Source organism: Nomascus leucogenys, chromosome 17, assembly GCF_006542625.1.
Source record: "Nomascus leucogenys isolate Asia chromosome 17, Asia_NLE_v1, whole genome shotgun sequence".
NCBI lineage: Eukaryota > Metazoa > Chordata > Mammalia > Primates > Hylobatidae > Nomascus > Nomascus leucogenys.
Window position 1 is genome coordinate 84,265,292 of NC_044397.1, and position 280,200 is coordinate 84,545,491.

A 280,200-nucleotide genomic window follows, 5' to 3' on the forward strand; every position below is an offset into this window, starting at 1 on the left:
GCAGGTTTTGGTGTGTCTGAAGATCTGTGTCTCCCCAAGTAAGTGTCCCCCATGGATGCCCACCCAGCCGTGTCCTCCTGTCTCTGAGGTTTCTCCAGGAATCGAGCTCCTGGCCTGGCTCGTCTGAGTGTGTCTGTGGGCCAGTAGCATGCCCCTGCCCGTCTGGGTCCCTCTGCGTGTCTCTGCTTGTCCTAGCCTCTGTGTGTCAGTGACGTCCAAGAGTGTGTGTGTGTGGTGTGTGTGTGTGTGTGTGTGTGTGTGTGTGTGTGTGTCCTTGTCCGAGGAGCCGAGAGAGTGAGGGGGAATGAAGGGCCAAGGAGGCCTGGCTGGGGCTGGGCTGGGGGTGGAGGCGGGGAGAGGGGCGTCACGGCCTGAGCTGAGAGGGGAGTGGAGTTCTGGAGGAATGTTTACCAGACACAGAGCCCAGAGGGACAGCGCCCAGAGCCTGGATAGAGAGACAGGGCCTCACTGGCTCAGGACGGGGGGCACAGCCACCAGGATCCCCTTCCCCCTCCTCAGCTCCCTCCCTGGCTCCTTTAAGAAAGGGCTGATCCTCTCCTCTCTTGAGTTAACCCCTGATTGTCCAGGTGGCCCCTGGGCTCTGGCCCTGGTGGGCGGAGGCAAAGGGGGAGCCAGGGGCGGAGAAAGGGTTGCCCAAGTCTGGGAGTGAGAGAAGGAGGCAGGGGTGCTGAGAAGGCGGCTGCTGGGCAGAGCCGGTGGCAAGGGCCTCCCCTGCCGCTGTGCCAGGCAGGCAGTGCCAAATCCGGGGAGCCTGGAGCTGGGGGGAGGGCCGGGGACAGCCCGGCCCTGCCCCCTCCCCTGCTGGGAGCCCAAGAACTTCTGAGGAAAGTTTGGCACCCATGGCGTGGCGGTGCCCCAGGATGGGCAGCGTCCCGCTGGCCTGGTGCTTGGCGCTGTGCGGCTGGGCGTGCATGGCCCCCAGGGGTGAGTGATGGGGGCTCCTTGGGGCAGGGACCCCCTTGGAGGGGCTGGAGCTGGGGTAGGAGGTGGGGGATGATGGCAGGTGTGTGGGGCCTGGGCTGGCTTAGGGAGTTTCCTTGGGACCACAGAAAAGGGACTTTAAGAGAGGGAGACACAGATTCAGACACACCAAGTGCAGCAGAGGGAGAGAAAGACTGAGAGAGGAACTGAAGAGCAGGGGGGACAGAAGAGAGGACCCGAAGAGACAGACAGACAAGGAGAAGCTGAGGGGCAGGGGTGGGGGCTGGACCTGAGAAGGGGGCCATGGGGAGAGGGGCTGAGCTGGGGATCGCCGGGAAGGAAGAAATCTTTCCGAAGGGGCACCGAGTCAGGCGGTGGGATGAGGAGGGCTCTGGAGCCCTGGGGGAAAACCCTCCTCCCTGCCAACACCACCCCCCTGCCCCACCACTTGTCCCTACCCCACCAGTCCACTCCATCTCTGGGGAGGAGGCTCTCACTTTGTCTCTCTGTCTCTGCCTCCAGCTCTGCTATCTCTGTGGGTTTCTGTTTCTGTCTCTCTCACAGTCTCTGCCTTTATCTCTCCCTGCTCTCGGAGTCTCTCTCTCTCTCTCTCTTCTCAGCCTCCCTCTGTGACTGTATCCCCCCTCCGCCCCCTCCTTTTCTTCTCTCTTGAGGGCTGTTTCTTCATTTTTTCTGTCTCTCCTTGTATCTCTGCTCCTCTCTGTCTCATCTCCCCTGCCTGACTTTCTCTGGCTTCTCCCACCCCCACCACCCTTATCTCCCTCCCCCACCACCCTTATCTCCCTCCCTCCACCCCTGATTCTTCCCCTCCATCCACCAGCACCAGCGCGATCTGTTAAGTCTCTAGAGACCTAAGAGAGGACGGAGGGGGCAGGGACTGGCCCTGCCAGGCAGTGCAGGGCGTGGGAGGCTGCCAGATCCCGAGCCTCCTTCCCAACGGGATGGACGCTGGATCCCAGTCCCCTGGGAGGGCTCCCATCCTCCCTTGAGAGCCTCCGCCCTCCACCCCCCTCTGAGGTCACTCTGCAACTATGTCGGCCTAAGGGCCTGGCGGGGTCCTGGCGGCCGCCGGTGGGCAGGCAGGGACAGGGTGGAACTGAGGGCTGGAAGGAGCTGGGGGGTTCCTTAGCTAACTCTTCCCATCTCCCCTGCAGGCACGCAGGCTGAAGAAAGTCCCTTCGTGGGCAACCCAGGGAATATCACAGGTGCCCGGGGACTCACGGGCACCCTTCGGTGTCAGCTCCAAGTTCAGGGAGAGCCCCCCGAGGTACACTGGCTTCGGGATGGACAGATCTTGGAACTCGCGGACAGCACCCAGACCCAGGTGCCCCTGGGTGAGGATGAACAGGATGACTGGATAGTGGTCAGCCAGCTCAGGTGTGTGGCCACATCCCCGAATCCCACTCCCACCTCTGTCACACAGGGGGCACAAAGCCCACCTGGGTGGGAACCCCAGTTTGACCACTTGTCAGCCGTGCGGCTTTGAGCATGTGATGGAACCTCTAGGTTTCGTTTTCCTCTTCTGCAAAATGAGTTAATAATAGGACCTACTTCGTGGTTGTCATGAGCTTCCAGGCTGGACACCCTCTTTCCGTTCTGACAGACCCTTTCCCAGTGTCCAGCTCTGACCCCGAGCCTCTCTGTCTCTCCTCTTGCCCTGTCAGAATCACCTCCCTGCAGCTTTCCGACACGGGACAGTACCAGTGTTTGGTGTTTCTGGGACATCAGACCTTCGTGTCCCAACCTGGCTACGTTGGGCTGGAGGGTGAGCTCTGGGGTCAGGGGTCCTGAGGGGTCAGAGGATGTGTGGCGCTCACAGGTTGTGGGAAGTCAGGAATCCTGAGGGGTCAAAGGGTGCTGGAGGATTCAGGATGACCCTAGGCATCATACAGCCTAAGAATGTCAGAGTTTTGGGGTGTCAAGAAGCTGGGAGTCCATATAAGTTATGGGGCCAAGGCTGGGGGGATTATATGTTCTGAGTGAAAAGACTTCTTGGGGGTAGTTGGATATCCTAGGCATCAGACACGATCAGGTCACAGGAGGCCATTCTGGGCATCAGATAAGGCGTCAGAGGCACGCAACGCACCCCTCTCCCCACCACCCCAGCGGTCTCATTTTTCTCATCCATAGAATGAGATGAGGATGAGCTGTCAGACATTCTGGAAGAGAGACATGAGGAGCTCAGCTATCTTGGGGGGTCTGACATGGGAGGAATCAGATATTGGGGTCACGTGTGTTGGGTATGGCTCAGGTGCCCTTGGGGATCAGATACAGGCAGGTCAATGACCCTGCAGGGTGGGTTTGCTGCCCAAAGCCTACAGCATCCTAGTGGTGGGTCAGGCATCTTGGGGCCTCAGAGGGACCCCAGCCTCTACCACTGCCCACCCCCCTAGGCTTGCCTTACTTCCTGGAGGAGCCTGAGGACAGGACTGTGGCCGCCAACACCCCCTTCAACCTGAGCTGCCAAGCCCAGGGACCCCCAGAGCCCGTGGACCTACTCTGGCTCCAGGATGCTGTCCCCCTGGCCACAGCTCCAGGTCACGGCCCCCAGCGCAGCCTGCATGTTCCAGGTGAGTCCGGGGATGTGGGTCAGCTCCGCATAGGGGGCCAGGCAGGGCTGAAGTCAGGAGCAAGGGAGCATTGCTACCTCTGCGTGAGTGTCTGACTGTCCTTCTGTCCCCCACTGTCTGTCTCTCTCTTGTTTCTCCCTCTGAGTCTGTCTCTGCCTCTCTGTCTCTACCTATCTTGTTTCTCTCCGCATGCCTTTTTCTGTCTCTTTCTGTCTCTTGGTTTGTGTGTCTTTCTGTCTGTCTCTGTATGTCTCTCTCTCTCTCTCTCTCTCTGCTTCTCTCTCCCTCCATTCACCCCGGCCTCTCTCTGAATAGAATTCTTTGTCCTGGGTTTCCTCTGAGCTGTTCCATGGCCCGAGTGTGTGTGGGCCTGGTGCCCCTTTGTCAGCCCTTGACCCAAGCAGGGCACCGGAATCAACCCTGCCCTCCTCTCCTCCTCCTCCCTCCACAACTGGCCCACCTCCTGCCCTAACAAGCCCTGCTGGCCTCAGTCAAAGGGAGGATGTCCAGCCCGGTCCCCACTGGGGAGACAGAACCCAAAGAAGAGAGAGCAGGAAGAAAGTGGGAGACAGAGGCTGGGCGAGGTGGCTCACGCCTGTAATCCCAGCACTTTGGGAGGCTGAGGAGGGCAGATCACGAGGTCAGGAGATCAAGACCATCCTGGCTAACATGGTGAAACCCCATCTCTACTAAAAATACAAAAAATTAGCTGGGCGTGGTGGCGGGTGCCTGTAGTCCCAGCTACTCAGGAGGCTGAGGCAGGAGAATGGCATGAACCCGAGAGGTGGAGCTTGCAGTGAGCGGAGATCGCGCCACTGCACTCCAGCTGGGCGACAGAGCGAGACTCCGTCTCAAAAGAAAAAATAAAAAAAGGAAAGTGGGAGACAGAGAGAGATAGAATGACATACACTGGAAGGGACAGGCCATAGTGACCCAAGATGGACATAGACAGGACAGGGAGGCCGGGCATGGTGGCTCGTGCCTGTAATCCCAGCACTTTGGAAGGCTGAGGCAGGTGGATCACTTGAGGCCAGGAGTTCGAGACCAGCCTGGCCAACATGGCAAAACCCCATCTTTACCCAAAATACAAAAATTAGCCAGGCATGGTGATGGGCATCTGTAGTCCCAGCTACTTGGGAGGCTGAGGCAGGAGAACCGCTTGAACCCGGGAGGTGGAGCTTGCAGTGAGCCGAGATCGCACCACTGCACTCCAGCCTGGGCAACAGAGCAAGACTCCGTCTCAAAACAAAAAACAAAACAAAACGAAAGACAGGACAGGGAAGTTGGAGTGACAGAAATCCTCTCCTTCTTGGTGACCATTCCCTTCTGCACCATGCAGACGAGGCAGGACTGAGCTCAGGGTTAGGCAGTGGTCAGAGGCATCACTGGGGGACCCTGGATTCAGGGGGTTCTCCCTGCTGAAGGAGGAAAGACAGAGGGGCAGATGGCAGAGGCTCTGTAAAGGAAGGAGGCTGCAGCCTGGAGGGCATCAGCTTCCCGCACTCCCAACCTGCTGCCTCTCTCTGCTGGAATGAGGAGGGACCTTCTGACTGGGGGTCTCCAGGGTGGAGGGAGGAGCTCACATTCTCAGCATTCCTGGGACCCTGAGTTGCAAGGAAGACCTGGTGAGCATGCTGACCCCAGAGGAGTGACTCAGGCCCATGGCTCGAGTGGCTGAGTAGGGACCAGGGTTGGGGATGGGGCATGAGTCAGCCTGGCAGGTCCCATGAGAAGGGGAGGGGAGGGAGAGAAATGGGTGCTGCACAGGTGTGAGGGTCTGTGCATGTCTCTGTGGTGGTGGTGGGGTGTCTGGATATTTGTGTGTTCTGGATCCGAGTGTTAGTGTATCCGTCAGCACAACCTCTGTGTGAGGGTGTGCCTTGGCGAGGGTGGGCTTCTGTGGATGTCCCATGTGTGGTGTGTGTGTGTGTGTGTGTGTGTGTGTGTGTGTGTGTGACTAAGTATATTTCCTTTAGCTTGGATTCTGTCCCAATGTGTGCTTGGATCTTTATAGCATTTCTCTCTCTCTCCGTTTCTTAGGGGTTGCCTGTGTGTGTGGTGTGTGTGTGTGGTGTGTGTGTGTGTGTGTGTGTGTGTGTGCATGACTGAGTATACCAGTGTCAGCCTGTGTCTGTCCCTCTTTTTTGTGTTTGTGTGTTCACAGCTGAGACTCACTGTAGGAAAGTAAAGTGTGCATGGAGGGTAGTGGGTTTGGGGCTATGGTGCACACCTCTCTGTATGGAGGTGGTAGTGTCAGCCCACAGGTGTGCAGCTATGGGTGTGAGCGTGTCCTAGTGAGAGCTTCTGTTCCCTTGCACAATCAGAATGCGTCCATGGATAACTTGTGTTTCTTACCAGCTTTTTTTTCCCCCTTATTTTTTTTCAAGACAAGCTCTCGCTATGTAACCCAGGCTGGAGTGCAGTACTGTGATCATGGCTCACTGTAGCCTCCACCTCCTGGGCTCAAGCAATTCTCCTACCTCAGCACCCTCCCACCCCTCAAGCAACTGGGACTATAGGCATGCGCCACCATACCCGGATAATTTTTGTATTTTTTGGTAGAGATGGAGTCTCGCCATGTTGCCCAGGCTGGTCTTGAACTCCTGGCCTCAAGTGATCCTCCCGCCTCGGCCTCCCAAAATGTTGGGATTTACAGGCATGAGCCACTGCACTCAACCCTCAGCCTCTTACCTGCTTTCTGTGTGTGTCCATAGATGTCTCTGTGGCGTGTGTGTATATGTCACAGGGTAAGCATGTTGGTGTATGACTGTCGTCACAGACCTATGTGTGTGTGTGTGTGTGTATATGTAACAGCACCCTCTGCTTCTCTCTGGTCTCCCTGTGTGTGCACTGGCCCCTGCTGCCTCTGAGTACATGACCTAAGGATGCTTACCAGCCAGCGTATAGATGTGTGTCTGTGTTAATCTATGTGTCCATGGCAGTGTCTCCATCCTTGTGTGTCTGCATCAGGCCTGTGCATCTAAGAAACTGTGTTTTTTTGTTTTTTGGGTTTTTTTTTTTTTGGAGACGGAGTCTCGCTCTGTCACCCAAGCTGGAGTGCAGTGGCACGATCTTGGCTTACTGTAACTTCCGCCTCCCGGGTTCAAGGGATTCTCCTGCCTCAGCCTCCTGAGTAGCTGGGATTACAGGCAAGCCCGGCTTATTGTTGTATTTTTAGTAGAGACAGGGTTTCACCCTGTTGGCCAGGCTGGTCTCGAACTCCTGACCTCAAGTGATCCACCGGCCTCGGCCTCCCAAAGTACTGGGATTACAGGCGTGAGCACCGCACCCAGCGCAAATGTGTTTTTGTATCAGTCTGTGTCTGGGTGAACATGAAACCTGGGCGCATCCAGCTCATCTTAATGGCGTAGATGAAGGCTTGGCTGTGGGGTGGTACATGTCGGTGTGTCTTGTCTGAGCAGGTCAAAATGACCCTTCATTGTGTCCTGGTGTGTATCTATCTGTCCACCTCAACTCCATGTACGCTGTTACATGGTGTGTGTCTCTCAATATACAGGGACATTTAGGTTTCTGTGTGTGTCAGATGCATCAGCCTAGATGTATATTGCGTTGCTAGGTGTTTGTAATCAATGTGTACACGTGTGACTGTGTGTTTATGTGTTTGTCCCACGTTGGCTTGTATGCGTACATGTCTCTTTATGAATGTACATCAGTGTCGCCCGTGTGTATATGTGTGAGTCACGGTGTTTTTGTGTCACTGTGTTTGTGACATCAGCTCTTGCATATCTGTGTGCCGTTAACTTACCAAGTACTGAGTTTTCTGTGCTAATAACAGCCCCTGTGTATTTAAGTGTGATTCATTGTGAGTGTGTGTGTGTGGGGGGGGTTGCTGTGAGAAGGAATTTTGTCCGTTAGTGTGCGTCTGTCCCTCTATCTGACTCAGGGCGTACCCCTCCTCCTTCCATCCCTCTCATTCTCTGGAAAAGCTGGGGCGGAGAGCAGGGGTTGTGGGGGGATGGTCAGGACATCTGGAAAGCACATCTGGAGTCAGCCTGCTCCTGTCCTTTTGCGGTAAAGCAAGAGCCTTCTGGAGGGGAAGGGGTCCCAGTTCCTCCTGTCCCCTTCACTCAAGGTGCGGCCGTTGGGGCCTGGGAAGGGGGATCCCGGCTCTGGCTCCGCGCCCCCGAAGCCGGCCGGAAGCGCTGGGGTGGGGAGGTGCCCCGGGTGACTCACGCGGGGGCAGGAATGCTGCGGTCGGAACGGGACCCGGCTCCAGAACCCACCTCCAGCCCCAGGGCTTCTCCGGCCGGCGGCGCCAGCTCCCGCGCGCTGACCCTGGCGGGGCCCCACGTGCCAGGTGGCTGGACCCGACCCAGGCTCCCCGCCCCCTCTCGGGCCGCCCGCCCGGGACTGTACTGTTTCTCCTCCTGGCGGCGCGGGGGCTGCGGGCGCGGGGCCTTCGGTGCGCGGGGGCTGCGGGAGCGGGCACCTGACCTTGTCTGGGAACGGCCACCTAGGAAGCCGCGACTGAGGAGCTCCCCTACCCACCCCCTTCTGGCCTCTGCAGACTTTGCCCCATTCCACTCCCTCCGCTGACGGAGAAAAGGAAACTTTGTGTCTGCGGATGGAGAGCCTCCCTTGCGAACGCGATGGGAACAGAGGCGTACACGCACGGAGCAAACACGAGGGACACGTACACGGATACTCAACACATGCACGTACACACCATCCGCAGATACACGCAGGGTCACAAACATACCAGCTCAGAAACACAGACACAGACGCACAAGCACACGCGTAAACAACATGCAGAACTGCAGTTGCACTTATAAGACCTGGTCCCAGGGCCGGGCACGGAGTGGCTCTGCCTGCAATCCAGCACTTTGGGAGGCCGAGGCGGGAGGATCGCTTGGGGCCAGAAGTTTGAGAGCAGCCTGGCGACATAGTGAGTCTCTCCTCTTCTCTACAAAAAAAAATTGAAAAAGTGTGGTGGCCGCTTGTAGTCTCAGCTGCTTGGGAGGATGAGACAGGAGGATCGCTTGAGCCCTGGAGGTCAAGGCAGCAGTGAGCCGTGATTGTGCCACTGTACTGCGGCCTGGGAGATAGAGCAAGACCCTGTCTCAAAAAACAAAACGAAAAACTTGGTCCTCCTTACATCCTAGCACAGACATTGTGTGTGTGTGTGTGTTGAGGGGGGTGTCTGTGTTTCTATGTGTATCTGTGTTGGGGGATTCCCCTTATTCACCAGGATACGTTCTCTAAGACGCCCCCCCCCCGCAAAAGCCTGAAACAATGAATAATACTAAACCCTGTATATACTACACGTAACTTTCTTTTTCTTTCACAATTTCGCAGATAGTTTTCTTACTATAGATCTTAGCAACCTCAGTACATATATATATAATTATCTTTTTCTAAGTGGAGAATTTTCACCTTTTCACTTAAAAGGAAGCACTTTAAGGCTTCTCTTTGGCCTATCCGAATTGCAGCCATCACTATTTTGCACCCTGGGGCCTTTTGCCTTTTTTTTTTTTTTTTTTTTTTTTTAGACAGTCTCTCTCCGTCGCCCAGGCTGGAGTGCAGTGTGGCGACCTTGGCTCACTGCAACCTCCGCAGCTCGGGTTCTAGCAATTATCGTGCCTCAGCCTCCCGAGTAGCTGGGATTACAGGTGCGTGCCACCATGCCTGGCTGATTTTTTTGTATTTTTAGTAGAGACGGGGGTTTCGCTATGTTGCCCAGGCTTGCCTTAAACTCCTAATCTCAAGTGATCCACCCGCCTCGGCCTCCCAAAGTGCTGGGATTACAGACGTGAGCCATAGCACCCGGCCAGGCCATTATTTAGATAAATAAGAGTTTCTTGAACACCAGCACTGCAGTACCAGGACAGTCAATCTGATAGCTAAGTGACTCACAGACAGGTATCAGATACAGCACTGAGATGCTGGACAAAGGGGGGATTCACGTTCCAGGCCAACCAGAGTGGGATGACATGAGGTTTCATCACAGTACTCAGAACGGCATGCAATTTAAAACTTAGGAGTTATATCTGGAATTTTCCATTGAAATATTTTTCGACCAAGAGTAACTGAAACCTCAAAAAGTGAAACCTCGGATAAAGGGGGACTGATATATGTTGTACAGCGGTGTGTGTTGGGTATCTCTGTGTGCTTGCAGGTCTGTGTCTCTTGTGTTTGCCTCTGTACTTGTACGTGCTTCTGTGTGTGCACGCTGGTCATACCAACACCAACACCACCACATTAGGGAGGGAAGGCAATCCACCTTCACTCAAAAACAGTTACTCAAGGCTGGACACGGTGGCTCACGCCTGTGATCCCAGCACTTTGGGAGGCTGAGGTGGGCAGATCACTTGAGGTCAGGAGTTCGAGACCAGCCTGGCCAACATGGTGAAACCCTATCTCTACTAAAAATTACAAAAATTAGCCGGGCGTGGTGGCGCGCTCCTGTAATCCCAGCTACTCAGAAGGCTGAGGCTGGAGAATCGCTTGAACCCAGGAGGCAGAGGTTGCAGTGAGCCAAGATCATGCCACTGCACTCTAGCCTGGGCAACAGAGCAAGACTCTCAAAAAGCAAAAGAAAAAAACAGTCAAGACACAATACGTGAACTCCCCTATGGAATTACACACGCTCATATTTCTACACCTATGCTCAGGAATGCTCATAAGTACACAGCTGAACACAATTTCACTCATTCATTCAACAAGCATTTATGGCACACCTATTGTGTGCCAGGCCATCCTGACACAGCAGGGGATGAAACAGACACAACCCCTGCCCTCCTGGAGCTGACATTCTAGTGGGGGAAACTGAAAATGGACAAGGTACCTGGGTAACAGGTGAAGTATGTTGGGTGATGAGAAGAACCAAAGAGGAAAAGTAAAGCGGGAAGGGGATACATTTGGAGAGGAAACTCCAATTAGCTCCAATTTTATTTTATTTTTTCTTTCTTTCTTTCTTTTTCTTTTCTTTTCTTTTTTTTTTGAAACAGAGTTTCGCTCTTGTTGCCCAGGCTGGAGTGCAATGGCATGATCTCAGCTCAATGCAGCCTCTGCCTCCCGGGTTCAAGCGATTCTCCTGCCTCAGCCTCCTGAGTAGCTGGGATTACAGGGGCCTGCCACTATGCCCAGCTAATTTTTTGTATTTTTAGTAGAGACGAGGTTTCACTATGTTGGCCAGGCTAGTCTCGAACTTCTGACCTCAGGTGATCCACCCACCTCGGCCTCCCAAGGCTGGGATTACAGGCATGAGCCACCGTGCCCAGCCTTTATATTTCATTTTATTATTTTTAATTTTTTTGAGACAGAGTCTCACTCTGTCGCCCAGGTTGGAGTGCAGTGGTGTGATCACAGCTCACTGCAGCCTCCACCTCCTGGGGCACAGGTAGTCTTCCCACCTCAGCCTCCCGAGTAGCTGGGACTACAGGTGTGCACCACCACACCCAGCTAATTTTTCTCTTTTTTGTAGAGATGGGGTCTCACCACGTTGCCCAGGCTGGTCTCTAATTCCTGGCCTCAAGCGATCCTCCTGACTCGGCCTCCCAAAGTGCTGGGATTACAGTCATGAGTCACTATGCCTGGCCAAGCTCCAATATTAACAGGGTGGCCAGGCCTAGCAGACTGAGAGGTGTTGTTGAGGGACAAAAACGAAAGAAGAGGGTGTGAGTCACGTGGACATTTGTGGAAGACTGTTTTGAGCAGAGGGAACAGTGCACAGTTCTCGGGGTAGAAACATGCTTCATGTATGCGTTCCAGAGACACTGGAGGCCAGTGTGGCCGGAGAAGAGCGTGTGACAGGGAGAGCGGGAGAGGGGTTGGCAGGAGGCGAGCTTAGAGATGAACAGACATGTCTCCATTAATGTACAGCCATGGGCTGGTTTCCTTAAGTGTGTCTAGCAGGTGTGTGTGTCCATACGTGTGTCCTTGTGAGTTAGTGAGGGTGCCTGTGTTTGTGCATGTGAGTGTGTGCATGTTTGTGTGTCTCCTTGTGTGTGTGTGTCTGTATGCTTTTGTGTGTCTATGTATATGTGTCTGTGTCCATATATATGAGCATGTGTGTTTCTGTGTGTGTCTATATATGTGTATATGAGTATGTGAGTATCTAGGTGTACGAATCTGTGTGTGTGAGACAGAGTGTGTGTGTGTGGCTGTGTCTGTTTCTGTGTCTGTGTCTGTGTGTGAGCATGTGTGTTTATATGGGTGTGTATGAGTATGTGTCTCTGGGGTGTAAGAATGTGTGTGTGTGTGCCTGTGTGTGGCTGTGTGTGAGTCTGTGTGAGCATGTGTGTGTATGAGTATGTGTCTCTCTCTGGGGTGTAAGAATGTGTGTGTGTGTGTATGCGGCTGGGTGTGGCTGTGTGTGTGTGTCTGTGTGAGCATATGTGTCTATGTGTGTGTATGAGTGTGTGTCTCTATCTGGGGTGTTAGAGTGTGTGTGCCTGTGACTGTGTGTGGCTGTGTGTGTCTTTGTGTGTTTCTGTGTGAGTATGTGTCTGTGTGTGTGTATGAGTGTGTCTCTCTCTGGGGTGTAAGAATGTGTGTGTGAGAGAGTGTGTGTGCCTGTGTGTGGCTGTGTGTGTCTGGGTGGCGGGAGGTTAGGGCTGAAACCAAGCCGTCCTTGTGTTTGGGGATGGAGGCTGTGTTCCTAACTCATTGCCCTCAACTCTGCTAACTCTCCCTTCAGGCAAGTGCCTGTGTGGGCTGCACTGACCCTGGTCAGGCAGGCCATGGTAGGAGTGGCCCGGCATGGCCCGGGAGCCCTTCCTGCCCCTCTCTGATACTGGGCCCTTCCCTCATATGACTCCCTAGGGCTGAACAAGACATCCTCTTTCTCCTGCGAAGCCCATAACGCCAAGGGGGTCACCACATCCCGCACAGCCACCATCACAGGTGACAGAGTTGGGAGGTGGGGAGTTGGGCGTCAGAGGGTGGGGTTTGGCTCTGGGGTCAGAATGGGGGCAGAGAGCAGGGTAGGGAGCTTTGAGCAAAGGCTCCCCAGGGTCAATCTCTCCTGTTTGTCCACAGTGCTCCCCCAGCAGCCCCGTAACCTCCACCTGGTCTCCCGCCAACCCACGGAGCTGGAGGTGGCTTGGACTCCAGGCCTGAGCGGCATCTACCCCCTGACCCACTGTACCTTGCAGGTGAGACTCCCAGACTTGGTTCATTTCAGTCTCAGGCCTCCTTCCACCCACATCCACAACCCCCATCCTCTCCCTGGGAACCCACCACTTCTCGGCCACTGTTGAGAAGCAGTAGAGCCTGGGGCGGGGGGTTAAACCAGATGTCCTGGGTTTGAATCCTAGCTCCACCACCTTCTGGCTGTGTGACCTTGGGTAGGTGGCTTAATCTCTCTGGGGCTCAGCTCTCTTGTCTACAAAATGGACGTAATGGTAGTGCCTACCTGGTATGCTTAGTGTGAAAATTCAATGAGTGAATGCAAATTACCAACTTAAAATGGTTTATAGAACATAGGAAACAAATTTAACAAAGTTGGCCAGGCGCGGTGGCTCACGCCTGTAATCCCAGCACTTTGGGAGGCTGAGGTGGGCGGATCACTTGAGGTCAGGAGTTTGAGACCAGCCTGGCCAACATAGTGAAACCACATCTCTACTAAAAATACAAAAATTAACTGGGCCTGGTGGCATGCACTTGTAGTCCCAGCTACTGGGGAGGCTGAGGCAGGAGAATTGCTTGAACCTGGGAGGCGGAGGTTGCAGTGAGAGGAGGTTGCAGTGAGCCAAGATCGTGCCACTCCTCTCCGGCCTGGGTGACAGAGCAAGACTCTGTCTCAAAACAAACAAACAAAACAAATTTAACAAAATGAAAAGGATCAGCTGTCTTAATTATTTTCAGTATTAGTGATATTAACTCTAGCCAGAGTGGGAGCCCTGAGACAGCAGGGTCTGGAGCCATTTCTGTCACCACGGGGTACCCAGAACCCTCCACTTCTCTCATCCCAGCCCTGGCCACTCTGTGTGGTCACTGTCTGGGGATGGGTCTGTCCCCTACTGGAATGTGAGCTCTGACAGGGCAGGGCTGAAGCTGTCCCAGTCACCACTGGCTCCTCATTCTTGCCCAGCACAGGACCACACATAGGGTAGGGAATATTTGCTAGAAGGATATACTACAACCCAGATGAGCTAGACCCAGCCTTTGCCCTCAAGTTGCTCCTAGAGTAAGAAAACCAAAACCAGGCCAGGTGTGGTGGCTTTCACCTGTAACCCCAGCACTTTGGGAGGCCAAGGCCGGTGGATCACCTGAGGTCAGGAGTTCGAGACCAGCCTGGCTAACATGGTAAAACCCCATTTCTACTAAAAATACAAAAAATTAGCCAGGTGTGGTGGCACACACCTGTAATCCCAGCTACTCAGGAGGCAGAGGGAGGAGAATCGCTTGAACTCGGGAGGCAGAGGTTGCAGTGAGCTGAGATTGTGCCATTGCACTCCAGCTTGGGTAACAAGAGCAAACTTCCATCTCAAGGAAAAAAAAAAAGAAGAAAGAAAGAAGAAAACCAAAACCAAAACAAAACTCACGGATCTATAAATATAAGGCCTAATTCTGGTCTGAAGTTCTCTGAGATTAGAAAGTTGGAGATGGGGGGTGGACAGTGCCTATGATGGTAGATGACAGTAATGAAGAATGACCAACTTCTGCTGAGTGTCCGCTGTACACCGGGTCTTGCATTAACGCACACCTGCTCATGTGTTTGTGAAGGAGGATCTATGGATACACCCATTTTCCAGATGAAGAAACTAAGGCTCAGAGTGGTTAACCAGCTTGTCCAAGGTCACATCAAACCCATGTCATTGCTCCTAACCTCCTTAGAAACTGTTTTTTGTTTTTTCTTTTCTTTTTTTTTGAGACAGAGTCTCGCTCTGTCACCCAGACTGGAGTGCTGTGGCATGATCACGGCTTATTGCAACCTCCGCCTCCTGGGTTCAAGCAATTCTCTTGCCTCAGCCTCCTGAGTAGCTGGTGTTACAGGTGCCCACCACCACGCCCAGCTAATTTTTGTATTTTCAGTAGAGACAGGGTTTCGCCATGTTGGTCAGGCTGGTCTTGAACTCTTGATCTCAAGTGATATGCCCACCTCGGCCTCCCAAAGTGCTGGGATTACAGGCGTGAGCCACCGTGCCGGGCCCTGAGAAAATGTTTAGAGTCAGTGCTTGATTAAACAGGAATTGTCTTATACGTGCATGCCCTGAGCACAACCCCATCTCCTTGGCATTTTAAACCTAGAACATAGTGGCTATTGGCTGGGCATGATAGGTCACACCTGCAATCCCAGCACTTTGGGGGGCTGAGGCAGGTCTGTACAAAAAATTCAAAAAAATTAGCTGAGTGTGGTGGCAGGCACCTGTAGTCCCAGCTACTCGGGAGGCTGAAGTGGGACAGTCACCTTAGCCTGGCAGTCAAGGCTGCAGTGAGGCATGATTGAACCTCTGCTCTCCAGCCTGGGTGACAGAGTGAGACTCTGTCTCAGAAAGAAAAAAAAAAAAATAGTGGCTATTAATCTTCCCGTTTTCAAGGTGAGAAACTGAGGCCCAGAGAGGGGCCCCTTCTCTGGGCCTCTGTTCCTCCCATCCTCCTCCCCTCCCCGGGGCTAGAAAGCCGAAGCTGAGATTCAATCCCAGAGGCCAGCCGGATTTGGGAGACCTCAAATGCCAGGTCAGGCATGAGCTGCACTCCTACCCACATCCACCAAGTGTCCCCAGGAAAGCAGAAGTGTGTCCTCTTCCCTCTCCAGGTCTCACTTCCTGCTGCACATGGGCTGGGGCCGAAGAGTTCCAGTGGGAGGGTCACAGCCGTCCCAGGGAAAAGAGAAGTGGGAGCAGGCATGGGGAGACCAACTGTCTGTACCCATCTCCCCTCTGTCCTGGTAGAGGTTCCTCTTCCTGTCTGTCACTGCGGGTCAGAGAGCAGGCATGATGACAGCCTCACCCGCTCCTCGTACCCACCATCTGCCCCCACTTCTCCCCAGGTCTCATGGTGGTGTCGTCTCCCGCCATGGGGGCTGTGTGACTTTGGGCAAGTTGCTGAACGTCTCTGGGCCTTGGCTTCCTTGTCTGTAAAATGGGGATAAGAAAAGAAATTGACCCCATAGGGTGGTAGTGCGAAGTCAATGAGTTCATCCAGTAATGTGCTTGACAGGGAGCTTGGTACATATTTGGCACTCAAGAAATGTTTGCTAGGCCGGGTGCCATGGCTCACACCTGTAATACTAGACCTTTGGGAGGCCGAGGCAGGTGGATCGCTTGAGCCCAGGAGTTTGAGACCTGCCTGGCCAACATGGTGAAAGCCCATCTCTCCAAATAATGAAAAAATTAGGTGGGGCTGTCATTGCACCACTGCACTCCAGCTTGTGTGACAGAGTGAGACCCTGCCAAAAAAAAAAAAAAAAAAAAAAAAAGAAAGAAAACAAATGTTAGCTGTTGATAATTATAACATGCAAAGCAGTTTATATGCATCATGTCATTAAACCTTACACCCTGACAAGTAAGAACTGTGATGTCCATTTTCCAGAGATGGAAACTGAGACTCAGAGAAGTTAAGACACTCACTCTAGGTCACACAGCAAACAGCATCCAATGCAGGACTTAGATCCAAGGAATCTGGCTTTAGAGCCCACACCCTGTGGCAGTAAACTCCTTCCTGACATACTGTGTGGCTGTATGGCTGGGGTCTCCAGGGTGAAGGGGAAGCCCTTGGCTGCAGCATTCCTGAGGTGCATGGCTGTGAGTTGTGTGGCTATGGGGGTTTTGTGGCTCCATGTGGCAGGGCTATACAGATGTGTACACCAGCGGTGGCCCCCTCCACCCTGAGTGTGCCATTCCTGTGGCGGAATAGGTATGGGGACAAGTGCCGCTATGCAGAGCTTGACACTTGTTGCCAGGAAACACACATAAAATAATAAGTGACAGGCCGGGTACGGTGGCTCATGCCTATAATCCCAGCACTTTGAGAGGCTGAGGCGGGCGGATTGCCTGAGGTCAAGAGTTTGAGACCAGCCTGACTAACATGGTGAAACTCTGTCTCTACTGAAAATACAGCAATTAATCGGGCGTGGTGGTGTGCGTAGTCCCCGCTACTTGGGAGGCTGAGGCAGGAGAATTGCTTGAACCTAGGAGACGGAGGTTGCAGTGAGCTAAGATCTCACCACTGCACTCTAGCCTGGGCGACAGAGCAAGACTCCGTCTCCAAAAAAAAAGAAAAAAAGAAAAAAGAAAAAGGAAAAGAAATGAGACATACCACATGCATAATCTTCAGTGTACCTCTAGATCAAGCTCGTCTAACACATGTGGCCCAGGATGGCTTTGAATGCGGCCCAACACAAGTTCGTAAACTTTCTTAAAACATTATGAGATTTGTTTGTGATTTTGTTTTAACTCATCAGCTGTCATTAGTGTTAGCGTATTTTATGTGTGGCCCAAGACAATTCTTCTTCCACTACGGTCCAAGAAAGTCAAAAGATTGGACACCTTTGAGATTGTTTAACACACATATTCGCCATGTAACCACCATCCAGATCAAGACACAGACCCTTCCAGTCCCCAAGAAGACTCCCTCAGGCCCCAGAGATGGCCACCCTTCTGCTTCTAGAACATTGCTTTTGCCTGTAGTATAATGTCATATAAATGGGGTCTCACAGTATTGTGCTATTTATTATTATTATTATTATTATTATTTGAGACAGAGTCTTGCTCTGTTACCCAGGCTGGAGTGCAGTGGTGTGATCTTAGCTCACTGTAACCTCTGCCTCCCAGGTTCAAGTGTTTCTCCTATCTCAGCCTCCCGAGTAGCTGGGATTACAGGCAAGCGCCACCACACCCGGCTAATTTTTTATATCTTTGGAAGAGATAGGGTTTCACCATGTTGGCCAGGCTGGTCTCGAACTCCTAACCTCAAGTGATTGCCCACTTCGGCCTCCCAAAGTGCTGGGATTACAGGCGGGAGCCACCGTGCCCAGTTTATTTGCATTATTATTGTCATCACACTATTATTATCGGTGCTGACCACCCGCCATGCACTGTGGCATCCTTTGGGCATAACTACACTTAATCTTTAAACAATCCTGTAAGGCATTTGATCCTCTAAGGCCCCATGTGCCCAAGGAAAAAACTGAGGCTCAGAGAGGGAAGAGTCTTGCCAGAGGTGGCTTTTGGAAGTGGTGACAGAACCACATTGTATACAGCCAAATGATCTCCTTGCTTTGCAAATCCAGGTGCCCGTGTTATCCTAGCAAGGCACTGCAACACACACACACCCGTGCAAAGTTGTGTAGTCACACCAGACCACCACCACTGGGAGCTGTGTGACCATCTCGTGTGATTGCTTGGTTGTCCTGTCCTCACACCCTTGCCTCTCCTCAGGCTGTGCTGTCAGACAATGGGATGGGCATCCAGGCGGGAGAACCAGACCCGCCAGAGGAGCCCCTCACCTTGCAAGCATCCGTGCCCCCCCATCAGCTTCGGCTGGGCAGCCTCCATCCTCACACCCCTTATCACATCCGCGTGGCATGCACCAGCAGCCAGGGCCCCTCATCCTGGACCCACTGGCTTCCTGTGGAGACGCCAGAGGGAGGTAAGAAGGGCTGGGGAGGGACATGTCACCACTGCCCCACTGGACCTTGCTTACATCAGTGCCACCCCCATTGTCCCCTTTCACTCCTTTACCCCTCATGGCCTCAATCTCCTTCCCATCCAGTCTCTGACCCCTCAGTAGCACTGCCCTCTGGCCTCTCTCCCAGCCCTTCTTTCCCCTGTGCTTCCGCTCATAGGAGGCCTGCACGAGTTGCCCACGTGTGTGCCCTTGGCACCCTGCACCCACTTCCTGGGAACAGGGGAGGGGGTCAGGAAGAGGTGGGGGTGCCAGCTTCCCCTCTTCCCTGTCCTCCAGTGCCCCTGGGCCCCCCTGAGAACATTAGTGCCACGCGGAATGGGAGCCAGGCCTTCGTGCATTGGCAGGAGCCCCGGGCGCCCCTGCAGGGTACCCTGTTAGGGTACCGGCTGGCGTATCAAGGCCAGGACACCCCAGAGGTGGGTGCTGCTGGTGGGATTGGAGTGGAGTGGCTTGGGAAGGAGGGAGGAGAAGATATCAGGGCAGACATGGATGGTTGTGAAGGTTGGGTAGTACACAATTGCTCTATCCCTAGGGGGCACATTCAGGGAAGGTTCACATTCGCATTCTGGGGAGAATAAGGGGGTCTAAGGGAGGCCATGGGGAATGGCTGTTTTTCAACCACTGCAAAAGCATTTCAGCAGACTCATATTCACTATAACGATTTTTCAGCAGATAGTTGTATAGCACCTTGGGGAAGGGGTACCTTTTCCTGATTTGCACAAAGGCACTTCTATCAGGGCTAGCAATACCCTGACGTAGGGAGAGAGGATGGAAAGAGAAGCTAGAAGGGGGTGGAGGGATACAGGTTAAAGGATGAGGATGAGAGATGAAGGGGAGGACGAGGAAGGATGAGGAGCTGGAGGATGGGGAGAGGGCTTTGAGAAAGAGATGGGGTGTCGAGCCCGAGAGTGAAGGCTTAACAGCTGGGGGGTGAGGTTCTACCCTGATGCCACTTCTGGACCTCCTAGGTGCTAATGGACATAGGGCTAAGGCAAGAGGTGACCCTGGAGCTGCAGGGGGACGGGTCTGTGTCCAATCTGACAGTGTGCGTGGCAGCCTACACTGCTGCTGGGGATGGACCCTGGAGCCTCCCAGTACCCCTGGAGGCCTGGCGCCCAGGTAAGTCCAAAGCCATGCCCAACCTGCTTCAACCGTGTCTCTCCCTGACAGCCCTGACTTACTCCTTGTACCTTTCAGTGTTACCGCAACTTAGGCCGTGTTCCTACCCTGAGCCTTACTGAGAGCCGCCCTCACTCCCTTACCCGTGCCAACCCCTCACTCCCTTACCTGTGCCATGGCCTCACTCCTTTACCCGTGCCACACCCTCACTCCCTTACCCGTGCCACACCCTCACTCCCTTACCCATGCCAACCCCTCACTCCCTTACCTGTGCCATGCCAGTCTTGTCCTCTCTGAGCACGTCTCCTCTCTGTCCTTTCTTCTCACAGGGCAAGCACAGCCAGTCCACCAGCTGGGTAAGGGCTTCCACACCCCGTTTCCTCCCTCCCTACCCTCAACACCTAGTGGGGGCGCTGTCACCATATATACTCATTGCACATCCCTTTCATGTTTCTTGAACTCATCACTCTAACCTACTTCTTGAGTTCGTGTGGTCCTTGATGGAGGTGCCTATAATGGCCTAGCATAGCACATTGTAGGTATTCAGGCAATGACAGATGGGTGGGTGGATGGGTGAACAAATGGATGGATGGATGGATGGATGGATGGATGAATGGATGGATAGATATATGGAGGGTGGATGGGTGGGTGGGTCAATGGATGAATAGGGGGTGGATAGGCAGGTGAACAGATAAATGACTGGATGGCCAGTGGATAAATGGATGGGTAGATGGATGGGTGGATGGATGGATGGGTGGATATATGGAGGGTGGATGGGTGGGTGGGTCAATGCATGAATAGAGGGTGGTTAGGTGGGTGAACAGATAAATGACTGGATGGTGAGTGGATAAATGGATGGGTAGATGGATGGGTGGATGGATGGATGGGTGGATATATGGAGGGTGGATGGATGGATGGTTGGATATATGGAGGGTGGATGGGTGGGTGGGTCAATGGATTAATAGACGGGTGGATAGGTGGATGAACAAAAGATGACTGAGTGGTGAGTGGATACATGGATGGGTAGATGGATGGATGGATGGATGCATGGATGGATGGATGGTTGGATAAATGGATGGATGGACAGGTGGATGGATTTGTGAGTGGATGAATGGATGAATGGATAGGTAGAAAGGTGGATGGATGGATGAATGAGGTATCCTCCTTACATCCATCCCTCTCAAATATTTCTCTAACAATTCTCAAACATTCCTCTAACAATTCTCAAACATTCCTCCTACACCCATTGTCCCCTCTGGGCACTATTAAGGCCCACTCTTGTAACTCAACCCACTAGCCTTCAATACTCCTCTTTTTCTTCACATACCCTTTCCACGCTCATTCCACCCTCCTTTCACATACATCCCATTATAATCCATTCCTCCCACATGACTCCCAAGGCCCATTGCACAACCACACTTCTCATTCACAAACTCTGCACACCTTATACGAACTTACCATACCTTCCACATTGCAAACACTGAAAAACACTGTCCACAGCTTTCCCACACCCGATTCTCCTTGCATGCTTACCCCACACTCCACAGACATCATTCCCTCACCAACCCATCTCACTCTGCACACTCACCCTGAACCCCTTGCACACTCAGCACACAATGATCTTTATTTCTTACACACTCCATTCCACCCCTGCCCACTTTACATCCCCTTTCTGTGCACCCCATACTCCTCATCTGCCCTTCTCACATCTTTTGCATGCTCACTGCACACTTCTCTCATACTGCAATTACATCCTTAAAATTCCTTGCTCACTCCTTGTATCTAAGACCTCATGAATACTCTTCCCACTTCACACACACCCAACTTTTCCAGCAGCCATCCAACCCTGTATATGCTTACCGTGCCCCTTTGGATATTTATTTCACCCTCATTCCTTGCTTTATGGAAACCCTTGTGGCCGGATGCAATGGCTCACGCCTGTAATCCCAGCACTTTGGGAGGCCTGAGACAGGTGGATCACCTGAAGTCAGGAGTTCAAGACCAGCCTGGCCAACATGGCAAAAACCCATCTCTACTAAAAATACAAAAATTAGCTGGGCATGGTGGTGCGAGCCTGTAATCCCAGCTACTCGGGAGGCTGAGGCACAAGAATTGCTTGAACCTGGGAGGCGGAGGTTACAGTGAGCCAAGATCATGCCACTATACTCCAGCCTGGGCAAGAGAGCAAGACTCTGCCTCAAAAAAAAAAAAAAAAAAAGAAAAGAAAAGAAAAAAAAATTAGCCAGGTGGCACAGACCTGCAGTCCCAGCTACTCAGGAGACATCGTGAAACCCTGTCTCTACCAAAAAAAGAATACAAAAATTAGCCGGGCATGGTGGTGCACATCTGTAATCCCAGCTACTTAGAAGCTGAGGCAGGAGATTTGCTTGAAACTGGGAGGCAGAGGTTGCAATGAGCTGCGACCGGGCCACTGCACTCCAGTCTGGGTGAAAGAGTGAGACCCTGTCTCACAAAAACAAACAAACAAACAAAAAAAGAGACAAAGAAAACCCTTTTGTAGTCATTGCATTCTCCTCAAAAGGTATTCCTTAGTCCTTTGTCCACAAGCCTTGCCCTCCTTGCGCACGCTTCATGCACCATCCTACACTGCAAGGATCTTCTTCCCCACTCACCTGTTTATCTACACTCTAGTCCACCCTCCTTGCACAATCATCACATTTCTCACACTAACCTATGCTACTTGAGATTTCTCCACACCCATCTCATGTTCATCCAGCCCTCCTGGCACACTCATAACCCGTTCCACACATTTCTCCCTCCCATTCCACACTCACTGCACACTCCTCAAATATCCATTCCACTCTTCTGTTTTTTTGGATCTCGGTGGCATAATATTTGGTAGCTTAAAGTAAGGAAAACTACAAATGCCCAAACAGGGACTTGAACCTTGGACCCTCAGGTTAAAAGTCTGATGCTCTACCACCTGAGCTATCCTAGCACTCTCTTTTTTTTTTTTTTTTTTTGAGATGGAGTCTTGCTCTGTCACCCAGGATGGAGTGCAGTGGCCCAATCTCGGCTCACTGCAACCTCCACCTCCCAGATTCAAGCGATTCTCCTGCCTCAGCTTCCGAGTAGCTGGGATTACAGGTGTGCACCACCACCCCAGCTAATTTTTGTATATATATTTTTTTAAGTAGAGACAGGGGTTCACCATGTCGGCCAGGCTGGTCTTGAACTCCTTGCCTCAAGTAACCCGCCTGCCTTGGCCTCCCAAAGTGCTGGGATAACAGGCATGAGCCACCACATCTGGCCTCCATCCCACTCTTAACTCACCCATCCTACAACTTTCACACACTTCTGCTTTAACATGCACTTGTATCACATCCATTGCATGCCCTGTCCAGCCCAGCCTATTCAGATATGTGAATGCATCCATCACACACCTCGTCAAGTATGTGCACATCTTTGCCGAGGGCTTCTGCCTTCCTCCCACATCACCCCTTTGGGTCCCAGAGAGCTGGATCCAAGGCCTCATCCATGACCTGTTCCTCATACCCCCTGATAGTGAAGGAACCTTCAGCTCCTGCCTTCTCGTGGCCCTGGTGGTATGTACTGCTAGGAGCAGTCGTGGCCGCTGCCTGTGTCCTCATCTTGGCTCTCTTCCTTGTCCACCGGCGAAAGAAGGAGACCCGTTATGGGTGAGTTGGAACCACATGGGGAGGCTGTGTGGCCTGGGATGGAGAGGCTGGAGGCAGGGAGGCCAGTGAGGAGGCTGGTGCAGGAGGAGTGATGACTAAGAATCGGAATGAGGGCAAGGGAAGCCAGGCGCGGTGGCTCACGCCTGTAATCCCAGCACTTTGGGAGGCTAAAGCAGGTGGATCACTTGAGGTCAGGAGTTTGAGACCAGCCTGGCCAACATGGCGAAACCCTGTCTCTACTGAAAAATGCAAAAATTCGCGGGAAGTGGTGGCACACGCCTGTGGTCCCAGCTACTTGGGAGGCTGAGGCACGATAATCACTTGAACCCGGGAGATGGAGGCTACAGTGAGCTGAGATCGCACCACTGCACTGCAGCCTGGGTGACAGAGTGAGACCCTGTTTTCAAAAAAAAGAATGAGGGCCAGGGGGTGTGTGGAATGAATGGAAGGCAGAAGGTAGCTGCCCAAGACATGGGCAGAGAGGGCAGGCAGATGCTAATGCTAGCAGAGAGGGCAGGCAGGGCTTGAGGCTGAGATGGTGCTTGCTGGTTGAGTAGGGGGTTCCACATGGTTTTTCCCTGCCCTCACCTACTCCCCCTCCCCCCCAGAGAAGTGTTTGAACCAACAGTGGAAAGAGGTGAACTGGTAGTCAGGTACCGTGTGCGCAAGTCCTACAGTCGTCGGACCACTGAAGCTACCTGTAAGTGAACCCTATGACCCACTGCCCTGGCCTGGATCTAAAGGCTGTAGAGAATCTGGCCTGCTGGGCTTCTGTAGATGCGTGAGCCAAAAGTTTCTGAAGGCCTTGGGATACTAGAATGTCAGAACCACAGACCCTAGAAATAACAGATTTGTGGAACCACAAAGAACTTTCAAGGAATAGAACTTAGACACAGTAAACCTTAGAAACACCAAGGCTGGGGGGGAAGGGGGGAGGGACAGCATTAGGAAATATACCTAATGCTAAATGACGAGTTAATGGGTGCAGCAAACCAACACGGCACATGGATACATATGTAACAAACCTGCACATTGTGCATATGTACCCTAAAACCTAAAGTATAATAATAAAAAAAAAGCAATTAACTTGGGAACACAAACACATCCCCAATCTACTAAATTCGGAACATTCTCAGATTATAGCAAAAAAAAAAAAAAAAGAAAAAGAAACACCAAGGCTGGGTGTGGTGGCTCATGCCTGTAATCCTAGCGCTTTGGGGGGCCGAGGTGGGAGGATCACTTGAGCCCAGCAGTTCGAGACCAGCCTGGGCAGCATGGCGAAACCTTGTCTCTACCAAAAAAAAAAAAATTAGCCAGGTATGGTGGCATGCCCCTGAACTCCCTTGTACTCCCTGCTACTCGGGAGGCTGAGGTAGGAGGACCACCTGAGCCCAGGGAGGTCGAGGCTGCAGTAAGCCGTGATCACACCACTGCACTCCAGCCTGGGTGACAGAGCAAGACCCTGTCTCAAAAAAGAAAAAAAAAATAAAAGAAAGAAAAGAAACACCAAACCTCAGAGCCATTGGATCTTAGAAGATGTAATGATGAAGATAATGACAATCAAGAAGAAAATGATGATGATGATGAACTAACGTTGAGATTAGATGGCGATGATGTGATAATAATCGCAGGCAACCCTAGCACTACCTATGTGGCAGGCTCTGTTCTAAGCATTCTACATGTATCTCCTCGTTTAACCCTCAGAGCAACCCAAGGACACGGGTTTCTTTTTTCTTTTCTTTTCTTTTTTTTTGAGACAGAGTCTCACCCTATCGCCCAGGCTGGAGCACAGTGGCACAGTCTCAGCTCACTGCAACCTCCACCTCCCAGGTTCAAGCAATTCTTACGCCTCGGCCTCCCGAGTAGCTGGGATTACAAGCGCATGGCACCACGCCTGGCTAATTTTTGCATTTTTAGTAAAGATGGGGTTTTACTAATCCTGTCTTTGTTGGCCAGGCTGGTCTTGGAACTCCTGGCCTCAAGTGATCAACCTGCCTTGGCCTCCCAAAGTGCTGGGATAACAGGCGTGAGCCACCACGCCCAGCCAGAGGTGGGTTTCTTATCACCTTCACTTCACAGATGAGGCAGCTGTGGCATAGAGTGGTTAAGTCACTTGCCCAAGGCCACGCAGCTTGTAAATTGGATAGCAATTTGAACCCAGGCACTTTTGCTCTGAAGTCTATACTATTTTTTTTTTTTTTGATAGAATCTTGCTCTGTCACCCAGGATGGAGTGCAGTGGCTTGATCTTGGCTCACTGCAACCTCCGCCTCCTGGATTCAAGTGATTCTTCTGCTTCAGCCTCCCAAGTAGGTGGGACTACAGGTGCATGCCACAACGCCTGGCTAATTTTTGTATTTTTAATGGAGACAGGGTTTCACCATATTGGCCAGGCTGGTCTCGACCTCCTGATCCTGTGATCCACCTGCCTTGGCCTCCCAAAGTGCTGGGATTACAGGTGTAAGCCACCTCGCCTGGCCTGAAGTCTATACTCTGAACTGCCACACTCTACTACCTCTTGGAATTATAAATTGGTAGAGAGATAGAATCTATCTTGGCCTGAAAAATTATATGCATGTACTCTACACCCTTATACTTTTGAAATCATAAAATCTTAGAACTATAGACTCTCTATTAGAAGGCTGGAAAGGGATGCAAGGTCTCAGCTAAGGAGGGGATCTCAGAGGCCCAATCAAATCTCTTCTTTCGGCTGGGCGCAGTGGCTCACGCCTGTAATCCCAACACTTTGGGAGGCCCAGGCGGGCAGACACTTGAGGTCAGGAGCTCGAAACCAGCCTGGCCAACATGGCGAGACCCTGTCTCTACTAAAAATACAAAAATTAGCCAGATGTAATCTGTAATCCCAGCTACTTGGGAGGCTGAGGCAGGAGAATCGCTTGAACCTGGGGGGCAGAGGTTGCAGTGAGCTGAGATCGTGCCACTGCACTCCAGCCTGGGTGATAGAGCAAGACTCCGTCTCAAAAAAAAAAAAAAAAAAAAAAGGAATCTCATCTTTCCAGTTAGGGAAACTGAAATCCAGAAAGAAAATGGAAGAGCTAGCTAGGTCTCTTCCTAGCACACAGCGAGAAAGCCGCCAGAGCCCCAGGGGGATGTTTGGAAAGGGCTGGGAAAGACATTTATTTAAGAAGGGAAGGAAGAAGCAACGATGTCCCAGTGATTTAACTGAGTAACATACAGCAGCCATTCTCAGGGTGTGAGCCTGGTCCCCTGTGGTCCCAGAGACCTTTGCAGGGGGCCCAGAAGGTCAAATCTATTTTCATACTACTACCAAGACATTATTTGCCCTTTTGCTTTCTCATTCTCTCATGAGCATTCAGCGCAGTTTTCCAGAGGCTCCCTGACATGGGATGATGTCATCTGACAGCTGATGATCACTCTGACAGCTGATGGACCTTGTGCTTGTATATTCTTGCTTTAAAAATCTATCAGGCTGGGCGCAGTGGCACATGCCTGTAATCCCACCACTTTGGGAGGCCAAGGTGGGCGAATTGCTTGAGGTCAGGAGTTTAAGACCAGCCTGAGCAACATGGTGAAACTCCATTTTTACTAAAATACAAAAACTAGCTGGGTGTGGTGGTGCATGCCTATAATCCTAGCTACTTGGGAGGCTGAGGAAAGAGAATCGCTTGAACCCGGGAGACGGAGGCTGCAGTGAGCTGAGATTGTACCACTGGACTCCAGCCTGGGCAACAGAGTGAGACTCTGTCTCAAAAATAAATAAATAAATAAATAAACCGGATAGGTTTTCTTTTGAGGCCCAGGAGTTTGAAACCAGTATGGGCAACATGGCAAAACCCCATCTCTATTAAAAAAAAAAAAAAAAACACAAAAATTTGCCAGATGTGGTGGTGCACACCTATAATTCCAGCTGCTCAGGAGGGTGAGGCAGGAGAATCACTTGAACCCGGGAGGTGGAGGTTGCAGTGAGCTGAGATTATGCCACTGCACTCTAGCCTAGGCAACAGAGCGAGACTCGGTTTCAAAAAAAAATTTTTTCTTTTTTTTAGAGATGGGGTCTGGCTATGTTGCCCAGGCTGATCTCCAACTCCAGGCCTCAACTGGTCCTCCTTCCTTGGCCTCCCAAGTTGCTGGGATTACAAGCGTGAACCACTGGGCCCAGCTGGTTTTATTTTTGAATACAGAAATATTGGTATATATGTAACATAAACAAAAGCTCTTTCTAGTCCTTAATAATTCTAACAATGTAAAGGTGTCCTGATGTCAATTTGTTTGAGAATGATTATATAACAAAGAAAACGGATAAATTACAATTACACCCAACAACAACTAAATTAAAACTATTTCATAGACATCATGTTGAGGGAAAGAAGCCAGACACAAAAGAGAATATACTATGTGATTCCATTTTTATAACATTTCAAAACTAATCGATTATAACAGAAATCAAGAAAGTGGCTACCCCTAGGAGGGCAGGTCATGTTCTGTTCTTGGCCTGAGTGCTAGTTACACATTTGTGTTTGATTTGTGAAAATCCACTGAGTTGGCCGGGCGTGGTGGCTCACGCCTGTAATCCCAACACTTTGGGAGGCCAAGGTGGGCAGATCACCTGAGGTCGGGAGTTCCAGACCAGCCTGACCAACATGGAGAAATCCTGTCTCTACTAAAAATACAAAATTAGCCGGGAGTAGTGGCACATGCATGTACTTGGGAGGCTGACGCAGGAGAATCGCTTGAACCTGGGGGACAGAGGTTGCGGTGAGCCGAGATTGCACCATTGCACTCCAGCCTGGGCAACAGGAACGAAACTCCATCTCAAAAAAAAAAAAGAAAAGAAAAGAAAATCCACTGAGTTGCTTACTTATGATTTGTGCAGATTATACTTCAATAAAAAGAAATATTTTTGTGTGTGTATTTTGTTTGAGATGGGGTCTTGCTCTGTCACCCAGGCTGGGGTGCAGTGGCATAAGCTCAGCTCACTGCAGCCTCCACCCCTGGGCTCAAGTGATCCTCCAACCTCAGCCTTCTGAGTAGCTGGGACTATAGGTGCATGCCACCACACATGGCTAGCTTTTGTATTCTTTTGTAGAGACAGGGATTTGCCATGTTGCCCAGGCTGGTTTTGAATTCCTGGACTCAAGTGATCTACTGGCCTCTGCCTCCCAAAGTGCTGGGATTACAGGCTTGAGCCACTGCGTCCAGCAAAAGAAATATTTTTATTTTATTTTATTTTATTTTATTTTTGAGACAGAGTCTTGCCCTGTCACCCAGGCTGGAGTGAAGTGGTGCGATCTCAGCTCACTGCAACCTCTGTCTCCTGGGTTCATGTGATTTTCCTGCCTCAGCCTCCCCAGTAGCTGGGACTACAGGCATGTGCCACCACACACAGCTAATTTTTGTATTTTTTTGTAGAGACAGAGATTCGCCATGTTGCCCAGGCTGGTCTTGAACTCCTGGACTCAAGTGATCCACCTGCCTCTGCCTCCCAAAGTGCTGGGATTACAGGCGTAAGCCACTGTGCCCGGCAAAAGAAATATTTTTAACAACTGGTATAGCAGGGCACTGACCCATCAGGTGCCCACTGGAGCAAGAGTGTGGCCAGGCTTTACCCCTTTAGTTCCCTTTGAGGGAAGGTTCAGGGGGTCCAGAGGAGGAGCTGGGGTGGAAGTGGCGGGGTGCTCAGGGCAGTAGCTAATTTTAAATTAGTGCAGAAGTATGTCAGTGTTTCAACAATGGGTCTATCCCTACTGGTGAGTGAATGTCACCTGAATGTCAGCCCTGCCCCATGACTCTGTCCACCCCAACCTTGCATGCAGTGAACAGCCTGGGCATCAGTGAAGAGCTGAAGGAGAAGCTGCGGGATGTGATGGTGGACCGGCACAAGGTGGCCCTGGGGAAGACTCTGGGAGAGGGTGAGTCCCCCCGCAGCATACACACATCCTTCTGAACTTCTGAGATCCTGCACTTCCACACTCCCATCTAACTATAGGAAATACAGTGCCCACGGGCCCTCTGAGGTCAATGTCTCCCTCTGGCCCCCCACAGGAGAGTTTGGAGCTGTGATGGAAGGCCAGCTCAACCAGGACGACTCCATCCTCAAGGTGGCTGTGAAGACGATGAAGAGTGAGTTATGCGCACACGTGCAGGACCCCCAGCCCCTTCCCTATGCCCCTGAGACAGAAGAGAGCAGAAAAGTTAACAGCAAGTTAGCCATAGCCTAGAACTTCCGGTGTTTCCAGATAGGCAATGGAGCCCCTGCCAGGTACCTCAATAGAAGGAATTGAATATGGGGAGATTAGTACAAAGGTGGGAGATGGGTTGAAGGAACAACTGGGGACAGGGAGGGAAACCAGAGATGAGCAGCAGCAGGAAGTCACTTCCCCCACTAGGCCTGAAGGGGAGAGGGAGCAAGTGGTGTTACCAGAATCCACAGCTAGGGACACCAGGCAGGAGCTGGTATCACAGAGTTAGAGGCTGCTCTGTGGGAGCTAAAAACCCAGAAGAGCACTTTGGGAGGCTGAGGCAGCAGATCGCTTGAGTCCAGGAGTTTGAGACCAGCCTAGGCAATATGGAGAAACCACATGTCTATGAAAAAAAAAATAGTAACAAAAAATTAGCTGGGCATGGTGGCACACGCCTGTAGTCCCAGCTACTTGGGAGGCTGAGGTAGGAGAATCGCTTGAGTCTGGGTGGCAGAGGTTGCAGTGAGCTGTGATCATGCCACTGCACTCCAGTCTGGGTGACAGAGTGGCACTTTGTCTTAAAAAAATAAAACACACATGGCTGGGTGTGGTGGCTCACGTCTGTAATCCCAGCACTTTGGGATGCCAAGGCGGGTGGATCATCTGAGGTCAGGAGTTCGAGACTGGCCTGATTTACTTAGTGAAACCCCACCTCTACTAAAAATATAAAAATTAGCCAGGCGTGGTGACAGGCGCCTGTAATCCCAGCTACTCGGGAGGCTGAGGCAGGGGAATCGCTCGAACCCAGCAGGCAGAGCTTGCAGTGAGCCGAGATCGTGCCACTGTACTCCAGCCTGGGCGACAGAGCGAGACTCCGTCTGAAAAAAAAAAAAATTAAAACACACACACGCACACCTGGGAGACACAACCACCACCAAGGGAATACCAGAAGCAGAGAGAGGGTGAAATACCCTGGCTTCTCCCTTTCTCCCCGCTACCTGCCAGTATCCCATCAGGGCCTACCTCCCATTGGCAAATCCCAGGAGGAAACCACTAGGAAAGGGAGCCTGGGAAATGTAGTTTTCAGGGGTCGGCCCACTGTGATACATAGTGGAGCGGGAGAAGCTCTAGAATGAGGCATACCTGGCTGAATCATTTACCAGCTATGCGATCTCAGGCAAATAACTTTCCCTCTCTGAGTCTCCCACTTGTCATCTGGAAAAAAGGACCCTAATGTCCCCACCTTCCAAAGCTGTTGTGAGGCAAAGCACTTCATGCTGAGGGTGGCAAGTAGGACATGCTTGTTAATGTGGACTAGGACTATATTATTTACATTGTCAGAGAGGGCAGGAGCCATTTCAGGGTTACACAGCACAGGAAGTCCAGGGCTAAGCTCTTCACACGCAGGGAAGGAGAAGCATAGGGCGTTCAGATTGGGGCTGGTGGTGAGTAGAGAATGATCGTTTCTGAATTACGGGGCTTAAAAGCTTGGGCTATGAAGTCATTACCCACTCATTCGTTCATTATTGAGCACCTCCTGTGTACCGGGTTATTTTGTTTGTTTGTTTTGCTTTGTTTTGTTTTGTTTTGAGGAGGAGTCTCACTCTGCTGTCCAGGCTGAAGTGCGGTGGCGCGATCCCGGCTCGCTGCAACCTCTGCCTCCCAAGTTCAAGCAATTCTCCTGCCTCAGCCTCCCAAGTAGTTGGATTACAGGCGCACGCCACCACACCCAGCTAATTTTTGTATTTTTAGTAAAGATGGGGTTTCACTATGTTGGCCAGGCTGGTCTCGAACTCCTGACCTCAGGTGATCTGCCTACCTCGGCCTCCCAAAGTGCTGGGATTACAGGCATGAGCCACTGCACCCAGCCTCAGGTTACATTTTTTGTTTTTTTGTTTTTGTTTTTTGAGACAGGCTGTCACCAGGCTGGAGTGCAGTGGCATGACCTCAGCTCACTGCAACCTCCGCCTCCTGGGTTCAAGCGATTCTCCTGCCTCAGCCTCCCGAGTAGCTGGGACTACAGGTGTGCGCCACCACACCCGGCTAATTTTTGTGTTTTTAGTAGAGACGGGGTTTCACCATGTTGGCCAGTATGGTCTCTATCTCTTGACCTCATGATCCACCTGCCTCGGCATCCCAAAGTGCTGGGATTACAGGTGTGAGCCACCACACCTGGCCTATGTTTTCTGTTTTTTGAGACAGAGTCTTGCTCGTCACCCAGGCTGGAGAGCAGTGGCAGGATCACAGCTCACTGTAGTCTCAACCTCTGAGGCTCAAGCGATCCTCCCCACTCAGCCTCCCACTGGTTATAGTCTTGGCCTGGGTCTGAATCCCAGCCGTGCAACCTTGGGCAAGTCGTTTTGCCTCTGTGAGCCACAGTGCCCTGAACTGTTAAATGGGATGATACTTGTATGGGTCCCCAGGGCAGGTAGGGAAGTGCTGGGAAGCAGTCTGGGTGGTTGTGAGCAGGTGAACCCTGGAGCCAGACTGCCCGGGTTTGAGATCTGCCTCTTCTACCTCCAAGCTGTGTGTTCCCTTAGGCAGACTCCTAACCTTTTTGTGCCTTGCTTTCTTCATCTTTAAAATAAAGATAGGCCAGGGACAGTGGCTCATGCCTGTAATCCCAGTGCTTTGGGAGGCCGAGGTGGGAGGATCACTTGAGGCTGGGAGTTTGAGACCAGCCTGGACAACATAGCAAGACTGCCTGTCTTAAAAAATTGGCTGGGCATGGTGGCTCACACTTGAAATCCTAGCACTTTGGGAGGCCAAAGCAGGCAGATCACTTGAGGTGGGGAGTTTGAGACCAGCCTGGCCAACATGGTGAAACCCCGTTTCTACTAAAAATACAAAAATTAGCTGGGCATGGTGGTGCATGCCTGTAATCCCAACTACTAGGGAGGCTGAGGCATGAGAATCTCTTGAACTGGGGAGGCAGAGGTTGCAGTGAGCCAAGACTGCGCCATTGCACTCAAGCCTGGGGGATAAGGGCGAAACTCCATCTCAAAAAAAAAAAAAAAAAATTATCCGGGATGGTGGTGCGTGCCTGTGGTCCCAGCTACTCAGGAAGGCAAGCCTAGGAGTTCGAGCCTACAGTGAGCTGTGATTGCTGTGATCGCATCCATCCTGGGTGACAGCGCAAGACCCTGTCTCAAAAAAATAAAAAAAAAAGAAAAAAAAATGAAATGGGAATGATAATAGTAGCATCTGAGATTAAATGAGTTAATATATACAAAGTTGGCCAAGTGTGGTGGCTCACGCCTGTAATCCTAGCACCTTGGGAGGCCGAGGCGGGCAGATCATGAGGTCAGGAGATTGAGACCATCCTGGCTAACACAGTGAAACCCCATCTCTACTAAAAATACAAAAAATTAGCCGGGTGTGGTGGCACACGCCTGTAGTCCCAGCTACTCGGGAGGCTGAGGCAGGAGAATTGCTTGAACCCGAGAGGTGGAGGTTGCAGTGAGCCGAGATCAAACCACCGCACTCCAGCCTGGGCAACAGAGACTCCATCTCAAAAAAAAAAAAATATATATATATATATACATATATATGTGTATATATATATGTATATATATATATGTGTATATATATGTGTATATATATGTATATATGTGTATATATGTATATATGTATATATGTGTATATATATGTGTATATGTATATATATATGTATATATATATATGTGTGTGTATATATATATACACACACACACATATAAAGTGCTGAGTATGGCGCCTGGTACTTACTAATCATGTTTGATGAAGATGAGTGATGATGATGATGATGATGGAGTGGAGGTAGAAGGAGAGTCCTCCCTCTCCTCCCCTCCTCCTCACCCACCTTTCTCTCTCCCTCAAGTTGCCATCTGCACGAGGTCAGAGCTGGAGGATTTCCTGAGTGAAGCGGTCTGCATGAAGGAATTCGACCATCCCAACGTCATGAGGCTCATCGGTGAGAGAGGGGCAGATTCAAGGGGTCTACAAGCCCCATGGGGGCCATAACAGAGGGAAGAGCCCTGCTTCTGGCCCTGGGAAGATCAAACTTCCAGGCTTCCTGCTCCCGCTCCTTCAGGGTCAGCAAGCTTCCCCCTCCTAATCTCCCTCAGCTTGGAATGCGACCTCTGACCATTCCCAGAAATAGCTGACCTCCCCAGGAGGGCTCCGGAAACGTCCCTGGGAACTCTGCTGGAAACGGCTTCTCTGCAGCTTGGTCCTTGCCACCGCCACTACCCCCCAAACAATATGGTGGCCAGATTGGATGGGGAGTGAGAAGGAGAGGCTGGAGGCTGGCTGGTGGGGGGCTTGGCTTCCCCTTCTGCCCAGCAGGAGTGACAGGGCTACCTGGGGGGCTCAGGTGTCTGTTTCCAGGGTTCTGAACGAGAGAGCTTCCCAGCACCTGTGGTCATCTTACCTTTCATGAAACATGGAGACCTACACAGCTTCCTCCTCTATTCCCGGCTCGGGGACCAGCCAGTGGTAAGGGGCATTTAATCATCCAGTCTACGAATATTAACTGAGCATCTATCAGGTACCCAGTGCTGCTCAGACCCTGGGAAGACCACAGTGACCAGGAGCTTGCTCTCCTGGAGCATGTCTTCCAGCAGGGGAGGGGCGGACGATAAACAAGCTAATAAATACCTAAGCGAGATGATTTAAATGTTTAAGTGCTAGGAAGGAAATACAGTAGGACGGATGATAAGGAGGCCAGGCAGTGAATTTGGGTGGACGTGGAAGATCTTGCCGAGGAGGTGACCGTGAAGGAGTTGGGGCTGGGGGGATGTCTAGAGATCTGGGCAGGAAGCGACCCCAACAAAGCGCACAGCATAGGCAAAGGCTTGGAGGTAGGAATAATCATCGTTTGTCTGAAGACCAGACAGGAGTCTGGTGGGAGTGTCAGTCAAGGGCAAGAACATAGGCGATCAAGTCCAAGAGGAAGGCTGGAGCAAGTTTATAGGAACTTGCAGGCCATGGAGAGGGGTTGGGTTGAATCGTCAGGGCCATGGGAAACCACTGCGGGCAGAGCTGGGCTTGCACAGAGGGATGGAGGGAGGAGGGATCGCATCAAGGACTCTGTTGACCTCTCCTCCCACGTGCCTTGGCTCCCCAGTACCTGCCCACTCAGATGCTAGTGAAGTTCATGGCGGACATCGCCAGTGGCATGGAGTATCTGAGTACCAAGAGATTCATACACCGGGACCTGGCGGCCAGGAACTGCATGTGAGTGCCTTTCAGGGACACCCCCCGCTGCTCCTGCACTCCCTGAGGGAGTTCCCTCCCTCCTTCTTAGGATGGAAGCAGGGCTAGACACCCACGGAAGGCAGGTCAGAACTCAGGACCAGGAAAGTCAGTAAGGGGGTCTGAGAAGGCTTCCTGGAGGAGGTGAGTCCTGAACTGAGATCTGGAAGGAGCATTTGGATGCGGAGAGGGAAGAGACCAGAAGGTGGGCTCAGTGCACAGCATGAGGTGAGCAGAGGGGCTGAGGTGACCGATGGGGGTGGGGACACATGAGCTGCATCTCTGTCCCGCTCCATGCTGGGTGTCTTGCCTGGGGCTGCCCTTTGGAAGCGGCCACACTGGATAAGGAAACCAAACTCTCCACCAATGGACAAGTAGAAAATATGCCAGACGGGGCGCAGTGGCTCACGCCTGTAATCCCAGCACTTTGGGAGTCCGAGGCGGGTGGATCACTTGAGGCCAGGAGTTTGAGACCAGCCTTGGTGAAACCCCCTGTCTACTAAAAACACAAAATTCAGCCGGGTGTGGTGGTGTGTGCCTGTAATCCCAAGAAGAGAATTGCTTGAACCCAGGAGGTGGAGGTTGCAATGAGTCGAGATCGCATCACTGCACTCCAGCCTGGGCGACAGAGCAAGACTCTGTCTCAAAAAAAAAAAAAAAGAAAGAAAATAGTAACCTGTAGTCCCAGCCATTCCCAAGGCTGAGGTGAGAGGATTGCTTGAGCCTCGAGACCAGCCTGGGTAACAACAACAAGACACCATCTCAAAAAAAAAAAAGAAAAGAAAGAACCAAAAATCCCCCAAAAGCCAGAATAGAAGGTAAGGGGAGGGTAGAGCGTGGAGGGAATGCAACCACAGAGTTAGAATATTAGCCTCGGCCAGGTGCAGTGGCTCACATCTATAATCCCAGCCCTTTGGGAGGCTGAGGTAGGAGGATCACTTGTACCCAGGAGTTCAAGACCAGCCTGGGCAACATAGTGAACCCTGTCTCTACAAAAAATTAATTAGCTGGGCATGGTGGTGTAAACCTGTGGTCCCAGCTACTTGGGAGGCTGAGGTGGAAGGATTGCTAGAGCCCAGGAGGTTGAGGCTGAAGTCAGCCATGATGGTATCACTTCCCTACTGCCTGGGCAACAGGGCAAGACCCCATCTCAAAAAAAATTTGATGTATATTTTACATACACTAAAATATACACATCATATATGTGCAGCTCAGCTCGATGAATTTTTATGGGTATAGACCCATGTAACCACTAGATCAAGGTAAAGAATATTTCTTAGCCCCAGCAGGCTCCTTCATGCCTCTTCCTCTTCCCAATCACTACTGCCAAGTGGTACCTACTATCCTGACTTCTCAGTGCTAGTTTCACCTGTTTTGAAGTCATACAAATGGGATCATGCAGTTTGTACTGCTTTGTGTCTGGCTTCTATGGCTCAGCATGATGTTTTTGAGATGAATCTGTGTAGGGGTAGTTTGCTCTTTTTCTTTGCTGTGTGGTATGGTATTCCAGCATATGAATGTCCTGTGGATTTTCTTTTCTTTTTTTTCTCTTTCTTTCTTTTTTTTTCTTTCTTTCTTTTTCTCTCTCTCCTTTCTTTTTCTTTCTTTTCTTTCTCTTCCTTTCTCTTTCTATCTCCTTCCGTCCTTCCTTCCTTCCCTGCCTCCCTCTCTCTTTCTTTCCCTTTTTTTCTTTCCTTTCTTTTTTGTTTTGACAGAGTCTTACTCTGTCCTTTAGGATGGGGTGCAGTGGCATGATCACAGCTCACTGTAGCCTCCAGCTCCTGGCTCAAGATATCCTTCTGCCTCGGCCTCCTAAGTAGCTGGAACTACAGACATGTGCCACCATGTCCAGCTAATTTTTAAATTTTTTTGTAGAGACAGGGTCTTGCTTTGTTTTCCAGGCTGGTCTTGAACTCCTAGCCTCAAGTGATCCTCCCGCCTTGGCCTCCCAAGGTGCTGAAATTACAAGCTTGAGCGACTGTGCCCGTTTTTTTTGTTCGTTCGTTTTGTTTTGTTTTGTTTTTGAGATGGAGTCTCACTCACTCTGTTGCCCAGGCTGGAGTGCAGTGGTGTGATCTCAGCTCAATGCAGCCTCCGCCTACTGGGTTCAACTGATTCTCTTGCTTCAGCCTCCCAGGTAGCTGGGATTTCAGATGTGCACCAACACACCTGGCTAATTTTTGTACTTTTAGTAGAGACAAAGTTTCACCATGTTGGCCAGGCTGGTCTCGAACTCCTGACCTCAAGTGATCCATCTGCCTTGGCCTCCCAAAGTGCTGGGATTACAACACCAGCCACCGTGCCCAGCCATGTTCTGTTTCTTAATCTGGGTGCTGGTTACATGGGTATGTGTGTGTGTGAAAATTCAGTGAGCTGCTCACTTATGACTTGTGCACATTTCCATATGTACAGTATACTTCAAGAAAAAAAAATTTCATCAAGGAATCAAACCCAAGGAAGGACCTTAGAATCTAACAAACAGCCAAAGTTGGGAAGTCCTGAGGAAGCCCTTTGTCCCATCCTTACTTGACAGAGTGAACAAGAACTAAAGCAGTTCCCTTCTGGACTGGGATGAAGGTTTGGGAGACAGATGCCCACCCGCGGCCAGGACAGTGAGGCGAGGAGGTGCAGATGTGTCTGAGAGCCAGGGCAGGCTTCCTGGTGGAGGTGACCGATGCCCTGACCCTGTTCCTTTCCCCAATCCAAACAGGCTGAATGAGAACATGTCCGTGTGTGTGGCGGACTTCGGGCTCTCCAAGAAGATCTACAATGGGGACTACTACCGCCAGGGACGTATCGCCAAGATGCCAGTCAAGTGGATTGCCATTGAGAGTCTAGCTGACCGTGTCTACACCAGCAAGAGCGATGTGGTATGTGCACCCCCGCCAAGAGTGGGGAACCGTGGGAGGGCATGGCCTGACCGTCACACACTATGCCTGGGTGGCTGTGGATGCAAGGGGTCACAGGGATAGGTGGGCTTCCCTTTGTAGGGGCTTGTCCACATGGGCTGGGCATGTCTTGGGGTATGGTGGGCATCTCTGAATAGTGGTGTGTACATGCCCAGGATAAATACAGGCTCACGTGTGCATGGTAGCAGTGTAGACAGTTTAGGTTAGAAGAAGCTGCAGTGATTATGCGTGCACGTGCACACACTCATAGAATGTGGACAGCCACGGTGTGCAGAGTGGCCCATGAGCTCATGTGTCCATGAAGTGTGTATATGTGTGTGATGGTGAGCATGTGTATGCATCCACAAAAGTTACTTATTCATGTGTATACCCGTGTCAAATACTTTATATATTTTTTTCTTTTTTTTTTCTTTTTTTGAGATGGAGTCTCATGCTGTCACCCAGGCTGCAGTGCAGTGGCACGATCTCAGCTCACTACAACCTCTGCCTCCTGGGTTCAAGCAATTCTCCTGCCTCAGTCTCTCGAGTAGCTGGGATTACAGGCGCCCACCACCATGCCTAGCTAAATTTTGTATTTTTAGTAGAGACGGGGTTTCACTATATTGGCCAGGCTGGTCTCAAACTCCTGACCTCAGGCGGTCCGCCCACCTCAGCCTCCCAAAGTGCTGGGATTACAGGCCTCAGCCATCGCACCCGGCTAAAGTATTATGTTTCTATGAATACTTGTGACACTCCCAGAGGATGGTTGTGAACATGTGTACATAAGTATGGGTGTACCCATGAACCTGGGTATTGGTGCGGGTGATTCTGTGCAGGAGAGACCGTCTAATTCCCTCTGCCCCTCACAGTGGTCCTTCGGGGTGACAATGTGGGAGATTGCCACAAGAGGCCAAACCCCCTATCCAGGCGTGGAGAACAGCGAGATTTATGACTATCTGCGCCAGGGAAATCGCCTGAAGCAGCCTGCGGACTGTCTGGATGGACTGTGAGGACCCTTAGGTTTCCCCCAACCCGGAATTCATTCCAAACCCCTGACTACCCCCACATGGCCCTCACAGGTCCAGGACTTTCTATAACCCAGACAGAATCCCTGAGAATGCTGAGTGACCCACTTGCCCCTCACCAATGCTCTGAGTAGGGCCACCACTAGCCAGTGGGGTGCAAATCAGCTAAAGGCACCCTTTCCTCCTTTGTCTGTGTCTGGGATGTGGGCTGAATCAGCCCCCTGGCTCCCCACCCCCAAGCCAGGTATCCTTGGGTAGTGAATAACAGCACAGGCTTACCTGGTGGCCCTGCCTTTGGGACATGCACTCCCAGAGACTTCTCATTCCAGACTCCTGAGCACACCACGCTTCCCCCACATGCTCCTCAACACCTGAGACTCTCTGCAAAACCCTTCAGTTTGTTTTATTGGCCTTCTCCAGACTCAGGTCTCTTCTGAGATGTTTGCAGGATCCTTTAGGGAATGCTTATCAAACTTTGCAATATTGGAGCATGTGGAGAAGGCCGCGACATTTAGCCAGCACTTTGAGGGTAAAGACAGGATGACTTTGTATCAGGAGGAGACAGCCTGGGGCGTCAGACTCCTCAGTCCACCTTGGGTACTCCAAGAGCTGAGAGGAGTAAAAATAACAGCTAACATTTTTTATAGAACTGACTAGAAGGCACTGTTTTAGGTGCCTGGCATGTGTTAAATCATTTGGTCCTTACCACAGCCATATGATGTAGATAGGTATCATTATGATTCCCATTTTGCAGATGAGAAAACCCAGTCCTGGCCGGGAGCGGTGGCTCACGCTTGTAATCCCAGCACTTTGGGAGGCCGAGGCGGGCGGATCACGAGGTCAGGAGATCGAGACCACGGTGAAACCCCGTCTCTACTAGAAATACAAAAAAAAATTAGCCGGGCGTGGTGGCGGGCGCCTGTAGTCCCAGCTACTCGGAGAGGCTGAGGCAGGAGAATGGCGTGAACCCGGGAGGCGGAGCTTGCAGTGAGCCGAGATTGTGCCACTGCACTCCAGCCTAGGAGACAGAGCGAGACTCCGCCTCAAAAAAAAAAGAGAAAACCCAGTCCTACAGGGAGGGTAATGTATTTTTTTTTATTTATTTGAGTCTCGCTCTGTCACCCAGGCTGGAGTGCAATGGTTCGATCTCAGTTCACTGCAACCTCCCAGGTTCTAGCGATTCTCTTGCCTCAGCCTCCCACGTAGCTGGGACTACAGGCGTGTGCCACCATGCCCAGCTAATTTTTTTTGTATTTTTAGTAGAGACGGGGTTTCACCACGTTAGCCAGGATGGTCTTGATCTCCTGACCTCATGATCCACCCGTCCCAGCCTCCCAAAATGCTGGGATTACAGGTGTGAGCCTCCACGCCCAGTCTGGGAGGGTGATTTATTTGCCAAAGATTGCACAGCTGGTGTGTTTGTTATCTATATCCCCAAATCAAGTAGTTTAAAACAACAAATGTGTATTATCTCACACAATTTCTGAAAGTTGGATACTGGGAACAGCTTAGCAGGGTGATTTTGGTTCAAGATCTCTAATGAAGTTACAAAGATATCATTGGGGGCTGCAGTCATCTGAAGGTTGGGACTGGAAGATTGCTTTCAAGGTGCCTTACTCACATGGCTGCAGCAGGAGGCTTCAGTTCATTGCCATGTGGACCCCTTTGTGGCACTGCTTGAGCTTACTCACAACATGGCAACCCAGGAGAAAGTGCAAGGAAGCCGCATGCCTTTTATGACCTAGTCTCAGAAGTCACACACACCATCACTTCTGCAAGTCACTAAGTCCTGCCCATGCTCAAGAGGAGAGGATTTATTCTTCATCTTTTGCAGGGAGGAGGGTCAAAGAATTTATGGACCTATTTTAAACCAGCACAGCTTGTAAGTGGCGTAGCCAGGCTTTGATGCAAGTCTGTTCTGGGGAGCTCGGAAGGTCTGTTCTAGCAAAACCTCATCAGAATACTACTCCATACCCAGACAGGTTTCCCGAGACCCTTCACAGCTCCTGAGTCTCCCAGGACCCAACTCAGAAATTCTTGGGAATTCCCAAATCCCCATAGATGGCCTCAAACTGCTGAGGCTCCCTCTAACCCTCTAAAATGCCCCCAGTCCCCTGAGTGTCCTAAAATGTCCCCAGGCTCCCAGAATGCCCCCCTTCTGAGTCCCTGCTCAATCTCCCACCCCTCATTTTGCTGCCCTAGGTATGCCTTGATGTCACGGTGCTGGGAGCTAAATCCCCAGGACCGGCCAAGTTTTACAGAGCTGCGGGAAGATCTGGAGAACACACTGAAGGCCTTGCCTCCTGCTCAGGAACCTGACGAAATCCTCTATGTCAACATGGACGAGGGTGGAGGTTATCCTGAACCCCCTGGAGCTGCGGGAGGAGCTGACCCCCCAACCCAGCCAGACCCTAAGGATTCCTGTAGCTGCCTCACTGCGGCTGAGGTCCATCCTGCTGGACGCTATGTCCTCTGCCCTTCCACAACCCCTAGCCCCCCTCAGCCTGCTGACAGGGGCTCCCCAGCAGCCCCAGGGCAGGAGGATGGTGCCTGAGACAACCCTCCACCTGGTACTCCCTCTCAGGATCCAAGCTAGGCACTGCCACTGGGGGAAACTCCACCTTCCCACTTTCCCACCCCAGGCCTTATCCCCACTTGCAGCCCTGTCTTCCTACCTATCCCACCTCCATCCCAGACAGGTCCCTCCCCTTCTCTGTGCAGTAGCATCACCTTGAAATCAGTAGCATCACCATCTGTAAAAGAAAGGGGTTGGATTGCAATATCTGAAGTCCTCCCAGGTGTTAACATTCCAAGACTCTAGAGTCTAAGGTTTAAAGAGTGTAGATTCAAAGGTTCTAGGATTCAAAGATGCTATGAGTCTTTGGTTCTAAGGACCTAAAATTCCAAAGTCTCTAATTCTATTAAAGTGCTAAGGTTCTAAGGCCTACTTTTTTTTTTTTTTTTTGAGATAGAGTCTCACTGTGTCACCCAGGCTGGAGTGCAGTGGTGCAATCTCGCCTTACTGCAACCCTCGCTTACCTAGTTCAAGTGATTTTCCTGCCTTGGCCTCCCAAGTAGCTGGGATTATAGGTGTGCGCCACCACACCCGGCTAATTTTTGTATTTTTAGTAGAGACAGGGTTTCACCATGTTGGCCAGGCTGGTCCAAAACTCCTGACCTCAAGTGATCTGCCCACCTCAGCCTCCCAAAGTGCTGAGATTACAGGCATGAGCCACTGCACTCAACCTTAAGACCTACTGTTCTAAGGCTCTGACATTCTGTGGTTTTAGATTTTCTGGTTCTAACATTTTTGATAAAGCCTCAAGGTTTTAGGTTCTAAAGCTCTAAGATTCTGATTTTAGGATCTAAGGCTCTATAATTCTAGATGTTTATTTTTCTAGAGTTCAGAGTCCTTAAAATGTAAGATTATAGATTCTAAAGATTCTATAATTCTAGACATGGAGGTTCTAAGGCCTAGGATTCTAAAATTTGATGTTCTAAGGCTCTGAGAGTCTAGATTCTCTGGCTGTAAGGCTCTAGATCATAAGCCTCCAAATGTTGTCTTCTCAAGTTCTAAGATTCTAATGATGATCAATTATAGTTTCTGAGGCTTTATGATAATAGATTCTCTTGTATAAGATCCTAGATCCTAAGGGTCGAAAGCTGTAGCATCTGCAATTCAAAAGTTCCAAGAGTCTAAAGATGGAGTTTCTAAGGTCCGGTGTTTTAAGATGTGATATTCTAAGACTTACTGTAAGATCTTAGATTCTCTGTGTCTAAGATTCTAGATCAGATGCTCCAAGATTCTAGATGATTAAATAAGATTCTAATGGTCTGTTCTGTTTCAAGGCACTATAGATTCCATTGGTCCAAGATTCTGGATCCTAAGCATCTAAGTTATAAGACTCTCACACTCGGTTGTGACTAACTAGACACCAAAGTTCTAATCATTTCTAATGTTGGACACCTTTAGGTTCTTTGCTGCATTCTGCCTCTCTAGGACCATGGTTAAGAGTCCAAGAATCCACATTTCTAAAATCTTATAGTTCTAGGCACTGTAGTTCTAAGACTCAAATGTTCTAAGTTTCTAAGATTCTAAAGGTCCACAGGTCTAGACTATTAGGTGCAATTTCAAGGTTCTAACCCTATACTGTAGTATTCTTTGGGGTGCCCCTCTCCTTCTTAGCCATCATTGCTTCCTCCTCCCCTCCTGTGGGGGTGTGCCCCCTTCAAGCCTGTGCAATGCATTAGGGATGCCTCCTTTCCCGCAGAGGATGGACGATCTCCCACCTTTCGGGCCATGTTGCCCCCCCTGAGCCAATCCCTCACCTTCTGAGTACAGAGTGTGGACTCTGGTGCCTCCAGAGGGGCTCAGGTCACATAAAACTTTGTATATCAATGAGCTTCTGTCTCCTCTTGTCTCCTTTTAGCTGTGATGTGGGCCCATTCCCTGGCAATTCAGTTCCCCCATCAGAAAAAAGAAGAGCTTGGTGGGGTCTTGGAATTCTGTCCTCACTAGAGAGGGTAGAAATGAACAGATAGACAAAAAGACACACAAGCAAAGAGATGCAGATTCTCAGAAATCCCCAGTGAGGAACTGGCATACAGATCCAGGATCACAGACACAGACACACACACACACACTGGTCCCCCGCAAAGTAACAGACATACCCGGGAGGACCTGGTCACAAATACAAAGAATGAAATTCTGGATCACAGACACACACACACCTGTCCCCCGCAAAGTAACAGACACATGAATTAATGGACACACCCGGGAGGACCTGGTCACAAATACAAAGACTGAAATTCAGACGCATAGAGTAACACAGACACACAGAATTACACAGACACAAGCATATTTACAAACATGCTCAGGCAGATACCCGCCACGAATAGGAAGAGCCACAGACCCAGAGTCAAGTGACACAAATACTCAAGAGACATGTAGAGTACAACAGGTACTCACAGCCCCGAACGTTCAGACTGACATAGAAACACAGGCACAGAACACCTCCGATCATCACGGACCCACAAAGGGCCTCCAGCCAAGACCAGCCCACCGTGTCTGGCACGCACTCGCGAGAGGGCGTTCGCGGGTGTGGCCGGCAGCAAATGGAGAAACCCTTGGCAGCGCCCGGACGCCCTCCAGTGGCGGCTCCTGAGAACCGGAGACAGTTCAATCCGGGCCACAAACTTTTTTAGAACAAATCATTGTGGGAAGCTGGGAGGAGAGAGAGAGAAAGGAAGTCGGACGTGGGCGAGGGGCGGGGTGTCTGGACTGGAACCTCTGGGCCCACGTGAGTGTCTGTCCCGCTGCTGAGTGGGTGCTATGTGTCTGGGTTGCTGTAGTGTTCGCTTGTAGTGCAACTATCCTGTGTTATCTTTATTATTCAATGCCGCCTGCCTCTGCGGACCGTAGTGGGCACATCTACACTGCAGCGGGGTGCCTTACCCAAAGCAGATCGGAATTGGGGCCGGGCGCGGTGGCTCACACCTGTAATCCCAGCACTTTGGGAGGCCGAGGCGGGCGGATCACTTGAGGTCAGGAGTTCGAGAGCAGCCTGGCCAACATGTTGAAACCCCGTCTCTACTAAAAATACAAAAATTAGCCGGGCGTGGTGGCGGGGACCTGTAATCCCAGCTACTCGGAAGGCTGAGGCAGGAGAGTCGCTTGAACACGGGAGGCGGAGGTTGCGGTGAGCTGAGATCGAGGCCCTGCACTCCAGCCTGGGCAACAAGAGCGAGACTCCGTCTCAAAAAAAAAAAAAAGAACAACAAAAAAAAAGAACTGGATGCGTCTGATCTGACGCACGCCTGTTTGTTGACGTCTGCGGGGTGTGCCTTTGTCTAAGTAGAGATAGTGTGTGGCTTCTGCGGGCTTAACGTGTGGCTCAGGAGGCAGTGGGCGTCTGCATCATGTAGCCCGATTGCGTCTTACTCGAGTTTTGTTTTCTGAGTTAGAGGCGACAGGTGGTGCAGCGTTAGACACTGGGAAGCTCTGTGGCTTTTGTATTCCTGAGCGCGAAGGTTAATGACGGATCCGTGAGGTTGAGCTTGTCGGTACAGACGCCAGACAGCCCGATTTACGGGAATAGCCGATTAGAGAGTTCGGGAGAGCGGTCGGTGAACTTCTGGATGTCTTTCGGGAGGGGAAGGCTCTATGGTCACGTGCAGAGCGCCGGTTCCACGTCAGGTACCCGACCATAGAGCAAGGCGGCCGCGGACTACCCAAGGGAAGGGGAGGCCGTGTCCTTTACAACTTGCCTCCCGTTGTTAGTCTAGTCTCTATAGCCAAACCTTCGGGACTCTCTAAAGTCAAAATTTTGCTTTTCCTAAAGGAAACTGGGTTCCTTCCCGATTACGAACTGTGTATCCACTTAATCTTTATTTCGTATACCTCCTCCTACAGCGAAATTTGTGAGGCAGTCCTCTGAAGCACGGCCAATCTGGTGAACTTTTCCTAAAACAAGCCATCTCTTCCAGCTTTAGTGAGCTAAGACAATAACTGCGATTGGTGGGCAGATTGTTTTGAAACCGCCCTAACGGCAAGGGGCGGGCCCCTGGTGAATTCATCTCTTTCCGGTTTCTTAAAGGCAACAGGAAGGAGGGGTTTCTGCCGACCCTCCATTTGATTGGTTCTAGTGGTTTTACCCGCTCGGACTCCTCAAGGGGCGGGAGATGTAGACCAATCGGAATGTGTGTTACAGAGACACTTAGTTTGATGAAAGGACTGCGCAGGAAAGGCCGTGGGACGCCCATTCTGAGCTCTCACCGTTGATTGGTCCAAATCGTTACTCCCTTATTTTCATTGGACCTTACGGCAGCCGGCGCGCGAGAGCTACCCAATCAGCACCCGCTCCGCCTCCTGCCTTTTCCCGCCCTCCGCTTCGTTCTCGGCTTCGACGTAGGCCAATGCTTCCTCCCCGGTAGCTCCTAGGCCTTGTCGTGGCCGTTGTTTTGAAAGCCGCGCTCTGATTGGCTAGGTTTCCGGGCCCGCGCCCGTTGCCCCAAGCACTGACCAATTGGCACTCATGTTACATCGGACGAGGCACGGGTGAGGGGGGGAGGCGGTGGCGGCGGCCATTTTGAGCCGCCGCCGCCATTGGAGTGGGCCCCCCCCCTTTCCCCCTTCGCCTCCTGACAGGAAAGGTTTAAGGGGGACAGAGCCCTGGGAGGCCGGGCCGGGCTCGGGGGCCACCCCGGGGGCCCGGGCCATGGATGTGCGCCGTCTGAAGGTGAACGAACTTCGCGAGGAGCTGCAGCGCCGCGGCCTGGACACTCGAGGCCTCAAGGCCGAGCTTGCTGAGCGGCTGCAGGCGGCGTTGGAGGCCGAGGAGCCTGACGACGAGCGGGAGCTCGACGCCGACGACGAACCGGGGCGACCCGGGCACATCAACGAGGAGGTCGAGACCGAGGGGGGCTCCGAGCTGGAGGGGACCGCGCAGCCACCGCCGCCCGGGCTGCAGCCGCACGCGGAGCCCGGCGGCTACTCGGGGCCGGACGGACATTGTGAGAGTGCGCGGGGCGGGGGCCGGGGAGCCCGGAGCCTGGGCCGAGGAAAGGGCTGTGGGACGCGGGAGTCCAGCGCCTGAGGTCGGGGAGACGACCTGAGGATCGGGGGATCCCGCTTCCCGCCGCCGAAAAGGATCTGGGGACCAGGGCCCCGGCACGACCGGAGGGTGGATCCTGACAATCTGTGCCGGGGGGACACTGGGGGAGGGGCCTCTGGGTTTCGGAGGTGAGGGACGGGGGTGGCGGGGAGGATTCCGTACTGTGGGGATCGGAGACCGGAAACTGGTTTCTGGAGCCGAAGAGAGTCGGAAGAACAAGAGGTTTTCCATTTGGGTTGGGGAGGGTCTCGAAAATGGGGATCCTAGGGTACGGAGCTCCGTGGGCTTGGCGGTCGTGTTAGCCCAGCGTGTGGGCTGGGGGGTGGGGAGCCTGTTTCCAGGGTGGGGAAAGAATGTCCAGGTGTGCGGGGCTGCGAGAGTTTTGAGGAAGGAGGATCCTGGAATATGCCACTGGATGCGATCCTGGGAGTTCTCATATTTGGTACGGGGGTTGGTGGGTGAGGTGGAGGCGCTGGTGTCTGTGGCTGGGGAGGCCCTAATGGACTCAGTGCTTTGGAGTTTGGCTAGTGAGCATTTAGGGGCTGCGGGAGATTGAACTAGGGGGCACCCCCATCTCCCTTCCGGGGCTGGAAGGCCACCCTTGAAGCAGGCACAGCCTGGACATTAGGTGCTGGGAGATCTGGGGACTTTCTGGTTGGCTTCTAGAAGAGGTATAGGGAGCCCTAGTGTCCAGAGGCTGGCGGGGGAGAGGATGCTTCCCTGGACAAAGGATCTGGGGGTCTAGAGCTAAGAAGACTGAGGACAAATAACTTTTGAGGCTGCTGCTGACTGGTCTGGAGCTACCTGTGGGGTTTTTGGAGAACAGGGGTAGCTGGGGGTGGGATGGGGGCAGATGAGCTGGTAACATTCCAAGTGGATGAAATATGTGGCGGGAGACAGAGGATCCTGTGTCCAGCACAGAAGGAGTACGTATCTAGCTTAGCGAATATGGGGAGGGGGGAGGCTGTAGGGAGCAAAGAGAAAGAAAACCTGTTGACTTCACTGGAGGCCTCCGAGTGGAGTGTGGGGAAATGTTTCTGGACCTGAGCGTCTCCAAGAGAAATCTCGTTGGTTCCCAGAAGCAGTTATTTGTGTACCCAGGGAGTGGGGGCCCTCGGGGAGCAGCACGGAACTCTGCATCAGCCAGGAGGTGTGACTCTGGGAATGGGTTCGGGTAGATCTGCGGTTGTCCGAGGAGAGGAAACCCTGGTATGGGACGGAGTGAATCTTCAGTTAGAAAAAAAGCAGCTTTCGGGCCGGGTGCAGTGGCTCACGCCTGTAATCCCAGCACTTTGGGAGGCCGAGGCAGGCGGATCACTAGGTCAGGAGTTCAAGACCAGTGTGGCCAACATAGTGAAACCCCGTCTCTACTAAAAATACAAATATTGGCCGGACCTGGTGGTGGGCGCCTGTAGTCCCAGCTACTCGGGAGGCTGAGGCAGGAGAATCACTTGAACTTGGGAGGGGGAGGTTGCAGTCAGCTGAGATTACGCCGTTGTACTCCAGCCTGGGCAACAAGAGTGAAACTCCGTCTCAAAAAAGATAAAAGCAGCTTTCTTTCTTTCTCTTTTTAAAATACAGATGGGGGTTTCGCTATGTTGCCCAGGCTGGTCTTGAACTCCTGGGTTCAAGTGATCTGCTCACCTTGGCCTCCTGAAGTGCTGGGATTACAGGCGTGAATCACTGCACCAGGCCTCAGGGCAGCTTTCTAATAGGACTGGGAAATGGGGGGACTGGAAAGGTTAAGGACTAAGTAGAAGGGATTCTGGCGTAAGAGTTTGTGGAGTTTTTCTGAAAAGAGGGCACCCTGGGACTTGGGGCTAAGGGGATGAGGAGATAAATGAGGTAACAGAAGAGACAGGATTTGGGATTGGAATTGGATACTTGTTCGTAAGAGATAGAGTTTCCTGGAGGGAGATAACTTGAGTGTGGATTTGGGGTAGGCAGTGGCCTGGAGATTATCCAGGACCCAGGTGCTGGAAAGAGGACTTCCCATTGCAGAGACTTGTGAAGAAAGGAGTGGGCCTGTGTGCCTGTCTAGAGCAGGAGGGATCGTGGCAGGAATGCCTAGCAAGAAAGGGTAGTGGGGTAGTAGTGACCTGGTGGTCTGGCTAAAGAGTCATCTCTGAGAGGAAAGCGAATTAGGTGCTTTGGAGCGTAGACTCTAGACTCAGACAGACTTCGTTTCAAATCTGGCTTAAAGATATTGGCAAGTCACTTCACCTCTGTGAGCCTGGTTTCCTTATGTGTAAAATGGGATTAATCAACAAATAGTGTGTTCACAGCCCCTCCAACCTCTGGGGGGTGTTATGAATGAGATCACCTGTGAGGGGCTTATCACTGGGCCTGCCTTTTATGAGAAGGGGGATGTTTTAGAGAATGGAGAAGGACCCTAGAATCATAACTTCTCCAGGAGAGGCTGCCTCTGTGGACACAGGAGAGAGATGCTGGGGAAAAGAGGTTTTGTGAAAAGAGGAGCATTGTGCTCAGAGCCTGGAAGCAGCAGAATAGTTTGAAAGGGCCCCATATTCCAATTAAGGAGATAATGCTATTTCTTCTTCTCTCCCTTATTTGCTACAGCAAAGTCCTTTGAGCCCCCTTCGTGCCTCCCTTAAGCCCTCCTTCAACCTTGGTAAACAGACCCGTAGCAAACCACATGACCTGTGACTTTCCTCCCTTTGGGCTGCACCTGGTTTGTGCCCAGATGTATTTATCCTCTGAGAAGGGGTCCGATCAGTTAGCAAGTGGCAGAATAGTCTCTCCTTCGCTTTGGTTCTGCCTCATGGCTCCTGGCATAGCCACTAGTAGGGCCCTTGGGGCCCTAACTGAGAGCTAGCCCCTGGGGAGGAGAGCCTGTTTGCTGCCCATCCTAGCTTTCTAAAGTTCTCTCTGGGTTTGGCTGCAAGGTTCTTGAGGGAATTTCTGGTTTTAGTTCCACCTCTGAGCTTTCACACGTGTTATCCCAACCCCAGTAACATTCTCCATTCTCATCACTGAGTCATCACCTATGTATCCTTTGAATCAAGGCTTATCTGTTATTTTCCAGGTCCCGTTCTTCGCTCCTGGTACTACTTTGTAGCCTTCAACACAATCATATTAAGTTTTTGTGTGTATTTGTTTTAAGATTTGTCTGTCTCACTAATCAAAGGCTTCAGTGGGGCAAGCTTGTCTTCAGCTGTATCCCAGGCTCTGGAGTATAGTATGCATTCCATGAATAGTTAATATTATTACTCTTACCACTCTTAGTTGAGCTCCTGGACCTGCAGATGCCTTCTGGACCCTTTGGTCCAGGGTTCTCCATGAACCGCCCCTCTAATTGGCCATTTTTTATTTTGTTTTAAGATGCCATGGACAATATTACCAGGCAGAACCAATTCTACGATACCCAAGTCATCAAACAAGAAAACGAGTCAGGCTACGAGAGGAGACCACTGGAAATGGAGCAGCAGCAGGCCTATCGCCCAGGTAGGAGAATACACATGGTTCATCTCTTAGGATGGAAACAGAATCTACATGGAGCCTTTTACCCTCTGCTTAGAGCATGTCTTCCCAGAGAAAGTATGCATCTTTTTTCTTGGGCAATTCATCTAGACTTTGTCACTCTGACAAGAATTGTTTAAAGGAAAGATCTCAGTCCTATTTCCAAGTGTTGGGAGAGGGGAGGTTCCATGGTATCTGTATAAAAGTGATGTTAGTATCAGCCGGGTGCAGTGGCTCACTCCTGTAATCCCAGCAGTTTGGGAGGCCGAGGCGGGCGGATCACCTGAGGTCTGGAGTTCGAGACCAGCCTGGCCAACATGGTGAAACCCGTCTCTACTAAAAATACAAAAATTAGCCAGGCATGGTGGCGGGCACCTGTAATCCTAGCTACTTGGGAGGCTGAGGCAGGAGAATCACTTGAACCCAGGAGGCAGAGGTTGCAGTGAGCCGAGATCACGCCATTGCAGTTCACTTAGTCTGGGCAACAAGAGTGAAACTCCATCTCAAAAAAAAAAAAAAGATGTTAGTATAAGCACCCTGGAGAGTTGAGACCCCCTAGACTAATACTTGAATCTTATTTAGAATCTTAGAATGGGGGAGCCAGAAAGAGCCTTCTAAGTCTAATCTGGTATTTCTCATGTTCTGAAGATTATTGTTTCAGGGTATATTATTAGGGGATTCTCAGAAAAGGGTTCCTTAGCCAAATGTGTCAGGAAAATGTAGCATGTGCTATATCGTCTCTTGGAAATTCACTGTGCTCGTTAGAACATTAAAGGCTCTGAGAAGTCTTGAATTAAAAAAAAAAAAAAAAAGCTGTGTGTCAGGCCTCAAGCCAGGTGCGCTGGCTCATACCTATAATTCCAACACTTTGGGAGGCCAAAGTAGTAGGATCGTTTGAGACCAGGAGTTCCAGATCAGACTGGGCAACATAGTGAGACCCCTTCTCTACAAAAAATTTAAAAATTAGCCAGGCGTGGCTATGACTGACTACATGCACACACCTGTAGTTAAAGCTACTCGGGAGACAGAGGTAGGAGGATCACTTGAGCCCAGGAGTTTGAGGCTGCTGTGAGCTGTGATTGCACCACTACACTCCAGCCTGGGTGACAGTGCAAGACCCTGTCTCAAAAAAAAAAAAAAAAAAAAAAAACCTAAAATTAAAAGTAGGTCAGGACACAGTGGCTCATGCTTGTAATTCTAGCACTTTAGGAGGCTAAGGCAGGAGGATCACTTGAGCCTAGGAATCCAAGACTAGCCTGGGCAACATAGTGAGACCCCTGTTGTCTTTAGAAAAAATTAAAAATTTCCTGAGCATGGTGACATGCCTGTAGTCCCAGCCACTCAGAAGACCGAGTCAGGAGGATCACTTGAGCCCAGGAGTTCAAGGCTGCAGTAAGCTATGATCGTGCACGGCACTCTAGCCTGGGCAACAGGAAGACCTTGCCTTTTTTTTTTAGACAGAGTCTTGCTCTGTCGCCCAGGCTGGAGTGCAGTGGCGTGATCTCGGCTCACTGCAATCTCCGCCTCCTGGGTTCATGCCATTCTCCTGCCTCAGCCTCCCGAGTAGCTGGGACTACAGGCTCCTGCCACCAAGCCCGGCTAATTTTTTGTATTTTTAGTAGAGACAGGGAGGGTTTCACCGTGTTAGCCAGGATGGTCTCGATCTCCTGACCTTGTGATCCGCCTGCCTTGGCCTCCCAAAGTGCTAGGATTACAGGCGTGAGCCACCGCGCCCAGCCAAGACCTTGGCTTAAAAATAAAAACAGGCCGAGTGCGATGGCTGTTACATACCTGTAATCCCAACACTTTGGGAGGCTGAGGTGGGAGGATTGCTTGAGTCCAGGAGTTCAAGACCAGCCTGGGCAACAAAACCCTTTCTCTATAAAAAAATAAAAATATTACCTGAGCATCGTTGCACATTCCTATAGTCCCAGCTTTTTTTTTTTTTTTTGAGACGAAGTCTCGCTCTTGTTCCCCAGGCTGGAGTGCGATGGCGCGATCTCGGCTCACTGCAGCCTCCGCCTCTCAGGTTCAAGTGATTCTCCTGCCTCAGCCTCCCAAGTAGCTGAGATTTCAGGCGCCTGCCACCACGCCTGGCTAATTTTTGTATTTTTAGTAGTGACGGGATTTCACCATGTTGGCCAGGCTGGTCTCAAACTCCTGACCTCAGGTGATCTGCCCGCCTCAGCCTCCCAAAGCACTGGGATTACAGGCGTGAGCCACTGAGCCCGGCAAAGTCCCAGCTACTCTTGACCCTGAGGTGGGAGGATCACTTGAGCTAGGAAGTTGAGGCTCCATGAGCCGTGATGGCAGCACTGCATTCCAGCTTGGGCAACAGTAAGCCTCTGTCTCAAAAAAAAATTTTTTTTAATTAAATTTAAAAACCTTGTGTCTTCTTGGGCTGGTGTTGCTGAAAATATTTTTTTAAATTAAAAATAGACAGCCTTGTGTTGTATTGTTTAAACTTAGGATTTCCCAAGCATGTTAAGTATATATCTTTACAGAACAAAGTTCCCCATGATGCCAACTCTCCCTTCCCTTTTTTTTTTTTTTTTTTGAGACAGAGTCTTGCTCTGTCGCCCAGGCTGGAGTGCAGTGGTGCAATCTCGGCTCACTGCAAGCTCCGCCTCCCGGGTTCACACCATTCTCCTGCCTCAGCCTCTCCGAGTAGCTGGGACTACAGGCGCCCGCCACCACGCCCGGCTAATTTTTTTGTATTTTTAGTAGAGACGGGGTTTCACCGTGGTCTCCATCTCCTGACCTCGTGATCCGCCCGCCTCGGCCTCCCAAAGTGCTGGGATTACAAGCGTGAGCCACCGCGCCCGGCCTTCCCTTCCCTTTTTTTTTTTTTTTTTTTTTTTTTTTTTGAGATGGTGTCTTGCTCTGTTGCCCAGGCTGGAGTACAATGGTACGATCTCGGCTCACTGCAACCTCTGCCTCCCAGGTTCAAGTGATTCTCCTGCCTCAGCCTCCCAAGTAGTTGGGACTACAGGCGCACCACCACACCCAGCTAATTTTTTGTGTGTTTTTAGTAGACATGGGGTTTCACCATGTTGGCCAGGATGGTCTCAATCTCCTGACCTCATGATCTGCCTGCCTTGGCCTCCCAGAGTGCTGGGATTACAGGTGCGAGCCACCACACCTGGCCTCTCCTCCCCATTTTATAGATTGAGGAGTTGGCTTGTCCGATGGCAGAGCTGGGGCTAGAACCTAGCACACTTGCTCCCAGGCTAGTCCTTTTGGTTAATAAGCAGCATTCCTTATCATTTGTGCCTTACTATTTGGAAAGCAGGGTCCCACTATTGAGAACTGATGGAGTCCGGACTGACCCCCAGTTTTGTGCTGCTTTTACTATGTTGTGGCCCCGCAGTGCCTTTTCTTAGTGTATCTGGTTGATTTTGTCTAATGCCATTCTGGTTCATCCACAAAGTTAAATCCCCAGACGTTTCTTGTGGGTGGCTCAGAACTTTACTGAATGTAGGTTAAACTGCAGATTTGTGTCAGGCTCTGTGAGACTTGTAGGATCATTCAGCCACAGGAGAATATTTTCTGTGCCGTTATCCACAGACATTCATCAGGAGCCCTGTGTGAGCCCAACCTATTGCTGGGAACCAGGGAAGCTCTCTTCAGGATGGCTGAGCACTATCCCAGCCCTAGAGAACCAGGAGACTTTTCTGAGAGATGTGGTCCACATGCCAAAGCTGGGGAGTGATCCAAAATGGTCTGGGGTTGAATGCAGAAATGAGTAGATGTGAATGAGCTTCAGAGGTGGGGAGTGATCCAAAATGGTCTGGGGTTGAATGCAGAAATGAGTAGATGTGAATGAGCTTCAGCATCAGGGATTAATGCTGTGGGAGAAATGAAGGTAGCCTACATCTATGGTTTGCTCTTGGTTAGGCACTGATTCCTGGAGTCTGCCTGAGACTAGGACTTACCCGTGGTCCACAGCACGGTATCCCTTCCTGACTTTCTGTTAATGGTATGACTTAAAGAGGTTATTGCACCTATGGGATGGCTTAACCAGAGTGATTCTGGCCTCTTTTGGTAGGGTAACTAAAGCTTGTAGAGTTAGCTGCAGGACCACAGTACCCTGTTGAATTCATCCTCTCCTGCTCCCTTGCCAGACTGAAGAAGCTTTGTAAGAACTAAGGCGGAGAGGTTCTTTGGGAAGAGAAATTGGAGAATTTAGGGTCATGGCATCGCAGATCCTAGCCCTGTTCTCCAGTACGGCCTTCTTGGCTGGCTCAGCAGGCTTCTGTTGAACTCAGCAAGCTGCCTGTGCCCAGCCCTTCATCACTGTAGTGAGGATCCTGCTCACATCTCCCAAGGGAAAAGGGACCAGAAAAGTGATAGCTGGGGAGCTTGCGAGTGTCTTGACCATCTGAATTTGTCCTGGCAATAGAAATGAAGACAGAGATGAAGCAAGGAGCACCCACCAGCTTCCTCCCGCCTGAAGCTTCTCAACTCAAGCCAGACAGGCAGCAATTCCAGAGTCGAAAGAGGCCTTATGAAGAAAACCGGGGACGGGGGTACTTTGAGCACCGAGAGGATAGGAGGTGGGTGTATGAGGCAGTAGTCACCCTTGCTCTGGTAGGTCTCTCTATCTATAGTCTCGTGCTTGCTGAGGACATTTGCACTAACCTAGAGGGGCTGAGTAGAGATTCCCTCTGTTTCACACTTCCTATCCCTTCCTGTACTTACTACCAGATTCAGCTTTCCTAAACTTTTGGTCCTTCCCCCAGTTCCTCCCTTCTTACCTGCGGGGTAACTTCTAAATATCTTAGACTTTCACGTGAGATGCCAGCCTGCCTCTTCTGTCCTTTGCCTTACTGCCCCTGCAGTCAGCTGCTTGATACCCGTAATGAAAGAAAGATCTATTTCCTAACACTACTCCCAAACACACATCCTCTTCCCATTCATCCACTTGTTCAGTCAGCTCTCACAGTGCTGTCACGAAGTGCCCACTCTTGGGCTGGACACTAGCAACATACAGATGGACAGTGGGTTTTGCCTTCTGTTGTTCCAGTATGGGACATACACAAGTAAGCCACAACCTCTGAGGTGAGTAGTCAGGATGCAGGTGAGTTTCAGGAGTTCAGAAGAGGGAGCAGCCTCTGTTTTGGTCATTTCCCTTCCCTAACAAGCCCTTCCCTCCTTTCCCTCCAGACCAAGTCCTTCCCTTCCCTCCTTCCTTCCTTCAGTTCCTGTCTGAAGCCTTTCGCAATTGTGAAAACTAGGAATGGCCACTGTACTCATCTGGACCAGTCATCTGACATTCTATTTCCTATCTAGCGGAGTCCACCTTCTAAGTAGCTTGTTACTCTCCAAGACAGGGCCTGGATCTCATAGGCTATGATTTAAGTTAGGACATGGAGCCCACCTCATATGGGGTTCTTCCACTGCTTCCCACAGAGCAGAGGCCTGGAAGCTACTTACTGATGGAGAGCAAAGGAAGAACACTCGCTCTGATCCTGGGCTGGCAGGGAAGGTTTCCTAGAATGGACAACATGTGATGAGCACAGCTCATCCGTGTTAGCCCTGGCCTGGCGAGGCCAGAGGGGCCCTCCACCAGAGGGAAGCCTGCTGCTGGGAGAGTCAGCAGCCAAATGGGCATGGGCTCCCCATCTGTGCATGCAGTGCACTGCAACCACCCAGACTGTCCAGGCAGGACCCTGAGTGTTAGACTCTACCTTTCTACCCTTCTTCCTCATTCCTGTACAGCAGAAACCAACAGTGTTAAGTCCCTTTTTTAATATTTTGGTAGGAAAATGAATATCATTTATAATTTAGGACACAGAAAAAAATGGGTCATCTCAAATTCTTACAGATGGAGGATTTTAAGAAGCCTGGTACATGGATAGATAGTAATTATTGGGATTTATCTAGGCTCTTGCACATTCCCCTTCCTGGCCAGCACCCTTTTGGGATACTGCAGCCTCCAAACAGTAATAGAGATCAGTGTGGAAGTGGTTGTCAACATGCAGAGGGTATGGATCAGAATCTTAGGGTGTAAAAAAAGACTGAAAAAATTCCCTAAATGATTCTGATGCCCCCGTTCAGCAGAGCATGCCTTGTCCAATCCCTGTCTCCACCGTAGGAGTTGACAGTCATTGCTCTCCTTGCAAGGATGTAGGGTTTCAGAGTTCTTTTGCCCACCTCTGTGGAAAGAAATGGAGATTCAGGAAGCAGTCTGGAGGCCCCTCATAGATTACAGCAGAACATTCATTTTCTTTCCTTTGTGCTTACCCATTGTTCTTGTGTGACTTAACCCCTGTTTCTAATACAGGGGCCGCTCTCCTCAGCCTCCTGCCGAAGAGGATGAAGATGACTTTGATGATACGCTTGTTGCTATTGACACCTGTAAGTCTTTGGAGTGTGCATCTAATTCTGCCTTACAGTCAGTGTGGGGACATCGTGTCTTGACCTTCACCAGAATCCTTGCCTGGCACCGTCCAGAGACACTGTTAGTCCACATGTGAGACACAGCATAGCTCTGGAGCAAGAGTACTGGTTTGGAGGCAAAAGACCTACTCCCAACTCTAGCAGTGGGACCCTGGGCAAGTCATTCTACTTCTCTGAGCTTCCCTTCAGGAAGGAGTAAATCTGCCGTAATAACCTCAGAGGATTTTCAGGGATACTCCTCAGTGGATATAGGAGCAATTTGGGAAACCCTGAACCGCCCTGTACACACAGGGGTCATCATCTAATCAGGAAGGGAATCTGAGTGCAGCTGGGGAAACTTAACTCTTTGACAACCAGTTCCCATTTCCATCAGCTGCTCACGTTCCTGGTGAAACCAATGCCACTGTGTCCTGTGAGGCAGTAACCTGGCCCGCCCTGCTGTCTGTCCTCCAGTTCAGTTTTTTTTCCACTGGATAAGTGGCTTTCACCTTCACTGTGCATCTGAGCGTTTGGAGGAATTATTATAAAAGTCCTTTCGCTCAGACCTCCTAGTCAGAGTCTAAGTGGTAGAGCCTATGAATCTAAATTTTTACACGCACCCAGAAGCCCAATCAGGTCTGAGAACACTGCACTTCTCAACAGAGCAGAAGATAAGCAGCAATTTATTCATCTATTTCTAGAGAAGCTTATGTTTATAAAGCACTGGCTACATGCTTCAGTAAGAGATAAAAATATACACAATCTCTAATATCACAAGCTCTCGAAGACAAAATCTACCCAGAGTAGAGGTAAACATTGTTTAAAAAATGTTGGGTGGCAGTGGTTCATGAGGCAGCGTCTGATGAAATGAAAATGTACAGACCATGGCGGTCAGCCTTCAGAGAAAGGAGAGCGCCTTATGGGAGGGATGGTTAGGAAAGGCTTTCTTGGAGGCGTGACTGGCTCCTTGAATACTGAGAATATTGAGAAGGGTAAGAGCAACAGTAGGAGAGTTCTAGGCCCATGAAAGGAATTAAGAGCCTATGGGGCACCTGAGCATTGGTTCCTGGGTGGCAGATGTGGATCAGGGTCAGATCCCTGTATAGCTATTGGAAACAGAAGTCTGGCTCCCAAATTGATAGAATTTAGCACAGAGGGTGGTAGGAATATATGGTGGTGGTGATTAACCTTTTTGTATTCTAAAAACTAGTTTGAGCCTGGGTATCATGGCGAAACCCTGTCCACGAAAAATATAAAAATCACCCGGGCATGGTGGCATATCCCTGTAGTCCCAGCAACTCAGGAGCTGTGGTGGGAGGATGGCTTAAGTGCAGGAGAACAGAGGTTGCAGTGAGCCGAGATCATGCTACCATACTCTAGCCTGGATGACAAAGCGAGACCTTGTCTCAAAAAAAAAAAAAATTAATTTGAAACTGCTGAGGATATGGACCCTCTCCCTAGCAAATACACATCCCCACCAAAGACATTTGTTGACAATTTCTGAGGATACCCCTGAAGCCCATCCTTGGATCCCACCAGATAAAGAACCCCAGTTCCTCTCTGAGGTCACACAGGCCGATTTGCAGTACTCCACATCCTCCCTACTCAAAGGCGGAGAGGTTCGGGGTGTGCTGGTTCCTTTTGAAACTGCCTCCATGATGTGTTCACTTGTGTACTCCTGGTCAGCACTTGGGGAACTTCCCTCTGCCTGTTTCTTTCTTAGGACTTTTAAAACATCAGCCAGGCCGAGCGTGGTTGCTCACGCCTGTAATCCCAGCAGTTTGGGAGGCCGAGGCAGGTGGATCAGCTGAGGCCAGGAGTTCGAGACCAGCCTGGCCAACATGGAGAAACCCTGTCTCTACTAAAAAATACAAAATTAGTCAGGTGTGGTGATACATGCCTGTAATCCCAGCTACTCAGGAGGCTGAGGCAGGAGAATCACTTGAACCTGGGAGGCGGAGGTTGCGGTGAGCCAAGATCGTACCATTGCACTCCAGCCTGGGCAAAAAGAGTGAAACTCCGTCTCAAGAAAACAAAACAAAACAAAAACATCAGCCAACTGTGGGCTTTTTCCTTCACAGATAACTGCGACCTCCACTTCAAGGTGGCCCGAGATCGGAGTAGTGGCTATCCGCTCACAATTGAGGGCTTTGCATACCTGTGGTCAGGAGCCCGTGCCAGCTATGGGGTCAGAAGGGGCCGTGTGTGCTTCGAGATGAAGGTGAGTAGGAGCAAGAGAAGGGGAAGGGACAGAGAAGTCCATCCATTGTAATATCCTGATACCAGCCACCTTGGTCAGAGCTACAACTGCAAAAGAGATTGGATTGTGCAATACTGTGTCCAAGCAGACAAAACTGTGATGAACTCAAGAGAACTACATCATTGCTAAATATCATATTAGAAAAGCAGGCCAACCGTACATTGCTTCATCAAGCAGATATTTCCTTGGCGAGATTCGACCCAGGTATTATGTAGTCAACCAGTGTAGTGATGACATGTTTGTAGAACTGAGAAAAGAAGTTGTTTGGAAGAAAAGTGATCTAGAAAGAATAGACTCAGATGTCACTTATCAAAGGGAGGCCAGAGGGAGAACAGGGCAAAGAACTGCCAGCTTAGGCCAGCCTCTGCTGTCATCTCTCCACAGTTCCATGTCAAGTTATGTTTATGAAAATAATACATGCTCATGTTTAACAAAAGTTTAGACAGCACGGAAGAGTACAGGATAAAACACGTTATTCTCGCCAGGCGTGGTGGCTTTCGCCTGTAATCCCAGCACTTTGGGAGGCCGAGGCAGGTGGATCACGAGGTCAGGAGTTCAATACCAACCTGGCCAAGATGGTGAAACCCCGTCTCTACTAAAAATACAAAAAAAGTAGCCGGGCATGGTGGCAGGTGCCTGCAATCCTAGCTATTCAGGAGGCTGAGGCAGAGAATTGCTTGAACCCAAGAGGCAGAGGTTGCAGTGAGCCGAGATCACGCCACTGCACTCCAGCCTGGGCGACAGAGTGAGACTGTCTCAAAAAAAAAAAAAAAAACACGTTATTCCCATGTCCTGTCAGTCCCCATCCTACCATCCCACTCCCTGGAGGGGACTTCTGTGTTAACAATTTCTTACCTGTGATTTGTGTATCCAAACTTACTGATGATAGCTAATAACGCATAGAGCTCTTTGCATACACAAGATTCAGCACCAAGCTCTTTACATGGATTATCTCCATTAATCCTCACAGTACCATCTGGAAACAGGTACTGTTAGCCCCAGTTTTTAGAGGCACATTATTTTATGTACCTCTCAGAGAAACACTGCAACTAAATAAACTACGCAGTGTTTTCTTTTTTTTTTTTTTTTTTTTTTCTTTTTTTTTGAGATGGAGTTTCACTCTTGTTGTCCAGGCTGGAGTACAGTGGCGTGATCTCGGCTCACCGCAACCTCTGCCTCCTGGGTTCAAGCAGTTATCCTGCCTCAGCCTCCCTAGTAGCTGGGATTACAGGCATGTGCCACCAGGCTCGGCTAATTTTTGTATTTTTAGTAGAGATGGGGTTTCTCCATATTGATCAGGCTGGGCTTGAACTCCCGACCTCAGGTGATCCGCCTGCCTTGGCCTCCCAAAGTGCTGGGATTACAGGCATGAGCTGCCACACCCAGCTTACACAGTGCTTTCTCATCACATTTGTAAGATGGATCCTGATTTCAGAGATTTTAAAATGTGTGTCTGAAAAGCCAGTGAGGCCGCAGGTAGATACGGATATTTGGCAGTCTAGTCTTTTAATACGAAATTAAGTCAGAAGGCTTTTTTTTTTTTTAACTTAATACTGTATCTTGGACATTTTTCTGTAGCAGTACATTAGCCCAATGTACTGCTTTGCTCCTTGTTTTTGTTTGTTTGTTTGTTTGTTTTGTTTGTTTTGTTTTATTGACGGAGTTTCACTTGTTACCCAGGCTAGACTGCAGTGGCGCAATCTCTGCTCACTGCAACCTCTGCCTCCCGGGTTCAAGCAATTCTCCTGCCTCGGCCTCTCGAGTAGCTGGGATTACAGGTGCATGACGCCACGCATGGCTAATTTTTTGTATTTTTAGTAGAGATGGGGTTTCACCATGTTGGCCAGGCTGGTCTCGAACTCCTGACCTCAGGTGATCCACCCACCTCGGCCTCCCAAAGTGCTGGGATTACAGGCATGAGCCACCATGCCCGGCCTGCTTCGCTCTTTTTAACTGTTGCATCATATTTTGTGGCATGGATATACCATAATCAGTGCCTTATTGATATTTTTTCTGATGTTAAAATATATATATATATATATATATGCACATATATACATCCAGTGCTGCACAGAATGTTGCATATACAAATACATTCACACATACATAGACATACTTGTCCACATATTTGTGTATCTATAGGATGCTGAGTTATAGAGCATGTGCATTTACGGGGTTTTGTTGTTTTGTTGTTTTAATGTTTTTGTAAAGATGGGGTCTTCCTATGTTGACCAGGCTGGTTCCTAACTCCTGGCCTCAAGCCATCCTCCTGCCTTGGCCTCCCAAAGTGTTGGGATTATAGGTGTGAGTCACCATCCCCAGCCATTTACAGTTTTGATAGAGACTTCTAGATTACCTTCTTTTTTTTTTTTTTTTTTTTTTTTGAGACGGAGTCTCGCTCTGTCGCCCAGGCTGGAGTGCAGTGGCGCAGTCTCGGCTCACTGCAAGCTCCGCCTCCCAGGTTCACGCCATTCTCCTGCCTCAGCCTCTCCGAGTAGCTGGGACTACAGGCGCCTGCCACCACGCCCGGCTAATTTTTTGTATTTTTAGTAGAGACGGGGTTTCACTGTGGTCTCGATCTCTTGACCTCGTGATCCGCCCGCCTTGGCCTCCCAAAGTGCTGGGATTACAAGCGTGAGCCACCGCGCCCAGCCAAGACTTCTAGATTACCTTCTAAAGACACTGTAACAGTTTATCTTTCTACCAGATGTTACAAGAGTCTCTTACGCTAAAAGATAACTGTATTTTGAAATGCGTGTCTCGGTGGCCCTATACTCTACTGATCCCTTTGGAGGCCCTGGCTTCAGTTCAACAGGCTCTTCAGAGCTGCTTAAATGCTTCTTCTCCAGCAAGAAAAGCCACTGCTATTTTTTAATGCCTGATATGCTTCCCTCCTATATTGGCTCATAACCTATGGCCTCCAGAGAAGCAACCCTGAGCCCTTTTGTCCTCTTTCCTCAGATCAATGAGGAAATCTCCGTGAAGCACCTTCCATCTACAGAGCCTGACCCCCACGTGGTCCGTATCGGCTGGTCTCTGGACTCCTGCAGCACCCAGCTAGGTAAGGAGGGGTCAGCTCTGCAGTCCAGAGAATAGTGACTGTCCCTACCCATGGATTTTCAAGGCTCCTAAGCTTCCTTTTCCAGTGTCAGACTTAGAATAGAACTAGACTGAAGTGGAACAGGTACAAGGATTAGATACATGCCACTGTCTCTGTCGTGCTGTATTCAACTGAGAGGACTATGGTCATGAAACAACTTTTCTGTGAAGAATCAATTGTTACCCTTCATCTTTTAGGAGAGGGTCCAGAGTTCTCTTTAGGAATCTATTCCCTTCCTGTAAAAAGGATCAGTGTCTCCTGTCCGTAAACCAAGCTGCAAATAAGTTCCCAAGCTCCATTAAGTTCTGTCTGTATTTTCTGTCCAGAGCCTAACCTGGAGGAAAAAGGGGAGCAGAGACCAGTGAGGCCAGGGCTAGTTGGGAGAGAGGCAGGGGCTGCCTATTGAAAGGTTTTGAATTTTGTGGGTCCCCAGGCTTCAATGACCTTCTGGTCGCAAGTGACTGATTATTCTGACCAACGCTGACACCTTCTGGCTTCCGTTTATGATCATACAGACGTTCTAATTATGAAAATAATATGTGTTGCTTGTAAGAATTCAGGCCATACAGAAAGGGAAAAATGAAAATCCTTCCTAAACCTGTGAGATAAACTAACCAATGTTAACATTCTATTTGTAGTCTTCCGGACATTTATTTTTTTGTACATATTCAAACTGGATCACACTGGGACTACTTTGTATAGCCTTGTTTTAATGTATGATGAGCATATTTTTGTAAATAATTACAGCTTTTTGACTACTGCATAATTTTCCATTTTATAGTTGCATTATTTAACAAGTCCCCTTCTGTAGGGGACTCATTTAAATTTATTGCAAATTTTTGCTGTTTTAACACTTGAGCCATTATCCTGGTCCATAATTGCCTGACCACTTAAGACTAATCTTTAAAAGTAGATATATTCTCACTCACCAGTGTTTGTTTAAAAACTGTGTTCACATGGACTTAGAGAGTGGAATAATAGATGATGGAGACTCAGAAGTGTTAGGGAGTAGCAAGGGGGAGGAGGATGAGAAATTGGTTAATGGGTACGATGTACGTTTTTTAGGTGATGAACACCCTAAAAGCTTGACCACTATGCAATCTGTGCATGTAACAGAATTGCACATGTACCCCATAAATTGGTACCTCCTCAAAAAGGTAGATATGTTAGCACAAAAAAAAAGTATACAGTTTTCATTTCCATATGTGTTAGCACTTTTTATTTAAGACTCGTAGGTCATCTCATCTTATCTCTGTCTCCGTTTTGAGATGTAGGTGGTGGCAGTTGATAGGGATGGGGAAACAGTCCAGAAGGGTGAAGCACCATATCCAGGGTCACATAGCTGGTTTGTAGCAGAACCAGGCCTGGCATTCATGCTTGTCGGCCCCTGCTTTTCTAGCAGCATACTCTTTGGGTTCTGCCAGGAATCTCTAACTCAGGTGTCTGCCAGAGCCCTTGGGATCTCTCAGTCATATCACTTCAGCACCCAGTTCTGTAGCCTGAGGAAATCCAGTACCTTTCCCAGGGGTCAGTCCTCATGGTCTCCAGGAGCAAAATCCAGCCCCTTCACTGATTTCTACCACGAGTAGACTGGACTGAATATTGGGTGTCACAAGGAAGGGTTGCATCTCAGCATACAGCCATTCTCCTCCATCCCAGCTCCTGTCTTCCTTTCCTCCCTTTCTTTTCAAATTCTCCCTTTTGTGCAGAGTAATTCAGTTGAGCTCCTACTCCCAGACTGGACAATGAAACCCATCAAGCCCTCCAAGTTCTACATCATTAAGGGCTTCCTTTCACCCTTCCCCACCCCTATTTTAAAAAGGCATCTGATTAATAAAACCAGTAAAGAAAATGATTTTCTTCTTCAAAAATAAAAGTATGTGGCAGCCATCGAGGCTGTTATGACCATCGCAGGTTTAACCTGCCTTTGCCTATTTCTTCCGTCAGGCGAAGAGCCTTTCTCCTATGGCTATGGAGGCACTGGGAAGAAGTCCACCAATAGCCGGTTTGAAAACTACGGAGACAAGTTTGCAGAGAACGATGTGATTGGCTGCTTTGCGGTGAGTGCTAGCAGCCTGTGGGAGTTGGCAGAACCAGATGTTGGGCTACAGACTTCTTTTTCAGGATACCTCTATCCATTGTCTGCCCCATATCCAGCCACTCTCGCCATACTTCTTTGTCTCTGCTTGACAGACTGGAATGTTCACTGTCATTTTGTGGGAAATTCTGTCATTCCATCTCCTCTGGTCTTGTGTGCAAAGTTTTCAGATGACACCCTGAAGAGGTTTGGGGACTTCAGGTGTGCATAGCCTTCCTCCATTCCTGGGTACCAGAGTAACATTTTCTAAACAAACCTAGGAATTTCTTATCTTTCATTGCTAGGAAATAGCCTGTCTGCTCTTGAAGGCAGTGGTATTGGCTCTTGCCCCATGTTGGCATCGTCTTATCCCAAAACTTCTCCCTTTCTTCATCTCACATTGGTTGAGCCAGGCTTCCTACAATGCACTGCCTTCTGGAAGAGTAGAGATGATGCAAAACAGAACAGCTGCTGCTGCCATACTTCAGTCTTTGAGAGCAGTGACCAGCAGTCACCATGCTGTGCAATATGGCTGTCAGCTCTGGACTGGACTCCCTGGACCCAGTTCTGTTCTTCCATTCACGCCCTGGGCAATTTACCCTCCTTGTTTTTCAGTTCCCTCTAAATGAGAATCTTTGCACCTACCTCAGAACTTTGTGTGGAGTCATTAAGTTAATTAAAAGAACTTATAATAATGCCTGATACACAGTAAGTGCTCAGTAAATACCACTTAATACTGTTAACATTAGGAGTTATAAGAGATGTTTGTAAAATGTGCCATGAGGCCCCAGAGGAAGTGATCACCCGGATGGATTCATCCTCTGAAGCTTATTTTGCCTTCTTTCATATTTGTACACACGTACTCTTCCTTCTTTTTTATTTATTTATTTTTTTGAGATGAAGTTTTTTGCTCTTGTTGCCCAGGCTGGAGAGCAATGGTGCGATCTCGGCTCACCACAATCTCCGCCTCCTGGGTTCAAACGATTCTCCTGCCTCAGCCCCCTGAGTAGTTGGGATTACAGGCATGCACCAGTATGCCCAACTAATTTTGTATTTTTAGTAGAGACGGGGTTTCTCCATGTTGGTCAGGCTGGTCTCGAACTCCCGACCTCAGATGATCTGCCCGCCTTGGCCTCCCAAAGTGCTGGGATTATAGGTGTGAGCCACCGTGCCCGGCCCCTTCTTCTTTTTTTAACTTTGAGATAAATTCAAACTCAGGAAAAAGCTTGAGAATAAAGAATTCTCATAGGGCCTTATCCAGATTCTAACATTTGCCACACTTGCTTTACCATTTTCGTGTTTATGGTGTACATACACATAGAGAGTTAACTCTTCAGCAACATGTTTGAATTGCACTGGTTCACTTATGTGCAGATTTTTTTTCAATAAATATATTGGAAACTTCTTTGGAGATTTGCAACAATTTGAAACAACAGACGTATAGCCTAGAAATATCGGTAAGATTAAGAAAAAGTTAAGCATGTTATGAATGCGTAAAATATAAGTAGGTACTAGTCTGTTTCATCATTTACTAGCATAAAATATTCACAAATCTATTACAAAAAGTTAAAACTTATCAAAACTTGTGCACACAAACACTGACTCTACATGGTACCATTCACAGTTGAAAGAAATGTAAACAAACATAGTAGTACAGTATTAAATCATAACTGCTTTTTTTTTTTTTTTTTTTGAGACAGATTCTTTTCTCTGTCACCCAGGCTGGAGTCTTGTGGCACGATCTCAACTCACTGCAACCTCCATCTCCGGGGTTCAAGTGATTCTTGTGCCTCAGCCACCCGAATAGCTGGGATTGCAGGTGTGCACCATCACGCCTGGCTAATTTTTGTTTTTTGTTTGTTTGTTTTGTTTTGAGACAGAGTCTCACTTTGTTGCTTAGGCTGGAGCACAGTGGTGCAATCTCGGCTCACTGTAACCTCCGCCTCCCGGGTTCAAGCGATTCTCCTGCCTCAGCCTCCTGAGTAGCTGGGATTACAGGTGCACGCCACCATGCCTGGCTAATTTTTGTATTTTTAGTAGAGATGGGGTTTCACCATGTTGGCTAGGCTGGTCTTGAACTCCTGACCTTAGGTGATCCACCCGCCTCAGCCTCCCAAAGTGCTGGGATTACCAAGTGTGAGCTACTGCACCTGGCCTAATTTTTGTATTTTTAGTAGAGATGGGGTTTCGCCATGTTGGTTAGGCTGGTCTTGAACTCCTGACCTTGGGTGATCCACCTGCCTCGGCCTCCCAAAGTGCTGGGATTACCATGTGTGAGCCACTGCACCTGGCCTAATTTTTGTATTTTTAGTAGAGATGGGGTTTCACTGTGTTGGCCAAGGTGGTCTTGAACTCCTAACTTGAAGTGATCTGCCCACCTCGGCCTGCGAAAGTCCTGGGATTACAGGTGTGAGCCACCAAGCCCAGCCAACTGCATAAAATTAACCAGCACATACTGTAATAATTTTGAAGCCACCTCCTATTGCTATTATGGTGAGCTCAATTGTTGCAAATTTCTACTTAAAACACTGTGTGTTGTACATCTTCACGTGAGCAGTTCTTTTCAGTAAATTGTGTATCACAGTAAAGTGATCTCTCGCAATTCTCGTGTATTTTTTAATCATGTTACTGCAATATCGTAAGCCTTGAGTAACACAATGGGATCCATACGAAGTGCCACTAGTGATGCTGGAAGTGTTGCTCAGAAGTAGAAAAAAGTTATAATATTACAAGAAAAACTTGAATTGCTTGATATGCACTGTAGTTTGAGGTCTGCAGCTGTATTTGCCTGCCATTTCAAGATTAATCCAGCATAAGGACCACTGTAAATGAAAAAAAGAAAAAATTCCTGAAGCCATCACTACTGCTGTGCTAGCAGGTGCTAAATCCTTGCACTTTTTATCATATTGAAAATGCAAGGCCGGACACTGTGACTCACACTTGTAGTCCCAGCACTTTGGGAGGCCAAGGTGGGCAGATCGCTTGAGCCCAGGATTTCAAGACCAGCTTGGGCATCATGGTGAAAACAAACTTTTAATATTTTATAAACATAAAAATTAACTGGGTGTGGTGACGCATGCCTGTAGTCCCAGATATTCAGGAGGCTGAGGATCACTTGAGCCCAGGAGGCTGCAGTGGGCTATGATTGCCCCACTGCACTCCAGCCTGGATGACAGAATGAGACTCTGTCTCAAAATAAATAAATAAAACTTGCAGCTTTTGTGTACGTACAGGGTTGCTATAAGAAGGGCATACCTGCCGGGTGCAGTGGCTCACGCCTGTAATCCCAGCACTTTGGGAGACCAAGGAGGGCAGATCACGAGGTCAGGAGATCAAGACCATCCTGGCTAACACAGTGAAACCCCGTCTTTACTAAAAATACAAAAAATTAGCCAGGCGTGGTGGCAAGCGCCTGTAGTTCCAGCTACTCGGGAGGCTGAGGCAGGAGAATGGCGTGAGCCCGGGAGGCAGAGCTTGCAGTGAGCCATGATCATGCCACCGTACTCCCGCCTGGGCAACAGAGCGAGACTCTGTCTCAAAAAAAAAAAAAAAAAAAGGCATACCTATAGGCTATAATTCAAGAAAAAGTGAAGTCGTTATATATGACAACATAAAGCAAAAGAAAGCGGAAAGATCTAAAGCTGCTGAATTTCATGCCAGCAAAGGATGGTTTAATAACTTTAGAAAGAGGTTTGGCTTAAAAATTGTTAACAGGTAAGGCAGCTTCTGCCAACCAAGAGGCAACAAACAAGTTCCCAGGCATCATTAAGGTATAATTGAAGAGAAGGGATATCTGCCTGAACAGATTTTTAATGCCAAGTCCAGTGGTATGATCTCAGCTCACTGCAGCCCCTGCCTCCCCGGTTCAAGCTATTCTACTTCAGCGACCCAAGTACCTGGGATTACGTACTTGCGCCACCACACCTAGCTAATAATTTGTATTTTTTGTAGAGATGGGGTTTCGCCAAACTCCTGAGCTCAAGCAGTCCGCCCTCCTTGACCTCCCAAAATTCTGGGATTATAGGCTGGAGACACCACACCCAGCAGATTCTGTCAGATGGATGATCAGGACTGTTGTTACTTATAAAGCTGGTAACTCTGAAATCCTGAATCCTCAACACCAGTTGCCAGTCATTTGGTTGTACAACAAGAAGGTGTCGACGATGAAAATCCTTTTTCTAGATTGGTACCATTGATGCTTTGTTTCTGAAGTTAAGAAATAACTTTCCAATATGTGGTTCCCTTTTAAAGTTCTTCTGATATTGGAGAATGCCACCAAGAACCCCATGAGTTTAGTACAGAAGGGGTCAAAGTCACGGCCGGGCACGGTGGCTCACGCTTGTAATCCCAGCACTTTGGGAGGCCGAGGCGGGCGGATCACGAGGTCAGGAGATGGAGACCACGGTGAAACCCCGTCTCTACTAAAAATACAAAAAATTAGCCGGGCATGGTGGCGGGCGCCTGTAATCCCAGCTACTCGGAGAGGCTGAGGCAGGAGAATGGCGTGAACCCGGGAGGCGGAGCTTGCAGTGAGCTGAGATTGCGCCACTGCACTCCAGCCTGGGCGACAGAGCGAGACTCTGTCTCAAAAAAAAAAAAAAAAAAAAAAAGAAGGGGTCAAAGTGGTTTATTTGTCCCTAAACAATGGGCTGACCCTTGAACTTTGCAGGGGTTAGGGGCACCAACCCCCATGCAGTCAAAAATCCACATATAGTTTTTGACTCCCAAAAACTTAACTACTGGCTGAGTGCAGTGGCTCACACCTGTAATCCCAGCACTTTGGGAGGCCAAGCTGGGCGGATCACTTGAGCCCAGAAGTTCAAGACCAGCCTGGGCAACATAAGGAAACCCTGTCTTTACCAAAAATAGAAATAAAAATTAGCTGGGCCTGGTGGCACACACCTGTGGTCCCAGCTACTCGGGAGACTGAGGTGGGGGAAAAAAAAAATTAATAGCCTACTGATAACATAAACAGTCAATTAACACATAGGCTAGTGTCTACAGTTTTTATGCACTCATGACATACCTAACTTTTCCTTATTTTTTTTTTTCAGTATTTCTAGTCATAGGGATCTGAGAGCTTTTTCAAATTGTTGCAAGTGTCCACAAATATTTTCAGTATATTTATTGAATGAAAAAAGTATACATGTATCCCAGCTTGAAGCCAGTGTTGTTAAGGGTCAGCTGTGTTTTCATCTGACCCATTTGAGAGGAGGTTGCATACATCATGTCTTCATTACTTTGGTCTGTATTCCTTCTTTTCTTTGTTTTTAATAAATGAGACAGGGTCTTGCTGCATTTTCACAGGTGGTGATCCCTCTTCTGATCAGCATGAGAGTTTTGACTTGCTTTGCTTCCTACCTTGGCTAGTTCACCCCTCCTTAGGCAACCTGATGGTCCCTAACTCCCAGGGGGTCACCATATCAATGCTGAACTTAGTGTGGACAGCCGATTGGCATAGTGCATTACAGCCCAGAACTGGGCTCAAGCCATCCACCCCAACCTAGTAGCTGAGACTGCAGGTGCACGGCACTGTGCCAGGCTCGGTGTGTACTCTTTTTTTTTTTTTTTTTTTTTTTGAGAGAAGTCTAGCTCTTGTCCCCCAGGTTTGAGTGCAATGGCTTTATCTCGGCTCACTGCAACCTCCGCCTCCCGGGTTCAAACTATTTTCCTGCCTCTGCCTCCCAAGTAGCTGAGATTAAGGCACCTGCCACCATGCCTGGCTAATTTTTGTATTTTTTAGTAGAGATGGGGTTTCACCATGTTGGCCAGGCTGGTCTCGAACTCCTGCTCTCAGATGATCCGCCCACCTCAGCCTCCCAAAGTGCTGGGATTATAGGCGTGAGCCACCGCACCCAGTCGGTGTGTACTCTTTTTGAGTCTTGTTCTGTCGCCCAGGCTGGAGTGCAGTGGCGTGATCTCGGCTCACTGCAACTTCTGCCTCCCAGGTTCAAGTGATTTTTTTGCCTCAGCCTCCCAAGTAGCTGGGATCACAGGTGCACACCATGACATCTAGCTAATTTTTGTATTTTTAGTAGAGACAGGGTTTCACCATGTTGGTCAGGCTGGTCTCAAACTCCTGACTTCGTGATCCGCCCACCTCGGCTTCCCAAAGTGCTAGGATTACAGGTGTGAGCCACCACAGCCGGCTGATTCTTAAGGGTAAAGATATTAATGACAGTAAAGTTATTAAATTTAAAACTTGCTATAATGCTATTATCTACTGCACATTCAAATTTTGTCACTTGTCCCAACAATATTCTTTCGTCCAGTTGAGTTTCTAGTTCAGGATCTGATCTGGCCTGGGATCATATTGCATTCTCTTGCCATGTGTCTTTAGTCTCCTTTAGCCTGAAACAGTTTCTCAGCCTTTTTTTTTGCATTTGAGGATCTCAATATCTTTTTGTTTTTGTTTCTGAGACAGAGTTTCGCTCTGCCACCCAATCTGGAGTGCAGTGGTGCAATCTCAGCTCACCACAACCTCCACCTCCCAGGTTCAAACAATTCTCCTGCCTCAGGCGCCCGAGTAGCTGGGACTACAGGTGCACGCCACCACACCTGGCTAATTTTTATATTTTTAGTAGAGTCGGGGTTTCACCGTGTTGGCCAGGCTGGTCTTGAACTCCTGACCTCAGGTGATCCACCCGCTTCAGCCTCCCAAAGTGCTGGGATTACAGGTATCAGCCACTGTGCCCGGCCCTCAAAATGTTTTTAATAAAACATTTTTAAAATGAAAACTGTGTTTATACTCTACAAATTGTTCGGTTTTAAACCTTGCATTTTTTTCCCGTTGAAGAGTAAATCTTGGCCATCTTTCCCTGTCCACACAGACAATATATAGATCTAGCTCAGTTAAAGTTGTTTCTTAATAGTTAATCATTGTGAATTGATTTTTTCAAGAATAGGGTTTCCAAAAAAAATCAAGGAATATAAAAGGGGATACAGTATAAAGTCTTCTTTAGACACCCACACCCCCCCGCCCCACCCATTTTTCACATATACCTTCCCCAGCATGTGAACCCACTGGTACTCGGGGTTTCATCTTTTTTTTTTTTTTTTTAACTTGTATGTCTTGGGGATCTTTTTATTTATTTAATTTTTTTTAAGACAGAGTTTCACTCTTATTGCCCAGGCTGGAGTGCAATGGCATGATCTTGGCTCACCACAACCTCTGCCTCCCGGATTCAAGTGATTCTCCTGCCTCAGCCTCCCAAGTGCTGGGATTACAGGCATGCGCCAGTATGCCTGGCTAATTTTGTAGTTTTAGTAGAGACGGGGTTTCACCATGTTGGTCAGGCTGGTCTCGAACTCCCGACCACAGGTGGTCTACCCTCCTCGGCCTCCCAAAGTGCTGAGATTACAAGCGTAAGCCACCGTGCCCGGCCTTAGTGGGGATCTTTTTATGGTACTACCAAGAGATGTACTTTTATGTTATCTGTAGTCATTGTATGACTGTACCATAATTGATTTAACCTAGTCCCTCACTTTAGTGGACATGTCGTTACTTTTGCAGCTTTGTATTTAGTGGCTGTAATGGCTGTCTAGTATTCTGATGCAGGGGTTTGGGTACCCTGCTTTAATTTAGCCCATCTTCCTGTTAGTGGCTCTGAAAGTTGTTTCCTGGAACAGATAATGCGGCTTGTCTTTTTTCCATTTACTGGAGTAACTTGGAGATCTTTTTGTAGCCCCACATATGGATCTCCTGTGCAATTTAGCCACTCCTGCTTCCCCACTGGAGCACATTTTCCATGCTGGCATGACCATTTTGCACATACAATTTTGCATTCTTGTGGGAATGTAGTTGTATTCCTTCTTGAAAGTTAGATTCTAAGTATATTTAAATTTTGATAGCTACCACCAAGACTACACTCCAAACAGGTTGCAGTAATTTAACTTGTCACTGTGTGACAGTGTTTGCCAAAGTCTGTTCTTTCAGAGTATGAGGTTCTTTGGGTATGTGGCAGTATGGAACTCTAGGCCTTGACTCTTGCTTCAACCAGAACATCTCTGCATCCAGTCTTAAGATTCCTTATATAGTTTTCTTTGTTCAGAAGATACCACAACTTTAAAAAGGCTCAGGGTGAGGAGTTGGTGGGGGTGTAAAAATCATTGGTCTCCTGGAACAAGAGGGGAGGACATTGGTGTCGAATCTCAAGTCCTCAATTTGCAAAACAAAAAGGTAAAACAGCCTTCCAAGTGGAGAACAGAATAACCCATTTCAGCAAACCATAAAGAGTATGATACTTAGAGCCTAGGGACAACAGAAAGAGGTGTGAGACACCAGGCTATAAAAATGGCAGGCTCTGAGTTATGCCAGGCTTCAGGAGTTTGGGTCTTTAGGCCTGGGACTGACACAGGAGTGTTTCAGCAGGAACAACACAACTCCACTTGCCTCTTGGACAGATGGCTCTGTTGGTGATAGATTGGTTGGTTGAGGGCGCCGGTTTCTGTGCATTATGGTAAGTTCCTATAGTGAAGCTGGTGGCCATAAGGAAGGCTAACACCCACAGTCATACCTGCTCTCCATGGTCTTTTTTTTTTTTTTTTTTTTTTGAGAAGGAGTCTTGCTGTTGCCAGGCTGGAGTGCTGTGACACGATCTCGGCTCACTGCAACCTCCAACACCCTGGTTCAAGCGATTGTCCTGCCTCAGCCTCCTGAGTAGCTGCGATTACAGGCACTCACCACCATGTCTGGCTAATTTTTGTATGTTTAGTAGAGACGGAGTTTCACCATGTTGGCCAAGATGGTCTTGATCTCTTGACCTCATGATCCGCCCACCTCGGCCTCCCAAAGTGCTGGGATTACAGGCGTGAACCACCGCATCCAGCCACTCTCCATGGTCTTGACGTGGGCGCATGCTTAGAGATGAACAGGCATGAGGGCCTCTGACACAGAGCTGCGCCCTGTGAGCACTGAGGAGGTTAATGAGGAAGCTCCTCAAGGGAGGGTGCTTCTGTCGCTTCTTGAAGGGCATTTCCCAAGGTGGTCACCTGAATAGAGAAAGAAATTGTACTTTTATATCAGAAACTGAACCTTGTATTTTGCTTCAGTCTGCTATCTAATCTCAAGTTTTGAGCCTTTTCTTCTCTGAGATGGGCATTTAGAAAAATATTTAACAAAGGTTTTAAAAATATAAATTTTAAAAAGGAAAAAAACACTAAGAAAAGAAAGAGCCTGTCGTATCCTACAGCCAAAGCGATGTTTCCAAAACACAGTTTTGAGCAGGCTGCTCCTCTATTCAAAATAAGTCAGAGACTCTGCTCTGCCACCAGCATCAAGTTCAAATTCCTGCGGTAAATTAGAGTCCCTCACATGCCGAGGTAGGCCATGTCCCCTCCCACCACTTCAGTCCCAGCCCCTTATTTGTAGCACAGTGCCTGACATCTTGCAGTGATAGCTCACATTCCTTGTGTGCTCACTGTGTATTAAATGTACTAGCCCATTTAACAGTTAGAATAAACATAGGCTGTATAAAATATTATTACCCCGCCCCCTTTTGTTTGATAAGGAAACAAGATAAAATAACTTAACCAAGGCCACAAGTTAGTAGTGGTAGAACTGAAGCCATCCACCTTCTAAAATGGGATCATAGGCTAGGCGCAGTGGCTCACACCTATAATCCCAGCACTTTGGGAGGCTGAGGCAGGTGGATCACCTGAGGTCAGGAGTTCGAGACCAGCCTGATCAACATAGAGAAACCCCCTCTCTACTAAAAATACAAAATTAGCCGGGCGTGGTGGCACATGCCTGTAATCCCAGCTACTCTGGAGGTTGAGGCAGGAGAATCGCTTGAACCTGGGAGGCAGAGGTTGTGATGAGCTGAGATTGCGCCATTGCACTCCAGCCTGGGCAACAAGAGTGAAATTCCGTCTCAACAAAAAGGGGGGAATCTTAATTACTAACTTTAGCAATTCACTAAGTAGTTGTTACAAAATAAATGAATGTGGTCCCTGCATGGCTCTTTAGCTGTTCCTGAATTACTTCCCCCTCATCTTTTATGCCTCAGCCAAACTGACCTTATGTTCTGTCACTGCTAGGCTTATATACAAGCAACTGAGAAACCTCCTCAGAAACTTGCTTCTAGGTAGGTCATCTTACTGAATTATGATAGAGTGTCCTTGTCTCATTCCCCACTGGTCCCTAAACTCTGTCGGTCCCAGATTACACGGACATATATATCAGAAAGAGTACGAACTCAGGGAACATGTTGAACAAGCTGAACTCAGTTCAGAAAGGCCCTGCTGTGGCTTTCCTTCATCTGTTATATTCATAGACTGCCCTTTCTGGGTTTCTTGTGTTGGTTTTTGTAGAGATGGCATCTCTCTCTGTTACCCAGGCTGTACTTGAACTCCTGGCCTCAAGCGATCCTCCTGCCTTGGCCACCCAAAGTGATGGGATTATAGGCGTGAGCCACTGCACCTGTCTCCTCGTCAGTTTTCAGGATGGGACTGGATCACCTTTTCCTTCGTCTTCATCTCAGTCTAGGCACAAGACTCAAATACTTGGAGCTTCTTAAAATTACCTGCTTTAGGACGGGTGCAGTAGCTCCAGCCTGTAATTCCAACAGTTTGGCAGGCCAACGTGGGAAGATCACTTGAGTCCAGGATTTCAAGACCAGCCTGGGCAACATAACAAGACCCCATCTCTACAAAAAAATTCAAAAATTAGCCAGGTGTGGAACATGCCTGTAGTCCCAGCTACTCAGGAGGCTGAGGTGGGAGGATTGCTTGAACCTGGAAGTTTGAGGTTGCCGTGAGCCCTAGCTGTGCCACTACACTCAGCCTGGGGGACAGGGTGAGACCCTGTCTCAAAAAAAGAAAACAAAAAAAAAACTCTTGCTTACTTGCTTCATATCCACCAACTTTGGGGTCTTAGGCAAGAAGGACTTTGGGCTGGACATTCTCTGAGATGTTCACTGATGCTGCCCAGCTTACCTGTATGTTGGGGAAGGATGCACTTCAATCTGGAAAGCTGTCCATATTCTACTCCCTGCATCTACTGTCTCCCACATGTGACTCCCAGTGCCTATGGCGAGAGTTGGCAATCATATTCCTTTGGCTTTTTCTCCTAGGACTTTGAATGTGGAAATGACGTGGAACTGTCCTTTACCAAGAATGGAAAGTGGATGGGCATTGCTTTCCGAATCCAGAAGGAAGCCTTGGGGGGTCAGGCCCTCTATCCTCATGTCCTGGTGAAGAATTGCGCGGTGGAGTTCAACTTCGGACAGAGGGCAGAGCCCTACTGTTCTGTCCTCCCAGGGTTTACCTTCATCCAGCACCTTCCCCTTAGTGAGCGTATCCGGGGCACCGTTGGACCAAAGAGCAAGGCAGAATGTGAGGTGAGTGAGGCCAGAAGGTATTGGTGGCCACCTTGCTGCCAAGACAGAGGAGACACACACACACAGACTTGCTGCGTGAGTAGCCTTGGGGCAAGTGGCCACTTTGCCCAGCTCCTCAGGGTTGGACTCAGAGCTGCAAAGCTGCTCTGAGTGTGAGGTGAGGGGTGTTGGTGTGACCTAAGTTGAAGTCGGAGAGGCTACCTAAATCTCAGAAAGATTCCATCTTCTTCTTAAGTGAGGCCAGAATATGGGAAAAGGAGGCTTTTCTTACAGCAGAAAAGGACACTAGGCGCTTCTTGGGGAGTGCACTGTGCCACCAAGTGTTCTTTTTTTTTCTTTAGAGACAGGGTCTCGCTCTGTCACCCAGGCTGGAGTGCAGTGGTGCGATCACAGCTTACTGCAGCCTTGACCTCCCAGGCTCAAGTGATCCTCCCACCTCAGCTTCTCGAGTAGCTGGGACCACAGGTACATGCCACCATGCCCGGCTAACTTTTTTAGCCACTGAGCCTGGCCCACCGAGTGTTCTTGAAGGAGGCTGAGTAAGTTCCACCTCTCACCCAGAGCTATCAAAAGATAAATGGCCTTTGGGAAGATTTGATTCCAAGAGCTATACTAGTGTCTTTTTTCTTAAAACAGTATTTTTCTTGTATGTGTAAGTTATTTATGCTTGTTATAGAAAATTAAGAAGTAAAAAGTTTAAATTTTCATAATGCCATCATCTACAAATAAGTTTACTTGCAGAGTTTTGGTGGTCATTTGTTCTTTTTAATGTCTAAGTGCCTGTTTTCTGCTCACAAACATTTATCATTGAGATTCTATGGTATAAGCATTGTGATACCCTGCCCTTTTCACTTCACATTATTTTGTGAGCTTTATCCCATCACATAAAAACCTCTTTTTGAACATCACTCTTTTTTTCTTTTTTAAAAATCCTTCAAGGGAATGAACGTCATTCTTAATGGCCTTACAAACTCATCGTTCCCCTCTAGTCAGGCATTTAAGATGCATCTGTGTTTACCAAATTCTGAATGTATTGATTAGATACAATTCATGTCCTTGTGTGTACAGCTCTGTTCTATTTCATACTTCAAGAAAGTTGTACCACTTCTCCTACCCACTCCATGGGGTCAGTCCCAGTACACAGCCTTCCCTGGGCTATTGGGGGGAGTGGGGAGCGGGTCACATAATCCTGTAAATGGGCTGGGTTTGGTGGCAAACGCCTATAATTCCAGCACTTTGGGAGGCCAAGGAGGGAGGAGGATCCCTTGAGTATAGGAGTTTGAGACCAGTCTGGACAACATAAGGAGACCCTCATTTCTACCACAAAAAGAGAGAAAAAGATTAGCTGGGTGTGATGGTTTGTGCCTGTAGTTCTAGCTACTCTGGAGGCTGATGTAGAAGGATTGCTTGAGCCTGGGAGTTCAAGGCTGCAGTGAGCCGTGATTGGGCCATTACACGCCAGCCTGGGCAATAGAGTGAGACCGTGTCTCAAAAAAACAAAATCCTATAAATGCTAATGATGACAGCACTTGGTTTTTTGTTTTTGTTTTTGTTTTTCCCGGAAAGTCCTGGGATTATAGGCGTGAGCCACCGTGCCTGGCCAGCACTTGACTTAATGCTCACCCTGTCCCAGGCACTGTGCTCAAGAGTCTGACAAGCCTGATCTTTTTGAATCCCGATACCAGTACTGTGAGGTGGATGCTATTATTGCTTCCGCTTTGTAGAGGCAGCCACAGCTCAGAGGTCCAGAGTCACACTCACAGTCACCACCGAGCCAAGTGGTGCCATACCACCATGCCGCAACACCTTCTCTGTCTTGTTCTTGTAGATTCTGATGATGGTGGGCCTGCCTGCTGCTGGCAAGACCACATGGGCCATCAAACATGCAGCCTCCAACCCTTCCAAGAAGTACAACATCCTGGGTACCAATGCCATCATGGATAAGATGCGGGTAAGGACAGCCACTGGACTCTCCTTACTCACCTCCAACCTACTAAGTGCTGCCCTGCGACTAAAATCACTCACCCCTCACCAATTCCTGCCCGCAGGTGATGGGCCTACGCCGGCAGCGGAACTATGCTGGCCGCTGGGACGTCCTGATCCAGCAGGCCACCCAGTGCCTCAACCGCCTCATCCAGATTGCTGCCCGCAAGAAACGCAACTATATCCTAGATCAGGTACTTAATGATGACCATTGTGTCCTCAGGAGAAGGGAGGGGACCCCTTGCATGCCTGAGAATCTTCCTCTGGTCCCTTTCTTTTTTCCCTGTAATGATGATGGACTGCTGTGCTAGTCGGGGGGTCAGACCTTGTCATACATGACGACATGATCCTACACACAGCTGAGCCCAGACTGGGATCATGATCTAGGCCTACTTACTCAGACTCATCAGCAGCCCCAAAGAACATCAGGTAAGAACTGTTTAGCAAAATGGAAGGAGTATGGATTTCCGAGCCTGAGAGACTGGAGCTTGAATCCCAGCTCGGCTACTCCCTAGCTCTGTGCCTTTGGGCAGCTGACTTTATCCTCTGAATCTCCATCTCTTGGTTTATAAAACAGGGATCTCAATACCATCTGCACACCTAACACAGGGCCTGGCACTTAGTAGCTGGTGATTATTGTTAAATACACTACAGAATAGGTAGAGTAGCTTTCATGCCAACAGCAGTGCTGTAAGGTAAATGCTATTATTGCTTCCGTCATTTTCTTTTCACAAATACATGTGACTGGCAGGTACATACCTAAGTCATATTTTCTACCTACATTTCAGTTAATGGTGGAGTTCTTAACATCAGGGACCTTGGAACCTTTGCAGTTGAACATAAATATTGTATGCAGGTGCAGGTGTATCCTTTTTACGAAAAAGAAGAAAAAAAAAAAACCTTAGACAGTTTTTTGTCCCTATCTTTCAGCATTCTCAAAAGGATGAGTGACCCAAAAATCATTACAGATTCCTGTCTCAGAGTAATGAGTTCCACATGGTTATTGCCTATGCAACGTCATTGCCTACTGACATTTGTCCTGAAGGCTTTCACAAGTAACAAAGGGTGTCTCCTTATTTTCCATATTTGGGGATCTGTGAATGAGCCTCTGTTCCCTTCAGCCTTGCATTTGTGCTTTCTTAAGAACCTGTGAGTGAGCAAATATGTAAACTAAGTAACACCCTGCCCTTGAAGCCTTCCTGAAGTGCCTTCCATACATGTAGGCCTGGGTACTTGGTGACCATAAGTTCAAAGGGCTCCTGATAAGAGTGGAGGTGGTGACAGTGTTTGGCTTTGTCAGAATGGTAGTTTGCTTGTTAGAAAGGAATCGCCAGGGACCAAGTTGCCTTCACATAGGAATGAGGATCCTACACAAAACAGTTGAGCACAGGATAGTCTAAAAGCCATCCATGGTTATCCCCCCAGCTCATACTGTGTACAATCAGGGTTCTCTCCGCTTTGAAGATTTGTCTTTTAAACCCTTGGCCTCACTTTACCTGATCCTCCTTGTGAGGGCATTTAAGAATTTTTTAGTCTGTATTGACTCCAGTTGGACTCATTGTCATGAAAGGGAGAGTAGTAATACCATTTTAACACTGTGAGGATACATACCTCTTTTGGATACCCCAGCCAGTATTCCTGTCTTTTTCTTGGTTTGCTGGTTAAATCAGCTGTGAAACCCATTTCAAATATGTGGCCTATGGGAGAATGATTATAGTCTAGAGTGGATCATCTAACATCTCTGTCCAGGATGCTGAAGTGGGTTTTCTCTGGAAGCCAGGCCCATGACAGCTTTGCACTCTGAAGACCTACTGTCAGCCTTCTTGGCTGCTGCTGGCTTGTTCAGGGACAGGGTCTAGGGCTGTACGAGGTATGCCTGTGGTCTTCAGGGCTACCAGCCTCCTGCTTAAGGACATGTGGGTCAGGCCAAGTGATCTGGGCCAACAGTGAGACAGAGAACCTAAACTCTGAAGGCTGGGAGGAGGGTTCTCTGGTTAACCACAGATTGGAGGATTGCCTCGGGGCCTGAAGCCATAGGCTACTCAGGCTGAGGGAGGGAGTATAAAGCCAGTGGTTTCACCTGTTTTGGCCTAAACCCCAAAAGTGGGTTCCAGAAAACTCTGGGTATGAGAGAGGGAGGGGGAAGTTGTGTGTTTGTGTATAGAAGGTTCAGAGCAGGCCCCTGGCCAATCGTGGCACTTCCATTCCACCAGCTTTGGCAGTGACAGGTAAGTTGATGATGCATAGCTGTCTCCTGGGCTAGGTGGAATTTCCAAAGGGGAAACCCATACTGCAGGCAAAATCCCTGCAGTTCCTGGATCTCAGCCCAGAACCATCTTTTGCCTTTACTGGGTTTTCCTGAGTGGTCAGACCTCCCCATATTTGGCTCTTCCAGCCTCCTGTTACGTAGGTTGGCCTCAGAAATGCTCATCCTTGAGAGGGAAGGAGAGGTTGTCTGCAGAAGCCAGGTGGGCCTGTGTAAGCCAGGATTCTGTGTTTGTCTGGCCAGGACTCTAACCCCTATCCTGGGATGTATGTGATTGGGCACAAACTCTCAGGTATATCGGGGCTTTGACCTACATTCTGTGATAACTTGAGTAGCCTTTTTAGATCACGTGGGCATCACAGCTGTGGAACATCAGAAGAGGAAAAAGAGGTAGACCAGAGAGGAAACTGAAGCCTCTGCAGAGGACTGTAGGACTTCTAAGTCACGCACTCAGTGTACTGATAGATCACAGCTCTGCCGACTTCCCAAACAGCCATAGTCTAGAATGGTTGGGGCCATGGTGGGAATTTGGGGAAGCTTTCTGGAGGTGGAATGTCTGGGTCGGGGCACAGAGGATGATTAAAAGAGTTGGGGCTTTGTCCTGAGGAGAGTGGGGAGTCATGGTCAGGTGTTCATCCGGAGGAATGTGGATAAATTTGCCTAGCTAGTAAAAGGCTGCAGAGGAGACAGAAAGGGGGAGTAGAAGGCCACATTGCATCAGGTGTCTCTTTGGGGTCCTCTGTTGGAGGTGGGAAGCCTCTGGAATGAGATGCTTTCTGGCCTTGTCCCAGAGGGCCTCAAAATGCAGTACAGAACAGGAACTGACTGGCCTGCTGTGAGGCAAACAAGTTGCCCTTCTGGAGGCTTCTGGGGAGCCTCCGCAGGGGCATGTTGCCCAAGCCCACCCCAGAGTAGGGCGCTGTTGCCTAGGAGTTCCGTTAGAGGGCTCTGACAGCCTAGAGCCAGGCCAGGCATCAGTTAGAATCAGGGCTGGATGGGTTGACGTCACAGAACATGTCGTTCTAGTCCTCATTTGCGTCCTGGTCAGCAGGTGCCACACTTTCGCCTGAAACAGAAACCCAGGGCTAGAATAGTGTCCCACCGTAACCTGTGTCTTATTTGCAGGCCTTGGAGAAAGGATGTTTCTTTCCATCATCCCCGACCAACCATCCCTAGAGCCTGAAGCCCATTCCATTCTTGACACACCAGCCAGTTCTCTTCCTATAAATGTGGTTCTTTTGACTGGAATTTACCTCACTCTGAGCCCAAAGTAAATCTTTTCTCATCAGCCTTCACTTTGCTCCCCAGATCTAGCTAGGTTTCTCCTGCTGCCAGTATGACCCTGGTGAGCTGTGACAAGTGACAGTAGACAGGGACAGTGGGGCTTGAGAGAGCCTGGGCTGTCACATCATCATTTGTACCTGCTGTGTTCACTTCTCCCTCCCTCAGACTGTTATACACCAAAACTCCCCATATAGCTTCTCTAAGAAACCCAACTCTTGTCCCTTAGTCCATGTCACAGGGTCCAGGGAACACAGCCACATTTTCTCTTAGAATCAACATCTTCAAGCAGGGTGGGACTGGGAGAAGCAGAAGCTAGGCAGAGGGAACCAAAGCAGCTGGAAAAGCTGACCTAGCTGTTGTGCTGGTCTCATAGCAACAGCCGCCAGCAGCCCCCAGCGACCACAGAAGTGCTGGGCTGGCCCAGGGGCTGTGACCTCACTGTGTTTGCTGTGGCAACAGCCACCAGCAGCTAATTCCCTTTCCTCCAGGAAAGCCAAGTATTTGCATTTCTGCTGGTGTGGTTTAGATACTCTTCTTCCCTTCCCCAAACGAAGGAGTAAGTGGAGGGAGGTGCAGTCTTAAAAACCATTGCTGAGAGGATTCTCAGCACCTCAATTCCAAAGTGCCTGAGAAGCCATCTCTCAGAGTCTACCCACTTCCAAGGACAAAGGCCAGCTATTTATGAGTCCAATCTGTTCCACCTCCATTCCTCCCATCCCATGAAGCTACAGGGGCTAGCCGTCTTGGCAGCATTGCTTCTCTTCTCTGTCCCCTCATCAGGGCATTGACGGGGCAGTTGTACCACATGGAAGACCTCCAGGTCTTCCTTCACTCTATGCCCTCGCAGTTCAGAGGAATCAAAGTAGGATCACTTAGGGGCAAAAAAATAAAATGCAGAATGGTCTGGGGCCATATTCACCCTGGCACCTACCTACTCTGGGCTTTTGTGTCAGAAGAAAATTATATTTAGCTGAGGAAGCCAAACTCTTTCTTCCTGTGACCAGATGCCACGTTACGCTTTGCATTTAGGAATGGAATCAAAGAAGAGTAGTGGGGAGAGGGGACTTAACTTTTCCTCTGTAACATGATGTTCCTTTTCAAACCATTTGTGGCCCAAGGGCTCTTTGTGGGCTAGTGTCCAAGACCCCAAGAACAGTATGTGTGTGCCTGTCACCCACATGACTGCCCACATCCTCCTTCGTGAGGGTAGGGACACTTTGCCTGGGGGACAGGAAAGAACATTTTTTCCTGGCGCGTGTTTCAGGGCCAGAGGATCTGGTTAGTTTAAGCAGCTGCACCCACGGCCCCAGAACTTCCAGCAGATCTGTGCTGGAGTCCCTGGCCCCTGGCTAATCCACATCCAGCACCCTGTTCCTGTGTCTTAGAAGAGGATCTCTTGTAACCTTGTTTTTTCCTCAAGCTTCAATTTTCCTTGGTATTTTCCATTGGGAAGCCTCTCCTGGAGAGTCAGTCCTATAGGCCTTATTTTCAGATCCACCCTGGGTGTTGACTTTTCACTGCCCACTCCCCTGGCACTTGCCAGAGATTTTTACATCTGCAAATCCTCTACAGAGCCAGGACGAGGGTGATGATCCTTGTCTTTCAGACGAGGAAATTTGAGACTCAGGCTACTTGGGGACTTGTCTGAGTCTCACAAATAGTAAAGGGCACAGCGGGGATTTCAAGCCCAAGTTTCTTCCTCAAAGCCTGTGTTCATTCCACCCTGTCTCACTGTTCCTGCCTTTCTGCTTGGGAGATCACTATAAGCTTAACCTTTTCTTTGGTCTGAGTTGCTTCAAGTCAACATGACAGTATAAATATCTACCCAGTGATGACCACATCAATGGCAGCTCACAGTTGTTGAGTGTTGGCTGTGAGCCAGGGCCTGGGCTTAGACGAGGGCTTTTACTCACATGGACTCATTCAGTCTTCACAGCAACCCTAAGACATCCATGCCGTTTTCCCTTTTCAGGGCTTGATTTTACAGAGGAGCAGGCTGAGGCTGGGCCATCCCAGTGCACTGCCTGCTTCCCATCAAGGTGTCTTCTGCCCTGGAGGCCACCTGTGTCCCCCTACTTGAGTAGTTTCTTGCACTTTGTCAGTTGTTTTATGGACATTCTCTTACTCAGTCCTTGCCAGCCCAGGGAGAGAGGCTTTTCAACCCCGTATTACAGATGAGGCAACTGTAAGGACTGGCCAAAGTATGTTAGTAGCCACACCAGGACTTGACCCTAGATTCTTTGTACCCAACCAGGCCACATCTTCAGAATACATTTTTTTTTTTTTTTGGTCCATTTGTACATACCCCTTTAGAGACTGTTTTCCCTATCTGTGGCTTCTTTCTTGGGTCCATGTTAGAGCCACTAAAAAATTGTTTAAATGCAGTTTAAAACTCCTTACTCTGTTTCTGCTGAGTTCCCGAGTTTCCATAGGGAGGGTACCTGTATAGGTGCCTGGGTCTTACTTCTAGAGGTTCAGGCTCAGGAAGTCTCAAATGAAGTTTGGGCTGCTCACTTTTTAAGTAGTGTCCACGTGATTCAAGTATACAGGCTGAGTCTGTGGAACCCTGAATCCAGCAGAAGTGGGCCCCATTCCCAAAGGGCCTGACGTGAAGGAGGTATTCGGTAAATGGAAGCCGATCTTGTTACTGCTCTCAACCACATATGTGCTAAAGCACAGCTCTGCCAGCACCAGCCCAGGACACACCTGCCATCACTTAGAGGAAGGGAAGGAAACATTAGGAGCAAAACTGCACTTGTGAAAAGCAGAGACTCCTGACGTGTTGAGCTGCTGGTTAGAAGCTTGTGGATGAGGCTGATGTTTCAGAGAAGGACTGAGGGAATAAAAGAACCAATGTTAATGGGAACAAACTACAAAACTGTCCAAAAGAGCTGGTTAATTAGTAGCATAGCTAATCTATAGGTATTACACAGCCATTAAAAAAGAATACTGCACAGAAAAACTTTAGAGAAAGTTTCACATTACATGAAAAAGCCTCAGGAGGGTGTGCATAATACAATTCCTTTTGTGTAAAAAATCACATAGATATTTCTAAAAGTGCACGGAAGAAATTCATTCTTTATTCTCTCTGGGAAGTAGGGCTGGCACTAAGGGAACGCAGGGGTTTTTCCTCTAAACTTTATGCCTTATACTGTGAATTTTTTACCAAGAGTATGTATTAGCTTTCAGAATAGGGAAAAGAAATTGTAAGGTCCAGTACCAACAACAAATAGGATTAAAAAGCAAAGTCCCAACCATTAGGAATCCTTTGCCCTGTGCCTGTCTGCAGCCACTTACCTAAGTGAATTCATTTGCTGAGGGTGACTCAAGAATCTTCGAAGTAAAGAAGAGCTGTTTCCTGAGTTGCTCTGCTTACAAGGAGCACTAATAGCCTTTTCTCAGTCCCTGGCCTACATAATACCCCTCAGAGGAAAAAAACAACTCTTAATGTACCATCTCTTGCCTCTTCTGTTACCTTACCCTTAGACAAATGTTTATGGGTCAGCCCAGAGACGAAAAATGAGACCATTTGAAGGCTTCCAGCGCAAAGCTATTGTAATTTGTCCCACTGACGAGGACCTAAAAGACCGAACAATAAAGCGAACCGACGAGGAAGGGAAGGATGTCCCAGATCATGCGGTCTTAGAAATGAAAGGTAGGAAATGTCCCAGAGGAACATCACTGCAGGGTCCTGGAGAGAAGAAGCTCTTTACTCAGTTTGTCCTTCCCTGGCTCCTTAATGATTTCTTTTTTGATTTACTCTTTCCTTGCTTCTGCTTTGTCCCTTCCTTGTCTACCACAGCTGTGAATGGAAAAGCTACCCATCTCTCTTATGTCGGGATTTTCAGGCTGGATAGGGCTGGGGCAGCACGAGGGAAAGGATTTATGGGAGCTAAAGCTGAAAGTCCTGCGTGCTCACCCTGCCTGTGGCCCCAGATGGGCTGACTGTGGGCAGGCCTCAGTTTGTTTCTATGTAAAAATAGGGATGGTGATGCCATCTGTCTGACCCATTCCCTGGGGTGAGGCCTGTGGGAGCTGAGCACTGTGTCTAGGTGGGTCTTAGCCACCTCTTCAGAAAACGGAGGAGTCTTTGTTAGCCCCTGACACTTAGCAGGCTGAGGGGTTGGGGCTCTGTCTACCTCTCTCTCTCTCTCTCTCTCTCTCTCTCTCTCTTCCTCTCTCTCTCTCTCTTCCTCTCTCTCTGTTTTTGTTTTTTTTTTTGGAGATGGAGTCTTGCCCTGTCACCGAGGCTGGAGTATAGTGGTGTGATCTTGGCTCACTGCAACCTCCACCTTCTGAGTCCACCCAATTCTCCTGCCTCAGCCTCCTGAGTAGCTGGGACTACAGGTGTCCACCACCATGCCTGGCTAATTTTTATGTTTTTAGTAGAGATGGGGTTTCGCCATGTTGGCCAGGCTGGTCTCGAACTCCTGACCTCAGGTGATCCACCTGCCTCGGCCTCCCAAAGTGCTGGGATTATAGGCGTGAGCCACCGCACTGGCCCTTCTGTCTATGTCTTTTCTTATTCACTATTCCAGTTTTCTTCACCTTCTCCCTTCTGGAAGGCCACTCTTCTGGGTGGAGGGGGAGCAGACTTCAGAAGGTACTGACTTCTTCTTCTTGTTCCCTTTGGGGCGCTTCCTTCCTCCTAGCCAACTTCACGTTGCCAGATGTTGGGGACTTCCTGGATGAGGTTCTGTTCATTGAGCTGCAGCGGGAGGAAGCAGACAAGCTAGTGAGGCAGTACAACGAGGAAGGCCGCAAGGCTGGGCCACCCCCTGAAAAGCGCTTTGACAACCGAGGTGGTGGTGGCTTCCGGGGCCGCGGGGGTGGCGGTGGCTTCCAGCGCTATGACAACCGAGGACCCCCTGGAGGCAACCGTGGCGGCTTCCAGAACCGAGGGGGAGGCAGCGGTGGAGGAGGCAACTACCGAGGAGGTGAGACATCTCACACACAGCACTCTCCACTTTCTGTTCCCAGGTTGGGGCTGGGCTTTGACTGCTTATTCAGTCAGCAACTGAAGTTTTCTGAGCTCCAGCTGTGAGTTAAACTCTGGTAGAAAACTGAAACAAGTCAGACACGGAGACCTCAGAAACGCTCCCAGTCCCACTCCCCGGACATTGCCTATGAAGCCCTTTGCCCATTTGCATATCACAGTGCACATTCTGTCACATTGCTGTCATTTTTGTGAACCTTCCCCCATCTGACCATGAGCTCCTTGGAAATAGGGTCTAGATCAAAATCTATTGGAAATGGGGGCTACATCTTTGGCCAAGTCTGAAGAGGACTAGATGTGACTTGTTCATGGCTGTCCCCAGTGCTTAGCTTCCTCTCATTTTTTTTTTTTTTTTTTTTGAGATGGAGTTTTGCTCTTGTTGCCCAGGCTAGAGTGCAATGGTGTGATCTCGGCTCACTGCAGCCTCTGCCTCCCGGGGTTCAAGTGATTCTCCCGCCTCAGTCTCCCAAGTAGCTGGGATTACAGGCAAGCACCACCACGCCCGGCTAATTTTGTATTTTTAGTAGAGATGGGGTTTCTCCATGTTGGTCAGGCTGGTCTTGAACTCCTGACCTCACGTGATCCACCTGCCTTAGCCTCCCAAAGTGCTAGGATTACAGGTGTGAGCCACCGCGCCCTGCCAGCTTCCTCTCCTTGAGCATCTCCTTCCTGCATATTCAACAGCTGTTGAGATGCTGGGACACAGAAACCCAAGACTACCCTGGTCTCTGCCTCACCATTCTTGCAGTCCAGTGGATGAGACAAACCTGTCATAAGGCTGGGACAGGGAAGTATGCCTGGGGGTCTAGAGAATCCTGGAGGACATGGTTTGTTGTTCACCTTGAGTTCTTGCTCTGCGCCTGGCCAGGCCGGCTCACAGCAGTCACCAAGACAGCCCAGTTCCCTGGGGTTGCCATTTGGGAATGATGGCGCCTTTCATCTGGATTTCTCCAACACAGGTTTCAACCGCAGCGGAGGTGGTGGCTATAGCCAGAACCGCTGGGGTAACAACAACCGGGATAACAACAACTCCAACAATAGAGGCAGCTACAACCGGGCTCCCCAGCAACAGCCGCCACCACAGCAGCCTCCGCCACCACAGCCACCACCCCAGCAGCCACCGCCACCACCCAGCTACAGCCCTGCTCGCAACCCCCCAGGGGCCAGCACCTACAATAAGAACAGCAACATCCCTGGCTCAAGCGCCAATACCAGCACCCCCACCGTCAGCAGCTATAGCCCTCCACAGGTGAGAGAATGAGTGTGTGTTTGTATGTAGTGAACCTGAGCAAGTTAAGTGGAGGCGGATCTGGGGAAATCAACACATGCCCCAGCTACTGGTCTTCACTCTAACCTCTAGCCTGCCCTTCTTTCTCCCTGGCCGTGATCTTGACTCAGATGGACCCTACACATTCCCAGATCCCCTCCAAACCCAGGAGTAAATGGGAGACCTTTCCAGAACCTGCTCTTCTCCCACCACCCTCAAGGGGATGGGCTGTAAGCACTGATCCCTCCAGCAAGTACATTATTCTTGGCTAGTGTCACTAACCTCACTGAATCCCCAAGAAAGCACTTGACTGGAGTCACCCCTTGCCCAGGCTGGCTGACCTCTTTGTATTTTGGACATAATAACCAGGGCCCTAAGGTTGCTGAGGACTTGCCCTCTGCACAGAGAGCTTCGATCCTGAGCAGCTCCAGGCTCAGTTCCCGTTCTTGGAAAGCCAGTGCCCTGGCTCTGGTATGCACAAGCTCCTGTAAACCAGAGAGGTCTTCAGTTATCGCACAGCCATTTCCCAAGCACTTTCCTCACGCCAGGCCTGGAATTAGCTGCCAGGAGACCAATGGATGGTTCCCAGGCCCAGCTAACTAGAATATTTCCTAGAACAAGAGTTGGGCAGGCACAGATCCAAACCCCCAGCCCCACAACATCCTGTTTCTGTGAGCTTGGACAAATAGCGTCCTGTCTCTGGGCCTTGTTTTCCTCATAAAGGTGTTAGTAGAAGTCCCTTCCAAGGTTTGTCGTGAGGAATGGGTGGCACTATAGCCCTGGGACTAGGCAGACCTGGGGTCAAGTCCTTCTTTCTTGGCCCAGAAATTTCATCTTGAGCCTCAGTTTCTTTCTCTTTAAAATGGGGCTAGTGGGACCTACCCCTATGTTCTATATGGAGGTTAAATGACTTAAATGATCCAACCTGTACTTGGGAAGCACTTAATAAATTGCCACTACTGTTTCTCAGCAGATCTTCCAGTAACAACTACCACCACCTGTTGAGTGCCCAGTGGTTTATACACACAAGCTTATTGGATACTCAGGGCAAGCTAAAGGGGTTGTTCTTGTTCTATTGTGATTCTCATTTCATAAAAAAGAAAACTGGGATTTCAAGAAGTGCTGTGTACCTTGCTCCCTGGGGGTCTCAGAGCTGGGGTTAGAGTCCACATCACAGCCCTGGGACTTGCCCTTCATCCTGCCCTACCATGGCATGGAGCTGGCTCTCCTCCTTCTCAGCCCACAAACAATGTCCACCAGGCAAGGGAAGGGCCCCTGTGGGCCAACCACTTACAAAGGCCCTTTTTCCATCCCAGCATTTCACATCTGCAGATTTCCTCTATTTCACAGAGCTTTGGCTTTTTTCCCTCCACTTTCCAGCCGAGTTACAGCCAGCCACCCTACAACCAGGGAGGCTACAGCCAGGGCTACACAGCCCCACCGCCTCCACCTCCACCACCACCTGCCTACAACTATGGGAGCTACGGCGGTTACAACCCGGCCCCCTATACCCCACCGCCACCCCCCACCGCACAGACCTACCCTCAGCCCAGCTATAACCAGTATCAGCAGGTAGGTGCCAGACTGGGGGCCAACTGGATGGAGAGACTTCCATGGGCCCCTCCTGGGTGTGTATTCCCAGACTCAAGTCCCTGCTTATCCCTAAAAAGACAGCCTGCTGCCCTCGGCCTGGCATTCATCTGGTGCAGCCATTCCATTTGGTCAACACTTCTGCACTGGTTGCTAGGTAATTGGTATCCTAGCCCCCTCCACAGTCCAGCAAGCGAACGGGGAGGGCTGGCCTAAGTAGCAGGGGCCTCAGAGTCCTCTTTCAGCACCATAGCCAGGGGGCTCCAAATCCTGCTGCAGGTTGGTGCCCAGGCCCCCATACCTGTTATTAAATCTTTTGACTATGATATCTAGCTATACCCAAAAGGCACGGGGTTGACAAGCTGAGACCTGGGCTTCAGTCCCTAACTGCCTACCTGTGTGGTGTCAGGTCTTTCCAAGGTGCCTTGGTTTCTCTGTAAGGGGACCCATGTTCAGCTGTTGTCACTGCACCTGTCTCTGCCCTAGGTGAGGGTGGGGCTGGTGGGGAGGCTAAATGTGGGGTAGACGCAGGACAACTTGGTGTTCTTGGTTTCTTTCCCCAGTATGCCCAGCAGTGGAACCAGTACTATCAGAACCAGGGCCAGTGGCCGCCATATTACGGGAACTACGACTACGGGAGCTACTCCGGGAACACACAGGGTGGCACAAGCACACAGTAGCCAGTGTGACCCAGAGGCTCCCGGAGGCCCCTGCCGGCTTCCTCCACCAGCGCCTGCCTCGGCCCCTCCTCTGCCCCTGCCAGATCCCGTGGTGCTGGGGATGGGGTCATCCCAGGGCTGCCTCCCTCCAGCCCACTGCCTCCCCTCTGAGGGGCTTCCTTCCCCTCCATAGGGCCAGGCATTTTTTTCTGGATTCAAACAGGCAACAATGACCTTTTATTTTCTGTTTGTCCCCACCTCCCCAACCTTCCACCTCCTGTTCTTCCTACCTTCTTCCTTTTTGACTAAATAATCCCCGCCTCCCTTGATCATCCAGTGAGGCTATAGTGACTGAGGGGAGAATCCCCTCCTGTTCACTCTCCCAACCCTGCTCCAGCCCCTCAGCTTCCCAGACCCTCATGCAGTTGGTTGTAAATTCTCCCAGGAGCTGTTTTACTGTCTACTTTTCAGGATTAAAAAAAAAAAATCAAAACTTAAAAAAAAAAAAAGTTTAAAAAGCAAAATGGGGAGGGAGGAAGCAGTGACTTTTTTTTGGTAATTATGCGCTTTTTTTTAATTTTTAGAATTTGTCTTTTTACTGTGGGTCGGCTGTTAATATTTCATCAAGATAAGCATTTCTTTCCTGAGTTCAGGTGACTGAGGAAGAGCCACAAAACAAAACACAACAAAACCAAACCACAGAATCATCTTTAACCCAACTTTTTATACGATGCCCCAGTTCCTCATAACTTTGCACACAAGCTTCTGTGTTCAGTTGAATTGTAACTGCTTTTTGTATTTGGAGAGAGTGTGACTATTGAACTTGAAACCTTTTATTCCGGGCGTCTTGGTAGTTTCTGGTGGGATTCAGTGGGTGAGAGGGAAGAAGGGGAGGTTGGGGGGCTCCTTCCCTTCAGAACTTGAAGTTTCTCCCACTGCCTCCTCTCCAGTGGTCTCCCAGGTGCCAGACCCAAAAGCTTTTCCTACAGTGATACCCTTTATTTTTACTTCCCCTTGACTCATATGTTTTAACATGATTTTAACAAACTGCACTTATTAAGAAATGTGTTTGCCCTGTTTTGTTTGGTTTCGTTTTGTTTTCTTTGAATAAATGACATGGCACCTCCTAGCAGGAAGGAAGCAGGGTTGAAACCCTGAAGTGTTACTGCAGTTGGCCGTTAATTGGGGTGGGGGCCTTTTTAAAGGGAAATTATTTACTCATTCATTAAACCAACTTGCTGAGGGATTCATATGCCTGGCCCCGATTTTGGTGCTAAAAATGCACGCTTAAACAAGGGTCCCTGGTTTAAAATCCACTAGTTCATTTTTAAAGCGCTTCTCTGGTTCTCTACCTCTCACAGTCTAAAATCCCTCCAGGAGTTTTTGAGTAAAGGACATGGAACAGGCCTCTAGGTGGAGGGATGGGTGGGACTGATGGGGCAGAGACCAGAGCTGGGTTTGTTCGGGATCATCACTGGGCATCCACAGACCACCTGCCTCAGGCCTGGCCTGTGTGCAGCACGGAGGACAGTTCTGCCTGTTCTGTGTTGGGGGCTCATGGAGATTCCAGGAGCTTCATGTTTCAGCCAGTGTGTGTGAGCTACCTGCTGTGTTCTTCAGCTGTCCTGGACAGTGCTGGGGACATAGTATGCCCACGGCAGTCCTGGACCCCGTTCTCACAGAGCTCCCGCTCCAGAGAGAACAAAGACCTGCCAGCACCAAGTGGTCGGCTGTGAGAGCCTGGGGTGGTGTGCAGGGAAGGCTTCCTGGAGGAGTGAGCCAGGGTAAAAGCCATGCATCCCCATGGCCCATCGTCCTCCTTCATTAGCAACCTTATGTCTTCATTCCCTCAGTACATGCTGTGTTCCTGGCTCCTTGTGAGAGAACGCTGGGCCACAGGAGAAGCTAATTCAGCCCCAATACTTCCCTGCGGGGAGCTCAGAGCCTTGTGAAAGGGAGATGGGCAACAAAAACGAGGGAGGGAAGCTGACTAGTCTCAGAATCTCGGGTTGGGCATCAGAACGTGAGAAGGAACCAAGGTTGGTGGCTAAAAGGGACCCTAGAGTGCTCCAGAGAGGAGGTGACAGGGCCTTTAGTCTAGAAAGTCCCCTTCCCTGCATGTCCATATGCTGGGCTACGGCGCCCTCTGCTGGCCCCTCCTGGTAATGCCTGGGTATCGGCTGGTAAATAGGGACCTCCTTGGCTTTCTTCCACATCCCCAGACCTCAAGGGAATGCAAATGAGGAAGCTCTTCCTCTGTTCTCAGCCAGTTTTCCTCACACACGTCTCATCTCCAGTCCCGTGATGCCCACTCCCTTCAGAATAAAGGAGGTCAAGCCACTTACTATGGCTTATGAGGCCCTGCATGGCGTAGCACCTGGTAACCTCCCTGGCTCCATCTCTTTCTGCTTCCCCTTTGAATATCAAATCAGTGGTTATTTTGTTCTGAGGAGCCATAAGTCCTTTTTGGAACCCACAAATAATGCCATGAACCACTGCACTGGAGAATACAGAAGCACATGGAATTTTGCATAAAAATTCATGAGGTTCTCAAAACCTCCACAGCCCAATCATAGCTTTCAAGTTAGAGCTCCTTTCCTATGCCCTGACCGTACTGAAGTGCTTGCAGCAACCAGAACCGTCCATACCTGCCATCCTGAAGACTCTTTCCCCTACCTTCCTCTTAACCCAGCTCCTACTCGTTCTTCAGGTCTTAGCTTGAGGGTCCCCTCCCAGAAAGAAGGCTTCCTTGACCCTCCAGCCTGGGGTGGACAGCTCCCTCGGCCCTCTGGATCCATCAAAGCCCTGGCCACTGAGTGCCTACTGGTGACATGTCTGTCTACTCTGCTGGTAACACCTAAATAGAGCCCCACCCATCCCATAGGGAAATAAGGACCACAGTTGGCTTGTTTCACACCTGCAGATTTCCTCCAGGTCCTGGGAACACAAAATGGGAAGTTCTATCTCACCACCCATCTCATGCCAGCCAGAGACAGGGTATGATGACGGAAGTAAGCCAGACTGGTGGCTCACGCGTGCAATCCCAGCATTTTGAGAGGCTGAAGCGGGAGGATTGCTTGAGGCCAGGAGTTGGGGACTAGCCTGGGCAACAAGTGGGACCCCTGGCTCTACAAAAAAAATTTAAAAAATTAGCCGGGCGCGGTTGTGCGCCCCTGTAATCCCAACTACTCCAAAGGCTGAGACAGGAGGCTCACTTGAGCACAGGAATGTGAGGTTACAGTGAACTGTGATCGCGCCACTGCATTCGTCTGGGCGACAAAGCGAGACCCTGTCTCAAAAAAAAAAAAAAGAGTCAAGGCTTAGTAAATATTCCTGAATTCCTGAAGGGATGAAGAAAGGAAACGGACATGCGGGGGTCTAAACGAGAGCACGAACCCTCAGAGTATGACGGCTCCAGGCTCCGGGGGACAGCCCTTTAACCATCCATCCCAAAATTAAGCACGCTGGGAGCTGGAGTCACAGCAGTGAACAAACGAACAATGGTTCTGGTTCCTACTGACTGACAGCAGAGGTTTAAGGGTCTCTCACTCTCGGGGGAGCCCCTTTCCTTCCTGGCTGCGGAGGGCGGAGCCCGAGAGAGGCACGCATGCGCAATGCAACGTCCGCCTTAGGCCCGGAACTTCGGTGCCTGGGCGCAGCGGTGCACCCGGACCCGGAACATTCTCAGGAGAAAGTGTCTCTTGCTTGCGTGGGCCGGAGGTTGGTGTGCGGGGCCCGCCGGGCTGTTGACAAGTCCGAGAGAATCAGGATGGAGGCCGTGGCGACGGCGGCGGCGGCGAAGGAACCAGATAAGGGTGAGATCTTGGTCACGCGGAGGCGGCGGGTGGGTGCGGCTGCGGTGTCTCTAGGAAATGATTCCCCCAGGAACGCGAAGGAGGACTCGTTTTAGGGGAACACCCGCCCCCCTCAGCTTTACCGGTCCTCTTCACCACTTTGCCCAGATTATTCCCTCCCTTGTCGCGGGTTGACCTCCTTTTCCTCCATTCCTTCCCCCCGAAATTAACCTCTTCCCAATTCCAGACCAATCTTTTCCGTGTCCCTAACTCATTTCCTTACCAGGCTAACTCTCAAATTAACAGAAACCTCTCTACCCCGGCCTAATTCCTGCATTGCCTCAGACCAGCCCTTCTCAAATTACCTCCTTCCCTATACCAAGCTGAGCCTTCCCTTGCTCTAGACGAATCCTCCTATCTTTCCAGGCTAAATAAACTTCTACCTGCCTCATGCAAACTTATTCCAATCTAACGATTCCCTCATTTCATTGTAACTCCCGTTTCCCCCAAAGTCGAAAATCCAGCCAGGCCCCTTTCAAAGTCCTTACTCAATTTCTGTGCTTTCCCACAACCTTCAAAGTAATCCGATGTCGGGTGAGGTGTGGTTGGAAGCGTGGCTCAAACACCACTGGCCAAGAATTGGTAATTGTAGAAGCCAGATGGAGATGATTGGTATATGGAGGTAGGGGGAGAGGTGTTGTTGTACTTTCTACTTTTGTGTATGTTTGAAATTTTCTAAAAATAAAAAATTTAACCTAAAAAAAGTCTTAAGGCCGGGTGCAGTGGCTCCCACTTGTAATCCCAGCACTTTGGGAGGCCAAGGGAGGAGGGTTGCTTGAGCCCAGGAGTTTGAGACCAGCCTGGGCAAGAGAGAGAAACCTGATCTCTATAAACATTTAAAAATTAGCCAGGCCTGGTGGCTAGGGAGTAGCTAGGACAAGCTACTCAGGAGACTAAGGTGGAAGTGTCACTCGAATCCTTTGAGATTGCAGTGACCTAAGATTATTACACCACTGCACTCCAGCCTCTGCAACAGAGTGAGACTTGAGCCCAGGAGTTTGAGACCAGCACTGGCAACATAGCCAGACCCCATCTCTACAAAAAATTTAAAAATTAAGACCGGGCCCGGTGGCTCACACCTGTAATCGCAGCATTTTGGAAGGCGGAGGCAGGAAGATCACCTCAGGTCAGGAGTTGGAGACCAGCCTAGCAAACATAGCGAAATCCCGTCTCTACTAAAAATACAAATATTAGCCAGGCGTCGTGGTGTGTGCCTGTAATCCCAGCCACTCGGGAGGCTGAGGCACCAATTGGAATCACTTGAACCCGGGAGGTGGAGGTTGCAGTGAGCAGAGATTGCACCACTGTACTCTAGCCTGGGTAACAGAGCAAAACTCTGTCTCAAAAAAAAAAAAAAAAAAAAAAAAAAAATTAGACAGGTTTGATGGTGCATTCCTGTGGTCCCAGCTACACAGGAGGCTGAGGCGGGAGGATCACTTGAGCCCAGGAGGTCGAAGCTGCAGTGAGCTGTGTTTGCACTGTTGTATTCCAGTCTGAGCAACAGAGCAAGACCCTGTTTCAAGAAAAAGAAAAAGAAAAAATCTGTCTCCTGGCCCCATCTATCTCCTTCAGAGAGTCATGTACACTTGGTCTCCATTTCCTCATCTCCTGCTGACGACTGTCTGACTTTTCTCCTAAGAAACTGCTCTGATTAGGGTCTGCACTGACTTCCCCCATGTTGTTCAGTCTAGTCACCCCATTCAGGTTATTTTTTGTTTGTTTGTTTTTTGAGAGAGTTTCACTCTGTTGCCCAGGCTGGAGTGCAGTGGCATGATCTCAGCTCACTGCAACCTCCGCCTCCCAGGTTCAAGTGATTCCCGTGCCTCAGCCTCCCAAGTAGCTGGGATCACAGGTGCCCGCCACCATGCCTGTCTAATTTTGTATATTTTTAGTAGAGATGGGGTTTCACCATGTTGGCCAGGCTGGCCTCGAACTTCTGACCTCAAGAGATCCTCCTGCCTCAGCCTCCCATAGTGCTGGGATTACAGGTGTGAGCCACCACACTTGGCCCATTCAGGTTTTTTTTCTTACTAGACTGGACTAGAATTAAATGCTGTTGACCCTTCCATCCTTTTTGCATGTTTTCCTTTGGCTTCAGCGACACCATAGTGCCTGATTTCCTGCCTGTCTCTCAGGCTGCTCTTTCTCAGCCTGACTTTGTTTCCCAGGGGTGCTGTAACAAAGTACCACAAACTGCATGACTTCAAACAACAGAACTTTATTCTCTCATAGTTCTCAAGGGCAGAAGGCTGAAGTCAGTGTTGCTGAACTGAAATCCAGGTGTCTGCAGGGTCGTGCTCCCCCACAGGCTCTGGGAGAAAACTCATTTCTTGCCTCTTCCAGCCAGTGGTGGTTTCTGGAATTCCTTGGCATGTGGCTACATCACTCCAATCTCTGCTTCCCCTTTTGACATTGCCATCTTTTTTTTTAAGACGAAGTCTCGCTCTGTTGACCAGGCTGGAGTACGTGATCTCGGTTCACTGCAACCTCTGCCTCCGGAGTTCAAGCAATTCTCCTACCTCAGCCTCCTGAGTACCTGGGACTACAGGAGCGCGCCACCCGGCTAATTTTTTGTATTTTTGGTAGAGCGCCATGTTGGCCAAGCTGGTCTTGGGCTCCTGACCTCAAGTGATCCGCCCACCTCGGCCTCTCAAAGTGCTGGGATTACAGGGGTGAGCCATTGCAACCGGCCTCTTTTTTTTTTTTTTAAGGTAACATTAATGGGCTCCAGGGATTAAGATGTAGCTATCTTTTGCACAGCCAGTTTTTAGCTTCAGAGGCATCCCCTCCCCGCATCTGTGCAGTGCTTTTTCCTGGACCCTCTTCTCATCCCTCTCGCACTCCCCCATGCCCTCCCCAATCCCTACCTCTCATTTCTCTTGGCTTTGGTTCTTGTCTTGACTCTGATGACACCCACAGCTCTGTCTCCAGCCTAACATTTCTCTCCTGAGGAGTCTGGAGGCCTATGTAGCAGCAGTCGGACCATTCCCCTGGATGCTTCCCTTACTTCCCAGCATGTCAGCCCCATGGCTCCTCCACTCAGCCTCCTGACATCTTTCTGATTCGCTCACTCATGATCCTGTTCCTTCCTCCACAGCCCCTGCCCTTGTCCAGCTCAGTCTTCAGCTGCATCAGTGATTTAAATCCTCCCTGATACACACAACACATGTAATGTCACCTGTGACTTCTCTTCTCCCCAACCCAGCCACGCTGCCTAAAGTTGTCTCTATATTCTGTTTTCACGTATTTCCTGCTTGCCGCAGGCTTGCTTCCTCCACTCTTGGGAAACAAGTCCCACCAAGGTTTGCCCAGCGCTCCACTTTCCTGTTTTCTTGAGACAGAGTCTTCACTCTGCCACCCAGGCTGGAGTGCAATGGCTGATCTCGGCTCACTGCAACCTCTGCCTCCTGGGTTCAAGCGATTCTTGTGCCTCTGCCTCCTGAGTAGCAGGGATTACAGGTGCCCACCACCATGCCCAGCTGATTTTTGTATTTTTAGTAGAGGCAGGGTTTCACCATGTTGGCCAGGCTGGTCTCAAATTTGTGGCCTCAAGTGATCTGCCCACCTCGGCCTCCCAAAGTGCTGGATTACAGGCATGAGCCACGGTGCCCAGCCAGCTTTCCTGTTTTCTTTGCCCATATTATTGTTGATCCTGACTGTCTCCCACATCAGAGTGGGTGCTCCCTGAGGGCAGGAGCTGGACTGGATTCATCCTATGGATCCTCAGCATTGCCTGACTTAGGGCCTCTCAGAGATTTAGTTTTTTGGGTTTTTTTTTAGAGTTTTGCTCTTGTTGCCCAGACTGGAGTGCAATGGCACGATCTTGGCTCACCGCAACCTCTGCCTCCCAGGTTCAAGCTATTCTCCTGCCTCAGCCTCCCGAGTAGCTGGGATTACAGGCATGTGCCACAACAGCTAATTTTGTATTTTTAGTAGAGATGGGGTTTCTCCCAGTTAGTCAGGCTGGTCTTGAACTCCTGATCTCAGGTGATCCACCTGCCACAGCCTCCCAAAGTGCTGGGATTACAGGCACGAGCCACCGCGTCCAGCCTAAGATTTAGAGTTATTAAAGAGTGGTTGGATGAACACATGAATGCATGAGAGAGTGAATGAATGAGTAAACAAATTAGCAAATGTATTAACGATTTAAAGAATTGAGTGGATCAATAAGTCAGGCCTCAGGGCCTTTGCAGTAGTTGTTCCCTCTGCTTGGAATTCTCTTTTCCAAGAGATCTCATGGCTTAATCCCTCACCACCTGAGGTCTCTAATCAAATGTCCCTTTTTTGGCAAAGCCTTCTCTGAGCCTTCCATTTAAAATTGCAGCCTTGGCCAGGCATGGTGGTTTACACTGTAATCTCAGCACTTTGGAAGGCTGAGGCAGGAGGATCACTTGAGGCCAGGAGTTCAAGACCAGCCTGGGCAACACAGCAAGACCCTGTCTCTACCAAAAAAAATTAAAATTAGGCCGGGTCCAGTGGTGCACGCTTGTAATTCCAGCACTTTGGAAGATCGAGGTGGGAGGATTGCCTGACCTCAAGAGATTGAGCCCACTGTGGGCAACCTAGTGAGACCTTGTCTTTACTGAAACTTTTTTTTTTTTTTTAATTTAAAGATTGGTAGAGTGCAGGCTGGGCGCGGTGGCTCACACCTGTAATCCCAGCACTTTGGGAGGCCGAGGCGGGTGGATCACGAGGTCAGGAGTTCGAGACCAGCACAGCCAAGATGGTGAAACCCTGTCTCTACCAAAAATACAAAAATTAGCTGGGCATGGTGGCAGGCACCTGTAATCCCAGCTGCTTGGGAGGCTGAGGCAGAGAACTGCTTGAACCCGAGGCAGAGATTGCAGTGAATCAAGATTGCTCCACTGCAGCCTGGGTGAAAGAGCGAGACTCCATCTCAAAAAAAAAAAAAAAGATTGAAAGATTGGCAGGGTGTGGTGGCACACACCTGTAATCCCAGCACTTTGGGAGGCTGAAGGGTGTGGGGGGGGGGGGGTGGATCACGAGGTCAGGAGTTCGAGACCAGCACAGCCAAGATGATGAAACCTTGTCTCTACTAAAAATACAAAAATTAGCCGGGCATGGTGGCAGGCACCTGTAATCCCAGCTGCTCGGGAGGCTGAGGCAGAGAATTGCTTGAACCCAAGGCGGAGGTTGCAGTGAATCGAGATTGCTCCACTGCAGCCTGGGCGAAAGAGCGAGACTCCGTCTCAAAAAAAAAAAAAAAAAAAAAAAAAAGATTGGCAGGGTGCGGTGGCACACACCTGTAATCCCAGCACTTTGGGAGGCCGAAGGGGGGTGGATCACCTGAGGTCAGGAGTTGGAGACCAGCCTAGCCAACATAGCACTGTCTTTACTAAAAATACAAAAATTAGCCAGGCATTATGGCTTGCACCTGTAATCCCAGCTAGTTGGGAGGCTGAGGCACCAACCGCAATCACTTGAACCCAGGAGGCGGCAGTTGCAGTGGGCAGATCTCACGCCATTGCACTCCAGCCTGGGCAACAAGAGCAAAACTCCATCTCAAAAAAAAAAAAGAAAGAAAAAGAAAAAAAAATGTAAAGATTAACTGAGTATGGTAGTGCATGCCTGTAGTCCTGGCTGCTCAGGAGGCTGAGGTGGGAGGATTGCTTGAGTCCAGGAGTTCAGGGTTACAGTGAACCATGGTTGTGCCATTGCACTCCAGCCTGGCAATGGAGCAAGGCCTTATCTCTAAAAAAAAGTAAAAATAGGCCAGTCACAGTGGCTTACACCTTTATTCCCCAGCACTTTGGGAGGCCAAGGCAGGAGGATTGCTGGAGTCCTGGAGTTCGAGACCAGCCTGAGTAACATGTCAATACCCTGTCTCTACAAAAAATTTAAAAATTACACAGGTGTGGTGGTATATGCCTGTGGTCCTAGGTACAAGGGAGGCTGAGATGGGAGGATCGCTCAAGCCCAGGAGGTCAAGGCTGTGGTGAGCTGTGATTGCACCCTGCACTCCAGCCTGGGTGACAGAGCAAGACCCTGTCTCGAAAATAAAATAAAATTGCAGCCTCCTCCACCTCCTTCCCTCCTCCTTCCCTCTTTATTTTTCCGCATAACTCCAGGAAACACCTAACACATTATGTTTTCGGTAATTATGTTGCTAATTGTTTGTGTCCCCTACTGAAATGTCAACTTTTGCTCACTGTGGTTTCTCTAGTGCCCAGAACAGTGCCCAGAATATAGTCGGTGCCCAGTAAATGTGAGCTGAGTGAGTGACTAAGCCCCCAGTCCCTTCCCACACTCCCATCTCTGAACTAACAAATCTCTCCTTTCCTCAGGCTGCACAGAGCCTGGACCTGGGCACTGGGGTGAGCTGAGCCAGACACCAGTCCCATCTAAACCCCAGGACAAAGTGGAAGCAGCTGAGGCAACATCAGTGGCCCTGGACAGTGACACTTCCAGGACTGAAAATGCAGCAGTGAGTGCTATGCTGCACGCTGTAGCCGCCAGCCGCCTGCCTGTTTGCAGCCAGCAGCAGGGTGAACCCGACTTGACAGAGCGTGAGAAAGTGGCCATCCTGGCCCAGCTGTACCACGAGAAGCCACTGGTGTTCCTGGAGCGCTTCCGCACAGGCCTCCGTGAGGAGCACCTGGCCTGCTTTGGCCACGTGCGTGGCGACCACCGTGCAGACTTCTACTGTGCTGAGGTGGCCCAGCAGGGCACTGCCCGGCCCCGCACCCTGCGTACCCGCCTGCGTAACCGGCGCTATGCTGCCCTGCGAGAGCTGATCCAAGGTGTGGAGGCCAGATGGGCGAGAGTGGGCACAGATGGGGAGGGAGGGGAGACTGAGGCAGAGGGAATTAGAGAAAAGAATACAAGAGCAGAAACAGACAGAGATCCTGGGAGAGAAGTTTTGAGACAGAGACAGGGACACAGGAAGAGACTGAGATAGAAATGTAAAGTAAGGGGGAGAGATAGACAGGGGTCCAGGGAAGAGAATGGGACAGACAATAAGAATAGATCAGAATTTAGTAGATGTCAGAAGTGGCATTTCAGATTGGTAGGCTGAGGACACAGTACACAGTGCTGTGATAATTGGTCATACCTAAGGAACAAAACATGAGATCCCTACCTCATACCATATACAAAGGCATCGGGGGAAACCAAAAGGAGTATGTACATGACCTTAGGGACACAGAAGCCTTCTGAACAAGACACACTGTGAAAACCATGAAGGAATAAAAAGATAGCTTTTCGACTGTCACATAATTAAAAGCATCCTTGTGACCACAACACCAGAACCAAAGTTAAAAGATGAGAGTGAATGAAGCAGAGAGTGAGTTAAGTTTTCATTAGGGAGAAGGCACAAGTTATAGAGAGGTTCATAGAGAAAGAGAGAGAGGCTGGGCATGATGGCTTATGCCTGTAATCCCAGCACTTTGGGAGGTCAAGGTGGGCAGATTACTTGAGCTCATGAGTTCAAGACCAGCCTGGGCAACATGGTGAAATGCTGCCTCTACAAAAAATACAAAAATTAGCTGGGTGTGGTGGCGCCCTAGCTACTCAGAAGGCTGAGGTGGGAGAATTGCTTGAGCCTGGGAGGTGGAAGTTGTGTGAGCTGAGATCCCACCACTAAGCTCTAGCCTGGGCGATAAAGCCAGACCTTGTCTCAAAAAAAAAAAAAAAAAAAAAAAAAAAAGTGAAACACAGATATGGAAATGAGGATGAAGACAGAAGGAAGATGGGCCAGGCACAGTCACTCAAGCCTGTAATTCCAGCACTTTGGGAGGGCGAGGTGGGGGTGGACCTGAGGTCAGGAGTTCCATAGCAGCCTGGCCAACATGGTGAAACCCCATGGTAAAACCCCATTTTTTTGTAAAAATACAAAAAAATTAGCCACGTGTGGTGGCAGGCAACTAATCTCAGTTACTTGGGAGGCTGAGGCAGGGGAATTACGTGAATCTGGGAGGTGGAGGTTGCCAAAAAAAAAAAAAAGATGAATGAGGTGGGGGTAGGTGACAGAAACTGAAAAAAGCAAGAAAGATAGAAAGATGGAGATAAAGGAAGAGATGGGGAGAGATCCAGAGCCTGGGTGGGTGATAATCCAAGTTGGAGAGAAGGAGGGATAGAAACTGAATCTGCTAGAGGCTGGGCACAGTGGCTCAAACCTGTAATCCCAGCACTTTGGGAGGCCGAGGCAGGCAGATCACTTGAGATAAGGAGTTCAAGACCAGCCTGGCCAACATGGTGAAACCCTGTCTCTACTAAAAATACAAAAAAAATTAGCCAGGCACTGCCTGTAATCCCAGCTACTCAAGAGGCTGAGGCAGGAGAATCACTTGAACCCAGGAGGCGGAGGTTGCAGTTAGAGTTAGCCAAGATCATGCCACTACATTCCAGCCTGGGCAACAGAGTGAGACTCCATCTCAAAAAACTGAAGCTGCTAGAGGATGCCACAAACAGCTGGGGGCAAGAGAGCTGGCAGGAGTGGGGAAGCTGAGCAGGACAGGGACAGTCACAGCCTATGGTGCTGCAGAGGCCAGGAGTCCGAGCAGTTTCTTTGCCCTGGGCTCTGAAGACAGGGCTAGGACCAGTGGAGGGGAGGGACCAGGACAGGTTTAACTGTTATCTGAGAGACAGAGTAGCTCCTGCAGGAACAGGCAGCCAGGGGTGATGCAGGGAACTCAGGTTTTGGGGTAGTGGGGAAGCCAGGCCCACCTGAGGGGTTGCTGCATAGAGGAGCACTCGAGAGAGGACGGATCTAGGGCCTTCCACCACCAGGAGGCTTTCCCAGGGATACACAGGCAGAAGCCCCACCTGACCTGATCCCTTGCACACACATGCCAGATCCACTTGGATGTACGCACATACACGCCCCACAGTGAAGGCGTGTCCACTGCCAGCCAGACTGGGGCCCCACAAACAGGCACACAACCTAGAGACACACAACCTCTGCTGCATTGTCCTGCATGCTGACACCCAGACAGACAGGTGTCTGTGGGCATATGCTGGGCCTCACAGGACGTGTGTGTGCATGGGCCACGCACACGTCCATGGGCAGGAGCTTGCGCATCGTGCCTGGACACAATTGTACACGAGCTCCAGACCGTCAGAGCCTCAGAGACCAGGATGTAGCCAGGTCTGCGCGTGTACACACATGCTTGGATGCATGAATACATGAATACACAGGAAGACAGAGGCCGGGCCACATACACACACTCAGGCGCCTGCACAAGTAATCACATGCACATGACCTCAGGTGCCTGCATGAGTGCTTGCGCACACGGCCTCAGGCGCCTGCATGAGTATTCACGCGCACGCCTCAGGCGCCTGCATGTTTTCCTGTGTTTTTGAATGTGTGCATACACACACTTGGACTGTGTATGCACATCATCCCACAAGCATGATCACACACATACCCACATGGACACGTCTGCTCAGTCGCTCACCCCATGCCCACCCTGTCTCTCCTCTGTGCAGGGGGCGAGTACTTCAGTGATGAGCAGATGCGATTCCGGGCCCCCCTGCTATACGAGCAGTACATCGGGCAGTACCTCACCCAGGAGGAGCTCAGTGCCCGCACCCCAACCCACCAGCCCCCCAAGCCCGGGTCCCCCGGGAGACCTGCTTGCCCGCTCTCCAACTTGCTGCTCCAGTCCTACGAGGAGCGGGAGCTACAGCAGCGTCTGCTCCAACAGCAGGAGGAGGAGGAGGCCTGCTTGGAGGAAGAGGAAGAGGAGGAGGACAGTGATGAGGAAGGTGAGGGTCAGTAGCAGGGAGACCCCAGATTCCAGACACCCCAGCCCCAGGCCTGTCTGTCTCCACTTCATGGCAGCAGGCTGGGTCCCCAACCTGCAAAAGCTGACATTGTGTCCCTCTCCTGCCCGGCCTGACTCTCTGTGTGTACCCTTCCAACCGCTGCAGCATCCCCATCCCCCACTCTGAGGCACCAAATGACCCCTTGCCTCCAGGTCTGGTCAGGCCGTTCCCTCTGCCAGGAATGCCTCTCCTCCCACCCTTCAAGTCTCAGATCCTGACCCGAGGATACAGTCTCCAGAGCACTATATGGTCATATGTTTTATGCATGTCCCTGGAGGGCAGGGACCAGGGCCACCTGTGTCACTACTGTGTTCCCAGAGCTACCCAGCACAAGGCTGGGCACAGGAGCAGCAGCTCTCTGTGGACTCTGTGCTCAGTGCCTGCCCGAGTGCACCCGCATTGACACCCCCTCTGCTCTCCCTCTGCAGACCAGAGGTCAGGCAAGGACTCGGAGGCCTGGGTTCCTGACTCGGAGGAGAGGCTGATCCTGCGAGAGGAGTTCACCAGCCGCATGCACCAGCGCTTCCTAGATGGCAAGGACGGGGACTTTGACTACAGGTACTCCTGTGCCCCCACCTCCCCATCCCCCAGCCCAGCATCTCACGGCCTTTGGTCACATGCAGAGCCCTTACCAAGCTGTGGGGGCCTCCCTTTGTGGAGCTAGAAGGTCCCAAAACAGTTCCAGGATGTGGGGTTGAACAGCCAAAGGAAGAGGCTGAGTGACCTTGGACTAGCCTTGTCCATCTCAGACCCTCAGTCTCCTCACCTCTAAGGCAGGGGGTGGACAAGGATGACATATAGCTCAGTATCAATGAAACCCTGAAACACTTCCCTCCTGACAATGGCAGAGGCTACTACCCCAAGCCCCCCAAGTCTCCCTAGGAAGCCCAACCTCTTCCGCTTCACCTTGGAACCTCCTCATGCTGCAGGAAGTAACCCCTGGCAAGGTTCATGCCCGGCATGGAGGGGCCTGCACTGGCTGCCCCCACAGTTAACAGTTGTTCATTTCTCCAGTAGCACCCCAGGGCTGAGACACGTGGGCCACCTGCTTTGGAAAAGCAGAGTGATGTTTCACTCTGTGATGTGTCACATCACAAAAGGAGAGTGATATGTCAGTCAAAGATTGGTTTTATCATTTAAGGTAGTTTTGCCTTGTGGTCCCAAACACTGGGCCTAGCAGCAGAGGACCCTCCTTGGTTTCACATCCAGCCCCGATGACATGTGAAATGTGTGACCACACATAAGCGGACCCTACGTCCGTCCTAAGGTGGGCTCATCAGGAAAGTGGGAATTGTGATTGCCTCTGCCGTGGGGCCCAGCCATGGTCACTGGAGCCTCCTCCCGTTCTGGGATCCCTGGCTCTTGAATGGAATCTGGCTGCTCCACTTCCAGCCAGCCAGGCCTGCTCAGAGCCCCAGTTCCTGCACGCAAAGTGGTGAGCAGAGGGCCTGGACCATGGGGACCCTCATTCAGCAGGCATCACTGCTGTTCCCAAGCCAGGGCCCAAGAGGAAATTGGGGTTGGCAGGGACCACAGTGTGTTGCCTCAGGAGGGCAGCAGTGGCCCCGATGTGTCCCCCATCCGTGCATTCAGTTGGCATGTGCTGAGCGTCTGTGATGTCCACAGGCTCTGGGGATAAGGCGGGGACCAAAACCAACGAAAGGCTTCCCTGCCTGGAAAGGGGTCCCACTCTAGTGAGGATGATCTATAATTTTCTAGCACTTCATGGTGATGGGGCCATGAGGAAAAGTGAAGCAGTGGGAGGAGAGTGACAGGGTGGCTAGGGAGGGCCTCTCTGAGGGGCTGACAGCAAAGGCCTGCAGGAAGTGGGAGGAGCATTCCTGGCAGAGGCCATAGTAGGTGCCAGAGCCCCCAGCAGCACCGAGGGGCAGAAGGGGCTGGAGCAGTCGCAAGGGGTCGCAAGGGGGTAGGAGATCTCTGAGTGGCCAAATCAAGCTAGGCTTGGCGACCCAAGTGAGTGCTACTGGGTTTACTTGCTGCCTTAGAGCACAGGCAGCTGTCCTGCCTGTGGTCAGCTCTGGCTGATCCCGGCCTCTATCCACTGGAGGGCAGTAGCAAGCCCCCAGTGATGACGTCAAAACGTCAAAATGCCGTGGGGGCAAAATCACCCCCAAGTAGTTCTTTTTTGAGAGCCACTGCCTGCTTGAGAATGTAAGCCCATGTGTCGCCACATTTTACAGCTTTTTAAGAAAAACTAGAGCTTTGGGGTTTTTTTTAGACAGGGTCTCCTTTGTCACCCAAGCTGGAATGTGGTGGTTTGATCATAGCTCACCGCAGCCTTGACCTCCTGGCCTGAAGTCAGCCTCCCGCCTCAGCCAACTGAGTAAGCTGGGACTACAGGTGCTCACCACCACACCTGGCTACTTTTTCAATTTTTTTGTAGAGACAGGGTCTCACTTTGTTGCCCAGGGCTCCAACTGCTGGGCTCAAGCCATCTTCCTGCCTTGGCCTCCCATAGTGCTGGGATTGCAGGCATGAGCTACCATGCCCAGCCCAGAGTTTTTGTGCAAACTCTGATTTGGAAAATGTTTCCTTGAGTTTTAAACCCTGAGAGTTTTAAACACCGTCTCCCTTGGGAGGGTCAGCTCTGACGGCTGCCAGCACATGGCCTTTGACATCAGGGTGCCCCAGGCCTTTGACCTGGGCATCCGAGGGTCCCAGGGAGACCCAGTCCTTGACAGCCTCCTCCCCCTGCAGCACAGTAGACGACAACCCCGACTTCGACAACCTCGACATCGTGGCACGGGATGAGGAGGAGAGGTACTTCGATGAGGAAGAACCTGAGGATGCACCCAGCCCAGAGCTGGATGGGGACTGATGGCCGCCACCCTTCCCACCACCTGCCCCATCCCCGACCCCAACAAGGCAGCTGATTCCAGGCCTGCTCAATGACCCTTTCTCTAGGGGGACATCAGAGCAGTGCCCCACAACCCACGCACACCACCATCTCACTGGGTCTAGTCTCATCTCAGACAACCCCCACCCCTCTGTTTCTGGGGTTCCCTATCTTTCTCGTCTCTCCCACCCTGTCTCCTGCCTCTGTCTTTCTTGGTGTCTGTCTGGGCTTCTTTCTCTCTCTTTTTCTGTCTTTCTGTCTCTCTCCCTAACCCCGCTCCCTCTTTCCAGTGCTCTGGCTGGCTGTCTCTCCCTTTCTCCCCCTCTCTCTGCCTTAGGCTCTGTCTCCACCGCAGGGCCCAAGGTGAAAGTCCTCCCCTTGCCGGAGGCCAGCTGGCAGGGCCTTTCGTGGCTGGAAGTGGCCAGTTTGGTTCCGGTGCTGACCCCTAGGCCCCAGCGCAGCTGCCTCCCATGCTGTCTGTCTCCCCCTCTCTGTTTATGTCTGCGCTGTGTCTCACACTCAGAGCCTCCTTGCTTCTGTTAGGTTCCCATCTCTCCTTCTGCCTCACTCTGGGCCTCTTCTTTCTACTTGTACATTTCCACCTCTCTAGGCCTCTGCTGTCACTGTCCCTCTCTATCTGTCTCTCAGCCTTTATCTCTGGGTTTTGATCCCCCGTTCCAGGCTCTGGGCCCCTTCTTCCCCCTTCCCTCAAACCTGGCTGCTATAGGCAGCAGAACCCTGACCACTGAGTAATGCAGCCCCAGGGGAGGGAGGAGACCCCAGGCAGGGAGGATGGGGGCAGCTGTCTTCTCTCCCCAGGACCCAGGTTGTGGATCACGGGGCCTGCCAGCTTGAGTGTAGAGGGAGGGGGGACTCTACCCCTCTCAGCCCCACCAGCCCCCCTCTGCCCAACCACAATTTTCCCTTCCTCCGCCTTCCTCTCCCTCTCCTGTTTACACTCCCCAAATGCGCACAGGCTGTTATCATGGGTCCTGAGTCATCCCACACACAGCCTGCCCCAGCATCCCTGCCCCCAGCTGGCCACAGGGCCCGCCCCATGGAGCCCCCTGCCGCCCTGGGCTAATGGGAGCCAGATGGCCGCCTGGTGACTCAGCCACCGGGCCTGTGGGAACCCAGGCGTCCCGCCTTCCCATGCCCCCACACCCGGCTCCTGCTCCCCCAGCAGACACACACAGGAGGGCCTGGCCACTGTTGAGGGGGCGCACAGGCCAAGGGTCAGCAAGTCGGGGCCTAGGGACTCCTCATGCCTCTGAGATGGAATGGTGGTATCCTGCCATGGCCGAGCCTGAAGGACCCTCAAAACTGCCTCCTGGAGTCCACGGTTCCTGACCTCTGAGCCTCAGCTGTGCCCTCTGGGTCAACCAGAATTAGAGCCAGACGGGGAAAGTGAGAGCTGGATGGAGGCAGACAAGACGCTCAGAGCGACTATTAAAGAACGAAAGCCTCCGCTACCGAGCGCTTCTGTCCTCTGCCAGGCCCGAGCAAAGTGCCTGACACCGGGTTGGATCCTCAGACGGCCCCGAGAACTAGTGCAGTGGGTCAAGGGAGGCCCAGAAAGATGTTGCTTCCTCAAGGCCACTCAGCCATCAGAGGCAGATATGAAACAGGAACCCAGGCCTAGAATCACAAAGGTCCTATAAACCACTTGGCTGTCTGGCCTCTCAGGTGTCGGGGCCATCCAGAGTGGGACAGCATTGGAGGGACAAGTGTGCATGCAGATGTCCTCAGACGGGAAGGTTTGAGAAGGGTCAGATGGCAGGCGGGGCCTAACAAGGGCTCCGTGATAGCCACTGTCTCACACACAGACAGGATCAGGTCATCTTGATATGGAGATCAGTCCCCAAATCACAGTTGTCCCAGCAGTGCTATGCGCTAGGCACTACCAATATCACTCCTCTATTTCCCAGAGGAGGAAGCAGCAGCTAGACTCCAGGACCTTGGGGTCATACCTCTCAGAAAGCCAAGAGTGCAAGATGAGAGCTGTCTCTTACCTGCCTGTATTTGTGCCCCATTTTTAAGAGCAGAGGGCCTGGGCCACAGGAAAGGTATTAGCCCTTGGTGATAGGCACATTTTTGACCAGTCTATCATTTGGTCATTAAATTTGTTTACGATATACTTTGCTATACGTAAATTTGTTGTGTAGGTTTTTAAAACGCGATGAGAGACACAGAAATTGAGTCAGAATTAGGGTTAGTCAGATGGTCAAGACGTGAGCATCTAGCTGACAGACAGAGGTGGAGCCGGTCCCAGGGACAGGGATTAGATGGGGAGACAGGAAGAGAGGTGGAGACAGAGTGGGGTAGGGATGACGGGCGACACACCCCCTGGTCACTGCCTCTGAGACCTGGGGGTGGTGGGCCCCCAGGGCGGGTGCCTCCCATCCCCATCCCAGTTCTCCCAGGGTCAGGGTAGGCGGAAGGGCTGAGTCAGGGAGGGCGGGCCCCGCTGGGAGACAACCCCTAGGTGGGCATCCGGCCCCCACCCCCGTGTCTCCTGTCTGTCCTGGCCCTGGCCTGGCTCGCTGGCCTGGCCGCCACCCCGCCCCCCACGTCTGACACCTCCATGCGTCCTGCCAAAGCGAGCTGCCTCCCTACACTCTTCCCCCTCCAGCTCCAGTCACTGTGTCCGTCTGTCCCCAGTCCCTTCTCCCTGCTTCTCTGCATTTCTTTCCAGCCCTCTGCCTTCCTCCCTCGCCGCCACTGCTCTGTCTTCTCGTTCTGTGTCCACACCTCTGGCTGTCGGTGTCTCCCCGTGACTTTCCGTCTCCCCTCTGTCTCCTCCCTTGTTTTTCCCATGCCTCTCCCTCCCTCCCTCCCTCGCTCTCCTCCCCACCTTTTCCACTCCATGTCCCCAGCCATTCTCCATCTCTGTTCTCAGCTCCTGTCACCTCGTTTCCCCATCCCTTTCTCTGCTGGAGCCTCCCTCTGGGGGGCTCTGTCCTCCCCTCACTTTGCCCTTTCCCTCTCCCTGCTGTGTGTCTTGGCCTGTCCCCCGTGCCCCCCATCTCCTCTGTCTCCCACACTCTGGGAAGCCCGGCTGGGATATCCAGGTCGGAGCCTCACTGGCGGCCCCTGGAAACCCAGAATGAGGGGTCACCGCCTCTCGCCCACCCAGAAAGGGCGCAGGAGGGGGCAGCAAGGTTGCGGGGCCTGTCTGGCCAGAAGGAAATGTCTGTGCTGTGGCCTGGTCACCCCTGCCCCCAGGACCTGCTGGGCTGCTGCCGCCCCCGGCCGGGGCTGAGGCCGAGTAAACACAGCAAACACAGCCGCCGGCAGCCTGGGATATTTATACCAAGGCTGGGCATGGATCCAGTGCCCACCACAGCCCCTGCCCTGCCCTGCCTTGCCTGCTGCCACAGCCAGCTCCAAGCCAGCGTGGCACCAGCCGGCAAGGGGACGTGCCGCAGACACAGCCTGCGCCGGGTATGGAGGCCAACAGGCACTGGCTGCTCACGATGCAGGCGGCTTCATGGACGCACCGTGTCCCCCTCCCTGAAAACACCAGCACACAATGTGGACCCACACTTGCAGCCACTTGCAAACACACATCTACCCACCCCTCAACGATGATGCAAAACGGACCCACACAACTCCACACACTGCAGTCACCAGCCTACATGTGGGAACACAGCATGCAGACACCACCTTAGCACCTGCTCACAGCACCCACAGGCTGGGAACACAGTCCCTGAGACGGGGACACACAGTCCCGAAGTACAGCCCTCCCTCACACACACAAACACCGAGAACCACCGAAAGCATGCTGGATGCACACCATGTAGACAGACATGCTCAGAATACCAGCGACACACGCACTGATCACAGTGCAACCCAGAAACAACTCACAACTCACCCACCTCATATGTAAGAAACACACACACACGGCCGGGCGCGGTGGCTCATGCCTGTGTCTCAGTACTTTGGGAGGCCGAGGTGGGCGGATTACAAGGTCAGGAGTTCGAGACCAGCCTGGCCAACATGGTGAAACCCCATCTCTACTAAAAATACAAAAATTAGCCGGGCATGGTTGTGGGTGCCTGTAATCCCATCTACTCGGGAGGCTGAGGCAGGAGAATCGCTTAAGCCCGGGAGGCGGAGCTTGCAGTGAGCCAAGATCGCGCCATTGCACTCCAGTCTGGGCGACAGAGCAAGACCCCGTCTTACACACACATACACACACACACTCCCCTCTCCTGGAGAAACATCATTCCCACAGATGATTAACATGTGCAGAAAACACCACATTTCAAGTCAAACTTAACACTAAAAAATGCACAAATTTACACCCAGAAGAACAGTGAAGGTGTTGAGGAAAATATCAGACACACAATATGCCCCAGATACGTGGCCGACTTGCAGAATCAAACAGTGCCAGAGCATAAAACCCACAGAAAATACAACAGCTTGCCCAGCAGAAATACAAAACGCAGATGCACACCCCAGAAATGCAGCGCAGCCACAAACACACGGAGCTAACACGTGCTGGGGACACACACAGAAAAGACCATCCATACCAAACAGCACACAGGCCCCCAGAACACCCATGCCAGGCACAACTCACACCACAAAGCTTGGAATCACACACACACAATAAGGTCCTGAACACACAAATCCAAATCCACACTGGAACCTCAAATACTCTGCATGTCCAGAGACTGAGGGGGAAGGGGCTTTCTCACCCCCCAATCTCCCCACTCCCCCTTGCTGACCCAGGTCCCAGGCGCATCTTGGGGGTGGGGGGAGAGGGCAGGAAGGCCTGAGCTGGCCTCCCCCAGCGGCTTCCTGCCCCACGGGGGCTGGACAGGAAGCTGGGGCTCCAGCCGGAACCCAGGCTCCCCCCACGACTTCCCTCTGTGGCCCCGGGTCGCCTGCAGAGGCAGGGGCAGGGCAGGGGGAGGGAGCGGGGAGCCCCAAACCCCCTGCCCTGCCCCTATGGTCGGCCACAGGCGGGGGCAGACTTGTCCAGACGGGGCTGAGCCACCCATCGGGCCTGGGTGCCAGGGTGGCAGGGCAGGGGCAGTGCGCACGCGGCCAGGGGAAGGTGCTGAGCCCACAGTTTCCCCTCCCTGCCCTGTGGGGCTGTGCCAGCTCGCCCGGCAGCCTGGGGCAGGTGGGCGGGGTGTGTCATGAGGGCGTGTCGGGCAGGCCGACCACACCGCGAGTGTGCAGCCAGCACTTGTCCTCAGGCCGAGGCACGAGCTGGGGCTGGGCGTGTGAGGGCTGCGTCTGCCACCCTGGGGGTGTGTCTGCTCCGTCTGGGACCCTGGGTGTGACAGTGTGTCTGGGCGTGATGTGACGGGGTCGCTGCAATCTGTGGGGCCCTGTGGGACTCCCCAGGCTGGAACTGTGCGTGTGTGGCGGAGGGTGTGGGATGTCAGACTGAGTGGGTAAGACCGACCTGCTGTCTGTGAGGTTGTGACGTGTCAGACCTGTGTGTGGGGTGTGTCTGGTGGGACTGTGACAGGTCCGACTGTGGACATGCACCCTGGACCTGTTTGTGACCGTGACCCCATGGAGGAGGAGGTAGCTGTTGAGGGATCCATTTCCTGTCCGGGCTCTGATGCTGTGATGCGTGTGCGTGCATGACACTGTTTGAATCAGTGTCTGGTGTGCGGTGGTTGCGACCATGACCCTACGGAATATATTTGTATATGACCGTGTCGTGCCAGGTCCCTATTGAAGTCTCTGCTCGTGTTGTGTCCCAGTGAGGCTCCGAGGCTGGGTGTGGTTACGTGATGGGCTGACACTTTCTCTATTTGCATCTGTGTATATGTGGGCTGCAGCTGCTGCCAAATGACACAGCCCATGTGTTACGGGCCCTGCAGGAGTCTCTGTGTGTCCACGGCAGCTCTGAGAGGTGAATGTTTGTGTAGTGTGGGGCACCGTCCGTGTTTCCCCCCGTGTGAGTGTGTCTGCGTGTGTACACGCACCACATCCTCACAGGGCTGCAGCGATTACAGCCAAGTCACTGTGTCCTAGCTTGTGACTCTGCCTCTTGGGGCCAGGCCTCCGCATCTCTATACCTATCCATTGTTGGCATGTCCTTGCATAGTGAACTCCTGCCTCCCCACTCCTCCCTCAGCCCTGTGTGCTTTGGGACCTGAGGCCAGAGGAGTAACCACATTTCTACCCCTACGCTGAGCTGGGAGGGCCCCAGGTCCCTGGCACCCAGACCCAGTGCTGCCAACAGCTCTCATGCCCACAGGCAAAGGAACCGCAGCACTCATACTGTCCTTCCTCCCAGGACAATCACTGGGTGTGGGGAAGTGAAACCTGGGAGAAAGAGCAGAAACTGAGAGAGGCAGGAGAAAGAGGAAGCAGGAAAGAATTCACGAGCAGGACCATAGCAGATGGGAAGAAATGGAGACAGCAGAGGGAGACCCACCCGTGGCTGCTGCCATTTCTTGCCTGGACAGCTGGTCTCTCTGTGCTCACCCTCACCCTGACACTTCTGTCCACTCCCAACCATGAGCAAGACGGCGAACCCTCTGAGCACCTAGGTCAAACCCTGCCATGGCTCCTGTCTTCCTCGAGTGCAAGTTTTTTGTTTTTTTTGAGATGGAGTCTCACTCTGTCGCCCAGGCTGGAGTGCAGTGGCGTGACTTTGGCTCACTGCAACCTCTGCCTCCCCTGTTCACGCGATTCTCCTGCCTCAGCCCCCCGAGTAGCTGGGACTACAGGTGTGCACCACAATGCCAGACTAATTTTTTTTTTGTATTTTTTATTTTTATTTATTTATTTATTTGAGATGGAGTCTCGCTCTGTCGCCCAGGCTGGAGTGAAGTGGCGTGATCTCGGCTCACTGCAACCTCCACCTCCCGGGTTCAAGCGATTCTCCTGCCTCAGCCTCCTGAGTAGCTGAGATTACAGGCGTGCGCCACCACGGCTAATTTTTGCATTTTTAGTAGAGACTGGGTTTCATCATGTTGGTCAGGCTGGTCTCAAACCAGCCACTGCGCCCGGCCAGGTGTACATTTAAAAAAAATGTTTTGTAGAGATAGGGTCTCACTATGTTACCCAGGCTCGTCTCACATGCCTGGATTCAAGTAATCCTCCCATCTCCGCCTCCCAAAAGTGCTAGGATTACAGACGTGAGCCACCCTGCCTGGCCTGAACTACTATCTTTTATTGTCTTCTTCACTATCCCCCACTAAAGCAGGTTCCTGGTGGGCAGGAACTCCTCCCTTAACCTCTCTAGGCTTGTTTCCTCACCTTTAAAATGGGTGTTATCAGAGTCCCTGCATCTCAGAGTGTTGCTATGGTGACTGAATGAGTTCATTAATGTAAGGCACTTCAACAGTGCCCAAGGTGCTCAATAAATAGATCTAACTACAGTAGATCTCAGTACAGGTCCCCACTGGTCCCCTGTGCCTTGGTGGGGGGCAAAGGAATAGTGCAGACAGGCAGGAGGAGGCAGAGAGGGAGAGAGATGGAGTGGGAGCGGGGGAACGTCAGGGATGGAGACCCCAGGCAGGCGCCCAATGACACAGAGATCCACAGCCCTCTCTCCATCTTTAATGGGGCCCCAGGTGGGCTTGGGGCACGGGTGTCCTTAAATACAGCCCCCATGGGCAAGGCAGCGGGGGCGGGGCGGGGCGGGGCGGGGTGGGGCCGGGCCTGCCGGGGCGGGGCGGGGCGGGACCTCAGCTGCACTTGCAGGAGCGCACGATCATGTTGGACAGCTGCTCCACCTTGGGCTTGCGGCCCACGTAGTACACGATGGGCAGCGGCTCCAGCGCCTGCGGCACGCAGCACGGCGCCGCCGAGGCGCCCGGGTTATGCTGGTTGTACAGGGCCAGGACCTGCGGGCGGCGGGCGGGGTCAGGGCTCAATGCTCCTGGAGGGAGGAAGACGGCCCTCCACTGCCCCATCCCCCACCCGCTACCGCGCCAGCCTCTCTCACTTCGTCTCTCCCCGCATCCCCGTCCCCCTCTTCCCATCTCCAATTCGGTCTCTCTTATCGTCTAACATCCTATCGTATTCTGTGTCTCCCCACCTGTCTGATTTTCTTTTTGTTTTGAGACTGGGTCTCGCTCTGCCACCCAGGCTGGAGTATAGCCCCAACCTCCTGAGCGCAAGCCATCCTCCTGCCTCAGCCTCCGGAGTAGCTCGAACCACAGGCAAGCGCCACCACTCCTAGCTTTTTTTTTTTTTTGCTTTTTTTTTTTTGGTAGAGATGGGATCTCACTCTGCTGCCCGGGCTACTCTCGAACTCCTGGGCTCAAGCGATCCTCCTGCTTCGGCGTCCCAAAGCGTTGGTATTGCCAGCGTGAGCTGCCGCGCCCGCCTGATTTCCTTTCTCAGTCTCTGCCCCTCCTCATCTTCGCCTCTTGCCTTGTTGTGTATCTGTCTTTGTCTCTCCTTGGCCTAACTCTGTGTCCGTATCTGCCTCTCTCATTTTGTCTCTCCATTTCTCTCTGCCTTTTTCCTTCCATCTCCCTGTCTCTCTTCTCCCCTTCACCCCCATCCCTCTGTTACTTCAGCTCTGTGGGTCTTCACATCTCTTCTCCCTCTGCGCCCTGCTCAGAGCCCCTTTCTAGCTTCCTGCCTCTCTCCCCATCTCTTCCCCACCCCATCCCTCTCTTTCTCTTCATCCTGCCAACTCACCTCTCTGACTTTACTTCTCTTTCTCCCTCCTCTTCCTCCGTCCTGGCTCCCCCCAGGCCATCTCCTAGCCCGGTGGGCCAGACGTACCTTGCTGTACTGCGTGTCCAGGCTCCAAATATAGGGGCAGGGCCCAAGGCAGAAGTTGGCATGGTAGCCCTTGGGCTCATGGATCCACTTCCAGCCGAGGTCCTTGCGGAAGTCAATGTACAGCTGCCGCACACAGCAGTTCTTCTCTGTGGAGCTGCAGGCAGGAGAGACGCGTCAGGGGCAGGGAGGGGCTACCACCACAGAAGCTACGTGCCCCTCCTCCCCAGGTGCGTGTGTCACCCTAGGTTGCCCCCTCAGCCCTATCTCCATCTGGGTCTCCCTTGCACCCCCTGTGTTAGTAACAACACATGTAGTCATGATAATCACTAACACAGATTAAGCACTTCCTCCAGTGCTAAGAGCAACGTAATAATCTCATGCAATGCTGAAGACAAGCCTGTAAGAAGCCAGATGACCATCCACAGGGTGGCCAAATAAATCATGGCATGCCCACGCCCTGGAACATACAAAATAACACAGCTCCATGTAAACTGATCTGCTCTATTTGTGCAACAAATGTTTATTGAACTACTACTGTGTGCTGGGCTGGGATCTACTGCGGACTGAGGACAAATGAAACAGATAGAAATAGGCTAGGCATGGTGGCTCACGCCTTTAATCCCAGCACTTTGGGAGGATGAGGTGGGAGGATCGCTGGAGTCGGGGAGTTCGAGGTTGCAGTGAACTATGATAACACCACCGCATGCCAGCCTGGACCACAAAGTGCAAGACCCTGTCTCTAAAACAATTTTTTTCAATTTTTTTAAAAAAGAGACAGAAATCTCTGCCCTCCAGGGCCATGCTATAAATTGTCATGTCACTCTTCTGCTCTGAACCTGGCTCCATCTCACGGCAAATGCCCAAGTCCTCACCGTGAGCCAGAAGGTGCTACCAAATCTGGCTGATCTCAACTCCCTCTCTCACGCCTGCTCCACTCCAGCCACACTGGTGTCCTGTCTGTTCCTCAGACAGTCTTATTTCGGGGTTCCTGCGTCTGCTGTTCCCTCTGCCTGGCTGCTAGTCCCACAGATACCCACTCTATCTTGTTCCTTCACTTCATTTCTTCTTTTTTTTAATTTTTTTTTTTTTTTGAGACAGAGTCTCGCTCTGTCGCCCAGGCTGGAGTGCAGTGGCGCAATCTCGGCTCACTGCAAGCTCCGCCTCCCAGGTTCACGCCATTCTCCTGCCTCAGCCTCTCCGAGTAGCTGGGACTACAGGCGCCCGCCACCACGCCCAGCTAATTTTTTTGTATTTTTAGTAGAGATGGGGTTTCACCGTGGTCTCGATCTCCTGACCTCGTGATCCGCCCGCCTCGGCCTCCCAAAGTGCTGGGATTACAAGCGTGAGCCACCGCACCCGGCATTAATTTGTTATTCTTTTTAGAGACACGGTCTCACTATGTTGCTCAGGCTGGTGTCAAACTCGGGCTCAAGTGATCCACATGCCTCAGCCTCCCAAAGTGTTGGGATTACTGGCATAAGCCACCACACCTGGCCCCTTCACTTCATTTAAACCTTAGCTCAAACGTCCTTCAGTCAGGGACCCTTAACTCCTAAAGCAGTGCCTGGAATGTAGTAGGTACTCAATAAATATCAGTTACATGACTGAACATCACCTCCTCAGAGATACCTTTCTGAGCCATCCTTTCCAAAATATCCAAGTGACTGTTCCATTTAGTGCAATACGGTATTGCAGTTATGCCAGAAAATATAAAAATGTCTGCATTTGAAATGGGGCAAAATCTTAATCACCGATGACACTGGATGAGAGTTTACGGGCGTTCATTATCTTCGTTGCTTTTGTATACATTTGAGATTTTCCATAATAAAGGAATTTAAATTAGAATAGGAAAAACAACAGTTCCCAATATCTATTACTCTCTGCCTGCCTTCTTCTGATTTATTTTACTTCTTAGAACTGTCAAAGAGGCCGGATGCGGTGGCTCACGCCTGTAATCCCAGCACTTTGGGAGGCCAAGGTGGGTGGATCACCTGAGGTCAGGAGATTGAGACCAGCCTGACCAACATGGCGAAACCCCGTCTCTACTAAAAATACAAAAATTAGCTGGGTGTGGCGGTGCTTGTCTGTAAGCCCAGCTACTCAGGAGGCTGAGGCACAAGAATCCACTTGAACCCAAGAAGCAGAGGTTGCAGTGAGCCAAGATCGTGCCACTGCACTCCACCCAGGGCAACAGGGTAAGACTCTGTCTTGAAAAGAAAAGAAAAAAGAAAGAAAAGAGAAAAGAAAAGAAAAAGTTGACAATGCCTTTTCTTTTTTTCTTGAGACAGAGTCTCGCTCCGTCACCCAGGCTGGAGTGCAGTGGCGCAATCTTGGGTCACTGCAACCTCTGCTCATAGATTGGTGGGGCCAGCCAGGCACGGTGGCTCACGCCTGTCATCCCGGCACTTTGGGAGGCTAAGGCAGGCAGACTTGAGGACTCTGTCTTTACTAAAAATTCAAAAATTAGCTGGACGTGGTGGCGGGCACCTGTAATCCCAGCTACTGGGGAGTCTGAGGCAGGAGAATCGCTTGAACCCAACTTCAAGTGGCACCAGATAACCTAGAGGCAAGATAAAGCCTTTCCAAGAGCCACAGAAGCCTGAGAAGGAAGTCAAGAAACTGAGATCCCTGTGAACTCAGCCTGTACCATCCAATTTGGTTGGACCTCAGTTTCCTCAACTGTTCAGAGGTAGGAGCTACTAGATCAAATAAGGTGTTAACATGAGGGCCAAGGGGCCATCATAGGCAGGCTTGGGGAGGGCCCTGAGTGCCTGAGATCATATGCACATGTGTGTATGTATGCATGTATTTCTGGGAAAAAGGGTCCTGGCTTTCACTTTCTCACAGGAAGTTCTGAACTCACAAAAGGGGAAGAACTAGTGTCCAGAATCATCTTTTTTTTTTTTTGAGATGGAGTTTCACTACTGTTGCCCAGGTTGGAGTGCGATGGTGTGATCTCAGCCCACTGCAACCTCTGTCTCCTGGGTTCAAGCAATTCTTCTGCCTCAGCCTCTGAAGTACCTAGGATTACAGGCATGCGCCACCATGCCCGGCTAATTTTGTGTATTTTTAGTAGAGGCTGGGTTTCACCATGTTGGCCAGGCTGGTCTCAAACTCCTGACCTCAGGTGATCCACCCACCTCGGCCTCCCAAAGTGCTGGGATAGGCGTAAGCCACTGCACCTGGCTCAGAATCATCTTTAATGTGCAGTTCAACCCTAGCTGGGGTTCTGAGATCCTAGGATTTGAACAATCTGTGATACTGTTATCCAAGTCAGCAGCTCTCCACGTGGGCTCCCAGGACCAGCGGCAGCATCACCTGGGAACTGTGGGAAATGCAGATTCTCAGGTGGCACCCCAGGCCACTGCAATCAGAAACTGTGTGCAGGACTGGGAACAACAGTCCGTGTTGAACAAGCCCTCTAGGTGATCCTCTGACTCATTTTTTCAGGACGCATTCAGGGCCTACCCTGCACCGGGCCTTGGATACCCACAGCCCTTGCCCTTGTCAAGCCTCTTCCGTCCAGTCTCTCAAGACCTAGGCCAGGTGCAGTGACTCACGCCTGTAATCTCAGCACTTTGGGAAGCCAAGACCGGTGAATCGCTTGAGCCCAAGGAGTTTAAGACCAGCCTGGGGAGCATAGTGAGACCCTGTCTCTACAAAACTTTTTTTAAATAAAAGACCCAACAGAGACTGTTTGTTGAGTCAAAGATCTACTTAGGGCCCCAGGGGAGGCCCAGAGGCCTCACAGCCACCTTGGATGTTGGAGAAAGGGGTTAGGAAGGAGGTAGTGTTCGAGCTGCCGTAAGAACAAATTTTCTTACGAAAGTTTTTTTTTTTTTTGAGATGGAGTCTTGCTCTGTTGCCCCAGGCTGGAGTGCAATGATGCGATCTTGGCTCACTGCAACCTCCATGTCCCAAGTTCAAGCAATTCTCCTGGCTCAGCCTCCTGAGTAGCTGGGATTACAGGCACACACCACCATACCCGGCTAATTTTTCTGCATTTTTAGTAGATGCAGCGTTTCACCATGTTGGCCAGGCTGGTCTCGAACTCCTTACCTCATGTGATCCACCCGCCTTGGCCTTCCAAAGTGCTGGGATTACAGGTGTAAGCCACCGTGTCCGGATGGAAAGTTTCAAATTTACACAAAAGCAGCTTCAACAATGATCAACTCATGGCCAATTTCCATTGCATCTCTACCCCTATCCACTAACAGTATCTCTTTTTTTTTTTTTTTGATACAAGATTTCACTCTGTCACCCAGGCTGGAGTGCAGTGGTGCAATTGCAGCTCACTGTGGCCTCCAGCTCCTGGGGCTCAAACCAACCTCCCACCTCAGCCTCCTGAGTAGCTGGGACTATAGGTACACACCACCAAGCCCAGCTACTTTTCTTTTTTTTTTTTTTTTTTTGGGGGGGAGATGGGGTTTCACCATATTGCCCAGGCTGGTCTCCAACTCTTAGGCTCAAGCAATCCTCCTGCCTTGGCCTCCCAAAGTGGTGGGATCATAGCTGTGAGCCACTGCACCCAGCCGACAATGGTTTATCTCAAAGCACATGCAATCCACCATGTTGCTTCATCCATAAATATTTCAAATGTATCTCTAATTAAGACTACTTTAAAACACAGTCACAATACCATGTAAGAAAATTAACAATTCCTTGATATCATCAAATATCTAGACAGAGTTCACAGTTACCCAACTGTCTCATAAATATCTTTTTTTTTTTAAAGCCTGTGTAAATAAAGATTCAAGTAAGGTCTACACATTGCAATTGGTTGATACGTCTCTTAGGATTTTTCTTTTTTTTTTTTTCTTTTTTAATTTTTGAGATGGAGTCTCACTCTGTCACCCAGAATGGAGTGAAGTGGTGTAATCTCGGCTCACTGCAACCTGTGCCTCCCAGGTTCAGGTGATTCTTCTGCCTGTCTCCCAAGTAGCTAAGACTACAGGCGCCTGCCACCATACCCTGCTAATTTTTGTATTTTTATTTATTTATTTATTTATTTATTTTTTTGAGACAGGAGTCTCGCTCTTGTTTCCCAGGCTGGAGTGCAATGGCGTGATCTCGGCTCACTGCAACCTCCACTTCCTGGGTTCAAGCAATTCTCCTGCCTCAGCCTCAAGAGTAGCTGAGATTACAGGGCCCACCACCACGCCTGGCTCATTTTTGTATTTTTAGTAGAGAGGAGGTTTCACCACGTTGGCCAGACTGGTCACGAACTCCTGACCTCAGGTGGTCCGCCCTCCTTGGCCTCCCAAAGTGCTGGGATTACAGGTGTGAGCCACGACACCTGGCCTAATTTTTGTATTTTTAGTACAGACAGGGTTTCACCATGTTGGCCAGGCTGGTCTCCAACTCCTGACTTCAAGTGATCCACTTGCCTCAGCCTCCCAAAGTGCTGGGATTACGGGTGTGGGCTACCATGCCTGGCCTCTCTTAGGACTTTTTTCAAAATCTACAAAATCATCTCTCTTTCTCTTTGTATATATATTCAGGGTCAACTATATATAGACTGACCCTTGGACAACATGGGTTTGAACTACATGGGTCCACTTACAAAATTCACCACTTACAGGTGAATTTTTCTTCCACCTCTGCCCTGAGACAGCAAGACCAACACCTTTTCTTCCTCCTCCTCAGCCTACTCAACATGAAGACCTTTATGATAAGCCACTTCCATTCAATGAATGGAAAATATACTTCCTCTTCCTTATGATTTTCTTAAGGACATTTTCTTTTCTCTATCTTATTTTAAAAATGCAGGCATAGGCCGGGAGCAGTGGTTCAAGCCTGTAAGGCCGGCACTTTGGGAAGCCGAGGCTGATGGATCACCTGAGGTCAGGAGTTCAAGACCAGCCTGGCCAACGTGGTGAAACCCCATCTCTACTAAAAATACAAAAATTACTCGGGTGTGGTGGCGGGCGCCTGAAATCCCAGTTACTTGGGAGACTGAGGCAGGAGAATTGCTTGAACCTGGGAGGCGGAGGTTGCAGTGAGCTGAGATCACTTCACTGCACTCCAGCCTGGGCGACACAGCTAGACTCTGTCTTAAAAAAACAAAGAATACAGCCGGGTGCGGTGGCTCACCCCTGCAATCCCAGCACTTTGGGAGGCCGAGGTGGGTAGATCACTTGAGGTCAGGAGTTCAAGACCAGCCTGGCCAACATGGTGAAACCCCACCTCTACTAAAAATACAAAAGTTAGCAGGGCATGGTGGCAGGTGCCTGTAATCCCAGCTACTCAGGAGGCTGAAGCAGGAGAATTGCTTGAACCCCAGGGAGGTGAAGGTTGCAGTGAGCTGAGATTGTGCCATTACACTCTAGCCTGTGTGACAACAGCAAAACTCCATCTTAAAGAAAAAAAAAAAGGATATAGGACATAATACATAAAACATGCAAAATACGTATTATTCGGCCGGGCGCAGTAGCTCATGCCTGTAATCCTAGCACTTTGGGAGGCTGAGGTGGGCAGATTGCCTGAGCTCAGGAGTTCGAGATCAGCTTGGGCAACACGGTGAAACCCCGTCTCTACTAAAATACAAAAAATTAGCTGGGCGTGGCGACGGGCACCTGTGGTCCCAGCTACTCGGGAGGCTAAAGCAAGACAATCACTTGAACCTGGGAGGCAGAAGTTGCAGTGAGCCGAGACCACGCCACTGCACTCCAGCCTGAACGACAGAGACTCCATCTCCAAAAAAAAAAAAAAAGTATTAATCAACTGTTTATGTTATGGATAAAGCAGAATTCCAGTCCACAGTAGGCTATTAGTAGTTAAGTTTTTGGGGAGTCAAAAGTTGTATGTGAATTTTTGGCTGCATGGGGGTACGTGTGTGTGTGCACACTTTCCCCTTCTTTGCATTGTATTTGATGAAGAAACTGGGTGAGGTTTCTTGCAGTCTGATTTTTGCTGATCATTTCCTCTGTTCCTGTCTTTCTAGAAAACTGTTAGGATCTACAGTCCTGTTCAGATTCAGGTTTGATTTTTTTTTTTTTTTTTACCTGAGACAGGGTCCTGCTGTGTCCTGAAATGCAGTGGCGTGATCCTGGCTGGCTGCAGCCACAACCTCCTGGGCTCAAGCACTCCTGCCTCAGCCTCCCAAGTAGCTGGGACTACAGCCACACACCACCCAGCCAGCTAGTTTTTTGTATTTCTTGTACAGAGACAGGGTTTTAACATGTTGCACAAGCTGGTCTTGAACTCCTAAGCTCAAGCAATCTGCCTGCCTTGGCCTCCCAAAGTGCTGGGATTACAGGCATGAGCCACCGCACCTGGCCTTCAGGTTTGATTTTTTGCCAAGACTTCCTAGGCAACACTGGGTCCCTCCCTACGGAGGCTCACATGGCTGGCTGTCTCCCTTTGTAATGTCAGCTGCTGTTGGCACTCAAGACCTCAATTTGTGGCTGGGCGCAGTGGTTCATGCCTGTAATCCCAGCACTTTGGGAGGCCGAGGCAGGCAGATCACGAAGTCAGGAGTTCGAGACCAGCCTGACCAACATGGTGAAACCCAGTCTCTACTAAAAAAAACAAAAATTTGCCGGGTGTGGTGGCACACGCCTGTAATCCCAGCTACTCAGGAGGCTGAGGCAGGAGAATCACTTGAACCTGGGAGGCAGAGGTTGCAGTGAGCTGAGATCACACCACTGCACTCCAGCCTGGGCAACAGAGTGAGACTGTCTCAAAAAAGACCTCAATTTGTTCATTGACAGGGTTGCTGGGCTGATGGCGCTAAGATCTGGTGGTGAAGGACCCTGGGAGCAGGGCTGATTTTCTGGCAGGGAAGCAGCAGGTAACAAAGCCCAGAGACACCACCAAAATATTTTAAACAAGGGAGGAATAAGGTCAGATGATCACTAAATTTACAACATTCTAACTCTCCATTTCAACTTTCTTTTTTTTTTTTTTTTTTTTGAGACGGAGTCTTGCTCTGTCGCTCAGGCTGGAGTGCAGTGGCGCAATCTCGGCTCACTGCAAGCTCCGCCTCCCGGGTTCACGCCATTCTCCTGCCTCAGCCTCTCCGAGTAGCTGGGACTACAGGCGCCCGCCACCACGCCCGGCTAATTTTTTGTATTTTTAGTAGAGACGGGGTTTCACCGGTTTCACCATGGTCTCGATCTTTTGACCTCGTGATCCGCCCGCCTCGGCCTCCCAAAGTGCTGGGATTACAAGCGTGAGCCACCGCGCCCGGCCTCCATTTCAACTTTCTAGGAATCCAACATTTCAGCTTTCTTAGATTGCAGTATTAGCATTCCAGCATCTTACAATTCTAACATTCTGACAGCATCTTCAACTCTCTAGGATTCCTACTTTGCAACTTTTGAGGATCTTGGCATTCCTGAATTCCAGTATGCCAATATTGCATCCCAACATTCCAAAGTTCTGAGCCATCACTCAAGAGGTTCAAGCTGCCACTCTATTTATTTATTTATTTATTTATTTATTTATTTATTTTTGAGATGGAGTCTCGCATCATTGCCCAGGCTGGAGTGCAGTGGCATGATCTCGGTTCACTGCAACCTCTACCCCCCAGGTTCCAGTGATTCTCCTGCCCCAGCCTGGGTACCTGTGCCAGCCACCACACCCAGCTAATTTTTGTATTTTTAATAGAGATGGGGTTTCACCATGTTGGCCAGGCTGGTCTTGAACTCCTGACCTCAGGTGATCCGCCCACCTCAGCCTCCCAAAGTGCTGGGATTATAGGCGTGAGCCACCGTGCCCAGCCTGCTGCCACTTTCTATTAAAAAAATCCCAGCATTCTAATATTCTAACATTCCAACACTGAGTTCCAACATGCTGAGATACCAACATTCTGCTTTCTCCAACTCCAACATTTGTGGATGTGAATATTTCAAAACAGAATTCTACCACTGTAAGCCCAATATTCAAGGACTCCAGTCTGCCAACACTGGTATCCACAATTAGCCAGTGGTGCAGGAATTCCACATGGGCCATCTTCCCATTTTGAATCCCCAAATTCTAGGATTCCAATATTTCAGCTTTCCTTGAGTCCGACATTCTCCATTTCAGTAATTAACACCAAATTCTAGCATTCTAGAATCCCAGCATTCTAGAACCTCAACCTGCCAACAATTTAGGGATTCAAGATGGTGACCTTCTAACTTTGAATTCCAACAATCGCAGGGTTCAACTTTCTAACATTCTGTGATTCCAACACTCCAGCAAGAAAGCAAGGCTGGGCGTGGTGGCTCACGCCTGTAATCCCAGCACTTCGGGAGGCGGAAGCAGGCGTATCACGAGGTCAGGAGATCAAGACCATCCTGGCTAACACGGTGAAACCCTGTCTCTACTAAAGATACAAAAAATTAGGCCAGGCGCGTTGGCTCACGCCTGTAATCCCAGCACTTTGGGAGGCCGAGGTGGGCAGATCACGAGGTCAGGAGATCGAGACCATCCTGGCTAACATGGTGAAACCCGTCTCTACTAAAAACACAAAAAAATTAGCCGGGCGTGGTGGCAGGCGCCTGTAGTCCCAGCTACTCAGGAAGCTGAGGCAGGAGAATGGCGTGAACCTGGGAGGCGAAGCTTGCAGTGAGCCGAGATAGCGCCACTGCACTCCCAGCCTGGGCAACAGTGTGAGACTCTGTTTCAAAAAAAAAAAAAAAATTAGCTGGGCTTGGTGGCACGTGCCTGTAGTCCTAGCTACTGGAGAGGCTGAGACAGGAGAATCGCTTGAACCCGGGAGGCAAAGGTTGCAGTGAGCCGAGATTGTGCCACTGCACTCCAGCCCGGGTGACAGAGCGAGACTCTGTCTCAAAAAAAAAACAAAAAGGAATCTGATCCCAACATTACAAGACTTCCAGAGTTCTTTTTTTGTTTTTTTGTTTTTTGTAGCTGGGATTATAGGCACCCACCACCACGCCTGGCTAATTTTTGGATTTTTAGGAGAGACGGGTTTCACCATGTTGGCCAGGCAGGTCTCAAACTCCTCACCTCAGGTGATCCACCTGCCTCGGCCTCCCAAAATGTTGGGATTACAGGCGTAAGCCACCGCGCCTGGCACAAGACTCCGGGTTCTTACACCCAGACCTCATCCCCTGAGCCCTCCAAGCTAAAGGAGACAGATGCTCAGCCCAAGCACAGCAGCAGCCAGGTGTCCAACCTGGAGCACCTGGTCAGCAGATGGCAGTCACGCCCCCAGCCTGGAAGGCCTCCATCCAAGGCTACAAGGCTCACCTGAAGCAGTAGTTGGTGTCCAGGGCTCGGCGGTGCCGGGAGCTTTGCAGATGCTGGGCCCTCTCCAGCGGGGTGGCCATGAGAAGCAGGAAAGGCCGGTTCATGCCGTGAATGGTGGCCAGGTCACCTCGGCGGCCGGTAGTGAACCCTGCTTTGGTGTGGGAGTCAGGGGATAGGGGACATACACACACACTCTCAGAGGGATAGATAAGTGGGGCATGGGGCAGATGGGAACACACACGCACACACGTCACGGCTGGGCATAGCCAAGGAAGCAGGCCTCACCGTTGATGTCCACTTGCAGTGTGTTATCTTTGCTGTCACAGGAGCAGTGGGCACTAAGGCGAAAGCCCTCAATTTCCCCTGTAGGAGTGGGGAGAGGGAAGCTAGTCTGAGAGTGCAGCTCACCCAGCCTCTGGAGGAAGAGGAAGGAAGGAGCAAACCCCAGGGGGTTCCTTCCTGCCTCCCCCACCCACCCCACTCTGCCCTCTCACTGCAGCTCTTTTTTTTTTTTGGCTCTGTTGCCCAGGCTGGAGTTCAGTGGTGTGCTATCGGCTCACTGCAACCTCCACCTCCAGGTTCAAGTGATTCTCCTGCCTCAGCGTCCCAAGTAGCTGGGATAACAGGCGTGTGCCACCACACCCGGCTAATTTTGTGTATTTTTAGTAGAGATGAGGTTTCATCATGCTGGCCAGGCTGGTCTCAAACTCCTGACCTCAGGTGATCCGCCAGCCTTGGCATCCCAAAGTGCTGGGATTACAGGCATGAGCCACTGCATCTGGCCTACACGGCTACTTTTTAAATTTTCCGTAGAGACAGAGGTCTCGCTATGTTGCCCAGGCTGGGCTCAAGCAATCCTCCTGCCCTGGCCTCCCAAAGTGCCGAGATTACAGGCATGAGCCACTGCACCCAGCCAGCATCAATCTCTTGAATGAATGAGTGAATGATGTTTTCTAAGCTCCTACAATGTGCCGAAGCCTGGGCTGTGTGCTTGGGACTCAGCATTGACCAAGACAGATGAGCTCCTTCTAGGCCTTTGTCGAACAGCCCAGGACACTCCTCCCAGTGCCCACCTGCTCCCTAATCCCTATTTTTTCTTTTCCTTTTTTTTTTTTTTTTTTGAGACAGAGTTTCACTCTTGTTGCCCAGGCTGGAGTGCAATGGCACGATCTTGGCTCACCGCAACTTCCACCTCCTGGGTTCAAGCAATTCTCCTGCCTCAGCCTCCCGAGTAGCTGGGATTACAGACGTGCACCACCACGCCCAGCTAATTTTGTATTTTTAGTAGAGACGGGGTTTCTCCATGTTGGTCAGGCTGGTCTTGAACTCCCGATCTCAAGTGATCCACCCACCTCGGCCTCTCAAAGTGCTGGGATTACAGGCGTGAGCCACCGTGCCAGGCCCCCAATCCCTATTTTTTCGTGTGGCCAAACTACTATTTATCCTGTGAGTCTCCACACAATCACCCTCATCCAGCAAGCCCTCCTAGACTCCCCAGATGGGTCCGGGTGCCTTCTCTGGGCTCCCAACAGCACTTAGGGCGTCCCCCATCCTGCATGCCTCCTGCATGTCCCAGCCTTGTCCTCCCTGCTGGTGCCTCCCCATCCCATCCTCGATTATTCTAGGTCATTCCTGCCTGGTGGGGCCTTGACAAGATCTCTTAGGTGTCCAGAAGTGACTGTGGGCCCCACAAGGGCAGAACTGAGGGCTGTCTTGGTTATCACTGTCCCCCACACCACCCAGCACAGGGCCAGGCACACAGCACGAACCTGTGGGCAATTACTGAATAAAAGCATAAATGAGAGGGAGGTGAGGAAGAGAGATAGGGGCACCATGGGCCCTGCCAGGAACCGGACAGAGACAATCATCTCCTGGACAGATCAAATGGGTTAGGCTCTCCCTGGCCTCCAGGCCTTTGCACAGGCTGTTCCCTTTGCCTGGAATCTTTTTTTTTTTGTTTTGAGATGCGATCTTACTCTTTCATGTAGGCTGGATTGCAGTAGTGTGATTATGGCTCACTGCAGCCTCGACCTCCCAGGCTCAGGTGATTCTCCCACCTCAGTCTCCCAAGCAGCTGGAACTACAGGCAAGCAACAGCATGCATGGCTAATTTTTGTACTTTTTTGTAGAGACCAGGTTTCGCCATGTTGCCCAGGCTGCTCTCAACTCCTGAGCTCCAGTGATCCATCCTCCTTGGCCTTCGAAAGTGCTGGGGTTATAGGCATAAGCCACCGTGCCCAGCCCCAGAATACTCTTATACCTCTCCTTTTCCTGACCATTCTACTCATCCCTTCAACATCAGCTATGGTGCCCCTCCTCCAGGAAGCCCTCCCTGATTCTGGGCTGGATCAGGTACCTCCTTTGGGCTCCCCATCCCAGTCCCACCCGCTCTGGGTCATCACTGCCTTACAGGTCTATTCCCCAGCTACCTAGCCAATGGACTATATGAGCTCTGTGAGGGCAAGGATGGGGCTGTTTTGGTCATTGCTGTGTCCTTAGCATCACCCATCACAGGGCAGGGCAGAGAGGTGCTCAGGAAACGGATTAACCAGTCACTCGGGTTTCCATGCCACAAAGGGGAGGCAGGTCTCAGCACTTTCACACCAGTATGGGGCAGAGAGGGGTCCTAGGCAAAGTGACCCCAGGACAAACAATGGGGTGGACCCCATTGAGAAATGGGTGGGACACACAAGTAATCCTCACCTCCGTGGCTCAACCACTGCCGCACAACTCCGGTGACATCAAAAGACAGCCACTCCGGCGAGTCACTGGGTGCCAGCAGCCGGTTGCTGAGGTATCGCCAGGAATTGTTGCTGTATTTCTAGAGGATGATGAAGGCAGGAGAGAGACAGTGGGTAGATGCTGTCACGCCCCCACATATACTAACTGAACCCTTCACCCCATCTGCTTCCCCAAACAGGCTTCCAGAAAGTTCCCAGGCACTACCCTCTCAGCCAGCCACCTGTGTGGTCCTGTGGCACCCATCTTCCCCCACAGTACCCGTGAGAGGAGGGGTGGAGAAAAAGCTCAGGCTGCGGTCAAGGCACCTTCACACAGCTCAGCCGAAGGTGTTTTCTTGCCTTCTCCAGGCCTGTTTCCTCACTGGTGAAATGCTAAGCCCCACTCAGCGTGGACAGCCCACAATGCTAAAATTCTGCTTCTAACATTCTGGGCCGGGCGCAGTGGCTCACGCCTGTAATCCCAGCACTTTGGGAGCCCAAGGTGGGTGGATCACTTGAGGTCAGGAGTTCAAGACCAGCCTGGCCAACATGGTGAAACCCCATCTCTACTAAAAATACAAAAATTAGCCAGGCATGGTGGCGCACGCCTGTAGTACCCACTATTTGGGAGGCTGAGGCAGGAGAATTGCTTGAGCCCGGGAGACACAGACTGCAGTGAGCCAAGATCGCGCCACTGCACTCCAGCCTGGGCAACAGGATGATACTTCATCTAAAAATAATAATAAATAAATAAATAATAAATACAATAAAATTCTGCTGCAAACATTCTGGGGTTTGCTGAGCATACGGTTCTGCAAATTTGACACCCTGAATTCTCAGTAACTTAGAAGTCATTTTGTGATTCCGGCTGGGCATGCTGGCTCACACCTGTTATCCCAGCACTTTGGGAGGCCGAGGCGGGTGGATCACCTGAGGTCAGGAGTTCAAGACCAGCCTGGCCAACATAGAGAAAACCTCGGCTTTACTAAAAATACAAAAATTAGCCAGGCGTGGTGGCACATGCCTGTAATCCCAGCTACTCAGGGGGCTGAGGCAGGAGAATCACTTGAACCCAAGACGCAGAGGTTGCAGTGAGCCGAGATTGCACCACTGCACTCTAGCCAGGGTGACAGAGCGAGTCTCAAAAAAAAAGTCATTTTGTGATTCAAATGTTTGATAATATCCCAAGTTTTCCACATTTAATGAGCCTGAGAAGCTTTAGAAGACTAATGTTCTATAAACCCAAGAGTCTGCCATGCCACACCTAGATGCTGCAGGTACCCAACATCTGTGTAGAGTAATTTTCTGGGCCGGGCACAGTCGCTCAGGCCTGTAATCCCAGCACTTTGAGAGGCTGAGGCGGGGGGGGATCACCAGAGGTCAGAAGTTCGATACCAGCCTGACCAATATGGAGAAACCCCGTCTCTACTAAAAATACAAAATTAGCTGGATGTGGTGGTGCATGCCTGTAATCCCAGCTACTCAGGAGGCTGAGGCAGGAGAATCGCTTGAACCCAGGAAGCAAAGGTTGCGGTGAGCCAAGGTCATGCCATTGCACTCCAGCCTGGGCAATAGGAGCAAAACTCCATCACACACCAAAAAAAAAAAAAAAAAAAGAAGAAGAATTTTCTGGGGCTGGATAGTCCACTCCAGGGACTGCAGAATAAAGCTGAATTCCCCAGACTCCAAGAAGCCAAGCTAACATAGGACAAAGTTCTCTCACTGTGAAAGTCTGAAATCTACCATCCTATGAGTTTAACATTCCCTCTGATATGGATTCTAGCTCACAGAAACTGCTAGAGCCTCCAGCCCTTCCAGATGCCCCAGTCCTCTTGGAAGCCCCCTATCTTCTAGAGCAGTGCTGTCCTAAAGAACTTTCTGGAAATGTGCTTTATCTGCAACATCCAAAATAGTAGCTGCTAACCACATGTGACTACAGAGTACTAGAAATATGGCCAGTGAGAATGAGGATTTCTTTTTCATTTTTATTTTTTGAGACAGAGTCTCTCTCTGTTGCCCAGGCTGGAGTGCAGTGGTATGATCTCCGCTCACTGCAGTCTCCACCTCCTGGGGTCAAGCGATTCTCCCACCTCAGCCTCCTGAGTAGCTGAGATTACAGGCGCCCACCACCACACCTGGCTAATTTTTGTATTTTTAGTAGAGATGGAGTTTCGTCATGTTGGCCAGGCTGGTCTTGAATTCCTGACCTCAAGTGATCCACCCACCCTGGCCTCCCAAAGTGCTGGGATTGCAGGCATGAGCCACCACGCCCGGCCTATATATATATTTTTGAGACGGTCTCACTCCATCACCCAGGCTGGAGTGCAGTGGCGCAGTCACAGTTCACTACAGCCTCGACCTCCTGGGCTCAATCAATCCTCCCACCTCAGACTACTGAGTAGCTGAGACTAGAGGTACGCATCACCATAACAGGCTAATTTTAGTATTTTTTGTAGAGACGAAGTTTCAACATGTTGCCCAGACTGGTCTCGGACTCCTGGGCTCAAGCAATCTGCCTGCCTCGGCTTCCCAAAGTGCTGGGATTAGAGGTGTGAGCCACTATGCCTGGCCCTAAATTTTTAATTTAATTTTAAATAATCTAAATTTTAATCAAGTTAAATGTGACTAGTGGCTGTCATACTGGACAGAATGATTCTAGAGTCCCCAACCTTTTCAGAGATTCCAACTTTCAAGAATCCTGTGTCCTTAAAGAGTCCAACTCCTAAGATTCCAGCCTTCTAAGTGTTTAACAATCCTAGGATACAAAGAATCTGAATATTTAAAAGCGCTCTAGGTTCCAGGTGCGGTGGCTCACGCCTGTAATCCCAGCATTCTGGGAGGCTCAGGCAGGAGAATCACTTGAGGGCAGGAGTTTGAGACAAGCCTGGCCAACGTGATAAAACTCCGTCTCTACTAAAAATACAAAAATTAGCCCAGCGTGTTGGCACATGCCTGTAATCCCAGCTACTCGGGTGGCTGAGGCAGGAGAATCACTTGAACCCAGGAGGTGGAGGTTGCAGTGATGCAGTGAGCCGAGATCACGCCATTGTACTCCAGCCTGGGCGACAGAGCAAGACTCCATCTCAAAAAAAAAAAAAAAAAAAAAGGCCAGGCGCAGTGGCTCACGCCTGTAATCTGAGCACTTTGGGAGACCGAGGCAGGTGGATCACGAGGTCAGGAGATCGAGACCATCCTGGCCAACATGGTAAAACCCCGTCTCTACTAAAAATACAAAAATTAGCTGGGCGTGGTGGTGCACACCTGTAATCCCAGCTACTTGGGAGGCTGAGGCAGGAGAATCACTTGAACCCAGGAGGCAGAGATTGCAGTGAGCTGAGGTTGTACCACTGCACTCTAGCTTGGCAACAGAGCGAGACATTGTCTCAAAAAAAAAAAAAAAAAGAGTTCTAGGATTGTATGGTTTGTATTCCTCTATCCTTCAGGGACCATCTAGATGGACCTTGTAACCAGCCGACCCACAGCCAACCCCCGGTCACAGCTCACCCTCTCCAGCCCATGCCCTGACCTTCCTTCTGGCTCATGTCCTCACCTGGTATAGCTCCACGTGCTGCTCCACTTTTAACTTGAGCCTCAGCAGACGCAGCTCTGCCCGGGAGAGCAACACGGGTTCAGGTACTGCTTCTCGGAGCTCTGATGTGTTGAAGAACATATATATGCTGTGTGTACTCTGCTTGAACTTGTCATAGATTTCTAGCAGGGAGAAATGAAGGGAGGTGATTAGGGGTTTGGCAGAGGTGAGTGGAGCTGGTGCTCCCAAGTCTAGGAGTTTTGGAGCTGACAGCTCTGGGGTGGAGTCAGTCTCTGATACCTTTTATTTATTTATTTATTTATTTAAATAAAAAAATTTTTTTTTTTTTTTTTGAGACGGAGTCTCGCTGTGTCACCCAGGCTTGGAGTGCAGTGGTGCGATCTCTGCTCACTGCAACCTCCGCCTCCAGGGTTCAAGCAATTCTCCTGCCTCAGCCTCCCAAGCAGCTGGGACTAAAGGCACATGCCACCATGCCCAGCTAATTTTTGTATTTTTAGTAGAGATGGGGTTTCACCATGTTGGCCAGGATGGTCTCGATCGCCTGACCTCATGATCCACCCTCCTCGGCCTCCCAAAGTGCTGGGATTATAGGTGTGAGCCACCGCGCCCAGCCCCAACTGTGATACTTTTTAGCTGTGTGACCTTGAGGAAGTGGTTTCTCCCCCTGGGTTTGTTTCCTCCTCTGTAAAATGGGTCCTAACCACACTCCTCTCTCATGTAGCATCATCTGTCAAGTCGACTAAGGCTGGCACCAAGGGGAACCACTCTGTTTGCTCTAGCCTTCCTTGCCCCAAATGCAAGAGCCCCTAAAATGCAGAGTAAGGATCAAGGGCACAGGCTTTGGACTCAGATAGTGCCTCTGCTGCCTCTCGGCTGTGTGACCACGGGCAGTTAACACCCTCTTTCTGAAAGTCGGTTTCCTGTTATTCTTTGAAAAACAGCAATAACATTAAGCTCCCTACATTCCCACCCAGACTCTCCTAATTTAAGTGCTGTGTAACCTTGGGCAAGTGAATTCCTCTCTCTGAGCCAGGTGTAAGACAAGACAGAGTGACTCTAGAACCCATTCCAGGATTATAGTGGGAAATTAGATAACCCAGGTCAAGCCATGTGGCACCAATTCTGCATACACTGGTCACTCAATCATGTATACGTCTAAGAGCGCTGGCTGGGCGCAGTGGCTCACACCTGTAATCCCAGCACTTTGGGAGGCTGAGGTAGATGGATTACCTGAGGTCAGGAGTTCGAGACCAGCCTGGCCAACATGGTGAAGCCCCGTTTCTACTAAAAATACAAAAATTAGGCCGGGCGCGGTGGCTCATGCCTGTAATCCCAGCACTTTGGGAGGCCGAGGTGGGTGGATCACGAGGTCACGAGATCGAGACCAGCCTGACCAACATGGTGAAACCCTGTCTCTACTAAAAATAGAAAAATTAGCTGGGCGTGGTGGCAAGCGCCTGTAATCCCAGCTACTTGGGAGGTTGAGGCATGAGAATCGCTTGAACCTGAGAAGCAGAGGTTATAGTGTGCCGAGATTGCACCACTGCACTCCAGCCTGGGTGACAGAGTAAGACTCTGTCTCAAAAAAAAAACAACAAAAACACAAAACAGCGCTATTTACCAGATGCTATTTAAAGCACTTTACAAAGATGAAGACATTTAAACCTCACAACCTTATACTATTATTATACCCATTTAATAGATGGAGAAACTGAGGCACCGATATTAAGTAATTTGCCCCAAGGTCACATAGCTGCAGACTGGGATTCAAACTCAAGCTGTCTCATTCCAGAGACTGTGCTTTTTTTTTTTTTTTTTTTCTCCAAGAGACAGGGTCTCACTCTGTCCCCCAGGCTGAAGTGCAGTAGCACAACCATGGTTCACTGCAGGCTGGAACTCCTGGGCTCAAGGGATCCTCACGCCTCAGCCTCCCAATATATTGAGATCACAGGCATGAGCCACCACACCCACCCAGCTAAAGACTGTGCTCTTAACCCCTAAGTGATTCTTCTACTTCTTTTTATTATTAGTTTTCCACCCTTAACTCCCTTCCCCAGCTGGTTAGGGAAAGTGAAGTTCATTCTGGGTAGGAATGGCTGTAGTGGGGAGAAAAGGAATTAAGGTGTTTTCTTTTCTTTTTTTTTTTTTGAGACGGAGTCTCTGTCGCCCAGGCTGGAGTGCAGTGGCGCGATCTTGGCTCACGGCAACCTCCGCCTCCCAGGTTCAAGCAATTCTCCTGCCTCAGCCTTCCAAGTAGCTGGGATTACAGGCGCCGCCTGCCACCTCGCCCAGCTAATTTTTGTATTTTTAGTAGAGACCAGGTTTCGCCATGTTGGCCAGACTGGTCTCGAACTCCTGACTTCAGGTGGTCCATCCGCCTTGGCCTCCCAAAGTGCTGGGATTACAGGCGTGGGCCACCGCGCCCAACCAAGGTATTTTCTAGTTTAGGAAAAGGTTGGGGTTGGGGATGAGGGAACAGGCCATGAACTGCTGGATCAACTGGGGCAACTGCTTCCAGCCTCCTATAGTGGGGGTGTGAAAAGAGACTGGTGAGAAAGGCAGAGGAAACCCCTTCCCTACGGCCCCCTTCGATCCTCCTCCTCCTCCCCAGTCTCCCTCCCCACCCAGCCCCAATAAGCCCTATTCTTGGCCCGGAGGTTACTCAGCAAACCCCAAAGGAAAAGCAGAGCCTTGGCTGGGGAAGACAGATAGGGAGGAAGAGAGAGAGGAGGGAGAGGAAGGGTTGGCGGGTGATGCAGAGAGGCAGAGGCGGGGAGATGCCAGAGACAGAGACGAGGCGACAGGACCGTGCAGGAGAAAAATAGAAAGGGAGAGAAAATAGTCGGAGAGACAAAAACCAGGAGACCCATGCGTGGACAGAGAGACTAACGGAGACGAAAAGAAAGAGGCAGATGGCGAGACACGTGCGAGGCAAGACACATGTGCATTTGTTGGGGAGAAGAGGATTGGAGGTGTCAGTGTTAAAGGAACCTCTACAACAAAGGTGAAGCCACGGAAGATAAGGCAAGGCTGAGAGACTTGGGTGCGGAGTGCGCGTCATTGGGCTGGAGCCGTGAACTGGCTCAGGAATAGGCCGGGGACCCGCAAGCCCACACCGCCCAAGAGTCAGTGAAACCTGAGGGATCTTCCCCAAGGCTGTGAACCACGCGGGACGCCTGGGTCCTCGCATGGATGCCGACGGGGCCGGCTGAGTGGGAGCCCCGCCCGTAGCTGGGGTGAGGAGGGCGGGAGGCGCCGCAGCCAGGAGGGCGGGAACCAGACCTGCCCCGTCTCGCCCCGGGCTCCGCGAGCGATCCCCGCCCCCGCCGGGGGCATGGGAAGGAAAGGGAAGGGAGGAGGGTGAGGCCGCCGGACGCTGGGGTTTCCCCAGCCACCCCGAGAGGAACTGGGACTTTGGGGTCCAGACTGCCAGCGTTTAGCGCAGCGGGGTCTTCCTGCCCCTTGGTGGAAGCGCAGGCTCCTCCCCCCGCGCGTGGCACCCACGTGGGGCTTTCTCACTCCTCCCAGCTTGGTTTTCTCACCTCGGTCTTGTAGAGTCACCTCCCACCCAGCACTTCCCCTGCGGCTGGACTCCTATCAGCCCATTCCCCTGCATCCTGCGGCGAGTGGGGGGGCTCGCTGCTGGCAGCGTGGATGGAGCTGGGTATCTCTCCTCCGCCCCGCTCACACCACCTTTCCCACGCTTGTCTCCCCTCTCGGTAAAGCCCTTCCCACGACCCAAGACTCCAGGTCTTCTGGAAGCTCGATTCCTCCGCTGGAAGCGCTTCCGCTTCACCAGCTCCCCACTCTGTCCCTCACGTCCCTGTGTGAAACACCGAGGACACCTCTGCATCCCGGTCGCCCTCCCGGGTCTCCGCTCCTCTCCCGCTTGCCTCCTCCTTCCAGTAACCTCCCGTCCCTTTCTCCCCACATTTATCACACCCACCTCTGTTTCTCTTTCTACGACTCTCCCCCAGCCCCGCATCCCGCGTGTTCCTGGCAGCCTCTGGAAGTGGGTCCGCTCTCACTTTCCTGGCACCCCCTGGGGTTGCCTTCATCTAGCTTTTCTGTCCTTCTTGAATCTTTCCACCTCAGGACCCCCAAGCTCTGGGTCAACTTTCTCCAGTGCCTCTCCTTTCCCAACTGCTGGGGTCTTCGCTTCTCCACACCAGGCTCCCCTCTCTGCACCTGGCACCCCACGACACCCCCCATTCAACGCGTCCTGGAGGAGGGAGCCTTCTACCCTCCCCCTATTGCTTCTCTCCCTCTAGGGGACTCCCCCCACGACCCCGCATGTTTCTGTCGCCCTCTAGAAGCGGTCCACTTCGCTATCTCTCCTCTCCAAGACCAGATACCTGGGGGGTAGGGGGCTCAGTGCCATCCTCTTTCGGACACCCCCCTCCCACCATCCCACGTTCCCTTTGCCCCGGGGGGTCCGCTTCCTCCAGCCAGTTTCTTCTGCCAGTCACTTCCTACCCGTGGCCCCGGCACTCCGGCGCCCCCTGGGGGCCCCCCTCCCGGCTCCCCTGCCCCTCCGAGCTCACCGTTGTGGGTTTCCACCATTAGCACGCGGGTGACCTCCTTGGCGTAGTAGTCGGCCTCAGGCTCGGGCTCCGGCTCTGCACTCTCCCCAGCCACCCGGTCGCGGGTGCTGTTGTACAGGGCGAGCACGGCCTCAGGCAGCGGGCCGGGCGGCACCTCCCCCTGGCTCGGGGGGCTGGCGAGCCGCAGCTTGGACAGGATCTGGCCGCGGATGGCCTCGATGCGCTTCCGCTTCACCAGCTCCATGTCGATAGTCTTGCAGGTGGATAGTCCCGCGGCCGGCCGGCCAAGCGTCAGCACCAGTAGCCACAGCAGCGGTAGCAGCAGCGGCAGCAGCCGCAGCCCGGAGGGCGGCATGGGGGAGGCGGCGCCCCCCGGCACTGCCGAGAGCGCAAACAGGGCTGGTGTGGTGGGGAGGCCCCGCCCCTGCAGGGGCTGAGGGTCTCCCGGGAAAAGGTAGGAGGGCCTCGAGGGAAAGTTGAGGTCCTCAGGGAGAAGGGCGCAGTGGTGGAGGGGAGGCTTGGACCGGGGGTGTCTCAGTATCCCACGGAAATAACCTAGATGGGCGCGATCTGGTACCAGAAGGTGGGTGGTCTTGAATAGGGGATCTGTGGCAGGTCGGAGAGAGATCCGTCTCCTGGAGGAGAAAGGGTCTAGGATGCGCGGGGGCTCAGGAGACAGGCCGGGGATGAAGGCGGCGTGCAGGGGGTGCGCCCGAGGTCTGAGGAAAAGTCTTTACGGGAGGCCGGGTCGGCGACTCCCGAGGGCTGGTCCGGAATGGGGGCGCCTGAGGGACGCCGTGTAGGGGGCAGGGAGGGAGCAAGCGTCCCCGGCGGCAAAGGGAAGAGGTCTGGGGTCCCCAAGTCCTGCCTCCTCGCGGGGCAGCGTCGCGCCAAGAGGTCCCCGCGCCTCCGGCTCCCAGCGGCAACGGAAAAGTCTCAAAAGTTTTTTTCCTCTTCTCCCGACCGGCTCGTCCCTCCTCCCGCTCCTCCTCCCCCTCCTCCCCGCAGTGGCGGGGGCGGCGGCGGCTCGTCTCAGACTCTGGGGCCTCAGGCTGCTCCTCGGCGACTCCTTCCTCCGCTCCGGGCCGTGGCCGGCCCCGCGGGCGGCTCAGAGCCGGGGGGGTGCCCCGGACGGGGCGTCCCCCCTGCCCCCGGCCGGGGCCCTCGCTGTCTGGCTGATCCGCGGAGGGAGGTGGGAGGGAGATGGCCCAGGGCGCGAAGGGCGGCGGCGGCGGGGACGGGCTGGGTCGGCGGGGGGTTTTGAAGCCGCCCCCGGCCCCACCCAGGAAGCGCACGGGGCGGGAGCGGGGGCGGCCCCCCGGGGGAGGGCATGGGGGGGCTGGGCCACCGTCCTCATCTCGCGTGGGCGGGCTCCGAGGGGGGTCCCTTCAGCCCTGGGGGAAAGGGGGCGGGCACCCCGGCTCCGCCCCGCAAACAGGGTGCTGCCTCCTGGCGGCCAAGCGCCACCAAAGCGGGTGATCCAGATGCGCTGTGGCTTTGCGGGCGGTGTGGGTCACCAGAGAAAGAGGACCAGGCGGAGAAGGCTTAATCCGGGGGTTGAGACACAGGGGAGCCGACCAGAGGAGGGGGACCCAGAACGGGAGGAGAGTGTCAGGCTGGGACACAGGGTAGGGGAAGAGGGTCTGTCAAGATACGGGCCTCGGGAGGGTGTCAGTGGGAGGAGGGGGCAACAGGACACCTGAGGGATGGAAGGGTCAGGAGGCAGACACCTGTAAGAATTGCTCTCCTTTACTGAGAACCTCCCATGTGGCTAAGCAGCCTCTTGTCACTCAACACCCTGCGACCCCATACATTTACTGTCCCCAATTTACAGATAGGGAAACTGGGCCCAGAGGGACCCAGAGGTCCTAGAAAGGACAGAAGCAGTGCCATGCCTTAGCTGGGGTCGGCGCTGACGGTCTCTAGAGTCTGTGCTCTTGACCACTGTGCCATCCTCCCCCATCACTGGGTGTCCGGGGTGTGGATGGTGGTGACGTTGGAGGCAGAGTCCCTCAGCACTCGACGCCGTAGCGGTCGAAGTTGCGGAGCAGCAGGCCGATCTCCAGGTGCACGGTGCCACCAGCAGCTGTGTGCAGGCGATAGCGGTCGGCCCCACTGTACATGGTATCCCCATGCAGCAGCTGCGGCCCACCACCCACGAAAGCCCGTGCCAGCTGCTCTTGCCAACTGCCCAGGGGCCGCCACGTGGGGCAGGCCAGCTGGTGGGTGCCCGGGCTGCTGGGCACATGGCAAAATCCATAGCCTGCAAGCTGGCAGCGGCCAAAGCTGTCCTGGGACCACACCTGGAAATGGAGCCGGGGCCAGCCTGCAGGAAAGGAGAGAGAGGGGAAAGGAGGGATGGGTAGGGACCAGACTCCTGCTCCTGATTCCCCCCTCCCTGATACTCACTGGGGACCCCAGGCCCAGTCTTTTCCTCTCTGGGTTTCTGTCCTAGGGTTTCCAACCCACCCTCCTTTCTAGGCTCCCACCGTCTCATCCATCCCCACACAGCAGCCAAAGATATCTTTCCAAATCCACGTTACTTCCCTGCTAAGGATCCTTCCATAGCTCCCCAGTGCCCTCAGTATAAAGTCCAACCTCTTCAACATTCAAGGCCCTTCTAATCAGACTTCCGCTGAATTTCCTCTCTGTGTTATCCTCCTCCATGACCCCATGTCAGGGCAGCCCATAGCTCCTCCAGTCCCCAGGTAACCATCGTGGGCCTTGTCAGGGACACCTCCTGCATTCCCTCCTCATGTCCCTGCTTGCTCTCTTTTGGCCCAGGGCCTTCTTTCTTGCCCTTCTCTAATCCACCTTCCACCTGGCATCTGGAAGCATCTTTCTCTCCTTCCATAGCTTTGCCCATGTCCTCAGAACACAGTTCAGCTCCTCAGTCTGGTAGTCAAGGCCCTTGGAGATCCAGCCCCATCTCATCTCATGCTGATCCCTTCTCCTGTGCTAGGCTCTGTTCTAGCTAGCTGGGGACGCGGCAGACATGAACACGGATGGCAGACAAAAATTCCTGCCCCCGTGAAGCTGATATTCTAGACAACGAATGTAGTAAATAAGCAAATTATAGGGTAGATCAGATGGTGGTAATTGCTGTGAGGAAAAACAGAGCTGGGTAGGGTGAGGGTGGGGATACCGCTTTAGCAAGAAGGGGATCAAGGAAGCTTCACTAAGAAGATGACATTTGAGCAAATGCTAAAAGGAAGGAAGGGTGTAGGCCATGTGGCCATCTAGAGGCAGAGTGCTCCTAGCCAGAGGGAACAGCAAGTGCCAAGGCCCTGAGGAGGGAGTGTCTGGTGGGGACGGTATGGCTGGAGCCCCGACGGAGTGTGCCTGGTGGGGACAGCATGGCTAGAGCAGAATGAGGTGGGGAGAAGGGAAGGAAGTACCAGGAAGGTTGTGGAGAGCCTTGTGATGCATGCTAAGACTATGGCTTTCACCCTGAGTGAGATGGGGACCACTGGAGGGTTCTGAGCAGAGCAGAGATGGGACCTGACTTAGGTGTTCACAGGGTCCCAGCTGCATGTGGGGTGCAGACCAGGGGGGTTGGGGAAGGGGACCCCAGAGACAAGATTCTTGTCATAGTCCAAGTGAGAGATGAACTTGGACAGATCAAGGTGCTGGGCGAGAAAAGGGTGAGAAGTGGGATTTAGGGTGTATTTCAAAAGTAGAGGCAGTAAGATTTCCTGATGGACAAAATGGGGGCTTGAGAAAAGAGAAAGCAAGGCTGGTGCCACCACTGGGGGACTGGAGGCCCCAAGAGCTGAAAGGTTAGAGCTGCCCACCTCACCCACACAGCACCGGAAAGATTTTTTTCCCCCAGCTCCAGCTTAAAAGACAGAAAGATTATTTAAAAGTGAAATCTCGGCCAGGCGCGGTGGCTCACGCCTGTAATCCCAGCACTTTGGGAGGCCGAGGCAGGTGGATCACCTGAGGTCAGGAGTTCGAGACCAGCCTGACCACCTTGGTGAAACGCCATCTCTACTAAAAAAAAAAAAAAAGGCAAAAATTAGCCAGATGTGGTGGCACGCGGCTGTAGTCCCGGCTACTCGTGAGGCTGAGGCAGGAGAATTGCTTGAACCCAGGAGGCGGAGGGTGCAGTGAGCTGAGATCTTGCCACTGCACTCCAGCCTGGGCAACAGAGCGAGACTCTGTCTCCGAAAAAAAAAAAAAAAAAGGTGAAATCTCACTTGTCCATCACCTGCTCTGGCTCCCAAGTGCCTTCAGGAGATGGCCTCAGCTCCTCAGCCTGGCACTCAAGGTCCTGCATGGCCTGTCCCCTGCTACCTTTCCCCCCTGCCGTCCCGCTCTCCCTCAGTCCACTAGATGCCCTTGGCTCACTTTCCCCTTTGAGTCTTCCACACGTAGCTCCCTCTGCCTAGAACCTTCTTCTATCCCTCTGCCTTATTAGCTCCACTGGCCCTTCACAGCAAAGTTCAGAAGCCCCCCACTCCAGGAAGCCCTCTCTGACCTCCCTGACAGAGTCAGGCACTTCCTCTGGGCTCCCACGGCCTCTCCAAATCGCCTATCTTAGTCCTGCCCACTCTGAGGTGCCACTGTCTGGAGAGAGGTGTGTCCCTCATAGGACGGTGAACCCTGTGAAGACAAGGCTAAGGGGCACTGCCTTGATCCCCAATGTCTCCCTGGCATCACCCAACACAGGCTGGACACAGGGCAGGCACCAGGTAGACATTCTTTATATTGGTGAACTATATGGCACATTTACCTAGGCAATTTCTCAGAATCAACTCATCTCCAGGAACCCACATTTTCTACCAGAAAGGCTTTCTGATGCCGCTCCTCCCGCAATACTGATTTCCCCTTTGAGCAGCAGCTCTACTTTCAGGCTGAGGAGCCCTTCCTGGAGAAACAGCCCTTGCCTGTCTCAGACCCTGCCTCCCAGCTTCCTCTTTATTGGAGACTCTCGTTTTGTCTCTTTACTTGAATGCCACCTCCCCTCCCACCCTGACCCCCACCTTCCCATCTCCTGCTCCACCCTGGCCTCTGCCCTAATCCTACAAACTTGGGATCGCCTATTGAGCAGGCCTGGGAAGGCCTTAGCTCAGCCTCTCCAGGGCCAGACTTGGCTGCAAAAGGGACCTACGTGGTATGGGGAGCAGGGACAGATCTTGGTGTTCCCAGCCCCAGGGGCCTCAGAGGCTACTGGCCCCCTCCCCTCAGCCTGGCCCCGGGTCCAGGTGTGATACCCACCTTGAAGACCTTTGGTGGCGAAGTGCAGGTCGATGGGGTGGGACCAGTAAGCCATGTCCCCTATCTGCGGGGTGTCCACTTGCGTTTGGCCCTCCCGCACACCTGACAGGAGCTTCCATGCTGCCCCTGCAGGGAGAGCCGGGACATAGAGGGGTGGGAGGCAGCCATCGGGAAGGGGATGCCGCTGTGGCTATAGGACTGTTTCTGTGGGGCATCTACTGGTAGGGGTTACGAAGCGTGGACTCTGGAACCAAGTATCTGGGTTGAAATCCTGGCACTATCTCTTCCTGCCTCTGCAACCTTAGGCAAGTTAGTTTTCTCTGCCTTGGTCTCCTCATCTGTAAAATGAGCTGAGTAATAATGCATTCCTCATTGTCTTCATTTGTTTTCTGTTACTCTTAACATAATATCCAAAACTGGGTAATTTATAGAGAAAAGGAATTTCTATCTCACAGTTATGGGAGACTGACCAAGGTGGAGGGGCCCCATCTGGTAAGAGCCTTCTTGCTGGGACTCTTCAGAGAGTCCCAAGGCTAGTGTGCTAACACGCCACTCACGTCTCTCTCTCTCTCATTTTATAAAGCCACCAGTTCCTCTCCCATGATAACCCACTAACCCATTAACCCATTAATCCATGAATGGGTAATGAGCATAGTGAGCGTGGGATAAGTCTTCAATATCATTTTATTACTATTCTCACCCCACATTTACAAGCCTAGTCCAAGGATTAAGAGGGGGCCAAGGGTACCCTCCAGGAGCACATCCTGAAACACACATAACAATTTCGATCCTGCCGGGCGCGGTGGCTCACGCTTGTAATCCCAGCACTTTGGGAGGCCGAGGCGGGCGGATCACGAGGTCAGGAGATCAAGACCATGGTGAAACCCCGTCTCTACTAAAAATACAAAAAATTAGCCGGGCGCGGTGGCGGGCGCCTGTAGTCCCAGCTACTCGGAGAGGCTGAGGCGGGAGAATGGCGTGAACCCGGGAGGCGGAGCTTGCAGTGAGCCGAGATTGCGCCACTGCACTCCAGCCTGGGTGACAGAGCGAGACTCCGTCTCAAAAAAAAAAAAAAAAAAAAAAAAAACAATTTCGATCCTGCTGAGGAGTGATAATGATAGCTAAAATGCACTGAGTGGAAAGACACAGTGGCTCATGCCTGTAATCTCAGCACTTTGGGAGGCCAAGGCAGGCAGATCGCTTGAGTCCAGGAGTTCAAGACCAGCCTGGCCAACATGGCAAAACCTCATCTCTACAAATAATATAAAAATTAAGGCTGAGCGCAGTGGCTCACACCTCTAATCCTAGCACTTTAGGAGGCTGAGGTGGGTGGATCACCTAAGGTCAGGAGTTCAAGACCAGCCTGGCCAACATGGCAAAACCTCGTCTCTACTAAAAATACAAAAATTAGTCTGGAGTGGTGGCAGGTGCCTGTAATCCCAGGTACTCGGGAGGCTAAGGCACGAGAATTGCTGGAAAAGTTGCAGTGAGCCGAGATTGCACCACTGCACTCCAGCTGGTGTGACACAGTGAGACTTCATCTCAAAAAATGAACAAACAAGCCGGGCGCAGTGACTCACGCCTGTAATCCCAGCACTTTGGGAGGCTGAGGCGGGCTGATCACCTGAAGTCAAGAGTTTGAGACCAGCCTGGCCAACATGGTGAAATCCCATCTCTACTAAAAATACAAAAATTAGGATGGGCGCAGTGGCTCACATCTGTAATCCTAGCACTTTGGGAAGCTGAGGCAGGTGGATCACTTGAGGTCAGGGGTTCGAGACCAGCCCGGCCAAAATGGTGAAACTCTGTCTCTACTAAAAACACACACACACCCCCACAAAATTAGCTGGGTGTGGTGGCACATGCCTGTAATCCCAGCTACTCAGAAAGCTGAGGCAGGAGAATCGCTTGAATCCAGGAGGTGGAGATTGCAGTCAGCTGAGATCGTGCCACTGCACTCCAGCCTGGGCAACAGAGTGAGGCTCCGTCTCAAAAATACATAAATAAATAAATAAATAAATAAAACAAAAATTAGCCAGGTGTGGTGGTGTGTGCCTGTAGTCCCAGCTACTCAGGAAGGTAAGGCAGGAGAATCGCTTGAACCCAGGAGGTGGAGGGTGCAGTGAGCCAAAATCACACCACTGCACTCCAGCCTGGGCAACAGAGAGAGACTCTGTCTAAAAAAACCAAAAAAAAAAAAAAAAAAAAAAAAAAAAAAACAAACAAAAAACCCAAACCAAACCAAGCCAAGCAAAGAATATAAAAATTAGCCAGGCATGGCGGCTCATGCCTGTAGTCCCAGCTACTTAGGAGGTCAACATGGGAGGATCACCTGAGCCCAGGGAGGTTGAGGCTGCAGTGAGCCGTGATCATGCCACTGCACTCCAGCCTGAGCAACAGAGTGAGCCCCTGTCTCAAAAAAAAAAAAAAAAAAAAAAAAAATCAAAGAAAGAAAATGTACCAAGTATGGCTGGGTGTGGTGGCTCACGCCCGTAATCCCAACACTTTGGGAGGCTAAGGCAGGCAGATCACGAGGTCAAGAGATCGAGACCATCCTGGCCAACATTCTGAAACCCTGTCTCTACTAAAAAAATACAAAAATTAGCTGGGCGTGGTGGCCCACGCCCGTAGTCCCAGCTACTCAGGAGGCTGAGGCAGGAGAATCACTTGAACCCAGGAGGCGGAGGTTACAGTGAGCCAAGATGGTCCCATTGCACTCCAGCCTGGGCAACAAGAGCGAAATTCCATCTCAAAAAAAAGAAAAAAAGAAAATGCACCAAGTACTAACTAAATCCCAGATGCTATGCTAAGCACTTTAGGCAATCCATTCATTTAATCCACCCTCTAGGACTCTTAATCCCCTCCTCACCCCCCAGTTTACAGGCTCTCCACCATGGCCCACGTGGCCTGGCTCTTGCTCCCCTCCCTGAGTTCATCTCCCATCACTCTCCCCTTCCCTCATCACCCTCTGGCCTCACTGTCCCACTTCTGTCTCCCCACCTCAGGGCCTTTGCACTGGCTGTTCCCTCTGCCTAGAAAGCTCTGCTCCTGGGTGTCCCTATCCCTAGCTTTTGTTTCCATCCTTCAGGGCCCAGCTCAAGTGCCACTTCCACAGAGGGGTTCTCCCTGACCCTCTTCTCCAAACGTTAGTCCCTGTCACATCATTTCTTTTCATCCTAGCACTTACCACTGTCTGGAATCACGGTGCTCCTTTCTTCTTTTGGGGGGTGGGGGGGACAAGATCTCCCTCTGTCACCCAGGCTGGAGTGCAGTGGCACAATCACAGCTCACTACAACCTCCACCTCCCAGGATCAAGCAATCCTCCCACCTCAACCTCCCAAGTAGTTGGGACCACAGGCACACACCACTATGCTTTGCTCATTTTTTATTTATTTGTAGAGACAGGGGTCTCACTATGTTGCCCAGGCTGGTCTCAAACTCCTGGGCTCAAGTGATCCTCCTGCTCCAGTCTCCCAAAGTGCTGGCATTACAGGGGTGAGTCACCACACCCAACTGCACTCGTTTATCTGTTTATTTCTTTTCTTTTATTTTATTTTGAGACAGACTTTTGCTCTTGTTGCCCAAGCTGGAGTGCAATGGCACCATCTCGGCTCACTGCAACCTCCGCCTCCCGGGTTCAAGCGATTCTCCTGCCTCAGCCTCTCGAGTAGCTGGGATTACAGGCACACGCTGCCATGCCCGGCTAATTTTTTTTGTATTTTTAGTAGAAATGGGGTTTTACCATGTTAGCCAGGCTGGTCTCAAACTCCTGACCTCAGGTGATCTGCCCGCCTTGGCCTCCCAAAGTGCTGGGATTACAGGCATGAGCCACCGTGCCTGGCCTGCTTATTTATTTTCTGCCTCCCCTACTGTATGGCCCAGGAAAACAGGGACCTTGCACACGCTGGATCTCTAAGACCACAAACCCAGCTCTTGGTATACAGAAGGTGCTCAATAAATGTTTCTTGGACAAATAAGTGATCCTAGGAGGTGGGAGCTAATATAATCCTCATTTAACAGGTAAAGAAATAGGCTCTCAGAAGGTAAGTTCGTGAACATTTATTCAGCACCTGCTATGTGCCAAGCACTGTTTTCCATGCTGGTGACATAGCAGTGACTATAGCAGACCAAGGTCCCATCATGGGACTGGATTCAGACTCAGCTCTAACTGCGGAGCCCAAGCCTTTCATCTAACTGCTTCAGTATTCTTGGCTGGATCAACACCCCCAGCAACTCCCTGAAATAATAAAAATCAGGTTAGTCATTACTCCCTTCTGGGCTGAGTGAGGGAAGCACCAGGCCCTGAGTCAGGCTCCTTAAAAGCAAGATTTCCCAATAGCCCTATGAAGAACAAATGAGGAAACTGAGGCTCCAAGAGGGGACAGCCTCTGCCCAGGGTCACAGAGAAGATGAGTGGTCCAACTTGGAAACCAAGTCTGACTCCAGAGCCTGCCTCTCATCCATCAACTGAAGGGTACCGATTTCCTGGGAATTTCAACTTCCACCTCACTTACCTGTAGAATCAAAAAGGACCCAGGGGCCAGGGGCAGTGGCTCACACCTGTAATCCCAGCACTTTGGGGGGCCTAGGCAGGCGGATCACTTAAGGCCAGGAGTTCGAGACCAGCCTGGCCGACATGGTGAAACCCCATCTCTACTAAAAATACAAAAATTAGCTGGGTGTGGTGGCGGGTGCCTGTAGTCCCAGCCACTCGGGAGGCTGAGGCAGGAGAATCACTTGAACCCAGGAGGCAGAGACTGCAGTGAGCCGAGATCGTGCCACTGCACTCTAGCTTGGTTACAGAATGAGACTCCGTCTCAAAAAAAAAAAAAAAAAAAAAAAAAATGGCCAGGCACAGTGGCTCACGCCTGTAATCCCAGCACTTTGGGAGGCCAAGATGGGCGGATCACGAGGTCAGGAGATCGAGACCATCCTGGCTAACACAGTGAAACCCCATCTCTACCAAAAATACAAAAAAAAAAAGCCGGGCATGGTGGCGGGCGCCTGTAGTCCCAGCTATGCAGGAGACTGAGGCAGGAGAATGGCGTGAACCCGGAAGGCTGAGCTTGAAGTGAGCCGAGATTGCACCACTGCACTCCAGCCTGGGAAACAGAACGAGTCTCAAAAAAATAAAAAATAAAAAAATAAAAAAAAGGGGGACTAGGACTCAGGCCTGAAGACATGATAATGCCAAATGGCCACATCTGTTTCATGGACATTTATCTGTGCCAGGCAACAACATACCCCAGGCTTTACAAACAAGACCCCACGAAGTCTTGTATGAGCCAGGCAAACACTGAATAAGCACTTCCTATTCCAGCCCTATTCCTATTCTAAGTGCTGTTGATACTCGTTTAGTACTCATGACAACTTCAACAGGTAAATATTTCTATTACTGTCATTGTACAAACAGGGAAGTCGAGGTGAAGAGAAGTGCCCAAGGTCACATATCAGCCCAAGGGTGCCTTAACAAGCAATAACTGGTTTTGAACCCAGGCAGTCTGTGCTCTTAACCTCAAACCTGTGCTGCTTCTTAGCTACTATTAGCTTCACTTTCAGACAAGGAAACTGAGGCTCAAAGAGGTCAAGTCCAAAGGTCTCCAATTAATAGGTGGGGGAGTTAGTATTTAAATGCAAATCTCGCAGCCCATGACCCTAACCATTACACTATACCATGACTCTATAGAGCCTCAGTTGGGGAGGCATGAACAAAATTACTTTCCTGGGACGTGGCGGCTCACGTTTTTAATCCCAGCACTTTGAGAGGCTGAAGCGGGTGGATTGTTTGAGCCCAGGAGTTCGAGATCAGCCTGGGCAACATAGCGAGACCCTGTCTCTACAAAAAATAAAAAAAATTAGCCAGACTTGGTGGTGCGTGCCTCTAGTCCCAGCTTCTCAGGAGGCTGAGGCGTGAGGGAGGATCACTAGAGCCCGAGAGTTCGAGGCTGCACTGACCTATGATCACACCACCTTACTCCAGCCCGGGCCACAGAGAGAAACCCTGTCTGTACCCCACCCCTCACACACACAAAAAAGCTGGGAGCTTGAGACTCATGTGGACAGGGTGTGGGCGGGGCCTGGAGTACTGAGAACTGATGGAAGATGAGGTTAAGGGGCTGTGTTAAAGGGTCGAAGAAGGAGCATGCAGCCTCTAGGCTAGGGGTCTTGGTGTGGAAATGAACTAGGCCTGGGGGAATACCTGTGTGAATGCCCCACTTGCAGAAGAGGCTACTTTCCGAGAAACCGCTGGCCCCCATGATCTGCCCGATCACGTGCACCTCAGCCATGGCCCTGGGAGGGGAAAAATATAATCACAACCCTGTGAGGTAAGTGTATTATCTCCATTTGACCATTTGACGGGGGGGGGGGGGGGGTGGGGGGAATCTGAGGCCCAGCAGGTAAAGGGTAGTACTAGGATTCCAAGCTAGCTTCGTCACACCCCTGAGGCTGAGGTCTTGACCATAGATCCTAATTGCCAACCCATGAAAGCCTGGAAAAAATGGGGAGACCCTTGTCTCGGGAAATAGCATTTAACTCTGCGAGTTCTAAAATAACTTCTTTGGGTTCAGGTCGGCGGAAAGCCCCTCCCGAAGGGGCTATGGCTCGGCCCACGAGCGCAAAAGACCCGCCTTCCGCGTCAGGTCAGCCACCCCGCTTCCCTCCCCCAGCAAGCTCCATAAGGCGCATGCGTTATGAGTTCAGGTCGACTTAGCCCCGCCTCTAAGCGCAGCGCATGCGTCATTCCTACCTTGGCGCACCGGTTAGGAGAGGCGAAAGCGGCAACGGGGGTTAGTTCATGGGCTTGACGGGTTTTCTTCTCCGCGGGCGCCGACCAGACCTGGCTCGCGCTTCTCCCAAGACCTTCCTGGCTGCGAGATATGGAAGCCGCGATGCTTCCGCCACCGCGCTCGCCTTGGGTTCCGTGGTTGTTGCTGGGGCAACAGCAGGCTCCTCCCCTAGCTTTGTACTCGCCCTCCACGCCACTAATTGGTGCTATCCGTCTGCAGGGGGCGGGGTGAAGCTCTGATGGACATTTTCCTCCTCTTGCTCCATTTTGGGAAAATAGCGTCTCTCCAGCTACGGCAAGGAGTTCCGCCATTTTGGGCGTGGCTAGGAAGCTGCCATGTTGAGTGTGGCTGAGGAAGTGTGAGTGCAGTTTCTCACAGATACCCTCTTCACCAAAAAAGCAAATCCCTAACTGCTCCGTGCTGCGCCTACCCCACCGAAGAGCTCTCTATGGTCCGGGATCACAAATCAGAGATTGAACCAGGACCAAGGGGGAATTCCTTCCAGGACCTCGTGTAGCCTTGTAACTGGAAAACAAAGCAAAAAAATCACTCCTCATTCAGAGAGAGTGGAGAAGCTGGGGAGTGGGTTCTGCTTCCGTTTTAGAGTTCCCCTAGGTTTCTCAAGGACAAGGAAGGAAGGAAGTTGGATAAGTCCAACTTCCTTCTCGGAGCTACTACCAAGTTCACTGTTACTGCTTGATTCTGAGCAAGGAGCTGTTGGGGTAGCGAAGAGAAATGAGGAACTGAGATTCCCTTATTTGCAAAAATCCTGTTTCCGATTGATTGATTTCTCAATCAAGAAATGGAGAGATGTTTTCCCTGGATGCCATCCTGGATGCCATCATTTCCCACATCAAGCCAGTCATCAGGTACCATCAAGGCTCCTTAAAAGGGTCTCACTCTGTCACCCAGGCTGGAGTACAGTGGCTCGATCACAGCTCACTGCAGCCTCTTAACTCCTGGGTTCAAGGGATCCTCCTACCTCAGCCTCCCATGTAGCTGGTATCACAGATATGTGCCACCATGGCTGGCTAATTCTTTTTTTTTTTTTTAAGAGATGGAGTCCTGCTATGTTGCTATGTTGCCCAGTCTTGTCTTGACCTCCTGAGCTCTAGCTATCCTCCCAGTTCGCCCTCCCAAACTGCCGGGATTACAGGCGTGAGCCACCCAGCCAGGCCAATAGATACAAGTATTTAAAAGCTACCATTGGCTAGGCGCGGTGGCTCATGACTGTAATCCCAGCCCTTTGGAAGGCTGAGGCGGGAAGAGCTCTTGAGGCCAGAAGTTCGAATATAGCGAGACCCCATCTCTACAAAAATGAAAAACAATAAAATAATGCATATATCAACTAGTGAAATATGCCATTGAATTGTTTAATATAAACGTTATCCTATTGAAATGTTGCCCCCTCCTTATAATTTTGGTTGTTTGTTTTTTTGTTTGTTTGTTTTGAGATGGAGTCTCGCCCTGTAGTCCAGGCTGGAGCGCAGTGGTGCGATCTCAGCTCACTGCAATCTCTGCCTCCTGGGTTCAAGTGATTCTCCCGCCTCAGCCTCCCGAGTAGCTGGGACTACAGGCGTGCACCACCACACCCAGCTAATTTTTGTATTTTTAGTAGAGACGGGTTTTCACCATGTTGGCCAGACTGGTCTCAAACTCCTGACCTCAGGTGATCCACCCGCCTCAGCCTCCCGAAGTGCTGGGATTACAGGCGTTAGCCACCGTGCCTGGCCGGGCTTTTTTTTTTTTTTTTTTTGGCAGAGTCTCCCTCTGTCGCCCAGGCTGGAGTGCAGTGGCGTGATCTCTGCTCACTGCAACCTCTGCCTCCCAGGTTCAAGCGATTCTTCTGTCTCAGCCTCCTTAGTAGCTGGGATTGCAGGCGCCCACCACTACACCTAGCTAATGTTTGTGTTTTTAGTAGAGACAGAGTTCCACCATGTTGGTCAGGCTGGTCTCGAACTCCTGGCCTCACGTGATCCTTCTGCCTCAGCCTCCCAAAGTGCTGGGATTACAGGCATGAGCCACCTCACCTGGGCCCAGCTACTTTTTGTATTTTCTTTTTTATTTCTTTTTTATTTTATTTATTTACTATTTTTTTTTTTTTGAGACAGAATCTTGCTCTGTTGCCCAGGCTGGAGTGAGCCTCTGCACCTGGCAGAGATTTCACTTTTAAATGATCTTTCTGTCCTTTAAGCTGGAGGTGGGGAAAATATATTTATTTATTTATTTATCTCTGGATGCTGTGTGGGTGAGGTAGACAGCTCTAACCTTTCAGCTCTTGGGGCCCCTGGTCCCTAGTGGTGGCACCAGCCTTGCTTTCTCTTTTCTCAAGCCCCTATTTTGTCCATCAGGAAATCTTACTGCCTCTACTTTTGAAATACACCCTAAATCCCGCTTCTCACCTCTTTGTCGCCCTGCATCTTGATCTGTCCAAGTTTGTCCATCACCTGGACTATGACAGGGACCTTGTCTCTGGGGTCCCCTCTCCCAACCCCCCTAGTCTGCAGACTGGGACCCTGTGAACACCTAAGTCAGGTCCCATCCGCTCAGGACCCCTCCAGTGGTCCCCATTTCACTCAGGGTAAAAGCCAAAGTCTTACCATGCATGACAAGGCTCTCCACAACCTGGCTGGCACCTCCTGCCTCATTTTTGTATTTTTAGTAGAGACGGGGTTTCACCATGTTGGCCAGGCAGGTCTCAAACTCCTGACCTCAGGTGATCCACCCACCTTGGCCTCCCAAAGTGCTGCGATTACAGGCATGAGCCACTGCTCCCGGCTGAGGTCTTCATTCTGAAGGCTCCCATGTATACATGTTAAATAAAACAAAATAAATTATTGTCAACCATAAATAATGAGATTCAGAAAATATGATTGAGTCCGGATTCGGTGGTTCATGCCCATAATCCCAGCACTTTGGGAGGCCAAGGAGAGTGGATACTCTGAGGTCAGGAGTTTGAGACCAGCCTGGCCAACATATAGTGAAACCCTGTCTCTACTAAAAAATACCAAAACTAGATGGGTGTGCTGGCACACGCCTGTGGTGTCAGCTACTTGGGAAGCTGAGGCAGGAGCATCACTTGAACTTGGGAGGCGGCAGTTGCAGTGAGCCGAGATCGCGCCACTGCGCTTCAGCCTGGGCGACAGAGCCAGACTTCTACTCTCAAAAAAGAAAAAAAAGAAAAGAAAAGAAAATATGATTAACTATAGAGTTTATTCCAGGCTACAAGGCCAGTACATATGTTACAACAATTTCATTAGTACATCTTGCTGTGCTGCAGGGAAGATTGCGTTAACATTCTGTGAGGAAGAGGAGTACTCTTTCTTTCTTTCTCCTTTCTTTTTTCTTGAGATAAGATCTTGCTCTGGGGCTGGGCGCGGTGGCTCACGCCTGTAATCCCAGCACTTTGGGAGGCTGAGGCGGGCGAATCACGAGGTCAGGGGTTCAAGACCAGCCTGGCCAACATGGTGAAAACCCCGTGTCTACTAAAAATACAAAAAATTAGCTGGGCATGGTGGTGGGTGCCTGTAATCCCAGGTACTCGGGAGGCTGAGGCAGGAGAATCACTCGAACCCGGGAGGTGGAGGTTGCAGTGATCTGAGATTGTGCCATTGCACTCCAGCCTGGGGGACAAGAGTGAGACAAAGTCTCAAAAACAAAACAAAACAAAACAAAACAACAACAACAACAAAAAGATCTTGCTGTGTTACCGAGGCTGGAGTGCAGTGGCACAATCATAGCTCACTGCAGCCTCGAACTCCCAGGCTCAAGCCTCCCGCCTAAGCCTCCCCAGTAGCTGGGACTACAGGCGTGTGCCACCATGCCCAGCTAATTTTTCAATAAATTTTTCTGTAGAGACGTGGTCTCACTATGTTGCCCAGACTTGTCTCAAACTCCTGGGCTCAAGTGATCCTCCCACCTCTGCCTCCCAAAGTGCTGGGGTTACAGATGTGAGGCCACAACAGCCGGCCTAGGAGTAATGTTCTGAGGTGATCTTATCTCTGGCACAGCTTGGTCATTCTTAATCATTTACAGGAAAAAGCAGAAGTTGTAACTGCATGCTACGTGACTCAGGCTACATAGCAACATTCCTCTCAAGGCTTGGAATAATTTAAAGTTCCAACAGCTTTAAGTTTGAATTATCTAACCACATTACCGAAAGTTGGCCAGGCCTGGTGGTTCATGCCTATCTGTAATTCCAGCACATTGAGAGGCCAAAGCAATAGGATCACTTGAGGCCAGGAGTTCTGGACCAGACTAGGCAACATAATGAGACTCTCATTTCTACGAAAACGCTTAAAATTAAAAAAAAAAAAAAAATAGCAAGGCGTGGTGACACATGTCTGCAGTCCCATCTACTTAGGAGGCTGAGGCAGGAGGATCCCTTGAGCCCAGGAGTTTGAGGCTGCAATGAGTTATGATCATGCCAAGGTACTTCAGCCTGGGTGACAGAGTGAAATCTGTCACCTTTTTTGGGGGGCGGTTATTGGGTTTTTTTGAGAAAGAGTCTCCTTCTGTGGGCCAGGGCTCACAGCAACTTCTGCCTCCCAGGCTCAAGCAACTCTCCTGCCTCAGCCTCCCAAGTAGCTGGGATTACAGGCGTGTGCCACCACACCCGGGTAATTTTTGTATTTTTAGTAGAGACGGGGTTTCACCATGTTGGCCAGGCTGGTCTTGAACTCCTGACTTCAAGTAATCCACCTGCCTCAGCCTCCCAAAGTGCTGGGATTACAGGTGTGAGCCACTGTGCCCGGCCTGAAGCTGTTTTAAAATATATCTCCAAATGCTTGGGCAGCCCCCTTTCAGTAGGTGGAGCCTAATTCTGCTTCCCTTCAGTGTGGCTAGTTTTTGTAATTTGCTTCTAACCAATAGAATATGGGGCTGGGCACAGTGGCTCACACCTGTAATTCCAGCACTTTGTGAGGCCGAGGCGGGCAGATTGCTTCAATCCAGGAGTTTGAGAGCAGCCTGGACAACATGATAAAACCCCATCACTACAAAAAAAATACAAAAAATTAGCTGGGTATGGTGGCATGCCCCCGTAGTCCCAGCTACTCTGGTGGCGGAGGAGGGAGGATCGCTTAGGCTAAAAGTTGGAGGCTACAGTGAGCTGCGATTGTACCACTGCACTCCAGCTTGGGCAACTGAGACCCTATCTCAAAAACAAAATGCTTTTAAGCCAAGTATGGCACAGCCGGCGGTCCCGGCTACTTTGTTTTTGTTGTTGTTGTTGTTTTGAGACAGTTTCGCTCTTGTTGCCCAGGCTGGAGTGCAATGGTGCCATCTCTCCTCACCACAACCTCTGCCTCCTGGGTTCAAGTGATTCTCCTGCCTCAGCCTCCCAAGTAGCTGGGATTGAAGGCACCTGCCGCCACACCCAGCTAATTTTTGTAGTTTTAGTAGAGATGGGGTTTTGCCATGTATGGCCGCGCCTGGCCATCCCGGCTACTTTGGAGGCTGAAGCGGGAGGATGCCTTGAGTGTAGGAAGTCCAGGCTGCAGTGAGCTATGATGGCACCCTGCAAGCCTGGGCAACAAAGTAAGACTGCACCTCTTAAAAAAAAAAAAAAAAAAAGGCCGGGTGCGGTGGCTCATGCCTGGATTCCCAGCACTTTGGGAGGCCGAGGCAGGAGGATCACTTGAGGTCAGGAGTTTGAGACAAGCCTGGCCAACATGGTGAAACCCCGTCCCTACTAAAACTACAAAAAAAAAAAAAAAAAATCAGCCAAACGTGGTGGCAAGTGCCCATAGTCCCAGCTACTCAGGAGGCTGAGGCACGAGAATCACTTGAACCCAGGAGGTGGAGGTTGCAGTGAGCCGAGATTGCACCATTGCACTCCAGCCTGGGTGACAGAGCGAGACTCTGTCTCGAAATAAATAAATAAAAATAAATAAATAAGCCTTTTAAGGCCGGGCGCGGTGGCTCACGCTTGTAATCCCAGCACTTTGGGAGGCCGAGGCGGGCGGATCACGAGGTCAGGAGATCGAGACCACGGTGAAACCCCGTCTCTACTAAAAATACAAAAAATTAGCCGGGCGTGGTGGCGGGTGCCTGTAGTCCCAGCTACTCGGAGAGGCTGAGGCAGGAGAATGGGGTGAACCTGGGAGGCGGAGGTTGCAGTAAGCCGAGATCGCGTCACTGCACTCCAACCTGGGTGACAGAGCGAGACTCCGTCTCAAAAAATAAATAAATAAATAAATAAATAAATAAGCCTTTTAGTTGTGGTAAAATACACATGTACCATGTTGACTGTTTAAAACCGTGTTGTTCAATAGTGTTAAGTACATTTACATTGTTGTGCAGCCAATCTCCACAACCATTTTCATCTTGCAAAACTAAAATTTTTGCAAACTAAACACATTTTTGAAACAAAACAAGTCCCCTATTCCCCCCTCTTCTACAGCTCCTGGTACTCACCATCCTATTTTCTTTCAGTGTATTTATTTTACTTTATTTCTTTATTTCTTTATTTTTTGAGACGGAGTTTCACTCTTGCTGCTCATGCTAGAGTGCAATGGTGTGATCTCGGCTCACCGCAACCTCTGCCTTCCGGGTTCAAGCGATTCTCCCACCTCAGCCTCCCGAGTAACTGGTATTACAGGCCTGCACCACCACGCCCGGCTAATTTTGTATTTTTAGTAGAGGCGGGGTTTCTCCATGTTGGTCAGACTGGTCTCGAACTCCTGACCTCAGGTGATCCGCCTGCTTCGGCCTCCCAAAGTGCTAGGATTATAGGTGTGAGCCACCGCGCCCCACCTACTCATTTATTTATTTTTATTTTATTTATTTATTATTATTATTATTTTTTGAGACATAGTCTTGCTCTGTTGCCCAGGCTGGAGTGCAGTGGCACCGTGTCAGCTCACTGCAACCTCTGCCTTCCGGGTTTAACCAATTCTCCTGCTTCAGCCTCCTGAGCAGCTGGGACTACAGGCACGTGCCACCTCACCCAGCTAATTTTTGTATTTTTAGTAGAGACGGGGTTTCACCATATTGGCCAGGCTGGTCTCGAACTCCTGACCTCGTGATCCACCTGCCTCGGCCTCCCAAAGTGCTGGGATTGCAAATGTGAGTCACTCGGCCGGGCGCGGTGGCTCACGCTTGTAATCCCAGCACTTTGGGAGGCCGAGGCGGGAGGATCACGAGGTCAGGAGATCGAGACCACGGTGAAACCCCGTCTCTACTAAAAATACAAAAAATTAGCCGGGCGTGGTGGCGGGCGCCTGTAGTCCCAGCTACTCGGAGAGGCTGAGGCAGGAGAATGGCGTGAACCCGGGAGGCGGAGCTTGCAGTGAGCTGAGAATGCGCCACTGCACTCCATCCTGGGCGACAGAGCGAGACTCCGTCTCAAAAAAAAAAAAACAAAAAAAAAAACAAATGTGAGTCACTGTGCCCGGCCGCCTATTTATTTTTTTGAGACGAAGTCTCATTCTGTTGCCCAGGCCGTAGTGTAGCAACGTGATCTCTGTTCACTGTAACCTCTGCCTCCTGGCTTCAAGCGATTCTCCTGCCTCAGCCTCCCAAGTGGCTGGGATTACAGGCATGTGTCACCACGCCTGGCTAATTTTTGTATTTTTAGTAGAGACAGGGTTTCACCATGTTGGCCAGGATGTACTCGAACTCCTGACCTCAGGTGATTGGCCTGCCTTGGCCTCCTAAAGTGCTGGGATTACAGGCGTGAGCTACCGTGCCTGGCCTGTTTTTTCTTTTTTTTGAGACAGGGTCTTGCTCTGTCACCCAGGCTGGAGTGTTGTGGTGAGATCTCAGCTCACCACAACCTCTGCCTCCCGGATTCAAGCAATTCTTATGCCTCAGCCTCCTGAGTAGCTGGGATTACAGGCATGCACCACCATGCCCGGCTGACTTTTGTATTTTTAGTAGAGACGGAGTTTTGCCATGTTGGCCAGGCTGATTCTGAACTCCTGACCTCAGGTGATCCACAGGCCTTAGCCTCCCAAAGTGTGGGGATTACAGGTGTGAACCACCACACCTGGCCCACTATCCTCCCTTCCTTCCTTTCTTTCCTTCCTTCCTTCCTCCCTTCCGCCCTCCTGCCCTGCATCCCTCCCGCCCTCCCTCCTCTCTCTCTCTCTTTCCCTCTTTCTCTCTTTCTCCCTTTTTCTCCTTCCTTCCTTCCTTCCTGCCTTCCTGCCTTCCTGCCTTCCTGCCTTCCTGCCTTCCTGCCTTCCTGCCTTCCTGCCTTCCTGCCTTCCTTCTCTTTCTCTCTCTCTTTCTTTCTCTCTCTCTCTCTCTCTCTCTCTTCTTTCTTTCTTTCTTTCTTTCTTTCTTTCTTTCTTTCTTTCTTTCTTTCTTCTGTTGCTCTGTCTCCAGGCTGGAGTGCAGTGGCACAATCTTGGCTCACTGCAGCCTCCACCTCCCTGGTTCCAGTGATTCTCCTGCCTCAGCCTCCCGAGTAGCTGGGACTACAGGCGCACACCACCAAGTCCAGCTAATTTTTGTATTTTTAGTAGAGATGGGGTTTCACCATGTTGGCCAGGATGATCTCGATCTCTTGACCTCGTGATCGGCCCGCCTCAGCCTCCCAAGTGCTGAGATTACACGTATGAGCCACTGCACCCGGCCACTATCCTATTTTCTATCTCTGTGAATGTGACTACTCGAAGTACGTCATGTAAGTGGAATCCTATAGTATTTGTCCTCTTATGACAGGATTATTTCACTTAGCATAATGTCGTCAAGGGTCATCCAGGTCATAGCATGCAACAGGATTTTTTCCTTCCTGACCCCCCTTTTTTTGACTTGGAGTCTTGCTCTGTGACTCAGACTGTAGTGCAGTGGCTATCATAGCCACTCCTGGACTCAAGTGATCCTCCCACCTCAGCCTCCCGAGTAGCTAGGACTACAGGTGTGTGCCATCATGCTCGACTAATTTTTTTTTTTTAATTTTTGGAGAGACAAGGTGGTCTCAGTGGCTCCTGCCTGTAATCACAGCACTTTGGGAGGCTGAGGCAGTAGGGGGCGGAGGTGGAGATCACTTGAGGCTAGGAGTTTGAGACCAACCTGGGCAACATGGTGAAAACCTGTGTCTACTAAAAATACAAAAATTAGCTGGGCGTGGTTGTGCGTGCCTGTAATCCCAGCTACTTGGAGGCTGAGGCAGGAGAATCACTTGAACCTGGGAGGCAGAATTTGCAGTGAGCTGACATCGTGCCACTGCACTCCAGTCGGGGCAACAGAGTGAGACTTCCTTTAAAAAAAAAATTTTTTTGGAGAGATGGGGGTCTTACTATGCTGCCCAGGCTGGCCTGGAACTCCTGGGCTCAGGCAATCCTCCTGCTTCGGCCTCTCAGAGTGCTGGGATTACAGGCATGAGCCACTGTACCTGGCCAGCACTTTATTTTATTGTTATTATTATTATTTATTTTTTCATAACATTGATGTTTTGAAGGTTATAGGCCACCTCCTTTGTAGAGTGTCCCTCATTTTGGCTTTGTCTCATGTTTCTTATTATTAGATTAAGTTATGCATTTTGGCAGGAAAACCAAATAAATGATATGTGTCTCCCTCTTTGCTTCACATCAGAGGCAACTAAGGTCAATTTGTCCTGTTAACGGTGATATTAACTTGTATCGTCTGGTTAACGTGATGTTTTCCAATTTTCTCCATTAATATTTTTTTCGTTATAATAAGTAATCTAGGGGAAGATACCTTGAGACTAAATAAATATCCTGTTCTTTATCAAATCAAATTTTCACCCAATAAATAGTTTCAGTCTCTGTTGACAATCCTTGCTGGGATCTTGTGATTTTTTGTTTTTGTTTTTGTTTTTATTTTTGAGACTGGGTTTCACTTTGTTGCCCAGGCTGGACTGCAGTGGCACAATCATGGCTCACTGCAGCCTCCACCTCCTGGGCTCAACCAATCCTCCTATCTCAGTTTCCCGAGTAGCTTGGACCACAGGCATGCATCACCACACCCAGCTGATTTTGTTTATTTTTTGTAGAGACAAAATCTCACTTTGTTACCCTGGCTGGTCTTGAACTTTTGGGCTCAAGTAATCCTCCCACCTTGGCCTCCCAAAGTGCTGGGATTACAGGCTTGAGCCACCGTGCCCAGCTGGAATCTCATGTTTAATATTCCATACCCATCGCAAACACTAAGAGGTGTAGCCTCTTAGATTGTACAAGGCTAACGGCAGCCAGAGAGCTCTAACTGGAAGTGGATTAATCTCTAGGATGGCCTAGAGGGATGAGGGGACCCACAGAGCTCAATGATTTGGTGAAAAACTGAGGCTGGAGGCTGGTGGGAATTCATGCCCCCATCCCACACATATATAATAAAGGCCCACTTTGTGCCAGGCATGTTTTAGGCCCTGAGGCACAGTACTGAAAAAACGAGATCAAATCTCAGCCCTTGTTGTGCCAACACTGATGTGGGAGAATTCAAACTACAAACAAGAGAAATATATGGTATGTTTAAGGCCGGGTGCAGTGGCTCACGCCTGCAATCCCAGCACTTTGGGAGGCTGAGGCGGGCAGATCACGAGGTCAAGAGATTGAGACCATCCTGGCTAACACGGTGAAACCCCATCTCTACTAAAAATACAAAAATTAGCTGGGAGACAGCAAGACTCCGTCTCAAAAAAAAAAAAGAAACAGGCTCACTTGCATGCTCACTTGGCCACAGTAAACAGCTGGTACCAAGCCCAGCATATTGTAACCCTGGGCTGTGTTCTTGTGGCCCTTGCTAAGCCAATAGGTGAGGAGGAAGCAGAGGCAGGTGGGGTGGGACTTTCTAGGGAAAGAAGGCTGAGGAGTGGGGCCCAGTAGGGGGTGATGCTCTGATTGTCACATGATACAGTGATGTTCATGAGTCAGCATTTGGACCCACATAGACCTGGTTTCCTTTCCAGGCTCTTTTGTTTGTTTGTTTGTTTGTTTGTTTGAGACGGAGTTTCACTCTTATTGCCCAGGCTGGAGTGCAATGGCGTGATCTCGGCTCACCGCAACCTCCACCTTCCAGGTTCAAGCGATTCTCCTGCCTCAGCCTCCCAAGTAGTTAGGATTACAGGAATGCGCCACCACGCCTGGCTAATTTTGTATTTTTAGTAGAGATGGGGTTTCTCCATATTAGTCAGGCTGGTCTCCAACTCCCGACCTCAGGTGACCCACCTGCCTCAGCCTCCCAAAGTGCTGGGATTACAGGCGTGAGCCACTGTTCCCGGCCCCTTTCCAGGCTCTTTAAGTCACTGAGTATGTGGTCTCTAGACAATGCCTTCACCTCTCTGAACCCCTATTTCTTTACCTGCAAAATCGGGATAATGCTCCTTGCCTCTTATGTGATAACATGTAGAGTACTTAGAATTGCTGCAACAACAAATGTCCAACAGTGGGAGCCTCTCTGAACCTATTTTGGTTCAGGTGCTGCCCAGGAAATAGAAAAAGAAAAAATAAAAAGAACAAATATCCAACATTTATCCAAAGCCTGGCAAAGAAAGCACTCTGAACACATTTGATGGTGTTTATTAATATTATTATTTACATCCATCTCCATCGGACTGATTACAAGACTCTCCTCGTCTTGCAAGCTTCCACCTCCTTCATGGAGCCTTGTATAGGCCTCCCTTCCCAGAAGCCCTCCGTCTCACCAGACTGGAGGATTCCCTGGCCTTTGTGGGGCTGGAGTTCCCTCGCTCCAGGGCTCCAGGGCTCCTTGCCAAGAGTCCAGATGCTGGCGCTGGCACCGGCCCCACTCCCAGGGAGAACAGATGGCGTCTGCAAGTGCACTTGGCTCAGCCAGTTTCTGGCAGACGACAGAAGCAGGGAGACCCATGGGAGGGTAGACGAGAGCGTGAGGGGGCAGGATTGTTTTACCCAGGAGGGATGCCCTGTTACTTTCTATCTCAACCTTGCTCTCATTCTTTTCATATTTCTATGAAGCATACTATAGACCAGGTGCGGTGGCCCACGCCTGTAATCCCAGTCCTTTGGGAGGCCGAGGAGGGAGGACTGCTTGAGCCTAGGAGTTCGAAACCAGCCTGGGCGACATAGCAAAACCCCAGTCACCAAGGCTGGAGTGCAGTGGCATGATCTCAGGTCACTGCAACCTCCACCTCCTGGGTTCAAGCCATTCTCCCACCTCAGCCTCCCAAGTAGCTGGGATTATAGGAACCTGCCACCATGCCCAGCTAATTTTTGTGCTTTTAGTAGAGACGGGATTTCAGCATGTTGCCCAGGCTGGTCTCAAACTCCTGACCTCAAGTGATCTGCCCGCCTTGGCCTCCCAAAGTGCTGGGATTATAGGCATGAGCCACTGCGCCTGGCCAAAAATGATTTAAAAAAAAAAAAAAAAAAGAAACATACCGGCCGGGCATGGTGGCTCATGCCTATAATCCCAGCACTTTGGGAGGCCAAGGTGGGCGGATCACAAGGTCAGGAGTTCAAGACCAGCCTGACCAACATGGTGAAACCGTCCCTCTACTAAAAATACAAAAATTAGCCAGGCGTGGTGGTGGGCGCCTGTAGTCCCAGCCACTCGGGAGGCTGAGGCAGGAGAATGGCTTGAACCCCGGAGAGGGAGGTTGCAGTGAGGCGAGATCACACCACTGCACTCCAGCCTGGGGACGGAGCAAGACTCCATCTCAAAAAAAAAAAAAAAGATAAGAAACATACTGCCTTCCAGCCTGGGCAACGGAGCAAGACCCCATCTTTTAAAAAATAAAAAAAACCTGGCCGGGCGCGGTGGCTCACGCCTGTAATCCTAGCACTTTGGGAGGCTGAGGTGGGCAGATCACCTGAGGTCAGGAGTTCAAGACCAACCTGACCAACATGGCGAAATCTCATCTACTAAAAATACAAAAATTAGCTGGGTGTGGTGGCTTGACCCTGTAATTCCAGCTACTCGGGAGGCTGAGGCAGGAGAATCGCTTGAACCCGGGAAGCGGAGGTTGCGGTGAGCTGAGATCATGCCACTGCACTCTAGCCTGGGCGACAGAGCAAGACTTCGTCTCAAAAACAAAACAAACAAAAAAACCAAAGTAAAATAGCAGCGACAACAACAACAAAAACCCGGAGCTGAGAGGAGGAATGAATGCGATGATGAATGTAAAGCGTTTAACACAGGGCTTGGGTACAGTCTGCCCTCAATGAACCAATGATGTGCCCTTAGGCAATTTACCTAACCTCGGCTTGCCAGTTTCCTCCCGCGTGAAACAGGACAATAAACGATTATGCCTGTTAGGGTTGTGCTGAGGAATACATGTGTATGTAAGTTTATTTGCAAAGCACTTAGAACAGGGTGCACGGTCCTTGTTGCTGTTATTATTATTGGCTATTATTGCGCAAAGGGGAAGGGAGGCGGGGCCAAGCCAGGAAGGCCCTGGAGAATCCGGGGTGCCCCCTCCTCCGGCAGAGCTTGGGCCTGGGCTCACGAGGAAGGGGCTGCAGTTCTCCGAAGATTCCCGCCTGCTCCCAGACCCCCGGGAGTCGTAGGACCCGCTCCTGGACGCTGACGTCGGCTTTCAGGGACCCCTCGCCGGACGCCGCGGAGGGACAGAGCCTGGGAGGCCGTCGCCCCGCCCCGTCCCCGCCCCCGCGCGCAGCGGGCCCGGGGCGCTGAGACCCGCGTAGAGCAAAGCGCTAGGTCCCCGCGCCCCTTGGATGCTCGGTGGCAGGGGCCGGGCGGGTGTCATTGCGGGGTTTCAGGAAGCCCCGGCCTGTGATCGTGAGCGGTGAGTGAGGGGCGTAGGTGGGTGGGGGTCACAGTCGCTCCCATGGGTCCTGGCATTGGGGATGAGAGGGCAAAGCTTTGGCGAGGAAATCGGCTCAGTCAAGGTTTGGAATGAGCAGGCAGGAGGCTTGGGGACCTTCCAGGGAGATCGTAGGACGAGAATATTCCTTCTGGTTTTGTTGCGTGTGTACGTGTATGTGTGTGCTGGGGTTGAGGGTGTTTATGGGGCGAGGTGTGCAAAGGATTCTGGAGAGCTGGTCCGTGTGTGGGAGTTGTGTGGAGTCATGGGTGTGTGGGTGGAGTAGGGCAGGGGTGCCTGGGCCTGATGAGTGGGGCAGGCATGCCAGAGGTCATGAGAATAGGAGAGAGTGCCGGGGCGCATGTGTGCGTGTGCACAGGTGTCTGTGGTTTGTGATGCAGTGGGGAGTAGGGTTGTGCATGGAGTCAATTGACATAAATGTGTAAGAAGGTTGGGGGCCTGAAAGGGGTGTTTTCTGGGAGCTGATGTTTTGGGGCAAATATACAAGGAGTCCTTTGGGAGATGAATGTGTGGAGGTGGAGGATGGGGCTGTGTGGCAGGGGACTTCAGGGGGCAGGTCTAGGAGACAGATGATGGGGAATGTAGACTAGAGTGAAGTTCCAGGCAGCACTGGGGGTAGGGGATGGGTGTGTGTGTGACTGGGAGGGGTGCATGGGCCTGGATAGGTTGTCATGGGGTATGAACCTGGGATGGATATTGGGGGTGTTCATGGGGCAGGTAAGTGTGTAAGGCATGGTGCAACAGGTGCTGCAACTTATTGGGGTAAGTGTGATGGGTATGTGGTTTTTGCCTGAGAGAAATGCCCAGAATTTGGTCAGGTGCGGTGGCTCACGCCTGTAATCCCAGCACTTTGGGAGGCCAAGGCTGGTGGATCCCCTAAGGTCAGGAGTTCGAGACCAGCCTGGTTAACACAGTGAAACCCTATCTTTACTAAAAATACAAAAAAAAAAAAAAACAAAAAACTAGCCAGGCCTGGTGGCGGGCACCTGTAATCCCAGCTACTCGGGAGGCTGAGGCAGAATGGTTTGAATCCAGGAGGTGGAGGCTGCAGTGAGCTGAGATCACACCACTGCACTCTAGCGGATCTGCAGTGGTGGATCTGCCTGGGCAACAGATCAAGACTTTGTCTCAGAAAAAAAAAAAAGAGAGAGAAATGCCCAAAATTGAATGTCCAGACCCCGGAGTTCTCTTTGTAACCTGAGGCCAATCTTTTTTTCTCTCTGGGCCTCAGCTTCCCTATCTGTAAAATGGGTCTGAGGACCACTGCACTAACTAGTCTCTGCCTGAGTCTCTCTAAAGCTAGGGCTCAGAGGTTGAGTGAAGTAAGACTTTGACAACTTGTCTTTTTCTTCCCCCTACCCCTAGGAAACGCCACCTGGAGTTTCCCCAAAGCCATGGACAGCCCTAGTCTTCGTGAGCTTCAACAACCTCTGCTGGAGGGCACAGAATGTGAGACCCCTGCCCAGAAGCCTGGCAGGCATGAGCTGGCGTCCCCCTTAAGAGAGATAGCCTTTGCTGAGTCCCTGGGGGGTTTGCAGTTCCTGTCACCGCCTCTTCCCTCCGTGAGCGCTGGCCTAGGGGAACCAAGGCCCCCTGATGTTGAGGTAGGAAGAGCAGGCCTTAGTGGAAGGCACGGGGGGGGGGGGGGGGGGGGGGCTGGGGTGAGCCCAGCTACGGCCAGCATCTGGCAGGCTGACAGCTGTGCCAATCTGCCTTAGGCCTGGAGTCTCACACTTCCCAGCTGTGTGTGGGCTTCTGAGATTTCCAGTTACAGTTCTTCTTGTTTTATGTCTCTCCTGGTTTCTTTACCTTTTTCTCTCCAGATTTGCCTCTCATCTTTGTTGCCTGGCTTTTGGCTTTGTCTTCCCTCTGATCTCTGACTCCGCTGGTTGGTGTGTTCAGAGTGCATGCACCTCTGGCTTTTGTCCACCCTGCTCTCTCCCTCTTGTGTGTGTGTGTGTGTGTGTGTGAGAGAGAGAGAGAGACAGGGTCTCGCTCTGTTGCCCAGGCTGGAGTGCAGTGGCAGCGATCATAGTTTACTGCAACCTTGACCACCCGGGCTTAAGCAATCCTCCCACCTCAGCCTCCTGAGTAGCTGGGACTACAGGCATGTGCCACCATGCCTGGCTAATTTTTTGGTGTTTTTTTGTAGAGAAGAGGTTTTGCCACGTTGCCCAGGCTGGTCTCAAACTCCTGAGGTCAAGCAATCTGCCTGCCTTGGCCTCCCAAAATGCTGGGATTAAAGGTGTGAGCCACCATGCCCAGCCTTCCTTTTTTTTTTTTTTTTTTTAAGTTACTGTCACTTTTTATAATTTCTCATTCCAGGCCAGGCACAGTGGCTCACATTGGTAATCCCAGCACTTTGGGAAGGTGAGGCTGGAGGACTGCTTGGGCCCAGGAGTTCTAGGCTAGCCTGGGCAACATAGTGAGACTCCATCTTTATTTTTATTTAATTTTTCATTTTGTCCTCCGAAAATTAGAAAGACCCTGTCTTAAAAAAAAAAATTAGCCAGGTGTGGTGGCGTGTTCCTGTAGTCCCAGCTACTCGGGAGGCCGAGGTGGGAGGATCGCTCGAGCCCAGGCTGCAATGAGCTATGATCATACCACCTTACTCCAGCCTGGACAACAGAGAAAGACAGACAGACAGACAGACAGACAGACAGACAGACAGAGAGAAAGAGAAAGAGAGGGAGAGAGAGAGAGAGGGATGGAGGGAGGGAGGGAGGAAGGAAAGAAAAGAGAGAAAGAGAAAGGAAGGAAGAAGGAATGAAGCAAACAAGGAAAGGAAGGAGGGAAGGAGGGAAAGAAGGGAAGGAAGGAAGGAGAAAGAAGAAAGGAAGGAAGGCAGGCAGGCAGGCAACAATCATGATGAACTCTTATGGTTTCTGTTGGTCAGGAATTTGGGACTTAGTTGCATGGTTCTGCCTCTGGATCTTTCATGAGGTTGCATTCAGCTGGTGGGTGGAACTGGAACAGTCAGGGGCTGGCTGGGCACTTTTCTCTCTCTTCATGGTGTCTTAGGGCTTCCTTTTTTTTGTTGTGGAGATGGAGTTTCACCCTTGTTGCCCAGGCTGGAGTACGATGGTGCAATCTCAGCTCACTGCAACCTCCGCCTCCTGAGTTCAAGCGAATTCCCCTGCCTCAGCCTCCTGAGTAGCTGGGATTACAGGCATGTGTCACCATGCCCAGCTAATTTTGTAATTTTAGTAGAGACGGGGTTTCACTATGTTGCTCAGGTTGATCTCAAACTCCTGACCTCAGGTGATCCACCCACTTCAGCCTCCCAAAATGCTGGATTATAGGCGTGAGCCACCGTGCCCAGCTGAGTCTTAGGGCTTCTATATGTGGTCTCTCCATGTGAGCTGCTTTGGGATTCCTTACAGCATAACGGCTTCAGGGCAGTCAGGCAGCTTATGTACCTCCAGCCTACAGCATGAATGTTGCAGCAAAGCAGAAGCTGCCTCATCTTTTCTGATTTCACTTTGGAAGTCACGTAACATGACTTCCACCACATTCTATTAATTATGAGTGAGTCATGAGCCTGCTCAAATTCAAGGGGAGGGGACACAGAACTCATCCCTTGATGGGAAGGATATCAAAGTCACATGGTAAGAAAAGCGTGTGGGGCCGGGCGCTGTGGCTCATGCCTGTAATCCCAGCGCTTTGGAAGGCCAAGACAAGTGAATTGCTTGAGGTCAGGAGTTCAAGACCAGCCTGACCAATGTAGGGAAAGCCCATCTCTACTAAAAATACAAAAATTAGGCCAGGCACAGTGGCTCACGCCTGTAATCCCGGCACTTTGGGAGGCTGAAGTGGGTGGATCACGAGGTCAGGAGTTCGAGACCAGCCTGGCCAACATGGTGAAACCCAGTCTCTACTAAAGAAAAAATACAAAAATTAGCCAGGTGTGGTGGTGCACACCTGTAATCCTGGCTATTCGGGAGGCTGAGGCAGGAGAATCACTTAAACCTGGGAGGCGGAGGTTGCAGTGAGCCGAGATCACGCCATTGCACTCCAGCCTGGGCAACAGAGTGAAACTCTGTCTCAAAAAAAAAAAAAAAAAAAAAAAAAAATTAGCCGGCTGTGGTAGCGGGTGCCTGTAATCCCAGCTCTTGGGAAGCTGAGGCAGGAGAATTGCTTGATCTTGGGAGATGGAGGTTGCAGTGAGCCGAGATTGAGCCACTGCCCTCCAGCCTGGGCAACAGAGCGAGATTCTGTCTCAAAAAAAAAAAAAAAAAAAAAAAAGTTTAAAAATCTAGACTCTACAGTTTTCAGCAGGCAGGTTTGCCCTAATCATTTAGGCCACTGGAGCATTTTATAATCTCCATCTTTTATTTATTTATTTATTAGTGACAGGGTCTTCTTGCTCCATTGCTCAGGCTGGAGGGCAGACATGTGATCATAGCTCAGTGGAGTCTCAAACTTCTGGGCTCAAGCCATCCTCTTGCCTCAGCCTTCCAAAGCAGCTGAGACTGCAGGCACAAGACACCATGCCTAATTTTTTTTTTTTTTGAGATGGAGTCTCACTCTGTCGCCCAGGCTGGAGGGCATTAGCGCGATCTTGGCTCACTGCAAGCTCTGCCTCCGGGGTTCATGCCATTCTTCCGCCTCAGCCTCCCGAGTAGCTGGGACTACAGGTGCATGCCACCACACCCGGCTAATTTTGTTTTTGTATTTTTAGTAGAGACCGGGTTTCACCGTGTTAGCCAGGATGGTCTCGATCTCCTGACCTCATGATCTGCCCACCTTGGCATCCCAAAGTGCTGGGATTACAGGCGTGAGCCACTGCGCCCGGCCCATGCCTAGCTAATTTTAAATTTTTTTTTGTAGAGATGGGGTCTTGCTATATTGCCCAGGCTGGTCTCAAACTCCTGGCTTCAAATGATCCTCCTGCCTTGGCCTCCCTAAGTGTTGGGATGACAGGTGTGAGCCACTGTGCCCGGCCAATAATCTCCATCTTTTTGCAGGTTCCTTGTTTCAGTGGCATTTGTCCCTGTTCAGGGGCTTTTCTTTTTTTGAGATGGAGTCTCACTCTGTTGCCCAGGCTGGAGTGCTGTGGCTTGATCTCGGCTCACTGCAATCTCCACCTCCTGGGTTCAAGTGATTCTCCTGCTTCAGCCTCCTGAGTAGCTAGGATTACAGGGGCACGCCACCATGCCCGGCTAATTTTTGTATTTTTAGTAGAGATGAGGTTTCACCATGTTGGCCAGGCTGGTCTCCAACTCCCGACCTCAGGTGATCCACCCACCTCAGTCTCCCAAAGTGCTGGGATTACAGGCGTGAGCCACCACACCTGGCCATTCAGGGGCTTTTCACTCAGAGATTGTAAGCAATTGTAGCGTCCTTGATTGGATCTGTGAACCCCTTGAAAATGAACTGAAAGCTCTGGGTGTGGGTGGGGCTCTTCTCTGGAGACCTGGTCCACAGCTTCCCTTCAAAGGGCTCCAGGATACAAATGTCAAAAGCCCATCTCTGGCCAGGCATGGTGGCTCATGCCTGTAATCCCAGCACTTTGGGAGGCTGAGATGGGTGGATCACCTGAGGTCAGGAGTTCAATACCATCCTGGCCAACATGGTGAAACCCCGTCTCTACTAAAAATACAAAATTAGCCAGGTGTGATGGCATGTGCCTGTAATCCCAGCTACTCAGGAAGCTAAGGCAGGAGAATCATTTGAACTCGGGAAGCAGTGAGCCGAGACTGTGCCATTGTACTCCAGCCTGGGTGACAAAGCGAAACTCCGTCTCAAACAAACACCGAAAGCCCATCTCTGAACATTTTTTTCTCTTTGTATCTCTGGGGAAGCCCTGGGGGCAGGTATAGGCCTTTGAGGGCTATGGAGAGCAGAGCAATGGGGCAGGAAAGGTGGATGGAGATGCCCACCTGGGCACTTTCCTGTCCATAGGACATGTCATCCAGCGACAGTGACTCGGATTGGGATGGCAGCAGCCGTCTTTCACCATTTCTACCCCACGACCACCTCGGCTTGGCTGTCTTCTCCATGCTGTGTTGTTTCTGGCCCGTGGGCATCGCTGCCTTCTGTCTAGCCCAGAAGGTCAGTCTGTGTGTGGGACTTGGAGGGGACTGGGCATAAAAGAGAAAAATGCACCACAAAAACAAAGAGCCATATACCTGAGGTGGGAAGGTGGAAGGCAGCCCAGAGTGTTAGTTAAGAACCTGAACTCAAATCCCGAGTCTGCCACTCTCTGCAAGATTTTTTTTTGAGTCTCACTTTGTTGCCCAGGCTGGAGTGCAGTGGTACAATCTCGGCTCACTGCAACCTCCACCTCTTGGGTTCAAGTGATTCTCCTGCCTCAGCCTCCTGAGTAGCTGGGATTACAGGCACGCACTACCATGCCTGGCTAATTTTTGAATTTTTAGTAAAGACGGGGTTTCACCACGTTGGCCACACTGGTCTCGAACTCCTGACCTCAAGTGATCCTCCCACCTTGGCCTCCCAAAGTGCTGGGATTACAGGCGTGAGCCACGGTGCCCAGCTCTCTGCAAGATTTTGGGCAAGTCACTTAACTTCCCTGTGCTTCACTTTCCTCATCTGTAAAGTGGGAATAATTGCTACCTCTGGGTCAATGTGAGAATCAAATGAGTTAGAATAGTGGCATATACCATTTTAATGTTTTTTTTTTTATTTTATTTTATTATTTTTTTACCATTTTAATGTTTTTATTAATCACTCAGCATCCCCAGTGCCTGACCTATAGTAGGTGCTACGTATCTGCTTTTGGAATACATGCATGAATGAATGAATGGGTATGTTGGGTGGGGGAGGGACCGGGGAAGGGTCTGGGACTGAGGGGATGCCTGGGTCACTGCTGCCCACTGCCTCTACAGACCAACAAGGCTTGGGCCAAGGGGGACATCCAAGGGGCAGGGGCCGCCTCCCGCCGTGCCTTCCTGCTGGGGGTCCTCGCCGTCGGGCTGGGCGTGTGCACGTATGCGGCTGCCCTGGTGACCCTGGCCGCCTACCTTGCCTCCCGAGACCCGCCCTAGTTGCCCCTACAGCCCTCACTGTGAACCCTGAGGCCGGCAGCCCAGCAAATCTGTGGGCAGAGAGTGGAGAATCTTGGTGGATGAGGCTGCGGCGGCGGCAGGAGCATCTAGAAACGGGAGTGAGCTGGACTGGAACCCCTCCCCTTCCTGGCCACCGCTCTTCGGGCGGCAGCAACGTGAGATTAAACACCAGACACCCTTGCAGCCAAACCAGAGTCTGTTCGCGTGTGTGGGAGGATGGAAGGGGGTGGGGGTGCTTGAGACCAACAGGGGACTGCCTGGTCAGGGTGATGGGCTGTGGTGGGCATCCCCAGGGTGCTTGCTCCCTAAGACCTGAGCTGGAAAATGGGGAAGAGGATTTTGGTTTTTTTTTTTTTTTTTGAGAGATGGTCTCCCTGTTGCCCAGGCTGGAGTGCTGTGGCACAACCATGGCTCTCTGTAGCCTTAACTCCTGGGCTCAAGCAATCGTCCTGATTAAGCCCAGGAGCCTCCCAAGTAGCCGGGACTATGGGCACCTGCCACCACACCCAGCCAATTAAAAAATTTTTTTTGTAAAGACAAGGTATCGCTATATTGCCCAGGCTGGTCTGAAACTCCTGGGCTCAACTGATCTTCCCGCCTCGGCCTCCCAAAGAGCTGAGATTACAGGCATGAGCGACCATGCCTAGCGGTTTCTAAACAGGAGGATGTTCTCATCCCAATATTGGTGGTTAGCAGAGAACTGGAGAGAGCTGAGTTCCAAGTCCTTACTCCCCTACTTGTTAGCTGTGTAAGCTTGGCCCAGGTGACTTCTCACTTTTTCTGCTCTGCAAAATGGGACTTTCTGCACACCTCAGGCTGTAGTGAGGATTAAATGCATCATATGTGGAAATGACTGTCTGCTGTTGCTGTCTCCCTCTGAGCTTTTTTTTTTTCTTTTCTTTTTTTTGAGACAGGATCTCCCTCTGTCACGCAGACTGGAGTGCAGTGGCCTGATCTTGGCTCACTGCAGCCTCGACCTTCCAGGCTCAAGTGATCCTCCCACCTCAGCCTCCCAAGGAGCTGGGATCACAGGCGTGTGCCACAATGCCTGGCTAATTTTTTGTATTTTTTTTTTTTTTTTTTTGAGATGGAGTCTTGCTCTGTCACCAGGCTGGAGTGCAATGGCGCGATCTCAACTCACTGCAGCCTCCGCCTTCCGGGTTCAAGAGATTCTCCTGCCTCAGTCTCCTGAGTAGCTGGGATTTCAGGTGCACAGTACTGTGCCTGGCTGATTTTTGTATTTTTAGTAGAGACGAGTTTTCACCATGTTGGTCAGGTTAGTCTTGAACTCCTGACCTCAGGTGATCCACCCACCTCAGCCTCCCAAAGTGCTGGGATTACAGGCGTGAGCCACCGAGCCTGGCCTTTATTGCTTGATAATATCTAGCCCCTCTTAGTGTGCTCAGTGAGCACTTCCTATGTGCCTCTGCTAAGTGCCTGTGGTAGATGTGTTTTCCCTGTCCAGGTGCCAACACCTCCATGTTTCCTTAAGGATGTATCCCTTTCCCTATCGCAGGCCATTTGGTTTGGATGGGACTGCCTCCAACTCCAGGCGGGGTTTTGCCCCATCTCTACTAAAAATACAAAAATTAGGCTGGGCACAGTGGCTCAAGTCTGGAATTCCAGCACTTTGGGTGGCCAAGGCAGGCGAATCACCTGAGGTCAGGATTTCGAGACCAGCCTGGCTAACATGGTGAAACCGCGTCTCTACTAAAAATATAAAAATTAGGCCAGGTGCAGTGGCTCACGCCTGTAATCCCAGCATTTTGGGAGGCAGAGGTGGGCGGATCACCTGAGGTCAGGAGTTAGAGACCAGCCCGACCAACATGGAGAAACCCCATCTCTACTAAAAATACAAAAATTAGCTGGGTGTGGTGGCATGCACCCGTAGTCCCAGCCACTCAGGAGGCTGAGGCAGGAGAATGACTTGAACCCGGGAGGCAGAGGTTGCAGTGAGCCGAGATCACCCCACTGCACTCCAGCCTGGGCAACAGAGCGAGATTCCATTTCAAAACAAAACAAAACAAAAATAGGAAAACAAAACAAGACAGGGACTATAACAACAGCCCCATCTCACAGGGTTGGTGGGTGGGTGTTCAGAGATTCCTCCCCATGGCCTACAAGGCCCCACCTGCATGCTTGCCTGTTCCCCCCAGCCCCATCTGCTTTCCTGCTCTTGCTCGCTGGCTCTGGCCACCCTGCTCACCAAGCTGGTCCCCAGCCCCTGGGGGCTCCTTCCCCACATTATCCAAGAGCTCACTCCCTTTCCTCCTTCAGGGTCCCCTCTGAGGTACCCTGCTCTGTGAAGGCACTGATGCCTGATGTACTGAATTTGCCCTCCATAAAGGGACTCTTCCAAACTCCTGTTCCCTGCTTTTTACTTTTTCGTAGATTTACTACCATCTGACAAATTCCAGTTTACCTCCCTGCTCCTCTGGGATCTCACTAGCAGGGCCTGCACACGATGGGTGCTCAACAGACATTTGTAAAGTGAATTTATTGACTCATCCATTCCATAAATGTGAGCTCCTTTGAATGTTATCCTTGCTGGGGGGGATCTGTGCCCCCAGGCCTGGGGACTGTCACAGGCCAAGGCCTCCCCACAGAAGCCCTCTGGTTACAGAGCTGCAGACTCACAGGAGCCCATGGGACAGAGAGGCAAGGCTGGGCTGCTGGTTTGCTTCAGGCTGTAGGGGGTGAGTGGGTGGAGGCAATGGGAGCGGCTCCTTGCCCCAGCTTGCCTCAGCTCTTGGAGTAACGCCTCTGCAGTGATTCCCGGTAGAAGCGGAAGACGTGTTGCGAAGCGGCCTGGGCCGCAGCCAGGCACTGCTGGAGCTGCGGGGGAGAGACCGGTTGGTGCTGGGGGCCGAGCCCTTCACGCACACACGACTTGGCTGACCCAGGAGGTTCTGCTGACCCCACCTGACTCCCTTAACCTCTCATCACTCCCCTGCCCCGAAGTGAGGCAGGTGGTGAGGGATTATTTCCCATTTCATGAGCTGTTTCTTAGGGATCAGGAGAAATAAAAAGAGGGAGAAGGACTTCAGGATCAGATTCTGACAGCAACAGGACTCAGACCTATCAGGCATCCTCACACCTTGGAGGAGGCCCCAGCTGTGCAGAGCTACGGAACTGGAGAGTGCACAGAATTGGAGTGGTCTGGGGATTTTACAGCCACGGGCCCCTTCAGGCCACATAGTCTAAGAGCCACGGAATCAAGAGACTCCTAGTCTTCACTGCCATGTATTCCTAGATTCATGAGGTCCAGGTTGGACATGCTTTTGCAGACAGTCATGCCCCAGAGTTTCCAGGCTGTGTCCCTTAGCCTGAGACCTGGAATTCGCATGGCTCACCACTCTGAGCTAGGAGCTGGGGGACCATCACATGCCCTCTTCTGACTTCAAACTGAGCTCATCCTCTTTTTGCCTGTGTTATAAATTGGGATTCCCTTAAACATTTCTGCAAAGGTTTCTGGGTCCACAAAGTTTGAAAACTCCCTTTTTACAAGAAGAAATGTAAGAGGCTCTCCTGAAGCCTCTCAGAATCCAGGGCAGAGTTGGGACAAGACCATATGTCAGTGGGAAGGAAGGTTCTGGTTTTTCCCCTCATCCCCATGCTGGTACCTCAGTGTCCGAGTAGAGCCCCTTGGTGCTGGACATCAGCAGCTTCCGTTCCACGCTGTCCAGGGCAAAGGTCAGGACTGCCCGGGCCTCCTAGGGACAAGGTAGAAGGCGGTGGGGGACCTAGAACCTTCCCCTCAGATAAAATCTCAGCCAGTCCTTTGGCCAGGCACAGTGGCTCATGACTGTAATCTCACCACTTTGGGAGGCCAAGGCAGGGCACTGCTTGAGGCCAGAAATTCAAGACGAGTCTGGGCAACAGAGGGAGACCCCATCTCTCTCTTAAAAAAAAGTAGCTGGGTGTGGGGGTGCATGTCTGAGTTCCCAGCTACTCAGGAGGCAGAGGTGGGAGGACTGCTTGAGCCCAGGAGTTTGAAGCTGCAGTGAGCTGTGATTGTACTACACTCCAGCATGGGTGACAGTGAGACCCTGTCTCAACGCTCCCCTTCCCACCACACACTTGCAGCCAGTCCCACTGAGAGGACTCCGGACCCTTGGCCTCCAGGCCTCTCCCTTTCCATAGCCAGGCACTCACCTATCAAGCATCAAGCGCAGCCATTTTTTGTCTACGCCACCCCTTCCCTACTTCCCCGGGTATAGCCCTCTGCCTTTCCTTTGTAGAACTGTACTCCATGCCCCTTATTCCAACCACGCGGTTCTGACAGGGGCTTCCAAGCTCAGTATTCCTGCCCCAAGGGGCTAGCCATAGTGCCACTCACTTATCTGGTACCTCTTGGCCTCCCAGTCACCCATCCATGCTCTGTCCCACAGGGGCTGGAAGCCAGCAAGCTGTATTTCCCAGACTGCCTTACCAGCTAGATTCCAGCAGTAATGAGGTGGGAGAATGGAAGAAAAGCAGCACCCTGGTCCTCACGGACAATGGCAGGTGCTGATGGCTGTGGCTGTGTGACAGCCATGGAGGTGGGGTGGGTTCTGGACCTCAGTGGCCAGGGCAGAAGCAGGACATGCTATGTGCATCCAGAACCAATTGAGATAATGTCTCCAACACGACAGAACAGGAGCTGGCTCACAGGTTCAGCCCAGGTCTGGGAGGGCTTTCTCATCTCTGGGTGTCACTCCTGCTTCCTTTTTCCTCCTCTAGCTCCTCCAACACTGTTGTTACAAAGTCCCTGCATTTAACTCCCTCCATCTGAAACCCTCCAAGTGGTTTCCATCTTCTTGACTGGAGGGGACCATTATAGCACTGGGCAGAAAACTCAGAATAACCTGAGCTTAGGACACTGCACCTGAGCTGACGAGGAAAGCTCTCTTCTCTTGTTTGCTTTTGAGCCTCTTAGGATGGAAATGGAGCTTAAGGGGTCAGTCCCAGCCTCAGGAAAGATGCTGGCCAGAGAGAATGAAGCTGATGTGCAGAGAAAGGCAGGGACGAGAAGTGAAGAAAGGACATCCTGATGGTGTTTAAAGTCCTGGTTTTTATTTTATTTTTTTGACATAGAGTTTCACACTTTCACCCAGGCTGGAGTGAAGTGGTACGATCTCAGCTCACTGTAACCTCCACCCCCCGGGTTTAAGTGATTCTCCTGCCTCAGCCTCCCAAGTAGCTGGGATTACAGATGTGTACCACCATGCCTAGCTAACCTTTGTATTTTCAGTAGAGACAGGGTTTTGCCATGTTGGCCAGGCTGGTCTCAAACTCCCAGCCTCAGATGATCTGCCTGCCTCAGACTCCCAAAGTGCTGGCATTACAGGTGTGAGCCACCACACCTGGCCATACATTTCCTTTCTAGTTTATTTATTTATATTTTTTGAGATGGAGTTTCACTCTTGTTGCTCAGGCTGGAGTGCAATGGCGTGATCTCGGCTCACCACAACCTCTGCCTCCCGGGTTCAAGCGATTCTCCTGCCTCAGCCTCCTGAGTAGCTGGGATTACAGGCGTGCGCCACCACACCTGGCTAATTTTGTATTTTTAGTAGAGACGGGGTTTCTCCATGTTGGTCAGACTGATCTCGAACTCCCGACCTCAGGTGATCCACCCACCTCAGCCTCCCAAAGTGCTGGGATTACAGGCTGAGCCACCGCTCCCGGCCCCACATTTCCTTTCTAATTAAGCAAGTTTGAGCTGGGTTTCTAGCACTTGCTGCTAAATGAACCATGATGATTAGAGCAGCCCTTGCTAAGTGGGATTGAGGTGGCATGAGCCAACTGTCTGTAGAGAAGCGAGGCCTGGAGGAAGGGACAGGGAGCTGTCTGGCCTCTGCCCTTCAGCCACCCTGGTCTTCACACCTACCTTTTCTTGCTTGGATGTAGGATCCAGCACAAGGGTCCCATCAGAGTCCAGGGCACAGGTGACCCCACAGAAGAGAGCCCGCATGGGCACACCTGCATCCACCAGTGCCATGCAGGCGGCATTCAGACAACAGGCCAGGAGCTGAGCACCACAGGAAATGGTTAAGTTTCTTTTTTCTTTTTTTTTTTTTTTTCTGGAGACAGAGTTTCACTCTTGTTGCCCAGGCTGGAGTGCAATGGCATGATCTCGGCTCACTGCAACCTCCACCTCCCGGGTTCAAGCGAGTCTCCTGCCTCAGCCTCCTGAGTAGCTGGGATTACAGGCACCCACAACCACACCTGGCTAATCTTTGTATTTTTAGTAGAGACGGGGTTTCACCATGTTGGCCAGGCTGGTCTCAAACTCCTGACCTCAGGTGATCCACCTGCCTCAGCCTCCCAAAGTGCTGGGATTACAGGCGTGAGCCACCACGCCCAGCCTAAGAAGTTTCTACTGCAGGCTTGGCCAGCAGAGCAGATCCATGCCTCCCTCCACCAGGCTGATGCCTATGGCAGACATCACTAATTGGTCACAGAAGGGCAGCATGGCAGAGTGGTTAAAAGTGGTCCGGGGATCAAGTAGCCCTCAGTTCCAGACCTAGCTTTGCTCTCTGAGCTGTGTGACCTTGAACAAGTGACTTACTCCTTGAGTCTCAATCTCCTCATCTGTCAGACAGGGAATATAATAATATTCAATAGGTATGTACTGAAGTACATACCACACATTTGTTGGTAAATAGGGTCAGAGAGGGGAAGAAACCTTCCAAAGTCACGAGGGGGAGGCATTGGCAAAGCCAGGCCCGAAACTTGGGTAGCAGCCACTCCCCAGTGACAGAGCTGGCAGGGCAATGGAGGAACAGCCATCTCGCTGCTGCCTGCAGAAAGCTCACAGTGGAAAGAGAGCACGGGTTGGGAGTCAGCTGGCTCTGCCTCAGTTTCCTAATGTGTTTCTTCTCCAGGCCTAGCAGCCAGACAAAGACCACAGCTTTAGTCAACCAGTTCCAGCTCTGCTGCTGATCCTCCACCACTTCCTCTGGGCTTCACTTTCCACTTCTGTAAAATGGGGTCACAATACCTTGTCTCTCTGCCCATCCATAAAATGTCTGTCCAGTTCAGGGCCACATTCCAGTAAAGCCTTCTACAGTGTCTAATTCTGGTCCTCAACCTCAACCTCCCGCACCTCAGACGTGGAGATCTTACAAGGCCACGCTCCTGACTCAGCTGCTGTCTGCTCAGGGCGCCCCCAGCACTGAGGGCCTGAAATCCACTGAGGTGCCGAGTAGAAGTGATTGCCAGCCAGGCACAGCTCACGCCTGTAACCCCAGCACTTTGGGAGGCCAAAGTGGGCTGATCACTCGAGGTCAGGAGTTCGAGACCAGCCTGGCCAACACGGCAAAACCCCGTCTCTACTAAAAATACAAAAATTAGCCTGGCGTGGTGGCGGGCACCTGTAATTCTACCTGTAATTCAGGAGGCTAAAGCCCAGGAGGTAGAGGTTGCAGTAAGTTGACGTTGCACCACTGCACTCCAGCCTGGGTGACAGAATGAGAGCCTGTCTCAAAAACAAACAAAGAAAAAAACCAAAAAAACAAAAGAAGTGATTGGCACAGGCTCTGGAGTCAGACTGGCCTGGGCTTGAGTCCTGACTGTGTTGCCTTCCAGCTGTGTGACCTTGGGCAAGCCCCTTCCCCTCTCTGGCCCTCAGTTTTGTCACCTGAAACATGCGAACATAAGAACACTCATCTGCCAGGGTCCTTGGGCTCTAGAACTAGATGGTCTGGGTCTAAGTCTTGGCTCTGCCACTTCCACGGGGATCATAAGGGCATGAATTAATGTGCATAAGGCACACAGAACAGTGCCTGGCACATAAGTAAGCACCCAGGCTGTTTGCTCTCCTTCTTCAGTGAGCTGGTACCTGTCAAGTATTTGAAGGCTTTCTGGCTAGCAGTGAGGGTATATGTAGCCACCAGAAGGGAAGCAATCAGGAGACTTCCTGGAGGAGGAGGCCTGGGAGAAAGGATACAGAGCCGGCATCGCTGACAACCTGCAGCACCACAGTGATGGAGGTGCGGGGGTGCAATGTGCCCAGCACCACCGCCTCGCACGTGTTCCTGATCAGCCGCTCCCGGCTCTTCTCTGCAACACCTGGGGAAATTGAAGAGAGGTTCTCAGGGTCTTCCCCTTCATTTGATTCACCTTCCTCCATACGCCTCACCCAAACCCCCAGAAAGGGCTCACGGTCTCAGCCTGGGATGGTGCAGGTACCTGCAGGGATGATGGAAGATTCCAGTGGGAAGAAGGCAAGGCCTGACTGCCATCCACTGACCCCTGCTACCTCCAGCATCCACCAAGGGAACCATCCAAGGGAAGAAGACCTGGGAGTTCCATGTCTGTGCTGCTACCCATGCCCACTCCCACCCTAGCAGGCCCAGCCAGTGGGGACTGAGGGATATGAGGGTAAAAGGGTGGAAAAACAGGTTAATGGGCCAGGCACAGTGGCTCACGCCTGTAATCCCAACACTTTGGGAGGCTGAGGCGGGCGGATCACTTGAGGTCAGGAGTTTGACATCAGCCTGGCCAACATGGTGAAACACTGTCTCTACTAAAAATACAAAAATTAGCCGGGCGTGATGGCTCACGCCTGTAATTCCAGCTACTCGGGAGGTTGAGACAGGAGAACTGCTTGAACCTGGGAGGCAGAGGTTACAGTGAGCTGAGATCAAGCCACTGCACTCCAACCTGGGCAACAGAGTGAGACTCCGTCTTAAAAATATAAAATTAAATTAAAAAAAAAAAAAAAAAAAAAAGGCTCAGCACAGTGGCTCACGCCTGTAATCCCAGCGCTTTGGGAGGTCGAGGTGGGTGGATCACGAGGTCAGGAGATCAAGACCATCCTGGCCAACATGGTGAAACCCCATCTCTACTAAAAAAAATACAAAAAATTAGTGGGCATGGTGGCACATGCCTATAATCCCAGCGACTTGGGAGGCTGAGGCAGGGGAATTGCTTGAATCTGGGAGGCAGAGGTTGCAGTGAGCCGAGATCACACCACTGCACTCCAGCCTGGGTGACAGAGCGAGACACCGTCTCAAAATAAATAAATAAAAATAAATAAAAACAGGTTAATGGAATGAATGAGACTGGAGGCAGAGAGAGGGAGAAAAGAGGGAGGGAGAAATTAGAGGCAGAGAGAGAAGCAACAGAAGATGAGTTATTAATTAGAGGCAGAGAGTTAAAGACAGAAACAGCTGAGTGGAGACCAAAGTGGGGAGTGGAGACTCGGGGCAGCTGGTAGGGAGGAGCTCGGGGGGTGGTTTTGACAAACCGGGCACTATGCAGAGGTTCAGCAGGGCCCAATTACCAGGCAGCCTGATCTTCGGCCTCAGGATCACTTCGAGTGTGGCCTTGTTGAAAATCTCTTTGCTGACCTTCACCTCGGCCGGCCCGTACACACCCGCCAGGACAGAGGTGTCACCTGAGGAGACAGCAGGGGGGGCCTCACTCACAGCTTCCCTGCTCCTGGGGCCCCATTCGTGGCACTGAGCCTGATGGCCAGGGCTCCCCATGTCACCCCCGCCATTTGTTGGCACTGATTCTTTGAGCACTCACTTCATTTCTCTCATTTGTAAAATGGGGAAAATAACAGTCCCTCCCCACTAGCGTCTTGTGAGGATCAAAGGACACAATTCACAGAAAACACTTAGAACACTGCCGGGCTCACACTGAACGCGCAACAGACTTTAGCTGTATTAGTAACATTCGTCCATTCAGGCATTCAGGCAGGGTCTCACTCTCATTGCCCAGGCTGGAGTGCAGTGGTGCCATCACGGCTCATTGCAGCCTCGACCTTCTGGGCTCAAGTGATCCTCCCTCCTCAGCCTCCCAAGTAGCTGGAACTACAGGCACGTGCCATCATGCCTGGCTAATTTTTGTATTTTTAGTAGAGAGGGGATTTTGCCATGTTGCTCAGGCTGGTTTTGAACTCCCGGGCAACTGTAATCCCAAGGTGCTAGGATTACAGGTGTGAGCCACCACGCCTGGCCCTGATATTAGTAACTTTTTTTTTTTTTAATGAGATGGAGTCTCGCTCTGTCGCCCAGGCTAGAGTGCAGTGGCGTAATCGCGGCTCACCGCAACCTCTGCCTCCCGGGTTCAAGCGGTTCTCCTGCCTCAGCCTACTGAGTAGCTGGGATTACAGGCACGCGCCACCACGCCCGGCTAATTTTTTTATTTTTAGTAAAGACTGGGTTTCACCACGTTGGTCAGGCTGGTCTCAAACTCCTGACCTTGTGATCTGCCTGCCTCCCAAAGCGCTGGGATTACAGGCTTGAGCCACCGTGCCCAGCTGGTATTAGTAACTTTTAACAGGAAGTTCTTCCTGAAAGCTAACCATCCTCCCTCTTACTGCAGCTGCTCTCAACTTCTCTTTCCAAAGCTTCCCCAGCCCAGCTCTTCCTTTAGGCACTGGCCCCCAGATTCTGCACCAGTCTGGACACCTGAGAAAGGGATAATATCTGGAATGAATCCTGATTCCTTATTTCCCCAGAAGCTATGAACGGGGTACAGGAGGTAAAACCTAAGAAATAAACAGCCTGGCTTCTAGTACTGTCTGCTATAATCCCAGCACTTTGGGAGGCGGGTGGATCACCTGAGGTCAGGAGTTTGAGACAATCCTGGCGAACATGGTGAAACCCCGTCTCTACTAAAAATACAAAAATTAGCTGGGCATGGTGGTGGGTGCCTGTAATCTCAGCTACTCGGGAGGCCGACGTAGGAGAATTGCTGGAAGCGGGGAGGCGGAGGTTGCAGTGAGCCGAGATCGCACCATTGCACTCCAGCCTGGACAATAACAGCGAGACTTCACCTCAAAAAACAAAACAAAACAAAATTTTAGGCCAGGCATGATGGCTCACACCTGTAATCCCAGCACTCTGGAGGCCCAGGTGGGAGGACTGCTTGAGGCCAGGAGTTTGAGACCAGCCTGAGCAACATAGCAAGACTCCTGTCTCTATTTTCTTTTTTGAGACAGAGTTTCCCTCTATCACCCAGGAGGCTGGAGTGCAGTGGCGCAATCTGTGTTCACTGCAACCTCCGCCTCCCAGGCTCAAGTGATTCTTGCACCTCAACCTCCAGAGTAGCTGAGATTACAGGCGCGTGCCACCACATCCGACTAATTTTTGTATTTTTAGTAGAGACAGGTTTTCACCATGTTGGCCAATCTGGTCTCAGAACTCCTGACCTCGACCGAGTGAGGTGGCTCACGTCTGTAATCCCAGCACTTTGGGAGGCTGAGGTGGGTGGATCACAAGGTCAGGAGTTCAAGATCAGCCTGGCCAACATGGTGAAACCCCGTCTCTACCAAAAACTACAAAAATTAGCCGGCGTGGTGGCACGCACCTGTGGTCCCAGCTACTCGGGAGACTGAGGCAGAAGAATCGCTTGAACCCAGGAGGTGGAGGTTGCGGTGAGCCACATTCGCTCACTGCACTCCAGCCTCGGCGACAGGGTAAGACTCCATCTCAAAACAAAAACAAAAACAAAAACAAACAAAAAAAACTCCTGACCTCAGGTGATCTGCCCGCCTCCGCCTCCCAAAGTGCCGGGATTACCGGTGTGAGCAACTGCGCCCGGCCCCTTCTTAATTCTTAGGTTCTAAGAAACTTTAGGTATCTCAATTCAGCATAAGCGCTAAGCCTGAGGGAGGGCCCGGGAAGGTCCTTGGTTAAGGCCATATTTTCTGAGAAGCCCAATTTGCCCTTACACGGAAGGTATTCTTAGTTCCAGGAGAAACTGCCCTGAGGACTGGAGAAGTTACCAAAATAGAACTTGCCTCTGGCTCCAGATGAACTGCCTGTGTTTCGCCTGAGCACAAGAGTCTCTCCCCTCTCACCTTCTTGAAGACTTGGCTCCAGCAATTCTCTCCCCTGTTGACCCCACAACAATCTACAACTCCTGCCCCACTTATCTGATCCTCTTACAGCAAAACTCCTGAACAGCTGCCTCTTCTTCCTTTTGTGACCCCACCACTCCATTGCGGCAGCTCAACATCATCACCACTGACCTCCAAATGATCAACCCTCCCATGACCCGGCTGTCAGTAAGGCTGAAAGGGCTGGTCAGCCCTCACATCTCAGACGTGCTCTTCTCTTGGCCCCAGGTCACCACCATCTCCTGGTTTCCCCCTAACTCTCTGGGCGTTCCTTCTGAGTCTACTTTGCTAGCTTGTCACATGTCTCTGACTGCTCAAGTTGGAAGGCCTAGGGCTTGGTCCTGGGACCTCTTCTCTTTTCCATCTACACTCACTTCGTTCAGTCAATAGCCTGAAATACCATCTATATAGCCAGAGAGTTCCAAATTGCCTATGTCCAGATTGGGTCTCGCTTCTGATTTCCAGACTTGTACAGATCTGGGCAGAAACCTTAGTTATAGCCTGACTCTTTTTCCTCGCACTCAAACCAAGCTATACGTAAGTTTTGTCCGTATTACTTTCAAACTACATCCGGAATCCCATCACCTCCACTACTCCTGCTCTGGCTGGAGCCACCATCACCTCCTTGTTTTCCCCCATACTCCCCACAATCAACACAGCAGCCAAATTTTGTTAAAATGTATTGGGGCTGGGCGTGGTGGTTCATACCTATATGAACACTTTGGGAGGAGGAATGCTTGAGCCCAGGAGTTCAAGACCAACCTGGGCGACATCGTGAGACCCTGTCTCGATTTTTTTTTTTTTTTTTTTTTTGAGACAGAGTCTTGCTTTGTCGCTCACACTGGAGTACAATGGCACGATCTCCACTCACTGCAACTTCTGCCTCCTGGGTTCAAGCGATTGTCCTGCCTCAGCCTCCCGAGTAGCTGGGATTACAAGCGCCCGCCACCATGCCTGGCTAATTTTTGTTATTTTTAGTAGAGACGGGGTTTCGCCACGTTGGCCAGGCTGGTCCCGAACTCCTGACCTCAGGTGATCCACAGGCCTTGGCCTCCCAAAGTGTGGGGATTACAGGCGTGAACCACCGCCCCCGGCCTCCCGTCTCAAACGTTAAAGAGAAATATTCTTGGAGTTAATCTAGTTCTGAGAGTTATTTAGCTAGGAAAAGGGGATATTTGCCCTATAGGTAAGACTTGCCCTAATCTTAGGGATATTTACTCCTGTGGAGAGATGCAGTGAGGTAGCGGTGGGGATGTATTTCTCAACCCAGGTCAGTGACATTATCTTCAATTTGAGGAGTATTTACGTGGGTGAAGGATCCGCCACAGTCCAGAGTATGCAAGTAGACAGGTTTGCTTCAGTCTGGGATGCAAGGACCTAGAGGGGTGTGTGTGTGTGTGTGTGGGGGGGGGGTGGAGGAGGAATCTAGTTAAGGGGGATATTTACCCTGGTGAGGTGATTTTCCCTATTCTGAAATATCAATTCTTGGGCGGACAGTCTGCCCCTCCTCTCATTCTCAGAGATATTTACAAAGATGGAGCTATGTTCTCCTTTCTAGTCGTGAGGGAGAGATGTGTGTATCCTTGCGTATTTAGTAGTATTCAATCGGACAAGAAATCATGCATCAACGCAGGAGTGACATTTACCAGCAGGTATCGTGGGGAGGTGGGCACTTGGTTGCACAGTACACGGTAGTCCCTCTCCAAAAGAAAGACCTGGGTGAAGTTCTTACCTTGCAGGAAGGAAGCAGAGCCATCTGGCCGCGACAGCAGGTTCTGTTCGCAGGCAAAGTGCCGGAGGCTGCAGCCAGGACCCCGAGGGCTGGACCCTGTTCCAGTTTCAGCGCGTATTTTGGTGGCAGTATGCATTTCCTCCTCCATTGCGCCGAGCCCACGTGCGGCTGCAATTGTCACTTCCGCCCGGCAGCGCGCGCTGCAAATAGGCTGCGTAACCAGTGCGCACGCGCCGGGCTGGGCCGTCCTCCTGGGCGTCCGCACGTGGCTTAGCGTTTACCAACAATCTGGCTCCGCCCAGTCCTACCTCCTAACTCTGGCAACGCCATTGGACAGTTGGGAACAGAAGGCAGGCCTTGGCATTGGCCTGTTTTACTCTGGGCCCCAGGGCCCTAAATCCCTGAGGCCCTGGTCAGGTTGCCCTCTTCTTTGCCTGTTACAGGAGTAACTACAATGAGGCGATTGGAGAAAATTTTGGGTATATAGATTTTCTTCTCCAAATCTCTGTGCATTCTATCTACCATAGAACGGGAAGACGGTGGTTTTCTTGTCAGATGGTGCTGGAGTTTGCGTCAGGCACATAAAGGGGCAGCCCCGAATCTAGCGTACGTGAGTGCCGGACCGCTGAGTGGTTGTTAGCCAAGATGGCGGTAGCGATTGTTGCAGCGAGGGTCTGGCGGCCAAACCGTGGCCTGAGCCAGGCTGCCCTCCTGCTGCTGCGGCGGCCTGGGGCTCGAGGACTGGCTAGATCTGTGAGTACCTGGGCCCCAGGTGGTTTTCCCAAAGGGGATTAGGGATGTAAAGGCTATCTCTAAAGTGTGGGATCCCTGAAGGATATGAAGGAAGGGCTGTCACAGAAGGGACAAAGAGTGGGAGACCCCTTGGAGAAGACACCGAAGGGAAGATCTGCCACTTCCTTAGGAGAGGAAAAGAACTTCCACTTCTTTAGGAGAGGAAAAAACCCGTTTGCAACTTCTCTGTGGGCCCTGAGGGAGGGAGACGACTTGAAGAGAGGGGTGGGGGTTCCTTATTAGCTGCCACTGGTATTCAGGGGAGGCTCCTTGGAGGGACAGGAGAAGACCGCAAGACCTTCTCCCTCAGGGTTTGGAGAATGAAACTGACTTTGTAAGGGAGGGACTTTCTTCTGGACAAAGATCTCTCTTCAAGAAGAAAAAAAGAAGAGAACTGGTCCCTGTCCCAGGCTGCATAGGGCCTTGTATTTCTTTGCTCCTTTTGCTACAATTCTGATTTTAAAATGAATTGTGTAAAAAATTTGTTTGATTCCTGTGTCTCTTGATCGAATATCAAGACAGGGAATTCGTGTGTTCTGGACACTGTACAGAGGAGACGATTAATATTTGTTGAATTAATGAGGGGAAAAAACGAGGGAGAGAGGTACAGACGGCACTTTGCCCACATTTCTTAGAAACACTTCAGAAGGCTTCGTTTCTTGTCAAAAGGGTCACAATCCCTTCAGGTGGATGCTGCTAAGGGCAAGATTACACTGCAAAAAACCTAGGTGGAAGCCTATCTTTAGACGGGGAGAGGCAATGGGTTGCAGAAGAGCTTTGAACTACAGTTGACAGATAGGAGAGTAGTGGTTACATGGGTGGATTCATGTCCTTGCTCTGCCAGTTTCCACTTGTGTAGCCTGGGGCAACGGACTGCACCTCTCTGGATCTATGGACCTAATTTCCCTCTCTAAAATATTAGTGGCCCCCTCATGGGGGGGGAAAAATTAATACGTAAAATGCTAAGGACTGTACCTGGCACATCCTGAGGGCAATAGGAATGTTGGTCATTGTTGATAGTGAGGGTGGAGGGAAGGGACAGAAACTAACCTTGGAGATGGGGAGAAGAAAGGGGTGACCTTGGGAAGGCCTGGATTGGTGAGGCCCTGGGAAAAAAAATCTCAAGAGATCTTGTGAGGCTGAGTCTGATCCTCTGATCCCCAATCCATAAGGAAGGGAAGATGGAATCTGTAGAAAGAAGCTCTGGGTAGGGGAACAAACGGGAGGAGGGTGAAGAGGATGGGCCAGGAATAGGACATAGTAGGTATCTAGGAACGGAGTCACTTGAAACAGGTAAATGCAGAAGGGCTGCAGGAGCAAGGTGTGGGTAGGGCAGTCTCTTGCCTTTGGGCTGGAGACCTTTTCACTTTTTTTTTTTTTTTTTTTTTTTTTTTTGAGCAGTTCATATCCTCCACAGCTGCTCTCAGTCCCAGGAGCCCATTGGCTGGGCAAGTGGGGCGGGAGGTGGGCAGGACTAGGGCAGGCTAGGGAAGGGTCATTTATGGCTGATTAAATCTTTCTCTCCTGTCTCAATCTCCTGATTACCTTTCCTCTTGCTTCCCCTACTTCATTTTTGGTGGAGAGTGGGGAGGGAAGAAGTCCCTACTTTTTATTTATTTATGTATGTTTACATTTGTATTATCTTAGAGTTATTGTCTTTTCCCCTTTATTTCTCCCACCTGTTCTTTCTCTCTTCTTTCTTTCCTCTCCTTCTCCTTTCCTCTCCTCTTCCCCTCCCCTCTCCTTCTTCTTTTCTTTTTCCCTTTCCTTTCCATTCCTCTTTTCTCTCTCTTTCTTTCTTTCTGTACCTCTCTTTCCTTTTTCTTTTTTTTTTTTTTTTTGAGACAGAGTTTCACTCTCTCGCCCAGGCTGGAGTGCAGCGGCATGATCTGGACTTACTGCAATCTCTGCCTGCCGGGTTCAAGCAATTCTCCTGCCTCAGCCTCCCTAGTAGCTGGGATTACAGGCATGCACTATCACGCCTGGCTAATTTTTGTATTTTTGGTAGGGATGAGGTTTCACCATGTTGTCCAGGCTGGTCTTGAACTTCTGGCCTCAAGTTCCACATGTCTTGGCCTCCAAAAGCATAAGCCACTGCGCCCACCTTTTCTTTTTTTGAGACAAGGTCTCACTCTGTCGCCCAGGCTGGAGTGAGTGCAGTGGTGTGATCATGGCTCACTGCAGCTTCAACCTCCTGGGCTCAAGCAATCCCCCCACCTCTGCCTCCTAAGTAGCTGGGACCACAGGCACGTGCTACCACGCCTGGCTAATTTTTAATTTTTTTTTTTTTTTTTTTTGAGACGGAGTCTTGCTCTGTCGCCCAAGCTGGAGTACAGTGGCACAATCTCGGCTCACTACAACCTCCATTTCCCAGGTTCAAGTGATTCTTCTGCCTCAGCCTCCCGAGTAGCTGGGACTACTGGCGTGCGCCACCATACCCAGTTAATTTTTGTATTTTTAGTAGAGATGGGGTTTCACCATGCTGACCAGGCTGGTCTTGAACTCCTGACCTAAGGTGATCTGCCTGCCTCGGCCTCCCAAAGTGCTGGGATTACAGGCATGAGCCGCCGCGCCTGGCTGTGCCTGGCTAATTTTTAAATCTTTGTAGAGATGCGGTTTTGCCATGTTGTCCAGGCTGGTCTTGAACTCCTGGACTCAAATGATCTTCCTGCCTCAGCCTCCCAAAGTGCAGGATGACAAGCATGAGCCACCTTGCCTGGCCATATTATTAAATTATCATGAATTTAAGTAGCCACAAGTGGGCTGGGTGCGGTGGCTCACGCCTGTAATCCCAGCATTTTGAGAGGCCAAGGTAGGCAGGTCGCCTGAGGCCAGGAGTTCGAGACCAGCCTGGCTAACATGGTGAAACCCTGTCTCTACTAAAAATACAAAAAAATTAGCTGGGCGTGATGGCGTGTTCCTGTAATCCCAGCTACTTGGGAGGCTGAGGCAGAAGAATCGCTTGAACCTGGGAGGCGGAGATTGCAGTGAGCCAAGATCGTGCCACTATACCCCAGCCTAGGTGACAGAGCAGCCGAGCAGCCCTCTGTCTCAAAAATAAGATAGCCACAAGTGGTTGGTGGCTTCCATATTAGATGGTGCAGGGTTTGTGTTTTGTTTTGTTTTTTGTTTTTTGTTTTTTTGAGACAGAATTTTGCTCTTATTGCCTAGGCTGGAGTGCAATGGCACGATCTTGGCTCACCACAACCTCCTCTTCCTGGGTTCAAGTGATTCTCCTGCCTCAGCCTCCCAAGTAGCTAGGATTACAGGCATGCACCACCATGCCTGGCTAATTTTGTATTTTTAGTGGAGACAGGGTTTCTCCATGTTGGTCAGGCTGGTCCCGAACTCCTGACCTCAGGTGATCCACCCACCTTGGCCTCCCAGAGTGCTGGGATTACAGGTGTGAACCACCACTCCTGGCTAAGATGATGCAGTTTTATCCAGGTGGAGATGAAGAAATAGGGAAAGGTTGAGAGGCTGTATAGTTGTAGACAGATTGGATTACTGGGTTCACTGGGGAAGGTCAGGTTAGAAGGAGTGGGGCTGCTTTACTTGTCCCTGACTTCTTGCCCCTCCTCTGCCTGCTCCTTCATTGAATACCCTGCTGCCCTGCAGATGTGTTTGCCTGATTCTCACCTCCCTTCCTGTCTCTGTTATCATAGCAGATGTTTTAGTGCTCAGGGAAAGGAGGAGGAGGGAAACTCAGATTGTCAAGGAATCGTGAGTCAGTTTCTCAGCCACTACCCCAGGCCTGGGCTTGGCTAAGTCATTTTACCTCTCTGACCCTAGCTAGTGAGGTGAATAGAGTCCCTACCCTGTTGGAAGTCAGGAAGCCCCTGGAGCTCCGTCTGTGCTAATTATCAGTGACTATTTCTGTGACCCAGCTCTTCAGGGGCAGCCTGTCTGGGGGTTCCAGTACCCTGTGCAGTATCTCCAAGTGGTAGGTACTCAGCGTATGTATTAGTCCGTTTTCAGGCTGCTAATAAAAACACACCCAAGACTGGGTAATTTATAAAGAAAAAGAGGCTTAATGGACTCACAGTTCCACATGGCTGGGGAAGCCTCACAAACATGGTGGAAGGCGAATGAGGAGCATCTTACATGGTGACAGGCAGACAGAGTGCTTGCAGGGGAACTCCCCTTTATGGAACCATCAGATCTCGTGAGACTTATTCAGTATAATGAGAACAGCACGTGAAAGATCCACCCCCATGATTCAATTACCTCCCACTGGCTCCCTCCCACAACATGTGGGAATTATGGGAGCTACAATTCAAGATGAGATTTGAGTGGGGACAGAGCCAAACCATATCAGTGTGTATTGTGGGATGAATGGAAATGGTCATTACAGTCTTCTAAGTGTATAGGTCCATCTGTTACTTGCTAGTGTGTTAAGAAACCTGGCCTCCTTTTTCACATCTTGAGGCACTGAATGGTTTACGATGCCAACTCTAATTTTTTGTTATATTTAATACACCAATAGTGCAAGGCCTCTATTGGTAGTGCTCTCCTATTATAGGTGGAGAGACTGAGGCTCAGAGAGGTGAGGTCTGAACTTGGAGCTCTGGACTCCAAAGCCTAGTTTCTTTTCATGGTACCAGGCTGCCAGGAGGAGAAAGGATGGAGCTTAGATTCAAGTCTTGCAACATTCTTCTTAGTCCAGTATTGGCTTATTTTATTTTATATTTTTTTGAGACGGAGTCTTGCTCCGTTACCCAGGCTGGAGTGCAGTGGCGTGATTTCTGCTCACTGCAACCTCTGCCTCCTGGGTTAAGCAATTGTCCTGTCTCAGGCTCTCGAGTAGCTGGGACTACTGGTGCGTGCCACCATGTCCAGCTAATTTTTATATTTTTAATAGAGACAGGGTTTCGCCATGTTGGCCAGGCTGGTCTCGAACTCTTGGCCTCAACTGATCTACCCACCTCAGCCTCCCAAAGTACTGGGGTTACAGGCGTGAGCCACCATGTGTGGCCAGGCAGGTGATTTTTCTTGTCTTTGCCCTCTTTCCACTTCAGTCCCTCTGGCCATCTTTCCCTTCCTTGAATGTGCCTCCTCCCACCTGGAGGCCTTTGTAGGTGTGATGTCCTTCAGATGATGGCTGACATGACACTTCCTCAGAGAAGCGTTCCAGACCCCAAACACCAGGTCTCTGTGAAACAGGGTCAGTGGTACCTGCCTAATCTGCATGCCTTTCCCTTCTCACAAGATATTCTGGGAAGGGGGGCTCAACTCTTTGCTGTGTTTGAGGGCAGAGTGCCTTTGAGCTCAGGAGAGAGTGGGTTTGGGTGGCCTTATCTACCCTAGATATGGAGGACTTGGAGTTAACTGGCACCATCCACAAAGCCTTGCATGCACTGGACCTGCACAAGTTGCTTAGCGCTTGAGGTGGAGCCTCAGCTACCACTTGTCTTTGATGGAGTTGTGATAACAGTGCCTGCCCCGTCTGGATGCCTTATGGGTTCAGTGAGCACATAGGTATAAATAAAGTGCTTTGAGTGGCACCTTGGCATGTAGTTATTCTCTGATTGACCTGTAGCAGCCATGCCAGTGTCTTCAGGGTCCCAGGGCGCCAGGCTTTCTTCTCTTGCCTTGGAGCCTTGGTTGTTCCCTAGGACTGAAGTGTTCTGACCCCTCAGCTCAACTCCCCCTTCTCTAGGAAGCTTTCCCTGCTGTGCCATCTGATGCTGGTGCTTCCTGGAGGGGTACTATCTGATGCTAGCTGGTGAGGCATTCCTGCCAGAGCTGTGGCAGGTGCTTTCCCCACCCCTCCACCAGACTGTGAGGTGGATGCCATCTCCACGAGGGCACGCAGGTTCACAGAGACTGGCTCCTGTCCAAGGCCGCATGGCTGGAAAGAGACAGAACCAGATTCAAACACCGGCAGTTGAACCCTAGAGACCCTCATCCTACCACCCACGTGGGTAACCACTATACATCCTGCCTCCTCTGAAATCTCCCGTTTTTTTTTATTTTAAAATTTTATGTGAGTATTTATGTATTTACTTATTTATTTGCTGTTGTTGTTACTGTTTTGAGACAGAGTCTTGCTCTGTTGTTGCCCAGGCTGGGGTGCAGTGGTGCGGTCTTGGCTCATTGCAACCTCTGCCTTCTCGGCTCAAGCGATTCTCGTGCCTCAGTCTCCCGAGTAGCTGGGACTACAGACATGCACGACCATGCCTGGCCAATTTTTGTGTCTTTAGTAGAGATGGGGTTTCACCATATTGGCCAGGCTGGTCTTGAACTCCTGGCTTCGAGTGAACTGCCTGCCCTGGCCTCCCAAAGTATTGAGATTATAAGTGTGAGCCACTGTGCCTGGCCAAAATTTTATTTATTTATTTATTTATTTATTTATTTATTTATTATTATTTTTTTTTTGAGACGGAGTCTTGCTCTGTCACCCAGGCTGTAGTGCAGTGGCACGATCTCGGCTCACTGCAAGCTCTGCCTCCCAGGTTGACGCCATCCTCCTGCCTCAGCCTCCTGAGTAGCTGGGACTACAGGCGCCTGCCACCACGCCCGGCTAATTTTTTGTATTTTTAGTAGAGATGGGGTTTTACCTTATTAGCCAGGATGGTCTCAATCTCCTGACCTCGTGATCCGCCCGCCTCGGCCTCCCAAAGTGCTGGGATTACAGGCGTGAGCCATCAAGCCCAGCCTAATTTTATTTATTATTATTTATTTATTTATTTGAGATGGAGTCTCACTCTGTCACCCAGGCTGGAGTGCAGTGGTGCGATCTTGGCTCACTGCAAGCTCCACCTCCCAGGTTCAAGCGATTCTTCTGCCTCAGCCTCCTGAGTAGCTGGGACTACAGGTGCGTGCCACCATGCCTGGCTAATTTTTGTATTTTTAGTAGAGATGGGGTTTCACCGTCGTGATCAGCCTGACAGGCTGGTCATGAACTCCTGACCTTAAGTTGATCCACCTGCCTTGGCCTCCCAAATCTGCTGGGATTACAGGCGTGAGCCACCGCGCCTAGCCATATTATTTCTATATTTTCATTTGGCTTATCTGTCAACTTGACACTTTTTTGTTTTTTTAGGCTAGTCAGGTGAAGCAATGTGAGTAAGATCACCTCTCCTGATTATAACTTGTGTGTTCAGTGTTTGTCATTCATCCCTCCCTGTCTCCAGCCTTCAGAGCAAATGTTCAGTATCTGTTTAACAAGAACAATCATGAGAAATACTTACTCACTACTTGTGTTTATGAAACATTATGTGCCAGGCACTGGGCTGAGCAATCCACACAGGTCAACTCACTTAATCCTCATGACAACCCCTCAGATAAGTACTTATACCACCCTCGGTGTACACAGGAGGAAACTGAGGCTTAGGGAGTTTTTCTTTAAAAACTTTTTCTTTTTTTTTTTTTCCTTGAGATAGGTCTTACTTTGTCACCCAGGCTGGAGTGCAGTGGCGTGATCTTGGCTCACTGCAGCCTCTTGGGCTCCAGCGATCCTCCCACCTCAGCCCCTCGAGTAATTGGGGAGTACAGATGTGCACCACCATGCCCAGCTAATTTTTTGTAGGGATGGGGTCTTGCCATGTTATCCAGGCTGGCCTTGAACTCCTGGGCTCAATCAATCCACCCTCCTTGGCCTCCCAAAGTGCTGGTATTACAAGTGTGAACCACCACACCTGGCCTTAAATTTTATTTATTTATTTATTTATTTATTTATTTATTTATTTATTTATTTTTGTAGAGATGAGGTCTCACTGTGTTTCCTAGGCTGGCCTCGAACTCCTGGACTCAAGCGATCCTCTTGCCTCAGCCTCCAGAGTAGCTAGAATTACAGGCGTCTGCCACTGCACTTGGCTCAGGGAGTTTAAGTCATACAATCAGGCAGCAGTCTGCTCAGTTAGAATCCATGCGCTTAGCCATGGTGTCTTCAAGTGACTCCACCAGGGCCACCCCAGTACTTCCTGGGCAGACCAGACCATCCAGAGCGGGCAGGTTGTGCTTTCCTGCATGGTGGGAGAGGATGTGGCATGAAGCTTTGTGTAAATCTGTGCAGCCTCTGCCATTGTAAATCACTGGCCACCAGGACAGACTCCCCCACTCCCTTCCAAAAACTAGAGGAACAGATGGGTGGAGTCGCATCCTTCCTCTGCAGGCATTTGGCCACCCACTCCCGTTATGGAGCATTTCCTCAGGACCAGGCACAGTGCGGAGCCCTTTGCATAGCTCACTGATTGAGGCGGCAACCCTGGGGCTGGGGACTACCGTTATCTCCACCAGCCCAGCAAAGAGGGGAGGAGGGTACAGCCGAGGCCCAGCTCCAGCATATGGAGCACACTGGGGTACTGTGAAGATAGCTGTCCAGCCTCTAGAGGCTGACAGTCCTGCCCTGACACTGTGGTTTGTTCTCAGACTCTGGCCTCCCCCTCTTAGTGCCCGTCTGAAGACTTCAGCCTTCTGTCCTCTTCCATCAGCATGCTGTCTCCCCTGTGCCTCAGTCTCCCTCTCTGGAGTATCTGCTGGGGCCACAGTTTGGTTTTATTGTTCTTTGAGACAGGGTATCACTTTGTTGCCCAGACTGGAGTGCAGTGGTGCAGTCATGGCTCACTGCAGCCTTGACCTCCTGGGCTCAAGCCATCCTCTCACCTCAGGCTCCAGCAGCCCCAGTATCTGGACTACATGTACATGCCACCATGCCCAGCTAATTTTTTTTTTTTTTTTTTTTTTTTTAAGATAGAGTCTCATTCTTGTCACCCAGGCTGGAGTGCAATGGTGCCATCTCGGCTCACTGCAACCTCCGCCTCCCAGGTTCAAGCCATTCTCCTGCCTTAGCCTCCCAAGTAGCTGGGATTACAGGCACCTACCATCATGCACGGCTGTTTTTTGTATTTTTAGTAGAGACAGGGTTTCACCATGTTGGCCAGGCTGGTCTTGAACTCCTGACCTCAGGTAATCTGCCTGCCTTGGACTCCCAAAGTGCTGGGATTACAGGCGTGAGCCACCACACCCAGGCTTCCTGGCTAATTTAAAAATTTTTCAGAGACGGGGTTTTGCCTAGGCTGGACTCACTATGTTACCTAGGCTGGTCTCGAACCACTGGCCTTAAGTGATCCTCCCACCTCAGCCTCCCAAAGTATTGGGATTACAGGCATGAGCCACTGCACATCGCCACAGTTTGATTTTAGAATCCATTTTAAGGTGCAGTTAGTTCTTCCCAGCTCCTCTTTTCCCCATCTCATACAGTGTGGTCACTTCCCTTTCTCCCACTTCTCACCTTCCTAGGTTTTGTTTTTCTCTCTCTCACCAAGTTTTGAGTATGTAATACATCCCAGATCGGTGCTGAACCCCTTGTGTGAGTTAACTTAGCAACTTTTCACGTGGTGTTCTGCAGCCTTCTTACAGATAAGGAAATTGAGAGAGGTGAAGTGTTTTTGCAGAGAGCCACACAATGAGCTAAGAAATTAGAACCCAGGGCAGTTGAACTCCAGAGCCATAACCGCCCATTCATGCGTTCACTCAGGAATTCCCTCTTGAGTGCCTGCTGTGAAGGCAACCTGGACGCTGTCTCTGCCTTCCTGGGATTGTGGTGTGTGTGGGAGACAGACACGAAACAAAGGAATCTTCTAGGTCAGTGTCTGGCTGTGCTGGGTACTCAGAAGGGGGAAGCACTGTGCTGCAAGAGGCCGGCTGTTTTCTCCTCACAAGGGGAGGCCTGTGGTGACATTGCCAGGCCTGAATCTGCCCTGCCATTGGGAGTGTAATTTCCTCACGACTACAAATGCAAATAAATACACACACTGAACATGCTACCCCGCTAGAACTGTGGACGGCTTGTTCACTGCAGTTAAAGGAAGACGGAGGGACACATTTGAGCACGCATGTGTGAGATCCAGCTTGTGGCAAACCCTGCCTTTCTTTAACATCTGTGGGAAGTGAAGCCACCATTACTGACCTCTGAGGAATCCCGGGAGTAGTGGGAAGAAAAGTTGCAGATGTTTGAAAATCAGGCTGCAGGGGCAATTGGGGTGAGGAGCATGGACGTCTAGGAGCCTGAATCTCAGCCTTGCCCAGGTTGGAAGCCCAGTTCTGATGTAATTTTTTTTTTTTTTTTTTGAGACAGGGTCTCACTTTGTCCCCCAGGCTGGAGTGCGGTGGCACAATCTTAGCTCACTACAGCCTCATCCTTCCAGGTTCAAGCAGTCCTCCTGCCTCAGCCTCCCAAGTAGCTGGGACCACAGGCATGTGTCACCACGCCTTTCTAATGTTTTTATTTTTTTGTGGAGACAGGGTTTTTCACTGTTGCCCAGGCTGGTCTCAAAACTCCTGAGCTCATGTGATCCTCCTGCCTTGGCCTTCCAAAGTGCTAGGATTACAGGCGTAAGCCACCGTGCCCAGCACCCACCCCCCTTTTTTTTTTTTTTTTAAATTTGTGGTTTGATGCAGGTTATTTTACCTCCCCAGGCCTCGGTTTCCTCGTCTACTCAAGGGCAATGGCAGATAATCAACCTCACAGATTCCCAGAGGAGTTAGTAGGCTTGTCCATGCCAGGCTCAGCTGGCTTACAGCAGGTGCTTCATAAGGGGGAGCTGTTGCAACGCCTCGGCTGGTTCTAGGCTGCCTAGCTCCAGAGCTAAGAGTCCCAGTGGGTTCATATCCCTTTGAGCATTTATAGGCTTCTCACAGGTCTCCTGGGCTTTCTTAGCCATTCCTCATCCGACCTGAGGAGGTGTGATGTCCTTGCAGGACTTCTCCAGCCCCTCTGAACTTTTTTTGTTTGAGACAGCATCTTGCCCTGTTGCCCAGGCTGGAGTGCAGTGGTGTGATCATGGCTTACTGCAGCCTCCACCTCCTGGGCTCAAGCAATTCTCCCACCTCAGCCTTCCAAGTAGCTGGGACTATAGGTGCATGTTACCATGCTTGAGTAATTTTTAAAATTTTTTGTGGAGATGTGATCTCAGGCCAGTCTTGAACTCCTGGGCTCAAGTAATCCTTGAGCCCAAAGTGTTGGGATTACAGATATGAGCCACCTTTCCAGGCCCTGAGCTCCTTCTGTCTTCCATGAAGGACACACTATTCCTCACCTTTTGTCTTTTTGTGTGTGTGTGGCAGGGTCTCTGTTGCCCAGGCTGGGATATGTTGGTGCGATCTGGGCTTACTGTAACCTCCGCCTCCTGATTCAAGTGATTCTCCTGCCTCAGCCTCTTGAGTAGCTGGGATTACAGGTGTGCGCAACCACGTCCAGCTAATTTTTGTACTTTTGGTAGACATGGGGTTTCACCATGTTGGCCAGGCTGGTCTCAGCCTCCCGAACTGTTGGGATTATAGGAGTGAGCCACTGTGCCTGGCTACTTTTTGTCTTTTGCATGTTCTATACCCCTTGCCGAGAATGCGCTTTCCCTGCCTCCTGGTTATCCCTCAGGTTTCAGCTCTAACATCACTTCCCCCGGGAAGCCTTACTCTCGCTTTCTTCTGCTATAGGATAATATGAACCACTGTCATTGTTACTTGTTCAGTGTCTGCCCTCCCTGCTAGGCAGCAAGGACAGATATCTTGCCTGTCTTAGGTCCCCAGAACCCAGCACAGGGCTTGGAACATGTCAGATGCTCAAATATTTGTTGAATGATTCAGTCTGGGCTCGCAGAGGGAGCTGGGACCGGAGCAGAGTGGACACTGAAGCGTATGTAGCAGTTTGCCAGGTGATAGGGAAAGAGACCTCGTAAAGCAAGCAGAGATGAGAGGAGAAATGAGAATAGCTGAGATTGTTTTGAGCATTTGTTATGTGGCTTACAAATACTTTGCTGAACATTTTATTCACATGATCTTGTTTAAGCCTCTCATTTCCATGAGGGGTTCTCCATTTTTATAGACAAGGAAGAGGACACATGGAGAGGGGAAGTTACTTTGCCATATCACCCTCTAAGGGATTTTTTTTTTTTTTTTTTGAGATGGAGTCTCACTGTCACCAGGCTAGAGTGCTGTGGCGCAATCTTGGCTCACTGCAACCCCCACCTCCCAGGTTCAAGTGGTTCTCTTGCCTCAGCCTCCTGAGTAGCTGGGACTACAGGCATGTGCCACCACATCCGGCTAATTTTTCTATTTTTAGTGGGTACAGGGTTTCGCCATGTTGGCCACTTTGATCTCGAACTCCTGACCTCAAGTGAGATTCGCCTGCCTCGGCCTCCTAAAGGCAATAAGGGATTAGAACCTAGGCAGTCTGACTCTTTTTTTTTTTTTTTTAGTAGAGACGGGGTTTCACTGTGGTCTCGATCTCCTGACCTCATGATCCGCCCGCCTCGGCCTCCCAAAGTGCTGGGATTACAAGCGTGAGCCACCGCGCCCGGCCGGCAGTCTGACTCTTAAGAGCTCAAAGACTTAAGCTCTGTCCTGAGTAGCTTCGCTGGTGTATGGTATAGGGATCAGAAGAGAGCTGGTCTGGATGCCTAGAGGGCATCCTGCAGTTGGCATGTGTGTCTGTGGTCACAGTGGGAGAGAGAGAGGAGGGGGCATCTGTGGCCAGAATGGGGAGGCCTCGAATGCCAGGATGAAGAGTTTGGGCCTATGGTAATGAGAATAGTAATAGCTACCAGTTCTTGACTTGCCAGCCACTTTATTGAGTCATTTAATCTTATAACAGTTCTATGGGATAGGTGTTACTGTTTTCATCCCAGTTTTTCAGATGGGGAAACTGAGACACAGAAGTTGTAGTCAGTTACCCAAGGTGTCGCAGTGAGAAAGTGCTGGAGTTGGGGCTCAGACCCTGCGAGTCAGGCTCAAGAGTTCACTGGGGCCACGTGCTCAACCGCCATGCCGCCTGCCTGCCGTCGGGGTTGAGCCAGCGGAAACCCGGGTGCTGCTTCTGATGCAGGCGGTCTCCTCTGCTCTCTTCCCCAGCACCCCCACAGGCAGCAGCAGCAGTTCTCATCTCTGGATGACAAGCCCCAGTTCCCAGGGGCCTCGGCAGAGTTTATAGACAAGTTGGAATTCATCCAGCCCAACGTCATCTCTGGAATCCCCATCTACCGCGTCATGGACCGGCAAGGCCAGATCATCAACCCCAGCGAGGACCCCCACGTGAGAGGCGGCCTCCCCGACTTCCCTTGCCCCCCCACGCCCAGGCCCCTTGCCTGTCTCCTCTCTGGTCCCAACCACCCCACATCTGTCTGTGCCTCCACCCGCAGCTGCCGAAGGAGAAGGTGCTGAAGCTCTATAAGAGCATGACACTGCTTAACACCATGGACCGCATCCTCTATGAGTCTCAGCGGCAGGTGCGTGGGGACAGGACTGGGGTGGGGAGCTGGAATTACCTGAGGTCCTCTACCTGTGTTTGGGCCAAAGGATGGCTCTCAAGGAGGAGAGATTCTTTTTTGGGGGTTCCATAGAGTTCTGAGGGTTCTCTTGGGAATCTGGAGGAAAAGTGTGAGAGCAGTCCTGCCTTAGGGCAGAAGGATGGACCTGATCACTAAAAAACACCTACTGTGTGCCTGGCTGGGGGCTCGCCTATGTGGGGAGAGGGCAGGGAGAAGGCCTGACAGCCCTTCCTCTTGGAAACGCACAGTCCTGAGAAACAGGGTGGGTCCCCAGTGCTTCTTGGAGTGCTCCAGGGGACCGCCCTAGGCCCACGTGAAATGGGCTGTGATCCCCTGATAAATCCTAGTATCAGGGACAAGGATCCAGTCAAGCCAGTGTCAACAAAGAGGGAAGTTACTGACTCCAATGACTATACATCCAGAGGGTCCTGTTTTGGGGCACAGCTGGATCCAGGAGGCTCAAAAGCTGTCATTAGACCTTCTCTCTCTCTGTTCTTCTTTGCCTTGGCTTTCTTTCTCTTCAAGCGGTGGTAGGCTCTGGCAGCTCCTGGCTCATGGAGAGGAGGCAGAGAAAGGGTGTAGGGTACAGGCTCTGAAGCAAGTCTGTAAGACTGAAGTTCTAGTTCTGCCCCTTTCCAGCTCTGTGGTCGTGGGAAAGTTGTTTAAAACCTCAGTGCTTCAGTTTTCTATTTTATTTTATTTTATTTTATTTATTTATTTATTTATGTTTTTTGAGACGGAGTCTCGCTCTGTCGCCCAGGCTGGAGTGCAGTGGCGTGATCTGGGCTCACTGCAAGCTCCGCCTGCCGGGTTCACGCCATTCTCCTGCCTCAGTCTCCCGAGTAGCTGGGACTACAGGCGCCCGCCACCACGCCTGGCTGATTTTTTGTATTTTTAGTAGAGACGGGGTTTCACCATGTTAGCCAGGATGGTCTCGATCTCCTGACCTCGTGATCCGCCCGCCTTAGCCTCCCAAAGTGCTGGGATTACAGGCGTGAGCCACCGCGCCTGGCCAGCTATTTTATTTTATTTTTTAAATTTTATTTATTTCTTATTTTATTTTTTGAGACAGAGTCTAGTTGTGTTGCCCAGGCTGGAGTGCAGTGGCATGATCTTGGCTCACTGCAACCTCTGCCTCCTGTGTTGAAGTGATTCTCCTGTCTCAGCCTCTTGAGTAGCTGGGATTACAGGCACCCGCCACCACACCCAGCTAATTTTTGTATTTTTAGTAGAGATGGGGTTTCGTCACGTTGGCCAGGCTGGTCTCAAACTCCTGACCTCAGGTGATTTGCCTGCCTCAGCCTCCCAAAGTACTGGGATTACAGGCATAAACCACTGCACCTGGCCTAGTTTGTTTTACTTATTTCATTTTATTTTATTATTTTACAGGGTCTCACTCTGTCTCCTAGGCTGTTGTGTGGTGGTGCACTTGTAGCTCACTGTAGCCATGACCTCCTGGGCTCAAGCAATCCTCCTGCCTTGGCCTCCCTAACAGCTGAAACTATAGGCACGGACCACCATCCCCAGCTAATGTTTTTAACTTTTCGTAGAGATGGGATCTTGCTTTGTTGCCCAGGCTGGTCTTGAACTCCTGGGCTCAAGTGATCCTCCCACCTTGGCACCTCCCAAAGTGCCATTGCACCCAGCTTCAGTTTTCTTATCTGTACCTACCTCATGAGGTTGGTGTGAGGCTTGATGGTGGCATATGTAATGGCCTTAGGAACAGCAAAACTGGCATTTAGCTACCACTTAATATTAGCTTCTTCTTATTTATGATGACCCTATCCACCTTGCAATTATTATCCTTTTCACTTAGCAGTGGAAAGAGAATGGTCCTTAATGGTTCAGCACAAGGCCCGGAGGTGGCAGTCAGTGGCCAAGCTTTGGTCATAGACCCTGTCATGAACCAATAACTGTGACTGGCCAAGCCCAGGCTATGTGCCCCCCGCAGGAACTGAGAGAGTAGAGGAGTAGAGTTCATCTCCCAGGCCACAGAGATGAAGGGCAGGGCTGAGGGGTTCCTCTGAGAAAAGTGGGAAGCTTGTTGGGCAGGCAGGCCCTCGGATGTCCGCCATTCTCATGGGGTCAGGACCTCTCCCAGGCTTGGGAATTTGCATTTGTGTCAGGCGCCCAGGTGACCCTGCTGTGGACCCTGTGTGGATTCAGGCAGGCAGCCCACTCCCAGACTTTCTCACTCACAGGAACCCCATGCGTGGGTTTGCCGAGTTAGGGTAGTGTCTTCACCCTGCCCAGAAACTTCCCTGGGCATCCAGCACCCACAGGAGCAAGTCCAGCCCTTCCTGGCCACCCTGCCTGCCTGTTCTCCCGTGGCCTCGGTGCTTTCTGCTCCTCTCTCCACAGCCTCAGTGCCAGGCCACACCACCCCTGCACGCGTAGGCTCCCTCCTGCCCGGCTGTGAGCTGCGCACACAGGCTTTGGAGTCCAATGGACTTGGGTCCAGTCACAGCTGTGACTTCGGACAGGTGATTTTTCTTGTCTTTGCCTCCGTTTCCTCATTGTTTTAAAGAATGAGGCTAATGATAGAACCACCCTGGAGGGTAGGGATAGAAATTCTGTGAGTCACAGCAAGTAGGGTTCGTGCCCATTGGCTGACATAGAGGAAGCCCTCAGTAAGGTCACCTCACCCGTCACCGTGCACCCTGCTTCTGTTAGGACTGTGTTCAGCTGTGAATTACAGACCTCTTTCCCACTCCAAAAAACAAACAAACAAAAAAAAAACCCAAACCCTAACAAATAAAAACAAAAGCAGTAGCCTATACAGATGAGTAATTTCTTCTTTTGAATAAAAGAAACCTGGGCCGGGCCCAGTGGCTCATAGTAATCCCAGCACTTTGGGAGGCCAAGGTGCGTGGATCACCTGAGATCAGGAGTTCGAGATCAGCCTGGCCAACATGGCAAAACCCCATCTCTACTAAAAGTACGTAAATTACCCTGGTGTGGTGGTGCATGCCTGTAGTCCCAGCTACTCAGGAGGCTGAGGTGGGAGAATCACTTAAGCCTGGGAGGCAGACGTTGCAGTGAGCCAAGATCGCACCACTGTATTCCGGCCTGGGCGACAGAAGGAGACATCGTCTCAAAAAAAATAAAAGAGTCTGGAAACAGGTGCTCTGGGGCAGGTCTGGTGGCACCATGATGTCATTGGACACCCAGTTCTCTTTCATTGCTTAGATCCGCCACTCATAGCATTGGCTTCTACCTTCTCTGAGTTCCCCTCATGAGCCAAAATGGTTGCTGAAGCTCTCTCCATCACATCTCATTCCAGGCAGGAAGTAGAGGGAAGGTGGAAGGCCAGACATGGCACATCCCAGCTATCCCACACCCCCACCTTTATAGAGTTTTCTGAGTAGTCCCACCTAGTGACATCTGCATACATTTCATGGGCCACTCCTAGCTGCAGGGGAGACTGAGAAATGTATTAATAATCCTTTAGTCCTGGCAGTTGCTGCCTGCGGGAGATTGAGACCTCTGTTAACAGAGGAGGGGAATAGGATACTGGGAAGGCAACCAGGAGCCTCTGCCAGTAGCCCCGAGTCCTGATCCTCAGGGGGCTGGTCGCAGGCTCCTCCCCACGCTAACCTGGACAGTCCTGCCAGGCCCTCAGTACTCAGCACCGCCCACTCACTTGGCACTGGAGTGTGCATTAACTTTTAATTGGCTCCCCACTTAGAAGAAAGCACACATTCATCAGTTTCCCCCACAGCAACGGGAAAGCCAGGCCTGGGAACACATGGAGGAGGGCGCCACCGAGCTGCGAGGAGCGCTGGCCCCGGGGTGTCCCTCAGGGTTCTGGCCAGGCTGCCTTTGTTCCGCTTTACACATGGCCCTGTGTGATCTCATGTCCATCCGTATGCCAGGGCTGCCCAGAGCCCCAGCCAGACTGCTTTTCAGAGCCCTGCTTGGCTTCTCTCCCGGGATGTCCCACAGCAAACTAATCCTGTCTGAACTTGACCTCGACATCTTCCTCCCAGGCATGCTCCTTTGCCTCACCTAGTCTGTTTCTCAGTGAAGAGCACCAGCATTCACCCGCTCGCCCACACCAGAAACCTCTTCTCATCCCTGTCTCCTCCGTTTCTCCCTTGCTATCCTCCCCTTGCTATCCGTTTCTCCCCTCTCGTTCCCTCTGTCTGTAGATACTTCTTTTTTTTTTTTTTTTTTTTTTTTTACTTTTGAGACAGAGTTTTGCTCTTGTTGCCCAGGCTGGAGTGCAATGGCATGATCTCGGCTCACCGCCTCCCTGGTTCAAGTGATTCTCCTGTCTCAGCCTCCCGAGTAGCTGGGATTACAGGCATGCACCACCACACCTGGCTAATTTTGTATTTTTAGTAGAGATGGGGTTTCTCCATGTTGGTCAGGCTGGTCTCGAACTCCCAACCTCAGGTGATCTGCCTGCCTCGGCCTCCCAAAATGGTAGGATTATAGTTGTGAGCCACTGCACCCAGCTGTAGATATTTCTTTTCTTTTATGTTATTTTTATTTATTTATTTAGAGACGGAGTCTACCTCTGTCGCCCAGGCTGGAGTGCAGTGGCGCAATCTTGGCTTACTACAACCTCCGCCTCCAGGTTCAAGAGCTTCTCCTGCCTCAGCCCCCCAAGTAGCAGGGATTACAGGCACCCACCACCAGACTCGGCTAATTTTTGTATTTTTAGTAGAGATGGGGTTTCACTATATTGGCCAGGCTGGTCTCGAACTCCTGACCTCAAGTGATCCATCTGCCTTGGCCTCCCAAAGTACTGGGATTACAGGTGTGAGCCACCGCGCCTAGCCTGTCTGTAGATACTTCTTTAGGAACTGTTCAGCTGCTCAGCAGCACACTCTGAGACCCAGCTCCAGCCTCTCTCTGCTTCACTGTTGTTGGTGAGTTGGCCTTCATGCTCTGCTTGTGGCCTCGTGTTCACAGCATGGCTGCTGCATGTCCAGGCTTCATGGCTGTCTGCAAGGCAGGAAGAAGTAGGGAGTGGGTAGGGCTGGCACCAGCAGCAGTGGTCTCTTCTATCCAGAAAGCAAAAGCAGACTTCCACGGAAATCTCTGGCTAAAACTGTGTCCCACGGCTACCTCTGGCTGCAAGGGAGGCCAGGGACCTGAGCGCGTGTCTTTTTGAGGCTCAAGTTAGGGGATTTGGGAGAAGGGAACTGGGTACTGGTGTGGCCAGCTGACAGGGTCTGCTGCCCCCTAGCACAGCCAGCTCAGCTTCCTCAGACACATCCACCTGCTCCTCTCCTGCCTCCCTCTGCTACCAAGCTGGGCCTCTGCCCCCTCTCTCCTGGCTTGCTGCAATCAGCCTTGATGACTCCATTTCCCTCACTGCAGCCTGAGAGCAATTCTAAAACACAGGTCTGACCACATTGCTCCCTTGAGAAGACTGTCGGCAGGTTACCACTATTCTCAGAGTAAAATCAATGTATCATTCCGTTTGTTATCTGGGTGCCACCTTCCTCTCCCTCCTCATCTTTCTCCACCCCTACCACTATATGTCCCAGCCCTTCTGGCCTCGTGGTCTATCGTTCCCTCTGCCTGGAACCCTCCACCCACCCCATCTTTGCTTATTGGTCCTCGCCGATGCCCTTCCGTGGTGGAACAGGTGCTTCCTTTGGGCTCCTATGACAGCGACTCGATCCCTCTGGCAGTTCTAAGCAGTCTGGCAGTGTCTCCATAAAGGCAGGAACCCCAGCATGGCCTGGCCCAGGACTGGCCTTCAGGAAGACTGCAAATTCATGGAGGTGTCAGAAGCTGGGCCGGGTTTGGATGGCTCTCTGTCATTGCCCAGCATAACCAAGTGTGGGTCCCCGGTCCCCTCTCCACCCCCAGGGCCGGATCTCCTTCTACATGACCAACTATGGTGAGGAGGGCACGCACGTGGGGAGTGCTGCCGCCCTGGACAACACGGACCTGGTGTTTGGCCAGTACCGGGAGGCAGGTACGTCTGTCCGTGGTTTGGCCCTGTGGTCCCCATTGAAGTGTACAATTTAGTTTTTCTGAATGTTCTTCCAGGAGCAGCACAGTGCCAGGAAGGTCTAAGGAGCTGGAAGAAGAGCTTTCCAAGCAAGAAAGAGACATGCCAGGGTCAGGACTCTAGAGGGGGCGGTCTTCCCACTCTGAAGGCCAGGAAGTGTAGTGGCTCAGGGTCTGTGCTCTTAACCCTTTGTTACCAGTTGTCAGGTTTCGGGCAAGTGACTTCCCTTCTCTGAGCCTCAGTTTTCTAATCTCCAGAAGAGGGATTATGATGGTACCTGCATCCAAGGGTCGCTGGGAGGACACAGTGAGGTCAGCATTTGCTGTGGGTGTGGCCTGTGCTGGAGACCCTGTCTGCCTGGTGCAGTGATCGCCTGGCCCCTCCTCAGGTGCTGTATCCATCAGGGAGCAGGAGCAGGTGGAAGAACCTTGACAGACCTGAGTGTGGTGCAAGATCAGAGGGGCCCGGCAGGCCCGGATGAGTGAAAGGAAGGAAGGGTCAAAGACCAGGAATGAAGAAAATCATTGAGCAGGAATGAGTGCCTGGGAGCGAAGGAGTGAGCCCAGGGAGCAGTGAGTGGGGTGTTCCAGGGAGCTTGTTGGTGTGGGGCCCTGCATGGGGACTACCCTCTGAGTGTCAGCGAGCACTGATAGGGCCAGGAAGGCACATCTTAACCCTTTGTCTTAGACACTGCGCAGCCTGGGGCAAGTTGCTTAACTGCCCTGTGCCTCTGTTTCCTCATTCGTAAGGGGGATGGTAGCCCTTCCTAAGACAGCTGTTGAGGGGAGTCTTGGGGCAGTTGGCACAGTGCCCTCAGCACAGAGTAAGCGCTCAGGGCCAGGGGTTGGTGTCATGATCGGGTACTCGCCCTGGGACAGCCCTTCAGCTGGGCCAGACCACGTGGCTCTAGAAGGGCAAACGCCCTGTGGTGTTTGTCTGAGGTTGAGTGTCAACTGTGCAGAAAAAGATTTCCAGACACCAGGCAGCAAGCCGGGCCCCCGCCAGCTGTGCTGAGCACTGCACCTGTTTTTGCTGAAGGGGTCTCTTGTGAGGGCACGAGGCAGGACCGAGCAAGCCTCATGGGAATCATGGGAGCCGCTGATCTCTCCACGTGGGAGAGCTGGCCGCCTCTGCAGAAATGACTGTCCAGCACTGAGGGTCAGCAAAAGTGTCTGGGCAGCTGCAAATGGGACTCATGCAGAGGCAGCATGGTGCAGGGTAAGGAGTTGAGTCAGACCCACTCTGGGCTTCACTTGGCAGGCCACTTGCCTTGGTGATGCTGTCTGTCGTCTGTGAAGTGAGAAGAGTGGTCTTCATCATGATAGGCAGCGCTTCCCTGGGCTCTTGACACCAGAGTGCTGTTCTTTTTTTTTCTTCTCCTTTTTTTTTTTGAGTTGGAGTCTTGCTCTGTTGCCCAGGCTGGAGTGCAGTGGCACGATCTCGGCTCACTGCAAGCTCCGCCTCCCGGGTTCACGCCATTCTCCTGCCTCACCCTCCCGAGTAGCTGGGACTACAGGCGCCCGTCACCACGCCTGGCTAATTTTTTGTATTTTTAGTAGAGGCAGGGTTTTGCTGTGTTAGCCAGGATGGTCTTGATCTCCTGACCTCGAGATCCGCCCTCCTCCGCCTCCCAAAGTGCTGGGATTACAGGCGTGAGTCACCGCGCCTGGCCCTTTTTTTTTTTTTTTTTTTGAGGTGGAGTCTCACTCTGTCGCCCAGGCTGGAGTGCCGTGGCACAGTCTTGGCTCACTGCAACCTCTGCCTCCCAGGTTCAGGTGATTCTCCTGCCTCAGCCTCCCGAGTAGCTGGAATTACAGGCATGCACCACCATGCCTGGCTAATTTCTGTATTTTTAGTAGAGACGGGGTTTCACCACGTTGGTCAGGCTGGTTTCAAACTCCTGACCTCAAGTGACTCATTTGCCTTGGCTTCCCAAAGTGCTGGGGATTACAGGCGTGAGCCACCACGCCTGGCCAGCCAAGGTGCTGTTATAAGTGCTCTTTAGCCTTGGAGACTGTCATTTCCCCTCACTGCATTGCAGAGCGAGGGCACACTGGGTGAGGTTAGGGCAGGCCCCAATGGTGTTGCCTCATTGAGGCACCTCCCCCATCCATGTGAGGCAGGAGAGGCAGGCATTACTGTCAACTCTAAAAGCCAGGTAAGAACCTGAGTCAACAGAGGTGAGGTCATGGGCCCAGGCCACGTTCTCCTAAGGAATGGAGCCGAGTCTTTTCATGGCAGTCTGACCCAGAGACAGCTCTTGCTGTTTCCCACCCTTGGCTGTCTTCCCAGGGCTATACGTGGAGTATCAGTGGTGGCACCGGCAGGGAGTGGCGCCCAGTGAAAAGGAGTGTTAAGAGGAAGCAGGTGCCAGATGCAGTGGCTCACGCCTGTAATCCCAGCACTTTGGGAGGCCGAGGTGGGAGGATTGCTTGAGCGCAGGAGTTTGATACCAGCCTGGGCAACATGGCGAGACCCCCATCTCTAAAAAATTAAAAAATTAGCCAGGTGTGGTGGTGCACACCTGTAGTCCCAGCTACTCAGGAGGCTGAGTGGAAGGATTGCTTGAGCCTGGGAGTTCAAGACTTCAGTGAGCTATGATTCCACCACCCATCTCCAGTTTGGGTGACAGAGTGAGATCCTGTCTCAGACCAACAAGAAAAGAGGTGGCAGGTGTCAAGCAAGAGTAGCAGTTCCCACTGGACCTGGAGTTTCCTGGTGCAAATCAGCCTGTGAATCTATATTTTCTTTTTCTTCAAGACGGGGTCTCACTCTGTCACCCAGGTTGAAGTGCAGTGGCATGATCTCAGCTCACTGCAACCTCTGCCTCAGGATCAAGTGATCCTCCCACCTCAGCCCCCTGAATAGCTGGTACCACAGGTGCACGCCACCACACCTGCCTAATTTTTTTTTAATTTTTGGTAGAGACGGGGTTTCGCTGTGTTGCCCAGGCTGGTCTCAAACTCCTGAGCTCAGGCAATCCACCTGCCTCACCCTTCCAAAGTGCTAGGATTACAGGCACGAGCCACTGAGCCTGCCAAGTTTGTACTTTTAGTACGTTCCCCTGCCCCTGCCCAGTCCTTCTCACATGGGTGGACCCAGTACCACATTCTGAGAAAGCCTGATTCCAAGATCCTTTATCAGTGCCTTGGACCTTCTTTGACCCTCTACAAGGCCTTTTTTTCCCTCCTTAACCAGAGCAACTCCTGTTTCCATCTGTTACATATGCAGCACAGCGACATGTGGATTTGTATTATGTCCATTCAAAAGCATGTGTCAGAAAATACTAGTAAACCTGTATTAAAGTTGAATGTTGAAGTAATGCTAGCCACCCTCAACTCTAACTAAAATATCAACAAGTGGGCTGGGCACGGTGGCTCACACTTGTAATTGCAGCACTTTGGGAGGCTGAGGCGGGTGGATCACCTGAGGTCGGGAGTTTGAGACCAGCCTGACCAACATGGAGAAACCCCGTCTGTACTGAAAATACAAAAATTAGCTGGATGTGGTGGCGCATGCCTGTAATCCCAGCCACTCAGGAGACTGAGGCAGGAGAATCGCTTGAACCCGGGAGGCAGAGGTTGCAGTGAGCCAAGATTGCGCCATTGCATTCCGGGCAACAAGAGCAAAACTCCGTCTCAAAAAAAAAAAAAAAAGCCAGATGTAGTGGCACACACCTGGAATCCCAGCTATTTGGGAGGCTGAGGCACAAGAATTGCTTGAACCTGGAAGGCGGAGGTTGCCGTGAGCTCAGATTGCGCCACTGCACTCCAGCCTGGGTGGCCGAGCCAGACTCTGTCTCAAAAAAAAAAAAAAAAAAAAGATAACTGCTGTGTGTAATGTGATCCCCATTAAATTTCTATCTAAAGACTGGGTCTGCGGTAAAGAAAGGGTTTGGAAAGCACTGTACTAGAGAGCTCCCTCTGAGTAATGTTCCCGCTCTGAGTGCTTGCAGCATTGATCCACAGCGCTGCCCCGAATGTGTGGGTGTGAAGATTGTCCCACTATCCAGGCGGGACAAAGAGCTTGTCCGAGGGCAATCACAAACCCCCTTCTGTCTTCTAACTCAGGAGGAAGGGCCCCCTTCACCTGGAGCGGTTCCCTTTGATGGGGAGGTGGGTGTTCACCAGAGGTTTTGTTTGAAGAAAAGGTTTTACTGCCATACATGGGTTAGAGTACTTCCTCTGTAGTCCAGAAGTTGTAAATTAGTGGTCTGTGCTCTTATTTGGTTCATAATGATGAATTTTTTTTTTTTTCGAGACAGGGTCTTGCTCTGTAGCCCAGATTGGAGTGCAGTGGCACAATCTCAGCTGCCTGCAGCCTTGAACTTCTGGACTGAAGCAATCCTCTGCCTCAGCCTCCCAAGTAGCTGGAACCACAGGCACACATCACCATGCCTGGCTAATGTTTTGATTTTTTTTTCTTTGTAGAAGCGAGGCCTCACTGTGTTGCCCAGGCTGGTCTCCAACTCCTGGGCTCAAGCGATCCTCCAACGTCAGCCTCCCAAAGTGCTGGGATTACAGGCATGAGCCACCATGCCTGGCCATAGTAATGATTTATGGTTAGAATAGTTCTTTAAGGTAATTGAATTAGTTGAAAGCACTTAAAGACCACACAGTATCTCACTAAGAGAAAGAAAGAAAAAGGCTAGATTTCTGCTTTCTTTTGAAAAATCAGATTGGCCCTGCTGGGCAGAGTCAGTCAGTCTGAACATCAGTCTCCCTCTTAAAACAAGCCCGAGCTTTTCTGTCTGCCTACCGGCATGCTGCAGGTCACCCACAGGGCTGATCTGACCCCCTGTACTGCCCGCTCGGCTAACCATTGCCTCCTCCCCTCCTAGGTGTGCTGATGTATCGGGACTACCCCCTGGAACTATTCATGGCCCAGTGCTATGGCAACATCAGTGACTTGGGCAAGGGGCGCCAGATGCCCGTCCACTACGGCTGCAAGGAACGCCACTTCGTCACTATCTCCTCTCCACTGGCCACGCAGATCCCTCAGGGTGAGGATGCATGCCCTGTACCTTGCACATATGCAGACCAGTGTCACACCCCTATCCAGGCCTCAGCTCTTCTGCCTCCCTTCTGGGTGCAATTCTGGGTTGGTGACACCACTAGAGTCCTGGTCTGTGCTCCAGACTTCTTTTTTCTTTTTTAAGATGGAGTCTTGCACTGTTGCGCAGGCTAGAGTGCAGTGGTGCAATCACAGCTCACTGCAGCCTCCTTCTCCCAGGTTCAAGCAATTCTCCTGCCTCAGCCTCCTGATTAGCTGAGACTACAGGTGTGCACCACCAGGCCCAGCTAATTTTTGTATTTTTAATAGAGACAGGGTTTCACCGTGTTGGTCAGGTTGGTCTCAAACTCCTGGCCTCAGGTGATCCACCCGCCTCAGCCTCTCAAAGTGCTGGGATTACAGGCATAAGCCATTGTGCCCAGCCCACTTTTTTTTTTTTTTTTTTGTCTGAGACAGGGTGTCACTCTCGTCAGCCAGGTTGGGGTGCAATGGTGCGATCTCGGCTCACTGTAACCTCCACCTCCCAGGCTCAAGTGATTCTCCTGCCTTAGCCTCCTGAGTAGCCGGGATTATGGGCATATGCCATTGTGCTTGGCTAATTTTTTGTATTTTTTTTAGAGATAAGGTTTCACCATGTTGGCCAGGCTGGTCTTGAACCTGAGTTCAAGTTATCTGCCCGTCTTGGCCTTTCAAAGTGCTGGGATTACAGATGTGAGCCACTGCACCCGGCCTGTGTTCCAGACTTTGAATGCACCTCTTGTCTGGGACCCTTCAGAAGAGGGCTGTGTTGCTGTCCCCACCCCATTCAGGGGCCTGAAGCCCGTGTGACCACATGCCCACTGCATTTGTCTGCTCACAAACATAGCCAACGTGTGCACCAGGTTACACTGTGCCAATGCTTCACGTTCATCATCTAATAGGACCTTCATTGTGGCCATGGGGACAGAGGTTATTATTTGCTCTTGTTCCTGTTTTCAAGAGCAGGATGCCCGTGTTTTGTGTGTATGTGAGAGAGAGCAAGCAAGTGGGAAAAAAAAAGTGCAGGAGCCTGGTCAACATGGCAAAGCCCTGTCCCTACTAAACATACAAAAATTAGCTTGGCATGGTGGCGCACACCTGTAATCCCAGCTACTCGGGAGACTGAAGCAGGAGGATCGCTTGAACCTGGGAGGCAGAGGTTGCAGTGAGCCGAGATCGTGCCATTGCACTCTAGCCAAAGTGAGATCCTGTCTCAAAAAAAAAAAAAAAAAGGAAATTGAAGTCAAAGAGGGAAGTCACTCGCTAACGGTCATATGGCACAGAGGGAGAGGAGCAGGGACTCGAGTCATGGACTGTGTGCCTCCAGAGCCTGGGTTCTTGGCCCTGACCTTTGTCTGCCTCAGTTCTCAGAGTCAAGCAAGCGTCCCCAAAGCTTACTGTAGGTGCCCTGAAGCCCCTTCCCTTATAAGAGGCTTGTTTGGGAAGCAAACCCACTGGGTGCCAGGCCTGCACCCTCATAGTGTGAAGAACAAGGAATCGGAGCCCCTTCCTGCCCTCCGGGGCCTGTAGCCTGATCTAGGGTTGGTCTGGGCTCTGGCTTCTTTGCCCTAGGGCAGCCAAGATGCATGCGTTTGTGTCTCTCCAGGCCTCAGCACTGTGCCCAGCACAGCAGAAGGCTCCACACCCCTTAGCTCATAGTGTTCTTCTGTTGGGGAACAAGAAGCAGTTTGAGCCTCTTAGGTGGGAGGTGGGCAGGGAAGCTTTCTCAGAGGAGGGGGCATTTAGGGGGCATTTGAGCTAAAGGTAATAGGGTTTCCACAAGGCTGGGGCCTGGCCCTAACCTTCCCTCTGGGTCCCTGCTAAGTCACTTCAAATGCACGAAGTTCCTGCAGTGTTCCGGTGCCACTCCAAGTGCAGCGAACAAAAGCAACGCAAACCTCAGCCCTCCTGGTGCTGCCATCGTGGTGGGGGAGACGGACAGTAACAAAGATGGAGAGGGAACTCCTGGAGTATATGAGGGTGGGGGTCCTGTAGGGAGCAGCCAAGCCAGCGGGGTGTGGTGCACTGTGGGGTGGCTGGGGGCGTCACTAGAGTGACACTGAAGCATGGACCAGAGGATGTGAGGGAGGGAGCTGTGTGGTGCCTTGAGGCAGGTGTGAGCCTGGTGTGTTTGAGGAGCCGGGAGGAGCCCAGAGGGGCAGGTGTGGAGTGAGCGGGTGTGGAGTGAGCGGGTGTGGGGTGAGTGGGTGTGGAGTGAGCAGGTGTGGGGTGAGCGGGTGTGGGGTGAGCGGGTGTGGGGTGAGCGGGTGTGGAGTGAGCAGGTGTGGAGTGAGCGGGTGTGGGATGAGCGGGTGTGGGGTGGTTGGAGGTAAAGTCCAGGAGGTGGTGGGGGGTGCAGATGGTGCAGGTTGGGTGGGGCCTCAAGGCCTTTGCCTTTTGCAGGGATGTTGACTTTTACTCAAAGTGGAACAGGAGCCGTGGGTGGGGAGGAGTCTGCTCCTCCTTGGCCTGGCTCACCTCTTCATGGAATCCGCGGGCTGCCCTGTGGGTAAGGGATTGGGCAGTGTGTGAAGGGCTAGTAAGGAGGCTGCTCGGCAACTTGGGCTTGACCAGGGTGGTGCTGAGCAGGAGGTAAGAGGGGTCAGGTTCTGAAGGTGGAGTAGATGTGGGGAATGGCGGGAAGTTTGGCTTGGAGATGATACTGGAGTCTTCAGCCTGAGCAGTTGGAAGGGTGGAGTTGCTTTCAGCTGAGCGAGAAGAGACCTGGGTGGGCAGATGCTGGAGGGCATCAGGAGCTGAGGTGTTTCCTTTCCCCTTGAAGCCTGGTGACTGCTGGCCTGAGCCGCGCTCGAGCCCTGGGTCATGTGAGTGAGAATGAGTGTGAGTGCGAATGAGTGTGAGTGCGTGTGAGTCTCCGCCCCTGCTCACCACCCTCTCATCCCCTGCAGCGGTGGGGGCGGCCTACGCAGCCAAGCGGGCCAACGCCAACAGGGTGGTCATCTGTTACTTTGGCGAGGGGGCGGCCAGCGAAGGGGACGCCCATGCCGGCTTCAACTTCGCTGCCACACTTGAGTGCCCCATCATCTTCTTCTGCCGGAACAATGGCTACGCCATCTCCACGCCCACCTCCGAGCAGTATCGCGGCGATGGCATTGGTATGGGCTCTGCTGGCTGCCCCCCACCCCGCTGGGATCATCTCCTTCCCTCCCCAGTCCTGCCACCTTCCTGCCACCCCTGCTCTCCTTCCTGGTTCTCGTCCTGTGTCCTGTGGCGTCTGGCACTTGGTCAGCCACAGGAGTTGAGGTCCTGAGCACTCAGCCTTGCTCTCTGTCCTCTCCCTGCTCATCCCCTTGGCCTCGTGCATGTTCCTCATCTCAGCCTTGGCCTGACCCGCCTTCTCTGTGTCCCCACAGCAGCACGAGGCCCTGGGTATGGCATCATGTCAATCCGCGTGGATGGTAATGATGTGTTTGCTGTGTACAATGCCACAAAGGAGGCCCGACGCCGGGCTGTGGCAGAGAACCAGCCCTTCCTCATCGAGGCCATGACCTACAGGTGCCTGCCGCTCCCCTGTCAGCACCCCCACAGCGCTGACAGCCACCGTAGCATCTTCCTCATATCGATCACTGTCTCCAAAACATGGCCTTATCACCTGATGTTGCATCTCCCCCTTGCCTTTATTCTGTTTCCACTCCTCCTTCCCTAGTCCATTCCCCATCCTCCCTCCTGACCCCCACTCCAGGGAGCCCCACACTGACCTGGGGCCCCTTGCCCCTGTGCAGGATTGGGCACCACAGCACCAGTGACGACAGTTCAGCGTACCGCTCAGTGGACGAGGTCAATTACTGGGACAAGCAGGACCACCCCATCTCCCGGCTGCGGCACTACCTGCTGAGCCAAGGCTGGTGGGATGAGGAGCAGGAGAAGGCCTGGAGGAAGCAGTCCCGCAAGAAGGTGAGGGTGCCCCACCCGGGAGGGTGTGCCGAGGGCTGCTGCGGCCTGCAGAGCTCGGGAAGGATTTGCAGAACACCGAACTCAGAGGCTCAGGGATAACCCCAGTCTCAGATGTGGCCTGTGGAGCCAGGCTGCTGGGGCCATGTGTGTCCTGGCTCTGTGTCCTTGGCACGTTGCCCTCCACTTCCTTGTCTTTGAAAGGGGATGCTGGTGGTGCCCATTTCAGAAACTCGTTTGAGGCTGGGCATGGTGGCTCACACCTGTAATCCCGGCACTTTGGGAGGCCAAGGTGGCAGATCACTTGAGGTCAGGAGCTCGAGAACAGCCTGGCCAACATGTTCAAACCCTGTCTCTACTAAAAATACAAAAATTAGGGCTGGGCGCGGTGGCTCACGCCTGTAATCCCAGCACCTTGGGAGGCCAAGGCAAACGGATCACCTGAGGTCAGGAGTTTGAGACCAGCCTGGCCAACATGGCGAAACCTCGCCTCTAATAAAAATACAAAAACTAGCCGGGCATGGTGGCGGGTGCCTGTAATCCCAGCTACTTGGGAGGCTGAGGCAGGAGAATTGCTTGAACCTGGGAGGTAGAGGTTGCAGTGAGCTGAGATCGTACCATTGCACTCCAGCCTGGGCAACAAGAGTGAGACTCCATCTCAAAAAAAAAAATTAGCCAGGCGTGGTGGTGCATGCCTGTAGTCCAAGCTACTCGGGAAGGTGAGGCAGAAGAATCGCTTGAACCCGGGAGGCGGAACTTGCAGTGATTGGAGATGGTGCCACTGCACTCCAGCCTGGGCAACAGAGCGAGACTATCTCTTAAAAAAAAAAAAAAGAAGCTGGTTTGAGGATTAGGTGGCAAACCGTGGTGGAGTGTACATGCCCTGCCCAGAGTCAGTGTGCCACCCTCCCTGGCCCGGTCATTAGGAGCCAGGGCCCGTGCAGCCCAGTGGTGAGGGCAGCACCCGGCATAGGGCAGCACCGTGCATCCTGTCCCTGCCCTTCTCTGTGCCTCAGTTTCCTCATTGCTTAGTTGCCTACCTCTTAGGGCTGCTGAAAGCCTTAAATGATTCCACACACTTGCATAGTACCTGATCCCTGCTGGGATTTGGGGTTTTTATTACACCTCTGCTAGGATAATCATTTCCATTGTCCACGTGGGAACACAAAGGCTTGGAGTGGTTGACTCCTTGCCGAGGCCTCGCAGGAGGAGGCAGGGTCCTGCATGGGAGGCCGGCTGCCTGCCCACTGCCCCATGTCCCCACAGGTGATGGAGGCCTTTGAGCAGGCTGAGCGGAAGCCCAAACCCAACCCCAACCTGCTCTTCTCAGACGTTTATCAAGAGATGCCCACCCAGCTCCGCAAGCAGCAGGAGTCCCTGGCCCGCCACCTGCAGACCTACGGGGAGCACTACCCCCTGGAGCACTTCGATAAGTGAGGCCTGCTCAGCCCACCCCCACCCGCCCTCAGCTACCCCGAGAGGTAGCCCCACTCTAAGGGGAGCAGGGGGACCTGGCAGCACGCCACCGTCTTCCCCAGCCAGCTCCCTCTAAAATACTCAGTGGCCAGGGCGGCTGCCACTCTTCACCCCTGCGCCTCCAGGCTGTTACATTGTCAGGGGACAGTATCTGCAGCAGTTGCTGAGGCTCAGTCAGCCCCCTCTTCACCTGTTGTTACAGGGCCTTCTCCCAGGGGCTGGGTGAGGGCACATCCAGGACTAGAAGCCCCTCTGGGCATGGGGTGGACATGGCAGGTCAGCCTGTGGAGCTTGCGCAGGTATGAGTGGCCAGCAGAGGTCACGAATAAACTGCATCTCTGCGCCTGGCTCTCTACCACCTCTGGTCTCTGTTTCCTGGAGTTTGGGGGTGATTTGAGGCCACCCCCAGCTTCTCCACCTTAGATAAATAAAGTCAAGGCCCTTGAGATACCTACTTCCCCTGGAAACTTCTGCAAGCTGGAAGGTTAGCTCCAGCAGACAGGATGGGGGTGGGGGGTCCTCCAGAGATGGCTCTCTCACAGAATGGGGCAAGCCTGCTGTCCAGCAGAGTGATGGGGAGCCCAGTGGAGCTAGCCCTGCCTAGCAAGGGTGCAGGGGAGCATCCAGGATAAAGGTCAGGGTGTAGCCAAGCCCTGCTTCCCACCACTCCAGGGCCCCACAGATGCAAAAAGAACCCCAGGCCTCAGAGTGGGGAGTGCATGTTTTTCAAAAACAAAAAGTAGGCAAAAACAGTCCACCACCCCATCTTTCCTGCCCAGGCCCCTGGCTGGGGAGGCCAAGGAGTGGCTTAAGTTGTCTAGCTTCTGGGCCCTCCTCCCTCCCATCAAGACCTGGAAGGAGGGGCTGAGCCAGGGGCAGGCCCCAGAGGCCCAGGCCAGGGCCCAGGCCAGGTCAGCACCTCCGCCCTCCCCACCAAGAGTCAGCACTGGAGCGTTGGGTCTTGCAGTTGTTTCCAGAGCCGAATGCTGGCCTGGGGGCCCAGGGGCCGTACCAGCAGCAGGTTGCGGAAAGCGCAGTGGTCCGCAGTGCGGTCTGTTGGCCAGGCTGTGAGGAAGCCTGGGTGGGCCTGGGGCACCAGGCCCAGGGCTCGGATGCAGAGGCCAGAGTAGACGTCCTCAAAGGGGAAGGGTGCCACACGGGCTGCTGCCCGCAGCAGCCAGGGTGCCAGGCGCCCGGCAATGACGTAGCCACCCCCGCTTGCATAGGCTGGGTAGCCACCTTCAAAGAAGGACTCGGGCACATAGAAGGGTCCTCCTGGCTTCCGGAGAGGCATGGCCTGGGTAAAGACCTCACCCAGGTAGAGACTTCGGGCTGAGGCAGGTGGCAGGGCCTGCAGGTGAGCCAGCAGGGCAGGGGTGTGCACAAAGGCATCGTCCTGAGCTCGCAAGACGAAACTCACGGTCGGGCAGTGGCGGCCCAGCCAGGCCAGCAGCAGCAGGTCTTTGAGCGTCTGGTTGAATGGGACGTCGAGGAAGTCCCAGAGCAGCAGGTCACTGTAGCGACGGCTCTCCCAGGCCACTAGTGAGTCTAGGTCAGGCCCCGCCTCACCCACAGGAGACCCTAGCAGGAAGAGCAGCCGGATTCCTGGAGCTGGACTGCCCCACGTCTCCCTCACGGCCTGTCGTTCTGCAAAGCGCCCTGGTTCTGACTTGACGGCCAATAGCAGGTAGGGGACATCAGTATCTGAGCAGCTGGAGACTTGGCCGCCACCACCTCCAGGCAGCCACTGTGGGAAGCTCCGGCAGGCTGCTGACAGCAGGAAGCGGCGGAGGTCCTTAGGGTAGGAGGCGAAGTCAGGGATCTCAGCAGCGGCGGCGGCCCCCCAAGCCTGGCAGCCCCCCGTTTCAGTGCCGTCCCCACTGGGCAGGGACCCCAGCCGCCACTGCTGCTGGTTCCAGTAAGCGAAGGGCAGCGGGACAGTCTGGCCCAGGCGGGTGGAGAGGTTGGCAGGTAGGGTGGGCTCAGGGTTGGCTGGCGTGGGGCCTGGCGGGGTGCCCCGGGGGCTGGGGTAGGCCTTGCTGAGCCGGGACTCAGATGTCCACTCGATGTACACTTTGAGGCCCAGGAGTGTGAGCAGTGCTGACAGGCAGAGAAGGCACTTGGGGCAGCGCATGACCTGGCCCAGGGAAGGGGCGGCCGCGGGAGCTACAAGGGAGCCACAGGGGAGCCACGGAGGCCATTGGGGTGTGGGGATGGGCCTCCAGAGAGGGCCCAGCCAGGCCCGAGGCAGTAAACTTCACAATCTCCCATAGTCCCCGCCAATCCCCATAACAGCTTCTCTCAGTCCCAGATCCTAAACAGCTCCCCTGACCCAGGGACCCCATTGGTCCTTATTCCTAGACCTAGGAATCCCCCATTCCAATCCCATACCAGCACCCTGTTCTTCCCACTCCATCCAAATGCTTCCACCTTCCTAAGAACCCAAGGGTCTACCTCTTCCCTGTCTCCATCTAGGACAAGGGACCTTGCCGTCTATCTCCTCCCTCTCCCTCCATTTATCGCCCTCACCAGGAAATCAGGAGCACGATTCCTAGCTCCCTGGAGTTAGAAACCCAGCCTGCCTCCCGCAACATCCCCACCCCAGGGACTGGGGAACCAGGGATCCCATGCCTTTTTACCTCTGGGTCTGGCTCCCACCAGCTCCCGATGCCGGCCTCAGGTCAGGCCTCCCTCAGCTCCCTCTGATCTGCGTGCCCCAGCCTCTGCGTTGTCGACCGACCGGCCGGGCCCAGCCCTGCCCAGCCAGTCCGGCGGGGCGGGGAGGGGAGTGGAGCGGGAGCAGGGAGGGCCCCAGGGGCCGGGGCGGGGCTGAGGCAGGAGGGAGGGAGGGAGGGAGGAGGGCAGGAGGGCAGGAGGCCGACCTGAGAGATGGGGCTCTGGCGTGTTAGGGCTGGTTTCTGGTGAGACAGCTGGGAAGGGTGCAGGGGGCAGCCACAGAAACAAGACGGGGGCTTTTCGAGGCCTAGGAGGGGAGAACCAGGGTCTGGGGAGGGAGGGGGTGCCAGGGAGGGTGGGGCTGAGGGCTGGGCCTGGGCGGGGGAGTGTTAGAGTGACCAGGGTGAGGCAGGGTCCCACTGAGGCAGAGATGGGGAGGCTGAGAGGCTGGCACCCAGCTGCGACCATGGCCAGGAGGCGGCAGTGAATGTGCTGAGTGGGAAGAGATCGGCGGGCCTGCCAGAGGGATGTTTGTTGTTGCTGCCCAGTCAGGGTGAGGTGGGGGGAAGGGGGCTGGTGAGGAGGAGGAGAGACAGACATTGTGGAGAGGGAAGAGACGGCCAGGGAGCAGAGAGAGGAGAACTGGGGTGAGACAGGCGATGGAGAGAGCTGAGCGGGGGAGAGAGAGAAGACAGGAAAGTGGGAAGGTGGCTAGGAGGGAGAGGGGGAGGGAAATGGAGATGGCAAGAAAGATAAGGGGTTGCAGAAGCCCTGTGGGGTGCTCATGGGGAAAGAGAGGTTGAGAGAGGCAGGTGGAGGGCAGAGGGGAGGGACTCAGCCTTCCGAGCCAGACCCGGGGAGAGGTGGAGAGGGAGCCAAGGGGAAGAACAGGAGAGGAAAAGACTGGAGCTTCAAGGGCAATAGAGGGTGACGGGGTGGGGCCCACAGGGAACCCCGGGAGCTAAGCTGACCCCCTGTACCTCCTCCATCCTTCTTGGCACCCAGGCTGCCTGCCCAGCAGGGTGGGAATCCGTTCCTACCTTACCCCCAACCTCCAGCCCTGGAGCCAGCCTCACCCTGGGCCCCGCCCCTCCCCCAGCAACACTGTGACTCCGGGAACACTCACATCCAGCCCCCTGGGGCAGGAGAGGGTGTTTGCCTGTGTTTGCATCCCTGCCCTCCAGGGGCCCCTGCTGTTGGGACTGTATCAGCTCTCTGAAGACCTCCCAAGACATGGGGTAGGACTAAGGGGCTCCCACTAAGCCTGGGCTGACCCCTTCACTCCACCCTGGTTTGGGGCAGGCCTGTCCCCATCATAGCAGGAACACAGTCTGTCAGCAGCAGCAGTTGATGATCTGTCCAGCCCTGATTTCCTCCCCGCAAGTTTGAATAATGGAGCCCGTGGGAACAGCTGGAGGAAGAGAATGGGGAGGAAGTGGTGAATATTAATGGAATAATAGTAGGAGTGGGAAATGACAGCTAGGGGCTGGGGGCAGGGGCCCGAGCACCTCCTGAGGGAGTCTGCAAGCCCACTCCACCCTGGGGCTGGGAGAGAGGGACTCCAGGCCCCCTGAGCTCATCTAGCTTCTGGGGGTAGGGGGTGCTGCTCCTCCTGGAAGCATTAGGAAGCTTCGGAGGGTGCCTATCTTTTTGCCTTTGCCATGTGCCTCAGTCCGGGTCCAATCAGGAGAGAGAAACCACACAGGAATGGGAATAGGGAAAGTTCAATACACAGAATGATTAACTCTCATGGGATTGGCCAGTAAGGGGTGCCTTCTTGGGGAACATGGTTGGAGGGTGGACATGCTGGTGGAACACGATCATTCCAATCCAACACTTCCGTCTCCCCAAGCCTTGGGACTCCCCTCACCCATCTTATGCTAGGGCAGTTCTGGTCTCTCTGCCTCATTAACTTTAGGCCACTGTTGGATCCAAGTTCTGGTTAGGCACCCAAGCAAGCTATTAGAACTATGTCCAGCTGCACAAGGTAACCCATGAAATCCAGAAGCTCTAGAAAGTGCACTCATGCCAGTAAATTTGGCCTGAGCTAGCATTACATCCACCCTCATTGGTGTAACATCCTTAAAATCCACTTCTGCACACATTCCCCAAGTTTCTGACTCTGTGTATTTGCGAAGCCTTGTCATTCTCATAGTGTAAAAGCTGTTCCCGCCTAGGTCCTAGCTGGCACCTGTTCACCTGGAGCAAGCTGATTTGACCCTAGGTATTTATGGGTCTAGAGGCAGCAAGGGGCGCTTGTGGTGAGTCTTAAGAAGAATGGGGTGTATCTGTTATTTCTGTGTAAGAGCTGGCCATGAGAAAAAAAAAAAAAAACTGTCTCACCCCTGTAATCCCAGTACTCTGGGAGGCCAAGAGGGGAGGATCACTTGAGCCCAGGAGTTCGAGACCAGCCTGGGCAACATAGTGAGATCTTATCTCTAATTAAAAAAAAAAAAAGAATGGACAACCACTTTCAAGGTGTCTGCCCCTGGTGAGGTCATCACAAGGTTTCTTTTCTTCTTTTTTTTGAGACAGAGTTTCACTCTGTCACCCAGGCTAGAATGCAGTGGCATGATCTCCGCTCACTGCAAGCCTCGCCTCCCAGATTCACGCCATTCTCCTGCTTCAGCCTCCCGAGTAGCTGGGACTACAGGCGCCCGCCACCATGCCCAGCTAATGTTTTTGTATTTTTAGTAGAGACGGGGTTTTACTGTGCTAGGCAGGATGGTCTTTATCTCCTGACCTCGTGATCTGCCTGCCTCGGCCTCCCAAAGTGCTGGGATTACAGGCGTGAGCCACCGTGCCTGGCCACATTACAAGGTTTCTAAGCACAGGAAGGCTGGTAGGTTCCTCAGATGCTGATAAGTCACTTGCTTGGAGTGACTTGGGGGTTCAAGATCGCCTGTTTACTCTGGGTCCAATTAGATGACCCCATTCCAAAGAAGTAAAAACTTTTAGGCCGGGCATGGTGGCTCACGCTTGTAATCCCAGCACTTTGGGAGGCTGAGGTGGGTGGATCACTTGAAGCCAGGAGTTTGAGACCAGCGTGGCCAACATGGCAAAACACTGTCTTTACTAAAAACACAAAAATTTGCCTGGCGTGGTGGCACACGCCTGTAATCCCAGCTACTCGGTAAGCTGAGGCAGGAGAATCGCTTGAACCCGGGAGGTGGAGGTTGTAGTGAGCCGAGAGATCGCACTACTGCACTCCAGCCTGGGCAACATAGCCAGACCATCTCAAAAACAAACAAAAAACAAAATCTGGGGGCTGTCATGAAAGCTGTCTAGTTCTCAGACTGTGACTTGAGCTGAGTTAGCAGACCCAAGCTTGTCACTGTCTGTGGGCACTCAAGGGCACTCTGGAGAATCCATCCAATACCCTGGTCTTTAGAATTGTCACAACTACCACAGCTGTTGAGCACAGCAGCCACAGGGGGTCCCAAGGCACGTGCCTCAGTTGGTCCCTCATCTCTGTCAACCACAGGCACTTGTGGGATTATGATGCCATTGCATGCCGTGGGCCTCTGGCATCCTGTTTCCCATCAGCAAGAGCTCAGCGCTGCACCCAAGCCCAAAGGCACAACCAAACCAGTCCTGGAATCCTATCTTAAGAGTCTTATCTCCTGGGACACTCCAGGTATCAACTCTATATCCATCAGGATGCAGTCAGGAGAGAAAAACCACAGAGTAACTTGAACAGGGAAAGTTTAATATAGAGAATTACTGGCTTTAACAGTGAACTGGAATAATGAGGGCTTCACTGGTAAAATGTTTCTGAATTGACTGGAAATCCATCTGGGGTGCTGGGGAACGTTATTCCCAGAGAGGTGCCTCAGTGGAGGCGCTGTGTCTCCTACACAACTTCTGAGGGCTGGAGGGTGCCAAGGGCAGCTGCTGACCACCTGGTGCTTCAGGAGCTGGGTCCTGGGGAAGCCACATGCACTGCGGGGTCCAGAGGCAGAAGCACAACCAACAGGAACCAGGAAGGAGGCACCTTTCCTCCTATAATGCCTGTTTGGTGCCCTCTACTGACAAAGCTTATCCCCTTTCAAAAAACAGCTGACCAAAAAAGCTGAATTTGGAACGTAAAGTCAATAAATCCATAACCAGCAATACCATGGGGCCTGGGGTGTGCTGGCCTTTAGTGAGTGGAGTGGGGCGAAGGATGCTGCACGTCCTGCAGTGAGCAGAGCGGCCCCGCACGGGGGAGAACCATCCCTGTAAAGCGTCAGTAGTAGCCCGTGTCAGTCAGGGTCCCTGCAAGAATATGGCAGTGCACTCACATAAGGACAGTGTGAGAAGAGTCTCTTGACGAGGTGAGTGTGGCTCTCTGCGGCTACTGACAGCCTGAGCCTTTACCTCCCCAGGCCTGAAGAGGGGCATGGAAAGGGCTGCCTGACAGGGTGGCAGCAGCTGTGACCTTTAGCCAAGGGCAGCCAGGAATAAATACTGGGAACTCTCTCCCTTTGACTGGCCAGCACCACTCCCCCACCCCACCACTCACCCCACCACTTCTGGAAGCCAGAAGTGTGGCGAGCTACCAGACATTCCATGCAGCCCGCTGAGAAGCCATGCAAGTGGGGACAGGGCTGAAGGCTAGGCAGGGACAGGGCTGGCTGTGTCCTGAGGCTGCTCCTCCAGTGCTGACTTCAGGCCCTCGGCCCAGTCGACCCCCACAACCTTGCAATTGGGCAGCATCTCCTCCACCAAGATCTGAGTGAGGCCAGGGTTGGACACAGCAGGGAGGTCCGAGATGTCCAGCCTGCGGAGGTTCCTGAAAAGGGGCGAGGAGGACAGGAAGCCAGGGTAAGGACAGCGTGTGTGTGTGTGTGTGTGTGTGTATGTGTGTGTAGGGAGGCAGTGTGTGTGTGTGTGTGAAGGACAGCGTGTGTGTAGGGAGGCTGTGTGTGTGTGTGTGTGTGTGCGCGCGTGTGTGTGTGTGGAGGTACTGGCCCCAAATTTCAACCTTAGCTTCCTAAAATGAAATCTTTATAGCTGTCCAGGCACATGAAGCCCACTGTGTTAATTGCAAATATGCAACTCTAGCTCCTGCTGTTCTGCAACAGCATCGATATCACAGAGTTTTGACTAAAACAAAAAGGAAGAAAAACCAGGAGTCATTTAATTCTTCCAGAGACTCACCGTGACTGCTCATCTACCACAAATACTCTAGGTTTGTGATGGAGGCAGGGGGATATGAGAACTGCCCAACATTGCCCCTCCCCACTTCCTCTCCTGCATCTGTGTTAGGTGGGAGAGGTGCCTGGATACGGGGCCCAGCCTGAGCTGAGGTCTCACTGGAGGTGGTGGAGGCAGGCGAGGCCCCGTTCGGAGACTCGGGGACAACCGGCCAGCGACAGCTCCTGCAACGAGTCGGCCAGTGGGTAGAGGCGGCTGAGACACCAGTCATCCACGTGGGAGCAGCGCTGCAGCGACAAGGACTGGAGCTCCTTCAGGAGGACTGTGGTGGGGAGAGGGTGGGATGGCACCAGGAGCCTTTCTGGAGCCTATCACCAAAGGGAAAACATAGAGGCCTGTCCCATCTCCACCCCACTGCACTCACGGAGGTTGTCCAGGCCCTCGTAGTTGATGTCACAGTCACTGGCATCCACAGCTTCCACAGGCACTTCACGGAAATTCCAGAACTCCTGAGAGAAATGGCCATACTTATCTGGCCTGATCCACTCCTTGTCTCGAAACCTGTAAACGGGAGAGGGAGTGTCAGCAGGACACCCGAACCTGCCCCAGGCCTCCAGCCTTTTCAGAACCTTCCCCAGCCCTATATAATATGTATAGGTCACCCTTGACATAACTAACTCCATCTTAGAAAAAGACTCCATCTGGCTGTGCGCAGTGGCTCACGCCTGTAATCCCAGCACTACGGGAGGCTGAGGCGAGAGAATCACTTGAGTTCAAGGGTTTGAGACCAGCCTAGGCAACATAGTGAGACCTCGTCTCTATGAAAAAATACAAAAATTGGCTGGCTGCGATGGCTCACGCCTGTAGTCCCAGCACTTTGGGAGGCCGAGGTGGGCGGACTACGAGGTCAGGAGATCGAAACCATCCTGGCTAATACACAGTGAAACCCCATCTCTACTAAAAATACAAAAAAATCAGCTGAGCGTGGTGGCAGGCGCCTGTAGTTCCAGCTTCTCGGGAGGCTGAGGCAGGAGAATCGCTTGAACCTGGGAGGCAGAGCTTGCAGTGAGCCGAGATCACGTCACTGCACTCCAGCCTGGGTGACAGAGCGAGACTCCATCTCAAAAAAAAAGGAAAGTTGCAAGTTGCAAAAATTAGCTGGGCTTGGTGGCTCGCACCTGTGGTCTCAGCTACTTGGGAGGCTGAGGTGGGAGGATTGCTTGAACCCAGGAGGTCGAGGCTGTAGTGAGTTGTGATCATGCCACTGTCCTCCAGCCTGGGAGACCCTGTCTCAAAACAAAACAAAAAAAAAGGAATGTTTTGCCAGTTTTACATACCTAGAAACTGAGGGTCAGCGAGATTACAGATAACATAAGAGCAAAGAGGTAAAATGCAAGAATCCTTGTAGATGGGCAAAAGTTAAGGGACATTTTCAAACATGTATACTGTTTCTAAGGAAGTTGCCAGAGGAAGTGCTCAAACCAGATGAAGGGGTAGATGAAGTCTATGTGAACTGTCTTTTCCAAAAAAGAAAAAAAGCAAAGGAAAGAGAAAGGGAAGGAGAAAGGAGGTGGGGAAGGAGGAAAGAAAGAAAAACATTATTCAGCACAGGCCAGGCGCCGCCAGTGGCTCACGCCTGTAATCCCCAGCACTTTGGGAGGCCGAGGTGGGTAGATCACTTGAGGTCAGGGGTTGGAGACCAGCCTGGCCAACATGATAAAACCCTGTCTCTACCAAAAATAAAAAAAATTAGCGGGGCGTGGTAGTGTGTGCCTATAATCCCAGGTACTTGGGAGGCTGAGGCAGGAGAATTGCTTGAACCCAGGAGGTGGAGGTTGCAGTGAGCCGAGATTGTGCCACTGCACTCTAGCCTGGGTGACAAGAGCAAGACTCTGTCTCAAAAAAAAAAAAAAAAAAAATTATTGAGCACATATGCATTGCTAGCCTCTTAACATTGCAAAACCACAGTCAATCTCTCACTCTCTCTGACAGGGTCCCACTGGGTAGCTGGGATTGCAGGCATGCACCACCACACCTGGGTAATTTTGTATTTTGGTAGAGACGAGGTTTCACTATGTTGCCCAGGCTGATCTTGAACTCCTGGGCTCAAGTGCTGTACCTGCCTTGGCCTCTCAAAGTGCAAAGGCGTGAGCTACCATGCCCAGCCATTATTATTTTGAGACACAGTCTTGCTCTGTTGCCCAGGCTGGAGTGCAGTGGCATGATCTCAGCTCACTGCAACCTCTGCATCCTGGCTTCTAAGGGATTCTCGTGCCTCAGCCTCCTAAGTAGCTGGGATTACAGGCGTGCGCCACCATGCCAAGCTAATTTTGTATTTTTAGTAGAGACAGGGTTTCACCATGTTGGCTAGGCTGGTCTGGAACTCCTGACTTCAGATGATCCACCAACCTCGGCCTCCCAAAGTGCTGGGATTACAGGTGTGAGCCACTACGCCCGGCCTATTATTATTTTTTGTGACAAGGTCTCACTGTATTGCCCAGGCTAGAGTTCAGTGGTGTGACTACAGCTCATTGTAGCCTCCTGGGCTGAAGCGATTCTCCCGCCTTAGCCTCCTGAGTAGCTGGGACCACAGGCATGTGCCACCACACCTGGCTAATTTAAAACATTTTTTGTAGAGACAGGGTCTCACAAAGCTGCTGAGGCTGTTCTCAAACTCCTGTCCTCAAGTGACCTTCCTGTCTCGGCCTCCCACAGTGCTGGGATTAGAGACATGAGCCAGTGTGCCCAGCTCCGTTTTTTTTTTTTTTTTTTTTTGACACTTTTGAGACGGAGTCTTGCCCTGTCCCCCAGGCTGGAGTGCACTGGTATGATCTTGGCTCACTGCAACCTCCACCCCTCCTGGGTTCATGCGAATTTCCTGCCTCAGCCTCCCCAGTAGCTGGGATTACAGGCACCTGCCACCACGCCCAGCTAAGTTTTGTATTTTTAGTAGAGACGGGGTTTCGCCATTTTGGCCAAGCTGCTCTCGAACTCCTGACCTCAGGTGATCCGCCCACCTTGGCCTCCCAAAGCGTTGGGATTACAGGCGTGAGCCACCATGCCTGGCCCCCGTTCAGTCTTTATAGCAAACCTTGTGGGTTAGAAATGATCACCATCCCATTTTACACGTGACAAAACTGAAGCTCAGGAACAAGTCCCAAGCCACACAGCCAGGAGGCAGCAGAGACCAGGGGACTCTGAAGCCTGTGTGACTGCAGAACCTGGATGTTAGAGAGATACCCCACCACCTGCCCCCAGCCCATTCTAACACCTTAGCGGTCATACTTGACTGCGCCTCCCTGCTTCAGGATGAAAAAGGCACCTGCGCCGTATGGACCATGTTGCTTCTCCAGCCAGGTGTAAGATCTGCAGAGAAAATGGTAGCTAAGGGTGAGGCCTGGGGACCACCACAGCCCTTACGATGCCCCAGTGCTGTTAAGAGGGGCAGAGTCCAGAGAACCAGGCACGCAGACAGACTCAGTCAGGCTGAAAATATTTATTGCCCACCTCCTAAGTGTTGGGCACTGGGGGCAAAGTGGTGACCAAGGCAGGTAACTTCCCTGCCCAGTCTGGAGATTACTGCAGTAATCCAAGCTATTATACAGGGAGAAACAGACAACAACCCAGGAAATAACAGCGAATTGCAGAGAATGTCAATTCCATGACCAAACAAAGCAGAGAGGCTGACTGTGAGGGGCAGGGGTAGGGTGGGGATGGTGGAGGCTAACTGAGTTTGGGTGTTAATTGGAGGAGGTGACTTTTGAACAGGGATTTGAGTGGTGAGAAGGAACAGAGTATAAAGGCTCAGAGACTCGAATTAGGATGGTTGAATAAATAAGAAATAGGGATGTCATGCTGACGGGGCCAGTGGAGTCCTGGTAGGGGGTCTCAAAGCTCAGTGGGTGCTATATTTTAGGCCTTGGAGACTGGCTCTCATTCGAAGGTTTTGAGCTGGTGATGATAAGATTCCTTCAGCTGCTTTGTAGATTATAAAAAACTATGGGACAGGCCAGGTGTGGTGGCTCACGCCTGTAATCCCAGCACTTTGGAAGGCCGAGGCGGGTGGATCATCTGAGGTCAGGAGTTCGAGACCAGCCTGGCCAACATGGTGAAACCCCATCTCTACTAAAAGTAGAAAAATGAGGCGTGGTGGCGCCCACCTGTAATCCCACCTACTTGGGAGGCTGAGGCAGGAGAATCACTTGAACCCGGGAGGTGGAGGTTGCAATGAGCCATGATCACACCACTGTACTCCAGCATGTGCGACAGAGTGAGACTCCGTCTCAAACAAAACAAAACAAATTTTGGCGGGGTGTGATGGCTCATGCCTGTAATCCCAGCACTTTGGGAGGCCGAGGCGGGTGGATCACCTGAGGTCAGGAGTTCGAGAGCAGCCTGGCTAACATGGCGAAAACCCGTCTCTACTAAAAATACAAAAATTAGCTGGGCCTGGGTAGTCCCAGCTACTCGGGAGGCGGAGGCAGGAGAATTGTTTGAACTGGGAGGTGGAGGTTGCAGTGAGCTTAGATTGCGCCACTGCACTCCAGCCTGGGAGACAGAGCAAGACTCCATCTCGGAAAAAAAAAAAAAGAGTATGGGAACAAAAAACCAGTTAGGAGATTATTGAGTGATTCAACTACAAAGGATCAGGCTACAAATGGTGAAGGCAGTGAGAACTGGTCAAATCTGAGATATTCTAGTATTTTATTGATGGTCTGGATGTGGAGGGCAGGGAAGCAAAGAGAGGGATTAGGGATGACGCCTTAGAATTTGGCCTGAACAACTGGGTGGGCAGCACCAGTGTTTACTGGAATGGGAAGGCTTGGGAGTGAGCAGATGTTTTTAGGGGAGAAATCAGGGTTTGGCTTTAGCCATGTTAGGTTTGAGATGCCAGTCAGACACTGAGTGGAGCTGGTGAGTGGCAAGCTGCCTATGTGAGCTGGAGTCCTTGAGAAGGGTACAGCCTGGAGATGGAGCTGCAAGAGACATCAAGGCTGGCACTGGAAGCCACAGTGCTGCCTGGGAATGGCAAGGACAGGACCTGGGCTCTGGTGGGCCAAGGTCTCCGCAGGGTCTTGCAGGCCAGGGATTCTCACCGATTTTTCTTATGCACCTTGTACATCTCCCTTTGCAGCAAGTAATCCCTCAGAGCCTCCACGTCGTAGAAATAGTTGGCCAGGAACTGGAGTATTGTCCTTTCCTTCTTCTGATTGCCCTCTGGGGCCACTGCCCCACCCAGGCGATGGATGCCCCTGATACGCCCATTCCACATGGGGGCCACCAGGCGCAGGGACTGGGGAGGGGGAGAGGAAAGGAGCTGAGCCTGGGGCCTCCTGGGAGACACAGAGCTGGATCCCCCAGTTCTTGCTCCATGGACCTCAATCCCTCTGCTTCCCAACTCACCCTAAGTTCTTCCTTCAAAACTTCAAAACTGTCTTTGAGATTCCAAAAATTTCCCCATGTTTTTTCCAAGTTCCTCCTCCCCTTAGTGAACCCTAAATTATCTCCTTGACTAGCCATATATTGTTGATTTCCCTAAATTCTTCCTCTAACTTTCCCCCAAACCCTTATCACTCAAAACCTGCATTATTTGACCTCTTAATTTCCCACAGATTTGCCCCTTAATTACCCAATTCTTCTCCTGGGGTTTTCCCAAATGACTCATTTCTTTCCCCAAAATATAATCTTAAAAACTTATCTCCAAACCTCATGGAGAGGGGGCTCTGAGCAATCCCTAAACCCAACCAAGCTTGTCCAACCCGCCGCCTGCATGCAGCCCAACACAAACATGCAAACTTTCTTAAAACATTAGGAGGATTTTTTTTGTGATTTTCTTTTGTGGCTTATCAGTTATGGTTAGTGTATTTTATGTGTGGCCTAAGACAATTCTTCTTCGAACAACGTGGCCCAGGGAAGCCAAAAGATTGGACACCCCTGAACCGACAAGGGTAAAAAAAGCTTGAGCTTTGAAGAGGAGAGTAAGAAAGTGGAGGGGTGTGGCCACTGGGAAGAAGCCCCCAAACTCTTCAATTTTGCTTTCAAGGTCTCCTCTTAATCTACCCTAATTTCTCTTTGCTTTAACCAAATTCTTTTTTTTTTTTTTTTTTTCAAATTCTCTCGATAGTTTTACCCAAACCCTTACTTTCCTCAAAAATTTAAAGCTGCCAACCCCTTTAATTTTCCCTAAATTCATTCCTTGATTTTAAATCCTCTGAAAGAATATCTCAAATTCTCTTAATTTCACCCAGATCATGCCCTTGGAACCCCCAAATTGACCTCTTGGTTCCCCCACCCATCATGCTTTTGAGTTTTCTGTAAAAATTCGTCAATCTCCCATTAACTTTCCTTACATTTATCCTTCGGTCTTCTAAGACAAAATCCCACATCCTTGAACAATCCCTTCCAAGCCCTCTTATCCTACAGGCCCCACCCTTGCCTGTCCATTAGCTCCTTGTGTCATCCCTCCCTCTGACTGGTTAGTCGCGTCGCTCTTCGGAAGCCACTCCCTCATCCCCATGGGATACTCTCAGCCAAGTCCCTGCCTCCTCTCGCTCGCTAAAGCGTCTCCTCCGCCTGCGACCCCCGCAGATCCTTCCTGGCCCCCAGTAGCCACAGGTTTGCACTCCCAGTACGGGGCTTGCCAGGCTTAGCCTGCTGCCTCACGGCTCTTTGCTCTCGTGGCCGCCAACAGAGGCCCTGAATGCGGAGGCTGTGGAGCAGACTTCAAATTTGGGGCTCTAGGAACTCCAGTCACTTACCGCCCAGGGAGCCGCCATCTTGCTAAGGTTTCGTAACCGGAAGGGGCCGGTCTTATCCCACTCTCCTGGTTCAGCGCGAACTTATTCTCCTGTGGCCACGCCCCGCATTTTCTAACCGTCCTCTTAAAGGTGCACGCACTTTTTACTCTTCAAGGGTTTAGGGATTGCTCACAGCGCCCTCTCGCTGAGCTTCAAAACGAGACACAGGTCGGGCGCGGTGGCTCACGCACCTGTGAACCCAGCACTTTGTGGAGGCCGAGGCAAGAGTATCGCTTGAAGCCAGGAGTTCGAGACCAGCCTGGACAACATAGGGGAGACCTTATCTCCACAAAAAAATAGGGAAACCTTATATCCACAAAAAATAAAATGTTAGCCGGGCGTGGTGGTGCACGCCTGTGGTCCCAGCTACTCATGAGGCTGAGGTGGGGGGATCACTTGAGCCGGGGAGATCGAAGTTGCAGTGAGCTGTGATTGCGCCACTGCACTCCAGCCTGGGCGACAGAGCGAGACGCTGTCTCTTAAAACAAAAAATTGAAAAACCAAACAAACCTCAGGACTCCACAATCTTTCCCTAGGAGAAGATGGGGTGTCCTTCCCAGCAGAGTACCTTTCTTTCCTGACTGCAATTGCAGTCTCCCCGAGCTTTCTTGTTCTTCCAGCTTCCACTCACTACCTCCTTAAAACAGGGAATGAGGGGGCTGAAAAGCTGACCACGTCATTTTTTAAAATTAGGGTCAGGTAAGAGAAAGAGTGGGTGAAGAGGTTAGACTTCAAGGTTAGAGACTGAGGTGAGATCTCAAGACCAGTTTGGAGTTGAAAGCTAGATCGCAGCATGAAGAGCCATTGTGAAGTCTTGTGGATAGAATTATTCATTCATTCATTCCAAGAATATTTACTGAGTACCTACCACGTGATGGCAGGCACTGTTCTAGGTGCCGAGGTTACCATGGTGAGCAGGACAGACCCAGTCCCTCTCTCAGGGAGTGAACATTCTGGGCTGGGAGAGGATGGATATGGGAGAGGATGGATAAGAAACAAAGGAATCAGCAAGGCAATTTTGATAAGAAGCAGATAAAAAAAGTGACTGGGGCGTAGGGCCATCAGCGAAGGCCTCTCTGAAGCGGTGACATTGAAGTGGAAGTGAATGATAAGGAAAGAGCCATTCAAAGATCTAGGGGAAAAGTGCTGCAGGGAGAGGTAGCCTCTACAGCAGAGAGGCCTTGAGGTGGGAACCAGCTTGCAGACGAGATAGGAGACTGGGTTGAGAGGTGGGCAGGGGCTGACGATGCAGGCCTGGTAGGGTTTTATTCTATTCACAGTGGGAAGAAGGGAGTGTCAAAATCGGATTTGCATTTTGTAAAGATTATTTTTACCAGATGGAGAATGTACCTTAGAGCAGCAGTCCCCAACCGTTTTGTTACCAGGGACTGGTGTCGTGGAGGACAATTTTTCCATAGACCAGGGGGTGGGGGGTGGGGTGGGGATGGTTTTGGGATGAAACTGTTTCACCTGAGATCATCAGGCATTAGATTCTCATAAGGAGCGGGCAGCCTAGATCCCCCACATGCACAGTTCACAATAGGGTTTGCCTCCTATGAGAATCTAATGCCACTGCTGATGTGACAGGAGGTGGATGGAGCTCAGGCGGTAATATTCACTTACCCGCTGCTCATCTCGTGATGTGCGGCCCCGTTCCTAACAGGCCAGGGGCTGCTACTGGTACTTGGCCCAGGGACTGGGGACCCTTGCCTTAGAGGGCAAGGGTGGACGCAGGGGACCAGTACAAGAGGCTACTGCAGCAGTCTAGGCAAGAGATGAATGGGGATGGGGCAGAGGAAATGGTGAGAAGTGCTCAAATCCTGGGTCTATTTTGAAGATTAAGCCAACAAATTGAGAAACTAAAAGCGGACTGGTGTGGCTGTGCACATGAGGAAACTGGAAGGGCAGCAGGTTTAGGAGGGTGAGTGTGGCGGCTGAATAACGGACCCTCTCCCCGACAGATACTCATACCTGTGAATCCCTGGACGCTGTGACTATGTTACTTTCTATGGTAAAAGGCACTTGAGGCAGGGCGTGGTGGCTCATGCCTGTAACCCCAGCACTTTGGGAGGCCAAGGCGGGTGAATCACCTGAGGTCGGGAGTTCGATACCAGCCTGGCCAACATGGTGAAACGCTGTTTCTACTAAAAGTACAAAAATTAGCCGGGCGTGGTCGTGCATGCCTGTAATCCCAGCTACTCTGGAGACTGAGGTGGCAGGATCGCTTGAACCTAGGAGGTGGAAGTTGCAGTGAGGTTGCAGTGAGCCGAGATCACGCACTGCACTGTAGCCTGGGCGACAGAGTGAGACTCTGTCTCCAAAAAAAAAAAAAAAAAAAAAAAGAAACTTTGAAGATGCGACGAAGTTAAGAATCTTGAGATGGGGAGATTACCATGGGCAATTGGGTAGGACCAATGTAATCATGAGGGGCCTGTCAGAGGGAGATGGGAGGGTCAGCATCAACAGGATATGTGATGATCACAGATAGAGAAGTTGGGGTGATGAAGGAAAGAGCTAAGAGCCAAGGAAGGCAGATGACGTCTAGAAACTGGAAGGGACTAAGAAATAGGCTGTCATCTAGAGACTCCAGAAAGGACCCAGCCCTGTGCACCCACCTTAGACTTCTGACCTCCAGAACTCTAACGGTGACTTTGTGTTGTTTTAAGATTGTGGTCATTTGTTACAGCAGCAACAGGAAATGCAGCCAATGATGGGGCTCCCAACTGAGAGTTCTGTTTTGACCACATTCACGTTGAGGTGTCTGAGACACCCTGGTGGCGCTGAAGTAGAGGAGCGGTAGGACTTATCTCCTGGTCCGGAGAGGATAGAATAAATAAAGTGGCCGGAACCAGCAAATGGCATAAAGGCAACCTCTCATTGCCCTCACTGCTCATCAGCTTAAGGCACTCCCACCAGCGCCATGACAGTTTACAAATGCCATGACAACACCCAGAAGTTACCACCCCTTTTCTAGATTTCTGAATAACACACCCCTTAATTTGCATGTAGTTAAAAGTGGGTATAAATACTGCCAGCCAACAGCCCACGTGCTGCTACTCTGGGTAGCCCTACTCTTCAAGGAGCAGTCCTGCTGTACACAGCCGCTTCAGTAAACCTGCTTTCTTCCACTGCTTGCTCACTTGCTCTTGAATTCTTTGCTGAGTGGAGCCAAGAAACCTCCATTCTTTGCTGAGTGGAGCCAAGAAACCTCCGGGGCTAAGCCCCAATTTGGGGACTCATCTGCCCTGCATCAGGGCTGCAGAGTTAGGGTGTGGAACTCAAGGGAGAGATCAGGACTGAGGTCAAACACTTGGAAGCCAGTGACATATACATGAAATTGGCTGGGCCTGGTGGCTCACGCTTGTAATCCCAGCACTTTGGGAGGCCGAGGTGGGCAGATCACCTGAGGTCAGGGGTTTGAGACCAGCCTGGCTAACATGGTGAAACCCTGTCTCCACTAAACATGCAAAAATTTGCCAGGTGTGGTGGTATGCACCTGTAACCCCAGCTGCTCAGGAGGCTGAGGCAGGGGAATCGCTTGAACCCGGGAGGCGGATGTTGCAGTGAGCCAAGATTGCACCACTGCAGTCCAGCCTGGGTGACAGAGCGAGACTCCGTCTCAAAAAAAAAAAAAAAAAAAAAAATATATATATATATATATATATATATATATATATATAATTTAATTTAATTAATTAATTCATTTGTTTATTTTAAGATGGAGTCTTGCTCTGTCTCCAGGTTGGAGTGCAGTGGCGCGATCTCGGCTCACTGCAACCTCCGCCTCCCGGGTTTAAGCTATTCCCCTGCCTCAGCCTCCCAAGTAGCTGGGACTACAGGCGTGCGCCAGCATGCCAAGCTAATTTTTTGTGTTTTACTAGAGACGGGGTTTCACCATGTTGCCAGGATGGTCTCGATCTCCTGACCTCGTGATCTACCATTTTATATATATATATATATAGGCACGTTGGGTCTGAAGGAAGGGTCCGAGGCCGAGAGAGGCCTGCAGTGCTTCCCAGACTTTTCCACAGCAGAAGCCCTCACCCTCAACGGGGATAGTATACCCATAGGCAAGTCCAGGGTCAGCAGAATTGGCTGCTCAGCCCTAGGCCAGCAGCCTGGACACAGGCACTCCAGCTGAGGGGTTGCTGTCTTGGTGCCCCTGGGAGCCATTCCTGCCCCCAAAGGCACACTGGTGGGAAAGCCCTGGGATGATCCGTGCCAAGAGGATAAGCAAGGACCAAGCTATGGGCAAGCCAGAGGTCAAATGGAGGCTGGGGAGAGGCTGGAGAGGTGGTGGTGGTGGGGGGCAGGTGGAAGGACAGAGGGTGCCAGGCATCTACAGACACTGAGCCCCCCTGAGGGGTCAGGCCTGAGACAGGCAGGGAGGGGTGGAGTTTGACTTCTGCAAGAGGATATGTTTGAACCCTGTGAGCAGAGTTGAGGTTAGACTTCAGAAGGAAAAACAAAAGCACAAGGCCAGCTGATTCTCTCTGAAGAGTGGACTTTGGGATACCTTTGCCAGGAACCCGTATCCCACTCCCTCTGCCCTTTACTCTCCACCACACACACAGCTCCCCAGGGGACCAGGCCACCCTGGACCTTGCTACTTCCTGCTCCTGGCAGCCATAGCTCAGAGACGATGGAGTTGTGGAGGCAGCTAAGTCAGGCTGGACTGGTGCCTCCGGGGCTGGGCCCACCCCCCCAGGCCCTGAGGGAGGCCTCCCCTGTGGAAATCCCTGGTCAGACCCTCAGGACTGCAGGGGCAGACACTGGAGGTGCCTGGGATAGTCTGCTGTGGATCAGGGAGGAGCTGGTGAGTGAGGGGTTGGAAAGGGAAAGAGAAAGAGAGAGAGGAAATGAGAATGAATGGAAATGAACAAAAATAGAGAAGGCCAGAGATTGAAAGACAGAATCTGAGAGACAGAAGCAGAGACATGAGAGGCATGTACAGACACAGAGAGACAGACATAGACTGAGGGACGGGAACAGAGGTAGGGACAGGGAGATCCCAAAAGAGAGGGACAGAGGTGGGAAGCAGAGACTGAGAGCAGGAACAGAGACAGAGACAGACTGAATTTGAGAAAGTTGGGGAGGGCGGAGAGAGGGCAAACGAGAGAAAGAGAGCCAAAGGCAGGGGCAGAGAAATGGCAAAACATAAAGACAGAGAGACAGGGGCGTGGAAAGACAAAAAATAAATGGGGACAGAGACAGACAAAGGGAAACAGGGACAGAGATAGGTAAGAGAGGGAGGAGACATATTACTGAGAGAGAGAAAAGTCAGGGACAACGAAATGGAGAGACAAAGACAGAGACAGAGTTAGAGATCAAGAGACACTCTGAGAAGCAGGGAGGCAGTTAGGGTCCACGGGCACAGTGAGGACCCTGCCCAGGCGCCGTGGCCAGGACATGAGTTGGGACCTGCTGTCACCCAGGTCCTGGAGAGACCCCTTGCTCTCTGGGGTGGCATCCCTGTGACGTCCCCTTCCTCCCGGCAGGGGAACCTGCGCCGAGTGGATGTCCAGCTGCTGGGACAGCTGTGCAGCCTGGGGCTGGAGATGGGGGCGCTGCGGGAGGAACTGGAGGAGAGCAGCAAGGAACAAGAGGAAGATCAAGAGCCCCAGAGGAAGCAGGAGGAGGAACACCTGGAGGCCCGCCCAGCCCCACATCCCCCTGACTTTGAGATGATGATCTGAGGCTCTGCCAGTGGATTTAGGTTGACATACAAATAAGATGCAAATGTATGCAAAGGGGAGGGGAGATTTGCAGGTCAAATCAGATGTGGAATCAAGTATACGCCTTTAGTAAGTGCTTTCTCTGAAGGTGCCTGCAATGATATTTAGGCATTGGCCTATGAGCTATGGGTGTGTTTGCAGATGACATGAGGATGTGTTTGGAGGTGATGTGGAGGTTGTAGAGAAGTTGCAGGTGCTTTTGCAGATGAGCCCCAGGTGTGCTGCTGAGATAGGGATCTCTGCACATATGATGGTGATGCATACAGATGCGATTTCAGATCAACGCTGTCTGGTACGGTAGCCACCGGACACACATGGCTATTTAGTGCTTGAAACATGGGGACTGCAAATTGAGTTGTGCTGTGAGTGTAAAATACACACCAAATGTTAAAGGCTTAGTATGATGAAAAGAACATAAGACATCTCAATAATTTTTAGATTACTTGTTGAAATAATAATATTTTAAGCATATCAGTATTAGTAAAAATATTACTAAAATTATTTTCACCTGTTTTTAAATTTTGTTGTGTGTATTGTTCCCCTTCCTGTGTCCATGTGTTCTCATTCCTTTTTTTTTTTTTTTTTGAGATGGAGTCTCGCTCTGTTGCCCAGGCTGGAGTGCAGTGGTGTGATCTCGGCTCATTGCAACCTCCACCTCTTGGGTTCAAGCCATTCTCCTGCCTCAGCCTCCCGAGTAGCTGGGATTACAGGTGCACGCCACCACACCCAACTAATTTTTGTATTTTTAGTAGAGACGGGGTTTCACCATATTGGTCACGCTGGTCCCGAACTTCTGACCTCATGATCCGCCCGCCTCAGCTTCCCAAAGCGCTGGGATTACAGGCGTGAGCCACCTTGCCCAGCCTCATTGTTGTGTTTACAAAGCAATTTCTAGTTGGAAGTGAGAGTCTTTTCAGAGAAGTGAAATATTGACAGAGGAGGTGCTGATTCCTTTCCACGGGAGTTTTCTCCTTAAAAATAAGCAGCTTCAACTTTGGGAGGCCGAGGCTGGGAAATCACTTGAGGTCAGGAGTTTCAGACCAGCCTGGCCAACACGGTGAAACCCCATCTCTACTAAAAATACAAAAATTAGCTGGGTGTGGTGGCACGCGCCTGTAATCCCAGCTACTGGGGAGGCTGTGGCACAAGAATCGCTTGAACCCGGGAGGCGGAGGCTGCAGTAAGCTGAGATCACACCACTGCATTCCAACCTGGGAGACAGAGAGATACTCTATCTCAAAAACAATAACAACGAAAAACCAAGCTGCTTCCTTTTGTCCAGTGGAGACCCCAGGATTAGGGTGGGGTGCAGGACTGGGGTTTAGGGGTTCAGGCTCCATACCCAGCCTGGTCCTCATTAGCTAACCTGAGCCAGGTCTGCAGCTGGTGTCAGTGCTGCTGTTTGGGGTTTGGGGAGAACATTTAAGTCACGCCTAGCAGCCAGGGAACGGGGAAGGACACCCCACAGAGCATGCAAGTGGCAGGGCGTTCTCTCCCTCTCTTGGCACTCTAGACAGAGGCCTGGGGAGTCTGGGGGTCTTTTGGCAGCTACATCTAGACAGTAAGGGTCATGGGGAATGAGGATGTTGGATGCCCTGGCCCCAGGGTCTGGGTCATGCTTCACAAGTGCCAGTGTCCTGTGTCTCTTGGGGAGAAAGAGATGAGTAGGGGGTACAAGGGAGAGGCTGGTGGGGCGACTTGTAACAGGTGCTCACTATTCAAGAACAGCATGAGGCCGGGCGCGGTGGCTCACGCCTGTAATCCCAGCACTTTGGGAGGCCGAGGCGGGCAGATCACGAGGTCAGGAGATCGAGACCATCCTGGCTAACACAGTGAAACTCCATCTCTACTAAAAATACAAAAACATTAGCCGGGCATGGTGGCGGGTGCCTGTAGTCCCAGCTACTCAGGAGGCTGAGGCAGGAGAATGGCGTGAACCCGGGAGGTGGAGCTTGCAGTGAGCTGAGATCGCACCACTGCACTCCAGCCTGGGCGACAGAGCGAGACTCCGTCTCAAAAAAAAAAAAAAAAAAAAAGAACGGCATGGAGGATGGACTCGATGTTTAAGGGGAGTTGCCCTAATCCCATGGCCTGGGCCAGAGAGGTGAAATCTATGGAAGAGAGTGGGAGTTTGGGTGAAGGGGGCCAGCCTCACCAGTACTGTCCTCAGCACCACACTAACTGAGCTCCTTCCAGCAGTGACCAAGTCTGTACCAGGCCTGTCCTTCCGGATCTCCCAGACCAGTGGGAGAAGATACCCATCCCTACCCAGGGACCACCAAGATGGTCAGGGTGGGGACAGAGGAAGTATAATCTGAGGGAACAGGGCTGAGATGGGGGAAGCACAGGAGGCTGAGGGGACCCAGAGAAGGCAACAGGCCCAGGCTGAAATGTCAGGAAAGTGATCTTAGAGGAGAATTGAGGCAACAAGGAAAAATGAGCCAAGTAAAGAAAGTGAATGGGGCTGGGTGTGGTGGCTCACGCCTGTAATCCCAGCACTTTGGGAGGCCAAGGCGGGTGGATCACCTGAGGTCAGGAGTCTGAGATCAGCATGGCCAACATGGCAAAACCCCATCTCTACTAAAAATACAGAAACTAGCCAGGCGTGGGGGTGCACGTCTATAGTCACAGCTACTCAGGAGGCTGAGGCACAATAATTGCTTGAACCCGGGAAGTGGTGGTTGCAGTCTGCCAAGATTGCACCACTGCACTCCAGCCTGGGCAACAGAGTGAGACTCTGTCTCAAAAAAAAAAAAAAGTGAATGAAAAGAATATAAAAGTAGAAAAATAGCATACGCAGAAGCCATGGGGGTTATCTAGTGATCTAGCCTCCTGCTACTCAAAGTGCAGTCATTCATGGAACACAGCAGTAACAGCATTGTTACAGCTGTCTATTGCTGCATAACAAACAGCCCCCAAACATTGTTGTTTCAAAACAGTGAGAGCATGCATTTTGCTCATGCATCTGCAGGGATCCTTCATCTCTGCTCCACGCTGTCTGAGGCTTCAGCTAGAATCATTGTTGGCGCGTTTGCTCTCCTGTCTGGCAGTTGATGCTGGCTGAGGGCTCGGGGGGCCTCTGTTTCTCTTCCTGTCTTGTCTCCATACGGGCTAAGTTGGGCTCCCAAGGAGCTTAGAGGATGGGTTCCAAGGGCATGTATCCTGAGAGGGAGCCAGTCAGAAGCCACATCGCCTTGTGTAACCCAGCCTCATAAGCCATGCGGTGTCACTCTCACCATGTTGATGCCATTGCAAAGTCATGATCAGGTTCAAAGGAAGGGAAAATAGCCAGGCGCGGTGGCTTACATCTGTAATCCCAGCACTTTGGGAGGCTGAGGCGGGTGGATCACCTGAGGTTCTGGAGTTCGAGACCAGCCTGACCAACACGGAGAAACCCTGTCTCTACTAAAAATACAAAATTAGCTGGGTGTGGTGGCACCTGCCTGTAATCCCAGCTACTCGGGAGGCTGTGGTAGGAGAACTGCTTGACCCCAGGAGGTGGAGGTTGTGGTGAGCCGAGATCGCACCATTGCATTCCAGCCTGGGCAACAAGAGCGAAACTTCGTCTCAAAAAAATAAAATAAATAAACGAAGGGAAAATGTACTCCACCTTTTCATGGGAGAGTACAAGGTTCTGGAGGAGCATGTGGGACAGGAAACATTGCTGAGATCATCAGTGGAAAACCCAAGTTACCCCAGCAGCCGCTTGGTAGATGTGCTCACTCCCAGACCCGTGCCAGACCAACCAGATCAGATTCCGTATATACAAGAAGAGTTCCAGCTGCTTCCTTTGCAAATTAGGTTTGAGAAATACTGTTCTAAATCACAAATGTGACACTGTTTTGAGCAGGTGGAGCAGGGAAGCAGTAATTACATTTAGAGCGCTCCCTCTGGCTGCCGTGTGGAGGTTGGATTACAGGGCCCAAGAGTGGTGGCCCAGTAGAAAGAACCAAAAAAAAAAAAAAAAAAAAAAAATTAGATGAATTGAACATTATCAAAATTCCAAACCTGTGTACATCAAAAAACACTATTGAAAATAGATGGCCGGGCACTGTGGCTCGCACCTGTACTTCTAGCACTTAGGGAGACTGAGGCTGACAGATCGCTTTGAGTCAGGGAGTTCAAGACCAACCTAGGCAACATGGTGAAACCTTGGCTCTACTAAAAAATACAAAAATTAGCTGGGTGCGATGGCAAGTGCCTGTAACCTCAGCTACTCAGAAGGCTGAAGTGGGAGAATTGCTTGAGCTTGGAAGGTCGAGTCTGCAGTGAGCTGAGATCATGCCACTGCACTCCAGCCTGGGTGACAGAGTGAGACCGTCTCAATAAAAAAAAAAAAAAAAAGAAAGAAAAATAAAAGAAAAAGACAACCTATATATTAGGAGAAAATAGTTGCAGAAATATATCTGATAAGGCTCTAGTATCTAGAATATATAAGGAACTTTTACAACTCAACAATATAAAGACAAATATTAATAGTTCAGTCACAAAATGGGCAAAGAACTTGAATAGACATTTCCCCAAAGAAGACATACAAGTTATTAAGCCAATAAGCACATGAAAAGATGTTCAACATTTGTGTCAGTAGGGTTCTCCAGAAAAAAAGAATAAATTATATATATAATTATACGTATAATTTAATTTAATTATAAGTATAATTTAGGTATATATACGTATAATTTAGGTATATATATAATTTATTCTGTTTTTCTGGAGAACCCAATCTATACATATAAATTGGCTCATGTAATTATGGAAGCTGAGAAGTCTCACAATCTGCCATTTGCAAGCTGGAAATCGGGAAAGCTGGTGGTGTATTCAGTCCAAGTGTGAAGGCTTCATAACCAGGAGTGCAAATATCTGAGGTCAGGAGAAGATGGATGTCTCAGCTCAAAACCAATTCGCCCTTCTCCCCTCCCCTCCCCCCCTCCCCTCCCCCCTCCCCTCCCCCTCCCCTCCCTCCCCTCCCCCCCTCCCCTCCCCTCCCCCCCCTCCCTCCCCTCCCCCCCCCCTCCCCTCCCCTCCCCTCCCCTCTTCTTTTTTTGTTTTTTTTTGAGACAGAGTCTCGCTCTCTCGCCCAGGCTGGAGTGCAGTGGCGCGATCTCGGCAACCCCTCCGGGGTTGAAGCGATTCTCGTGTCTCAGCCTCTCGAGTAGCTGGGATTACAGGCGCGCGCCACATGTCCGGCTAATTTTTCTGTATTTTTTAGCAGAGAGGATGTTTCACCATGTTGGCCAGGCTGGTCTCCAACTCCCGTCCTCATGTGACCCACCCTCCTGGGCCTCCCAAAGTGCTGGAATTACAGGCGTGAGCCACAGCGCTCAGCCAGAAAATTTTAAATATTACCCATGGGGCTTGGTTGTGCTTCTATTGGGCTCCTACCTGCTGTGATGCCCTGTCTCCACCAGGTGGCGCCAACACACCGCTGCAGCCCCTCCAGCCAAGGCAGAGACTGGACACAGAGAGGGGTAGGACCCGACTGTGAGGTCCTTTGAGGAAGCAGGTCCTTATAGAGGGCGTCGTTGAGACAGGCTATTCCCACACACGGGGCTCCTGTTGAGAGAGAAAGTCCAAGTTCTGGTGAGCAGGAGACAGGCAGGAATAATCACTCCTAAAGCTACCCATGTCACAATCCCTGGAACCTGTAAATGGTAACTTTTATGGCAAAAGGGCTTTGCAGATGGGATGAAGTTAAGGATATCGAGGTGGAGAAATTCTCCTGGGTTATGTGGGTGGCCCTCAATGGAATCCCAAGTGTGCTTGCAAGAGAGAGACAGAGGGAGCTCTGAACACAGAGAAGGTGAGGATGTGATAACAGAAGTACAAGGGTGAGTGGTGTCAGGAAGGGGCTGGAGCAAGGGATGCAGCAGCCTCTAGGAGGTGGAGAAGCAGCACAGATGCTGCCTGAGGCCTCCAGGTCAGTACAGCCCTGCTAGCACCTTCAGTTGACACTTCTGACTCCAAAGCCACAAGGACATCAATTCGTGTGGGTTTAAGTGACAAATTAGTGACCCCTTGTAGCAACAGCTATGAGAAACTCCTACAGGCAGGAACGAGGCGCAGAGGCAATGGTAATTTTCCTATTAAATATAACTTAAGCTAAAACGAAAATATCAGCAATAGAACTGATGAGACTGTGGGACAGCTGGAGCAGTCACACAGGTGCTGGGAGTGAGCACTGGTACAAGTGCTTTGGAAAACCCCGTGGAAATGTGTGTGACACTGAACATACAGTATCTGGGAGCCAGTGGTTCCCCTCCTGGGCATATGCTAAAGAGAAAAAGAGAAACAAGTGTAGGCGCTCACCAAAGACACCTGCTAGAATAGTCACAGTAGCCCAATCTTTTTTTTTTTTTTTTTTTTTTTTTTGAGACGGAGTCTTGCCTTGTCGCCCAGGCTGGAGTGCAGTGGCGCAATCTCGGCTCACTGCAAGCTCTGCCTCCCGGGTTCACGCCATTCTCCTGCCTCAGCCTCCCGAGTAGCTGGGACTACAGGCGCCCGCCACCATGCCCAGCTAATTTTTTTTTTTTTTGTATTTTTAGTAGAGACGGGTTTTCACCGTGTTAGCCAGGATGGTCTCGATCTCCTGACTTCGTGATCCGCCCTCCTCGGCCTCCGAAAGTGCTGGGATTACAGGTGTGAGCCACCACGCCCGGCCACAGCAGCCCAATCTTAATAGCTTCAAACAGGAAGTTACCCAAATGCCCATCAGCAGGAGAATGGTGGTGTCCCACCCCTTCTATTGAGAGTGGGGTCTGTGTGCCAGTCCCCTGAGTATGGGTGGGCTTGTGACTTCTAACACTAATAAGTGTGGGGAAAGTGACCCGATGTGACGTCTAAGGCTGAATCATAAGAAGTGTGAGCTTTGGCTGGGCGCAGTGGCTCATGCCTGTAATCCCAGCACTTTGGGAGGCCGAGGCAGGCAGATCACCTGAGGTCAAGAATTCAAGAGTAGCCTGGCCAACAAGGTGAAACCCCGTCTCTACTAAAAATACAAAAATTAGCTGGGCTTGGTGGCAGGCGCCTGTAATCCCAGCGACTTGGGAGGCTGAGGCAGGAGAATCGCTTGAACCTGGTAGGCGGAGGTTGCAGTGAGCCGAGATTGCGCCACTGCATTCCAGCCTGGGTGACAGAGCAATATTTCATCTCAAAAAAAAAAAACAAAAAAACAAAGTGTGATGCTGTGTAAGAAACCCAGCTGCTTCAGGATCACCATGTTGGAGAGGTCATGTGTAGCTCAGGCGACTGTCCCAGCTGAGCCGAGCCTTCTGGCTGTCCCCACCACAGTTTCAGACCTGTGAGTGAAGAATCATCTTATACATAGAGGCCTCATCCCCACTGTTCCAACCCTGAGCTTTTCAGTCGCCCTGAGCCATTCGCCTCACCCCTGCGGAGGCTGCAGCATCATGGAGCAGAGACAAAACTCCTTGGTTTTGACTTCTCAGAATTTTTGATCCACAGAATCATGGAATTGTCACACCATTTAGTTGGAAGTGGGGTTGTTACATAGCAGCAAATAACCAAACACAAATAATAAATAAGTTATGGGATATTCATGCAATGGAATTTTTACACAGTATCTACTTATAGATGATATGTCTTCTCCCTCAAACAGAAAGTAAGGGTTCAAGAGCTAAGCTATGAAGATGCAAAGGCATAGGAATGATACAATAGACTGGGGACTCGAGGGAAAAGGGTGGGAAGCGGGTGAGGGATAAAAGACCACAAATCGGGTTTAGTGTATACTTCTCAGGTGATGGGTGAACCAAAATCTCACAAATCACCACTAAAGAAATTACTCATGTAACAAAATACCACCTGTTCCCCAAAAACCTATGAAAATAAATTTTATTTTTTAAAAAATCATACATAGGCGGGGCGCAGTGGCTCACACCTATAATCCCAGAATCTTGGAAGGCTGAGGCGGGCAGATTATCTGAGGTCAGGAGTTTGAGACCAGCCTGGCCAATATGGTGAAACCCCGTCTCTATTAAAAATACAAAAATTAGCTGGGTGTGGTGGTGCACTCCTGTGGTCCCAGCTACTTGGGAGGCTGAGGCAGGAGAATTGCTTGAACCCAGGAGGCAGACTTTGCAGTGAGTTGAGATCACGCCATTGCACTCCAGCCTGGGCGAAGAAGTGAGACTCCATCTCAAAAAAAAAAAAAAAAAATCGTATATAATTGGCATTAACTTTTTTTAGTAAAGAAAAAAATGGAAAAACAAAAAAAAATGGAGATATGAGAGAATAATCACCCTCATATACTTAAATCTGTTATATATATGAAATTTGTGCCCAGGCATGATATTGGTTTTGATTATTTGTATTTTCTTGAGAAGTATACCTAGGTTTTTCTTTTTTTCTTTTTTCTTTTTTTTTGAGATGGAGTCCCGCTCCCGTCACACAGGCTGGAGTGCAGTGGCGAAATCTCGGCTCATTGCAATTTCCGCCTCCCGGGTTCAAGCGATTCTCCTTCCTCAGTCTCCCGAGTAGCTGGGATTACAGGCATGAGCCACCATGCCCTGCCCTTCCTGCTCATCTTGAGTATGTCTAGTAATTGACACACTTGGCTGTCCACATTTCTTGGCCTTACAGACACTGTGCTCTAAAACATGACGCTTAGGTCTCTGCAGGGCAGCCCCCACTTGCTGCAGGCTGACGCTGCTGCCTCCTCCTCAGGCCCACCTTGCTTCCCATGGCATAGCGCTGGCCTTAGCCACTCCCAGATACTTTCATCACACTGGTACTATGAAGCCCTGCCCTGTAACTGTCCCCTGCTTTGAGCTTTGACCTATAAAAAATGACCATCACTTGCATCTCAGTGATGCTAGTGTCCCTCTCACTACTGCAGTGCTCACCAGCCCTCCTCACCATCCTAGTCAGCTGCTGGGTTATTTTCTTCTGTGAAAGGCATGTTCTGGCCTGGCGGGGTGCTGCAGACCATCAGCACCTCTGTGATGAGGTGCTCACTGCCATCTTGTGGTGGTGGGGGGTCATCTAAACCCAGAAGTGATTGCCACGGTTGGCTTTCTAGAAGCTTTGCTGGAATCACATGTTGGGGATCATGTTCTCTAAAAGCAAAGCATGAGGAGGTGATTCAAGAGGTGCATTGGGCCAGGCGCGGTGGCTCACACCTGTAATCCCAGCACTCCGGGAGGCCAAGGCAGGCATATCACGAGATCAGGAGTTCGAGACCAGCCTGAACAATATGGTGAAATCCCATCTCTACTAAAAATACAAAAATTACCTATGCGTGGTAGTGTGTGCCTGTAATCCCAGCTACACGGGAGGCTGAGGCAGGAGAATCGTTTGAATCTAGGCGGCAGGCAGAGTTTGCAGTGAGCCGAGATCGTGCCACTGCACTCCAGCCTGGGCGACAGAGTGAGACTCCATCTCAAAAAAATAAAAAGGCACGTTCCAAAATGCCCATCTCTGAACTTTGTGATCCTTTACCTCACTGCTATATTGCAGTGCAATTCACTTCTGATGCTAACTAGTAAAGATAACCCGGAGTTAGCCCAGAGTCCGCTCTTTATGGAAAGATTCCTTCACAAGACTGAGCACAACATATGTAAGCCCCAAGTTTAAGGATCTCAGGCTACCCACATTTCTGGCTAACTTGCTGTAAATTCAGGGGTCCCCATGACCCTCACATGGTGGATATTCTGCCACCATGTCTCACAGAACTCAGGATAGTACTATACTTATTTTTTAAAGTTTTATTAGTGCAAAAGGATGCAAATCAGAATGAGCAATAGAAAGGGATGCATAGGAGGCCAGGTGTGGTGGCTCACACCTGTAATCCCAGCATTTTGGGAGGCTGAGGCGGGCAGATCACCTGAGGTCAGCAGTTCCAGACCAGCCTGACAAACATGGAGAAACGCCGTCTCTACTAAAAATACAAAATTTGCTGAGTGTGGTGGTGCATGCCTGTAATCCCAGCTACTCGGGAGGCTGAGGCAGGAGAATTGCTTGAACCTGGGAGGCGGAGGTTGTGGTGAGCCGAGATCATGCCATTGCACTCCAGCCTGGGCAACAAGAGTGAAAAGAGAAAGAGAGAATGAGAGAAAGAGGAAAGAAGGAAGGAAAAGAAAGAAAGAAGGAAAGAAAGAAAGAAAGAAAGAAGGAAAAAGAAAGAAAGAAAGAAAGAAAGAAAGAAAGAAAGAAAGAAAGAAAGAAAGAAAGAAAGAAAAAGAAAAAAGAAAGAAAGGAAGGAAGGAAGGGGAAGGAAAGAAAGAAAGAAAAGGAAGGAAGGAGGAAGGAAGGAAAGAGAAGAAAGAGAGAAAGACATGCATAGGGCTGGATGAGAAAGGGTTGTGAATGTGAAGCTTTTATTGTCTGCCCATGGTGGGGTGAGGGTACAGCCCTCCCCTGCTTTTTTTGAAGTTCTGCCTTTTTGTGATTAAGTCTTGTTCCTGGCCCTCAGCTCTACCTGTCCTTTGGCTTCAGGAGATGAAGATTTCTTCCAGCTCTCATATTTAAATTGCTGAGTGATAGGTCTGAGCCTGTCCTTTTCCCTCTTCCATGCATCAGCGGCACTTGTTAGTAGCCATTCAACTCCACGCTCCTATTACTTTCATTTCCCCCATGATGTTCAAACCCACAGAGACTACATGCCTGTGGAACATCTCCTGTAGCTCATCTCGGTTTACTCCAGGTGAAATATCAGTGACTTCACAGTGGACACATGCCTTGCAGACCATCAGCACCTCTGTGATGAGGTGCTCACTGCCGTCTTGTGGTGGGGGGGTCATCTGAACCCAGAAGTGATTGTCACGGTTGGCTTTCTAGAATCTTTGCTGGAATCACATGTTGGGGATCATGTTTTCTAAAAGCAAAGCATGCGGAGGTGATTCAAGAGGTGCATTGGGCTGGGCACAATGGCTCAAGCCTGTAATCCCAGCACTTTGGAAGGCTGAGGCAGGAGGATCAACTGAGGTCAGGAGTTCGAAACCAACCTGACCAACATGGAGAAACCCAGTTTCTACTAAAAATACAAAATTAGCTGGTCATGGTGGTGCATGCCTGTAATCCCAGGTACTTGGGAGGCCGAGGCAGGGAATCACTTGAACCTGGGAGGCAGAGGTTGTGGTGAGCTGAGATTGCGCCATTGCATTCCAGCCTGGGCAAAAAGAGTGAAACTCCGTCTCAAAAGGAAAAAAAAAAAAAAAGATGCATTGCAGGAGTGCGCTGGGGAGCTCAAGGAAAGCAGCAAAGGCTAGATCTGGCTGGAGACCCTCTTAAGTCTGATCGCAGGGAGGCTCTGGAGCATGCACCACAGCACAGAAGGGGCCTCACCTTGGTCGCTTTTATATCTCTGTGCTAGCGTGTCCCTGGCTGTTGGCTGTTCTCAGGAAGGAGGTGAATAGCAACCACCTGGACCAGGTGACTGCCCTTCAGCTGGGGTCAAATCTCTGCAGAAAAATCATCTATGAGGTAGGAATGAGCATCCTGGAGAAGGGGATCTGAGCAGTGCACCCACAGTAATTCCTACACCACGTAAATGTCTTTAAAGAAAAGTACCAGGGCTGGGCATGGTGGCTCATGCTTGTAATCCCAGAACTTTGGGAGGCCAAGGTCGGGGGATTGCTTGAGCCTAGGAGTTTGAGGCTGCAGTGTGCCATGATTGCACCACTGCACTCCAACCTGGGTGACAGAGTGAGACCCTGTCTCTAAACAAAACAAAAAACAAAACAAATCAACACCCCTAAACCCCCAGAACATCCTGTTTTGAGCAGGCCTATGCAAATCTACTCCCAAAGGCCAAAGAAGCTGAGAGTCTGAAGAAGAGGCTGACAAATCAAATTTCTGAAGTACAACAATTTAATATTGCTTAAAGAAGAGCAGGCATGTTTGGGTGGCAGGGAGATGAGATGGTGGACTCCCACACTGTTACCTCCCAGACCCAAGGCTTACATGCAATAGGATAGAACGGTATAAAAGCCCTTTTATACTGTGGGTTATACAAGGAATTGAAGTTGATTGCTTAGAAGAAGAGAAGGATTTGACTAAGGGCAGGGTTTAGGTGAAAGTAGAAACTGTAGGCACATTTCTGGAGCTGGCTTTCATCAGAAGTCAATTTGTCAGGTGAGCATCCGAGATGAAGTGTCCTTATCCTCCACACTCCATCCCCCTAATTCGGCTCTTACAATCTCACGCGCCTTCCCCTTCTGCGATGGTCCCTAAGCCTTTAGGCGGGGAGGTTGGAGTGAACATGCTGCATCAATGTGTTTTCTACTTTTTTAAGCAGAGGCCACAGCAACAATACAGCAGGCTTTGTAGAAATCATCAGCAGCCTTTGTGGAAAACAGCAGGCTTTGTAGAATCATCTTCAGAATACTGTGATTTTGGTTAATTCAGAAGTACTACAGTGAAAGATCTATAACAATAATTTGAATAGTAGGAATAGAATGCACACAGGATTACAATAAAAATCATTGTTGCATTAGAAGCCAACTAAAACTATCATAAAGAAAATGAAAACCCATTTATTCTTTGGATACTTGTAGTCAGGAAATAATTCAGAATTTAGTCCAAATTGCAGGTAAATAATAAAAACCTCAAAAACAATGTTTAGGGCTAGAATCTAATAACAAGTGTAGTAGAGTTTTCTTCTGAAACCTAATTTTTTTAATCTTCAGTTTCCACATTTCTGTGAAGGATAAATTATAGTAGGACCAATTTATTTGCAAAATAAATTTTAATTTCATTATACTTGGTCTGATTATTATTATTATTATTATTATTATTATTATTATTTGAGATAAAGTCTCACTCTATTGCCCAGGCTGGAGTGCAGTGGTGTGATCTCAGCTTACTGCAATCTCTGCCTCCCGGGTTCAGGTGATTCTCCTCCCCCAGCCTCCCAAGTAGCTAGGATTACAGGTGCATGCCACCATGCCCAGCTAATTTTGTATTTTTAGTAGAGACAGGGTTTTACCATGTTGCCCAGGCTGGTCTCGAACTCCTGATCTCAGGTGATCCACCTGTCTCAGCCTCCCAAAGTGCTGGGATTGCAGGCGTGAGCCACCGTGCCCAGCCATGGCCTGATTATTTGCAATAATGTGCAGAAAGAATAGTGATTGGCCATATAGCCTCTTTTAAAATTGGCTTTGCTGGACCTTTCACAAGTAATTTTGGACTAGATGTTTAGAAACATCAAGGGCAGGAAGCAAAACCAATAATTTGCCATCAGACTGTGCTTGTAGTACCTGTATAACCACTCAACAGGTTCTTCTTGCCCATTGCACAGATAAAACCAATTCACTGAGTCCGTGGTATTGCAGTAGAGAAGGTTTAATTAAATCAGAGCAACCCAAGGGGTAGGACTGGGATTATTAATCAATCTCCTTAATAACTCAGGGGCTAGGATTTTTATGGATAATTTGGCAGGCAGGGGGCTAGGGAATGGGTGCTGCTGATTGTTTGAGAATGAAATCATAGGGGTGTGGAAAATGGTCCTCATGCACTAAGTCCATCTCTGGGTGGGGGTCACAGGACTGGAAATCTCAGGACCTCTGGCCATGTGACTCCTGAGAAGCAAGAGATTATAGAAAGGCAAGCTGTGGGACAATGACTGGTTATCAGTCAGCTACACCTGCATGTTAGCAGAATTCAGGCCCGTCTCATAATCCTAATGTTGTGGGCTTTCATTTGTCATACAAAGGTAGTTTCAGTCCCTGAGCAAGGAAGGAGTTCATTTTAGGGAGAGACTATTATCATCCTTGCTTCAAAGTTAAACTATAAACTAAATTCCTCCCACGGCTAGCTTGGCTTATGCCCAAGAGTGAGCAAGGGCAGCCAGCCTGAGGCCAGACACGAGATGAAGTCAGCCATGCTGGACTTCTCTCATATTCATAATCTTTGCAACAGCAATTTCACCTGTATGAACTGGGTGAATTCTCCCATCTTCGTGAGATCCCCACATAACTTGAGGTTCCTGGGCCTGTCAGAAGGTGGCATTCTTTACTTTCCACAGGTGAGGGACCTTAAAAGGAAAGTATGTTGAAAATATACCCAGTCTTTCTTTTTCCAGGAAGATTCTTATCAGCTCCATAAAGTCAACTTCAATTCCTCAAATAAGTCATATTTGAATTCATTCCACTGTAAGCCTTCAAAGAGTAACGAGTATCTCCAAAGGTTCCTGTTATGAAAGAAAACCGAATCTGATTGAGCTTGTGCCAATAATTATGTTGCCATAAGTAAAAATACTCACAAATAGTTTCCAAACTTTGGAGAATTCTTGTAAGGAGAAAGGTCAATTTCGCTCACAAAAGTATACTTGGTCAATTGCTGTTAGTTATAAATAGCTCAAAAGAAAGGTTTTCCTGATGCTTCTGCTAACAGAGTGGCAGTCTTCCAAACAGGATGTTGTCTGTTCACTTTGGAATTGCTATCCAGAAAGCAAGCAGCTCTTTGTCGGTCAGGCGAGAGCTGTTTATTAGGCACTGTAGAATCCAGCAGCTCCTTGAGATGGAGCAGGGACCCCTCTTAGGGGCTTACTCGATCCGATCCCCATCAGCCAGTATGGAGATAAAGGAAAATCTTGACTTCCTTCAAGGGAAATTCCAGACATCTAGCTAGCCTTGAGAAGTAAATGAGCAACTTGATCAACGAGAAGGTAATGGTAACTTAAAACAATAGCCAAGGAAATTGGAGTCGTAACATATTTGGTTCCCTATGAAAACTAAAGATAACATCTTAACATATGTCTCTGAGTTGTTTTCAGAAACCTTGATCCTCACCAGAAAATACTAAAAATACAAAAATTAGCCAGGCATGGTGATGAGTGCCTGTAGTCCCAGCTACTCGGGAGGCTGAGGCAGGAGAATTGCTTGAACCCAGGAGGTGGAGGTTGCAGTGAGGCGAGATCATGCCATTAATTACACTCCAGCCTGGGCAACAAGAGTGAGACGTCTGCTCAAAAAAAAAAAAAAAAAAAAAAGAAGAAAAGAAAACCAAAGGCATTGCTTCCCAATTAGTTACTCTCGTCATCCATTAGTTACTCTTATCATCCATTTTACTCTCATCATCCATTAGTATATTTTACTCTCATCATCCATTAGTACACTCACAGGGAGTGTACACCCCCTTTGTACACTCTTATCATCCAGTTACTCTCATCATCCATTTTAGTAAAGGCTCCTCCGGAAGCTGATAGCAGTCTCATTCAGACTGTACCCTCTGGCTTCTGTACTTTGTTTTGCTCCTCCCCCACAGTTACTAGCTTCTTGGTAACCACAATTCTCAGAAGCACTTTCTATTGTCCCTATATGATTTCGTCCTTGAGAGATGACTCTGAGCTAGTGGCTGAGTCTCACATTCACTGAAATCTAAGCTTAGTGTAGCATCAAGATTGAAGCCAGCACTCTGTTTTAATTTTTCTTTAGCTATGACAGGCAACAATAACTATGGGATTGAATATTACCCTTTTTTCTTATTTTGTTTGCATTTTCTTAGGCATCCAGTAAACTGACTCCTCCAAGAGTTGGATTCATTTCTAAATTCCCCTGCAAACTTCACCTTCAGTAACTGCAGCTCTGTGCCATGGGTAACTACGTGGCCACCCAGGAATCAGAGGTTCCTCATTCCCCACCTTTTTATTTTTTTGCTTTCTATACATTTAATTGTATCTATATCATTGTGAAAGAAAACAGAATCTCCAGGCCCCAAACTCACTATGGCTAAGGGCAAGTGAAGTTTGGGAATGTAGTCACACAATACTGCTTTCCTATTTTCCCCAAACACATAGCTGTAATTTCACAACCCTGTGTCGTTGCCTTCTCATTGGGGTAAACCAGAATACCCCAGTGACACAAGGACACATATCTTCCCAGATGGCTTTCCTCATAAGTTGCTCACAAGGAAATTCCTTGTGAGCCCCTAACTCTTTCAGGAGAAATATTGTAAACAAAAAGTAAAATTGTAAGCCCCCCAACCAACTGAATAGAGCCCCTTCTTGTCCAAGGGTATCCCCTGCAAACCTGAAAAACTAATTCAGGTCATGATGAGAAGGGAGGGGGTCAGACACACCTCATTATGTTTCTTCCCTTTGGAGTTCATGCAAAGTGACCAGCACTAACATTAAAACAGAGATCCTGGCTGGGCACAGTAGCTCACGTTTGCAATCCCAGCACTTTGGGAGGTCGAGGTGGGCAGACGACATGAGGCCAGGGGTTCAAGACCAGCCTGGCCAACATGGCAAAACCCCATCTCTACTAAAAATACAAAAATTAGCTGGGTGTGGTGGCACATACCTGTAATCCCAGCTACTCAGGGGGCTGAGGCATGAGAATCGCTTGAACATAGGAGGCAGAGGTTTCAGTGAATGAAGATCGCAGCATTGCACTCCAGACTGGGTGACAGAGTGAGACCCTGTCTCAAGAAATAAGAAAAAACAGAGATCCCAAGAGTGGCAGAACAGACTCTTTGTTGCAATAAGATAACCGACTCCAGCCTGACTCTGGTATGGCATCGCATAATAGATAACATTCCCTAAAGGAAATCAAAGTATTTTCTCTCCAAATATATTTCTTTGACATATTTTGGAATGGCCCTGCAAAGCCATCTCTTTTTGGGGAAATCTATAGAGCATCCTCTTCCCGGCTGGGCACGGTGGCTCATGCCTGTAATCCCAGCACTTTGGGAGGCTGACGTGGGCAGATCATGAGGTCAGGAGTTCAAGACCAGCCTGGCCAATATAGCGAAATTCCATCTCTACTAAAAATACAAGAAAAAAAATTAGCTGGGTGTGGTGGTGTGTGCCTGTAGTCCCAGCTACTGTGGAGGCTGGGGCAGAAGAATCGCTTGAACCTGGGAGGTGGAGGTTGCAGTGAGCTGAGATCGTGCCCCTGCACTCCATCCTGGGTAACAGAGCGAGACTCTGTCTCAAAAAAAAAAAAAAAAAAAAAAAAAAAAAAATTAACATGGTGGATCAACATCCAAGATGGAGTTGCTTTAGCCTCCAAAGAATCTTTGGGATGTGGGAAGTTAGAGGTGGAGAGCGAGGGCAAGGAGAGAAAGGGTGCTGGGCAGAGGGGAGACTGGAGACAGCACGAGCTCTGAAGCACAGTGCCTGAGAAAATGAGTTCATTAAGGGAAAGGAAGATCCCCAGATCCACCTGAGAAGGAAGTGGCTTTAAGGAGGGCCCCTGTAAGCACACTCAGAGCCAAGGGAAAAAGGCCTTGGGCTTTATTTTTAAATTTTTTATTTATTAAAAAAAATTTTTTTTTTTGAGACAAGGTTTTATTCTGTTGCCCAGGCTGAAGTGCAGTGGCACAATCACAGACTTGACCTCCAGGGCTCAAGTGATTCTTCGACCTTGACCTTCCAAGTGTGCACCACCATGCTTGGCTATTTGTTATTTTTATTTTTTTTTTATTTTGTAGAGACAGAGTTATTATGCTTCGCTGGTTGGTCTCAAACTCCTGGGCTCAAGGGATCCTCCGGCCTCGGCCTCCCAAAGTGCCGGGATTATAGCCACAGTGAATTTCTGGTGCTTTAATCTAATTCTGGTGTGACTGGGGTAAGGGCAGCCTTTTGGGCTGTGTGTATGTGTGTGTGTGTGTGTGTGCGTGTGTGTCTGTCTGTTTTTTGTTTTTTTTCAGACGGAGTTTCGCTTTTGTTGCCCAGGCTGGAGTGCAATGGCACAATCTTGGCTCACTGCAACCTCCGCATCCCAGGTTCAAGCGATTCTCCTTCCTCAGCCTCCTGAGTAGCTGGGATTACAGGCATGCACCACCGTGTGCGGCTAATTTTGTATTCTTAGTAGAGATGAGGTTTCTCCATGTTGGTCAGGCTGGTCTCAAACTCCCAACCTCAGGTGATCCACCTGCCTCGGCCTCCCAACGTGCTGGAATTACAGGCGTGAGACACCACGCCCGGCCCTGTCCGTCTTTTTAGGGAGCCAGGCTGATAGATTTCTAGACAGAAATACCTTCGGACTGAAGCATCCAAGGGTTAGGTCAGGGACAGCAGATGAGCTGGACAAAAAGGCACACAGTGGAGAGGGAGGTTAGAATCCCACAGGGGCAGAACATCGTAAGAATGAGGAGGACGTGGAGGGCGTGCATATATTGCAGAGGCAGCAGTGGAGCTGAAGGCAGGAAGCCTGTAAAAGAGGAAGGGAGTTGGAGAGCAGGAGGGTGGGAGGTGGAGTCTGAGCAGAGGAGGGTTATGGACACCAGGCTGGGGGAAGGGAGGAGGATGCAGGGCAGGCTTGGGTGGGAATTAGACATGGGGGAGAGAGGTTTCCAGAGGGAAGGCTGTTGTTTTCCAGTGTCCGGCAATGACCTGGGAGCGATTTGGGCAGTTTGCTCGGAAAAACGGGTCTGGGTGGGGCTGCGGCAGCATCCTGGGGGTGGATGAGGGGTGCTGTGGAAAAACAAAATCTCCACTATCACTAAGAGCTCATTCAGTCCTGCTTACCCCTTCATAGGGCTCCAAGAAAGTTGGTGGTTCATGAAAACACCAGATCCCAGTAAGAGGCTAAATAGGAGCCTGGGCATGAGGACGGGAAGGAGGAGGGAATTGAGGGCCCTGACGACATGGGAGGTGTGGGAGAGAACTTAGACCCAAGAATGGAAAGGACAGGATGGGGAGGGCGGACATCCAGGACCCTAAACTTTGACAGTGGGGAGCTCCAAAAATCCAATAAATCGAGCGGAAGCAACAAGGCTCCCACTCAAATTCTCGCAGTACCTGGAGTCCCCCATGACTGCAGAAGCAGGGTCAGGAATTGAGGACCCGGAAGACCTTGGAGTATGCACTACCCAGAAGAAGCAAGAAAAGGGGAGCGAGGAATGAGGGTTCAAATGCTCAGAGTGCAGAAGGGTGCAGAAAATGGGTGTGCTGGAGCGGGTTAGAGGCTCTAACATCTCAGTGTGCAGGGCCCCTCCAGGGTCGCTTTCTCCCTGCCAGGGCTTTCTCCCCATCTGCAGCGCTTCAGCTTTCCTCTGTCCCAACCAAAAATTGTCCCTTCATGGCTTCTTCCTCAACGAACTCATTGTGAATCCTGTTTACTCCCCAACCTCAGCCTTTAAGGAGGCCATAGCTACTCCATTCTTGGTTTGATTCCTCTCAAATTAGGATATGCCCCTCAAGACACCCACAGTTTGTCCTTATTCTCCGGGGATCTTCCCCTCCTGAGGCAAGAAGTTCTCAAATATTCCCAGGATTCAATCCCAGAATTTCACCCTCCCCATGCTCTAAACCCAGGCAGGCTCATGGCCCCTCAGCCCCATGGAGGTCTCCCCAACAATGGGTTCTCTCCAGATTGAGAGACTTCCTCCTCAGCCCACAGCCTCACGCCAACATGAGAAGGAAGTCACCCCAGAAACAGCAACATAACTTCACTCCAGCTAAGTAACACTTCATTTCCATAGCTTAAAGACAATTTTTTTTTGACTGGAGGAGGAGTTAGTGAGATGAAAATAAATAGTCACAATGTAAATTGCTCGGTGGTGATATATAAGACCACAGGAACATCGTCAATTCGGGAAGCAAAACTTTAGTGTAGTCTCAGAAAGATGGGTATGAGTTACAGAATTTGGCTGGGCACGGTGGCTCACACCTGTAATCCCAGCACTTTGGGAGGCCGAGATGGGTGGATCACCAGAGGTCAGGAGTTTGAGACCAGCCTGAACAATATGGTGAAACCCTGTTTCTACTAAAAATACAAAAATTAGCCAGGCTTGGTGGTGTGTGACTGTAGTCTCAGCTACTCGGGAGGCTGAGGTAGGAGAGTTGCTTGAACCCAGGAGGTAGAGGTTGCAGTGAGCCGAGATCGTGCCACTGCATTCCAGCCTGGGTGACAGAGCGAGACTGTGTCTCAGAAAAAAATAAATAAATAAAGATATAGAATTTATCATTAGTAATGCACTCACAAGCTAATTTTTTTAAAATTTAGTTTTTCAATTCAGAAATAGCAATTGTACGTATTCATGCTGTTACTTTTTCATGTTGCATCATTTTTTTTACCATTAGTATGTGATGTTGCCTTTTAAGATTTCCCTACTTAATGCAGAGATCACGCTAGATTTAGAAATAGAAATTAAGCAACACTTACTTGTTCTGGTGTCCCATCATCTTTCTGAAGAAATATTTGTCGTCTTTAGAATGTTTCCTCATGTACAACAGGTTGTATATAAATGAAGCTGTTTTCCTTAGTACGCATATCAGTATCTTCTTGACTGGAAACATAAGCATCAGCCTTAAGATAGTCGCCTTTGTCATTCCATATGCCATTAATTTATCTTCCAGCAATTTTCCTATCTCTTGGGTGAAATAATCCGCTCCCATCTCTGTTAAACTTTCCGTGATCCTGTTCAGTATATATGAAATACATGAATCCATGGAAAACATAATAAGCAGTTCTGTTGGTTTCAGACCAAGTTATGTTATGATTAACCCCTGAAGAGAAGTCACGTGGGATTTACGTTGATCTGACAGAAAGTGGCCTGTCCAGTGAGTGTATGATGTGGTAAACTGGCACCAATTTCAGATGTCAGAGCTGGGGAGAGGCAAGGGAACCCCATCTAGTTCTGGGGCAGCAGAAGGAGGTATGACTAAGAGGAAAAGACTTTACCATGCTCTAGTATGCAGAGCAGGAAATGGAGGCTTTTATACAAATGCTTCTGTGCATGAAGACTGAATACTCTGAAGTTCCAATTGTGTGGTGGGCTGAATAAGGGCCCCCCACATAAATGGGAATTAGAGCTTGTGACCTGTGAAAGTGACTTTCTATGGCAAAAGGGCTTTTACATATGTGATAAAGTTAATGCCTTTTTTTTTTTTTTTTTTTGAGATGGAGTCTGGCTCTGTTGCTCAGGCTGGAGTGCAGTGGGGTGATCCCCACTCGTTGCAACCTCTACCTCCCAGTTTCAAGTGATTCTTGTGTCTCAGCCTCCTAAGTAGCTGGGACTACAGTTTGTGCCACCACGCCTGGCTAATTTTTGCATTTTTAGTAGAGATAGGGTTTCACCATGTTGCCCAGGGTGGTCTTGAACTGAGCTCAAGAGATCTTCCCAGCTTGGCCTCCCAAAGTGCTGGGATTGCAGCACCATTCCTGGCTAGGTTAAATATCTCAGGGTTGGGAGGTTCTCCTGGATTATCTGGCTAGATCCTAATGGAATCACAAATGTCCTTTTTTAAAATTTTTAAATTAAAAAATTTTTTTTTTGAGATGGAGTTTCACTCTTGTTGCCCAGGCTAGAGTGCAATGGTGTAATCTTGGCTCACTGCAACCTCTGTCTCCTGGGTTCAAGTGATTCTCCTGCTTCAGGCTCCTGAGTAGCTGGGATTACAGGCGTCTGTCACCATGTCTGGCTAATTTTTTGTATTTTTAGTAGAGATGGGGTTTCACCATGTTGGCCAGGCTGGTCTTGAACTCCTGATCTCAGGTGATCCACCTGCCTCAGCCTCCCAAAGTGTTGGGATTACAGGCGTGAGCCACTGCGCCTGGCCCACAAGTGTCTTTATAAGGGGGGAGGCAGAGAGAGATTAAGTTCAGAAGAAGGCGATGTGAGCCTGAATTTGGGGAGAAAGGGCAATGCGATATGTGGGCATGAGACAAGGAATGTCATAGCCTCCACAAGCCAGAAGAGGCAAGAGCTCATCACCTTAGCAGCCCCTAATGGCAGGCTTGTTTTAATTAGACTTTCATAAAATGGAAGGAGTCTTTCCAAAGCCAGCAGTGTGAAGGGTCGCCCTCTACCGGACACACAGATCCTGGCTGCTGTCAGCCCGAATGGCCTCCCCAGGCTGCCTGCCCCAGCACCCGCCTGGGCATCCTCCTAAGGGCAGACATTTGTGTTCTCACCTCTTGGCTTTCTTTGTTGTTCTCACAAAGTCCCTGTGCGTGTCCTACGGAGAATCAGGTGGAAGAGAGGATGATACTGCTACCAATATCGTAGGGAGTGTAAACCCTGCTGTGATATTGTTTTCAATATCCGGGGAGAAGAGGATGATATTACTCCCAATATTCAGGGGGTGTACACCCCCTTGATATTTTATTCCGGGGGGATGATATTCTATTGCGTGTACACCCCCTTGTGATATTGTTCCTAATATTTAGGGGGGGAAACGACATTACTTCCAATATCGCAGGGGGTGTACAACGCCCCTGTAATATTGTTCCTAATATTCACGGGGGGAGAGAATATTATTCCCAATATTGCAGGGGATGTACACATGGGGTATTGTTTCTAATATCCAGAGGGGGATGGGATGATATTGCTCCCAATATCTCAGGGAGTGTACACCCCCTGTGATATTGTTCCTAACATCCAGGGGTGGAGAGGATGATATTACTCCGAATATCACAGGGGGTGTATACTCCCCTTGTGATATTGTTCCTGATATCCAGGAAGGGAGAAGATATTACTCTTTTTTTTTTTTTTGAGACGGACTCTCACTCTGTCGCCCAGGCTGGAGTGCAGTGGTGCGATTTCAGCTCACTGCAAGCTCCACCTCCCGGGTTCATGCCATTCTCCTGCCTCAGCCTCCCTAGTAGCTGGGACTACAGGCGCCCGCCACCACGCCCGGCTAATTTTTTTGTATTTTTAGTACAGACGGGGTTTCACTGCGTTGCCCAGGCTGGTCTCGAACTCCTGAGCTCGGGCAATCCGCCTGCCTCGGCCTCCCCAAGTGCTAGGATTACAAGTGTGAGCCACCGCACCCCGCCGATAGTACTCTTAATATCACAGTGGGTGTACACCGACCTGTAATATTGTTCCTAATATCCGGGGGGGGAGAGGATAATATTACTCCCAATATCGCAAAGGGTGTACATCCCCATTATGACATTGTTCCTAATATCCAGGTGGGAAGATGATTATATTACTCCTACTATCGCAGAGGGTCTTCACAGCCCCTGTGATATTCTTTCTAATATCCACGGGGGAAGAGAATATTATTCCCAAAATAGCTGGGGGCGTACACCCTCCCATGATATTGTTCCTAACATCCAGAAGGAAGTGGATGATATTACTCCCAGTATCGCAGGAGGTGTACACTTCTGTGCTGTTTATCTCTATCCCTATTTATCTCTGGCTCTACTTACTCAGCTCTACTTACTCAGCTCTTATTCAAAATGGAGTCGCTCTGGTTTGAATGCTTCCCACATATCTCCCCTTTCCCTTTTACCAGAGGACCCTTAATCCTAGGGGTTGCAGAAGGATGAAGGTCCATCTTCTGTAACTTCTTCATGCTGAATAGGGGCAATGATACTCCTACCTAACTATTAGGGTCTCTTGTATTTAGGGTAGAGAGGAGCTGAGTCAGAAAGCATTGGCCTGTTAAGCATCTATAGATAAAACCCTGGTGCTCCAGCAGTTTCTCAGCTTCCTGTGCTGTTTTCTTGATCTGTCCCCATGTTATGGGGGTTGCACCCACGTGGTTCATTCATCTCCTGCAAAAACACAAGCATACCCTTGAGCCCACATTAGTAAATCTAGTGAAACAGAAGCAAAAGCTTTTGTGGTTGTAGCCGGGAGGCATGCCATTGCTGAAGCATTTGTTAACTCAGCTTCTAAGTTACTCTTTGGCTACTTACCATGAGGTAAAACTTTCCACTGATAATGAGAAACAGGCCCCTTCTAACAGAAGGCACAGAGAAAGCAAATTGAGGATTCTCAAACCTTCAATTTGCACTGTACAGGTGGGTCCAATAGATGCTGTGGTTCATAATAGATCTTCAGATATTTGGTGGGCACCCCATTGTTGCAATAAGTCTCTACTCCATAAATTGACAGGAATAGGTGTAATAGGTTGGATTGTCCTTTCCTGGCCATCCAGCCCTTGACATGGTAAAATCAAGGAACTTTTGAAAAACTTCCGAAGCAGCTCCTACTCCAACAACACCAATAGATGCCTTTTGCTTAGGCCAGTGCCGGGGCCATTGATGTATAGCAGTAATAGAGACATCAGCTCCAGTATCTACTAGTCCTTCAAAGCCTTTTCCCTGAATAGTTACTGTGCAAATACGTCTTTTGTCAGACACTTGATTAACCCAATATACAGCTTTTGCTGCTGGATTAGTAATACCAAAGCCTCCTGTTCTTTTCACTGTGCTGCTTCCTAGTTTTATGTAAGGTAACAGCAACAACTGAGCAATTCTTTCTCCTGGGGAGGCAGACCACGAAGTCAAGGAGCTAAAAACTAATTGAATTTCTCCAGTATAATCAGAGTCAATTATTCCCGTATGCATAGTGACACCTTTCAAGTTTAGACTAGACCTTCCAAGTAACAGACTGACTGTTCCTGAGGGTAGGGGTCCCCTAACTCCCTTAGGGACCTTTTTTGGTGGCTCCCCAGGAAGTAAGGAGATGGGAATTGTGCTGCAGAGGTCTAGAGCAGCACTGCCTGCTGTGGCAGGGAACAATTGTTGTACGTTTGTAAAGGCACTGGCTGTGCCAGATATGCCTCTCTTTCCTGAAAGAGGTTGTCCTATAGTAACTGGCAATTGCCAGGCTTCAAGGTCTCCCTCGACTCTAGCCTTTGAATATAATTTTGTACAGCACCACCAATTGCTCCAGGTTTTAATGTTGTAACTACAGGAGCAGTAAGTTTTTCAGCTAATTCATTTTCTCGCCCATTAAAGGGAGAGAGAGGAGGTTTCCATTCACTTAATTCAGCAGGTGGAGCCGATGGGGTAGTAAAGCATACTTTTTTCAGCTTCCCTTTCTTTTCTTTAATTTCCTCTGGTTTCTGTTCCTCACATTCAGAATCTGAAGTTAGTTCTTTACACTCATCCTCCTCTTCCTCATCTGAATCTGCCTCATTATCTGTTTGAAATGGCTCAAGAGCTGCCTTTATTAGCACCCGCACTGACCAAATGCAAACTGGAATTTTTGCTCCATCTTTATATGCCTTTTTAAAAATCTCTGCCAATTCTCTCCCATTCACCCAACTCCATAGTCCCTTGTTCCAGGAACCATGAGCAAAACTGCTTTACTGTGCTAAAGAGTGATAACAAATTCTGAGTACTAACTTTCACTCCCCCTCTTCGTAATAAATGCTTTAAGAAATTTAAATAAGCAGAATGTTGGCTTTCACTTTGTGCCATTGTTACCCTGGTTTTTCCAAGTGCACAGCTTTCCCGCCGAGGTGCTTTCAGTCGTCCTCTGCTTTCACACGCTCTAGCTTTCCTTCACCGGGGTCTTTGTCGCTCCACGTTGGGCTCCAGGAATGTTGGGGTGATTGGACCTAACACCACCAGGTCATGGGGGTGACAAAGTCTGGTAGAGCCAAAGGAACGAGAAAAGACAGTTTGAGAGAGAAAGTGGGTCCAGGGGGCCATCGTGAATGTGGAGGCTGTGAAGGCCTCAAGCTTTGGAAGCCCAGACTATTTATTGGTGATCAAACAAAGAAACAGGTGGTGAGAATGTGGGGGTCAAAAGGGCGTGTTGCATTAAGCACATGATTTACAGCTGTGACGATTTAGCGTATGCTCTGCACATGAGATAATGGAGAGCAGGTTCTTTTAACTCAAGATACCATTGATCCTGGGAGAGCAAGGAGCAAGGAGCCAGCAAGTCTATTCCAGAGCCATGAGCCCTGGATTCTATCCAAGCCACGAGGGGTTTTATGCCCTGGGCTTAGATTAGGGTGCATCAGGGTAGCCTTCCACCCTTTAGCACAAACCTTGGTGTTCTAAAGGCCACAAGGGGTTTTAGACCCTGGACCCCGGACATGTTCCAAGATTCTTTTACATTATGACAGACATGCAAGCCCTGCCTCAGCTTCTCCCAACACTCAGCTTTTCCCAACAAGGTGTACACCCCCCCCGTGATATAGTTCTTAATATACAGAAGGAAAGAAGATTATATTACTTCCAATATTGCAGGGGGTGTACACCCTTCTGTAATATTGTGTTAAATATCCAGGGTGGGTGAAGATGATATTACTCCCAATACTACACGAGTGTACACCCGCCTTTGTAATATTGTTCCTAAGATATAGGGGGGAGAGGATGATATTACTGCAAATATCACAAAAGATGTACACTGCCTTGTGATATTATTCCTAATATTTAGGGAGGAGATAATGATATTACTTCCAATATTACAGGGGATGTACAACACCCCTGTAACATTGTTCCTAACATTAATGGGGAGATGATATTATTCCTAATATCTCAGGGGGTGTACACCCCCTACGATATTGTTTCTAATATTCAGAAGGGGGTGGGTTGATATTACTCTCAATATTGCAGAAGGTGTACACCACCCATGTAATATTGTTTTTAATATCCAGAGAGGGATGGGATGATATTACTTCCAATATCGCAGAAGTTGCACACCACCCTTGTGATATAATTCCTAATATCCAGGGAAGGAGAGGATGATATTACTCTCAATATTGCAGAAGGTGTAAACCCCCTCTGTGATATTGTTACTAATAACCAGAAGGGGAAGGATTATTTTACTTACAATATTGCAGGGGGTGTACACTATCCAGGAAGGGAGAGGATGATATTAGTCTTAAAAATATATATATATATATATATATGTGTATATATATATATATATATACATGTATATATATATATATATATATATATATATATATATATAGTTCCTAATATCCGGGGAGGGTGGAGAGGATGATATTACTCCCAATATCACAGGGGGTGCACACTCCCCCTGTGATATTGTTCCTAATATCCAGGAAGAGAGAGGATAATATTACTCTTAATATCGCAGTGGGTGTACACCACCCCTGTTATATATATATATATATATGCATATATATACACATATATATGCATATATATATATATATATAGAGAGAGAGAGAGAGAGAGTCTCGCTCTGTGTCCCAGGAAGGAGTGCAGTGGCACAATCTTGGCTCACTGCAACCTCTGTCTCCCAGGTTCAAGCAATTCTCCTGCCTCAGCCTCCCCAGTAGCTGGGATTACAGGCCTACACCGCCACGACTGGCTAATTTTTTGTATTTTAGTAGAGACATGGTTTCACTGTGTTGCCTAGGCTGGTCTTGAAATCCTGAGCTCAGGCAATCCGACCGCCTTGGCCTCCCAAAGTGCTAGGATTACAGGCGTGAGCCACCACGCCCAGCCAATATTACTCTTAATATTGCAGTGGGTGTACACCCCCTCTGTAATATTGTTCCTAATATCCGGGGGGGAGAGGATGATATTACTCCCAATATGGCAGGGCATGTACACCCCTCTGTAATATTGTTTTTAATATCCAGGTTGGGAGAGGGTGATATTACTTGCAATACTGCACGGAGTGTACACATCGCCTGTGATATTGTTCCTAACATATAGGGGGAAAAAGGATGATATTACTCTCAATATCTCAGGGAGTTTACACCCTCCTCTGAGATATTGCTCTTAATATGAAGGGAGGAAGAGGATAATATCACTTTTAATATCGCAGACGGGTGTACACCCCCCTGTGATATTTTTCCTAATATCCGGGGCGGGGGGGAGTGGAGAGGATGATATTACTCCCAGTATCTCAGGGGGTGTGCACTCCCCCTGTGATATTGCTCCTAATATCCAGGAAGGGAGAGGATAATATTACTCTTAATATCGCAGTGTGTGTACACCCCCCTGTAATATTGTTCCTAATATCCAGGGGGAGAGAGAATGATATTACTTTCAACATTGCAAAGGGTGTAAACCCCCATTTGGATATTGTTCCTAATATCCAGGGAAGGAGAGGATAATATTACTCTCAATATCGCAAAGAATATATTCTCCCCGTGATTTTGTCCTAATGTCCAGAAAGAGAGAGGATGATATTACTGCCAATATCGCAGGGGGTGTCCCATCCGCCTGTAATATTGTTCCTAATATCTAGGCGGAATGAGGGTGATAATACAGCCATTATTGCAGGAGGTGTACACCCTCCCTGTGATATTGTTCCTAATATTCAGGGGGTGAAGAGGATATTACTCCCAATATCGCAGGGGGTGCACATTTATTTTGTGATATTTTGCGATATATCCGGGGGTGGGGCAGTAAATAATATTACTCCCAATATCAAAGAGGGTGTACACCCCCCTGTGATATTCTTCCTAATATCCAGTGGGAGGAGAGGATGATATTAATCCCAATGTCTGAGGGGGTGTATATCTCTCTTGTGATATTGTTTCTAATATCCTGGCATGAAGAGGATGATATTATGCTTAATTTCTCAGGGTGTGTACACCCCCTCTGTTATATTGTTCCTAATATCCTATGGGGGAGAGGATGATATTACTCCCAGTATTGCAGGGGGTGTACACTGCCCTTGTGATATTGTTCCTAATATCCAAGGGGGGAGACAATGATATTACTTTCAATATCTCAGAGTGTGCACATCTTTCGTGTGATATTGTTCCTAATATCCAGGGGAAAGAAAATGATATCACTCCCAATATCGCAGCTGGTTTACACCCCCCACCCCCGTGATACTATTCCTAATATCCAGGGGAAAGAGAATGACATTGCTTAAAATATCGCAGGAGGTGTACACTCCCACTGTGATACTGTTCCTAATATCCAGAAAAGAAGAGGATGAAATTACTCCCAATGTTGCAGGGGTTGTACACCCCCCCGTGATATTGTTCATAATATCCAGGCTGGAAGAGGATGACACTGCTTTCAGTACCACAGGGAGTGTACACCCACCCTGTGAGAGTGTTCCTAATATTTAGAGGGGGAGAGGATGACATTACTTTCACTATTGCAGGAAGTGTGCACGCCCTCTGTAATATTGTTCCTAACATCCAGTGGGGGAGAGGATGATATTACTCCCAATATCACAGGCGATGTACACCCCTTCTGGAATATTGTTTCTAATATTTAGAGGCAGAAAGGATGATATTACTCCTAATATCACCCCCCCGTGATATTGTTCATAATACTCAGGGGAGGAGGGGATGATACTGCCTTCAATATCGCATGGAGTGTACACCCACCCAGTGATATTGTTCCTAATATTCAGGGTGGGAGAGGATGATATTACTCCCAATATCGCAAAAGGTGTACCCTCTTGTGATATTGTTTTTAATAACCAGGGGAAAAATGATATTACTCCCAATTTCGCAGGGGGTTAACACTACCCCTGTGATATTGTGTCTAATATCCAGTAAAAGAGAGAACGATATTACTCCCAATATCGCAGGGGGTGTACACCCTCCCTGTGATATTGTTCCTCAGATCCACAGAAGAAGAGAATTATATTATCCCAATATCGTAGGGGATGTACACTTCTTATGTGATATTTTTTCTAATATCCTGTGAAGGAGAGGATGATATTACTACTGTCTCGGGGTGTGTACACCTCCCCCCCACCATGATATTGTTCCTAATATCCAGGAAGGAAGAGGATGATATTACTATTAATTATGGAAGGGGGTGTACAGCCCGCCACTGATATTGTTCGTAATATCCAGAAGGAAAGAAGATGATATTATTCCCAATATCACAGGGAGTGTTCCTCCCTGTAATATTGTTCCTTATATCGAGCAGGGGAGAGGATGATAGTACTCCTAATATCATAGAAGTTCTGAAACCCCCCTGTGATATTGTTACTAATATACAGGGTGGGAGGGGTTGATATTACAAACAATATCGCAGGGGGTGTACACCACCCTTGTGATATTGTTTTTAATATTTATGAAGGGAGAAAATGATATTACACCTAGTATCGCAGGGGGTGTAGACCCCCCCTGTGTTATAGTTCCTAATATCCAAGGGGGAAGAGGTTGATAGTACACTCAACATCGCAGGGGGTGTACACCCTTCTTCTGATATTGTTTCTCATATCCAGAAAAGGCGAGGATGATATTATGCCCAATGTCGTAGGGGGTGTACACACAGCCTGTGATATTGTTCCTAATATCCAGGGAAGGACAGGATGATATTACACCCAATATCGCAGGGGGTGTAAGCCCTCCTGTGATATTGTTATTTATATCCAGAGGGGGAGAAGATGATATTTCTCCCATTATCAGAGGGGTGTACATGCCCTGTGGGATATTGTTTCCAATATTCAGGAAATGAGAGGATGATATTACTTCCAATATTGTAAGGGGTGTACACCCCCCTTAGATATTGTTTTTAATATCCACGGTGGGATAGGATAATATTACTTCCAATATCACAGAGGATTTACACCACCCCTGTGATATTGTTTCTAATGTCCAGTGGGGGAGACGATGACATTACCCCCAATATCACAGAGAATGTGCACCCCTCCTGTGATGTTGTTTCTAATATCCAGGGGGCGAAGAAGATATTACTCCCAATATCTCGGGGAATGTACACCACCCCCGTGATATCGTTCTTAATATCCATGGGGGGAGAAGATGATATTACTCCCAATACCGCAGGGATTGTACAACCCCCCGTGATATTGTTCCTTATAGCTAGAAGGGGAAAAGTAATATTACTCTCAATATGGCTGGGGGTGTACACCCACCGTGATATTTTTCCTAATATACAGGGAAGGTGAGAATGATATTACAATTTCGCATGGGGTGTACACACCCCTTGTAATGTTGTTCCTAATATTCAAGAGGGAGAGGTTGTTACTTCTAGTATCGTAGAAAATGTACAAACCCCCTGTGATATTATTCCTTATATCCGGGGGGGGAGAGCATGATATTACTTGCAAAATCGCAGGCGGTGTACACCACCCCTGTGATATTGTTCCTAATATTAATAAAGTGAGAGGATGATATTACTCCCATTATCGCAGGGAGTGTACACCACCCTTATATTGTTTCTAATATCCATGTAGGGAAAGGGTGATATTATTCTTAATATTGCAGGGAGTGTACACCCTCCCTGTGATATTGCTCCTAATATTATTGGGGAAGAGGATGATATTACACCCAATATCGCAGAAGGTGTACACCCTTCCTTTGATATTGTTTCTAATATCCGGGGGGGAGAGCACGATATTACCCGCAATATCACAGGGAATGTACACCCCACTGTGATACTGTTCCTCAGATCCAGAGGGGGAGAAAATGATACTGCACCCCAAAATGAAGGGAATGTACACCCCCACGTGATATTTTTCCTATATCCAGAAAGAAAGAGGGTGATATTACACCCATTATCGAAGGGAGTGCACACCCGCACTGTGATATTGTTTCTAATATTCAGGGGGTGAGAGGATGATATTACTCCCAGTATCGCAGGAAGTGTCCACTCCCCTGTGATATTGTTCCTAATATCCAGCGGTAGAGAAAATGATATTATACCCTATATTGAAGGTGGCATACACTCCTCCTTTGAAACTGTTTTTAATATGCAGGGAGGGAACAGAATATATTACTCTCAATATCGAAAAGGGTGTACACACCGCTGCGATCTTGTTCCTAATATCCAAAAGAGAAGAGTATGATATTAATCCCAATATCGCAGAAAGTAGACACCACCATGTGATATTGTTCATAATATCCAGAAGGGAAGATGATATTACTTGATATATCTGAAAGATCCTGAGTGTCCACCCCCTGCAGGAGAGGGGGGTGATATTACTCCCCATATCGCGGGGGATGTTCACCGCCCTGTGATATGGTTCATAATATTTAGGATATCAAAAATATCCTGGATTAAGTAATATCCTGGATATTAGGAACCATATTATAAGGAGGGTGGACATCTTTTTCGATATGGGGAGTAATATTATGCTCTCCCCCCCGAATATTATGAACAATTTCACAAGGGGGGTGTACACATCCTGTGACAATGGGAGTAATATCATCCTCTTTAAAAAATATCAGTATCGGTATCATGGAGGGGTGTACACGCTCCGCAATATTGGGAGTAATATCATTCTCTTTTTCCCTGGATAGTCACAAGAATGTCACAGAGGTGGTGTACAATTCCTGTGATATTGGGAGTAATATCTTCTCTCTTCCTGGATATTGGAAACGATATCAAACGGTGGGTGTACACACTCTGCGAAATTGGAAGTAATGTCATCCTCTTCCCCCTGGATGGTAAAAACAATATTACGGGGGGTGTGTAGACTTTCTGCGATATTGGGAGTAATATCACCTATCCCGCCCTGGATATTAGGGTCAATATTACAGAGGGTGTACACCCTCTGCGATAGAGGAAGTAATATCATTCTTTCCCCCCTTGAATATTAAAATCAATATCACAGAGGGGTAAACACCTCCTGTGATATCGGGATTAATATCATCCTCTCCCCTCCCTGTATATTTAGAAACAATATCACAAGGGGTGTGTACACCTCCTGTGATATTGGGAGTAATATCACCCTTATTATCTTTGGATATTAGGAAAAATATCACTGTGGGGGGTGGGCACCTTCTGCGATATTGGTAGTAATATTATTCTCTCCCTCCCTGGATATTGGGACCAATATCACAGAAGGGGTTTACACCTTTTATAATGTTGGGAGCAATATTATCCTCTTCTCTTCTGGATATTAAAAACAATATCAAAAGGTCGGTGTACAGCCCCCGTGATATTGGGAGTAATATCATCCTTTTTCCCCATAAATATTAAAATTAATATAATTTTCTTCCCCCCGGATATTAGGCACAATATCACAAGGATGTGTTCACCCCCTTCAATATTAAGCATAATATCATCCTCTCGCCCCCTGGTTGTTAGAAACAATGTCACAGGGGGCTGTACATCCCCTGCGATATTGGGAGTAATATCATCCTCTACCCTCTGGATATTAAAAACAATATCACACGTAGTGGTACACCCCTGTGATTTTGAGAGTAATATTATCTTCTCTTCCCCGGATGTTATGAACAATATCACAGGGGGGTTTACATTCCCTGTGATAGTGGGAGTAATATCATCTTTACCTCCCCTGGAAATTAGGGAGAATATCATGGTGGGGTGTACCCCCCCGCGATATTGGGAGCAATATCATCTCCCACCCCTGTATATTAGGAACAATATCACAGGGTGTGTGTGCACTCGCTGCGATGTTCGGAGTAATATTATCCTCTCCCCTTTGGATATTAGGAACAATATCACAGGAAAAGTGTACACCTTCTGTGATATAGGGAGTAATATCATTTTCTCCCCCACTGGATGTTAGAAACAATATCACAGGGAAGGTGAACAGCCCCTGCCATATTAGGAATAATATCATCCTCTCCCCTGGTGGATATTAGGAGCAATATCACAGGGGAGTGTACACCCCTTGTGATATTGAAAGTAATGTCATCCTCCCCTACTCTGGATATTAGGAACAATATCACAGGGGTTGTGTACATGCCCTGTGATATTGGGAGTAATATCATTCTCTCCCCCTCTGGATGTTAAAAACAATATCACAGGGGGTTGTACACTTGCTACAATAGGGGTAATATCATGCTGTTTCCCCCTGGATATTAAAAACTATATCACAAGAAAGGTGTACAAACCCTGTGATATTGGAAGTAATATTATCTTCTTTCCCCCTGAATATTAGGAACAATATCACAGGAGGGGTGTACACCCCCTGCGATATTGGGAGTAATGCCATTTTCTCCCCCCTTGATATTAAAAGCAATATCATCAGGGGGAGTGCACACCCCCTGTGATATTGAGACTAATATCATTTTCTCCCAACCTAACTATTAAGTACAATATCACAGGGGGTGTTCACCCCTTGCCATATTGAGAGTAATGTCATCCTCTCCCCTCCTGATTATGAAAAACAATATCACAGGGGTGGCGTGCACCCCCTGCGATATTGGGAGTAATATCATCCTCTCCACACGCCGGATATGAGGAACAATATTACAAAGCGGGTGTACACCCCCTGGAATAGTCACAGTAATATCATCGTTTCCTTTCTCGGTTATTAGGAACAATATCACAAGGGAGGTGTAAACCTCCAGCGATATTGGGAGTAATATTATCCTCTCCCCCTCTGTATATTAGAAACTATCATGGGGGGTGTACACCACCTGCGATGTTGGGAGTAATATCATCCTCTTCACCCCTAGATATTAGGAACAGTATCACTTGTTGGGGGTACCTCTACTGTGATATCGGGCATAATAACATCCTCTCCCCCCGAATATAAGAACAATATCACAGGTGGACTGCACACCCTCTGCGATATTGAAAGTAATATCACCCGCTGCTTCCCTGAATATTAGGAACAATATCGCAAGCGGGGTGTACAACCCCTTCTATATGAGGAGTAATATCATCCTCTTCCTTCCTTTATATTAGGATAAATATCACAAGGGGGGGGTGTACACCCCCTGCAATATTGGGAGTAATATTATCCTCTGTTTTTCTGGATATTAGAACAATATCACAGGGGAAGTATACATTCCCTGCGATATTGCGAGTAATATTCTTTCCCTCTTCTAAATATTTACAACAATATCACAGAAAAGGTGTACAACCCCTACGATATTGGCAGTAATGCTATTCTCTTCCCCCTGGATATTAGGAGCAATATTACAGGTTAAATGTACACTCCTGAGATATTGGGAGTAATATCATTCTCTTTTGCTCTGGATATTAGGAACAATATCACAAGGGCGATGTACACTCTCTGAGATATTGAAAGTAATTTAATTATCCTCCCCTTTGGCTACTAGGAACAATATCCCGGGCGGGTGTACACCCTCTGCAATATTTAGAGAAATATGATCCTCTTTTCCCCTAGATTTTAAGAACTATATTACAGGGTATGTGTATACACCCCCTGCGATATTGGGAGTAATATCATCCTCTCTCCCCCTAAATATTTGGAACAATATTACAGGGGTGGTGTACACACCCTGAGATATTGGCAGTAATGTCATCCTCTCCTTTTCTGCATATTGGGAGCAACATAACGGGGGAGTGTACAGCTCCTGCGATATTAGGAGTAATATCATCTTCTTCCGCCCTGGTTATTAGGAGCAATATCACAGAAGGTTGTATAACCCCTGCGATATTGGGAGTAATATCATCCTTCCCCCCACGTATATCCCAGCCTTGATATTAGGAACAATATTTCATGGGAGGTGTATACCCCCTGCTATAAGGGGAGTAATATAAGCCTCTTTCTTCCTGGATACTAGGAGCAACATCACAGGGGTTGTGTACAACCCCTGCGATATTGAAAGTAACATTATCTTCTTTCCCTCTGAATATTAGGAACAAGATGATGTGGAAGGTGTACAACCCCTGTGGTATTGAGAGTGATATCATTTTCTCCTCGCTTGGATATTAGAAACAATATCACAGGAGGGTTGTACACCCACTGCGATATTGGGAGTAATATAACCCTCTCCCACCCCTGGATATTAGGAACAATATTAGGATATTAGGAAGGTGTACACTCCCTGGAATATTTACAGTAATATCATCGTTTCCTTCCCTGGATATTAGGAAAAATATCACAAAGGGTTGTACACCCCCAGAGATTTTGGGAGTAATATCACCCTCTCCCCCGGATATTAAGAACGATGTTATTGGAAGTGTGTACGCCTTCTGCGATATTTGGACTAACATCATTTTCTCCCAACCTAAATATTAAGAACAATATCACAGAGGGTGTACAGCTCCTGCAATATTGAAAGTAATATCATCCTCTCCCTCCCTGGATATTAGGAACAATATCACAGGCATGTACACCTCCTGCGATATTGGGAGTAATGTCATCCTTTCCCATCCTTGATATTAGAAAAATATCACAGGGGGGTACACACTCCCTGCACAAATTGAAAGTAATATCCTCTCCACCGCTGCATATTAGGAGCAATATAACGGGGGGGTGTATACACCCTGCAATATTGGGAGCAATATTATTTTCTCCTCCACTGGATTTTAGGAACAATATCACAGTGTGGGTGTAAACGCCCTGCGATATTGGGGGTAGCATCATCCTCTTTCCCCATGGATATTAAATACAATATCACAGGAGGGGTGTACACTCTCTTCGATATTGGGAGTAATATTATTCTTTCCTTTCCTTGATATAAGGAACAATATCAGACGGGGATGTACACCACTTGCAATATCGGGAGTAATATCCTTTCCCTTTCTGGATATTAGGAACAATATCACAAAAAAGGTGTACACTGCCTGCAATACTGGGAGTAATATAATCCTCTCCCTTCCTGGATATTAGAAACAATATCACAAAAGCGATGTACACTCCCAGCGATATTGAAAGTCATATAATCGTTTCCTTCCCTGGATATTATGAAGAATATCACAGGTTGGGTGTACATTTTCTGCGATATTGAGAGTAATATCATCCTCTCTCCCCCTGAATATTACGAACAACATCGCATGGAGGATGTACATCCCTTGCGACACTGGGAGTAATATTCTCCTCTCTCCCCCTTGATATTAGGAACAGTATCACGGGGGAGTGGTGTACACACCCTGTGATATTGGGACTAATGTCATTTCCCCCGACCCGGATCATAGGAAAAATATAACAGGGAAAGTGAAAACCCCCTGCGATATTGGGGGTAATATCATCCTCTCCCCGCCTGGATATTAGGAACAATATCACAGGGCATTGTACACCTCCTGCGGTATTAGGAACAATATCATGCTGTCCCCTTCTGTATATTAGGAACAATATCACAGGGGGTTGAACACCCCCTGCGATATTGAGAGAAATATTATCCCCTTCTCCCCTGTATATTAGGAACCATATCACAGGGTGTGTGTACACCCCCTGTCATATTCCGAGTAATATCATCCTCTCCCCCTCTGGATATTAGGAACAACATCATAGGCGTGGGTACACCCCCTGCAATATTAAGAGTAATATCATCCTCTCCCTCCCTGAATGTTAGGAACAATATCACAGGGGGAAAGTAAACCCCCTGCGATATTTGGAGTAATATCATACTCTCCCCACCTGTATATTTAGAACAATAACACAAGGGATTTATACATCCCGTGCAATATTGAAAGTAATATCACCCTCTCTCTGTCTGGATATTAAAAAGGTATATCAGATATACACCACTTTTGTATATCAGAGGTACACCCCCTTTGTATTGGGAGTAATTTTATCTTCTCTCTTTTTAAATATTAAAAACAATATCACCGGGAAGGTTTACTCCCTCTGTGATATTGAAAGTAAAGTCATCCTCTACCCCCTGGATATAAGAAATAATATTATGGGGAGGGTGTACATCTTCTAAGATATTGGGAGTAACATTACTTTCTCCCCTCCTGGATATTAGAAACAATATCACGGGGATGGGGTACAGACCCAGCAATTTTGAAAGTAGTATTATCCTAACTCCCACTGGATACTAAGAACAATATCACAGGGGGATTGTACAACCCCTGCGATATTGAAAGTTATATCATCCTCTCTTCCGCTGGATATTAGGAACAATATCACAGGGGGTGGGTAAACCCCCTGTGATATTGAAAGTAATATCATCCTCTCCCTCCCTGGATAGTAGGACCAATATCACAGGAAGGTTGTACATGCTTTGCGATATTGGGAGTAATATTATCCTCTTCCACCCTGGATATTAGGAACAGTATCACAGGGTGGGGTACACCCCCTGCGATATTAACAATAATATCATCCTCTCCTCCCCTGGATATTAGAAACAATATCACAGGGATGCGTACACCCCCTGTGATATTGAAAATAATATCATCATCTTTTCCTCTGGATGTTAGGAACAATATCACACAGGGGATTTACACCACCTGCGATATTGGGAGTAATATCATTCTCTCAACCCCTGGATATTAGGAACAACTTCACAGGGGGAGTGTACACCCCCTGCGATATCGGGAGTAATATTCCCTTCTCCCCCTGTGAATATTAGAAACAATATCACAGGGAATCTGTACATCCCCTGTGATATTGACAATAATATCATCCTCTCTCCCCCAGATATTAGGAACAATATCATAGAACGGGTGTACACCCGCTGGAATATTGGAAGTTATATCATTTTCTCCGCCCCCGGATATTAGAAACAATATCACAGAACCAGTGTATACGCCCTGTAATATTGACAGTGATGTCATCCTCTCTTTTCCTGGATATTAGGAACAATATCACAAGGGGAAAGTACACCCCCTGTGATATTGGGATTAATATTTTTCTTTCCTCTCCTGGATATTAGAAACAATATCACAGAGGGGGTGTACCTCCCTGCAATATTGGGAGTAATATCATCCCCTTTCGTTCTGGATATTAGAGACAATATCTCAAGGGGTGTGTACACGCCCTTCAGTTTTGGAAGGAATGTCGCCCTCTTCTCTCTTGGATATTAGGAACAATATCACAAAGAGGATGTACACACGCTGCGACATTGGGAGTAATATCATCCTTTTTCCCCCTTGATATTAGAAACAATATCCCAGCGAGGTGTACACCCCCTGCGATATTGGGAGTAATATCATCCTCTCCCCTGCTGGATATTGGCAACAATATTACAGGTTAGATGTACACCCCCTGTGATATTGGGAGTAATATTCTTTCTCCCCATGAATTTTAGGAACAATATCACAAGGGAGGTGTACAAGCCCTGCGATATTAGGAGTAATATTATCCTCTCACCGCCTGGATATTAGGAACAATATTACAGCGGGGGTGTACACCCCCTGTGATTCTTGGAGACATATCGTCTCCCTTTCTGGATATTTTGAACAATATGATAGGTAGTGTACACCCCCTGCTGTAATGGGAGGAACGTCATTATCTCCTTTTCGGGATATTACGAAAAATATCAAAGTGGGGTGTACACCCACTATGATATTGCAAGTAATATCCTCTCTCATTCTGAATATTACAAACAATATTACAGGAGGGTGTACATTCCCTGCGATATTGAAATTAATATCATTCACTTCCCCCCGGATATTACGAATAATATCCCAGGAGAGTGCACACCCCCTGCGATATTAAGAGTAATATCAGCCTCTTTCTTCTGGATGTTACAAACAATACCACAAGGGGGTGTACACACTTTGCGATATTAAGAGTAATAACATCCTTTTTTCCTCTGGATATTTGGAACAATGTCACAGGGGGTGTACACACTTTGCGATATTAGCAGAGACATCATTCCCTCCCCCTCTTAATATTATGAACAGTATTCAAAGGTGTACACCGCCTGCGATATTGGAAGTAATGATGTTATCGTCTTTACATTTGGATATTACGATCAATATCACAAGGGGGTGTACACCTACTTTGATATTGGGAGTAATATCATTCTCTCCCCCCGAATATTGTGAACAAGATCACAGTGTGGTGTACACCCCCTGTGATATTGGGAGTAATATCTTTCTTTCCGCTCATGAATATTAGAAACAATAATACAGAGGGAATGTACACCCCCTGTGATTTTGGAAGTAATATCATCCTCTCCTCTTCTGAATATTAGGAACAATATCAAAGGAGGGGTGTGCACCCCCTGAAATATTGGGAATAACAACATCCTCTCCCCTCCCTGGATATTACAAATAGCATCACAGGGGAGTGTACACCTCCTGTGATATTGGGAGTAATATTTTCTCTCATTCTGGATAATGTAAACAATATCACAGGAATGTGTACACCGCCTGCGGTATTGAAAGTAATATTACCCTTTTTCCCTCTGAATATTGAGAGTTATGTCATCCTGTTTCCCCTAGGATATTACGAACAATATCACAGCGTGGTGTATATCTTCTGTGAGATTGAGAGTAATATCATCCTCTCTTCTTCTGGATATTATGAACAATATCACAGGGAGTGTACAGTTTTTGCGATATTGTTAGTAATATCATCCTCTCCCCTTCTTAATATTAGGACAACATCACAAAAACTGTACACCCCCTAGCCCTGCAATATTGGGAGTAATATCATCCTCTCTACCTCTAAATATTACGAACAATATCACGGGGGACGGTGCACACTTCCTCTCCTCCCCTGGATATTATGAACAATATCACAGAGTGTTGTACACACCCTGCGATATTGGGAGTAATATAATCATCTCTTCTCCTGAATATTACAAACAATAAAACAAGCGGGTGTACAGCCCCTGCGATATTAGGAGTAATATCATTCTCTCCCCATCTGGATATTACGAACAATATCAGAGGAAGGTGTACACCTTCTGCGATATTGGCAATAATATCCTCTCCCCTTCTGGATATTAGGAACAATATCATATGGGGGTGTACACCCACTGTAATATTTGGAGTAATATCGCCCTCTCCTTCCCTAAATATTACGAACAATGTCACGGGGGAGTTTTCGGCCCTTGCGATATTGAAAGTAATATTCTCCTCTCTCCCCCTGGATATTACGAAAAATATCACAAACGGGTGTACACCCTTTGCGATATAGGGAGTAATATCATCCTCTTTTTCCCTGGATATTATGAACAATATCACATAGGGGTGTAAACCTTCTGCGATATTGAGAGTAATATCATCCTCTCCTTTCCTGGATATTACAAACAATATCACAGGACTTCTACACCCCCTGCCATGCTGGGAGTAATATCGTCTTCTCCTTCCCTGGATATTATGAACAATATCACAGAGTGGTGTAAACCTTCTGCGATATTGGGAGTTAATATAATCCTCTCTTTCCCTGGATATTACGAACAATATCACAGGGGGAAGAACACCCTTCCCGATAGGGCCGGCTATATCACCATCTACACCCCTGGATATTACGATCCATACCAAAGAATGGAGTACACCCCCCGTGATACGGGGAGCAAGTTCACCCTCTCCCCCTTTGCATATTATGAACCATATCACGGGGGCTGTACACGCTTTGCTATATGTAGAACAATATCACTCTCTTCCCGTCTGGATATTATGAACCATAACACAGGGGAGTGTGATCCTTCTGCGATATGAGGAGCAATATCACCCTTTCTTCCCCTGGATATTACAAACCATATCACAGGGGGTGTGCACACCCCGCGATATGAGGGTAAATGTAAATTTCTCCTTCCATGAATATTACGAACCCTATCCCAGGGGGGTGTACACCCCCCGCGATATGGGGAGCAATATCACCCTCTAACCCCATGGATATTACAAACCATATCACAGGGGGTGTACACTTCTGGATATTATGAACCATAACACAGGGGTTGTACACCCCCCACGCTATGAAGAGCAATATTACCCTCTTTCCTCCTGGATATTACGAACCATATCACAGGGGGGTGTACGTCCCCCATGATATGGGGAGCAACATCACCTTCTCCCCCACTGCATATTACAAACCATATCACAGGGGGTGTACACCTCCCGACATGGGCTGCAATATCATCCTCTCCTCCCATGGATATTACGAATCATATCTCATGGGGGTGTCCCCCCCGCGATATTGGGAGCAATATCACCCTTTCCTTTCCTGGATATTACCAATCATATCACGGGGGGTTTACATCCCCCGCGATATGGGGAGAAATATCGCTCTCTCCTCCCGTGGATATTTCAAACCATATAACAATAAGGTGTACACCTTCCTCGATATAAGGAGCAATATCACCCTCTCCACTCCTGGATATTATGAACCATATTACATGGGGGTGTACACTCTCCACAATATGGGGAACAATATTACACTTTTCTTCCCTGGATATTACGAGCCATATCACAGAAGAGTGTACATCCCCCGCAATACGGGGAGAAATATCACCCTCTCGCCCCGGATATTACAAACCATAACACGGGGGTGTAACACAGAATATTTACGATATCACAGAAGGGGTGTACTCCCTTTGCCATATTAGGAGTAATGTCATTCCCTCCCCTTCTGGATATTAGGAATGATATCACAGTGGGGGTGTTCATGCCCTGCAATATTAGCAGTAATATCATTCTCTTCCCACCCCCGAATATTAGGAACAATATCAAACGGGGGCTTACACCTTCTGTGATTTTGAGACTAACAACCTCTCCCCCACTAGATATTAGGAAAAACATCATGAGGGAGGTGTACACCTTCTGCGATATAGAAAATAATATCATCCTCTCCTTCTCTGAATATTAGGAACCATATCACAGGGGGAGTGTACACCCTCTGCGATATTGGGAGTAATATCATCCTCTTTCTTCCTGAATTTAGGAAGAATATCACAGGGACAGTTGTGCCTGTAATCCCAGGACTTTGGGAGGCTGAGGCGGGTGGATTATTTGAGGTCAGGAATTCAAGACCAGCTTGACCAACATGGTGAAACCCTGTCTCTACTAAAAATACAAAAATTAGCTGGGCACGGTGACAGGTGCCTGTATTCCCAGCTACTCCGAAGGCTGGGGCAGGAGAATCGTGCGAATCTGGGAGGCAAATGTTGCAGTGAGCTGAGATTCCACCATTGCACTCCAGCCTGGGCGGCAGAGCAAGACTCCATCTCAAAAAAAAAAAAAAAAAAAAAATTACAGCGGGGGTGTACACACCATTCGATACTGGGAGTAATATCATCCCCTTTCCCCCTAAATATTAGGAACAATATCAAAGAAAGCTTGTACATCCCGTGCAATATTGGGAGTAATATCATACTTTCTTCCCCTAGATATTACTAACAATATCAAAGGGGGAGTGTACATCCCCTGCGATATTGAAAGTAGTATCATCATTTTTCTTCATGGATATTAGGAACAATATCACAAAGGTGGTGTACATCCCCTGTGATATTGGGAGTAATATCATCCTCTCCCTCCATGGATACTAGGAACAATATCACAGGGTTGGTGTACAGCCCTCGCGATATTTGGAGAAATACCATCATCTCTCCAACCTGGATGTTAGGAACAATATCACAGAGGGGAGGACACCCCCTGGAATGTCCACAGTAATATTATCGTTTCCTTTCCTGGATATTAGGAACAATATCAGAAGGGGGGTGTAAACCCCCTGTGATATTGGGAGTAATATTATCCTCTCACCCCTGGATATTAGGAACAATATCACAAGAGGGGTATACACCCTTTGCGATTTTGGGAGCAATATCTTCCTCTCCCATCCCGGATATTAGGAACAATATCACAGGGAGGGTGTACATCCCTCTGAGATATTAAGAGTAATATCATCCTTTCCCCCATGGATATTAGGAACAATATCACGAGAGGTGTGTACGCCCATTATGATATTGGAAATAATACTATTTCACCCCCCCCCCCGGATGTTGGGAACAATATCACGGGAGGGGGCTGTACAGCCCCTGCGATATTGGGAGTAATATCATCCTTCCGTTTCTTGGATATTAGAAACAATATCACGGGGGGGCACACTCCCTTCAATATTGAGGGTAATATAATTCCCTTTCTTCCTGGATATTAGGAACAATATCACAGGGGGAATGTACACCCCTTGCAATATTTGGAGTAATATCATCCTCTTCTTTTCTGGATATCAGGAACAATATCACGGGGGGGGGTGTACACCTTCTGCAATAGCGGTAGTAATATCATCTTCTTTTTCCCTAGATATTAGCAACAATATAACAAGGAAGGTGTACCCCTCCTGCGATGTTGAAAGTAATATTATCCTCTCCTTTTCTAGATATTATGAATAATATTACAGAGAAGGTGTACATCCCCTGCGACACTGGGAGTAATATCATCCTCTCCCATCCTGGATATTAGGAACAATATCACAGGTGGGGTGTAGACCTCATGCAATATTGGGAGTAATATCATCCTCTCTCCCTCTGGATATTATGAGGAATATCACAGAGGGTTTACATACAGGGTGTTTAAGATATTGAGAGTAATATCACCCCCTCCCTACCTGGATCTTTTGAACAATATCACAGAAGGGTGTACACTTCCTGTGACACTGGGAGTAATACTATTCTTCCCCTTATGGATATTACAAATAATATCACAGGTTGGTGTACACTCTTTGCGATATTGGGAGTAATATCATTCTCTCCCCACCCCGGATATTATAAACAATATTACAGTGGGGTGTACACCCCCTGTGACGCTAAGAGTAATATCATCCTATCCTCTCCTGGGTATTAGGAACATTATCACAGAGGGGGCACGCCCCCTGAGATATTAGGAGTAATATAATTCTCTCCCCTGCGGATATTACAAAAAATATCACCGAGGCTGTACACACAGGGTGTTTAGAATATTTGGAATAATGTCATCTTCTCCCTCCCTGGATATTACAATGAAGAAATAACATCCATTACTGCTGCTACAGTGGAGGTACAACTGATGGTGTTTGCATTAGTCTCCTGCCATCTGCCATCATCCTTCTGGATTTTGAAGATACCAGACTGGTGAATTCCATGAAAGAGATGACCAGACCAACACTACTGGTCCCTGAGTTTTTGATGGTGGTGCTCATCTCTGCCATCTGTATACAAGAAATAATTTGCCTTGGGATTTGATATGGGTTTTTATTGATTATATTGTCTTGGGTGAGCATTGATTGACTTAGGCTTCCCATTTGCAATTGGTTTTTCCTAAATTATAGGTCACAGCTCACAGGCCACAGAAACACTGTATTTTTCCCATTTCTAAGTCTATGACTCCTGATTATACATGAGATCCTGGGAACATAACCATAGAGGAGAGAGGTTCATGAACAGAGCGCACTCACTTAGAGGCAGAAGTTGGCAAGGAATCCATCAATTTCCTGACCCTTGCCCTTAGGCCATTACTCTAACAGGGGTCATGGTGATGTTTCCAAACCATGGGTTTTAAGCCAACAAGACCTTCATGGCCAACAGCTTCTGAAAGATAACAATACCCACCTTTGTTCAGTGCTCAGTTACCTAAGCAAATGATTGTAGGTCTTTTCCAAGGGAAGCTGGAGAATCCCAAACTTGTATACTTCCCTTGGTTTTGCACGAACCTGCCTCATGAGAACCCAGTCTCTTTTTGAGTTAGACCTTCTTGTGTGAGAACTGTCTCAGGTTTTAACTGGATGAAGGGTGATGACTTTATATGAGGGCTGCTGACATCTGCTTTCTGTTCGTCTTGATGGTTTCTATTTCCTGTTAATGAAGGGACACACTTGTCTGCCATTTATATCTGTTGTCCCTAATGAAATATACTCTTAAGAGGTAAGTGCTAGATATTGCAAAGCAGTCCTCCCCTGATGCACTCTGGCACTGGTGCCAGCTCCTTATGCCCACCTTGCATTGATGGCAAAGTGCTGGCCTCTGCCATTCCCACATCTGCTCACCACTTTGGTGCTATGAATGGAGCCCATATCTGTAACAGTGTGGCCTGCTTTAATCTCTGACCTATGAAGAATGTCCAGCACTTGATCTTAGCCATGCTGGTGTCCCTCTCACTGGTGCAGTGGTCATGGGCAGTCTTTTTTTTTTTTTTTTGAGATGATGTTTTGGTATTGTTACCCACGCTGGAGTGTAGTAGTGCGATTGGGGCTCACTGCCACCTCCGCCTCCCAGGTTCAAGCAATTCTGCCTCAGCCGCTGGAGTAGCTGTGATTACAGGCGTCTGGCATAACACCCATCTAATTTTTTGTGCTTTTAGTAAAGGCAGGGTTTCACCATGTTGGCTAGGCTGGTCTCAAACTCCTGACCTCAGGGGATCCATCCACCTTGGCTTCCCAAAGCGCTGGGATTACAGGCATGATCCACCCTGCCTGGCCATCGTGGGCAGTCTTAAGGATGATAGTCAGCTCCTGGTTCTTCTTCTATAGTAGACCCAGTCCAAGACGCCCACTGATCGAGTTTGGATCTGTGTCCCTGCCCACACCTCATGTGAAATTGTAATCCCCAATGGTGGAGGTGGGGCTGGTCGGGCTGGTGAGAATTGAGTGGATCATGGGGGTGGATATTTCTTGAATAATTTAGCACCATCTTCTAGGTGCTGTCTGGGGATAGAGTTCTAAAAAGATCTGGGTGTTCAGAAGTGTGCAGCACCTCTCCTACCACTTACTCCAGCTCTGGCCATGGAAGATAAGCCTGATTCCCCTGTGCTTTTTGCCATGACTCTAAGTTTTCTGATGCCTCCCCAGAAGTTGAGCTGATGGCCAGCATCATGTTTTTTGTACAGCCTGGGGAACCATGAGACAATTAAACCTGAGTTTTTATAATTAATTACCCAGTCTCAGGTAATTCTTTATAGCAATGCGTGAACACACTAATACATGCACTTCTGCACCATGTTATTCTTTACCCCAAAGCTATACATCCGTGCAATTCTGTGCTGATCCTAACCATCCACAGTGAGCCCACACTCCTCAGGTTCTGGGCAAATTTTTCCACCAGCCTAACCTCACATCCAATGCTAGCCCCAATTTTGCGATCTCAGGCCACTCACACTACTCTAAAACTTGCCGCAAATTCAAAAGGTCCCATCACTCTCAGGATGACTATTCAGATAGCATCACTCAGGGAACTCAAAAAAAATCACTGGGGTAGGGATCAGATCCTGGCATTTATAGAGTGACTACAGCCCAGACATGTGAAGAAAACTGAGGAGGGGACCCAAAGGGCTTGAAAGACCTTGCCGAGTGTGGAGCCCTGAAGTGCACAGACCACTCGGTTGTCCCTCAGGGGCCTGGGAATCTTGCCGAGTGCGGAGTCTCTAGAGCAGAATCCACACAGCTGGGGAGGTGGATTTCAGGCCAGAAACCTTCAGGGACCTGGAGTCCCAACACATGCTAAAAACAGGGGTAGGGGCACAGATCCAAAAGGTTTTGGAGTACTTGGAGCCCAGAAGAGAAAACTGTAGGTGGCAGCGTGGAGTGCTCAGGAGATGGCGGCGACCATGGAGCTCGAAAAATCCAGAAAAAGAGGCGGGGACAGGGGATGGGCCTCAGAAGCATTCAGAGCGCACAGGGCCCCTCCAAGGTCGCTGTCACACTGCCAGGGCTTTCTCTGCAGCTGCAGAGCTGCGCTTTTCCTCTGTCCCAACCAAAATATGTCCCTTGAAGGTCCCATCTCCCATGGACTGGATCTGGATCTGGGCCTCATTTATCCAGGGGTCTCAGTCCTCAAGGAGGCCATTGTCACTCTGCTTCCCGATAGAGTCCTCTTAAGTTAGTAAATGCCCCTCAAGGGACCCATGGTTTGTTCTTATTCTTCCCTGAATCTTCTCCTTCTGAGGGAGGAAGTTTTCAAACACCCCCAGGATTTACTTCCCAAATTTCACCCTCTGAAGCCTCCTCCTTCCCTAGACCCAGTCCGGCTCCTCATCCTCAGCCCCCCAGACCCCATGGAGGTGTCCCATGCAATGGGTTTTTTCTAGATTGACAGCCTCCCCTCCTCAGTGCACAACCCAGAGACTCACCCCGTCATGAGCAGCGAGCCACCACATAAACAGTCATGAGACCTCACTCCAGCCAAATAACACTTTATTTTTGTAGTTTCAATGCTTTTCTTCCCCAAGGAAAGGGAGGAGCTCAGGAGAACAGTGTCATCCAAATTTCCTGGTGGTTGTTTAATCACAGCAGCAGAGTAGGTCGGGAAACTCTTCCGGATTACCCTCTTCCTCCTGAAATTAAAGGAAACATGCACGACTCATTCACCGATAAGGTTTCCTGACAATTGTGAGAATATCCTGCTGGATTTATGAACCAAAAGTAAACCTGAATGACTTGTGCTGCTTGTCCAGGCATTATCATCTTCAGGAAATATAAGATGTTGTTTGGAAGCATCTCAGAAGCAAGGAAACTGCTTTGTTGAATACATAGTTGAGCATCTTCTTGATTAGAGACTTCAACCCAGCGATTAAGAGTCTCCTTACTAGTTTTGAGACATATGTCGTTGATTGGTCAGCAAACCATTTTTTTATCACATCCGTCAGAAAATTGACCACTTTCTCCACTAGCATTTCCATGGCCACGTTCATTATAAGTGAAGTAAATGAGCCCGCGAAAAGTGTAATGAGCGTTCTGTTGGTTTCAGGTAAAGATATATAATGGTGTAATACCTGGAGAGGGCAGCCATTTTATAGGAGGTGACGTGGAAGGGGCGGGCCAAGATGGCCGATTAGAAGCGGCTGCCTTCCACTGAATTAAAGTCCCAGTGAATTTCACGATAAACACGTGAACTGAAATATTCAGGTTCTCACATTGGGACTGACTAGGCAAACAACTTGACCCAGGAGAACAAAGAAAACAGGGTTGGGTGATGAACCATGCCATATCAGAACAGAGCCAAAGGAACCTTCTGGCACAGCCAAGGGAAGCAGTGAGTGTGTGACCCCGCCCCAGGAACCATTTTTCTCCCATGGTTCTTTGCAACCAAGAAATCAGGATATCCTCCCATGAGCTGAGTCACAGGAGCCTTGGGCCTAGTACACAGGGCTGTGTGGAGTGTTGGCAGAGCAGCTGCTCAGACACAGAAGAGACCCAGGAGGTTTACACAATCCAGCCTTGAGAAACCGGGAAAGGCGGGATTTCCTTTGGTACATTCCCCCAGGAAGGGGGCTGAATTCAG

General features: G+C 50.3%; 11 protein-coding genes and 2 long non-coding RNA genes across 29 annotated transcripts; 6 read left to right on the top strand and 7 right to left on the bottom strand.

Annotated features, from left to right (window-relative positions):
* Positions 1 to 666: 666 nt before the first annotated feature.
* On the top strand, positions 667 to 42,617 carry AXL (AXL receptor tyrosine kinase). Its single transcript, XM_030795733.1, has 20 exons — positions 667 to 945; positions 2,118 to 2,340; positions 2,628 to 2,728; positions 3,357 to 3,533; positions 12,318 to 12,398; positions 12,534 to 12,649; positions 17,879 to 18,089; positions 18,405 to 18,544; positions 19,097 to 19,247; positions 19,577 to 19,603; positions 22,774 to 22,906; positions 23,515 to 23,606; positions 28,701 to 28,796; positions 28,930 to 29,007; positions 32,926 to 33,018; positions 33,421 to 33,542; positions 34,174 to 34,283; positions 37,012 to 37,171; positions 38,059 to 38,195; positions 40,417 to 42,617. The coding sequence occupies exons 1-20, from the start codon at positions 861 to 863 to the stop codon at positions 40,766 to 40,768; spliced, it is 2,685 nt and encodes an 894-aa protein (XP_030651593.1). The 5' UTR covers positions 667 to 860; the 3' UTR covers positions 40,769 to 42,617.
* A 796-nt stretch (positions 42,618 to 43,413) lies between these two features.
* On the top strand, positions 43,414 to 89,638 carry HNRNPUL1 (heterogeneous nuclear ribonucleoprotein U like 1). Of its 6 annotated transcripts, none has more exons than XM_030795738.1 (15): positions 43,414 to 43,514; positions 49,170 to 49,292; positions 53,710 to 53,863; positions 55,594 to 55,667; positions 57,770 to 57,909; positions 60,910 to 61,009; positions 62,996 to 63,108; positions 74,198 to 74,464; positions 76,293 to 76,415; positions 76,513 to 76,641; positions 83,484 to 83,652; positions 84,650 to 84,934; positions 85,953 to 86,242; positions 87,641 to 87,832; positions 88,414 to 89,638. In XM_030795738.1, the coding sequence occupies exons 2-15, from the start codon at positions 49,175 to 49,177 to the stop codon at positions 88,528 to 88,530; spliced, it is 2,271 nt and encodes a 756-aa protein (XP_030651598.1). In that variant the 5' UTR covers positions 43,414 to 43,514; positions 49,170 to 49,174; the 3' UTR covers positions 88,531 to 89,638. The 6 variants fall into 6 exon arrangements, with proteins under 6 accessions (XP_030651598.1, XP_030651596.1, XP_030651594.1 ...); XM_030795736.1 differs by having other exon boundaries at positions 87,611 to 87,832; positions 88,414 to 89,345; XM_030795734.1 differs by lacking the exon at positions 43,414 to 43,514 and adding an exon at positions 45,089 to 45,726 and having other exon boundaries at positions 87,611 to 87,832; positions 88,414 to 89,589.
* Positions 89,639 to 92,136: 2,498 nt separating this feature from the next.
* On the top strand, positions 92,137 to 107,153 carry CCDC97 (coiled-coil domain containing 97). The gene is made up of 5 exons (XM_030795744.1): positions 92,137 to 92,324; positions 98,669 to 99,124; positions 101,811 to 102,089; positions 102,578 to 102,707; positions 104,868 to 107,153. The coding sequence occupies exons 1-5, from the start codon at positions 92,279 to 92,281 to the stop codon at positions 104,986 to 104,988; spliced, it is 1,032 nt and encodes a 343-aa protein (XP_030651604.1). The 5' UTR covers positions 92,137 to 92,278; the 3' UTR covers positions 104,989 to 107,153.
* A 5,371-nt stretch (positions 107,154 to 112,524) lies between these two features.
* On the bottom strand, positions 112,525 to 135,994 carry TGFB1 (transforming growth factor beta 1). 2 transcript variants are annotated; one of them, XM_003270338.3, is made up of 7 exons: positions 134,733 to 135,994; positions 130,189 to 130,349; positions 126,622 to 126,739; positions 124,204 to 124,281; positions 123,919 to 124,066; positions 113,722 to 113,875; positions 112,525 to 112,829 (listed from the first exon to the last, which is right to left on the bottom strand). In XM_003270338.3, exons 1-7 carry the CDS (start codon positions 135,085 to 135,087, stop codon positions 112,671 to 112,673), a joined length of 1,173 nt encoding a protein of 390 aa, XP_003270386.1. In that variant the 5' UTR covers positions 135,088 to 135,994; the 3' UTR covers positions 112,525 to 112,670. The 2 variants fall into 2 exon arrangements, with proteins under 2 accessions (XP_003270386.1, XP_030651603.1); XM_030795743.1 differs by lacking the exon at positions 112,525 to 112,829 and having other exon boundaries at positions 113,212 to 113,875.
* TMEM91 (transmembrane protein 91) lies at positions 132,993 to 167,687 on the top strand. Of its 7 annotated transcripts, none has more exons than XM_030795748.1 (4): positions 132,993 to 133,192; positions 161,836 to 162,074; positions 166,375 to 166,524; positions 167,319 to 167,687. In XM_030795748.1, exons 2-4 carry the CDS (start codon positions 161,865 to 161,867, stop codon positions 167,475 to 167,477), a joined length of 519 nt encoding a protein of 172 aa, XP_030651608.1. In that variant the 5' UTR covers positions 132,993 to 133,192; positions 161,836 to 161,864; the 3' UTR covers positions 167,478 to 167,687. The 7 variants fall into 7 exon arrangements, with proteins under 7 accessions (XP_030651608.1, XP_030651607.1, XP_030651606.1 ...); XM_030795747.1 differs by lacking the exon at positions 132,993 to 133,192 and adding an exon at positions 146,199 to 146,279; XM_030795746.1 differs by lacking the exon at positions 132,993 to 133,192 and adding an exon at positions 159,802 to 160,431.
* Positions 136,462 to 146,918, bottom strand: B9D2 (B9 domain containing 2). The gene is made up of 4 exons (XM_030795745.1): positions 146,702 to 146,918; positions 146,153 to 146,244; positions 139,953 to 140,078; positions 136,462 to 137,058 (listed from the first exon to the last, which is right to left on the bottom strand). The coding sequence occupies exons 2-4, from the start codon at positions 146,238 to 146,240 to the stop codon at positions 136,745 to 136,747; spliced, it is 528 nt and encodes a 175-aa protein (XP_030651605.1). The 5' UTR covers positions 146,241 to 146,244; positions 146,702 to 146,918; the 3' UTR covers positions 136,462 to 136,744.
* Positions 167,688 to 169,984: 2,297 nt separating the features above from the next.
* On the bottom strand, positions 169,985 to 181,358 carry EXOSC5 (exosome component 5). Its single transcript, XM_004091001.3, has 6 exons — positions 181,067 to 181,358; positions 176,767 to 176,880; positions 175,429 to 175,550; positions 173,368 to 173,508; positions 171,122 to 171,211; positions 169,985 to 170,333 (listed from the first exon to the last, which is right to left on the bottom strand). Exons 1-6 carry the CDS (start codon positions 181,212 to 181,214, stop codon positions 170,241 to 170,243), a joined length of 708 nt encoding a protein of 235 aa, XP_004091049.1. The 5' UTR covers positions 181,215 to 181,358; the 3' UTR covers positions 169,985 to 170,240.
* Positions 181,359 to 181,678: 320 nt separating this feature from the next.
* BCKDHA (branched chain keto acid dehydrogenase E1 subunit alpha) lies at positions 181,679 to 211,877 on the top strand. Of its 2 annotated transcripts, none has more exons than XM_030795740.1 (9): positions 181,679 to 181,819; positions 194,711 to 194,890; positions 194,998 to 195,084; positions 200,956 to 201,064; positions 205,941 to 206,102; positions 209,041 to 209,247; positions 209,506 to 209,647; positions 209,875 to 210,046; positions 211,310 to 211,874. In XM_030795740.1, exons 1-9 carry the CDS (start codon positions 181,712 to 181,714, stop codon positions 211,478 to 211,480), a joined length of 1,338 nt encoding a protein of 445 aa, XP_030651600.1. In that variant the 5' UTR covers positions 181,679 to 181,711; the 3' UTR covers positions 211,481 to 211,874. The 2 variants fall into 2 exon arrangements, with proteins under 2 accessions (XP_030651600.1, XP_030651601.1); XM_030795741.1 differs by having other exon boundaries at positions 181,681 to 181,819; positions 209,044 to 209,247; positions 211,310 to 211,877.
* Positions 211,650 to 214,437, bottom strand: LOC115830847. Its single transcript, XR_004026349.1, has 2 exons — positions 214,402 to 214,437; positions 211,650 to 212,353 (listed from the first exon to the last, which is right to left on the bottom strand). It is a non-coding gene; the product is annotated as an uncharacterized LOC115830847 (long non-coding RNA).
* B3GNT8 (UDP-GlcNAc:betaGal beta-1,3-N-acetylglucosaminyltransferase 8) lies at positions 212,223 to 214,271 on the bottom strand. Its single transcript, XM_030795742.1, has one exon. The coding sequence runs from the start codon at positions 213,651 to 213,653 to the stop codon at positions 212,460 to 212,462; it is 1,194 nt and encodes a 397-aa protein (XP_030651602.1). The 5' UTR covers positions 213,654 to 214,271; the 3' UTR covers positions 212,223 to 212,459.
* A 3,446-nt stretch (positions 214,438 to 217,883) lies between the features above and the next one.
* DMAC2 (distal membrane arm assembly complex 2) lies at positions 217,884 to 226,143 on the bottom strand. 4 transcript variants are annotated; one of them, XM_003270333.3, is made up of 6 exons: positions 226,093 to 226,143; positions 224,431 to 224,627; positions 222,620 to 222,700; positions 219,759 to 219,895; positions 219,494 to 219,656; positions 217,884 to 218,969 (listed from the first exon to the last, which is right to left on the bottom strand). In XM_003270333.3, exons 1-6 carry the CDS (start codon positions 226,108 to 226,110, stop codon positions 218,792 to 218,794), a joined length of 774 nt encoding a protein of 257 aa, XP_003270381.1. In that variant the 5' UTR covers positions 226,111 to 226,143; the 3' UTR covers positions 217,884 to 218,791. The 4 variants fall into 4 exon arrangements, with proteins under 4 accessions (XP_003270381.1, XP_003270383.1, XP_004091046.1 ...); XM_003270335.3 differs by lacking the exon at positions 222,620 to 222,700 and having other exon boundaries at positions 226,093 to 226,141; XM_004090998.2 differs by lacking the exon at positions 219,494 to 219,656 and having other exon boundaries at positions 218,845 to 218,969.
* Positions 226,144 to 230,765: 4,622 nt separating this feature from the next.
* On the top strand, positions 230,766 to 232,367 carry ERICH4 (glutamate rich 4). The gene is made up of 2 exons (XM_003270330.4): positions 230,766 to 230,947; positions 231,630 to 232,367. Exons 1-2 carry the CDS (start codon positions 230,774 to 230,776, stop codon positions 231,825 to 231,827), a joined length of 372 nt encoding a protein of 123 aa, XP_003270378.1. The 5' UTR covers positions 230,766 to 230,773; the 3' UTR covers positions 231,828 to 232,367.
* Positions 232,368 to 279,096: 46,729 nt separating this feature from the next.
* On the bottom strand, positions 279,097 to 279,651 carry LOC115830968. Its single transcript, XR_004026513.1, has 2 exons — positions 279,348 to 279,651; positions 279,097 to 279,253 (listed from the first exon to the last, which is right to left on the bottom strand). It is a non-coding gene; the product is annotated as an uncharacterized LOC115830968 (long non-coding RNA).
* Positions 279,652 to 280,200: the final 549 nt, after the last annotated feature.

Excerpts from the sequence above, each read along its gene's own strand:
- ERICH4 (XM_003270330.4), top strand. The coding sequence starts at position 230,774 with ATGGAGTTGTGGAGGCAGCTAAGTCAGGCTGGACTGGTGCCTCCGGGG. Across the intron at positions 230,948-231,629 it reads TGTGGATCAGGGAGGAGCTG|GGGAACCTGCGCCGAGTGGA; the intron begins GTGAGTGAGGGG and ends TCCTCCCGGCAG.
- EXOSC5 (XM_004091001.3), bottom strand. The coding sequence starts at position 181,214 with ATGGAGGAGGAAATGCATACTGCCACCAAAATACGCGCTGAAACTGGA. Across the intron at positions 171,212-173,367 it reads CTACATCCAAGCAAGAAAAG|GAGGCCCGGGCAGTCCTGAC; the intron begins GTAGGTGTGAAG and ends CCTTGTCCCTAG. Across the intron at positions 170,334-171,121 it reads GGCTCTACTCGGACACTGAG|CTCCAGCAGTGCCTGGCTGC; the intron begins GTACCAGCATGG and ends TCTCCCCCGCAG.
- BCKDHA (XM_030795740.1), top strand. The coding sequence starts at position 181,712 with ATGGCGGTAGCGATTGTTGCAGCGAGGGTCTGGCGGCCAAACCGTGGC. Across the intron at positions 201,065-205,940 it reads TGGCCAGTACCGGGAGGCAG|GTGTGCTGATGTATCGGGAC; the intron begins GTACGTCTGTCC and ends CTCCCCTCCTAG. Across the intron at positions 209,648-209,874 it reads ATCGAGGCCATGACCTACAG|GATTGGGCACCACAGCACCA; the intron begins GTGCCTGCCGCT and ends GCCCCTGTGCAG.
- TMEM91 (XM_030795748.1), top strand. The coding sequence starts at position 161,865 with ATGGACAGCCCTAGTCTTCGTGAGCTTCAACAACCTCTGCTGGAGGGC. Across the intron at positions 162,075-166,374 it reads CAAGGCCCCCTGATGTTGAG|GACATGTCATCCAGCGACAG; the intron begins GTAGGAAGAGCA and ends TCCTGTCCATAG. Across the intron at positions 166,525-167,318 it reads CCTTCTGTCTAGCCCAGAAG|ACCAACAAGGCTTGGGCCAA; the intron begins GTCAGTCTGTGT and ends CTGCCTCTACAG.
- CCDC97 (XM_030795744.1), top strand. The coding sequence starts at position 92,279 with ATGGAGGCCGTGGCGACGGCGGCGGCGGCGAAGGAACCAGATAAGG. Across the intron at positions 92,325-98,668 it reads GGCGAAGGAACCAGATAAGG|GCTGCACAGAGCCTGGACCT; the intron begins GTGAGATCTTGG and ends TCCTTTCCTCAG. Across the intron at positions 102,708-104,867 it reads GACGGGGACTTTGACTACAG|CACAGTAGACGACAACCCCG; the intron begins GTACTCCTGTGC and ends CTCCCCCTGCAG.
- AXL (XM_030795733.1), top strand. The coding sequence starts at position 861 with ATGGCGTGGCGGTGCCCCAGGATGGGCAGCGTCCCGCTGGCCTGGTGC. Across the intron at positions 22,907-23,514 it reads AAGAAGGAGACCCGTTATGG|AGAAGTGTTTGAACCAACAG; the intron begins GTGAGTTGGAAC and ends CCTCCCCCCCAG. Across the intron at positions 38,196-40,416 it reads GCGGACTGTCTGGATGGACT|GTATGCCTTGATGTCACGGT; the intron begins GTGAGGACCCTT and ends TTGCTGCCCTAG.
- TGFB1 (XM_030795743.1), bottom strand. The coding sequence starts at position 135,087 with ATGCCGCCCTCCGGGCTGCGGCTGCTGCCGCTGCTGCTACCGCTGCTG. Across the intron at positions 130,350-134,732 it reads AATGGTGGAAACCCACAACG|AAATCTATGACAAGTTCAAG; the intron begins GTGAGCTCGGAG and ends TCTCCCTGCTAG. Across the intron at positions 126,740-130,188 it reads AGCACGTGGAGCTATACCAG|AAATACAGCAACAATTCCTG; the intron begins GTGAGGACATGA and ends ATCATCCTCTAG.
- B3GNT8 (XM_030795742.1), bottom strand. The coding sequence starts at position 213,653 with ATGCGCTGCCCCAAGTGCCTTCTCTGCCTGTCAGCACTGCTCACACTC.
- B9D2 (XM_030795745.1), bottom strand. The coding sequence starts at position 146,240 with ATGGCTGAGGTGCACGTGATCGGGCAGATCATGGGGGCCAGCGGTTTC. Across the intron at positions 140,079-146,152 it reads CAAGTGGGGCATTCACACAG|GGGCAGCATGGAAGCTCCTG; the intron begins GTATTCCCCCAG and ends CTCTCCCTGCAG. Across the intron at positions 137,059-139,952 it reads CGCCACCAAAGGTCTTCAAG|GCTGGCCCCGGCTCCATTTC; the intron begins GTGGGTATCACA and ends CCTTTCCTGCAG.
- HNRNPUL1 (XM_030795734.1), top strand. The coding sequence starts at position 45,432 with ATGGATGTGCGCCGTCTGAAGGTGAACGAACTTCGCGAGGAGCTGCAG. Across the intron at positions 57,910-60,909 it reads GTGTGTGCTTCGAGATGAAG|ATCAATGAGGAAATCTCCGT; the intron begins GTGAGTAGGAGC and ends CTCTTTCCTCAG. Across the intron at positions 63,109-74,197 it reads ATGTGATTGGCTGCTTTGCG|GACTTTGAATGTGGAAATGA; the intron begins GTGAGTGCTAGC and ends TTTTTCTCCTAG.
- DMAC2 (XM_003270333.3), bottom strand. Across the intron at positions 219,896-222,619 it reads AAGCAGGGAGGCGCAGTCAA|GTTTCGAGACAAGGAGTGGA; the intron begins GTATGACCGCTA and ends TCCCGTTTACAG. Across the intron at positions 219,657-219,758 it reads CGAGGGCCTGGACAACCTCC|TCCTCCTGAAGGAGCTCCAG; the intron begins GTGAGTGCAGTG and ends TCCCCACCACAG.